This window comes from Hydra viridissima, unplaced genomic scaffold (assembly GCF_058129835.1).
Source record: "Hydra viridissima isolate aposymbiotic clone 2 unplaced genomic scaffold, HvirCarnegie_v1 scaffold_6, whole genome shotgun sequence".
In the NCBI taxonomy this organism is placed as follows: Eukaryota; Metazoa; Cnidaria; class Hydrozoa; order Anthoathecata; family Hydridae; genus Hydra; species Hydra viridissima.
The window spans coordinates 12,329,296-12,616,731 of NW_028324305.1; the positions used below are offsets into that span (position 1 = coordinate 12,329,296).

Sequence of the window (287,436 nt, forward strand, 5' to 3'; positions counted from 1 at the left end):
AAGAACGTGATCTGACTTCTGTTCTTACTTTGGAGATTTAAAGCAATTTAAACTATAAAAAAACGGTAAATTTAAATAATAAAAATCAATTTACATGAAAAGCAACAGAGCAAACAGTTATAGCGACATTTTTGCTTTTGTAAGCGTCATAACATTTTAATGCTTATTTACGTAGCCAATTTTACAGTAAAATATTTAATGTGGAGAGTACTAAAGCTGCTTTTTTAAATTTGCTTTTTTAAAAGTTAAAAGTATAAAAAAAAAACAAAAAACCTTTGGTTTGAATTGCAAAGCCAATTTAAAATAGTAAATCTGTCGCGGTACTGAAGGCTGAGCGATTTTCAAACAAAAGTGTTTTTTGTTGCGCTGTATGGTGAATTACTGTATGCTCAAGAAATCGAAGGAAGTTGAGTAAATTGCTTCTAAGAGTTCGGTTGGTGATTTTAACAGAAATGTTGGTTGGGAGTTGGGTCGGCAAGAAAGTTTACAAAGTAAGCCTCAAAAGAATTTCTCTCATCTTTTGTTCATGTGAAAATTTTTTGAATAGGAGCACGATGCAGAAAAACGAGGAAACTGTTCAAGAAATGTTTGCATGGTGTGAGTGCTGTTTGGGCTCACTTTTAATGTTTTAGTTGAAAATCTTTTCTTTTCGTCAGTGTGCGGAAGGAAAAACGAAAATAATTTTAAACATAATTTTAACTTTTTCTCCTATCAAACGATTTATTTATCGAACGATGAAAAGTACGAGACAGCCGATGCGTAAGGTGGACACATCTACCCATGAAAAATAAAACAACTAAAATTTAGAATTGTTTTAGCAATAATGGCTATAAATTAAATTATATTTACATCGATAAAATGAATTTTACTAACAAGTTGATAACAGAGACAAACATTTATCAAAAGATAACTGACAAAGCCTGTTTCAGAGAACCATGACTTACAGGTCGAAATAAAAACACTAAACGATCTTAAAGATAAAAATCGTTGTTTATACTAGCACAGCACTTGAATTAAGAAATATCTGTGGATACATAGAAAAAGAAAGGTCAAGAAGATCTTTAGGAAGGGAAATTAAAAAATGGAAGAAGATATTTTTGAAAGAGAAAAAAAACAACTTTAAAGGTGAGTTTTAAGAGAGGAAGAGAATATTTTTTAGATGTTGGAAATTGTTTTAGAGAAAATTTGAGTTTCAAGGATTCCGAAGTAGAGGATATTTTTGAATAAGATTTGATTGCATGTTACTATTTGTATTTGTCAGGCGATAAAAGAGCATTTTTGAATTAAACATTGGCAATATTTAACAAAGTACTATAAAAGACAACAAAAAAGCCAGCAGTAAGTATTATCATTGCGCTTCGATTCAGGAGTTAGCATATCGATAGTACTTGTTAAAGCATTACGTTACCTTCAGGGTTAGTAGTCAGTGAGTCCACCATTACACAAACAATAGGCGAATATCATTCGACAAGACACTTATCCACACACCCAAACACACAAATAATTGTTAAAACAAATATTAGCAACAAACAACCTTAGCAAACATAACTAAATCAAACCTATCTGAACACAAAACTCCATCATGAACCAAGAAAACGCCGCCCTCACAGTCAAGCGTTCGATGGCTAATAGTGTTTTTGAATTGGTTTATTTATTAAAATTTAGCTAAGTTTTATGGTCGTTCAATGTAATGTTTTTTTCTTTAAAAATTATTTTTGTACACCTAATGATAACTAATGCATTCAGGCTCGACCTGTGAATATTTTTTTTTTCGCTTCACCTCTGAATATTTTTGTTTCGTTTTCGCTTCATCATCACACTGAACCAAGAAGTAGAATTACACTTAGTTCTTTCCGTAAGTAATTCTTTTATGGATATGTTGGCGCCCCGTAGTTAAATTTTTGTTCTTTTAAAGTAATTAAGCTTGACTGTTGTATTACTTTTCAAAGTTAAAAATCTCAAAAATAAACCAATTGTTTTTCATGGACATAAAATTTTTTTTTTTCGCAACATGGTTTCAAAAAAAAAGGTGTTCACATTGAAATGTTTCAGAAACATCGTTCGATTATCTGTTCAATAGGAACGGCGACTTCAATCATCGTACCGATTGAACAGAGAGAGGGTGGGGTAAAATCGTTTTAAAAGTTGGAGGATAAAAGTTTGAAAATAAGAATACTCGAAAGATTCCTTGCGTTGAACTTTGTAAATTAAACATCAGGAATATAGCAGGAAAGAAAAAAGGAAACCAAAAACAAAACATCATTCAAAGAGTAAGATGCTGAGAAAAATTCAATAAACAAATTTTTTTCCTGATAACCTTAAAAGTTTACTTTGTTGATGAGTTTTTTAATTATGATAATTTATGTATATATATATATATATATATATATATATATATATATATATATATATATATATATATATATATATATATATATATATATATATATATATATATATATATATATATATATATATATATATATATATATATATATATATATATATATGTATATATATATATTTATGATTAGTAAAAGACTTCTTCACTCGAGAGTGCTCAATAGCCTGCTGGCAAGAGCAATTACATAGAAGATACAGCAAAGGATGACAACTTTGTTGGTACTTAAAGTTTCATACCGGCGTGCCGGCAATCATCAGCCAAAATACATAATGAAAAAAACGTTACAAAAAGAGAACATTAAAGAAAAACGAAAAAACCGTTAAAAATGTCGTTAAAAAAGAATTGTTCTTATTAATGGCCTCAAATTAGTCTTTACTGTCAAATGACGCAAGCATGTATTTATTCATATGCCTACACTTACTAACCAGCTCTTGCTTTTTATTTAATAAATTTGCGCCTCTATAGATGGCAATTTCAGTTTTTTCATTTAAACATAGAGCGCATCTTCTTGTGCTTGGTTGATAAGGTTGGCATTTCCTGATTATACTCCATTTAATTAAAGGTTTTCCGTTTTTTTCTTTTATGCGCCACACTTCCTTGGATAGTTCGGTGTCGTTTTTGTATTTTACAGTATTGAACGACTTAATGTGGTTTGCATAACGTAATTTAAAAGGCGGTTCACTTATGCCAATATATATTTTATCTAAATAGTTCGGAAGGTCTGAAGAAATAACAGCTTTGTAAAGCATGTTTTCTGTTAGGCAAAGTTGATTTAGTGGACAATGCAACCTGTTGATACAATTGCAGGATTTCTTATTTTGATCTTCAGTATCTTCGATGATTTTTTGGTTATGCCAGTTTATTATAGATTTTAAATTCGGCATGCAGCTGTAACTGACTTTCAAAGTGTTTCTATTGAATATTTTGTTCAAAATATGCTTAGATGGAAAATGTTTGTCTACCAAATTAAGAAATGATTTGCCAACTTTTGTGATCACGTTTTTGCTAAATGGTGGATTGAACCATATAATGTTACGCTTTCGATTATACTTCTTTCTGGTATTATTATTAGGAGTATTGTTATATTTTAATTTATGACTATATCCTGCTTCATTTAATACCTCCTCATAACACTTAATAGCTTTGCCGAATATTTTTTCACTCGATGAAAGTCTTGATAATCTGCGTTCCAATGAAATGGGTATTTGCTTAATAATATTCGGAGGATGGTTTGATTCCTTATGAATATAGTTTATTTGATTCCCTGGCTTGCTATAGGGTTGGTAAGTAGAATCGTTTAAGTTCAAAGTAATATCTAGGTAGTTAACGATTTTAAGATTGCATTTAATGGTAATGTTTAATCCATATTCTTTAAGCTTTTTTGTGATTGTTTTCTTGACTTTCTCCAATTCTGGGCCACTTAGATTTTCAAAAACCGCCAAACCATCGTCTCTGTAAATACCTATAAAATTTTTGTTATAAACGGATGATAGCTTATCTAACAGAAATAGCCCCACTAATTCGCAAACTTCAGCCCCGTCAAATGCCCCCATTGTTACATCAAATAAACCGCGTCCTTTTTTCATCCATGTCTCATTTCTATGAAACAGAAGAGATTTTCTAGAGTGGTATACTATTCTTTTTTCTTCAGCTGTAATACAAACGACCCAGTAAACACGCTTTAGTTGGTCCAACTGACGGGCCAGTATTGGCTACAGTTGGCTAACTGTTGGCATTTCTTGCCAACCATTAACCGACTGTATACCGCGTGTTTTTGAATCGTAAGTTTCCCGTAAGTTTGTAAATGTATATTATAAATATATTCACTTAGACCATGCGACTAATTATCAAAATTATTCAAATAGATTCATTCAATGATTAAAACTATTCAATAGAGTTAGTTTAGTTTGAAGCTTTTTATCATTTTTTTTTCTTTCAAACGCTTTTTCTACCCTTTAATTAAACTTTTAAACTCAAACTCTCGTACACCTCTTAATATAACCGTTACGCTGGTAAGTAGAAATATTTTACATTTATCCATTAGTGACACATTCAGATATAATTTTTGACATTGGTTGAGTTTTTAATTTATTTTTATGATGACACCATTGTTGTATTTGTATAAGATATTTTAGCTCTATTTTAACTATTATCAAAAGTTTAAATACAGCTAAAATGTATATGTGCGTGTATAGTAGTATGTTTATGTGTGTATTTCTGTATGTATATGTATGTATGTTTGTATGTATATATATATATATATATATATATATATATATATATATATATATATATATATATACAGAGTGTCTGCCAGATCAGGGGAATTCAGGGAAAAGTCAGGGAAATCAGATATCTGCAAAAAATCTAGGATAATCAAGGAAATTAGGTTGAATTTTAAAAAAATCAGGGAGAAATCAGGGAAAATGGCTCTTCATCAAACTTACATAACTTAAATAAGTTGTACATAGTACATGTAATATAAAAGTTTATTTGGCAGATAGTTTTATGAACTTCACTTGCATCAAGCGAATCTTGAATCTTCACTTGCAAAAATGTAAACAATTATACAACCCATTAAATGTATCAATACTTGATACATTTAGTGTGGGTTGTATTATTGTTTACATTTTTGCAGTTGAAGAGCATTTTTCTAAACGAATCTAGGTCAATTTTTGTGAAGTTGAATTTGGGTAACTTTAAATTAAATCAAGGAAAACAGGTAGAAGATCAGGAAAGTATCAGGGAAAAGTCAGAGAAATCCACCTAAAAATATTGGCAGACATCCCTATGTATTTTGTATATATTGCATATAATATATGCCATATACAATATTGACATAATATATGCAGTATATAAATAAATGGTATATGCAATTGCATATACAATATGACATATACATTTCATATTAAGCATATATAACATTTATATTATATTATATATATATATATGTGTGTATATATATATATATATATATATATATATATATATATATATATATATATATATATATATTCATATAATGCATATAATTATAGCATTTTATTAAAAGGGACTTCGACTTCTGAAAACTATGAGAAAACTGTTCAAAATTTTGGGGATCAGGAAAGTAAGGTTTTGGATAAACTATTTGTTTTTTTGTTTTTTTTTGTTTGTTTTACTACTTGTTATACATTGTATATGTGTTACGCATACATACATTGATTAAGATGCTGATATATTGACAAAGGAAAACTATTTATATTTTTTGTAAAAAAAATTAACTTGTGTTTTAATTAAAGTCATAAATGGATGAAGGCTTTAAAAAAATACATATTTCATGTTACAAAAATACACATTTCTACTTTTTTATGCAGATAAAGGTTTTAAATAACGCTCTTTTCCATGGCCTTAATAACACAGCACAAAAATGTGCTAGAATACCATTTTTACAGCAATCAATTCACCTACAGGGATAAATAACATGAATGTTTAAAATTGTAACTCCAAATATTTGAGTTCCATAACACCTTTATCCATGTATGTCTTCAATTTAAAAACTAGATTGTGTTTTTGAAACCAGTTTTCCAATAAGATTCAAATGCAATCAAATATTATTTAATTATTTATGTATGTTTATAGAGAAGTTAGCAGCTTTGGAGTTAAGATTAACAGAACTGGAGCAAAAAAATAAGTTTTTAGAAGTTCAAAGTTTTTTGGATAATGAAGATATTGTTGTTCCCCCTGGCCTTCCAATGGAAAGTAAGGAAGATTTGGAGAGGTTTAACCTTATGATACAGATGAAATCTGAGATGGCTCTCTATAAAGTTTGAAATTATTTTTTGTATTATAATGTTTCTAGCAGTCTTCAGGTTGCGTTTAAACTAGTAACTATTATTTTATAAGATCAAAGATAAGTTTTTTTATAAGTCTTATAATTGTAATTTATCAAAGGTAATTTAATAATACCTTAGTTATATTATACCGCATTACATTTTCATTTACCTTTGAAAAAATAGTTTAAATAAAAAAGTTGTAATATGTAGCATTATTTGTTTTTAGGTCAAATATCTGCGTTCTATTGGCGGTAAAGTTGAACGTCCAAAATACATATGATGTGTGTTGGGAGCCATGTTTTCCAAAAATTTTAGCGTTTTATGTAATTTAAACGGATCTTCAAGTAAGATGATAGCTACTGGAATGGGCAAGGTTAAGTTGCGATGTTATCATTTTGTGTTAAAGTGCTTACTATGTAAGTATTACTAGTTATGTAAATTTTTAGTCTATTAAAGTCAACTGTATTTTTATATTTACAAAAATATGTTTACAACACTAAGAAAGAATATAATATGTTAGTACTTATGAAAATTACCAGTGTTGTCATTAGTTGTAAATTTGTAAGATATTATAGTCTCCCTTGGTGACTTGAACTTATTATCATATGCACATATTTTTAAAACTGCTAACCAGTTAATGTAATTTTTGATTTGCAAAGTATACGTATAAGAGCTTAAAAATAACTTAAAAATAATTTATATTTAAACAAAAAATAAATTGAGTTTTTAAATTTATTTTCATTTTATTCTTTTAGCAGCAGTAAGAATTCAGTATCTTAATTCCAAGGATAAAGATATTTACCCGATGGTTTCAAGATGGTTTCAGGGTGCAAATGATCAAGGAGATGGGCGAATAAATAGACAGACGAAAAGCAAGGTTATAAAAAATCAGTTGCAGTTAATCAATGAAAAGAATATTTAGTTATTATTTTCTTTTGAAAATTTATAAAAGCTTATTTTTCTTGATTTTATTTATAAATCTAATTTTTCTTAATTATTATTAATAATTATCTAATAAATCGCCACGTTTTTAAATATTAGCGTTTTACAATATTGTTTTTAATTAAAGTTGCCAATATTAGTTTCAAACCTTTAATAATATTAACTACAATAATAGAATATTTTTAGTTCTTTATTTGTAAATATTTTTCTTTAATGGTCTGGAAATAAAAGTGTAATGATAAAAAATTTGTTCTTTTTTTTGTATTCAACTAAGTTATCTATAAATAATACAATATTTTGTGTCGACAGTAGTACTGTTTGGTAAAGTCTGATATACAAACAATCACTATTAGATAGAAAATTAAATATGAAAAAGTAAAGTTATACTTTGTTATTAAGCAATATTCAAAACATGATTTATAACTTTTGCACTTTCAATTTAAACGCAAAAGTGAATTTAAGAAATCGCGAAAAAAAATCATATAGTTGGGCCGGTAATGGTACCAACTGTTAGCCAACTGTTTTATTACTGTTGGGCCGTTAATGGCAAACAATTGTTTAAAAACAGTTGGCTAAGTGTTGGTAAAAGTGTTACGTTTTTTTCACGGTACCAACTAAATAGCCGACTGTTGGCCCAACTGTAGCTAATAGTTGGTTATTAGGATCGGGCCAACTACTTACCAACTGTTCGATGTTTACTGGGGAATTTCTCAGCAAAGGACATCACTATTCTCAACAGTTCTTCACTAATTGTTGGATAAAAATCGTTAATATCAAAAACGACGAATTTCTGCAGCTTCTTATTCGGAATGCTTTTAAACCAATCTATTACGTTCTGCGTGTTTTTCCATTGATTTAGATTCAACGTGCCCCTTATAGTATTGTTTATTTTGTCTAAAATGACACATGCAGACAAGTCATCTAATTTGTACAGATTAAAGAAAGATGAGTACAAAAAGCTGATAACTAACTCCATTACAACAAGTTATAAAAAGGTTAATAATAATATTAAGAACATGATAAATGCCGAAGGTAAGGAAATCATGGCAGGCACAACCGAATTTAACAAGATGCATATCAATGGTGAAACTAGCGCTTTTATAACACTTAAAGATCACAAAGAGAATTTTGTAAATAACCCTAGCGTACGGTTAATAAATCCTGCAAAAAACGAGTTGGGAAAAATAAGCAAATCTATTTTAGATAAAATAAACAATACTATAAGGGGCACGTTGAATCTAAATCAATGGAAAAATACGCAGAACGTAATAGATTGGTTTAAAAGCATTCCGAATAAGAAGCTGCAGAAATTCGTCGTTTTTGATATTAACGATTTTTATCCAACAATTAGTGAAGAACTGTTGAGAATAGTGATGTCCTTTGCTGAGAAATTCGTTTGTATTACAGCTGAAGAAAAAAGAATAGTATACCACTCTAGAAAATCTCTTCTGTTTCATAGAAATGAGACATGGATGAAAAAAGGACGCGGTTTATTTGATGTAACAATGGGGGCATTTGACGGGGCTGAAGTTTGCGAATTAGTGGGGCTATTTCTGTTAGATAAGCTATCATCCGTTTATAACAAAAATTTTATAGGTATTTACAGAGACGATGGTTTGGCGGTTTTTGAAAATCTAAGTGGCCCAGAATTGGAGAAAGTCAAGAAAACAATCACAAAAAAGCTTAAAGAATATGGATTAAACATTACCATTAAATGCAATCTTAAAATCGTTAACTACCTAGATATTACTTTGAACTTAAACGATTCTACTTACCAACCCTATAGCAAGCCAGGGAATCAAATAAACTATATTCATAAGGAATCAAACCATCCTCCGAATATTATTAAGCAAATACCCATTTCATTGGAACGCAGATTATCAAGACTTTCATCGAGTGAAAAAATATTCGGCAAAGCTATTAAGTGTTATGAGGAGGTATTAAATGAAGCAGGATATAGTCATAAATTAAAATATAACAATACTCCTAATAATAATACCAGAAAGAAGTATAATCGAAAGCGTAACATTATATGGTTCAATCCACCATTTAGCAAAAACGTGATCACAAAAGTTGGCAAATCATTTCTTAATTTGGTAGACAAACATTTTCCATCTAAGCATATTTTGAACAAAATATTCAATAGAAACACTTTGAAAGTCAGTTACAGCTGCATGCCGAATTTAAAATCTATAATAAACTGGCATAACCAAAAAATCATCGAAGATACTGAAGATCAAAATAAGAAATCCTGCAATTGTATCAACAGGTTGCATTGTCCACTAAATCAACTTTGCCTAACAGAAAACATGCTTTACAAAGCTGTTATTTCTTCAGACCTTCCGAACTATTTAGATAAAATATATATTGGCATAAGTGAACCGCCTTTTAAATTACGTTATGCAAACCACATTAAGTCGTTCAATACTGTAAAATACAAAAACGACACCGAACTATCCAAGGAAGTGTGGCGCATAAAAGAAAAAAACGGAAAACCTTTAATTAAATGGAGTATAATCAGGAAATGCCAACCTTATCAACCAAGCACAAGAAGATGCGCTCTATGTTTAAATGAAAAAACTGAAATTGCCATCTATAGAGGCGCAAATTTATTAAATAAAAAGCAAGAGCTGGTTAGTAAGTGTAGGCATATGAATAAATACATGCTTGCGTCATTTGACAGTAAAGACTAATTTGAGGCCATTAATAAGAACAATTCTTTTTTAACGACATTTTTAACGGTTTTTTCGTTTTTCTTTAATGTTCTCTTTTTGTAACGTTTTTTTCATTATGTATTTTGGCTGATGATTGCCGGCACGCCGGTATGAAACTTTAAGTACCAACAAAGTTGTCATCCTTTGCTGTATCTTCTATATATATATATATATATATATATATATATATATATATATATATATATATATATATATATATATATATATATATATACACACACACACATACTGTATAGCTTAAACAAAAACAGTTGATAAGTTGAGTAAAAAAACGCATTTAAGCGCAAATTAATTTCCATAAAAATTTTACGCATTAAGCTGTATTCATTTTAAATATTTTTCTTAAGTTTTAATTAACTTTAGAAATCATGGAGTAGGAGATGAAAAAAATAATAAGTTTACTGACATCATTTCTATGGATGCTTCTAAGCAAATTTACTAAAGCAAATTACCAACACTTAAACGGGTCTTGTTGTGTCATTTAACAAAGTTGAAAGATGTCCTGGAATCAACTTCTTATGCAAACATAATCTGCTATTATTTTTATCAGAAACTTTACATGCCAACTATAATCGGTAGAAATAATATTGACCTAGCGATGAAAAATCTAAGTTATGAAAAATAAAGAATGAAAAGTCATAATAATGAAATAGAAATAATAATAACAATAAAATACATAAATAAGAAAAAAGGAGCAAATTAAACGAATATCGAACTCTGAGAATAAAACTTTTTAAAAACACAGTTTTGAAGGGCCGCTGATAAAAAAAGTTTACTGGTTGAAAGGACTGTTGATAAAAGATGAAATTTAAGCTAAGCAAAATGCTTTTTATATCAAATTTATGTGACTAATAAACATTTAATAAGTATGAACAAAAAATTCACAGAAAAGAAAAAAAGATTTGAGAAAAATTGACACAGAACAAACATCCCCTAGAAAAGTTAAACTATGAATCTTGCCAATTAAATGCGTTATGGAAAACAACTTGCGGTGATGACTCTTCCAAACTTACCCTTAATACTAGAACAATTCATTGATAAGGAACCTTTATTATAGCAGACATAAATTTGAAAGATTAATGTAGATCGGATGCCTTCACCTAAATTATTTCTCCATAGAAATGGTTGACTTATGGAAACGCTTGATTTCAAAGAATGATCAATTCGCTGTCTGATGCTGATGGGACAGATGTACTTCTAATTCTTCCACAATTGTTGAATCAAATTCAATCCAGCAGGTATTGGGAAAATCACAAAAACCTGCTTTTCGAGTGCATCAAATAAATCCAAATAAATAAGTTAGATAAATAAGTAGGAAGACAAAATATAAATGAAGACTCCACGGGAAGAAACGGCAGGGTCACATTTTTTCATTTTGAGATAAATCATTATTAAACTTTTAAACCTTTATAAGTTTCGAAGTTTTAGGAAAATTTAGAAAAACTTTAAATATGCATCAAATCGTTTATTTGATTTGAATTCAAATACAAAATATGCTATTATGGTTAATAAAGCTAGAAAGTGTAAAAAGTTGAAACTTTCAAAATGTGACCCTGCCGTTTCTTCCTGTGGAGTCTTCAAATATGAGTGTAACATTAAAGTGGATATCCACAAAAAAAAAAAGTAATAATAATTTTGGAATTGTTAAAAAACCTTTAAAAGAAAAAATATTTATCAATGTATTTAAACAAGTTGATATATTTCTTGTAACGTGAATATTGCAACGTTAAAATCAAGCTTTTTTTTATCTATACTTTCATGACGACTTTTTCAAGGTTTACGCTTTGAAACTTGGGAATTATGTGCTAACGCATGAAATGAAGGGAATGAAACTCAATGAAAACCAATTGCAGTTAGCCTTTTAATTTAAACTTTTATGTTTTTTTGTGTGCATATTTTCAGGGGAAAGATCAGTGACAAACAATAAAATGACAAAAAGAATCAAAGCAAGTTTAAAAAATTTCCTTCATCTGGGTGCGTTTAATAACTCATGAATATATTAAGTAAAATGTTCCAACCAATCTTAAGATATCATGTTGCAGGTCAAGCAGTGTCTGAAATTCAGTTCTTAGAAAACAAAAAAAAGGGTCTTGAGGCTATTGCAGGTTGGTGAGGAAAATGACTCTTGTTTTCAGATCTATTTTTTAAAAAATTTTTCTTTTCCATTCATTTTTTTTTAATTACTCATTGTTATTAAAATATAAAAACAAAAATATAACCCTTAGTTAAAATTTAAACAAAGCTTCTTGTTTATGTTGTGTAAAATGAGAACAAAGCCTGTAAAAAAGCAAAACTATGAATAGTTTGATAAATAAACACGAGATCTAAAAAAGACTTGCAAAACAAGCTGACATAATAAACCCTAAAGTAACTTAAAATGTGGGTTTTTTGATAATTAAAGGAATTGTGGGATTTTGGTAGAGCCCTTGTCAATGACGCTTTCTAATCCTGCGAACTTGACAATGAATCTGACAAAAGTTTACTTTTGTTAAAATCAAAACATCACGCATCCTAAATATCAAAGACCTTTTTTTTTTCTTGTGGTTACCCACCTTAAATGGAATAATAGAAGGATGATTCTTTAAAAATTGAGGACAGAAAACCGCCAGATTGTATTCCTCCAGAAGTTACATCATGCCTCTCATTGTTTCTCGAATTTGCTTGTCTTAATAATTGTGGAAAGTAAAACTGTTTTGAGGCAAAGATTAAAGTTCATTTCTTAGTTCGATGTTTAAGAAAATTCTGGAGTGCAATGAGTGGTCTAAGAAACTTAATATTTCATTTACTTAGTAAAGAGAAATCACATTGATTACTTTTAGATTGTCCCTCAAAGACCATATCTTAATTGCCTCACTTGACCAATTTAAAAAGAATCGTTATCTCAAAAAACTATTTATGTCAAACCATTTTATGTAGTTTTTTAGGGACAGAAGCTGCTCATAAGTACTATTTACGTACTGTCACTATGTAATGGTTAAACAGAATATAGGTGACTTTAATTTTCAGTTAAATATCAGAAACTCTCACCTTTAAAAAGACTCGAATTAAACGATTTTAAAATTACGGAAAAAAAAAAAGATTTGAATAAAAACAGGGTTCTAACGTCTGCTAGAAATGTTAAAATAAATTATAAAACCACAAAAAAAAGACATAATATCAAGTTTTTTTCTTAAAAAAAAAAAAAAAGTAACCAAAAACAACAACAACAAATAAATATTTTATATTTAAAAATGTTTTAAATATTTGAAAGTTAAAGAGAAAGCGAAATTAACAAGTTCTATTTGATCTGACATAATATAAGCTCTAAAAGATTATAACAAACAAACAAACAAAAAAAAGATAAAAAACGAATAAACGTAAATCCTGAAAATCTTAACATTCGATTAACTTTTCGAAGTTGCTTACAAAACGAGAAACAAACGAGAGAATAACGAAAAGATATAAAAACGTTTGAAAAATGACTTTTATAGAAAAAAGTTAAAAACGGTGTTTTATAAGAAAATGATAAACTTTGGCATTATTATTACATATCAAACTTATGCAAAATATGAAAATTTTCAAACAGTTTAACGCTCTTAGCGTTAGATATAAAACATCAATACACTTTCTACAAAACATTTGATCATCTTTTCCATTTCTTTGATTCTTCATTTTCTTTTAGATTAAATTTACGAGAATCAGTAAAAATAAATTAAAAATTAATCATAACGTAAGTCATTAACAACATTAACACTCATAAAACTGCCTTTATTCAACGTTTACATAGTGATGCTTTGAAATAGATAGCAAGATGCAGCTCAGTTTAATTAGCCCTTGATATCGCTGTCATCGGCCTGTGTCTTTAGAGGCTCGTTCTCTTCAACGTTCTGACGTTTCCTCTTAAAAAAGCCAGCCTAAAATAAGACATTAAAAAATGAAGCTATATCCTTATTAATTTACAGAAAAGTATTTTCATTTGGTTAAGATTGCAAGTTTTCATACTTTAACTGCATGTGCCTAATGCAGTTTATAGCCATAAGAAAAGTCTGGAAACACAGAATGTTTCTTCAATATTTAAGTTGCAATTTCTTTTAACTTAAAGGAAAATGTAAAGATTTTAAACGTTTGACAAGCTTGATGGTGGTTTTCTGGACATTGACTTTAATTTTAATATTTATGATCCTATAGCCTTTGAAGTAAATCATGATAGAAAAATGATAAACAGCATAAAAAAGAAATATAAATTAGAAAGATATCTCAATTGAGTTTGTTAATAGATGTCAAATTTATGTTTTTGGCATTACTCACTGAAATCTGTTTTTACACTGAACCGTTTATGCCAAATACTCCTTAAAACTGCGAATACAATTAAAGAACCTCTGTCATAAGAGCATCTTTTTTTAATAAATCAACACACATTCCTTCAAAAACTGGTATTACTGGTAGACACCATGTCCAAAAATTCTGTTGTATTATCTTCTTATAAACAAGCATGTGCCAAAATCAACGAAGTCGGCATGAACTCGCTAGATCTCCTTTATTTGTAAGGATTTGTACATATCCATATGTCAAAGATTTTTTTAAAAATATAAGAAAGTTTGATACAATATGAAATAAAGAAAGTATCTAGAGCAGCGTGTAGAGAGTAACACAGGGCTGTTCAACATTACCGGTATAGTAATTATTCATACACCATAAAGCGAGCGCGACATTGTGGTTTGTTTTGTGCTTGGTATATTACTATCTTATATTTTATACTTTTTTATAAAACATGGTCAATGCATAATTGCGCGATATACAAAGGTATATAAAATCCATACTATAAAAAAAAAAAGATTTTTTAAAAATGCAAGAATTCAAAGAACACACAAATGTTGATAAGATAGCTTTGAGCCTTCGTGATGTGAAACAACTGAATATAGTACGATTTGTACTCAAATAAATACAAACCTTTGTTGCAGGTTCAAGTACATCAAAGAGCAGTATCAAAGAGTTTGAATCGATATGTGAAATAAAGGAAGTATCTACAGCAGTCTCAAAGAGCAGTCTCAAAGAGAAGTCTCAAAGAACAGTATCAAAGAGGTATAAACAATGCGCTATTGTTTGCTTCCAGACTGTTCATTCTTATGACTACTTTGTAAATAAAAAGATACACTTATATTTGTAACAAAATTTCAAACGCATTTTAGTTAAACAAACTTTTTTTAGGAGAACGATGGCAATTGCAAGCAAAAACAATGCAACAAGTATAGCCACTAAAATGATCCACCATGGCATGGGTTTCTTTTGCGGAGGGTTATATAACTTAACAGCAAGTTTAACCTAAAAAAAATATTTTTTAAAAGTTTGCTTTGGTTTTAAACTTTATAATCCTGATATTTTGATTCTCATTTAACAAAAAAAAAAAAAAAGTTAGTAAAAGTAGCACCGTTCGATCACTAACAAGTTACAATAAAACACAGCTAAAGAAAAATTACGATATAACACAGCTAAAGAAAGATTACAATATAACACAGCTAAAGAAAGATTACAATATAACACAGCTAAAGAAAGATTACAATATAACACAGCTAAAGAAAGATTACAATATAACACAGCTAAAGAAAGATTACAATATAATACAGTTAAAGAAAGATTACAATATAACACAGCTAAAGAAAGATTACAATATAATACAGTTAAAGAAAGATTACACTATAACACAGCTAAAGAAAGATTACAATATAACACGATAAAGAAAGATTACAATGTAACACAGGTAAAGAAAGATTATAATGCAGCAGGTACAGAATGTACAAGAGTTATTATTCAGTCTCAAATTGTGTAAATACCAATTAGTTACCGTATTCGACATAAGGCAATTTTCTTTTTGAACATTTCTGTCGTTTAGTCCTGGAATAAACTTCACACTTATGGTTGTATTGATATCAGTGGCGGGAACTTGTAACTAGAATTTTTAGAAAATGTGGAAACTTCAATAACTTAAATAAAATACCTTAAAGTGCCTTATAACATTAAAAACCTTAAATTTTATGTTTTAATACTCGTGTAACACTTATACTCGTGCTTTGTATACTTTGGTGCTGTATCACTTCTGCGTTTATTTGTACAACTTAAAGTTATTTTAAATTTCATGTTTTAACAGATTTTGTTAATTCACTAAAAAGATCATAATCATAAAAAAAAGATCATAAAATCATAAAATTGAGATTCTATCTTCAAGCAAAACTTAATGTCATTAAATTTAAAATAAACTTTTTTTGCACTTGGCAAGTAATGTATCGCTAAAGTATTCAATACATGGGCATCAATTCATAAACCAAAATTTAACAATTAAGGTTTTTAATGATCATAAACATTACCTTTACTTTCAATGTGAATTTTAAATGTCATCCTTTAAAATAGATATAAAAATAATAACCTTTACAAAGTTGGCCTCCCAAACCCTGGTGACGATGAGAATATTCATACTATGTCCTTTCTCAATATTTAAAATGTTGCATGTAAATTTACTGCATTTTGCATTCTCACAATTCTGTAAATAAAAAAAAAGTTAATAAGCAGTTTTACAATTTGTTATTACAGCACAGTAGGAAATCTTAGTATTTAATAAGGGAAAAGAAAGGAAGTGCTAACAGTACTGCAGGATCTAACTTTGTTTTTAAAAGATGAAAGAATAAATGGTTTCTGTGCAAAGATTTACAAATGCAAAATGATTTGATTATATTAAAGCATTAAATAATTTATTTGTGGCACAAAAAATTGCTTAAATATGAAAAACAACAGTCCTAGTTCTGATAGGCTATATAATAACTTTTTTCGAAAAAAAAAAAAAAATTTTTTTGAAACATACAAAAAAAAAAAGATGTTTACTGTGAGATTAAAAAAATCGTCAGTTGATCAAAACATCATCAGCTGATCAAAAAAAGTTTAAAAAAAAAAAAGAAAAAAAGAAGTTTACCAAGTAGGAGGATCGCCTCGTTCTTTTTGGTCCTTTTTTTGGTGAATTTATCTTAACACAAAGAAAAATCATTTACAAGCTTATGTACACAAATTTTCATTTAATTATATGAAAACACAATGAGATTGAGTGTGTTTTTCATAAATGTCTTGATTCTAAACCTTATTGTCTAAATAAACTACTCTGCAGAACATAAAATCAGAAGAACACAAAATCTTGCCAAACTGGTATGATTCAAAGCACTGCATTAATCTTGCACTATAAAAAACTTGTTCAGCTAAATATTACCAGCTTAATGCATAACAACTGCAAACAAAGAAAGCATATATTTAACAACGAAAAAAAGCAGGAGCAAAGAATACTTACAAGAAAGTTACGAGGGTTCAAGTTAGCTAACTTTGGTTCGCATTCCTTTCCATCAATCTGTATCAAAGAAGAACATTTAAAAGTCAAAAATATAACTTATTTAAAAAATTGACTTTTAAGATTTAACAAATTTGATAAAATATTTGCTACTTTTCTTTGCTATTATCATTTAGTTGTTAATCACTATCAGCAAAATTGTTAAGAATTTCTTAATAATTTTTTTAAGTAATAAAAACTTGTGAAAGTTTATAAAGATTTTAAATACAACTACAGACAAAAACAACTCTAAATAACTTTTATTAGACTTAAAAATTTTAAAACAATTTCTGTTTACAATGTTGTTTAAAAACAACATTGATTGATATGGACACATTTACTAAGTAAAAAAAACATTAATTTATATGAACTAAATTACTAGATAAAAAAAATATACCGTCATATTGACAACATAGATAAGATCAAGAGAACCTTTTTGGACCACTAAATCAATATCTGCAGTAAGATTATTCACTGCAAAAACTCCAGAGTTTTGCACCTTGAAATAAATTGAAACAAAATTTAGTTTATGAAAAGATTAGAAATAAAATAATTAAAGTAAGACTTTTTAAAATTTTGTTTATTAGGAAATTATTGATGACATTAATTTAGAAACAGCCACTCACAAAGAAGTTAAATTTAACTTCTGCTCCAATGTCAGTAATATCTGCATTTTTAGCAGGTGGTTGCTGAGCATTGGTGTTGTAAAGAACAAGAGCAGGCTCAACATTTCTAAAGAAAAAAAAAAAAGGAACCACATTAGTTTATCCATATGATCAAAACCTTTAAAAACCCTTACAGGCTATAAGTTTTTAGTTTTATAAGCCATGTAACTTAATGTAAGAGGACATTGATAAAACTGAGAGAAAAAATTACCAAACATTTTTTACCTTTTGGTCACAATTATTACAAAAAAATATTTACAATGATGACTAAAGATTTGCTATCAGAAACTACACATGTATAAAATGATTGAATAAATAATTTAAAAAAATACCCTTGAACTCGTACACAAGTCTCTGTTTTAGCTGGTCTGTTTATTACAAATTTATTGTTCTCTGGTTTCACATCAATTCCATTACTAAAAAAGTTAAATATGCAAAACAACATGCAAACAATAGGAAATCTTTTTTTAAATTACCAAAGGAACTAGATGCTGCAAAACTTACGCTGATGCTTCGGTTGTAAAGATATAGCTATCAGATGAAGGATGTGATAGTGGCAAAGTAAACTTCACATCAATGTTAATCTGAATGAAGAAGTAGTTCAACAAAAAATCTTAGAAAAAATTCCAAAACTCCCTTCAATAAACATACACATAAACATACACATTCAGTAAACAAACACAAACATACACATCAGTAAACATACACTGCCCGCCAAAAGTTCAAGAGATACATGTTAATACAATATTTACTAATTGTGATGTTTTATTAAAAATAAAACTATTTTGGTACACCAATTGTCAATAAGTAAGAAATACTAATATACCATTTCTTTTGTTTTAGAAAAAAAAAAAAAAAATTTATAAGTATCAATGAACAAAAATTAATAATTGTCAGTGTGATAACTAAATGTTACCTTATTGGTATTTTTTAACTAATTAACTAATATAAAGTATGAATTTAAATCAAGTTTTGTTTCATGCTTAAATATCAAGTCTATTGTTTAATGATTGACACTTACAAATACACAAATAAAAATAAATACAGCTTTTCAACACCACTACAGTTTTCAATTGACTTTTTTGAAGTATATCACAAAAATGCAAATGTTTATAAAACTAGTGGCAAAAAACAATTTTCAACCAAAATGCAGTTACAAGTTGATATGTGATTAAATAGTACTGGGTTTATTTTCCAGCTAAACAATAAGCCCAACCATACTACATACCTTTTCATTGGGTTTAAGTGCACTTTGTATTAAAGATGATGCTTCTTTTTTATTTAATGCCTTTTCCCAAGTTACTGCAATCTATATAAAAATTAAATACATGATTGTTAGTTAATGAAAAACTATTTTCATTCATTAAAATCAAATTACTTTAAAGTTTTCCTTTTTTTTATTTCTGTTAAACTTAGCAGTTTAGTAAATCTAGTTTACTAAATAAACCTTGAAAGTAAATTCTATACATCATATCACATGTCTGACGGATAAGCCCTAGTTTCACATTTTAAGAAAGATTTTATGGAAAATTGTATGCTCTTTTTTATAAAATTTAACTGGAAAGCTTTGCCAGGTAGCAGAAAATATTGAAATCTCCTAATTTTAAAAAGAAAACAAAATAAAGTAAATAAACTGACAATTTTTTATTTAAATCTTGATTATCCCATCTAAATTTGCAATTGTACATCTCCCCTTCCAGACTCCTCAATTCTCTATAATGTGAAAAGCTTTTACTCACTTAAAACATATGGACTTTTTTTTTTTAAAAAAAAGTACAATTAGCAATAAAAGTTAAAATAGCTAAATCAAAATGTAAAGTAGAGCTGATTGATCATTTGAATTTAAATCAGATTCAGATTATATAGTTTAAAATTTACCACATAACAAGTTAAATAATTTCAAACAAAAAAATAGCAAAAGAGCATTTTCTAAAAGAGATCAGTCACCAAACCTATTTGTCACCAAACCTATATATACTCAGTCACCAAACCTATTATGTCAATATTCAAACTAGAGCTCATCAACAAATTGGCTTTAAAGTGTATAAATATCTTGTGTAGAAATTCATAAAGTACTTTCAAACCTAAAACTCAAAGCACAAAACTTAAAAAAAATCATTAAAAAAACAAGCCAATATGAACAAAAAAAAAAGGTAAAAACTCATAAAAGTCACTGAGCACATTAAAACTCAAAGTAGAGTTTATCAATAACTTGGACTCAAACTGTATTCTCTTAAAACTTTTTGCACACATTCATAAAGAAATTTAAGATAAAACACAATGGCTGTTAGTTGACAAATTTTTAGTTAAAAAATATATTTTTTAAATCATAGCAAGCAATGAGCATACCATAGATGTTAGCCATAAGAATTTTTTGCTTAACTTACCACTTACAGTAGTTCACCATTTCTTTTCTTCATCTTTTCTTTAAGTTTTTTTTTCTCTCCTGTTTTTCAATAACAGAATGCCTTAAACATCACTCAAAGCTTTGAAAGTAAAAGGACCTTGTTAGACTGTTACTTTTTTGCTTTGCAACCTTTAGCTTCTTACAATCTCATAGACAATCTTTGTTAAAAGCTCCATATAGATTTTAAGAGAGTTTATACTTTGCTCAGTCCTGATCAGCCTAAAAAATTCTAGCTAGTCACTGAAGAATAATTTATGTCTATACTGACAGCTGCATCTAAAAATACCCATTTAATTACTCCTTGGGAAGCCTATGCAATTTTTCCTAATAGTGAGACTGCAGTAAGTTCTCCAAGAAGAGGAGAATGCCTTTCAGAAGTAAAAGAAGTCAGACTCTGGCAACTGACATAATAGCAACAATAATAGCAAAGAAAACAACAGTCTGATTACTATGATGCATTTAAACACCCAAAGTAAAAAATTAAAAAGAAAATGGATTTTTCTTTTCTGGCTTTTTTTTTTTTTGCAGTTGTAATTTAAAGAGGTGTTGTAATAAATTTCTGCTGACTTCTTTTTTTTACCTATAAGAACATTTATTTTTGATAATATAATTTCTTTATTATGAAAATGAACAAACTGAATTGTTATAAGTTTTATATGATAAAGTAAAGCAATTGCAAAGTTCCGGCCCCATCTAATTAAGTGTGTTCTTTAAAATTCTTATCTAGTTTATAAAGCACATTGAGTAATTTTCTTCAGCTGATAAAAGTGGAACACATGACCTTGATAATTTTATTGTAATTAATTTTCTTTTTCTTAATATAAACATTTTCTTTATGAAATAGTAAAATACTTATAACAATAATTGTGATAGCACTATGTTTATGGTAATTATAGACTAAAATTATGATCATCAACTAATAGCCAAAGTGAATATTAAAAAAATGTTTTATAGTAGGTTTTGTACAGAATTTCAATTTTGAACAAATTTATGACAATTTACTGATAATACAGCTGAGAAGGTGGAGAGGAATTTTTTTAAAGTATTTAGTCCAATAGCTTTGCAATTTTTGGCAATCTTTGTATATTTTTTTTGTAAGTAAAATGTTTCTAAACATATATGAAAAATATATTTGAAAAAAACATTTTTTTGACAATTTTTATTAAAGGTTTTGATGAGATCATGAGACCTTAGATTGGCTTGAAGTACAACACTGTTTTTGCACTGTCACTCAAAGAAAAGGTTCTCTTTATCAAATATGGTTACTACTTATGTTTTGAGAAAAAAAACTAGTAAATGATCTTAATGTACCAATTTTTTTTGAAACCACTGAACTTGAAAAGTGAACAAAAAAAATCACTGAACTTGAAAAGTGAACAAAAAAAAGTTCTTTTTTTAAACAAGGTAAAAAATGAAACTTTTCTGGTTCAAGCAGAGAAAAAATTTTAAATAGAATTTTGAAACGCAAATCTGATTAAATTTGAATTTTGAAGCTTTGCAGGTGTCTCATATACATAAAGCTTGAATATGTTAATGATAGTGTGTTCTAAAGTGTATATTCCTCTCATACACTTCTTTATTTACTTAATATTTATCTTCCACTGAGTAGATTTTATCATGGGTATATGATTGTTAGTAATAATATAAACAAAAAAAATTAATCTTACTCCATTTTGTTGTATTGCATCAATTTGCAAATCAGGACTGAAAGTAAATTTTATATTTGGTTGATATGCAATTTCACCAAGATTGATCACCCATGCTTCAAGCTTTATTTGGTAAACTGAACCATATAAAATTTCCTCTTGTTGAGCAACACTATATAATAAATTCAATGAAAAGACATTTTTAAGAATTCAGTCGATAATCTCAAGCCAACCCAGATATTACTTAAAAATTCATTACTAAAACAGTCAATTAATAAATTTGTTCACATAAAAAAATTTATTAAATTTATCATAAATAATTGAAGTTGATATATTTCTTATTTTATTTAAGTTATTAAGTAAAATAAAAAACTTAACTGTTTAGAAAAATAAACATAAAGACATACCCTAAAAGAACTAATCTAGCAGAAACAACAAGATCTATTTCACAAATATCATCAGTACCACATTCTTTTTTATAAACTAACTAGATTAAAAGAATGATAATATCAAAATGAATTTATCAATAAATTGATTGTTATGAATATTAGTTTTAAAATAAACAATAAAATTAGAAATGGTCATAACTTGTGTGATGATTCAGAAAATAACTTGATTCACTCTCATGAACTCCTTTAAAAACATTTTATTTATAAAAATCAGTTTTATTTATCAAAAATCAGAAGTCACAAGTTATGAATACCTGCAATGAGCTTGATGTTGTTCCAAAAATATCAACTATAGGACACAACTCTATTCCACATCCAGAAGGGTTGTCATAGTTTATATAGTTTGCATTGATAGTAATTGGTGTGTTTATGTCAAATTCACCCTACAGGAGAGAAAGTTAAGCCAATAAAGAATAATATATTTATAACATCATCAGAAAGTGTTTTGTAATTGATCCTGTTTATTTTTTTTTTGGAAATTAACAATTGTAACTTAAAAACTATCAAAGAAGAAAAGTTTTGATGACCATACTACATGATAACTTACTACAACTACAAAAAAAAAACTGCAAAGTTTAGAAAAAATTTTGAATAACAAGCACTATATAAATAGCATTTCAATTTGAAGAACATATATTTAAATTTGAAGAGAATAAAAAAATTTTATTTAACAAACACAAAAATTGCTGTAGGAACTTTTAAAACACAGTAAAAATATTTCAACAAATGACTTACTGTTATAGTGATGTAAATAACAATACTCAATGGCAAAACCACATCCTTAGTTAGAGTAACATTTTTGCTAAGTGAACTTTTAAAAATTCCATTTTCGAAAAACCATCCACGCTTGTTTTTGAAATTTTTTTCAATTTCCATTTGTAATTCCACATCTGGTTAAAATTTAAAACAATTTGATGTTAAAAAGTTAATAAAAAAAGAGCTATATAAATAGTAAACAGATATTTATAACAAAAGATAAATATAACTATTTTTACCACATAGCAGAATAACTTTTATGTTGGGTTGTAAAAAATTTTTTTCTGAATCTATCACCAGTTCTAAAGTTGGTATTGTTTACTACAATTGACTACACATAGCTTTATCTAAAATTTCATGGAAATTGGTTGATATCATGGCCCTTTCAATTTCCATTGAATTGAAATTTCAGCCTTTGCAAAGAGTTCCAAAAAAAAAATTTTTACTTAATATTGAGCAAGAGTTTCAATATTTTTATAGAACAATAAAAGTTAGAAAATTATAAGTTTTACTACATGCACTAGTGAAAAATTGTTTCAAAATTTTCAGTGGTAAATAAGTGATTATTTTGGGATAAAACAGTTCTTTTATTCCTGTTTCAGATATCTAGCCATCTTTTATTGGTGTTTTTATTTTTGAATCAATTTATTTAATACACTTGGTTTCATGCCTTCTGGCTTGCCCTTGTAACCTCATTCACAGCTCATTTCACAATTTGCATTTGAAATTAAAAGTTTGGTATAAAAGATTCTTCTAATAAACCCAGCAGTTTACTTTTTGATGCATTCCTAATGATGGAGGAGGTTCTAGTGATGTTAAAAAATAAACACATACATATTCACATAAACTCTCTCATAGTTCACAAAAAAAAACCCATAATTGATATACAAAGTTGTAGAACAATTTTGTATCTGAATTTTTGATTTTCTTTTACAACCACAAAGATATTCTATAGTTTTTTTAACCATAATGTTATTTTTGCTGTATGATAACTTTGACATTTAAACGAAATTTGTAGAATTATGAAGACATTAGACATTTGTTAAGACATGTCTTACTAATATTGACCCCTAGTAATCATTCTTCAAAATGCCCAGCAAATGTTTAGATATTTTACCACTCCACTACCTCATGAGAAAATTATTTGAAATTTAGTTGACAAGATCAGGTGGTCTAATTGGTCCATACTTATTTGACATTTCAGTCAAAGGTAATTCTTAAAGGTAAATAATATTTGTATGATATTATGACAATTTTTATTTTTTATTTCAACAATTTTTTCCCAAGATTCATTATTCATTAGTAACCCTTTTTTCCTAAATATGGCATCCCACCAAGAGGGTAACAATTTTGGGAGTCATTAAGCCTAAATATCTTCATTCCATATATTTCCAACTTTGATAGTATATATTGTTTAAATGGACATTTTCCATTATATCCAACCAATTGTTCATCTTTGGTGCTATTACAACCAGGCATATAATATATTTTGAGATTTTTTTTGAAAGACACTCTGAGTTTAGAAAGAAGTCACAGTAAGAAAATTGTGGTAATTGATTAAAAGAATAAAGAGAATTTACACTACACATGTTTTACATTTATATCTGTGTCTTACATTATAAAATAATGCATGTTTCAACATTTATGTATAAGATATGTACTTGATATATGAATTTATCAAAATAAGGTCTAAATATGTGAAAATTTTCAGAAAAAAAAAGATGTAAATTGTAAAAATGCAAAATACAGTTGTCATGCATTGAATTTTAAGCCAAGAAAGTAGGTAAATTTTCAAACTTTGTTTTCTCCTTCCTTCTTAAAGATTATGTTTCAATGAAAGTTTGTTTCACGTGGTCTACCATATCATACCACCGGAGGGTTTTCTTGGATTTTTTTGTTGTCAAAATTATCAATAATTATAGGTGTGCATACTGATCGTATGCGAGCATCGCTGAGGCATCCTGGGGAGTGTAACAGACTTTTATAATAAACTTTTATTTATTTAACATGATAAAAGAAAAATTATGATGTTTTCTATGAATTCTGGATAAAAACATGATATTGAAGAAGTACTCAGAAAAAATACAAATTATATTTAAAATAAAATACCAAATTTAATGACTAAATAACCCTAAGCACCTGATAAGGTGCCAAGGATACATTTTCAGTTAAATCCAGTTTTCAAAAGTCAAAGTTCTTCTTTAGCAATGATTTGCAAAACTTTCTCAGAAGTAATTATTTAAAGTAATCCAATTAGAAATTTACCACCACTTATTTGATAATTTGAAAAATGTTGCTCTAATAGATTAATTTGGAAGCATGAGGTTAGAGCAGAGTTATATCCTTCATATAGAAGATTTTCAATTAAACTTGAAGCACTTTACAATATGAGTAATAGTGTTTTAGAAGTCTGTGTTGTGAGACAATCTTTAAAGTACATCTTTCAAAATTTAAAGTACATCTTTCAGTGTACTTTAAATTTTGCCACTGTAGAACCCAGTAAGTGGATGTAAAAAATCTAGCTAACCATCCCCTATAACAGCTGCATTTCATTATAAAATTATTAGAGTATTTCATTTTTAAATAGGATACCACTAAAAATTAAAGAGTTTTAAAAATACTGATGTTGAGTAATCATTAGGAAAACAATTTTGAATTGCAGCTGAAGTTGACATCGTGTTTATTGTTAACCAACCTAATAATAACTGTATAGTAAAATATAGTTACGCAAATCCATGGCAAAGAGTAATATATAAAATAGTAATATAAGAAATAAAATATGTACCAAACTTCGTAACATTCCCCTTATACTTCAAGTTTGTTTTAAATTCAACACTAGAAAAGATAAGTAAAATAATAACTTAGAAAAATATAAAGCAAACATTTTTTAGGGAATATTATAGACAAATTTTTAGAATTAATAAAATAGGGTGTAATAAATTAAATAAAATTTTAAAATTTTTGAATATTTACCAATAATATTTCTTTCCATCAGGGCCTTGACAGTTGGAATCAGCAACATTAAGTGGAATAATGCTTACATTGGTTTTCAAATCATCAGACAATGTTATAATTGGTCTTGTTCTACAAAATACATAACCTTTTTAATGAAATTTAAATAGATGGAGCCACATTGATTGTGCCTCTTAAAAATGTATTCACTTTTAATATTGTTTTCACAATTTTACTTTTTTAAAAAAAGTTATTTTAAAACTTGGAGATTTGAAGGAGAAAAACTTAAAAAAGAGGGATCAAATATGTTTAAAATAACCAATATAACATAACAAATTCTATTTTTATTCAAATAACTTGCTCATAGCCATAATACAAAAAATAATAGCTTATGATAATGCTTATACCTAATCAAAAAAGATTTCCCACTTGAGTATGCTCCCACTGCTATATCTATAGTTCCAAGCAAAAATATCAAAGATATTATGGGAAAGAAGACACTAATCTCAATCTTTAGTTAGTAAAATTTTAAAAATAATTATTCTTTTAGAATTGATGACTAAAATTACAAGAACAAAAGTTTACATACCAGGGTAAGAATTTATGTCAACATCAAGACCATTGGATATTGAAGAGCCAAAACCAGTTTGTCCAGCAGGTAAAAACTTTGATCCCATGATGATCTTAAGTTTAATTCCAAATAAATTATAATGAAACTTTTTTTACAGTCAGTATCAGTTTAAAATGTATTAAAAACCAAATAAACAAAAACAAAACTTAAACTAAAAGTAAAAACCATAGAAATCCATCTTAAAAATCAATATTTAATCAAATTTCCATGAAACTTTAAATAAACAAAACACAACTTACTTGATTAGGAACTAAACTGATGCCCTGAGCTCCTCCATTAAATATATAAACTGCACCTCTACCATCAATACCATCCATTGGGGCTCCAATTGCAATATCTATCATTACATACTTTGCAATTTAAATTTCCATATCAAACACAGTCAAAAATTACTTTTCAAGACTTTGAACAGAAATAATGTAATTACCTTGGTAACCATCATTATTAAGATCTCCAACTTTACCAATAGCACTACCAAATCGAGCTCCTATTATCGATGTTGGTGCCAAAGTTTTGGAGTGAGTCAGCTAAAATAAAAAAAAACAATGCTTTTATTAAAACTATAATTATATAATTATAGTTATAATTATACGGACAGAAGTTAGTAAAATATTTTCTATTCTTTTTTTTTATTAAAAAAAAAAACAACAGGATTTTTTTCCTTCCTATATTTATTAAAATCTAAATATTTTGCTTTAAAATACACTACCAGTCAAAAGTTTAAATTCACTGGCTTTTTTTTGTGAAATTCTACATAATTTAGTAAGCTAATCAGTAGATTTTATCAATCATCTGCATTTTACAAAAAACAAGTTGAAACACATTCCTAACTGAAATGAAGGAGGCTGTTTGGTGTTTCTTCAGTTGTTTCAACAAGATGTATTGTTTCATAGCTCTAGTGCATATTACACATCATCTTTGTGCTGCAAGAATTTACTGAAAACATATTTTAAACAGTTTTTTTTGTGTTTTTCTTTACACAAAAGTAAATAGAACATTTTTGTAATAAATATTGTAACTGTTACAGAAACATTGTCAACTAAATTGACAATTGTAATCTAAATTTTTAAAATGCGAAAAAACAAACAAACATTTTTTATGCTTAGATACTGAGTGTAGAAACATGAGTAGTCTTTGTGGCATTACATGAAGAAGGTTATTTAATTCAAAAAATTACTTCAAAACTAATGTGTTACTCAAAATGCAGTCATGGGTACGTTACAAAGAAAGCATGAAAGTGGGTATTATAAGAGTCATCATCGGTATGGAAGACCTAAACCAACTTCAAAATAAAAGGACAAGTTCATCTGTATTTTAAGCAAGAAAAATCGTACCCTCACAGCTCCCAAAAATTGAGAGCAACTTACTTCCATGTGTAAAATCACCAGTACCTGTCAACAGTACAGAAATGTCTGCTTACTTATGGTTAAAAGGATATGTTGCTGCAAAAAAACCATTACCACGCAAACAGTTGAAAGATTGAATTGGGCAAAATACATAAATGAAAAACAATGGTCTGAGTTGTTTATGGATAAATTGAAGTTTAAAATTTTTGGAGGATGACATTGACAATAGGTTTGATGTTTGGTTTGCAACTGCATGATTAATCAATGTTTTATTCCAACAGTTAAGCATGGTAAAGGGCCGGTCATGGTCTGGGGATGCTTTGCAAGGGAAAAAAGTTGGTAATCTTGTGGAGATTGAAAGCATTATAAATAAATTTTAAAAAAATGACCACAAAGGTCTTCTTTTCCGAGTGGGAACAGACTTTAGCATTATAGATTTGTTTTTCAGGACACACAGTTTTAAAAAATTTTCAGAATTACATTTCAAATAAAGCTAAGAGAACTAGAATATATTGAATGGCCTACTCAATCTCCTGTAAATGACATCTTGCTATTGGTTTTACATTAACTTACTATCATATTGATAACAAATAAAATATGATTATTATTCACTACAAACATTTTGAAATATCATTTACATAAATTAAATTTGCAGTCAAAATTATCATTTTTAGTCAGCTCTTTGAATCATTAAACATCTTTAAAACAACTACAAAATTTTGATACTTACAACACCATTCTTATTGATATAAAAATAAACTCTGCCTTCATCTCCAACAACTGAGTAAAAAGGTGATGCAACAAATAAATCACCTTTCCTAAAAAAATTATTGTTACTTAATAAATATTTGTTACTTAAATTATATCAAAAAAAATTATTTTATAATAGCAATCAATTAAAATCCAAAACTAGTTGCACATACCCATCATTATTCATGTCTACAACACATACAGTAGCACCGAAATATTCACCAACCTTAAAAAATTTTAAAATAGTTACAATAACTAAGTAAAATATAAAAAAAAACATCTTTCTTCACATTTAATAAAAAACTTCACATACAGCAGATGTTTTATTAAATAAAATTAGTACCTTTTTTTCAGGGCTTGAAAAACTATCCCGCACAATAAAATTTTGAGTGATATGAACAGAATAGACAAATACCTGCACATATAGTTAAGTAGAGAATTGTTTTATGAAAATGTTTATCTAATAGAAATTATACAAAAAAGTATGTATATATAAACAAACAATAATATTATATATATAAATATATATATATAAATATATATATAAATATATATATATATATATATATATATATATATATATATATATATATATATATATATATATATATATATATATATATATATATATAAAATATTAAATAACAATGGTTAACAAAACAAAAATTTTCCTTTTTTTTTTTTTTTTTTGAGGCTTTATTTTATTTTATTTAATCAGATTTTTTTCTGATTCTTTATATCCAAAATTAACTATTATTTCTTTTTGAGAAAGTTTGCTTCTACCTTTTACAATAATCAACATGTGAATCACTAACTACAGAAAAGCAAAAAAGTTCCCCAAATCTTGATTTTACAGGTAAGAAAAAAAACTGTTAAATAAAGTTAAAAGACATAAAATAACTAACAATTAAATAACTTGGAAAAAATTGAAAAACCAAAGTTTGAAGATAAAAACAGTTTTTTTGCCTTTCCTGTAAAAGAAATACAAAAATTATTTATTTCAAAACATTTTTTTCTGTTACAGTAGCTGTTTGCTTTAAATAGTATAATAAAACTGATTCAAATTTAAAACAAAACTTAGTTTTATTACTGCATGAAATAAGGTAAAAGATAAGTTAGTTTTTTTACTGCATGAAATAAGGTATAAAAAAAGTATTCTTAAAATTAGTAATTTAATTACTAGCTGTTAAAATTTCTTAGCAAAATATTATCAAAATAAATCCTCACCTTCCTAGTGAGATTATTATCAAAATAAATCCTCACCTTCCCAGTGAGATTATTAGCTCTAGGAGCTCCAACAACAACATCTAAATAAATTTTAAGTAATATTTATGTCTAAAACTTGATTTACTGTTTTTCAAAATACTGTTACAAAACGCAAGAATAATAATATAAAAATGAACTATTCAATTTTTAATTTACATATAAAAATACTGTTATACAAGACCTGAATAATATTAGAAAAATGAAATATTTGGTTTTTCTAATATTATTCATGTATTATTCAAATTTTAGTTTTCAAAAAAAAAAAAAAACTGCAGGACAAAGACTTTTGCAACTCAGATATTACAGTAAAAATTTCAATTATAATTCAATAAGAGGGTAGATTTAGATAAACATTTTAGCATTAATTTTGGAAAAAGCATGCATGATTGTATAAATGATCAAATGGTTACAAAAGCATACCACCCAAATTGGTAACAAATGTAACATTTCCCCAAGAAACTGCATATCCTGAAATAATGAAAAAATATTTATTAATAATCTAAATGCATAAAAAATTTATTTATTGACTGTTTCTACTTAAAGTAGTTATACTTCTTGTAAAACTCTATTTTTGTGAAATAAGCAGTTAATTTTGTGAAGTAAGCAGCTAATTTTGTGAAGTAAGCAGCTGATGATTAGCTCTATTTAAAGATGATATTAAACTTTTACATTTACATTACCTGTAAACACCTGTAGGTTGTGTATTCATAAATACCAACTTGATTTGAAAAAAATCTTTGATATAAAAACTTTTATATTAAAAACTTAGCTTTATATTCAACACTCAGAGATATAAATATAGGGTAAAGTAAGGTATTAGTTGTACAACTTGAAGCAGAATTAAATTTTATTTTAAAAAGTAGTTGTGATAATCTAAAATAAGCTTCAATGACAAAATTTTAAGTATTAAAGAGCAAAAGTATTTTTTAACTAAAATTTACTTTTTCTACTAAAAATTTACATTTTCTACTAAAGAAGTATTCAAACAACTTTCAAGAACAAAGCTCTTACCCATGTAAGATGAATCATCTTCTAACTCCTCATTACTAATAAATTTAACAGGTTTGGCTGTTCCAAGTGCAATGATGGCTCCTGAAAATAACAATTTAAAAAACAAAATTTTTAAAGGACAAAATATTTTTAATTTTTTAGTGAAAAGTTAAGTAAAGTTGTAAATACATGTCTAAAGTTCATTTTGGGTTTTCTATTTAAAAAAATTCCAATTGAAACCAAATAGATTACAAAAGTATGCAAACAGGTAAGAAAAATACAAATTACCTCTGCCTTTAAAAGATCCAGGAGCACCCGTAACATAGAATGGAGATTTACTAGTGGATGCTGCAATACTGCTGAACCCTGCTTCACAATAGCCATGATACATGTTTGAAGTTACTTCTACAGAATAAAGAATACCTATATGAAGTAAGTCTTGATATTGCAAAAGTTGTTTTCAGCTATGGAATTTGTGGGTTTGTGTGTAATCTGCAACTTATAATAAACAATCAGTTGAAACTGCTCACACAAACATGCCATGTATCAATGCACAATTGTTTGTAAGTAAAAGGTTTTCCAGATTTATTTTAGTAGCACATATTTTTAAAATTTCAAATGTGATATGTAACATATAATTAGTTTTTAGTAAAATGAGAAGTCTAAGAAACAATTAACAAATTATCTATCTTTATAAATTTAGATTTTTTGCTGCAATAAACCCCTTTAAAGCTCCATACCTTATAAAAAACTTAAACCATATTAGTTAAATAGGTCAGGTATTACAAATTATATTATTATATTAAAAAACAAAGAAGAAAAAATGTAATAATCTGTTCCATCTTCTTTTTTTTTTTTTAACTTATGCAATTAGTACACAACAAACTCTTACAAAACATTTTCTAACAAATGTAAATAAAAGTATGAAATATATCTAATATGTGTGTATATGTAATATATGAAATATACATATGTATTTTTTGAAATATTAATGGAAAATTCTTTACATTTTGATTATTTTAATCTGAAAAACAATTACAACTTTAATTTGCAGAAGAAAGTTGTAGCAATTGTGAAAGAAAAAAAAAAAAAACAAAAAAACTCAAATAATGTAACAAACCTTGTTCACATGGAGCAAATGAATACTGTACAGAATCTAAATTTTTGTTCAGAAGTGAACATCTTCCAAAACTTTTAGTAGAATACTCTATTTTACCACTAGTAAAACTAGTTGTATTCACATGCCAAAGGGGAGCACATGTTAACACAGATTCACTATCTCCAGTTAAAGACATACCAAGCCATTGATTTTCTCGATTTTCTAAAATTTAAAAAATTTGAAAAAATTTATTATCTTTTTACAGCGGAGTTGTAACCAAATAATTGTTTTACAAGTTAATCTAAAGTTTTAGCATTCAAGTTAAATTCTAAATAAAGCTAGGCTGATTCAATTTGATTCTCAAGTCAAGTCCAACAAAAACCAATCAAGTCTCAAATCAAATCTCCAGTCACTAATTCCTCATTTGACTAGTAAACAACTGCTGATGTATCTCTAAACCAAATTTAATACTATATTATTTTTTATAGATAAGGTTAAGGCTAATATGTTAAATAGGTACAAATACCTTTATAAGTTTATTAATTTCCAAAAACATTTATACATTTTATTAAATCTCGATGTAAGTCTCTTATGATATCATATGGGATAAATAAGAAAAGTGTCAAATTCAACTCAATATTTACTTTTTACTCTTCAGGACAACTCTCCCTAGCCTCAGGAAATAACAACACATGCTGCTTTAGATCCAAATTAAAGATAAAATTGGATCTAAGGCAGCTGCTTTAATGTAGATTGGATTTGAAAATTGGGTATTCATTCTTTCTTGTAAACTGATTATTTTCATATTGATGAAAATGCTAAGAAACTATTTTTTAAGGGATACCTGGAGTGTTTGGAAAGGTCGCTAAGGAATTGAACTAGTGGTTTCCATTTCTGTAGTTAATGATTAAAGGACAAGACAATGCAAACACTACAACAGACTGTGAATACCTTCTCAAATAAGTACAAATCTGTTGCTTCTCTAACTAATTTCAGGAGGTCCATCAGTTCTTTTGAATGATTAAGTTCTTGTACAGTAATAAATAACTTTTGTCCAGCATAAACATATATACATATATAGTTTCATATATAGTTTTGTTTCATTGTTTTCATTGTGTTATAGAATGGGTATATAACTTTGCAGCATGAATGATGTTCTATAGCATAAATAAGCATTAAACTGCCTAAACTTCTCTCAATTATAAGTTATTGTGTTGATAAATTCAACCTCAAACACCTTGTTGAATGTTGTGCTTGTACAAAGTGAACCAAATATTGATAACTTTGTAAGAAATTGTTTCTTTAAACTTATCTTTAACTAGAGGATTAAACAAAAGCTAGAGGATTAAACAAAAGATCAAGTGCTACTTTTAATAATAGCAGAACCCATTCTTTGATAGTTTTACATGTTTTTTAGGTCATTCTGCAGCTGAGTCATTGATATGATCTTCATTGTGTATATCTTGTTCAATAGGCTAACACACTGTGAAAGTTTTTTTCATGCTGTCACTAATGATAAAAACAACCAAAAGAATATGTATATTATTTGAGACCATACATAATAATGTACTCATTATGTATGGTCTCAAATTATATACATATTCTTTTGATTGTGAGTTTAAAATGATTTATCTTATTCAACTGAGTTTACATCAAACACCTTTATTTTTATGAAAATATAATTATTTTTGGTATAATCTCAGTCTTACCGATACGGAGCAAATAAATTTATTTAATTTTAAGTATAACTAACGTCTCACTCAAGTAACAAAAGGTACGCAAAAAACTTTATGAAATATTTATAATTGAATAATTCAACAACATTTCTTAGAACCTAAAGAAACATTGTAAGCACATTTCACAGAACCTAATTAAGCACAGCATTTATGCTGAAGGCTGTCAAATGAAGAAAGTCAAATCACAAATCATTCGCATTAAAGTCAAAATCAATTTCCAACTCTTATTTGATTTTTTCAAGTCTAAAGTCGTTAAAGTTATGACTTGAATCTAACTCAGGCCCAAGTCTCAATTCCACTTTAACATAGAAATTTCATCTGCTTTTATTTATAATGAAATTTAAATATTCATCAGAGAATGTGCAATGTACAAAAAATTGATGTAAAAATATAAAATAAAAAGATACAGAATATAAAAAAAATTTTTTTAAAATTTAACAGTAAATTTTTTCTAAAAACTAAAGTTTCTTGTTTCATTTCTTGCTGGATATGTTTAGAATAATATTAAGTCAAGTAAAGGGATGTAATTGGGGTTTCTATTTTTAAATCTTCTTTTGTCAATTATATATTGATTGACAACTTGAAATATTACATTTAAGCCTTTTATCACCAGTGTTTAATTAAAAATACTAAATATTTACCACACAAATTTAAAAAGGACATCAAGGAAGACATCATTGATAATTTCATTCCAGGCTTAGAGTGAAAAAAGTTTTTATTTAATAGTTTTCTTGTTTTAAGTTGTCAATAAAAATAATATTAAGATTTAGTGATAGTGTTTCCATTGTAAACGTGCTAGAGTTTCCCGCATGATTTTTGCGGTGTGCGGTCTGGCATTGTCCTGGTGAAATACAATACCTTTTCTGTTTGCCAAAGCTGCTTGTTTTTGGTGAAGAGCAACTGAAACTCTGTCCAATTGGGCTGAGTATATCTCAGCAGTAATGGTTTGTCCACTTGGTAGCAACTCATAGTGAACGATACCTGCTGTAGTCCACCATACACACAGTAAAACCTTTTGTTGGTGAATGCTTGGTTTAGGAGTCATCGGTACTGGATCATTACTGGCTAGCCAATTATATGTTCGTTTTTTGTTGCATTTTTCGTTGCACGTCAACATCCGGTCAAAAAATGTGGCGGGAAAGCAATGAAGAACAAACGGTTAAGCGCTGCAGCTTGTTTGTTTCACTCAACTTATAAGGTACCCATTTGCTCAACTTCCAACGTTTTCCAAGTTGGTACAAATGTAAACAAATAGTTTCATCACTCACATTAAATCTTAAGGCAAGGTCCTGACATGTTTGACTGGAGTCCTGCTAGATTGCCAGCTTGATATCCTCGTTGTTTGCGATGGATGGTCTTCCAGATCTTGATTCATCTTCAAGGTTTTCATTTCCAGAAGAAAATTTTTTAAACCACTTTTGAACCGTCCATTCTGCTATGGTACCTTCCCCAAAAGCAGCCGATATCTTACGACAAGCTTCTGCAGCTTTGGTTCCAAGTTTGAACTCATAAAGTAAACAGGCGCGAATTATTGCATCTGACACAGCCATACTCCACTTAAGACTTTTAAATTTAAAACGCACTAATAAAACTTATGAAACACACTGATTGATTCTCCTTAAAACAAGCTTTAATTTATATGCAAAATCACCCCCCCACCACAACCAGTTTTCTTAATAAACTTCTTAGAAATAGGCAATTAGGATAAACCACACAACCTTTTTTGGTTGCCTGATATTTAACTAAAACATAAAGAAATTTTCTAATCAAATGTGACTTCAACAATACCCCAAAATTAACTAAATTTTTAAATTTTCTTTTGTTCAAGTGTATCTAATAAATTGCTCTTGCAGCTATCACCTAATTTTTTTATAACTCCAAATATTTTTCAAAAGTAAAATTTTTGTTAAAAATATCCAATTTTGGTAATTTGATCCCAGTCTACAAAATAAATGAAATATTAAAAACTTGTATTTGTTTATAATCACAAAGTAAATTTATCAGCCATAAGTTATTATTCTATTTCCAAAACTTTGCATTCTTGTGCATCTTTTTTTCCCCTATGAATTATTTACATAAAAATTAGGATTATTATCAACATTGGATTTTTTTTTATTATTATTACTTTTTCTGTTCATCCAAATTGCCTAATAATTAGATCTGGACATATTTCCAGAAAGTTATTAAGTTTATAAAATGTTGCTGTTATTAAGATGTTACTAACAACAGCACAGATGCTATCAAAACTAGCCTTAAACAGCAACTCAAAACCAACCATGTGCAAGTGTAAAAATTAAAAGAGATTTAAATATTACCATTCTTAAGAAAATACCAGTTCTTATTAGTGCTTGACAAATTAACCAAGAAGCATTTTCAATAATGGTGCATTAAACTTCGGAAATCCCCAGCTATTTATGAAAAGACATTCCCTAATTGTTACTAAAAAAGATTTAATATTTTTGTTATTCAAGCATTTACTAGACTGAAGTTAAGACTCAGTAAATATGATTAATAGGCTAAACAATTTTAGTATTGAATTTTAACTTTTTAAAATTATGTCTTGCATACCCAACTATTTAATTAGAATTGATAATATAAGACTAAAGTAAAAGTTTTTGGCTAATAAAGTAAAAAGAAATCTCATATAGCCCTTTAGATTTTACTTATGATAAAGTGTAACTATTAACTATTTCTAAAAAATTACAAATTGCAATTTTTTTTTTTTTTTTATAAACCTTGACATACTTCATTTTTGTTATTGGAGACAGTAAAGCAGACTAAAAGATCTCATTATTGATCCTGTTATTGATCCCATTATAATTAATTAGAGTGATAGCACTGTTCTACATGAAAAAATGTTCTCATAATCTTCAAGAGAAATTAAAATTCAAAATTTGCTAAATATATATTAGCTTTTTAATGAAAAGAATTTATCATCTGTGTTTCATCATAAACATCATAAATACATCATAAATCATACCAAAAATCTGAATTTTTTTTTTCTACCATGATGAAACATAAAATCAAGATAAATGGTTGGTGTTATTTTGATAGATCACATCAGTTAACAAGTTTTCATTCCTAGCAGAAAAAAATATAAAAATTAAGTTTTTTCATACATATAGTCCAGCTGAAAAATTTATCTGGCCATCATGCAACAATTTCTATTGTATTTTAAAGGAATATTTTCATCATTAAGTAGAAAAGCTTAAAAATACCAAGAAAGTGTTAAGTAGTATAATGAAAAAAATCCTCACTGTGCAACATTGTTGTTTCAAGTACCAGCAACATAACTAATCTTAAAAGTAACTCTAGTAAGTAACTCTTCACATCAAACTGGGTCTTATTAAGCAACTAGTGAAAGCCTTGATAAGGAAAGTGCAGCCTTTAGGTATCTGATTGAAAAATTTCATGCGATAAATGAGACCAAGATTAAGGAAAATATAGGTGAAGCCTTGCATAAGGGATCTCCTAAATAATGATTTATTTTTAATAGACCATGTATTACATTTAATAAATTGGTATTTGCAAAGAATCCCTTGGCAACCATCATTCTCCCAACTACTTAAATCAATAACTATTTCACTCATGTGAAGCTCTGGAATACAAAATGTCTCTAAAGATTTATTTACTGATGTTACACATGAGTTTTTTTCCTGCTGTAATGGGTAGTGTGAGTGACAAGCATAGAGAACAACTCCACCAAGACATTTTTATTTGCAATAGATAAAATCCTGTAAATGTAAATAGTCATTTCCAATTCTAACAGGCTCTAGCTGGATGTTACAACATGATACCCTTGATGTCCTATACAAAGAGGCATCTGGTGTTTACAGACACAGTTTCTAAGAATTGTATAGTTGTTTACTATAATGCTTAAATACTGTACTAGAAAAAATATTTAAGAAAATTCAAAAAACAATTTTGTTGAATGATATGAAAATAGAAATTTCAATGATCAAAAAACCTTTTTCTTTTTTTTTTCTTTTTGATTAAACTCCTTTTGTTGTAGAAATTTCCAAAAATTGTTAAAGAAAAAAGTTTTATCAACAAAATAAAACATACTTTTAGGAGAATCAGCAAATTTTTCAGTATTTAACTTAGAGCATAGATTTTTTTCATCCACTTGACAATTGAACAACATTCCTTCAGCTTTACTTCCTTCAAATCGTGGTGCAGAAATTAATAATCTAAAAGAAGTGAACAAAATGATAATTTTTTTGTTATTGAAAAAGATAATCTTTGTGTAAATATTATTACATGACAAATAACTAGTTCTTTTGGTTAGTTTATAATTCTTAATAACCCAGGACACCACATCAAATTGAAATAAAAAAACTTCAGTTTTAGGTATTTTATTATAAGAGATTAAAATTTCATTGAAAAAGAAAATGCTAGGAAGAAAAAACAAAAAATAACATATCTTAGAAAACTTGCATTTGAAAATGAGTTTAAAGACTTTGATAATAGTTCATTAATTCAATTACAAATTTACTATACCTTGGTGTAAGAGCTTTGTGCAGAAATACTTGGAATCCAAAATACGATGACTTATCTGGATTAGAGAATTCCCAAACACCATAGTTTTCATCAAGGTTGAAAAAACTTCCAAGGCAAAAAAATGTGAATAAAAGAATAAACAACTTCAACATTATTTTTATTTACTAAAACAAACTAAAACTAAGGAAAAAAAGATTTATGAATAAAATTTTGAAAATAATCACATCTATTGTATTAAGTTATTATAATACAATTTAATTATACTTATACTATGAAATTATAGCAAACTTGTACACATTTTGCATTCACAAACACATTTAGTTATGTTTGAATAATATTGAAATAAAAGGCTCAGTCACACCCTCTCCACTTACAGAGTGTGTGTAGAGATTCTGTATGTTTTTAATAGTATCTCATATAAAAATGTTGAAAAAATTTTCGATTAATGATGCATTTTATACTTGATTATGGTGCCCTTTTATCACTTGTTTGTTTAAAGTGAAAAATAGGTTAACAAACCTTCCTCCTTTTTACTTTAGCAAATAAATTTGAGTGTTATGATTCTTTATTTTTCTATGACTTAGAAAAATAATTAAGTACTGCTGCCTTAATACTAACAAACTAAGTCTGAATTGAAACTAGAAATACTTATGTAAATGATTGCATACATTTCACTTAATCGTGCTATCTGACAAGAAGCTGCCAACTTTGTGCATTTATTATCTGCATAGATATGCATCCAACTAATAAAATTATTAACAAACTATTTTTAAAATGATTCTATGAACACCATATATTCACATAATTTATATATGCACAGGGCTTAGAACTCAAGCACAATATATTTGCCAAATAAAATGACGCGCGTCAACAAATTAGGTTCCTTGCAAAGGTATTTCATTATTCCGGGATGCGCTTTCTGCCTATTACCTAAGTCATGATCAAGATTCTCGTTTCTTATCATTTAACAACAATTTGTATATGAACTTACGAATATGAGTTTATGAATGTAGAATAATGAAGATGTAGGCCAAATAAATAAAACAAGGTTGGCTTGAATTGCTTATGTTATTTGTTTTTGAATGTAAAATAATTACAATCCTAGCACTTAAGTGTTTTAACAGAGTTTAAATGAAGAACCACCGAAAAAAGAAAGAAGAAAAAAGATTTTCAGAAAAAAATTTCACAATTAAAGATATACATTTTATGCTATATATATATATATATATATATATATATATATATATATATATATATATATATATATATATATATATATATATATATATATGTATAGCATAAAATGTAAATGTCAAACTAACATGGAGGTTTTTCAATTTAATTTTGAAAAGTGAAAATTTTTCAATCGTTAATTTCGGATCTCTTTTCTTTTCCTCCACCTCCTTTAATTATATTCTTCCTTCTTTAGACTATGCATTGGGGGCGCTACAGGCTGCAGCTGCAGCTGTTATACTTTTTGGAATAGTGGATAAAACTGTTAGTTTCCATTCATATTTGAGATTTGCGTTTATTGAGTTTTTTTGCGATTTTCTTTCTGACTTGGATATTAACTTCGAATAAAAAAGTTTTTAAAAATTTAGTGTTTTCACCTTAAAATGCTTCCAAATAAGGACATTCTACTTTTAAATGTTGTTTTTGCGTTGCAACAAAAACGCAAAAATTGTGACTAGTTTGTCTTCGAATTTACACACCTCAAAAAATATCTATTTTCAAAGTGGCTCGTTGACAGATAATAAAAAGCCCATTTAATCTGAGCTTAAACTTTTTTTTGTTAATATTATTAACAATATTGTTACTTATTAAGTATCCTGAAAACTTTTTTAAAATAAAAAATATTTGGTATTTTTTGAGCTTTCTCGTTTCATGATGAATGTTTTTGAAAAAATTTTAATTTCAAAAACTGATTTCAAACAACAAGATCTGTAAAACCCTTTGAGCGATTTATTTCTTATGATTTTTTATTTTGAAGGACGGAAAATATTTTACATTGCGAATATATGTTTTATTACACTGCGTTTACATCTTTTTAGGTTTTGATAGGGTATATTCTACTTGTTAATGATATTTTATAGTTCACAATAAATTTTTGTAATTTTTGTAATTCTGAAATAGTTTTGGTCATTCAAGGATTTATTTGATCTATTGATTTGATCTTTTCATTTAATCTTTCATTTTTTGTTTAATACCTACAAAAAGGCATTAGTTCTCTTAACAATTTTTATGACTGTTTATTACCTCAGGTATTAAAACAAATGCCTATTCATAATAACAATTGTTCTTCTCTTAAAGTTTAACAGTGGTCTTATTTGTTTCCTATGCTTTAGAACAGCTGTGCAAAAAGTCACTTAAGGAAGCACTGACCATTACAGGATGTTCTTGTTCTAGGAAGATTCAATGGCGTCTAAGAACCACTAGTGAAAATAGAAAAAATCCTACTACTCTCGATTGCACCAAAAATTTGGTTTAGCAAAGCAAGCATCAAAGTTCGATATAGAGGATTTTTCCTTATAAAAATGATTTATTCAAGTTTAGGTAAAACAGAAAAAATCATATACCCTTGTAACAGAGAAAATTATAAAAATTATAAATATTCACATAACAGAGAAAATTATAAAACTGTCCTTTTATCGCCTTTAAATGTTTTATTAACATTTTTTGGTTTAATTATTACTTTATTAATGAAATAATAGCTAACAAATTAATATAAACCAAAAATTGATATGAAATCAATTTTCAGTTTTGTCGAAAAACCCATTCTTACATATCCATGCTCATAAATGGTAGTTAACGAGTTAATATATTTATACATTAGGGTGACAATTTTTTTTCAACTTTTTAACTTTTTTGAATTTGAAATACCACTATGTGAAAAGCTGTTCTATGTCACCTTAGAAGTTCACCAAAAAAAATTCAGCTCATATATACATATGTATATACCATATATATATACGTATATATATATATATATGGTATATACATATGTATATATATATATATATATATATATATATATATATATATATATATATATATATATATATATATATATACGTATGTATAAATATTATTCCTAGGCCTCTATACATATACAGTACTGTGAATAAGTTTTAGCCCAACATAACTATAATTATTTTTGATTTTATCGTAAAAATATAAAGGACTTATGAAGTAAAAAAAAATTAGGTTTATAGACATATATTATAAACAAAAATATCTAGAAATAATTTGATAAAATATGATACAAAAAGAAAGAACAGTTTAACTTCGTGTGTCCGCCTTTTGCGTTGATCACAGAAGCGAATCTCCGGGGAATTTATTCATATAAATTTGTAATGAAATTTTGTGGAATGTTGTCCCACTTTTTAATATTCGAAAACATTCTTCGACATTTTTGGGGTTATATTCAGCAATTTTTTTATCCAAATAATCCCAAACATATTCAATAATGTTCAAATCTGGACTTTGAGGAAGCCAGTTCATTACTTCGAGAACTCCCTCCTCACACATGTCCTGTAAATATTTTTTGACCACTCGGGAACAATGTTTGGGATCACTGTCTTGCTGTAGAATGAAATTATTACCAATTAGTCTCATTCCAGATGGTATTGCATGATGTCTGAAAATTTCTTTATACTGTTCTCCTGTCAGTTTGCCATTAATTCTGATTAAATCACCTACTCCAGATGATGAAATACAACCCCAAACTAAAACAGAACCTCCCCCAAGCTTGATTGTTAGATGTAGACAATCAGGGCGATAAGCCTCTCCTACCCTTCTTCTTACATACTGTCGTCTTCTGCTACCGAACAATTCAAATTTTGATTCATCTATGTATAGTACACGGTTTAACATTCTTTGCGTCCAATTATTATGCTTTTTTGCATATTTAAGTCTTTTTTCTTTATTGCCACGACGTAGTAAAGGCTTTCGAACTGCAACACACCCTCTTAACCCAGCTTTTAGTAAATGTCGTCGAATGCAAGATGAGTAAACATTTGTTCCAGTCGCAGCTTGAATGTCTTGGTCTAGTTCACTGGAGGTTTTTTCCATTTTCGCAGAGACACATTTTTAAAATACTTTATGTCATGTTTTGTAAGCTTTGGAGGTCTTCCACTTCGAATTTTATCCTCAAGAGATCCCGTGTTTTTAAATTTTTTTTATAATTTCTCTAATGGCTGTCCTTGAATATTTTGTTTTTTGGACAATTTGTCGTTGAGAATAACCTTCTTCATGAAGCACGATATTTTTTTTTACGTTCCAGTAGTGGAATTTTACCCATTTTATTACTTAAATAACAATAAAAATAATAATACAATAGAAAAAAAAAAAATAATAAACGTAAATTAGAAGAAGTTTCGCTCTTAAAAAAACAAAAAATAATATTAAACACACAGTATCTATGAAATATCTTTGTAAACTGTACTATCATCTAATATGAAGCCTTCACAGCAATAAATAAACAAAAATGCAGGAGCAAACTAAAAACAAAACGAGCTGATACGAATTGGGTTTAGATCAGCATACAATAAATATAAACACGTTAGATATCTAAATACAAAAATCTATGTAAAATTTTGATAAATTTTGCTTTTGTTTGTTAAAATAGTGTTTAGTAGTGTTTCAAGTTAGACATTATTTTAAATAAAAAAATAATCGAAAGCTATTATTCAAAATTTGTTAAAAAAACATGAGTTTTAATAAGTGGGCTTAAACTTATTGACAGGACTGTATATTATGGCCAAGCGATATATTGTTGCACATCCTACTTCGACGGAAAATGAGGTTTTCGACAGACCTAATCTGATTGACTGGGCAAATTGTATTTTCTGCCAAAGTCCCTGAGCAAACAAGTTGATATGCCCCGCTAATTCTAAGCGTTCGGATTGTTTGACAAGTTACAAATCACTTGCCGAAGTCTTACCACAATTTGTGCTGGCAGATTTGCTACCGCCTGGATTTTATATTCAGCGATTAGATGATGGCAGTGGCTTTGAAAGAACTTTGATTGCGAACAAAGCTAAGTGGCATAAACCCTACAGAATGTTTTACTATTCCACTAAACTCAATCGAGCAGCTAAACGTTTTCGTTGCGCATTCCTAGCTGCAGAGGGTGAATCCTTATCAAATGAAGCCCAGGCACTTAATGTTGAGCACAGTTCATTCAGGCGATCAATGTCAAGTGGTATGAGAAAATCAAATTTGGTTTACACACAACCAGTTTGTTTTACTTGTAATACCAGTGAGTCAAAAGACTCATTGCACAGCATCTGTACCACGGGTCTGGATATTAAAGTCCGCGAGTGTGCTATTACCTTGAGTGATTCCACATTATTGACCAAGTTGAGCAACACAGTTGATCAAGAGGCTAAGTATCACAATAAGTGTCTCAATGACCTGTACAACAAAAAACGTGCTTTTGATAGACGGATGCGTGCTGAAACGCAGCAAGTAGAAGATGAAGTTGACCGTGAACATAGTACTGTTGTTGCTCAGTTGATTATTTACATTGAAGAAACAAGGTCAGAGAATGGTATCACACCCATTTTAAAACTAGCCGATCTAGCTAGACTATATGCTGATCGCTTGTCCCAACTAACTGAAAATAGGCTACATACACCAACTTAGCGTATGCATAGCACACGTTTGAAAGAAAACTACAAGCCCATTTTCCTAACATGCATGCACAACAGGAAGGTTGAGATGTTTTACTTATTTTTAATTGTGACATTGGTCCAGCACTTTTTAAAGCCTGTCAATATGACTGTGATTGTAATACAGTGTATAGATTAATATTAACTAATATGCTTATTAAAAGCTGTTTTCGCTTCTTAGCTGCTTTAAACTTTTTTATTGAGTAACAAGTTTTTTAGAAATATTTAATAAAAAGATTAAAAATTTTTTTAAAAAAAAAACAGGGGGGAAGGGGGTATTTCTTGGACAGGAGGGCCGTGCCCAAGCCCCTTTCCCATTCATTGGCGCATATGCGATCAATGTATACTTTGAATGATCTACCATCCCTTAAATTTTGGCCAAGATTAGTTAAACGGATTAAAATTTAATGTTTTTATAAATCCAAGATGGCGGTAACTGCCATCATAGATTCAAGACAGTTCTGGTCATAGTATGCTTTGCCACCATATCTTAAAATGATCAGCATAATTTTCTGAGTTTTTGGTAAAAATTTCATGCTTTTATCCACTTTTGCACAATTTTAGTCATTTTTAATGCTAATTTGCTGCTCTATCAACAAACTGCAAAAACCTGGTCGGGTACTCAAAATACTCCAGCAGATTTTATATAATTAAAACCTGATCAAGTGCTTTACCATCTTCATGTCAAAATTCTGGGCTTTTCAGCAAATCGATCACGGATAATTTTCTGCTTCAGTTTTTCTTCAATATGACTGACCTTAGCAATTACTATATAAATACCAATAGCATTAATTGGTCTGGTTGCGGACATATGCTACTTACAGTCATGCACAATATTACCATGGTTCATTTACAGTATTATTTATTGAGTAAATGGTACAAAAACAACATACGTCTCCTAAAAATAACAGAAGAGTTTTTTTTATCACACTTCAGTCGGTTTTTTTTTTTTGAGCGTATGAAGTCAAACGTTAACCAGTTCCGTTCACAGGCTGATGCTGAAGTTACTTGTGACAAAAATCGGCCGTTCAAAGAGACCTTCACCAGCCCGATAAACACTGTGCTGACTAGTAGAGTTGACTTGAGCTGCTAGGTCACCGACATGCATGCGCTCAAGCGTGGCATGAAACCCGGAAATTACTTCTTCATTCTCATGCTGAAGAAATGAACGATACTCGGGGTCGAGTACAAATCCAGGAGAGTGTAGATCAGTGTGGATCATTTTCCAACGACTGTAAATTAAACCACTTAAACAGCTCTTCTAAGCTGCGTCCAGCATGGTGGAATTCAAAACTCCTTGGTCCAATTAAAACTTTTTCCAATATATCTTGCCAACCCAAGATTTAGTACCATCAACCAAGCGCAACAGGCTTACTATCAGCTCGCAAACAGACGTCAGTAGAGTGACAGAAACCCAAAAGCTATCGTTAATGACTGTGTCAGTAATAAGCTTACCATTATCTCTTATTGATTTCTTACGTGTTGTCTTTGACAGCCACTGTTTGAATCCCCGATCCATTACAGTTTCCTGGATTGCATCTTTTGTCGCCATAAGACGCTACATCATCACGAATTTGCTGGCATTGCGCGTCTCACCGGGTTTCAGTAATTCTAATTTTGACTTACTCCTAAAATAGTCGAGAGGCGACTGGTGTTTTGTGATAAATTTCACAAATTCATGACCTCTTATGATAATATTTCGCGCCCAACACAGTTTGTCGATGTCCTCTAATAGGAGGTCAAGACAATGTGCCATACATAAACTGAAGATTCAATTGACGTGTACTTTACAGTCAACTTATTCCTTGCTGCCAAAATGGCTTGCTCCTTCGTTAACTACCTGCACAATTTTGTCTGAGCCTATGGAATCAATACGTTTCGCCAGCTCAGTCGCTATGAAATCGGCATCTTTAATCTGCTCAGATGTATCAACACTATCGTCAAACATGGCTCCATCGCCAATAACTAACAGGAAGTTAATTATTGCACGGTTTTGAACGTTTGTCCATCCGTCACTGACTAGCATTCCGCCAGTCATACTCAGCTAAGCCTTGAAGCTGTCAAGCTTGTAAATCACATTAGCAACTTCATTTGTAAGCAGTGCCTCAGATATTGCTTGACGTCCAGGAGGCTTATACCCTGGTCCGACTTTGGCTACTGCAGCGATTGCCTCTTTAAAATACTTATTTTCAATTATGGAGAAAAGGGTGCTGTTCGCATAGAAAACACGTGCAAGTGCAGCATCTGTCACCTGCTTAGATTCAATCTGCCAGGCAGCTGTAACCGTAGTCTGCCTTTTTATTGACGTCGAGGACAATGCATTGGAACAGGAAGCATCAGTTTTAGTTGCCTTGTACACAAAATAAAAACAGAAATATGCAATTAGAGTTGCCGCTGCAATAACTATTCAGAAAACCATACACCAAAGAAATAGCCTGTCTATCACAGCTCTAAGTCTGAACTCTGAAATCTGAACAGACTTTTTAAAATTCATATATAATTTGCTAAACAATAAGTTAAGTCAAATAACTAATCAACTACTGTAACAACTATACAGCCTTAACAACTTATAAAAAATGTATAGTGACAATATTATTATTATTATTGTTATTACTATTATTATTATTATTATTATTATTATTATTATTATTATTATTATTATTATTATTATTATTATTATTATTATTATTATTATTATTATTATTACTATTATTATCATTATTATTATTATTATTATTATTATTATTATTATTATTATTATTATTATTATTATTATTATTATTATTATTATTATTATTATTATTATTATTATTATTATTATTATTATTATTATTATTATTATTATTATTATTATTATTATTATTATTATTATTATTATTATTATTATTATTATTATTATTATTATTATTATTATTATTATTATTATTGGTATTATTATTTTTAGTATTATTATTATTAGTATTATTATTATTAGTATTATTATTACTATAAACAAAGCTATACAAACCTTCTAGACTAAAATTGTAAAGCATTCTGTTATTAAATATTATTTGATTATGAATATTATTACTTCATCTAGTGCAGTAGTCGGGAACCTGCGGCTCCGGAACCGCATGCGGCTCTTTTGTTGAAAAAATGTGGCTCTCATATAGATTTACAATATTAAAAATTCTAACTTCTTTTTATTTTTACTTTTGTATTTTCTAGAAAAAATTCTAAATTTTGTATTTTTGTGGCTCTTCATTACTATTTTGAATTTTTTTCAGCCGTTATGGCTCTATGGTTAAAAAAGGTTCCCGACCCATGATCTAGTGCATCTCTTTTTTTCTTCAACAATTCCAATCACACTTGTTCTTTATTGCTCTTTCTTTATTTCTTTACTTGATTGGTAGGGTGCTGATAAGGTGGTAATTCAGAAATAGGTGATTTAAGTAGATACAATGGTCTTCTGACGTTTGTATTTAAGTTCTATAAAGAATTGTTATTTATTTTATTTTTTTGCTTTTTTCATCCTCATCTGTAAATGCAATATTTAATTAGTTTTCTAAAATCATAAATAGACAGGAAATATTCATTTTATTAGTTCATAACAAGAATAAGTGAGCTTAATGTTAGCAAAAAGTAAAAAAAAAAAAATTAGAAAAAATGACAAATATCATGAAAATCAATTTTTACATAAAGCACTTAGAGTAGTCAAAAACAACGTTCAAAAAGCAACTTTCTCTCAGACCTTTTTAAATTCGTAATGAGATGGAGAACAGCTTTTAACATAGTGGTTAATTAAAAATGGTTAATTAAAAAAAAAAAAAATCAAAAAATTATCACTCTATTATAGATTGATATCACCCTATTATAGATTGATATACCGTAGTTGATATATTTATACATTGATATATCGCAGTTAAAAGAAACATCTGAATATCACAATTTATGATAAACATCAGCAATTTCTCAGAATATAATATTTCAAGTAGGAGTAAATAATTTAATATTAAAATGAAGTTTAGGCGAAACTTCTAAAATAAAATTGACGGCTATTTAAAAACTTAGTATAATAAATACAAATTTCTGTAAATCGGAACTAAAGTCGTTATTTTGACTTTTTTTACATCGTGAATATTTAATTAAAAAAGTATAGTAGCGAGCATGCAAACGATGCAAAAAATTGCATCTGTAAAGTCTTTTAATTTGGTTTTATCAAAAGCAATAACTGTGAGTGAATGTAAAATTGCAAGATTTGTAATTAGAACAAAGTGTTAGTTTCATAATTTAAAAGAAAAACAACGAATTAGTTACTTTAATGTTCCACATCTTACATCTTCTTACAAAAGCTAATTAATCCCTACTACAAAGAGGAGAACGATTTGCCTTCCTTCTGATGGCAATTCTTCTGATCTTCCTACTACATATCTAGCTATATACAGCAAACCTGCACGGTTTTTCTTCAAGTTGAAGCATGGAGAAAGTGTAAAAGATAAAAAGTTATTTAAAAAAAGCATTCAATTAATAGAAGAAAATTGGTTTAAATTCAATCCTAGAGTTGTTTTGATATCTGAAAAAATAGCATAACTTTTTATGAAAAAGCAAATATAATTAAAAACAAGGATAAACTTTTTGATCTGCTTTTTTACCCCCTAACTCTACTTTTTCCAGTGACGTCAGATTAGCTTTATATTGCTTTTAACTTTCCCTTATTTGTATCTAATCATTTTTATTGAAATTTTCAGACATTTAAGTAAACCTAATTTCAAAAATTAAATTATTGGTTTAACTCCAGCAAATAGCATTATAAAAGACTCAAAATAATCTCTTAAAATAGTTAGACAGAATACAGCAAATTTGCACACTTTGACAATTTTTATCACTTATATCAATTATATATTCAAAACACAACAGTTTTTAATACATGTTTTCATTATTAAAAAACTCCTTGAAAAAAAATAATAACAAAATAAATGTAAATAAAAAAAGAAACTGCAATAATACCGAGGGGTATAAACACAGGTTTAAAGATTGAAACTAGTTGGCTAAAAAAATCTTCAGCCTTGAAAGTTGGCTATCAAGAATTAAAAAATTACAATTAAAGAGATTTAGAAATTGTTATTTAATTTATTTTTTATTTTTAAATATAAAGTATATTTTATTTTGTAATACAGAAGAACTTTTGATATGCAGGGTCGGACTGGCTTGAAAAAACGGCCCGGGAAATTTGGTCACGGCGGCCCACTTCATTGTATGTTGCATATATTTAATACATATATATATATATATATATATATATATATATATATATATATATATATATATATATATATATATATATATATATATATATATATATATATATATATATATATATGGGGCGCCGAGAGCTTTCACGCCGTCCATGACAGCGACTATGATTAACGCTCTTATTTTTCTAAATTTACCTATATTATATTAGTAAAGGATTTTTTATTTTTAGGCGCATTATTGTTTATTATTATTTAAAGCATAAAAAAAAAATTTAAACTTCCCAGCCTAAATATTGATAAAAACAAATATTTCTAAAACACTGCTGTAAGTTGGAGTCTAGAAATAGTAGACACAATCGCCATTCAATATTGACTGGTATAGCAACTTTTTCATCGTTTGACTAGTCGATGCCAAGACATCAATTACTGCATCGTTATTAATTCTCGGAAGGTCTTTTTCACAAGACATCAGCATGAATGACTGTAAACTTGACTGGCTCATCAAATTTCTTAATCTGTTCAAAATATATTTCAATTTCGAAAATGACCTTTCACAAGCAACTTGTGATGAGGATAATGTCAGCACAAATTTTTAAGCCAAAAACAAATTTGAATACGCAAGACTACGCAAGTTAAACTTCTGGAGGACAAAGTAAAAACATACAATACATTTTTTGCAAAATTTGCATTTATTTCTGTGGCTGTCACTATTTTCCACTTCTGGGATTGTAAAGACAGTTTCAGATTCTTCGGATTTATATTGTTGCATGTTGTCCGAGACAGAGTCAGATACTATCGTGTCAAATATCAAATTATATTCATCTTCAAGAGTTATTTCGAAACTTTCCGGTTTTCTTGCAAAGTCCGATAATAATTGCATAATTGCATAATTCCGTTTGAAGCTGATCTTTTGTTACACTAGCATCAAACTTTCTGAGCAACCCAAATATCTACTTTTGGAATCGAAACTTTGACCACGCTTCAGCATTATCTAGCTCATCTAATTCAAAATTTCAATAAGGGTAATCGTTTTTAGATCTATTAATATCGTATAATAAATCAAATTCTACGTCATCGATAATATTTCCATCTTATGCTATAAAAAGAGCGTCTCTCGTAACTCCCTAACATGTCATCTTTAAATTAGATGTAAAATTTGATGCAAATTTTCTTGTAAGATCGTTTTAATTGTTTATAGCACAGTTATTTTTCGGAAGTAATTTTAACTTAAAAATAAGTTATGAATAATTAATGACTTAAAACGCGCTTGAAGTTTTTAGCTGCTTAACGTTTTTTAAACTTGCAGTGGTAGCACACTTGCTAACGCTTGTACTTGTACTAACACCGCCTAAAGATAATGCGCGCATGCTTAAACTCACTATTAATATAATACTACTTTCGATCAGCTCAAGATGGCCGCCAAAATTTATATAATTAGCCGGCAGATGGCCTTTAATTAGATGTAATTAGAGGCCAGAAAAAAAGTTATTATATTTTTAGTTAAATTTTAATTTACATTTTATTTGGAAAGTAAAATGTAGCCTTACTAAAAATATAATATAATTTTTTATGCCAACAGGCCCACCGGGAATCTCCCGGTATCCCGGCGGCCCAGTCCAAGCCTGGTGATATGTATCGATTATTTTGAAGGGAGAAATTTGAGGTAAAAAAGTATAACTTTAAACTACTTCTAAAATCCCAAAGTAACAATTATTACCAATCAAAATATCTAATCAAAGCCATCTCTAATTCAATCATGCTTAACTTTTTTTGCACGATAATTTGTTATATACTAACTTTAAAAAAACTTTCAAATTTTTGTTTAAACTTTATATCCAGGAAACAACAAACAAAGTGTTCCTTGAGTTTTAAATATTTTCTATGAAACCCCCTCTGCTGAAATAATCAGCTGTTTTCTAGACGAAACTGTTGCTTCTGGATTTTTAAACATTGTCAATGTTTGGTAGATTATTTCTAATTCATAAAGGATATTTAACACAAATAATAGGATAGGAAATACAGCTATTTCGAATGAATGAAAAATGTTAAGAGTCAGATGAAAGAATCTAATTTTCTGAAGGGTATAAGTATATTGTAATTAGCTGATTTCAAACTGATCAATTGGAAAAGCATTTCAGTAAATATTGTCCAATAAATGGTGATAGATTTTTAGTCATCATTAAAAATATGTATAAAATCCTTGAACACACCCTGTCAAATTCACGATCAACCTTATCTTAAAGGACCAAATGAGTCATTCTATGGAAGCATTACATGAACCTTTTGTGTACATTTGGAGGTGTTTTTTAAATCTTTTATTTTTATCGGAGCCTGATTTTTGCGTTTTAACAGGTGGATTCTGGATTTTTCGACTTCGAGATGGTTAACTTCCCAGCATGGTGCAAACTCAAAACTCTTATATGTTCATAATATCAGCCGTTGACAAGGCAGTTTGAAGCTTGATATGAATATTAACAATCTTTGGTATGAATGATATGAATATTAACAACTTTTTCTTGAGGTATTGCAACTTTAAATTTAATTTTGTCAATGATATTCAGGAAAACGAGCTGCGTCATGAACCTTACGATGTTGCTTTTAATTTAGCTAGTATATGGAAAAGATTTGACTGTGCTAACTGCCTGATATCATTAAGTTTTAATCAGGCCCCAACAGATATCATGAAGTTCTGTCTCTAGGTAGTGTTCAAAGTTTATAACTTTGAACACTACCAAGTAGTCTCAAATGTTTTAGCACACGGCTTAACATATTTGTTGTATGTGAAGTATTGAACGCATTTACTTCGTTATAGCGTATTTATTTTCGTTTTATATGACTTTTATACTACGTTTACGCTTTTGAAAATTACATAATTATGGAATAAAGCTCGCATGAAAATCGTGTTGTTTTAGTTGATCTAAAAATGTGGCATGGAAAGAGGTATAATTTTTAGGATCATAAGAACGCTCGGAGTCACTCGTAACTTTGAGTAATTTTGCGAAATTGTTTGAGAATATTGATGAAATAATCGTTCAAAATCCGCTCGCCCGCACAATATAACAACGCCGCAAGCAATTAGGGCGGGGAAGGCCCGAACTGACTAAAAACTATTGTTGAAGCAGAGCGATACATATCTTACATTCTAAAATACGATTTGGAGCTCGGAGTATACAAAAGACACAACGGGCATACAAAGGACACAACGTGAGTATCTACTCACGGTAGCATTATTACAACAACGCAAGTAAAAATCGAAAGGGTTAGGTCGGAGGTAAGTGGATACTGTCCACAAACCAATTCGATTTACTGACGAAAAAATTTTTACCCTAAAGGCATTGTTTAATAAACAGAACAATAGTCTATGCTCTATCATTACTAAATGTAACAGAACTCGTTCCTATAGTTGAGAGATGTCACCATCCGGCTTTGGTTATGGTTTAGTGGGAATCGTCTCCGATGGGGCCATCATTTTTGTGACAAATTACACGTTCGCCGAAGTTTTGGAGTAAAAATTTCGGCGAATGTATATCAATCCTACGTTTCGGAAAAAGTTATGAAATCTCTCAACACAACATTACTTTTAAACAACCCAAGGACCTTTCAATAAGATTCCACTCCGTCCCATAAGGCGAAATTGATTTGAAAATTCATTTTCAGGGATCAATGGTCATTGAGTAGCTCAGACTGAATACATTGGACTTTAAACTGTGGTCCGTATTAGAGGGTATCAGTGGCACTACTCGACAAGCGCGCTTTCGTTTAAATAGTGGATAAAAAAAATTGTTATTAAAGGTCAAAAACTATAAATTGGTAAAAATTGTTACTAACATTGATTAACTTGCTTTAATAATGTATTTAACCCAAATAAACTATTGTTTATTATTCTTAGGTCAAGATCTTGATATAAATATATTATTATAGATTTGTCTAATGACTCGTTAGTAATTATCTAAATTAAATATATAAATTTCAATCAAGCTTTTACAAAGTTAACATGTCTAGCTTTTTTATCTTAATATGTTACATCGAAGCTAAAAATTGTACAAAATCGCCTAACATTGTTTTGACCTTTAAGTCAACAAACCCATTCGTATTTTATAGTAGGCTTAAATTATACTTAAATTATATTATACTTAAAAAAGCTTAAATTATATAATTTATCATTTTGATATTTAAAAAGTATTGTCCTCTGTGAGCTGTGGATTATTTTAAGCAAGTTATCTAAATCTAATAAAAGTAGAAAAACTATTTCTAAGTTTCATTGAGCGGTGATAATATAAAATATGGAAAGTAGAATGTAGCAATAATACTTATATTAGTTGTTATAATAGTTATATTTATAGGGCATTGAGCACGTAGATTTAATTAAATACGCGCTTCAGCACGTAGATTTAATTAGAAATATTTTGTTTTTAAAAAAATAATGACAGTGAAAATTTATTTTGGTACCAAAACTTAAATTTCTAAACACACTACTTGCCTAAGTCATCATCGAAGTAAGACACTGGCAAGTATAGTCATCATCGAAGTAAGACACTGGCAAGTATAGTCATCATCGAAGTAAGACACTGGCAAGTATAGTCATCATCGAAGTAAGACACTGGCAAGTACAGTCATCATCGAAGTATGACACTGGCAAGTATAGTCATCATCGAAGTAAGACACTGGCAAGTACAGTCATCATCGAAGTAAGACACTGGCAAGTATAGTCATCATCGAAGTAAGACACTGGCAAGTACAGTCATCATCGAAGTAAGACACTGGCAAGTATAGTCATCATCGAAGTAAGACACTGGCAAGTATAACAATTTCACCTTAGAATTTTAATCTAACACTGATTACAAATAAATATTTAAAGTTTGGAGATGTACTGATTTGGAGACAGTTTTCATGAGTTTCTTAGCAAGAAATAAGTCGGAGGAATTCTGAACCAAGTTTTAAAAAATCATTTTCGACAAATTCTTTGTCTTCTTCAATATCATACATGTCCATAATGTCAATTGCGTCGACAGGGGCTTCCTCGATGTCCTCATTCGGATCTTCATTTGGAATTGATGAAGAGCTTTTGGCTTCTGAGCAGAATTTGAGCAACACTTTTTTCTCAAACTGAGAGTAGTTGCTCTTGATGAAAAGCAGTTTCTCAGGTTTCAGAGGTCTATACGGTTTCTTTCCTAGTGAATGTCAGGCTGGTAGCGCTGAACGAGCGCTCTGAGGATGCTGAACTTGCAGGAATGCTCAGGATAGCTAAGGCAACCTTGGAAAGAATTGGATAGATGTTCCATTTCGTCACCCAGAACTGCATTGGCTTTCCCATCCATGCAGAGTCTGCCTAACATCATTTTCTTAGGCGAAAAGTTCTCCTTTCAATCTAGTCGCGCTCTTCATCGGCTTATTTGGCTGGATAAAGCTCAAAAAGAAGCTTCCGAATTGCGATTGCCGAAGGCTGTCAATGACGAGGAATGGTTCAATCTCGGATTCTTCTTCCCTATTTTTGCCGAACAAACTTGACAAGAACTCTTTGATAGCTTCTTCAGGATCCTTAGCCAAATTCTGGAGATTGAATTTTGTTTCTTTGAGCTTGGATTTCAAGAACTTGATGTGTTGGTCTAAAAAATATAAAAGAGAATTTAAAAAGCTAGACTTTCATGGGCAAAAAGACTGACTTTATGTGTAGATAGTCAGACTTTTTCATACTTTGACCAATTTTCACAGAGTTTGTGTCCAAATATTTAAATCTATTTGCATTTTTGGAATTATTCCCAACTATTCACTCTCATTTCTTTTAATTATTCGCAACTTTAGATTGTATTACTTCAGATTATTAGTAGAACTTATTATTATTAGTAACTTTAGATGTTACTTTTGACAATTGGCACCTCTAATGGTGGATTGGGAACTTACACAAAAGTTTAAAAAAACATTTTAAAATAATTTTTCACTCACATTTGTAACATAGGTCCAAGTAGTTGACAACCAGGTAGAAAACTGGTCTTGATTATTTTCAACTTTAAGCGATGCTTTAAGGTAATTAGCACCTTGTGAAAAAAATTACAAGCACTAAGCAAATAAATTAAACTAATTATATTGATTAATTAAAACAATGTATAAGCTATTTTTTCGACTTCGCTTTCATAGGGAGGCAGATCATCTGGATCTGAAGATAGTATTAGATTTTCTTTTTCACGTTCACTTCCTTTTTCGTTTTTAGTATCAACATCGCCTAGACTTTGTGATGACAGAGCACTTGACTTATTAGCAAACATTTTCGAAATGTTTTTCTCTTTTACGCCGTTCAATTTTAAATTCGAAATTTTAAAATTAAAACCTTTCTAACATCATTTTCTAACATCATCATTTCAAGAAACAGAAAACAATTCTGACACAAAATGATGCTTTACGATCATTTTTACTGTTTTTGGCTTACCTTGAATTTTTTGTAACAACCAATAAGAGTTGAGTATTTCAAATAAAGGGTGAGATAAAGTAATTTTGCCAAACGGATGGCGTGAAAAGCATAAGGAAATATATTAAACTTTGTTTAACTGCCAAAAGGATAGGTGAAAGTGTAATTATTGCGATTATTACGGTTATATTCCACTTGGGTAACTATTTTTAGAAATATCAATTGTATTAGAACAAAATGGACCTTTTTCACAGAATACCCGACAGAACCGTTCCGGTAATCGGGTTCGGTTAGGGTAATCGGGATCGGGAACCGATAGGATCAATAACTTTCGCGTACCGATTATTTAAATTACCCGAAAGATTGAGTCGAGTCGGGTGTGAAAAATTTCGACTACCCGATTTTATCAGCGTTATCGGGTAATACTCGTTCGGGTAATCGGAGTCCGATAAAATTATTTTTAGGTTTTATCGGTGTCCAATACCCGTTCTGTTCGGGACTCGTTCGGTTCCAATCGGGACCAGGATCTTCCCTAGTAATTAGATATGATATAATCCGGTACCACTTGCAGTTTATACAAGTAATGTTTACAAGAAATGGTGGTTGTGTGTTCAGTACACAAGATTCATGTAGCTACTATAATTAAATTGAGTATTGAGCCAAGGGTTATTAACTAATGAGATCATTATTGCAGCAGGTACAAAAGTAAACTTTTAATTCGATGCAAGCATACTTGAGTTTATATCAGATAAAGTTTTGCACTTACAGGCTGACTGTGCAACCTTTAATTCCACATGGCTCAGTAGAGGCTTTTTAGTCTGATAGTTTTTTGAAAATTTCAACATTTTTATGTAACGATATTCAGTAAAACGCAGTTTTTGAAGTTTCAATGTATTTTCGTGATTCAGTTTTATTGATTAATTTCTGAATCAACTAAAATGAATTACCATTTACATCATAGAATCAAAAGTTTATTACTTCCCTTATTTATACTTTAACTCCGCATTGAAAAAAGAATAAAATTCTACAAGTAGAGGGACCCCAAAAACCACATCTTAATATTTGATTCACTAACTATTAGATAAAGGCCATCATGGAGCAATATTGAATTTTTTCTTTGATCAGATTTTTCTGAAGGAAACTGTAAAAAATGACTGAACCAAGTTTTCTAAAAACAAAACTGAAAACACTGTAAAATGTAATAATTCATAGTTTTTTGTTTTAAACTAAAAATAAATTCATAGTTTTTTGTTTTAAACTAAAATGCACATTTTCAGTTTTTATGGGCGTGAAACTTTAGACAGTTTAGGCTTAACCTTTTGTACAATCAGATAATCAGGGATTTCTTTAAGTTGAAAGCTCTTTTTGGTTTCGGTTCTCGAATCAGTTTTTGTGAACTTCAAATTTCGCATTCAATTGAACTTCAATTTTCGCATACTGAGCTGGTTTTCTTCTTTTATCTGGAGAATCAATGCTATAATTTACAAAAGCTGATGCACTAGGTTAAATAATGTGATTGACGCTTACTTACTTAAAGTTACTCCCATACATCTTGCGGTTTTGACTATCACGGTTATCATAGATCATGATAATGCTAACCTAGCTGACCCAAGAACGCCACTTATATGGGGTGATAGCGTACACATCTAGGTACCCTGCGATGCAAGTTTTGAAATTTTTTAACTTTGTCCGCGGAAAATGATCGAATTTGAATGTTAAATTCAGTGAAATTGCGACTTCAAAGTGCATCAATAAAAATACCTGTAGAATGAGAACCACTCAATATAATTTGATAAATATTGTTGCAAATGTAGCCTTTAGCTACACCAAACTCTGGATAAAATTTCAGTCGGCTTGGTTGACTGGCTAAGAATTTACGGCAGCTTTAGTTTAAATTTTGTTAGTTTTTTTGCTACTTATAGCTCAAAACGTTACCGATTACTGTGATTACTTCGGTCACTATTTTCAAAATAATGGTTACATGAGTGTTCTACTATGTAATACTAACAATTTATATTATAGTTGCTTAACGTAATTAAACGTCTGTTAAAATATTTTTGACTCAAAATTAAGTAAAAAAATAACTGTTTAAACACTATTTTTTACACTTTTTTACCATTAAATGGTATCTGATTACAAAATAAGGCATATTTTTTGATATTCTTCACACAAAAATTATTAATAAATTGCTCAATGCACTCTTTTAGTACAAATACTCTACAATACAATTTTGAAATGTAATTTAAAAATTCATAATTTTTATTTAACAGCATTTTAAGGATTAAGGATCAATTTAATTGGTGGGATGATTTTCAAATTCAGAATATTGGTGGGACAAACCTTTTCCTAAAGAGTCGAGACATGTGCTGCAACGCACACTTGGTTTTTTCTCAATGGCGGTTTGCTATTCAAAGAAATGATTTTCTTGCAGCTTTAGACGACCAATTTGGCAGATTTGGCAATAACACATCGTACCTCTTGTTTCAAGTCTCACTTGTATTGACTTGAAGTCAAAAAAAGTAAGGAGTGCAATTTTTTTTTTCCTCTTGTCTCCTGCGCAAAGTAGTTATGCACGATTTGCAGAGTCCTTCTGGTAACCGAGAATCACTGATAGTGACTTGGTCTTGTACAGTTGGCATATTCGATCTGCTTGGAAAACAGCTGTCTTAAACATTTTTTCAGACATAGCAAGCACACAAACTTTCGATTTTCATCATGAATCTTTGCTTGATTTGGTATTGTGTAACTTCACTAAATCAAGCTCTGCCTTTTACAAAATTTAACCTAAATTTATATTGGGTAGCAATCCGCTTAACATACTAATATTTATCAACATACTTATAGTTATTTAAATTAATGATACTTGTCACACTCAATGACAATTTAGAAGAATTCTTATTCGATGAGACAGTCCTACTAACGATTTTTACTGCTCTTCAAAGGACTACTCTGCCCTTCATAACATTTCTCTCTTTAAAGCGTATTGCAATTTTAGAAAACTTTTGACAGAGTTTTTCTCCTTTTGTGCTTCTGCAATAATTTTGATAAAGTTTTTCAAATTTTGTTTCAAAACAACCCTAATTTGTAAAGATTGATTTTCCTCGGACTGGCCCTCCTAACATTTTATCGGTCAGTTATCTTAGTTATCTAAATTTTTTAAGTCAATTATCTTAGTCAATATGTAAAATATTTGGTTTTCTTACGACTTTTCTTTTTTAAGAGAAATAAATATTTTTTGTTTTCTATGTAAGTATCCTTAGAAAAGCTTCTCAATCATTTTTTAGCATTTTTATGCATTTTGGCAGTAATTTATATCTTAGGAAATGCTGATAATTTCACGCTATGCGTAAACAAAATCAAACCACACTTTAAAAAGCAATTCGATATTTTGGTCTATTCAATGAAAGTGGTATGTGTAACAATTAAACAACTATAATAAAAAGTTGTTAGTTTTACATAGTAGAACACTCATGTAACCATTATTTTGAAAATAGTGACCGAAGTAATCACAGTAATCGGTAACGTTTTGAGCTATAAGTAGCAAAAAACTAACAAAATTTAAACTAAAACTGCCATAAATTCTTAACCAGTCAACCAATCCGACTGAAATTTTACCCCATACAAGTGGCGTTCTTGGGTCAGCTAGGTTAGCATAACCGTTAGCATAACCGTCATCATAACCGTGATATATTAATGTCTTACATTTAGTTGTTCCAAATACGTCTTTAAATCATCAGAAGATTTTTTATTTAATTAAACTCGGTAAACATATTTTCTTAATTAGATACTCATGATGGAGGTTTTTGTAAAGCTTTTTCAAAAGCTGTGTCTTACTTGTGTTTTCAGGCGTATTAGGAATAAAAGAATATTATAAAATATAAATATAAAATTACTTCTTACCCCTCTGGAAAGAACTGGAGGGCAAAGAACAGAAGGGCAAAGAGAAAATAAACAAAAAAACAAAAATGAGATTATTTTTTTTGTACATCAACCAATCTTTTGTAGGGCCCATCAAACTATCTTTGGTATTTATTACTTTTTTTACTGATCTTATTGGATTGATGGGTATTTTCAATTATATAACAGCTAAATATTACTTTATTTATATAAGTTTTATGTCTCTAAATTATTTTATCAATTATTTTAGCTGTGATGGCCGAGTGGTTAAGGCGTTTGACTAGAAATCAAATGGGATCTTCCCGCGTAGGTTCGAATCCTACTCATAGCGCACTTTTAGTACTTTTTGTAAAAAAAAAAAATAAAAATTAGATTGAAATACTCTCATTAAAACTTCTGTAGATTTAATATAAAGTCGATTATAACGAAAGTAATAAAAAAAATTTAAGTGGAAAAAAATTACTAAATCAAATCCTTTTGATTATTACTATTGTGCACAATTTATAGTCCAAAATCTTTTCGTGACCCATTTTTTAAAAATACATTCATAAAAAAAAAAAATGTAAAGCGGCTAGATATATGCTAGTTTTTCTATTTCAATCGTTTCTTTTTGGTTTCGATATCAGATAGATAATATATATCGATATGACATAGATAATAGATTTGACATAGATAATAGTTCCTGTAAACAGTGTGTTAAGTTTCTCCACAAACAATAATATACAAAATTTATACTAACAATTCTAATACACCATTTCATTCGCTAAAAGATGAAAAAATTAAAAACGCTTTTACTTTGAAACTTTGCTTTAAGTTTAGGATTTATTGAATATTTTAGCTTACTCAATGGTTCGCATTAGATAAACAACTTGAATATATGTATAATATATATTTGTAATACAAGAAGTTTACTATAAAGTCTTAACATAGTACTCTTAACATAGTCAAGTATAAGATTAACAAAACTAAAGAAACCGTGGCTAGCATACAAAGCATTGTGGGAATATTATAAACCCGGTAGTTTATTTTCGAGAAGCTGAACAGGCTACAGCAGGATTTCTTTTTTACAAATACTACCTATTCGATTTGCCTCTAACGATAAAAACTATGGAGCTGGTCTCCTTTATTCAACATTGAAATAACTTAATTTAGAATTTTTTTTGTACAAATGTTAATTAACTTGATTTATTGTTATATAAACATAAATTTCACTAATATAAGTTAATAATTTTATAACGAAATTACATTTTAATATTGTTCTTTTGAAAAAATATTTTTTGTCCAAACTTCCATGAGCGGCAGTGTAGGTGTCGTATGGTTCACTCTAACCAGTCACATTTTGTGTTTCCCAATATTTCGCGTTTTTGGGGATTTATAAGCCATTTTGTGAGTAAAAAGCTTTTTGAGTTAGTTGGCACAATGATTGGGGGGGCTATTTGGCAACATGTGCCAACTTACAACTTTTTGAATTAGCCGTAAATTCATTTAAGTTATATAACATTACAGATCAACAGACATGAGAAATTATAAAAGAAAAGTAGACAGGCCTGTAAATTCTAAAAATGTTACAAAAAATGCTGTTAATGCTATTTTTATAGAAGAAAAGTCTATTCGATTGACTTAAGGGCATAAAAGTTAATGTCAAAAAATATAATTGGATAAAAATTATCAAGAGTTTTCATAAAAAAGATGCGCTTGAAATAGATGCCTAATGTTGCTAAACTTATCTCTTTTTATATGGTATGCCAATTTACCTTGAAAGTATAGGCAACTTACTTAGGGCCGGGGTAAGTTGGCACATGCTTTTTTCTTTATTGAAGGCCGTTTTTGGGCCAACATGCTTGTCAAATTCATATTCTTTTGAACTGCAATTTAATATCCTCAAAAAAGTTCATCGAGAAATGCACAGAGCTCAAAAACTAAAACTGTAGCCAACTGTAGCTCCGGTCTCCCTATAAAAAACTGTAGCCAACTGTAGCTCCGGTCTCCCTATAAAAAACTGTAGCTCCGGTCTCCCTATAAAAAACTGTTACCAACTGTAGCTCCGGTCTCCCTATAAAGGAAAGCAAGGGTTTCAAATAACTCGAACGAGAAAAATTATGGAGCTTGACTTTTTTATTCAACTACAGCATACACAAAAGCAAAAATCATTATCATTATTATCATCATCATTATCATTATTATTATTATTGTTATTGTTATTATTATTATTATTATTATTATTATTATTATTATTATTATTATTATTATTATTATTATTATTATTATTATTATTATTATTATTATTATTATTATTATTATTATTATTATTATTATTATTATTATTATTATTATTATTATTATTATTATTATTACTACTACTGCTACTACTGCTGCTACTACTACTACTACTACTACTGCTACTACTACTACTACTACTACTATTACTACTACTACTACTACTACTACTACTACTACTATTACTCAGTTTTTATTCCATCCATAGCATAACCAATAATTTTCGGTTCGAATTATTAAAGAAAATTAAATATCCCACTCTTTCAAATTTTTATTTCCAAATGTTAAAAATAAACCAATAATTATTTATAAAAATAATAGTTTATAAATTAAACTGACGAATAAAAAAAGCACCTAAAACATCATTCACACTTTTACTCATCTTGTTATCAATATGATTTCAATGAACAAATGAACTACACATTTTTTGTTGTTTCGAAATTATCTCCATGCCGAATTTACCCGCATTAGCCCTGTTGCTTTAAAAAGCTATAATATAAAAGTGTTAAAGTATTAAAAAGTATTTTTAATGTTAAAATGTAAATTATTTAAAACAGTTATATACACAGATTATTTAAACTTATGTTTTGAGAAAAATTTTCGGAAAAAAATCTTGAATAAAAAGTCTTAGAACAGGCTGTTTAGTTAAAAGATTTTTACTGGTCGAACGGGATCGAGGTTTATGAGAAAGTTAAGATGGCTTGTTTTGTCGCTTTTAAGATTGCGATAATAATTATAAAAAGCTTGCCAATTTTTTTTTTCTTTAAAAATCTGTTTTTCAACTGTCAACTTAAAAAGTAAAAGAACAAAAAAAAGTCACAATTATTAAAAACATGTAAAATATAAAACTAAACCCCAAAAAAAAACATATACTGAAACTTCCCCTTTACGAAATCATTTCATGAAATCATAACCTTTTTTTTTTTTACTACACAAAATTTAGAACATTTCATGGTTCTAAATTTTACCAAGGAAGAGAGGAGAGTTGTTCTCGTTATCGAGAATAAATTCAGTAGAAATCTCATATTTCAAAGATGTAATCTGAGCACCCTTAGAAAACATATGCAATAAAAGCTATTTTTGCATAAATTTAGCACCACATTTTACAGCGTAGGTTATTTGAGACAAGAATTACAAAACTTTGGATGATAAAGGAACAAGAATTAATCTCTGCATTAAAGCGATTAACGCTCAAATAAATACTTTTTGTAAAGTAAAACAGCAAAACAAAAATCACAATACAGAGATCAAACTACAAACAAAAACAAAATATCTAACGAAGAATTTAAATTTCACCATGGAAACCACTAACCCTTTTTTTATAATAGATGAAAGAAACCAATCGGTTTTCGTTAAGAAAATTTACAAAAATCATTAGTGCAAAGAAACAAAAAGAAAAAGAAGAAAACCATTCAGCTGAAATATTCTTTAGCAATCAATAATATATAACTCATGTAAAACCGAGTTAATAAAATTATAAAAAAAGACGCACAAATCTGATTTCAAACGAATCTCCTACTAAACCACAGTGTCAACATATTCCATTTCGTGAAGGTTTTATATAGAGAAAATGTGCAAAAAATTATTTAAAACGTTATGTCAAATGGATTATAGAAGCTTGGTAAATGGAATGCTTAAAAGTTAAAAGGAGGACTTCTTTAAGGGAGAAAACATCATTGATGGTTCATCTGAAAAATATTTTTACACTCATTAACCTTCCTCATTTTCTTTATGATAACTTTAGTTATCATAAAGAAGATAAACTTTACGAAGTTACCCCATTAAAGTTGCTTGGTAGTGGAACTTTAGTTGCTCTATTTCATACTTTGACGGATTAGAGAAAAGGACTAAATATTTAAATACAGTCTCACTCCCTAAGCCTCAAACAAACGCCGCAACAAAGAGTTTTTTGTCGCTGTTTTAATTATTTAACAGATCAGTTTACCTTGTGGAAACAACCTATTTAAGAAAAATTCTTAAATAGCTAAAACACCAAAAACATACAATAAACAGATTGAATTGATATTTTAAAAAATTTATTTTTTAAAAAATTACTTTATCAGAATAAACTGTTCAGAGCAAAAAGTTTGAAGCTAAAAGTTTGAATAGGTACTTTAATAATCTTTTACAACTATAATGAAAAAGATAAATAAATGTTGTGCAATATAAAGGTTAGAAGTGTGAGAAGTTTATCGAGATTTCATTCAGATATCTAATATCACACCAAATAAAGATTTATCTCCAAAGACATTTTGTTTTGCGAAAGAGGAAATTAAGTTTTTAAAATACTAACCTGTAAAGAAAAAAGTTTATAAAATAATTCTAAAGTTATTGAAAGTTTGGTAGGAGTCGTAATAGACAGGTTAAAACATTTTCAAACTTTAAGAAAAAATAATTTATATAAAAAATAGGGAACTTAAATGTTGCATTTCCTATTCTAACGATTTTTAACTGTCGATAACTTACTTTTAAAATTATCTTATAAAAATTTACTTAATTTAAGTAAAATATTGCACAGAGAAAAATGCTTGGGAAACTAACCTTCTTAATCATACTTATCAATTACAGTTAATCGCTTTTGTATTAACTGTAAAAATTTTTGGTGTTAATGCTTAGCGGGTGTGTTGATCATCAACATCATTCTTATGCAAAACAGTGGAGCACAAAATGAAGTATCACGCCCACATGACAATATATTTTTAAAGTATTTATTACAAAAATGCATGACTTTATATAAGATTTCGTAATATTTAAAAAACAAGCAGAAGGATGTTTTTTCTTTGTTTAATAACTTGATTATTCAAGCATCTGCAATAAAAACTGCGATAATAACTATACTAAATTTGTAGCTGCTTTAATGAATATCTTAGAGATCTAATTGGTATAAAGTTTTCAATAGTTTACGTGGTAAATTTTTAACTAAATTATCTATGTCTTACCTATTTTCTTATTAACTATTTTCTTATTAAAAAACTAATAATTTTTTATCATGCTACATATAAGGTAAAAAGCCTTAAGTATACTTAAACTCTGCATGAACATAATTTACCCGCAGAAATCCCCGGGATGTCCAACGTCTTTAACTCGACCCAGTTTTTTAAAATTCTTTAGCTGCGCGGTATGAAAGAAAATGAATATCAAAACATTGATAATTGAAGTTTCTCATCCGAATGGCTCAATGACAAATTAGAGTAGAGTACGTTTTGGGTTTTAGGAGAGCTGCTATTGCCTTAAACGTTTGTCCATAGAAATAATATTCGCCTCTATTTACTTCAAATATGAGGCGTTTCCTTAGGTGAAGATGGTAGCAACCTATTTTATATTAGCGATTTTCTCTGCTCTGACGTGGAATGGAATTAAGTTAATTAACTAGATTTAGCTAGGTATACCGTCCTCTTTAAATGCCACAGATATAATACATTAGCCAGATTTTATTCACATCTGAAAAACTAAATTTTACCAATTAAAATCTTGCTTTCTTAAAAGAAACCGTGACTTTTTTATTCATGCTCTCATTACAAACATTAAAGTACAGTTTTACGTTCATAGTTTTACAACTGAAGAGGCTGACTGAGGTTGTTTGGATAAATTATGATCAAATCCTAATTAAATTAAACATGTATTTCTGTGTGCTTATTCTTTTACATGGAGTTTTCTGGAAATATTTTTAGGAAAACAATTAGTTGTATATCCATTAAATATGTAATTAATACCTATCTGGTGCAAAATACTATTTCTAAGGTTGTTACTATTACAGATTGTTTTTTGTAGCAATGAAAAACTTAAGTTAGTTTGTTATTATTACAAATTACTGTTTGAAGTTTGTTATCATGCCAATGTATCAGTCATAGTTATGTAGTTATAGTTTTTTCTTTGCTGTGTTTATATACATATATATGCATAAATACACAAAAACATTTTTTATAAACATTAAAGATAAGAAATTTATTTTTATGTTTACAAATAAGTTGGTTCTGTTTTTAGAGCGCAATAGACTCCCAAGATGAAGTATGATTACGTTATTAATATATTAAAATGACATAATTCACTCTACTTAATACTCCTATTTGATGTCAGGATATAAAGTCTTACACTCACAATGGCTTCTGACCCAAGCGAGTGTAACATTAAAGTTGTGTGTCGATTTCGACCTCAGTCGGATGCTGAAAACAGTTGTGGTGGTAATAATATTGTAAAGTTTCCTTCTAATGAGACAGTTTTGCATATGGTAAGTATTCAGACTTTGACTTATTTATTTTAGGAATATGTATTTTATATATAAAGTTAGTAAATGTATATTAATGAATAGATCTTTATAAGTACTGCTTAACTGCATTTAGATGCATATTTTACAAAATTACTTAAAACACTTGAAAATGTTTATATATTTATTTGCCCATTCTTCAATCTATTTTAACATATTCTTATTGTATAGCTTGTCTTATTTTTTACACCTCCTGTATGGTAATTATATAATTTTTAAATCCTAAGATGCTAACTTATACAGGGGTTTGATTAAGCTTCAACTAATTTGAAATAGATTCATTTAGTGCCCCCAATATGTGTTGTTTACTCTGATAATTGTCTAACTCTCTAAACTCTAAAAAGTATAACTTTATTGTCTAATAGACATTAACTAATCTTTATCTTCCAGTATAATATTGAATTAACTCCTAATAATAAGTTCCTAATAATTTCTGCAAGATGGTTTTACACTGTTCTTGTATGGTTTTTAAAACTAAAGTAGGTCACAAGTATGCATGAAATAAACATGGAGTTAACCACTATTATAATAAATACAAATTAAACTATAGGTTTTTGTTTCCTAAACAGAAAGCAAAAAAAATAGTAATAATAAAAGTGTGATTATGTTATTACAATTTTAGTATTAAATGATCTTAAAAGTTAGCAATATAAAAAAGAATATTTTTTTTGTATCAGCTTTTCATTCTTAATTGGATAGTCAGTGCTCAATTCTGTTTCATATTACATTATTGATAATAAGATTACTTGTATAAATTAGTGGATTAGTGGATTGCCATATTTTTTATGTAACTTTTTTTCTTCCTTACAGTTAATGCATTTAAAACTATTTAAAAAGTTGAATCTTCAGTTATGATTTAAGTTAAAAGTAAAATTTTCTATTTCAAAATATTAAAATACAATTAAATGAGATTGAAAGTACTTTTCAATCTCTTTTAGTTTTATTTGAATATTTTGTACTTATTTTCAGGGAAGGGCATATACTTTTGATCATGTTTTTAAACCTAATGCATCACAAGAACATGTCTATACAATATCTGCAAAACCTATTGTGTCTGGTAAGTTGATGTAAAAGTTTATATGTATATATGAAGCTTACATGAAACAAAGTTTTAATTATTGAAACTTGGTCAAGTTTATAAAACTCACTCAGTTGATATGAAGTATTTTGTTAATTGTATAATTTATTTGTTTGTAATGTATATTTTAGTATACAAAGTATTTTAGTGAGACTGTTAGTAGTTTTATTCTTGTTATTAAAGTTGATTTAATAATAGATTTTAAAGTATTTATGAAAAGATAAGATGATTAAAATAAAGAAATAGAATTTCTTAAAAGTCAACAACTTAATGTTTTAAGATGTCCTTGCTGGTTATAATGGAACAATTTTTGCATACGGTCAAACTGCAAGTGGAAAAACACACACAATGGAGGTAGAAAATTACAAATTACTAAAGTTATTAGAGGAGAAATGTAGGTCTTGAATTGATCAATATCTGTATCAAGATATTGTTAAAGATCTTGTTAAATCTTTTGAAATGCAATAACATCCTTCTAAAACCCTATTATTCTCATAGGGAGTCATTGGTGATCCAGCATGGCAAGGGATAATTCCTCGGATTGTTCAAGATATTTTCAACTATATATATACCATGGATGAAAACTTAGAATTTCATATAAAAGTGAGTTTGTAATGTTTTACTTTCTGTCGTTTTTATTTAGTTTTCTGTATTGAAGAGCTTAATAAAATATCTTTTATGTATGTTATAATTATTTTTATAGTTAAAGGTTTTCTTCTTTTTTAGGTTTCTTATTTTGAGATTTATTTAGATAAAATTAGAGATTTATTAGATGGTAAGTCTTTATTTGTAATACATGTTTTCAAAATTCTTAATATTGTATACATTAAAATTTTCTCTTGTGGAAATTATATAGGAAGTAAGTAATGATTCTTTAAGTATGCATGAACTAAACCATTACATTCACTAACAACCAAATTTATGTTTTCTGTTTGGTACAGCTATGAACATTTCCAAACGTAATTGGAAATGTTCATAGTTTTACCAAATGTTATAAAACTAAGTTTGATATTAGTTTATTGAAAAACTTATTCACTAAAATTTTCAAAAAAAAAAAAAAAAAAAAGGATTAATAATCTAACATTATGCATTTAAATTTTATTTGGATGCAGCAACCAAATACAAATAGCTAAGCATACTGTTATTTTTTTTAATTTTGCTAGATTTAATGTGAATTTATTTTACGATTTAATTGATTTAACATTTAATGGTACATCAAAACCTAAAAAAAAAAAAAAAAAAGATTTAATTTTTGATGCAGCATTAATGTTGAATGTCCAAAATATTTAAAATAAAAGTATAAATGGATGACTTAAAATATAACGTTTTATGTTTAAATGTTGCAAAATGAACACTGGTATATTTAAATCATACTGAATAAAGTGATTTTAAAGTTTTTATATTATAAACTGTTAACTTTTTGGGTTTAAATCAAAATAATATCAAGGGCACATACAGCTACATGATTCATTTTTCATAACAATATTTTTATTCAAGCATGAAAATTTCCAATTTTAACATCATTTAGATAGATAATATTTATCTTAATATATAATACTTATCTTGATGGCCTAACAAAATCATAAACAATCTCAAAAGCATAAAAGGCATAAAATATAATTTTTTTTTTGCTAAAGATTAAATATAAAAATTAGTGCAGATGATAAAATTTAATTCCTTCTTTATAGTTTCAATAGATGTCCATATGGAAAAAGGCCAATTCCTAAACTTCCTGAAAAAAATTATATCAAAGTTAGTTTATATTTTCTTTAAATTTTTAGTTACAAAAACCAACTTAGCTGTTCATGAAGATCGTAATCGAGTTCCATATGTTAAAGTAAGCTTATTATTTATAATTATTAGTTCAATTTAATCTACATTCTTGTATAGATGATTAAAGAAATAGATCCTTAGAAAATTTATCATTCTCTATTTTGAATTCAAAATAGAGAATTTGGTAAAAAAGAGGTTAAAGTTGCAGCATATGTACTTATATTTGATACCTGTATATTAAGCTTGTATTCTTTAATGAAGTACCAATACTACACTAATAGTTTGTTTTTACATTGAGTATTGATTTTCTAATACAGGGTGCAACAGAAAGATTTGTATCTAGTCCTGAAGAAGTGCTGGCTGTCATATCTGAAGGAAAAGCAAATCGCCATGTTTCAGTTACAAGTTAGTGATTTTAATTACATAACTAAGGAATCTTTTAATGTTTTAGAAACTATCAGTATTTCTCATTTTTTTTATTTCAAGTTATTTATGTTGTTTATTTATCTTCTAGTAATTTATCTTCTAAAAATTGATATTATTATTTGTATGAGTTCTGATGTTTTGTGTAATTAGGATTTCCTTAGCACTAAGAGAAATAACTCTAAAATCTAAACACTCTTTAATCTTTTTGATTTTAGCATTATGTGAAGTGTTTTAAATTAAATAAAATTTAGTAGAGCAGAATTCATTCATTCAATAAGTTCTTACTTTTTCTCATTCTTCATCTTCTATAACTTCAAAAACAGATAGGTAAAGTTTTAAAGCAATATTTGAAAATGATAGCATTATTGATTAAATTTTTGTTTGAAAAAGTGTTTAACTATTAATATTTATAAATATGCATACTAGGCAACTTACTAAGGATGATTTCTGTAGGCTCTGTTTCATGTTTTGATATTCTTATAGCTGCCTTATGTTAATACAAAACTAGAGGAGTTTCAAATAAAAATACACTTTTATGCACACTTTTATATGTGGTTTTTTAGATATGAATGAGCATAGTTCACGAAGCCATAGTATATTCCTAATAAATGTAAAACAAGAAAACACTGAAACCCAAAAAAAGCTCAGTGGAAAGCTGTACCTTGTTGATCTGGCTGGTTCAGAGAAGGTTAGGAAAATTTTTTATTTTTAATGGTTTATTTGATTTTATAACTTTTTCTTAAATATAATAATTAGTATGATTTACTTAATTATTTTAGGTTAGCAAAACAGGTGCTGAAGGAGATGTTCTTAATGAAGCAAAAAACATAAACAAATCTTTATCAGCTCTTGGTAATGTCATTAGTGGATTAGCAGATGGTAATAGTAGTTATATTCCTTACAGGGACAGTAAAATGACAAGGATTCTTCAAGAAAGTTTAGGGGGGAATTCTCGTACAACAATTATTATTTGCTGCTCACCTTCATCATTCAATGAAGTAGAAACAAAAACAACTTTACTTTTTGGACAAAGGTTTGTAAACAGACATTATATTTCATTGTTGCTGTTATAGTTTTTTACAACTTAGATATTACATGTTTGTATGTGGTTGATTTTTAGAGCCAAGACAATTAAGAACACTGTTGTTATAAATGAGGAGCTTACAGCAGGTTGCTACAAAGAATTTTATTTATATTAAGACCTTAACTTAAGTTTAATAACTAAATTTGGAACTGAAAACTGGTTTTAGCTTAAAATTGTATTTGATAAATTTTTTTTATGCTTTAGTTACAAAATGTTATTTATCTTTAGATGAATGGAAAAAGCGTTATGAAAAAGAAAAAGAAAAGAATGGAAAGTTACAAGCCATGTTATCTCATCTTGAAAAAGAAGTTAATAGGTGGCGAAAAGGTAATTGGTTTACTTTCATATCACTTTCATAGGCTATAGTTTTTCATTACAAAAAATTCAGTACAAAAAAATAGTTTATCCTAATAATTTAGTAAATGTTCTTTTTTAGGCGAAAGTGTACCAGTTGGTGAGCAAATAAATACAGCAGATAAAAAAAGAAGCAGTGACTTCATAGAAGTTGTTCTTGATCAGCAAAAAGCTTCTGCACAGGCTCAAATTTCTGATGCAGAAAGAGTTAAATTTGATGCAGAGCGCACAAAGTTATATAAAGAGTTAGATGAACGGGTAAAACACATTAGAGTATTGAGAAGTTTATAAATTCAATAGATAAGATAGATTGTTTTTTTTAGTTGGTGAAAAGTTTTTTTTAACTTAGTAAATCTTTCATTCTTTTACCTTATTGCTATTATTTATAGGATGATGAGATCCAAGCACAATCAAACCTTATAGAATCTCTGCGACAGCAGTTAGCTGACTTAGAAGAAGTATATTTTAAATATTTACTTTTTAAGTTTGTTTTGTAGTAGTTTTTGCTGTTATAATTTCCCTTTTTTTTCTTTTTTCCAATTTTCTTTTTCTTTTTAGAACTTGATATTTACAAAAGCTAATGCAGAGAGTTTAGAAGGTCAAGTTGGTTCAATAGCAAAAGAACACGATGCATCTAAGAATGAAGTAAAGGAAGTTTTGCAAGCACTTGAAGAATTAGCTGTTAACTATGATCAAAAACTTCAAGAAGTTGATCAAAAGACTAAAGATAATGAAAGTCTCCTTGAGGATTTGACTAAGGAACAGCATAGTAAACAAGCTCTATCAAGAGAACTGGAAGCATTGCAAGAAAGAATGAATCTTATGACACGAAAAGTTACTGAAATAACTAACACTTTGCTTGGAGAGTTGGTACATTGTTTCTCTGTTCTGTATTTTCTATTATGTTTGTAGATATACTCCTTTTATTTTTGTTTTGTTCTAATGATTTGCTTTATTCATTTTTAGTATCTGTGTTTATTATTAAATTGTTATTAAATTGAACTAAAGTTCATTACTCAAATTTGAATTTAATGGCATTTTTTTGTTGGGAAAAATTAAAGCTTTTTTTAAAATGTTACCCTGTGTGTATTTTTATTTATACATTCTATATTTTAGAGTGAAATTGGAAACCATCTTGGTGGTAGTATTGTTGGCATGAAGGTAGAGTTTTATATTTTTTATGTTGCTAATTACTTGCTTCATTTAAAGTTTACTTGCTTCATTTGAAGTTTAAACAACAGTTTTGTCATCACTTTTTTTAATAGAGACCAGAAATTGAAAGTGCTTCTCAGTTCGATGAAGAATTCACAGTAGCTCGTTTGTATGTAACCAAAATGAAAACAGAGATAAAGACTATGGTTCAGGTATCAAATTAAAAGATTCTAGTAATTAATTTTTTTATTTGTTTTCTCTCAACGATATAAATTTTTTTTTAATATTATTATTTTTTTATTATGATTAGCTTAACAAGCAACTCAGTGAAACATGTCAAGTAAACCAAGACAAACTTGAACAATTCGAAAAAGAAATACAAGGCTATAAACTTACAATTGCACAAGTAGGTTCTATGCTTTTGAAACATTTTATTTTAATTTTAAAGTAGTTTTATCTTATTAAGTAGTTATATTTAATTTTATTTTAAATTTTACAACTAAATTATTTATAACAATTATCAATGAAATCTTAGAAATAAATTGTAAACAAATAATATGCAAAAAATCCAAAAGCAACATAAAAAGTATAATTTTAAACAGTATTACCACTGATTCAAAGGCAAAAATCCAAAAGCAACATAAAAAGTATAATTTTAAACAGTATTACCACTGATTCAAAGGAATTTGATTTTTTACTTTTGATAAATTAAATTTCAAGGTTTATAACTTGTAAATGGAGAAATTTTTATTTAAGTTAAAAATATAAAAATTTTTTTTAGAAAAAATTTGTTAAATATCAATTTAAATTTAAGTTGAGCAAGAAAAGCAAAATGTAGTGCAACTGATGTTGTGAAAAAGCAATTGTTGTGCAAGCATGTTTAAATAAACTGTCATAAAGTGAAGGGACAATCAAAAAACATGGCAAGCTCTCAGTATTTTGTAATCTCATCATTGTCTTTGATTCCACAAGATTTTACACAACTTCATCAAGCTTCTGTTTTATGTAGTTGTTAGCAGACATCTTCAGCTCCCCCAAATCTTTTGGCTTTTGCTTTATTGTTCATTTATCTATCTATGACAAAAGGTTCCTAACGTAGTTTTTTTATTGCCCAGCTGTGGACATCACTTGGGAGCTTCCATTACATGAAAGATTAAGAGTTTGGTAAATAACCATCAGGTATCATTGCACAAATAATTTTGTGCTATGATGTTTGATGGTTCTTCTAGATTTTTTTAATTTTTTTAATTTGATACCAAACTCTCACTCTTGCCATTAATGGCCATTCTGAATGCTGACACAATCACAAACTGTATGTATGTATGTATGTATGTATGTATGTATGTATGTATGTATGTATGTATGTATGTATGTATGTATGTATGTATGTATGTATGTATGTAAGTATGTATGTATATGTGTATGTATGTATACGTATATGTACGTATGTATATATACATATGTATACATCAGTAAAATATAATTGTGACAGATTTCATACCCTTTTGTGACTGTCCCTTAGCTTTATAGCAATTAAATAGTGCACTATTTATTACTAGTAACAATATAAATTTTTTCATGTCAGTATTAAACTAATTAAATTTGAATTAATTTAATGTCAGAAGTTTTTGACCAAAGGTACCGCTGGAATTTCGAGCTAAGACATCGCGAAATTAATTTAAGCAAAATTTAGCTCTTGAATTATTTTTCGATAATAGACGAAATTCTAAGACTTCAGCAACAACAAAAAAAATATCAATATTTTATTTAGTTCAGATTATTCTTGAAAATCGTTAGCCTTAATTTATGTCATTATTTTGCATTATTTATTTGATAAGAGGATTAATTCTCAATTTAAACAGCTGAAAGTTTCACAAATATTTTATGGCAATTTTAACCCTGGTTGGGAATAATTCAAATCCGGGGCAGGCTAAGATGAAAGTTAAAGTGAAAATAGATAACGAATATTTTGGATTATAGGCGCATCAGCAAAATTCCAACTTCGGATTTAAAATGCATAATTTTCAATAAACTTCCTTCACCTCTAAATGTCTTTAAAATGCTGAAAAAGCAGTAAATTAAGGCGAGTATTTTTAAAATTTCAAAACCGTGTAAGATTTTTAAGAAAACTTTTTTGAAAGATCATGTAGAACTTAAGAAATGTTGCTTAAATGGCTGCTTGTAAATTACGCATCAAAATTTAAAACTGCTGAAATACTACTCTTAGACTCGTGTAGCGGATCTTTTCTAAGAAAGCGTACATAAAAAAAAACGTTTTTTGAATTTCTTATCAACTTCGTTTAGTTTATTAATCCCTTTCTTTCTTTACTCCTTTTTGACTCTAATGTTTATTTTGAGTCAGAATGACATCTGTTAAAGTTAAATAACTACAGTTGACTGAATGAAACCCATTCCTATACATTGTATACAGCTACTTATTCCTATATATTATCTGTAGCTAGGTATAAGTTGAATACTTATCGAGTAGAGGTATAACCTTTTGAAACTAATTAAAATTTTATGCGGTGCTGTGATCTTGAATTGTATATTTTAAGTTTTGCAAGTGTAAAATTATTGTAGGTTGAGTATTTTGATCGTTTCTTTTATGCAGGGTGCACGTTTATTTTGCAGGATTAGAAAAGAGTTTTTAGTATACTCAAAGTGAGTTTAATCTTGCTTTACTGTATGATGAAAACGAAACTCTTGCTTAGAGCTTCGCCTTGAAATATATAAATCGTTTATGTGTACAATGTAAAATTTCTTATGCGGAGCTCTTTACAATTTATATCGTTTTATTGTTTTGTTGTTGTTGTTTTTTGTTTTAATTTCTTTTAACATTAAGTTCAATACAAAAATTGGTACTGCGTGTGAGAGCAGATGACATCTGCTTATTACTGTTTTTTTTATTTTTTTATTATTATTTTGCGTTAATCGTTTTAAAAGCAAACGAGAGAAGCTTTAATTTTCTTCGTTGTATTTTCATTAAAGTTATTGTAATGATGTTCTATAAGATTTTAAAGCCTTTAGATAAACATGAGCCTTGCTGAGAGAAAAAGTACAATGAAGTTATTTATGAAAAATGAAAAGAGAATTCTCTTCAATGTGTTAATCTTTCTTTGCAGTCAATTATAAATAGCTTATTGATAAATCATAAACGTTTCTTGAAAATTGCCGTATCTTTAACTGGAATGTACTCAGTGTTAATAAAGTCTATCCCTAGAACAGCGCTCTTCTCCCATTGTTTTGCGTCTTTAGCGTAACAACAGAAATTTGTTGTGTGTTAATAAACGCTTCATACTTTGGCCAAAAACATGTTCGAGAAATTGTTCCGTCGCAGTCGTGCCAGTTTTCGAAAGAAAAGCCGAAGTGAAATTAATACATCTTATATTAATGAAGGGACGAAAAGTTTAGATCGTGGCTTCACAGCTCACAATGTAGCTTTTGAAAATAATAAGTCAATTGTTGATCCCTTATCTAATCGCAGTTTGGAGTTCGTTGAAAATAATCAAAAAATGAGCACAGAGGAAAACTCTTCGGAGAGCCTGAACGATACCATTAAGAATAGCCCTGAAAATATGTTTGATGACAGTGTCTTAGAAGCTATTCAAATTGGTAATCTGAGCATTGCTGAGTTTCTTAAATCCCCTTATACCTCACCAAATATCAATGCAAATACACCAAGCAGCTCAGGATGTATTGAAAACAAAGTAGTTGCCAATAAATTCCGTTCTTCGACATCATTCAAGTTAAGTAAAAGTCGAAATTTATCACTGCTGGATAAAGCGCACTCTCAAGATGGGGGTAAAAGTTATCCACAGAAGAATTCTATTAAGATACAGCCAACGGAAGAGACTTTATCAAAAGAAAACATTCCTGATCTTCTAAAAAAAGATTCGGAGTTAGTGCTTTCTACCAAAAATGAACCGGAAAAATCTCGTTTTAGTAAATCGTTAGAAACGTTGGCTCAGGAAGTATTTGGTGCCGAATACCAAATTTATCTTGATTTTGCATCCAAATCTCCTACTAAAATACCTCTTATGACGTCATCAAAAAATCAATATCAAGTTAAAAAAGAAAGAAACACTTCTCTTCCCCTCGGAAACGATACAGAAAATGTCGTGGTGAACAAGATGCTCATATCCCGTACTCTAACCTCACAAGAAGATCGTGTACCAAAGTTACATAAAGAGAAGAAAACATGTTTATCTCTCGATCTTCAAGCAAATGAAATTATGAAAACTGAACCTCTTAAAAGCTGGAATAATGCTCCTGATTTGCGATCGTTGAATCTGCTATGTGGTGGAAGTTCCTGTATGCCTTCGATTTGTGAAGGAGTAGACCTGGCTTTAGGAAATCCTGCAGAATCGGACAATTCGACAGGTCAGAACGAATACAAAAGCAGCGGTGTTTTTCTTCCGAGTGATTCTCATTTATGTTATAACAGAGAATCGATAGATGACAGTCTTTCAGAGAACTTAAACGGAAGTATTTTTTCTATTACAGATATCGAATTCCCCCCTCCGCCTCCTTTAGATGATATCGACGACAATGAACCAACTAATATAAAAAGACGACTTGTAGAGACGATAAAATACGAAAGTGGCGTTTCGTCTTTTGTTTCAAAAAAATCCGATCCATTGATTGAATCTTTAATTTCGATTGTTCCTCTTCCAGAAGATCATACTGAACTTGTTCCTGCTCTTACGGCTGCTCTAAGTGAAATAGTGAGCGAAATAATATCCTCCAGGCAAAAGTTACAGCGTATGTTTAAAGCGATTGAATTTCATCAGCAGATTTTTAAAGAACAAAATAGAAAAATTTCATCGCAAGCTTTAGAAATTATGCAGTTGCGCAAAGCTCTTAGTGATATTAGTAATATTAGTAGTACTTTAACCCCCCGTAACATTTCTCATTCACATCGGCGCTCTGAAAACGCCCGTCTTAATCGTCAAAGTAATGAAGTTGTTGAGTTAAGCGATACTTTAGATAAACTTATTTTCCAGTGCGCCGAGTTGCAAAGGACCCCTAGGAATAATAGCGACGGAAATGTTCAGGGATGTTCCTCAATACAAGCAAATGCGAAAAAGCTAAAAAGCACGCACGTCGACCAAACATCTGCGGAGTTAAAATGACCGCAAACGCAATCTATAGAAGATTTTGTTGTAAAATAATGTCGTAATTTAATGTTATTTATTTTATGTTGAAGTTGAATGTTTGTTTGTTGTTGCACTTCTAAATGTTATGATTTAACTATTCAACGATTTCTTCTTTTTTTTTCGAAGAGTCGCGCATGAAAAATTTTAGAGGGGGTTTTTCCTTGAACGCGGCCGAAATCAGAATTAATAGCAAGTTATTAATTTTTGAAATATTATTAGTAAAATAATAATAAATTAATAAATCACCTGCCATTAAGATAAAACCTAACATTAACATTTAAATTTTGATTTTTTTCAAAAAAGGAAATAAATGTACGCGAAAAGACAATTTTAGAAAAAGCCATTTTACGTTAAACGACCTTTCCTATAGTTATCAAAGTTGATTAAAGCATAGCACAATTTATCCCTTTTTATGCATTTTTTTAAAAGTATTAGACAGATAAATACTAATTCGTTTGTGTATTTTATAGCATGAAGCCAAGATGGTTACGTTATTGGAGAGCATTAAAGAAGTGGAGGCGAAAAAGAGATTATTGGAAGAAGCTGTTGATACTTTGAATGAAACTCTTGCTAAGCAGACAGCTAATGGTATTTACTCAAAAATAGTTCTAATTATCATTTGAAGCGTGGATTTCTTCATTTGAACACTTTATTTTATTTAGAGCAAATGCAGATTGCTTCTCTAAAGGATCGAGAAGAAAAGCAAGCCAAAGGTTTAATGGATGCAAAAGCCATTAAGGTCTTCATCTTCTCATAGTTAAAGTGTTGCTAGTGGGATATTTTAGCTCTGCTTTCAATGATATTGAATAATTACGAAAGCGCTTTTACGATTTTTTTTGTTTATTTAGGAAGCACTAGAGGCTCAGATGAAACATCATGGAGAAGCGCATGCAAAACAGCTAGCTCTCCTTCGTGACGAAATTCATGATCAATCCATTATTATTAGTGATTTGAAAGAGTAAGTAATTCTATTTTTACTGTTCTAATTTTAATATTGATACTAATATTTGGTATTTGTATTAATATTGACAACGCTCTATTAAGAATTTTTAAAACTCATCATTTTTCTTTAACTTACAGAATAAATCAAAAAAGAAGCCTTGAAGAACAACAAATTAAAGTAGGGTTTTTAGTATTTTCATTTATTTAAGGAAATTTTTCTCGTTCGTTAAATCAAGTTTGTTGAAGTTGTGAAAGTTATTTTATACTTTTAGAGCGAAAACGAAAAATTGTTATCTGCATTGCATGCTCTTAAATCAAAAAATCAGGAGCTGGAGTAAGTAATTTTATTTTTATCGTTTAGTTTAGCAGTCAAGATCCTTGAGTTCTTTTTTACGCCATTTGACATTTGTTGACGTTTTTGAGTTATAATATTGTTTTTTTTTTTGTTTGTTTGTTGTTTTTTTTTAGAGCACTAAACTCAAAGAAGGAACATGCTCAGAAAGATTTGCAGGGTTTAGAAGAAACTGTTGCTAGAGAGTTGGCAACTTTAAATAAATTGAGGCAGATGTTTGTAAAAGATTTGCAAGCAAGAATGAAAGTGGTTTGTTTTTTAAAAAAAAATTTTTTGTAAAATGAGTTTGTTTCAGTAATATTTTATTCAACAGAGCTTAAACCTTGACCTCTGCATTTTTTTAAGGCATCAGAAGATGCAGATGGAGACGAAACAAACAGTCAAGCACAAAAACAGAAGATTTCTTTTTTAGAGAACAACTTAGAGCAGCTCACCAAAGTGCACAAACAGGTATTAAAATCAGTTCAGTTTTTTTAACCACTATCTCCGTTTTAAAGTAGATTTTTGTAACTTTACTTTGGCTTTTTTTTTAGTTAAGTTGTTTTTTATGATGTAGCTTGTGAGAGACAACGCAGACTTGCGTCTAGAATTGCCAAAGCTCGAGAAGCGGCTGAAAGCTACTCAAGAGCGCGTGAAGGCATTGGAGGTTGCTCTAAAAGACGCTAAAGATGGCGCCATGAAAGATAGGTCACGATATATCAAGGAGGTAACTAATGGTAAATTTGAACTTTAAAAATAAATATTTTGAAAAAATCAAAACTCTAAGTATTTTTTCTTTTAGGTTGAACGCTGGAAACAAGCTTATAACAAGAGTCAAAACGGCAGACGAACCAATCAACCTCAAATTGCTAAACCAATTCGACCTGGTCAACTGACCGCTGGTGCTAATACGGGCAGTGCCGTAATAAAAGGAGGGAATACAAATTCATTTGATAATTCTGTGGAATTCTCTCGTCAACAGCAAGGTGCAATAGTCGCTCGTGCTTCTTCACCTTCAAAAATACCAATCATTCCAATGAGTGGTTCTCAACCAGTTATAAAAGGAGGTAGTTACCGAGAAGGAGAAGCAGTAAACGTTGGTGGTACAGGAGTTAGTCATCGAGTCAAGACAGCAGTTGGTGCTGAAATATCAAATCGATCATTAATTAGAAGACCTGGAAGGTAGTTTCATGCATTTTACATGTTAGTAAGTAGAATTGCAGGTTTACATACACTAACCCATGATTATGTACATTTATAAATTTTCAGCGATGACAAACGCAACTCAATGTTTGTTGAATCAACTAGTAGCATGCCGTTAAGCGAAGGGAATTTAAAAAGCAGCGCGAGTATGGATAGACTAAACATGATCGATTCTAATAATTCAACATCGAAGGTAAATTTAGAATATTTAAGTAACACATTTTTCGGATGTTCTTAAAAATACTTTTGTCAATCATAATTGATAATTTTATATCAGACTCCGAGACGCCTCCCTTCTCCTATTCCGCGATCACCTAACTCAAACAGCTTAACTGGTCGTGAAGCTGAAATACAAGCCTTACTTGCTGGGGGGAAGATATCTCGATCAAATACACAGTCGTCAAACTCTTCGGTTGACGGAAGTACGTGATTTCCTTCTCTCTCTCTCCTTTCTCTTTAATTAATTTTTTAAAGAGCTTTTAACAAATGTTTTAAATTGGATTTAGGTCCATGGGAACGACGAATACCAACATCTCGCGGACTTAGTCCACGATAGTTGGTCGTAACATAAATACCTTAAATTCTAAACAAGCCGTTTCTTATTTGAAGCTGCTTAAACGTGTACCGAATCTATTACTGATCGAAAGCTAGAACTGCGAGAGAATATTTTCTAGTATTATGAGTTGGGAGACTTGTTTATTAGACGTTTAGGAAAGGTACACTGAATTCTCATTTCACTTAATATACTTGACGTTCTCGGGATATTTCGGTGTTTAAACAAAAAATGACCTTTTCTACCTAGTGCTGTGTAAATATATTTCTTACATATTAAAAATGATAAACTTCAGATATTTTTGTAGCATCTGACGCCACGAGGTTTCACAAACATATTTGTTTATAAGACTGCTGATTTTTCTTTCTGACTAAAATACCAATTCCAGTTTTAAAGAAAACGATTATCTAAAAGAAAATTTTTGTGTAACCTTCTTAGTATACATTTTTTATAAGTGTTTGTGCTACAACTATTGATTTTTAATTAAAAGAGGTGTTATTGGCCGATTCATTAAATATGATATATTGAATATTATTTATTATTAATTTCAGTTTTCGTAAAGATATAAATTATTAGGATTGTCAATGTTTTTCCTCGTTTCCATTTTCAAAATTTGAACAAAGGCCTACTAAACTTAAAATCCCACTTCAATTATTTTCTTTGAGGAATTCAGTAAGTTATTGCCAACGACTATCTGTAAAATCTTATTCATCCTTTTTTCCCGCCTATTTACTACTTCGGACGTCATTGTAACATAAACCTTTTGAATCTTATCTCAAAAATATCCATGAAATGGAAATGTAGCAAAAGTAACCCCCAAGTAGCGCAATACTTTTAATGATACCTGAAGGGTTTTTGAAAAAGTAGAGTAACTAAGTATATATGTATTTTACGACAATTAGAAAAATTATGCATATTCTATTAAGTATGAATCTGATCCAAAGAATGTGTTCTCTCATCTTGGCCAGAAAAACCAGTTAAAGATAGGGGAGATAGCAGAGATTGCGGGTTTATACACAAGGCAATATGGATCTCTTTTCTTCGCTGCATTATGTATCTCTCTCTCCCTTAATGCATCAAAGATTGCTAGAGCATTAAAAGGGAAAGATTTATCTTTTTGTCGTGAAGAAAATATTTGTATGTATTTAAAGAGCTAAGATAAAACTAAAAAAGGTGAAGCTGAAGCCTTTTCTCTAAAACCATATTGATTTGAGTGACTCACAATATCAAATTAAAGGAAACTCAGCCCTTTTTCTCATTTTCAAAATATATCTTGCTATGAATTGATTTGCAGAAGTCAATTTTAAATGTTATCCTGGAGTTTATCACAGTCTTAGTAACATGCTCAATACAAATTCTGTTAAACTATACAGTTTTGATAATTGTTAAAATGATTGATCTAAGTATCTTGTGAAGTTTAAATGGAGTTTTGTATGCAAAGATAGAAGTTTTGTAAGCAAAGACAGGGTTTGATGGAGGTTCAAGCCAAAGTATTTACAAACATAACTAATTTTGGTGAAGATTTATGTTATGATTACTGTCATTTTGTTTAAGTATGTAGATATCTATAGTACCTCTCCTGTTAAAAGATGGAAACAAAAACTTTTAGAAAAATTCTAAAGTGGTCACTTCTGCATCTACACTATAAAAAAGAGATAAGGTAACAGATCCTATTAATAAAGTTACTTAAAAACTTTCTCAATAGATCTAAATATTTCTGGAACAGTAGTGAATTTGATGTTCATTTCTACAAATCTAGAAACTTATCTTGAAAATAGTCTATTTATTAATAAGTGTCAACAAAAGACTCAAACTTGAAATTGCAAATCATACTTCAAATCTAAAGTCCGGTTTTAAGACAGGTCCACACCTACCTTGAAACAAAATTTCAAGTTTGATTTTTGCACACTGGGCTAAAACCTTTTAAAAAAAATACTAAATAATCAAATAGTTCCAAAAAGTACAGAACAAAGTAAAAATTGTGTTAGCTACTTTTCTCTCAAATGTGGTAAGGTCAACTATAAAAATGAACACCAGATTCACTACTCTCTTAGAAATATTTAGATTTTAAGCAATTTGATTTTTAGGATCAGTTTTCTAACAAAACGTCCCAGAAAATTAATAAAACTACCAGTCTTCATTTTTAGTAGTAATGTATCAAAAACTGGTAGTTTTATATTGATAACTCTGTGCTAATAAAAGCTACAATTTATTTTACAACCAATTATGTAATCGAGAAGAATTCTTAAAGTTGATTTAAGAATTTGATTTATATTTCAAAATTCAAAAAGTAAAAGCCAAATAAAAAAACAAAATTGATGTTTTAAAGGGGCAATTACCTTTACACTGCAAGTATCATCCTTATTGTAAAGATATAGGAAATAGTTGTGAAGTAAAATTAGTATCTTTCCTAGTGGCAGTCGTTAACTTTTTTTAAAGAAACTCGTGATGATGTTTTAACAGTTGCTCACATTCTGGAGTTGAAAAAGAGTACTACTAAAAACCATTTGACAAGCTGAGAAATATGGAAAGTTTTTGCCAGAAATGTTAATGACTGACTACAAGACTATGAACAGTGGTGTTAGACAAAAGTTTCCCAGATATTTTGCATCGCAGATGAATACTTCATTTTTAGCAGACTACTTTTAGCAAACTATTTTGAAGAATATTATAGTAGTTTAACTGCAATTAGAATTAAACTACAATCTCAAACTTTAAAAAAATAAAACAAAAAAATGAGAATTTGAGTTTCTATGATAGACTTGCTTCTTGAAAGCTTCTTTATTATCTATAAATAGAAGTTTCAGAAATGTTCTGCTTTTGCATTAATTTTGTTATATTTTCCGCTTTTGCAGATATTTAAGATTTATAATTTGTACATTTGGCTGATAGGGTATCAATCTAATGGTTTTATTTAGGTTAACAGATAGAATTTTATAAGAAGACTTTTTTTTAATTTTATCATAGTTTAAATATCTAAAATTCTATGTGAATAAAAACTGTATTACACTGAGGGTACCTTGAAAATTGTAATAAAATATTTACTTACATTTTAAGATTTAAAAGTTCTTATCTTTAGTCATTTTCTTATAAAAGGGAAAGGAAAGAGAATGTATAATGGAAAAGCCCTTATTGCCAATATTGGATTGTTAGGCTTTAGCCATTGAACACATGCATTTAGCCCTTTCAAAAGTATTAATTACAGTTAAATGATAAGAATTACAAACATTGTAAGCAAAGTCGTTGATTGTTGGTTTAATAGTAATCCATTCTTCACATTGTGGTCAAGCGGGAAAAGAGCGTTATGAAAATTTTGACCTTTTTTATTTTTAAACTTAAAGGCATCAGGATCTTAAAGTTGACATCGATCGTTGAACATGTTAATGTATCAGTTAAGAAAAAAAATTTCATAATGAAAAATTTAGATAATAACTACTTATGTAAAGTAGAGGTAAAAGTAAAAACAATTTTAACCATGAGTCAAAAACTGGAAGAGGTAGCACGACAGTATGGAACCTAAATAATCGAAATCTTTTATGAGAAACAACGGCACTCTATTAAAAAATTCCAATTGCAAAGTCGTGTTGCTGAGTAGTTTTTACACCAGCAAATTCTTTTTTTTGTTTACGGTAAAGCGTAATAACTGTAATGAAAATAAAAAACGCTAAGTAAGTAAACTCTATAGTTTCATAACTTAAAATTTTATTTCATTTTATCAACCACCAACAAAGATGAAAATAGTTTTAAACGCTGATATTACATCATTAATAATTGACGTCAAATTTAAAAACACGTTTGATCAATAACTAGATACGGTGGGCGTTCAACATGAACACGAAATAATTGCCCTTCATAAATATCACTTTTGTTGGTTGACTACAGCAAGAATATTTTTAAAATATTGGCAAGTATAGCTTTACATTTTGTTAGACCTGTTTTACATCAACTTTAAAAAGCAGTTTGTATAATTGTTTAAGGTGAATTGTTAAAATTAAAATCAAACATATCGCAATTTGGTGACCAGACCTTTGAGAAATCTTATTTATTTTTACACTATAGAACCAACTGTAATTGCTACAAAAGTTGCCTTAATCAAACAGAAGCTTGAAATTATCTCACCTATGGAAAGGTTACACTTTATTATACTATTGCTACATTGTACACATTAATAACCAAAAAACTTTGAAATATCCTCAAAATAATGCTTTATATATATGAAGAATTATCTCGCGGATATATATATATATATATATATATATATATATATATATATATATATATATATATATATATATATATATATATATATATATATATATATATATATGTATATTTCGAGCAGGTCTCTTTTTCCACTGTAAACAGTTTTATTATAAATAAAACTAAGAAAAGAAAATCAACCATTAAGACGAAATGAGCTTTCCAAACGGCAATCAAAATAAAGGCAATCAAAATAAAGGTAATTTTGTATAGTGAAAGAAATTTTATTTTGATAATTACTTTTCAACTTTGTTGATGGTATAAAGTGCCGATGATGAATTAGAAAACGAATATTGAATTTTTACAATACTTTTAATCCTATTTAAGAACTGGAAAAGCTTATATGTACAAATGAAATTTAAAATTTAGAGTCAGCGAAGTTCTCAAATGAAACTTGGAGACAAAGAAACGAAACAAAAAAAACGACATCCACGTGTGTAAGAACTCTTTTACTATTATTCTTACAACGAGGAGCAAAGAAATAGTATTCCGTAATAATAATTTCTCTTTTTTAGTCAAGCAATGATCATTACGGAAACAACAATCTTTTTTTTTTAAAGAGTCAAGGTAAAGATTTGCTGGTAACAATATAGCTTACTAGTATAGTAAGAACTTACTGAGTTGTCGTAGATAAATTGTCCTTCATTTAATATATTTAAATCTTCAATATCTAAGTCAAAATAATAAAGATTAAGATTATTTTAATTAAGATAATTTAGGCGTACAATCTGTGATGGAAAAAATTCAAGATGACTTAAAATTTGTAAGAGTTTTTTTCTCTTGTAAAATTATATATATAACTATATGTGTGTGTGTGTGTGTGTGTGTGTGTGTGTGTGTGTGTGTGTGTGTGTGTGTGTGTGTGTGTGTATGTGTGTGTATAGTTTTAATTGCTATTAGAATGAAAGTTTTGAAGATTCTTTCATTGCATTTAGAATGAAGATCTACAGTTTGAAGCAAGAGGTGTCCTAAAATTAAACTCAAACAAAGGTATCATTTTCAACTTTAGCACTAATTTCATTCGGAGTATAAAATGAAGAAGCATATTTTTATAGTTATTTTGACAACATTAGGAACGTTTTCATATTAGATAAAAATTTTTCCTTTCATTTTCTTTCTTTTTTCTAATGCTATCTTTAATTTAGCACCTTGCCTTTCTAGATAAAAATGAAGCCATTACAAATTTATATTTAAAAATTACTTTGGTTTAAAAATCCTTTCCTCAGCTTTTTTAAGTTTTGTTAAGGAGATAGCAGAATGCCTTGCTTCAGTAGTACTGATAATTCTGATTAGTTATCAAGATGTCTCATTTTTCCTTCAAAATAACTGCTTGTAGAAAAATTTTGAAATAATTTTTTTAAAAAACTTTTAACAGAGACATGAGTTTGAACTTTAATGCTTAAGAAACTGAACTGAACCGACTGAACAGTTAACCAATAAAAAAAAAGTCAAAGTTTTAGTTATTTGAGTGTCAAATTTTTTAATTTACAAAAACTCTATCGAATGATCAATCGTCATACCCTGCATCACTCTTATGTATCTCAAATTTAGTTAACACTCATGGATTTTCTTCTTTCTGGTATTCTGTGCTTCTTCATTGCTGTAATTGTTGAACGGTAAAGTTTGCACTTAAGAAATATTCTTGGTTAATAACTGATCTTTAGCATTATTGGTTTTTAGAGATGGGCAATGTTAATCATATCAAATATTCAACTTAAGATACAAAAAGTAATGAGAAAAATGAAAGCCTAGAATTTTTGTTGTAATGATCATATTAAGTTAGTTTCCTTGGATTGTAGAATGTGCCGACCAGTACATAAATAAACACAAAAAGTAGTTTAATTTTTTTGTTTTTAAAATGCCTAGCCCATACTGTTAGAGCCTGTTAATTTTTAAAGAGTTTCGTCCGGCCCATCATCTACTGAAATAAAACACATGTTTTCAGTTCTTGATTTTTTTTTATTGAAAGTCTTCTTTAAAAGGGATTTTCTTGCCCTCCAACTTTTTCAGTTTTGTTGCCAACTTTAATTGCTCATTAACCAAATTATATAAAGCTTGTTTCCTCTTCTTCCTCGAATTTCGCAAACTTTTTATGAGACAGCAGACTTTTTTTTAAATTTTTTTTCACTTTTAAAAAATTAATAGCGGATAATTTCTAGATATATTCTAAATAAAAATCTGGTTTTGTTTTACAATGACCAAGAATCTCTTAATACTTGAACCTGTCTACGTTAAGGTCGCTGTAATGATCCTTATTATACAAGCAACGAATATACAAAACCGTGCAAGCAGTCTAATGGTATACAAGAACAAGAAAAAAACGACTTTTGTTTCGCAGTTTCAACTTTTCGATCAGATGCTCAAGATAATGAAGTTGCGCAATCCCATTTCAAAACGGCTAAAATGCTTGGCGAGAGCCAGCCGTTAAAATATTCTGGAAAGAAAGTTGACAAGAAATGTTTTGAAAAATCCAATCGATGTCATACTTTAGCTCCATTTGGATCGCTTGAGAAAAATCGATTCGTGTGTTTTCCAAAAATTGATAGTAACAATAACTTCAACTCTAATAAGACTGGCTTTAGCGAAGAATTATTTGATTATGAAGGAAAAATTCTCAAATCTATTTTTAAGAAAAAAGGTTGCTTGCTACTTGACAAAATGAAAGCTAACAATCTTCCTACAAAAAACACTGATGCGCTCCACTTACAGCATACTCATCAAAGTATGGAGAGAACAAATGAAATCATTAATATGTTTGAGCCCAAAGAAAGTACTACTTTTGATCTTGCAAAATCAGCCCCGTATGCAAACGATTTTAATGCTACAAAAACGCCTTCTTGTTACAAGCCACCTGAGAAAAAGGTATACAGTATACGGATTAAAAGCTTTTTCCCATCACAACCTATTTTACATACACACGTAAATACATACATACATACATACATACATACATACATACATACATACATACATACATACATACATACATACATACATACATACATACATACATACATACATACATACATACATACATACATACATACATACATACATACATACATACATACATACATACATACATACATACATACATACATACATACATACATACATACATACATACATACATACATACATACATACATACATACATACATACATACATACATACATACATACATACATACATACATACATACATACATACATACAAATATTTTTTTGTTATTTTATTTACAGCTTTGGTGGATTCAATGACTATACACTAACTTTGGAATTTTAACTCTAAAAGAAAATTTAACATGTTAAAGTAAATAAATGTAATTAAACCTATATATAAAAAAATTTATAAAATTTTTTTATTGTTTTTAATTATCGAGAGATTTTTGCCATAATATAAAGAAAATTCTGTAAGTTATGAACAATTAACTTAAAAGTCCTATATATTGTATATATGAACACGTCTGTTCCAATGTTATACATACGGAAAAATTAGGGAAGGGAAAATTAGGGAATGGAGAATTTGGGAAGGGAAAATTGGGGAAGGAAAAAATTAGAGAATGGAGAATTGGGGAAGGGAAAATTGGGGAAGGGAAAAATTAAAAAAGAAAATCACTTGAAATATATGCTTTATTACTATTAATTAAAGTTACATGAAAAAGTAAAAAATGTAATTGATTTATAAAATTAATATAATAATTAAAATATAATTAATAAAATAATTGATTAGTTTAATTTATAACTCGCTCACATCTATGAAGTCACCTGTTGCGGCAATAATCACTTTACATCTTCGTGGCATTCTGCATAACCATTTTTCCCATTTTTGAAAGTCTATTTTATGTCACTCAATTTTAAATTTTTTCCACATAACTCAATCATTCTTGGGCATTCAATTTTTGAAATTTCTGTTTAACTCATTTCATAAAAGTTCAATGGGGGAAAGATCGGATGATTGGGGAGGTCAAATCATTCTTTCATTTATATTATCATTTTCTAATTCACTTAAATGAATCCTACAAAAAATTTTGAAAAATGCTTTGGATCATTTTCATCTTGAAAAATGAATGGTTCTCCAATCATGCGACTTCCTGGAAGAATGACATGATGTTTTAAAATGTTCAAATGCAATTTTTTAAATCGTTTTTCCGTCTATTTTAATAATATCACCAGTATTATTACCACCAAAACAAACCCATACTATAACACTATCTCCATCATGTTTTAAAGTTGGCACTGTACACTGTTTCATCATCTGTTCAAAAACATTTCTTTGAACAAATACTCTTCTCTTCGGACCAAATATTTCAAACACTGACTCGTCGGCCCAAAGAACACGTTTCAAAGCATCAACAGTAAAATTTTCATATTGTTTTGCCTGTTGTATTCTTCAATATTACAATTTTATTATTAGCATACAGTATTTATACTGTTGGACATCTATTTTTTCTAAAAAAAAAAAATTTCTCCTTTCCATTTGCAAGACTTAATATAACTGTAATCTAAAGACGAATGAAAATCTTAAAGGTTGCTGTAGCAACTCAATTTTTCAAAGGTGCCTTTTTGGGTTTTTCTTTAAAATGTATTGCAATCCTTTACCCATAATTGTTAAAATCATTATTATAAGGGAAACTTTTCTTAATTTGGGGTCGAAAAAGTGGTTTCCTTGCGGCTATTCTACCACTTAACCCTGCTTCCATCAATCGCCTCTTCGCTGCTATAAAAGATATTGATTCTTCTTGATAACTATTCATACTATTTGTAATTTCTTGAACAGTTGATAGCCTATTTCTTTTATTAGGGATAGCAATTCTTCTGTCTTCAGTAGCAGAGGTAATTCGCTGATGTCCTGATCGTTTTCGATTTACCACACTTCCAGTTTCTTCCTTCTTTTTTATAATATTCCGTACCTTGTACTTTTGAACATTTTTCTTGCCACAATAAAAATATTGTTGATCGCATTTCTACTGATAATTCTCATTTTCTTGCTATTTTTCATTTAAAATTATCAACTTTAGTAAAAATAATAAAATTACTATTATTATTGAACTTCACTCAGGCAAAACTCTACCATAACTTAACCTTTTTAAATGTTATACAAAGGAATAGTTAAATGTTTATGTTTCTTAGCGTCTATAACTTGAACATGAACATTGGTCTTGAAAACCGCGGAAGTTACATGGTTTATTTAAAGAGTGTATGTATGTAAAGAGACCTTAAACACCCACTTGAGACAATATGAATTTTATTGCTGAAACATACTGTTAAATTTATGATTTTTTTCAGCATTTTTTTACTTAAATATTCACGTTTATCCCTATGATTAACCAACCCAGCAAGTACACAACGTTGAAACAACGTTGGAATAACATTGTGTGCTTGCTGGGAATATTACGAAAAAACCAACGAGCAAAAAAACTAGTTCTAAAATAGTTTGTTTTTTTTTAAATCTAAAATAGTTCTTTTTTTCATTGTGATTATCTGAAAGCAAAAATATACTTTTTTTCTGTTAAAAAAAAAAGTAGATCGGAGAACACAATATTATCGTCAACTCGGTATACTTGGGATAGCAGTGGTAATTTGGGACTAAAATGTTAGTTTTGTTTTAGGAAGTTTGACTGCGCAAATGAGAAAACATAATTTTAAAGTAAAGATATAAAATTCAGGCTTTTTACTAAAAACCTAAGAAATATTTCAAGCTGCACCATAAAACATGGTTTTGCGAAATCCAGAAGATACACTTATCATTTGAATGCATGTCAATTCAAAAAGTAGCACAATATTTTTATGTAAAAAAGGACACCATAAAAGATGTCATTGTACTTGGTATAAACCAGAATATTTTTCATGCTAACATGCCAATCTCCGGAGGCCTTTGAAGAAACATTTGGACAATATTACTTACATGGTCAGTGCCAAGTATCAACTTTTTTAATTTGGGTGCAAACTTATGCATGATTGGATTTTGCTGTTAAGTTGCATTGCGTAGTCTTAACTTGAATTGTGCGACTAATTGCATTATCTTTTTAATTTAGTGCGCTGTAAACTATTATTTCTCGGATAATTGTTTTGCCATAGCTGCAATAAAACATTTATGAAACTTGAAATTTTTGAATGAATATGTTGCCATGCGTTTATCTGTATTTAGATGTATCTGCATTTATGAGCAACTTAAAGTATAATTTTAGATTTTTGAGAATTAAAAATTGAGTGTCATACATACATACATACATACATACATACATACATACATACATACATACATACATACATACATACATACATACATACATACATACATACATACATACATACATACATACATACATACATACATACATACATACATACATACATACATACATACATACATACATACATACATACATACATACATACATACATACATACATACATACATACATACATACATACATACATACATTATTACTATTACTATTATTAGTAGTAGTAATAGTAGTAGTAGTAGTAGTAGTAGTAGTAGTAGTAGTAGTAGTAGTAGTAGTAGTAGTAGTAGTAGTAGTAGTAGTAGTAGTAGTAGTAGTAGTAGTAGTAGTAGTAGTAGTAGTAGTAGTAGTAGTAGTAGTAGTAGTAGTAGTAGTAGTAGTAGTAGTAGTAGTAGTAGTAGTATTGTTATTGTTATTACTATTATTATCATTATTATTATTATTATTATTATTATTATTATTATTATTATTACTATTATTATTATTATTATTATTATTATTATTATTATTATTATTATTATTATTATTATTATTATTATTATTATTATTATTATTTTTTATTAACAATACTATAAAATTGCACTCAATAAAAAATTGGCTAGGACATTTTCACAACTTTACTTTGAAAATGTTTTAGCCGAAGTTTTATTTGAAATGTAAGAAAACAGAAATAGAAATGCAACTGACAGAAAGTTTAGTTGAAAGATGCGCACTTGTGCATTAATTTTTCACCACAGTTTTGCTCATCCTCTTTGCACTTATAGGAGTAATCCATTTAATTATGCACATTTTTTTCATCTCTAAAATTTTTATACTAAACAATATTAAATTCCAATAATATTAACTTGCCGGCGTATGAATTAAAACTCAGTGACGCGCAAGACAGCTAGAACGTCATCTACGATCAACATAATGGTTGACCAAAATGCTAATTATCAACTGTTAGCTAACTAGCGATGTACAACTTTATTTATTGCAAACAAAAGTAGCCAAAACCGTAATGTCATTTAAAAAAACATATTTTGTTAAATTCTTTGGTAGTTAGATATGATTTTAAAACTTGCAATGAGACCAAATTTTCTTGCTAAGATTTCAACTAAATCTTTATGGTATAGTAATAGTAGACATTACCAACAGCAAACAGTTAAATCCATCTCAAATGATTTATTTTGTCGACGAGATGAAAAAAAGAACAGAAATTTCCACGATATACCATTGCATAATGCTCTTTTAATTGTCACTTCAATTGTTACAGCAACAATTTATAGTTTCTATAGTGACTTTGTAAAGTCTACAGCAAAATGTAACACTAAAGATACTACATCACCTGCGGTTACTTTCACTAGAAGTGAAGTGTCAAAAAAAAACAACAAAGAAACAGGAATATGGGTAATTTATAAGAATAAAGTTTTTGATGTAACAACCTTTGTACAAAATCATCCTGGTGGTCCTAGTAAAATTATGTTAGCTGCTGGAAAAAACCTAGAGCCTTTTTGGGATATATATGCTATTCATAAAAAAGATGAAATTTTTGAGATTCTTAATGAGTTTTATATTGGTGAACTATCAAAAGATGACTGGGATGATCAAAAAACTAGTGGGCCATTTGCTAATGAACCTTCTAGGCATCCTGGACTTTTACCATGTTCAAAAGAGCCATTTAATGCTGAAACTCCACCAATACTTGTAAATGAAAATCTCCTTACACCAAATGAGCTTTTTTTTATTCGGAACCACTTGCCAGTACCTGATGTTTCTGAAGATATGGAGATAATTATTGAAGGTGATTGTTTAAAAGAATCAATTAATTTATCAATCAAAGATTTGAAAGCTAAATTTGAAAAAGTTAAAATAATTGCTGCTATTCAATGTGCTGGAAATCGCCGCAATGAAATGAATTCCGTAAAAAATGTAAAAGGTTTGACCTGGAATCATAGTGCCATAAGCAATGCAGAATGGGGAGGTGTTCTGTTGTATGATATTCTTTTAGCTGCTGGTATAGATCCTAAAAATCCTTACATCAAGCATATTCATTTTGAAGGTTGTGATTTGGACCCATCAGGTGCTCCATATGGTGCATCTATTCCTGCTGACCGTGTGTTTATTAAACAGCAACCAATTCTTATTGCTTATGAGATGAATGGAAAACCTCTATCTAGAGACCATGGTTTTCCCTTACGAGTTGTTGCTCCAGGTATTGTTGGGGCCCGTAATGTCAAATGGTTGAAGCGTATTATTTTAAGTGATAAAGAGTATAATGGTCATTGGCAGCAAAATGATTACAAACCATTTTCTCCTAACATTGATTGGCATAATGTAGATTTTAAAAAAGGATTAGCTATTCAAGAACTACCAGTCACATCTGCAATATGCTTTCCCCTTAATGGTGCCACTGTTCATGAACACGAAAAAGAAGTAACAATAAAAGGTTATGCCTATAGTGGTGGTGGGTGTGGTATCATTCGAGTGGATGTTTCTTCAGATGGTGGCAAAAATTGGGTTACTGCTGATCTCATACAAGCAGACCAAAATATTACTGATATGTATTCATGGACTCTGTGGGAATGTCTTGTACCTATTCCCAAAGAGCATAGTGGTAAGATGGAGATAGTTTGTAAAGCACAAGATAGTTCTTGTAATACACAACCTGAAACAGTTGCTCCAATATGGAATTTGAGAGGGGTTCTTAACAATGCATGGCACCGAATTGAAGTTAATATTCTTACTGATTAGAACTATTTTTTGAACTTTTTTGAAATGTGTTTTATAGTATTTTTCTATTGTATTTAATTAGTGATTTTGTTGGGTTTTTTTGTTGCTTACATATTTTCTTCTTTTTCAAAGATAATATATTTAAGAAAAAGTTATTGTTAAATAGAAACATCAAATTTAATAGAATTAGGTATAAGCTTTTTTGTATTTATTAATAACTAATTATTATTGCTTACACTTGTAATCGGTAAACAGAAAAAAAATGTAGTTTTCAAAATGATAAAAAAGTAAGAGTTATTTTAATCATGTATAATTCATAAAATTCTTTTTCTTTTTTTTCTTCATGCCAACTGATCTGTCTAGTGGAAAATAATTATAGAAGTTAAACACTCAACAAAGAGTGCCAACTGATTGTGTGAGAGAAGCATCGTTTCCATTTAAAAAATGATTGAAAAATTTGCTTATAATGGCAAACGATTTAATTGCAAATTATTAATCGAATCATGAACGGTTTTGTAGTGTTGTTAAACCTTTTTTTTCCGTGAGTCTTCTTTAAAGATCACATAGGAGAAAAGCGCTAGGCACAAGGTTGGTTTTAAGGTTGATTATGATTTTTTTGTATAGTTAAAGTATGACACTCCTCCCGAATTTATAGATAGCAAGTTTTCGTTTGCTACGCTACGTATCTCTGATTTGACAAGGTCGCATCAGAGGTTAAAAATATGATCAAGTTAATAACAATCAACAAGTTTTACATCGCAGCTACTATACACTGGTGCTCACAAGTAAACAGTTTCATAACCTCAATTTAGGCTAAGGTCACATGGAGTTATTATATGCTTGGTGACGAAATGGTGCATTTTACTTGTCTCATATCCCAAATTCTTGAACTAATAGTCGGAAAAAAAGATAAAAGCTCTGTGAATGAGGTTAGTAATGTATTGGGGTTTAGATTTTCGGTTTTTAACAAATAATAACGAATAAAGTACAAATTTCTATTTTAGCCTTTCGAGTTTTCTGAAGTTTACTAAAAATTCTTTATGGATTTAAAACAACAAATGCATCAAGTAAGGAATTCTGCGCAATGTTTTGAAGGTGTGAAGCTGTAGCGTATCTTTTAAGTTTTGAAAATATTAAGAAAACCTTTAAACTTTTAAAATAAAGTTTTCGAAAGCGGAAATTGCGAGTATGAAATAAATTAATAACAACGACCGCAAAGAAGTTTAATTAAAGAACGTTGTGATTTGTCTAGTTCCAAGCAAGCTTCAGCACTTCCTTAATTGTCAATTTTGCAGTGATGTTTGATTCAGTTTTTATAAAAAAACAGCTTAAAATGACAAGGTGCTCTAAAAAAATTTGACAGTTTTTTTCTATTTCTAAGAAAACTAATGATGTAACAGATAAAGAAACAGCGTTTGTCATATTATGGCATTATAAGATGCCAAATTTTGGAAAATCAGCATTTTTTTGACCCAATGGCATTTTATGATAATATTTTGGCATTTTAAAACAGAAAAATTAAATTCCTTGTAAAAATGTTGGAAAAAAGTTGAAATTAATTTTTACTCCTCGTGACGTTTAAAGGATGATCAAAAATACCTATTGACTTTCAAAGATTTTGTTGATCGATTTTTGAAAAAAATACGAAGCACAAATATTTTTAAATAGTATTTGTTTCTATAGAAGTAAAAAAAAGTTCTAAGATGAAGTTCTTTCAAAATAAAGTGACAAAATGATTTTGAAACTGCCACAATTTGAAAAATTAACATTCAAAAAGCATAATTTTGGTATTTTAAGTTCAGTGAAGTAAAAAAAGTTGGCACTGCACATTAACACTATAAAATAACGGGAGGAAACCTTCGATGTTTTGGTAGATAAAAGAAAGAAACGGTGATGTGAAGAAAATAAACATCACAATGGTGTATCTGTGTTTTTTAGTTTCCGGTTTTTCTTTTATGTCAAATAATAAACCTTTGATTTTAAAAACACAAGAGAGCTTGTTTCCCAATCGTGCGATATTTTGTTACCTACTAACAACTCATGCTGCTACAAAATATCATTGATCGCACTTTTACTGCTCCTATCACTCGTTTCATTTCATCGAAAATGACTCCATCTATGATTCATATCCTATCAGGCGCTTCTTAAATAACATTATTTGAAGGAGGATCGCTTTTTTTATTTGATAAAATCGGCTTTAAAAATAGCCTTTTAGTTGTCAAGGTCTTTTATAAACGTTAAAGAAAATTAGCGGATACTTTTGTTGTGGGAACTTCCTCTTGATATCGTTACGTTAAAAGCTATATCTAAAGAATGGATTCAAATAACAAAGGTTCTTCAGTTTCTCTTTCGAGTTTTCATTACGTAGATTGTTAAATTATTCAAGCATTTATAATTGGCTCTTTAATAATTCATCTTCAGAATAGCTGATTTGAAAACTAACTTTTTTACATATAAAGAGTTAGCAGCACTGTTTCCTCGGATAGGATTTCATCGGCAATGTTGTAGTAGGTGGAGATTTGTAGTTCTACCTTCGTTAATGTATTAGGAAAAATGCAAATATATTTGTGAGTACTTGAAGAAAAGTCGTGTAATATATCATAAACAAAATCAAAAATAATAAAAAAAAGGGGAAGAAGAAAAAGAAGTAAAATGAGATTTTCTCGCTGATCTGTAAACCGAAGAAAAGGGACATCATTATGAGTTTTACCCGGAACACGCTTAAGGTAATTTTTTTCAAAGCATGTAATCTGTGGATAAAATTTTAATATTTACATAGTTGCGAGAACGAAGCTTAATGTAAAAAAAGGTTTGCTTAGCAAAAGGTCATATTTTATAGGTAACACCTCTTATGTTCTTCTTTTTTAAATTTTTTACTTTTCTTGAAAGTTAAGTTAGTATTAAATGCGTAAATATTTTCAATAATTAAGGATTCGATTAGAAAGATTTCAATAAGAAGCACTGTGCGCTTAAAGGAAACTCTAGATGAGATTTCGTTTCGTACACGAAGTTCCAAAAAGAAAGGGCAACAAAGATATCGACTGGTAGATGCAAGGACAGGGCAATTAGATGGCATTTCATTTGAAGTAATAGGAAAGCAGGGGACTTATTTGCGTGTGAAAGACAACTTATTAATTCCTGACAACGATACTGCTGACTCATACTTTAGTAAGTTTAAAATACTTCAGTGCATTTTATTTGGTGAACAAAAATGAATTCACTTACAAAGTTTATTTACAACGACATCCTTTTTTACATATTGTTTTAAAAAGTGTTAAGTGTTAGAAGCTCAAACTCCTTAAGATTCACAATCTTTTGTACATATGTAAGAACAAAGTGTAGTGTTTTATTTGCAGATGTTAACGAGGTTTCGATTTAATTTTGTTAAATAATTAGCATTGAGTTAAAGCTCTTTAAAAAGTAATCTTTCTAACAAAATTAACTCAGTTAAAATAAGTGATGTAATTTTATTGCTGTTGCTCTCTTTTGGTTGTTGTTGTTGATGACGTTTTCGTTGTTGTTGTTGCTCATTTTTATGACTCAATGACTAAAGTGAATGACTGCAATAAACCGACTTTACCTTTTGAATGTCCACTTACGTCCAGCAACATTGTTAATCGCGGATGGAATATACACAGAATATTTAAGCTATAGCGTGTATAAGATTGCAAATAAATTTATTTATTTAATAAAACAGTTATCTAACAATCTGAATAAAAATAAGAGTACAGAGTTTGTAATTGTAATGGATATGAGCACATTCGAAACATAACGCAATAGTTCAAATTAATTCTATTATTAAGTTCTAACATGCATTATTCCTCTCGGCGGAGTATCTTTCCTTTTTCCTTTCCGACAAATTATTAGTTCAATAAAATTTTTACCAATTAAGACTTTATAATTTTAGTATATATATATATATATATATATATATATATATATATATATATATATATATATATATATATATATATATATATATATATATATATATATATATATATATATATATATATGTATGTATGTATATATATATACTTGAGTAGCATTTACTTGCATATTATGCTTTCTATTTTTTTAGATAAAGATACGACCTTTGTTCCTCTACCAGACATGTGGTTCAAGAACTTCTTTTCTTTCGAATCTGTAAGCAAGCCTTCACATTTTATTCGAGTTGTTGAAAATGAAATTCTTCTGGATAAATACGATGGAACAAGGAATTTTAAAGAAGAAGCAAGTTTTCTACTGAAGCGGAAGCCATGTGCTAGTAGGCTAACTTGGATTTATTTATTTAATAGCAATAGGAAAATCAATATATTTTAATGTTCTCAGATATAATAGCTCTATTAAATCTAGAAAACATTCCCTTTCTCTTCATTCGAGTTTTTCTATTAGTTGCACGATTTTTGCTATTTGCTACTTGTATTTGCTACTTGTATATTCATTCAAATATAACTTTTTTAACTTGCTTTCTATTTTAGCCTGTCTTCAAGTTGGAGTTCATACATGGGCTAAATTGCAAACAGGTGAATATTGCTTAGGTAAAGTAAATTCAATAGACGATGAAAAAGTTTACATTTCGTTTGCCAATGGTAAAAGTGAAGTGTATTTTAAATCGGAGGCATCTGGACTTCTTGTACCTGATTTGGTACCAAATGCTTCCGAAATTACTATCGGGACTCGAGTAATAGCACAATGGATGAGCCGTCATACATTATATCCCGGTGTTGTTTCTGGGATGAGACGTGGCGATAGTTATGATGTTCTATTTGATGATGGTGATACTGGTCGAGAAAAATCAATTCAAATTAGGCTAATGAGAAGTTATTGCTTTTCAGGCATGCTTAACTTATTTTTAGAATTAATGAATAATAATCTATTAAAGATATCTTTATTCATAAATAATTTTACTAGATATAAGTGTTGATAAGTATCTTGATTTGTCGACTGATTTTTAGTAAGCAACAAAAATGCGCACACATGTACGATTGCATACAAAACTGGACAATCACTTTACATTGAAGCACTAACGATGACTTTATCATGCTTGACAAAAAGTAACAAATGTATTAGAACGCTCACCAACCCAAACATTCTTCTTCCTTTTATGAACTCGAGTTTTGTATTTTGAGGTTTTCTATATGAACACTTTTTTGACTTTTAGCATCAAACTGCAAAGATACATTTTACAAAGCATCAAGCTGTGAAGACACTTTTTACCAAGCATCGAGAAATAATTCTTCAGGATCCAACGATCAGGGAATCGAGGAAAAAAGTAACTTTTTTTTGAGCCTCATCAAAGTTATATACTTGTGTGTAAAGATTTAAGTGGAAAAAGTTATATACTTGTGTATAAAGATTTAAGTGGAAAAAAAACAAACTTTAAAATGCGACAACTGTAACTTTTTGTTATAGGGACTAACAGACTCTGGTGCGCTGAAAGTATGATAGCATCTTCAGAATCAGTAGATTCAAACATACATTCTGCTGCAACTCATTCATCTCTTTCTCCTTTACCAGTTAATATTCAGTCATCAAAAAGTCCTGATAACTCCTTTCATACTTGGGTTGAAACATCAATCGAAGATAGTGGGTATCACGAGTATGTAATTGGTTAGGAAAAAAAAAAGCGAAAAAAAAGGTGATAAGTTATTTATTAATGCTGTTACATAACTTTAAAAATGTACATTACAACAAAACTTTTTCTTCTAACATTTTTTTTTACAGATGTTTTATCCAACGGTGTAATGCTCGTTAGCGCAGCGGTAATTCATCGAATTTTCAGAGTAAAAAAAGAAGAACCCATTTTTTAGACTAAAAAAAAAAATTGACGAAAAATCAATTGGTGTGGAATGGCTTTATTGGGTTATATATCCTGCGCAATTTGTGTACATAGATGAAGCAATATTTCTCTATTGAATTTTCAATAATATTTATATTTATATTTCTATATTTGTATGTTCAATAAAAATATTTCGGGCGTTTCAATATCAGCAACTTTTAATACGGTTTTTTAATTTCTTAGGGAATGTATCTTTAAAATATCCACTTTCATACCACAACAGAGTTTCACGGACCAAGAGATTATTTCTGTTTGTGTGAACGCTTAAGATTTTAGCATTTTAACAGCTTGTCTTTACAAAGAAATTTTTTAATATATTTTTTCATGCACTTAAGTTATTTTTTTAAAGAACCTTTAAATAATTCAGTCAAATTAAGACTTACAATTTTGCTCCTTTTGCCTAATCTCATTTTGATTTCCCTTTAGTTATATTTTTCAACATTCTGCACATTAAGAGTCGATTAAAAATAATGCCCTGAAAAAGAGATGCAAGCTAAAAGTTCTGATAGAAAAAAAAAAATAAGTAAAAATAATAATAGTCAAGGTTTACTAAAGTGACCATATATAAAACTGATCTTTACAACAGTTTAAAAAATCCTCTGCTCGAAATTTTACTTGTAACGAAAAAAACTTAACAAATCTGAAATTATCCATGTGATCCAAAACTTGGAATATTAGAGATACAAATCAGTATAACACTTGAAGAGAACTTTCAACTGTTTTTTTTCCATTTTTTTTTTAAACTATATTTTTCTTTCAATTAAATATACCTTTTTTTTTAACTATATTTTTCTTTCAATTAAATATACCCAATCATACAATGCAAACTTAATTATGACAAAGCAACTTACTTTACATTCAAATTTCCAATATACGTTTAAGTACATGTTTACACACATATATATAGGACAAAACCACTTTTCAAAATTCAAAAGTTTTGTTGCTGAGTTGCAGTTTTCATCCTCCACTAAACTGACTATTACATTTTCAAGTATTTCCCGCCTATTTTGAGGGTCTTTTTTCTTATACAAACATGTTTTAAATAATTTCCGTTTACTATTCAACAATTTTTCAAGCCATAAACATGGGTTAACAGATTATTTTAACTTGTGCGGGGTAAATGTAATTCATATTTTGTAATAATTTTTGCAGTGAAGAGAAATAGTCTTTGTGTTTTCAATCTTTTGAAGAAAGTCTGGTTCAAAACTGGAATATGATTTAAAAATCAAGATCAGTTTTTCTAGGTAAAAAGAGATGTTAGGAAACATATATCCTCTACTACCCGTATAACTGTGAAAATTCGGCAAAGTTTACGGATCAGAAGTTAGATGCTTTGTTTAATATTGAAAGTAAAGCTTGCTTGGCCGAGATCTTGAAATATAAAAATGAAGATCTTGATGTCAGAGTAACTGACCAAGACTTCTTTAATAATTAGAAAGGCTAAGAGTTAAGTCTATTTCTGAAAAAGATAAAAAACAAGAAGGAAAAAATGAAAAGAATGAATGGAAACAAATCCAAAAGAAAAGGAGAAGAAAGCTTTGAAGTAGCTCCATTAAACATGAGTAACATTGTATTTGAAGGATTTCAATCAATTCAGAAGCTGTATCAGATACTCTAACGAAAATAATTGATAAGTGAAGAAAAGATTGACCACTTTTTTACATCTGTATCTAATCTTCAAACAAAAATTTAAAAGGTGAAGAAAATAAAAAAAAGATAACGAAGAAAACAGACAAAATGCTAGCCGAATCTGTTAGACTATGGAAGAATGTGATTTGAAGCTATTTAGGTAAGGTCAGTTATATTCGGATACTTGGAAAAGAAGCAGAGGAATGTTTTCTAAAAAATAGACGCAAATAAAATCTCTCTTACTGGTCTTTTGGAGACAGAGTTGGCTCGTTTTTAAAAAGATTGGATTTCTTTTCCAAGGTCTGTCTGTTACAAATGATGAAGTAGAAAGGGGCATTAAACATCATCAGCATTTCGTAGGATTTTTTGAGAGTGAAAAGACAGACTAATCCAATCTTCTTGCTGTTGCATTATAAATTCAACTTCAGATTTACCAAAAGTGTCTTATTCACCTTTAAAAAAATGATGACGTTTTTTTTCTTAACAATTGAAATTTGATTTTGCTACTCTTCTAGATTTCGTAAATTGTAAGAATGTATTGTAGGAAATGAACTGTTAATGACTCAAGGTGTAAATTGAAGACATCTTTATACTTATGAAGACGATTTAGTTAAGCCTAATGTACTTGTGAACTAAAGAATGTTTATCGACAAATTCCTGATTATGCTATTTCTTTTACTAGTAGGAACGCAATCGCATAATTATAACCTTGGTTATCACGTGAAGATGCCCCTCGGATTTAGCTTCAACTTAACCAATTTCGTTTGAAATAAAGCTGTTAAAGGAACAAATCCTTCAACTTACAAACTTAGCATTTAAATATTATATACAGACAGGGTAATTTTTAGCTCTAGTAATCACCGAGATCATCCCAGTTAACATAAAACGTTCAAGAAATGTTCGTAGAACGTTAGAGACGGTCAGGCACGTTCTAAGAACGTTTCCAACGTTCTTTGAACGTACTTGAACGTTTTGTGAACTAATTTGAAGAAAAAAGACTAAAATTAGGAAAATCAAGATTTTTTCTTTTATGATTAATTCTTGGGGTATTCTCATGTACAGCTGTGTATAAAAAGTTTTAATGCTCAAGCAATTTCAGCTTTAAGTCCATCTTGCAGATCGATACACAGCACACCAAATGCTGTCTCTTGTAAGTTTATTGACGCTAAGTCACTGAGTGTCTAAGTATAATAATTTTTTAGAAACCCATTCCTCCCATTCCTCCCATACCACCACCACCCATAGGTGGCATTGGTGGGTCATCCTTGGGAAGTTCAACTATTACAGCTTCAGTAGTTGTAAGTAGTGATGCAACTCCAGCAGCATCATTCAATGCAATACGCACCACTTTTGTTGGGTCAATAATTCCTGCTTGTATTAAATTTACAAACTCACCAGTTGCAGCATCATAACCAAATTCTTGGTTTTCATTGCTAGAAACCTGTGTTAAAGTAACATACATTATTGTAATAAAATAATAACAAAACTTTACTAAATAAAAACTGATTTTAAATTTTTTAAAACTGATTTTAATAAAGTTTAAGTTCAATACCTTTTGTACAATCATTGCAGCTTCGATTCCGCTATTTGAAATTATTGTTGTTAAAGGTTTAAAAAGTGCTGAGTAAACAATATCTACACCAGCTTTCTGATCAGCATTGTGTACATTTAGTTTATCTAATAATGGAGCACATCTAATTAGTGCAGTACCACCACCAGGAACAATGCCTTCTTCAGCAGCAGCCCGTGTTGCATTCAGAGCATCAGTTACACGATCTTTCTTTTCATTGACTTCTACTTCACTGTGGCCACCAATCTAATAAAATAGTACTTTAATCCTAGTAAACAAGCTCAAGATTTTTTTAAAAAATAAATCAATTTTCTAATGACATACCTTAATAACTGCAACTCCACCAACAAGCTTAGCTAGACGTTCTTGGAACTTTTCTTTTTCATAATCTGAGTTTGTGGCTTTAATTTCATCTAATATTTGCTCTGATCGCCGAGCAATAGCTTTCGGATCACCTTTTCCTTTCATGAATAGTGTATCATCTTTTGTCACTATAACCTCACCAACCTCTCCTAGATCATTTAATTGAATCTCTTCTAATTTTAAACCTAGATCATCTCCAAATACCTAAAAGAAAGTTGTAAAATCTTTAACAAAATAATTACTAGTTATGATTCATTTAATAATCATGTTGGAAAGAATTCTGCAATAATTTCTTCTTTTAAATTTAAAAGCAAACTGATAAAGCAGGCAGAAATAACAACCTCAGCACCAGTAGAAATAGCAATATCTTTCAATGTGTTTTTGCGATTATCACCAAAACCAGGTGCTTTAACAGCAACAACCTGCAAACCAATTTTTAATCGATTAAGAACAAGAGCTGTTAGGGCTTCTCCATCCACATCTTCAGCAACTATCACTAAAGGTCGTTTGTTACTGTTTGCTAATTCAAGCGCAGGTATTATCTCCTGAACATTTGATATTTTCCCTTGTGATAACAGAACTAAAGCATTTTGATATTCAACTTTTTGCCCTTTTGCTGTGTTGATAAAGTATGGTGAGATATATCCACGATCAAACTTCATTCCTTCAATAACTTCTAACTCATCACTAACAGTTTTGCCATCTTTAACAGTTATTACACCATCTTTGCCAACTTTGTCCATAGCAGCAGAGATAAGTTTGCCAACAGAAGTGTCACCATTAGCAGATATAGTAGCTACTTGTGCTATTTCTTCAGATGTAGTTACTTTTTTTGACAGCTTTTTTAGACCAGCAGTTACAGTTTCAACGGCTAACATTACACCTGTAGAAAGTAATTTTAGAAGATTTCTTGACATTAAAGATGTTTGAGATGTGGCCTTAATATAACATTGAAAAGATTAAGTAAAAAGATATGAAAAGACAGTTAGAAAATAGTATATATGCTTACCTTTGCGTACTTCGTTAGGATTAGCTCCTTTTGAAACAGCATCAAATCCTCCCTTTGCAATTGCTCGAGCAAGGACAGTTGCAGTTGTTGTTCCATCCCCAGCTTCTTCATTTGTATTGTTTGCAACATCTTGAACAAGCTTTGCTCCCATATTCATATACTTGTCTGGAAGGTCAATTGCTTTAGCGACTGTTACACCATCTTTTGTAATTTTAGGACCTCCAAAAGATTGTTCAATTAGAACATTTTTTCCCTAGAAAAATTAACAACTAAATAGAAAAGCGTGGGCACTTGATTTGTTGCTGTTTTGTTAACAGTAAATTATGAGAAAAAAAAAACACCAGAAAATAAATTCAATTAATTTGAACTAAGTTTAAAATTTGGACTTTGACAAATAATAAGATAAGCAAAATTTATTAAATGTACATTTGTAATTTTAAATTGCTGTTTTAAACTAAGTAAATAAATTTTATAAATTGACTAACTTTTGGTCCCAATGTAACTGCAACAGTATCTGCAAGAAGATCAACTCCTTTCAACAATAATGCTCTAGCTTCTGAGCCAGTCTTAATTTCTTTAGGTGAACTTAAACTCGAAGAAGTACTGAATAATGACCCAGGTAATCGTGGAACAAGTTTAACAGCACGATTTGCTGGTCTTACAAGCTTTGCAAGTGAATACATTTTAGAACTAAAACAACAAAAGATATATGCAATACAGAATTATCTATTAAGTAAAGAAGTAACATTATTTGTTAAATATTTATTTGTACTGATTTAATTTTTATTTCGTACTTTTATTTCGTAATAGTAACATTACGCATTTAACAAATCAAATATTTTCTTGCATGTCCTAAAAGTATTTTATTTCAGCTAAAAGTAAATTTTAATAATAATAATAAGATTCAGACAGAAAAAAAGTCCATTACATACCTGATTAACTTTGAGCAATAAGGGATAGCAACTGCAAACTGATTAGTATGTAATATATATATTATCTAGAATGTTCGAGTATATGCGCATGCTTTCAACCTTCTCACGTGGAGCTAAAATACAATTTACTGACCAAAGCAGCAACTTTATTTTAAAATTTTTCTTAAATTTGCTTTAAATTTTAAAACTTTTTAATGCTTTTTTAATTTAGAAACACATAAGAATGTTTAAAATGTATAAAAAATTTGTTTCCACAAAAAATGATTTCAACATATAGTTTTAAATTCAAGTATGGTTTTTTCTTTTCATCATTTCGGTTGCGCAATTTCTTCAAAATCTAATAGAGGTAAATTAACGTTGTTTTTGCACCTCTTGAAGCGTCTGTGGTGGCCTATACTATAATTAAACAAATATTCTCCGAAACTGCCATGGTAAGATAATCACTTGTATCTTCTTTCAGTTTTCTTTAAGAACAAAGAAGTTTAAGAAATTTGTTATTTTGTTTGTAGTTTGCTTCCTGAAAAAGACTGATAAATAATCATGTAAAACTGAAAAAGTATAAACTTTAATCTTAGTCTGATTATTTTCTTTTCTTAAATTTTTCTGATATACCTAATAAGATGCTATTGCAGTTTTAGTACTATTATCTGAGTCCTTTTTATCTTGAGAGCACTTTGGGGAGTCTCAAAAATGTAATTTATTAGCTTGAACCCTGAATAATAAGTTGTTACTTAAACATATTCTGTCCTGCAAGAAAAATCAATTCTGATTGTAGTTATCTATGAAAGAACTTTTTTTTTTTTTTTTTACAAAATGATAAAATTATGTAAGTAAAAAAAGGACATACAATGTTATTCCTATCAATTTTTAGTTGATAAATATGTAGCTTTATTGATTGATAATCGCCTGCATAATCCTAACTTGAAAATATCTCAGAGTTTTATTCAAAAAGTTTTTGTAAAGGATGTATAAGCACTTTATTTGCTTTATATATATATATATATATATATATATATAGAGAGAGAGAGAGAGAGAGAGAGAGAGAGAGAGAGAGAGAGAGAGAGAGAGAGAGAGAGAGAGAGAGAGAGAGAGAGAGAGAGAGAGAGAGAGAGAGAGAGAGAGAGAGAGAGAGAGAGAGAGAGAGAGAGAGAGAGAGAGAGAGAGAGAGAGAGAGAGAGAGAGAGAGAGAGAGAGAGAGAGAGAGAGAGAGAGAGAGAGAGAGAGAGAGGTTGTCCCAAAAAGATGTATACATAATTTAAATAATTTAAAATCAGGTGTTTATTATTATTTATTAATCTTTTAACATGTAAATTAAAATATAGGCATTATATTATACTGTATGTATTTATCCTATTGTACTCAACCTTTTAGCAGCTGATAGCTCAAATACATATATATATTTTCAATCAATTAAGACCATTGATCATGAATGCCTAGGGAATTGTTTCATGATGTGTAATATTCCATCGCTTTGTGTTGCCAGAAGAATACAGAAATAACACTTAATTACTCAGCTATGATAATTATATACATACTTATATACAAACTGCCCTAATAAATTTGTTATTCTGTAGTTTAGTTAATGTTAAATTTTTAAAATTCATTTATGACCTTGAAATGTTAATACCATTTTTGAATAATAAATTCTATTAGCCAACATGATTTCTTTGGATTTGCTTTTTTAGTTTATAAAATTGTTACTTATTTTGTCCATATAACAATTCAATACTTGAGAAACTGCACTATTACTAAATTTTTGCAAAACCTGTTGGTTTTTTGCAAAATTTAGTGATTGTTGATATTATCTACAATTTTGATTTTAAAGATTTAATACTCATTGAAAAAATAGGAACATGTTTGATTAACTTATAAAATCAAACAATACATTTTTCAAATCAAAAAAGGTTTTAGCTTAGTTTACATTTTACATGAATCTAATAACTCTTGCTGTTGTAAAATTAAAAAACATTAGTTTCTTTCTCTTTCAGTCTGTTAAAACAAACTTTATTATATTATATTTCAAAGTAATTTAAGCAATTAAAGATGAAAACTCAGTTTTTTAACTGGTTAGATTTTGATATTATTCTTCAATAGATAATTACAAATTAGGGTGGAGCTGATAAAACCATAACTGCTTTTGAAAGAGTTACCAGTTAAAGTCAATAAGCTTGAAAATTTTAACCTTGTGTGTGTGTGTGTGTGTGTGTGTGTGTGTGTGTGTGTGTGTGTGTGTGTGTGTGTGTGTGTGTGTGTGTGTGTGTGGATCATCTGGATCTGCCCCTAATTACTTGTTTCCTTTATTTTTGTATAAGAAAGAATACAAATGATATTAAGATATCAAGTTCCTTCTCTCTTATATACTGTACTTTAATTTTGTTTTTTCAGGCAACTATTTAAGCCAAAAAAATATGACTTGACAAATCACTTAGGTCAAATTTTATTTTGAATTGTGTAAAAGGTTTTAAGAGTTTAAGTTTTATGACCATAAATATGTTTTGTTAATATAATTTTCTTATGCATTACTAAATTTAGTAAATATTTCAATTTTGAGCATCTGAATTCAAACATTGCTCTTCGTTTTAATATAATAAATATCTTAATAGTTGTTTAACTGCTTCTTAGGCTGGTCTTCGAAAATTGGTTCCTTTGTTTGATCGGGTTATTGTACAAAGAGTTGTAGCTGAAACAGTATGTTAAAATATCTTGCTTTTTTCCTAATTTTTTAAATGAATGTGCATTTTTAATTTTGATAATATTTTCCCCAAAGAAATCAACTGGTGGCATTCTGTTACCAGAGAAAAGTGTCGGTAAAGTTAATGAAGCTACTGTAATTTCAGTGGGACCAGGGGGAAGGGATCAGGTATTACTCTCTTTAATAGAACTTCTGTTTTGTTCTGATTTTAAAAGATCATTTAAAATTTACTTCTGTTTTTCTAATGAAGTTATTTTCTTTTCTCTTTCCTGTTACAGACTGGAAAAATTGTTCCTGTGTCAGTCAAACCAGGTGACAGTGTCCTTTTACCTGAGTATGGTGGTACTAAAGTTGAACTAGGAGATAAGGTTTGTTCATTTGAACTTTTTTTTTTTTTTTTTTTTACATATATATATATATAATTAAATTAGGATAAATGTTTAAGGGAATATTTAATTCATGATGGTAGCTTCGTTTTATTTCTAGGAATACGTTATCTTTCGTGACTCTGAACTGTTAGGGAAATTCGAAAATTAAAGTTGTTCAAGAATTCTTTGAAAAGAAAAACCCCTGAAGGCTTAAGGCGTCGTTTTATGCTGGTTGCTCATTTACCGCGAGGATTGTGTAGAAAAACTAAGTTTATACTAAGATGAACAAAACAAAGCCAATTTATTATTCAATTCTAATCTTTATTTTATTATCAATAGACTAGTTTTCATTCTTCCACTTAATTCGGTCAGAATTGTTTGACATCTAGTGAGTGCTGGTTTAACGATCTTAGGTTGACGTTATATGTGTTAATTTCTTGTTTAAAAACAGAATATAGAACTGTTAATTTTCTGGGATATTAGCATTTACATTAATTGCTTCGCGTGACTGAGCGTCTTAAGGAAGTTTTAAAGGAAAAGACTTTCCGTAATTATCCTTTTTTTTAAAAAAAATTGCTCGCCCAGAAACAACTCAAGCAATGGCTATATTTTGTCATAACGATCAGATTGAATACTGTGCTACGTCTTTCGTGAGTTTCTTTTTAAATTTCTTAATATTAAGGCTTTCATATGTGAATGTAAAATAAAATTAGTTACAGCATCCATTTTCTTTGATTGTTAACTGATTAAACCTCTCCATGTTTTTTGCGAAAATCCGGTTACGCTGTGTTGAGGATTTTTTTTATTAATTGTTACAATGTCACATGCTCCTTACGGATGTGCTGACGAGGAGCGTATTTTTATGATGTAGGATGGTGCTCTTAAAACGGCTGTTTCCTAAGGTGGTGTTAAGTTTTTTTTAAGTAGTGAAATGAAGGCTTGAAAATAAATTTCTATGCCTGGAACTTTTTTGCCTGGTTATGCATTCTAAATATTTAAGTTCCTCAGTAAACAGTCAAAATCTGAAGCTGGCAATAAAATGTTTTTTAAACTTTCAGTAAGTAAAAATGTCCATTTTATCAGCAGTTATCAGTGGTTATTGTCACTTGTGACGCTATGGTATGTAACGCAAATTTTTTGAAATGAATTACTTCACTAAGGAGTTAAATTTTGCTTCAAAAGTCGTTTGGTAAGACTGACTCCACGCGTTAATTACAGCGTAGCTTCAGAAAAACCTCTTGAACTGAAATGCGTTTTGGAATTCTATATGCGAGTTGACAAATTTTACAGTTAATTCTTGGTCGTTTGATTTATGTAAATGGGTTAGGATCTTGAACTAGGTGAAAAAAATCATAATTTGATTGTTTTTCAGCTTTCGCACATATTTAGTTTATGTTCAATTTAGTTTTAGGTACGTTTAAAGTGTTCTCACAGCTACAAATTGCGAAGATCTGTAAAACAGCATTTTTTTCGTCAATCATTTTGTCTTTAACTCTTACCATTTTCATTCAAAGTTTTGATAAAATTATTTTTTTTTTTCTGTATATTTAATTAAGTTTGAAAAATTTTAAGTAACTGTAAGGAGACAACTGTTATGGTCACTCGTATGTTAAATAAACAGAAAAGTAAAAAAAAGCAAAAATCATCAGCAAATGGTTTTTTTAAACCTAAAATTATATTTGCGTAATATTTTCTGACATCATCGTATAATATGACGCAATTGCAGTATCACGTGACTACTGCGATACTTTTTTGTGTGTGTGTGTTACAAAAGAATTTCAGAGGAAGAACGTTCTAAAATTTTATTGTAGATGCATTTCCTGTTGTTTAAAAAGAATGGCGAGAATAAAATATCTTTCCCTCCCTCTCTAAATTTAAAATACATAGGTTTCCTAAAACGTTTTAAAAGCTTAGTGCGGCGCTGACTATGTTCTAAGAAATAATTTTAGTTACTTAAGGAAAAAATTGGCGTGAAATAAATTAAAGTTGTTTATTTTAAACCGAGCCGGTAAAAGTCTGCTTGGCAAACCGAAAGTACACATCAAAAATGCTTTTCAGAGAAGACAATTCTAGTTTAATTCTTTCAATTAAAAAATAAGAAAACTCATTAGTGAATGAAAAGCGTGTGAAAGAATTCAATTTAATAAAGATAAGAATCAGTAAATATAACAAAAATCATTAAAAGACCAAATACAAAAATTCGCTCTTTTTTATTTGATTCTAACAGATTGAAGTTGAAGTAACAGTTTTCGATTCTGATCTATAAATTTTTTTGCAGACGACAGCAAAGTAACAGATACTTCCCACGTTACATTTTTTTTACTTCTTCGTGTGTGCTTTTGTTTTTAAAAGTTATTTTGAAAAATTAAAAATAAAAACTAAAAACTTATGGGCGTATAAGTACTGTTTTTTTTTTTCTTTTTGTTTTGTTTTGTTTTTTTGTTTGTTTTTTGTTTTTTTCGAGAAAAAAAAAAACTCATTTAGGGAATAAATAAGTAGCTAAAATAAGTAGGAATGCGGTACATCATTCGACTAGACAAATTCATTTTTGCAGACAGTAATAACTACACCCTCCTCAAGGGGTGAGTTCTTCGAAACAATAATCCAATGAGGGAATGTGGATTACTTCGCTGTTTAACTGAAATATACTTCCGTACGTATATGATGACCGTTCATATTTCCTAAAAGGTGTTACCAAACAAACCCTTTTTTGAGAGATATTTAACGTTAACCGCTATCGCTAATTATTTAAATAAAATGAAAAGATCCATATTTGAATAATCTATATTGACCAGCTGCGAAAGCTATGCATAATACATAATGTAACAATAATAACAATAATAATAAATAATAACAATAATAATAACAACAATATTAAAAGCAGCAGCATAACAGATAATACCAAAAACAATAGCAACAACCAAACATAAATTACAACAAGAGTAGCACCAAGCAATAATTGTTATTATTATTTTTATCATCATCATCATCATCATCATCATCATCATCATCATCATCATCATCATCATCATCATCATCATCATCATCATCATCATCATCATCATCAATTACTATTATCAATATTATTTATTATTGTTATTATCATCATCATTATTATTATTATCATTATTATTATTATTATTATTATTATTATTATTATTATTATTATTATTATTATTATTATTATTATTATTATTATTATTATTATTATTATTATCATTATTATTATTATTATTATTATTATTATTATTATTATTATTATTATTATTATTATTATTATTATTATTATTATTATTATTATTATTATTATTATTATTATTATTATTATTATATGAGTTTGTTGTTATTATCACTATTACTATCATTATAATTTAAAAGCCATAATAATAAAAACAATTCAAAAAGCTTCATATAAATATCTTCATATAAATATCTTAATTCTTGAAAAAGATAAGCTATTTATTCTCATAAGAAATAAAGCAGATAAAAGAGAAATAGCAATCGTATGTGTGTATGTGTATTTTTCATATGAACATACGAATAGGTGAGAAGAACACCTGCATTAAAATCTCGACATTAAAAAGAAAAAATATATATAGCGTGAAAAAGATTTTCTAACACAAGAGTTATTCAAAACAAAAAATATAAAAAAAATTCATGGTTTCCATAAGAAAGAGACTTAAATCTTTAAGGTGATCGGTCATTTAAAAATTGAAATGTACAAGGACGAAGATCAAGAAGTGCCATATATTTTTTTTGAGGTACTTCAGCCATTCAGCCATTATGATTTATTATGTTTTACATAATTTTTAGTGAGGAGTCTTTTCTTATTATATCGCTTTCTCTTTAAGAAATTTTTGTATCCATTGCTTATCGATAAATGGTTTTTAGAAAAGATTCTTGTAAACCATTATTTATAATTTGTGTGTGCTACTTTTAGGAACCATTATCGTCTGTAACCCTCGGTGACAGATCAGCTCAAAAGAAATACTTCCACAATGACAAAGAAACGCTATATCAAAATGAAGAAAAATCTTTTTTATATGATACTCAAGGTATCCTATTTTTTAAACAGAACTTAAAAAATTTTACACACTTTAAATTCAGTTTATGGGTCATCAATCAATAAACATTTATTTTTATTTTTTTCTTCGGGATTAAAACTAAAAATATATACCAAACTTTAACATTTTAGATTTGTTTCAAGATCTATCTCAGATGCAAGAACATTGGATGAGAGCAGGTTTTTAATATATATATATATATATATATATATATATATATATATATATATATATATATATATATATATATATATATATATATATATATATATATATATATATATATATATATATATTTATATAAAGTTATTTATCTTAAAATATCTTTTAAAGTTTTTAGTTATTTTTATATTGCGAATATAATTATGTTTCAATTTTTTGTAGCCCATTCCGCTAAAGAAGATCAATTTGTTCCCGAATTTTCATTTACAAGAAAAGAAAACTGTAAACAGACAATGTTAACGGGTAACTTTCTTAGATGTAATTTCGGCTGAATCTTCATTGAATCTTATGATTTTGTAGTTTAGTTATTGCAATTTGCACCTTCTGTTATCATAACTGCTATCGCAAGTTGATTTGCCTCTTATACTTAGGCTACGGACCAATACAAATAAAAATTGAAGACGAAGATTATAAAAATAATTATCAAACACCCTGCTGCATGATAAACGATTCCTCCAATCAAATGCCAAATTTGAATATTCTACAGGTACCGAATGCGTCAAATTTGCAGCCTTCTTTATCTCCTCACGAAATGCTAGGAAATAGAAACAATGATAACTACCAAGCTCCTTCCCCATGTGGCAGCATACAATATGAATTTAGTCCAAGATCTCCTGTATATCCGAGGTAGTTACAAGCAATGGAAATAATTTAAAAATAAATTATTATGAAATTATCATAAATAATTTAAAGTGAAGTTATTCTTTTTTTGGTGGCAGCTGTTGTTGTTGCACCAGTATTTTATTTATGTTTATTTCAAATTTTTATATTTACATTATCTTTATTTTATTTATATACTAGGAATAAAATCTATGCTAAAAAGTTGGTAACTGTGGTTTAACAAAGATAAATTACTTTGTAGACGCACATATAAACGCGCAAATACGCATACATATCTGTTTTTATATATGTATATATTTTTAAGGAATTCTAGCCCATTACGTAGCTTAAAATCTGCCCCAGCACTTGATCATGAAAACGAGTTTCTTTGTCCACCTATTCATCACCATCAACTATCAAACCAATCTAAGAAAACGGACTTCAAACTTTCTGGTGAACAAACAAGCCCTTCATCATCTGACTTTACGCAACCAATAAAAAACAGCGATAATGTGCACGCCAATTCTATGCAGTTGGGCTTCGAATTGCCTAATTCTCCCCAAACTCCGTTAAATTACGTAAAGAAAGAAGTACAAGAAACTCGCGATTTACTCGGTAAAGAATCTGGTATATGAATTACTTTATTATTATCATTATTTTTTTTAAAATCATTTTGATTAAATTTTTTTTTTTTAATTGTCTAAGTCTTTCTTCTTTACAAATTTTAGAAGTTTACCTTAAGGATGATACTTGAAAGTTTTTAAATCTTTTTTGAGAACAAAAATTATTTCAATCTTCATTTTTTAGGGTAAATTATGAAACCAATTAGACTTTCTGAAAAAAGTTTTTGTTTTTTAGTCAGAGCGTTTTTTTTTTTTGCATTAAAATTTATAGTAATAATTCATTAACAAAAATTTATCTTTTAATAGACTCAGGACTGAAGAATGGAGCTGAATTTTATCGACATCGCACGTTAAGTAAAAAACAGAAACATAATCGTCTCGGTAAATCTTGTTGCTATTATAATTTATGCTTTAATAATTTTAAATGGATTTTTATAAGTGCGACAAATATACTTTGAAAAAGGTAGCTTATTAGTTAGCAGAAATCTTTATTTTGTAATAGAAAGGGAAAATCCCTTTAGTCGTTATGAGGCAAGCTCTCGCCGTCCGTATCAAAGACGTGGGACTCTACAACTATGGCAGTTTCTGGTTGCTTTGCTTTCTGAAGATGATTGCCAACAATTTATATGTTGGAATGGTCGTGGTCTAGAATTCAAGCTAAACGATCCTGAGGAAGTTGCACGGCGTTGGGGAATGCAAAAAAATCGCCCTGCTATGAACTACGACAAGCTGAGTCGCTCCCTTCGTTATTATTACGAGAAAGGAATCATGCAAAAAGTATCCGGTGAAAGATACGTATATAGATTTGTATGTAATCCTGAAGCTTTGTTTAATTTAGCATTTCCAGATGGCATCCGGCCTTTGTTAAAACCGCAATGCAGTCAGCCGGATAAACTCACAAATCACCGGCTGTTACATACCGAGACTGAGCATTATCCTTTACCTGCATATGTAAACACGACGCATACAAGGCTACCTTTTAATATTGATTACTGGAATAAATCTAACGAAGGTTTGAACTTTTAAAAAAATCTTTCTTTGTTAAAACTCCCTGTTTCGTTTGTGTTTACGTTGGCGTGCAAGACGGGAAACAAATTTGTCGACACACCGAATCATTCACTTATAAACAATGAAGCAAAAACTTTAATTTTCTTTGTAAGAAGAACGTCTGGGCAAATGTAAACATTGAGTTTGGTAACTAAATAACAGAACAAAGTTTGACTTTGAAGTGTTACGACATAGAAATACGTGCTGACTTAACAAGCAAGACGCACCTATTTAAAATAAAATGGATTACTATGTAACCATCTTAACTAATGACTTAAATTAGTTCATGCATCCTCTCTATTCGAGGTTTAACGCTCAGCAAGACGTGACTGCTGGCAATTCCCCGCCGTTCAACATAACGCCATATGTTTGCTTTTTATTTACATTTTAAAATGCTTTTTCTTTTCTTGTTCGGTCTTTTAGAGTACTTTCTTATTTTTTTTTCTTTTTGATAAGACTTTTCCTCAAAATAGAAACCGCGTGTTTTTAAATTTTTTGTTCATAAAATTTTTCTTTCATTCGTTCAGTTTTTATCTATTTTAACGATCAAGATTTCATCGATAAATATTTTTAGTTAAAATGAAATGTTCTATAAAAATGTAAATTTATATATTATTTATGTATTCTTACAATGTATTATAATTGTTATAATTTATTACTGTTATTTATAATGTACTATAAATATTATTAAAATCAAAATAAATTATGCACTAACTATAAATAATTTCTATGTATGTAACTTATATTATACAAAAAAAATATACATATATTCATATTGTGTATGTTTGTGCGGCATGTATATATGCGTGAATGTGTGTGTGTGCATGTAAATGTTATATATATCCAAATACTGCAAATTATTACAGCTTTAGATATACTTGTATTAAGTCTATTACTTTAGTGATTATACTAATTAAAACACGTTTTTCTTTTTGTTTGTTTAAAAACTTTATATATGATTCTAATAACAAATATATTCCGTTAAATTTTAGTGGGAAAAATTAAGCGGGGTAAAAGTTGTAGAAAGTATCAAAGAATGTTGCTTTGCATTCACCATAAACCTCGAATAAGCGCCCACTGTTTAAATGAGAGTTATGTCAAAATACATGCTTCACCGAGTTCTATAACCCAACACTTGGTACTTTATACAATTTTAGATCAAAATGAAGAGAAAAATATTCCGTTACTTACCGTTACAAGTATTTCGTTAGTTACGCTTGCAAGGATTTTACGGCAGTTTAGATCTGAAAAGAAGTTTTAGGCTGAAAAGAAGTTTTGAATTAAAAGAAGTTTTGAATTAAAACTGTTTGAACATTTTACGTACTTCAGCCGATTTAAACGGGATAAATTTACTAAGTTTAATTGTATTTATTTATTTTTTAAAATATTTTTATGTGATCAACATTTTATTGAATTAAACACCCGCAAATTAAATTCGTTTTTCTCAAAAGGGTATACGTCTTTTTTTTTCTCAAAAGAGTGCATGTCTTTTTTTTTGGATAGCTTAAATTTTTTTCTCTTCTGCTGGTTGTTAAACGCTTTCACACCAGTTATTAGACACTTTCACATTTGTTAGGAATAATTTGCTGGAAAGTGGTTTTTATTAAAACTTTCATACGAACAGATTGATTTACCAAACTTTGACATTAATTGATTTGCACTCTTTTAGCAAAAACCGATTTCATTATAGTTTTTACCTTTAATTCTCAAATGAGTTAAATTTGTTTTGTAGACGTTATAAACGTGAGTTTAATTCCCAAATGAGTTAAATTTGTTTTGCAGACATTATAAACGTGAGTTTAAATGAGTTCAGATATCTTTTAACTAATATAACGTAATTCGTTTAACTCAATAAGCTAAATGATGACCTGTTTGCTGATCGACCTAAATTTGTTAGTTTTCTTAAATACGGGACTTTGACCAGATTTTGTATATTTTCATAGTTTACAATTAAAAAACTGTTAAAAGTAAAACCTTATAAAAGTTCAGTGTCGTTTAAATAAAACACCGACGTGTCATTCAAACACCGATTTCATCAAAAAACTTTTATTGAATCAATGAGTTGAAAATTTGTCAAAATTTATTGAGAGTTGGAATTTACAAAAATGTACTATTTAAGTTGAAATAAACTTATGGCGAATGATCAACTATTTGATTTGTTTATCTATATACAACAATAGCATTTATACTGTTGGTTTTAGAAAAAATATCTGCTAGCGTTTTTTGTTGTATTTTTTTTAACAAAAAACGATGTCTATAAAAATTGTTCTACCGCACAATTGTGAAATTTAACACAGTTAAGTTTCTACTGCAAAAACCTTTTTATTACAAGTAAACCTTATTAAAATTTACTAGTTCCTAAATTCAATGTAAATATTATGTATAGTAATATTTACACCTTTTTTTTTTCACTTTCTTCTTTTAACGAGAAAGTTTAAAGAAGAAATTTTCATAAATTTATTTAATTTTTGTTAAATTTAATGTAAAGTAAAATGAAGCTCTTAAAGTCCGAACATCTTGTAACGAGCATTACTACGTGCATTACATCTTGTAACAAAAATTTTTTTTTTTTGAAATAAATCTTGTAATATGTGCATTACATCTTGTAGCTAACATTGATACGTGCATTACATCCTGTAACAAAAATTTTTTAACATGCATTACATTTAATAACAAACGTTATAAAATTGCGTCATTAAATTGCTCGTGCAATAAAATTAATTCCTGAGTCCGTTTAGTTTTACCGAAAAAATGTTAAGAAGATCTAATTATCTGTAAGCCTAATAAATTCTGGAAAAATTCCGCACAAAACAAGTGTTTATGACCTCAGCAAGTTTTAAAAGATTCCAAACTAGTGCAAGAATCCAAATTAGTGCTAAATCTTGTTGCAAAAAAAGTTAAATTTTGCGTGAAAAAAAATTTTGCCGCAAATTTCAACTTTTTAAAAAGTTTCCATAGCAAGACTATTGTTAATACTATCTCTCAATTAAAATACGATGAATTGAATACTATAAAATTTTTTATAGCATTCTAAAAATATTTTTCTTCTAATCAAAGTTTTTAAAGGGTCTTTTAAATAGATACGAGAAACGGACATGTAAAGGAATAAGTGACTAAAAAAGAAATTATCAAAAAAAATTAACTTATAGATTTCTTCGATATTGTTTTAAAAGAATCTTTTTTTGTACAACTAGATTTACAGTTTGAAACATTGGGTCGTTTCTTCCTTCAATAATAGCTTTTGACCATGTTTTTTGAAATTATTTTTTTTAATTCATTAAGAAATTTAAGGTATAATTCTTCTTTTCAAATCAACTGAAAATAAACGAAGACATGAAATGTGTTTATATTTTTGACATTAACATTATATTTTTTCCCCCATTTAAATGTTTGTTCATCCAGTGACGTACCTAAATGGAAGCAACTAGTAGAATCAAAGTGTTAAAACTACTTAAAAATTCATCATGGTTTCTGAATAATAATAATACCAATTTCAGTCACAAACATTCGAAAGCCAAGTTAAGGGTGGGATTTTTTTAAAGGTTTAACTTTTTTAAAACACTGTTTAAGCAATTGATGCTTTAAAAAAGTTTAGCAAGCAAATTTTTTATATATGCGTTTACTGATCATCCAACGAAGATTATAAATAATAAGCAGAGTTGATAAGTAGCACACCTATGTTATTTGGTTATCAGCCTCTTTTCTTAAGGTCAAATCAACAGTCTCCAACTACCCTATTTACTAATAAAGGACGATCATATTCACTAAGATTAGCCTACTAATTTGTCATTTTTAAATTAAGTTTCTGATAAAATTTATTATTTCCTTACATAGGAATTCAAACTTTAGAAACAAGTTATCGCGGCTAAAACCGAGAGAAGCGATCGATGCAAGATTTTCTGGATGTAATGTTTACACAACCAACAAAATGGTGTTGTTTTTTTTATTAACTTGTCAAATTTTGTTTTTTCTGGGAGTATTAGTGCTCTTTTGAACCAATTAAATCTCCAAGTTCAATTATATTTAATGAGGCGCCAATGGTTTATTCGTAAAATGTCTATGCAAACAATAAACTTATTCTAACTAGTTTCTTTTTTATTTGGTCGGATTCTTTACCGCCGTTATATCATCTTTGGAAAATATTTGATAAAAGGACACCGCCCCTAATATTGATCTCTAAGAGTTGATTAAGAATTCTAAAATTAAAAGGAGGTGAATATTCTGTCATATAATTTTTAAACATTATCCACCGTTTCTTTGTTATAAGCATTTGAAAATAAAGTCTTAAAAAACGTTGTAACCGTGGAAATATTAATTATTAAAAAAAAGATGTTGCGTAGTATATTATTGAAAATAGAGGAAAGAGAATTTTTTCTAATATTAAAAAATAAACGATAAATTGGGAAAAGGCGGATTTAAAAACATAGGCGGTTTAAAATCTTTAAAAAAACGGAAACTTAAAATATAAAACCAAAAAACTGTTAAAAAAGACAATAAATCACCTTTATTATCTGAAACATCCCAAACAGGTAAATATTTCACGAAAATAAAATGTAACCTTTCACAAGCAGGTCTACATCTTAGCAAACCATTGTTGCCTTTAAAAAATATGGAATAAATAAGTGCAAAATAAATATTCAAAAAATTTAATTGAAATACTAAATTATGGCAATGTACAAAAATAAAGGACTAAACGGCGGTTGTATCAAACGCACGCTGAGAACGGACGATTTCTACGTCAAGCATGAGCTTTACTCCAAACCACTTGCTTTGAAGCTGAAACAAAACAACTTGTTTATTTAAGTTGCAAAACTTACACCTAACTTACAATTCTTGCATTTCCTTAGAACTAATTTTTTCAAACTACAATCAATAAAATAAAAAACCTTTTTAAACAAATCCACCCTGGACTCGGCATACTCGATAAATATTTCTTTTATTTCTTGTTCTTTCCGTATGTCGAACTCTGACAACTCAGTTGAAAGATTTCGGCAAATACGTTCAAGTTCTTCTTTCGCAGTGCGGCAATTGGACGAAGCCTAAAAAAAACAATATTCCCAAGTTAATACGCCGCTTTTTTGAGAAAACTTGTCACCGTCAATTAGCTATCATTTCCTAAAAACATTTTCGTTATATCTGTTGTCTTGCCGGCCCTAAATGCATAACTCCGTTTAAAATCTCTTTATTGGTTCATTTATCCATCACTTTAAAAAACTGACGACGATCAATAATTCTGATCCGATAGTGTTTTACGCTTCCAAACCTAACCTATGTAAAAAAAAAAAACGAAATGGTCATATAAAAAAAAAGCATTGTTACCTCTGCCCAAGACTGCGTTAGATCTTTTTCTTTATTTGTTCCTTCATCCTAAACGTGAAAATTATTTTTACATTTCTTTAACATTCATTATGTGTAATTTTTCTTTTGAAATTATTTTAAGATTTTATCGCTCACTCGGATTTCTTCGAAGACTCTCATTTCCTCTTCCCAATATAAAAATGTATTAACAGCATGTTCGACGCGAATTAATAACTCCTATAAAAAAAAAGAATTTTAATTCCAAATACAATTTTTTGTTTCTAAAAATTGTTAAAATCGATAAAAATACGTGCTTACATCTGCTGATTTAACAAACTCAAGAATGCTTGATAAATCCTCAACAAGGTTGCTTTCATCATATATGATCTATAAAAAATCATAAAACTTTCAGTAGAAATAGTATAAATAATCCAGGAAAAACCAACTTTAAAGAAGATGCAATAAAAGTGAGGTTTATAAAAACATTAAAATACACACACACACCAAAAAAAAAAAAAAAAAAAAAAAAAAAAAAAAAAAAAAATTATGAAGTGCATCAAAATGCGCTCACTCATATTTGTAGTAAATTTAGACAATATTTAAAAATATATATGGGCTTAAGTGGGTAAAAAATATATGGGCTTAAGATTGATCTCATAGATCTAGAAAGTCAAATCAAATTAACTGAGATAAATTTGAACTGATGCAAGCTTTTAAAATGGCAAGTTGTTAAAGGAATTGTAAATCCTATAAGAAAAATACATTAACAAATTAATCGCATCAATACATACAGTGGATTTATTCTCGAGGTCTCCTATAATGTTGCCCAAATTTACTGACATTGCCTGCAAAAAAAGTTTTACAGAAAGAAAAAGACAAAACAAAAAAATAAAAATGATAGTCATGAAAGTTACATGTAAGTAAATAAAATTGGCAAAAGATTTTTCTTTACCTTTAAATATGTGTTGTTTACTTCTGACTCGCTTAGTTTTAAAAAGCATTTTTCAAGACCACCTAAAATAATTACAAACTATCTACAGCTATGCTTGGATAATTAGCCATAGGTTTACAGCTAGTTATAAATAGAGACCAGAGATTTAAAACAAATTAAGCAAAAAAACCAAGAACCTTGTGATGAAAAGATGCGGGTTGACATAGGAAAAGCAAATATTGTTTACTCCTAATTACATTTTATATTATCAAGCACTTACTTTAATTGGTTAGCACGGGATTAAGAAAGCAAGCGCATAGATGATTTTCTAAGACATTAACAATGATTTTTACAAACTTAAATATTAACCCATAAACTTGTTTTCCAGCCCCTATTCGTTCTTTTAAAGTTCTTTTTTTACTTCTGAAACTGAAAATGATAATAAGAAAATGTTTGATCTTTCCCAAAGAATAGTGTCGTGGATGAGGTCTTCCAAAAACTTATAACTACAGTAATTATCAAGGACATTATTATGTAGTATTTATCATGGATAAAACTCGTGGTGTTAAGCATTTGGAATTAGAAACTAATAGCAACATCGATACTAAAGTAAATATTTAAAAAAATTGAAATTCATATTAACTAAAGCAAGTAAAAATAATTTAACGGAGGATATTCGATATATTTATATATAAATATAGCTCTTAAAAATTGTTCATATTCAACCAAGAATTTTGAAAACCAAAAGGACATTTTTTACTACTGGGTCTATTGCCATAAAACTTAGACCCAGATTGAACAACAATGTTCTAAATTACAACACTAATGAGTTATTTATAGAAAAAGGCAAAACTGATTGACCAACCAGATGAAAAATTATCAATTATATTCTGCAAAAATTTGATAACTAAGGATTTGGTTGCAACAGATTTTCTTGATCGTGGTGATAGACAAAATTTTTTCAGAATCGGGGACTTGATCAAAATTTGATCTTTGAACTTGAGAATCGATGTAAGGATCAATTAACAAGTAGAACTAGCCACTTGCAACCAGCTAATAGAGCATGTTCATGTAATACTGCAATTGCAGTATTATATGAATATGCTCTATTAGCTGGTCTTTTCTTAACTAAGACAGCTGTCCGGAAAAATAATCAAAACTAGAGAATAAAATTCTTGAACATTCCTTCCACCCTTTGGTATTTTAAGTAAAAATTTTGAAAAGGACATTAAAAGGGCTGACAGAATGCAAAATAACAAACCTAAAAACATATTCTATCATGATCAAGGGTCTTAAAGATTCAGTTAAAAATGAAGATTGTCATAACAGGATAAAGAGAGCAGAAGAAAGGGAAGAACACCAATTAAATTTAAAAGAAAATAAACAACAGAAACTAAAAGATATAGTTGAGATTCAAGAATTCTAAAATTCAATTTTGAATGAATGTAATAACAGGAATAAGAGGAAATGATCACTACTATTTCTTTATCTGAATGAGAATATGAAGATAAAATCAAAGACAAAAACTTAGTTGAATTATTTTTTAAGTAATGAGAACAAGGTATTATCTTGTATCAAAAATTATCAAAAAATGTTTAAAAACTTTCTTGTATTTTAGGTATGATTGTTCTGACATCAAAAATCTCCCTTTCTTTATAATTAAGTACCATTCTTAATAATATTGTCAATAAATGTTGACAAAATTATTGAGAATGGTACTTAACATTTCAGCAGCAAGATTTAACATTGGTGTTCATCCACATTTAGCTTTAATCTGCTCTTTTCTCAAATCTGGTGGTTTGGATCTGAATAGTATTCCACTGTCAAAATTTACTCTTCACAAAAAAACTTTAAGTATGTAGAACCATCTCAAAGGTAAAAGTTTTATAGATCATTTTAACATCAAGTTAGTTAACCAAGATATAAGAACTAAATATTTTAAAAATTCTGAGAGCTACAATAAGTATCTTACCCAAATGACAATACAATGGAAAGTCATTAATAGACATGGTCTAATGTCAATCTTTTAATCAGGCTGAGCAACTTAAGAATTTACTGGAATACTACAAAAATTAGGTCATTGCAATCTGTTGTGATACAACAGCTATCAATACATTATACATAATGGGGCAGATTGATATTTTGGAGATTCCAATACTTTGGATTATGTGTAGGAGACAAATATATGAGGTAGATGTATCTCACTATATGACTGCACATACAAGAGAGAAAACTAAGAGACCAAGAAGACAGCTCATGTTAAGATTAAAAAGAAATGGCCTAATATCTGTAAAGAGGTAAACCAAGGAGAAAACTTATCTAAACTTGATTGGGAAAACTAAAAGTTTGCAATAAGCTCTCTTCTTTATGTTGCCAAAAAATCTTTTCAGTTTTTCACAAAAGCATGTGAAGCTAAGAAATTTCCATAAAATGATTATAAGATTGTCTATGAACTAACAGCATTCTTTCTGGGAACACATACAGTTAACTTCAGATTTCATCAATCAGGTGTCATGAGGCCAGATTTCTAGCTGATATTATATACATTTTTAACCTTGTACATAACTGAAGACATCCATAGGAAATTGACTGAAGAAATTATTCAAATTAAGGAGGCAAGTAATTTTAGTTCCCTGGCTTTTAAAAAGTTTTATTGGTGGCAAGCTCTTGACATTTTGGCAATCAAAAACTCATACGCCATCAGAAATATAGGTATCAAAATTGAACAAACTTTAATTTAGGACAGCACACTTGCAACAGTAAACTGATCCAAGATTTTGTAAGTACAAAATAAAATATTTGTTTTGATTGCAAAATTATTTAAAAAAGCATAAAAAAAGTTATAAAAAAAAAGTTTGAAGCTTTAGCAAAATCAAATTTTACATCAAGCCCTAGAGTTTATTTTCAAAATATAAAAAATTGATTCTTAACCATTACACAGGCATTATAATTTGAACAGCTTCTCAGCCTATCTTCATAAAACTACCCTAAACAGTATTTATCACCCTAATCACCCTAAACAGTATTTATCCAGTTTTTTTTGCCATAAAACTTAGACCCAGACAACAATGTTCTAAATTACAACACTAATGAGTAGAAAAAACTGATTGACCAACCAGATGAAAAATTATCAAGGACTGTGTTTAAAATAAGTGCAGAGAAATCATCAACTTCAGAGCCAATAACAAATCCGATTCACACAATAAATAACAGTATTCTTTCATTTTCTATGACTAACTTAAAAACTTGTTGAATGTCATGAAATATTTTTGACACCTGTGGTAGACCTGTTCTTATATTATAATCATTATAATATATTATAAAAATTCATATGCCAAATAAAAAAAACTTTTTTAGATATTTTAACATACTTTTTATGTTTAGAATTTGTTTTGAGATATAAATATAGTGTTTGGAAATTTATTCTGTGCTATTTTATACTTTATACTGGATATGGCCATCTCTGCTATGAACTTATTACTATACATGAATCTTAACACTATCATTTAATAGTGACTAGTTACAAATGCAATTATGATGTGTCAATATATGCAGGCCCACTGAGAGGGGGGTACAGGTGGTGCACTGCTCCAGGGCCCATAGAACAATTGGGGCCCATAACCAAAGCTTTTTTTTTTAAATGATTACAATAATAATTACAAAAATTTATTAGTGACATACTTAAAAAACACATATTTTGCACATTTAGAAAAAGATATTCATACACTTAAAAGATCGGCATATTTTGGTCCCACTGAAAAATTCTAAAGAGAATCTAACTAGAGCTTGACAGCTAGAAACTAACTAGTTGCTGTCTGCAGTAATCTAGCTCGAATCTAGGTTGAAATGTCTCCATACTTTCCTCTATTTATTCTTGTTATTTTCCCATTATTAATTGTAACTTACAATTTCTATTTAGAATTTAGAATTCTAGTTAGATTCTCTTTAGAATTTTTCAGTCGGGTCTTTTCTCTTTTTCAAATTTTCTTTCATGCAGACTTAATTGAAAGTACACTCCTATTGCTCCTATAAGTTCAATGTGCAGCTGATAAATTTTAGTCTTTTCTCCTTTTCAATTTAAAAGTACATTCAAGGTTTTGCTAATAATTATTTTCTTCCAATATTGTGTAGTGTTACTGCTTTTTGATATTGCTAACGGTAACGATTTTTATTTATAATAATTAATCAAACCTTGATTAAATTAGGTAATAATTATAATTGACTTATTTTACTGTTAATAAATAACTTGTAAAGCAATATTGTAAAGTCTTATAATTAATTGCATATTTTTGGAATACTCTATTCTTCTTTTGTATTTTTTTTTTTGTATTTAATAGCATGACATTTTTACAATTTTAATTTTAGAAATTATCATAAACGATGCTGCCTCTTCACAAGTCAGGATGTCAAAAAAGGAAAGAAAGACAAAAACATATTATGAATGAAAAAAAGGGTATGCGGATGCTTTTTGACGTTGCAGTCACTGCATCAAATCTCAATGATAATGAACAAGAGGACACTGTTTCTAAAGCAAATGATGTAGATAAAGTAAGCGATATTTAACTGACTGTTTTGATGGGGAAAAAATTGAAACGTTTGAAGATAATGAAGATGATTCAAATGGGATTGAGACTGTAAGCCTTTCTGCTTCTAATTGTGGTCAGCTCCTTCTTGATATTGGTAATCTTTTGAGTGAAATTCCCTCTCAATCTGAGATAGAAAAGTATGTCACAAATAACCATGCCAATTTTCCTAACATATTACCCAAAGATATTAACAATCAGGCTTTTCCTCAGACAATTTTAAATTTTAGGAATGTCAACAGTGAAGTTCATAAGAGACTGACTGGTTTGGAGTCAACATAAACAGGCATTATTTTGCTTTCCATGTCGATTATTTTCTGGTAATATTTCCAAAAGCTCTGTTACTGAGAGAAATTTAAGTTCGCGACTGGTAAGCAACTGGTAAATGGCGAAAGTTGTGTAACAGGATTCCAGAGCATGAGAGGAGTAATGTCCACAGAGAATGTTACCTAGCTTGGCGAGAATTAGAAAGACCTTTTTTATTTGGAAAGGGTATTGAAACTTACTTGGAAAGCTCGATTAAATTGCAATCAACGAAATGGTCCAATATTCTTAAAAGAATATTAGATGTTATCCTATTTTTGGGTGAACGATTGGCTTTTCGGGGATCCTCCCAGCAAATTGGAGATGTAATTGGCAACTTTTTGGGTCTTATAGAGTTACTTTCACATTGGGACCCTATAGTTAAAGAGCATGTATTATCAGTGGAAGAATCTCAGCAAAAAGGCAAAAGACTTCAAGTTCATTATCTATCATCTGATACTCAAAATGAATTCATTCCAGAATGCTCAGATTTGGTGCGACAGCATATTTTACAAGAAAGAAGATCTGCTAAGTATTTTGCAATAATGGTCGATGCAACACCAGATTCGTCACATACAGAGCAAACAACATTCATATTACGATATATAATATTAAAAGATTCACAATATGAAATTGTTGAACGATTTCTAACATATCTAGATTGCAACAATAAAACTGGGGATGAAATATCTCAAATGGTAGTGGAAACATTTCAACAACTCCATTCCTCTCTCAGATTGCAGGGCACAAGCAATCTGAGAAAGGAATGGAGTTATGTTGAAATGTTTCCACTACCATTTTATCTAGGTCAATTGATTTTGATAAAGTTATTCGAAATTTCACTTCAAAAAAAGCAAGAAAAGCACCTTTGTTTTGTAAATGAACTATTCTTGGAATAAACTATTTGTTAAAATTCTGTTTTTATTAGTACTTGTATATTTGTTGAGATTGATTATTGTATTATTGAACATGGTTGAAACGTAACAAATAGTCTGAATTTTTATTTCAGAAATATCCTTTAATCCAATAATGAAAGAAAAACTAATTACATAAAAAAAAAAAAAACAATAATTCAAAACGGTTAATAATTATTCTTTAAATTAATATTCTCTAGTAAATGAAATAATTGTAGCTAGAAATAAAACTGTAATACAAGATTGCATCCTCATTGTGAACAATTGATTCAGCAAAAACCACAATTGATTCAGCAAAAGCATACATTAATAGTTTAAAATATTAGAATTATGGGTAAAGGGTCCAAAAATATCTCTTGCACCATCTAAAATTATGGCTCTCAGCGGGCCTGTGTATATGTGTTAACATTTGAAATTCAAGGAGGTTGAGTAAATTTTCCTGCAAATTTCATAACTTATGCAGAGTGATCTTTTAATATTATTGATAACTAATGCAGATTGATTCTGTAGTTATATTATTTTATAACTAAATTTGTAAAAAAAAAAACTGAAAACACATTACTAAAAAGCTGTTTTACTATGTCAATATATCTACATTTTTCAAATACTTTAAAATGTTAAGTGTTGCCATAGTTTTTTAATTGGATTTTTAAGAATCTTGCTTTAGAATACTATACTCTAGTGATGCACATAATTTGAATGAAATTGTGCAAATGTATGCAAAAAAATAGTTTGAATTAACCATTAAGACTTTTTTAAAACCAGGTACAATAAAGGAAAAATAGATAAACCACAATAATAGAAGAAGAAAAGCAAATTCCAATGTTACAACAAGAATGTTAATTTGTCACGCTTCATTTGTTAAATGTTACATAAACTGTACTGATTACATGCTAGAGTAGAGAAAACTATACTTAGTATTGCTCAGACTATTTTTTGGCTCTAACTTCCTTTTTTTTAAAAGAGTTTTTTAATGTTCATTGTACATATTTGAAATATTTATGCAGATTATTCTCTTGCAATAATATCAACACAGACTGATAAAAATCTACTCAGACTGGAAAAAACGTTTTACTAAAAATAAAAAAAAACCAAAAAGGTGGAAAAAAGTTTACATTAAAGATTTACAAAGAAGTAGGTGTTAGTTAACTAAACTCAAGAGTTTCTTTGAGCTCAAGAATTGAGCTCTAAGAAACAGGCATCAGAAAAGCTTAACTCAAGTTTACATGAGCTTCATGCTTAGACTTTGAGTTTCTCATCTCTAATAAATACAGCATAGAAATTAGAATTTGCACAGAAATATACATAAAAGCTATGAAAAACCCACCTACTAATGAAGTATTATTGTTTAAACGGAAGAAGTCCAATAAAGCTTCAATATTTGTTATTAGCGAAGAGATGTAAATCTGTAGAAAAAACAGCACAAAAATAAAAACAAGAAGATTTTTATTACATCATTTTTTTGTTAAAATCTTTCTGTTTGTGAACACCCCAAAAGATTTATAGCAGCTTTTTACTTTGTACTTTATAACTTTCTACTTATAACTTTATAATTGCTTTATAACTTAGTCGAAGATTTGTTAAACATTTTTAAGTTTATTTTATGTAAATGTAGAAAAGAAAGAACTTTTACTTGAGCTCTATGTAGAAGACCTTCTTTGTCAACCACTTCAATGAAAGGTTTTTGAGGAGATAACAGCACATGAACTTGTTTTTTATACCATTTTTTTGTTTTTTCCAACTCCTAATTATGTTAAAAATTTTGTTATAAAAAATATATGGTAGCACAATATACAGTAAATAAACCATAATTACAAACACCAATAGAATTAACTCATTTACTTTATTGGTAGCAGTGAGGAATTTACGAACAAAAGAATCTGATCTGAGTAACTAAAATAAAAAAAAACTTGAAAAAAACAAAAACCAAACAAAATTGGTATAAGTTAAAATTTAAGATGTAAAATAAAAGGTCAAAACACTAGTTTTGATTAGTATAAACGTCTTTTAAAATTCTTCATATACTACTGCTGCTGCAATACGAGGACTAAAGGATGTTGCAGTGCCTCTGCAACATCCTTTAGTCCTTGTATTGCAGCAGCAGTATTCTACTCTATTGAGAAATTTTAAATCAAGGATGAAATGAAATTTTAAATCAAGGATGAAATGAAATTTTAAATCAAGGATATAAAATTTTTTGTTGAGGATTTAAAATTTCATTTAATCCTTGAAATTTAAACATGCTGTATTTTATAAAATTTTTGCCTTACAGTAACCAATGGTAATTAACTGATAACATTATGAATCAGTTATAGAGTATTATGAGTCAGTTATAGTTTGTAATTAACTGATTTCAGTCAATACAACAGATTTTTGATAGCTAGAGTTCATAAGAAACATTTTAGATATACTGAATGGAAATACTGCAAAAGAGCTTATGAAATTGGATGTTGTTTCAATCTATTTAAGTACTATATTTCAATCTATTTAAGTAGTATATTCAAATAGAGATTCAGTTGTTCTTGTTAACTATTTCTTACTGAAATATTTCAAAAATAAACAAGTATTTCTTTTATGACGAGAAAAAGTTCTTTCTTCAAAAAAAAAAAAACACTTTCATATCATTTTTTAATTCTAACACATGCTACTCATTTCATAAGTACTTGTAATTTTTTACATTTGGAGCCTTAAATACTTTTAAAACTTGTTGGTAATATGATATATTTAAGAGCAGTACTCCAATCTTTTGGAGTTTATAACAACATTTTACTTGAATTTTAAAAATTGAAAAATCAAAAAACTTCTCACATTGTGAGCACATATTCTACTGAGAAACCTTTGTAACTCTCGTAGGTTACCTGAAAAAACGAAAGTTAAAACACATTAAAAACCTGAAAAAAACAAAGTTAATACAAATTAAAAACTTTTAGGACCTATAAGAGGATAAAACTACTTTCTTAACAATAAGAGAGTTTTTTTTGTGAAACTAATCTATATAAAATAAGTATAAAATAAGTATAAAATAAGTATAAAATGATAAAAAAAAATGTTTAATAAAGAAAAAAACTTTATAAAATTTCTCCTCAATTTATCAAATTATTAAAGAATAAAATATATACAATTGAAATCTTCAGTAAACATAACTGGAGGTATAATACGCCCAGGATAGAGTTCCTGAAAATAAAATTTAAAAGATAATTACTTATATAGATCTTTACAAATAGGGTTGAGCTTTTACCGAAAATTTACCGGTAAATCGGTAAAATTGTTTTACCGATTTACCGGTAAAATGATGTTTTTTTAATAACGTTGAAGGATGCTTGAAAATGTTTTAGAATGCTTGAAATGGCTCAACCAATAAATTAAAAATTTAATTAAAAATTTAATTTTCATTTTCCTGTCAACAAAGCTGTTGTTTCTTATGCTTGAAAAGTGATTTTGTTGGTTTAGTTTTGTCTAAACACTTCAAGAAAAACGTTTTTACTTTCTTGTGACATTTATCAATCAATGTATTTTGGAAAACGATATTACATCCACGGTCATTTACAAATAGTTATAAAACATAAAAATAGGGACAAAATCACAGAAAAAATAAAATTACACAACATTTAAACATAGAAATAAATTTTAAAAAGTATATATTTTTGTTACATCTTCGACTTTTCGAATTTATAAAAACGTTCCATGTTTTTCTTAACTTTGTTTAGCGTTTAACTTCTTTTTTTTTTTTCATACATTTTAATTTAAAGATATCTTTTTGTTGTATTTGATTGACTTTTTTTTTTCTTTTTTTTTCTTTTGGCCTAATTTTGTTAATGCTTTCATTTATTCTTTAATATATATATATTTTTCTTTTTTACTTTTAATAGTTTTTGTTTTTTCCTAGATGATTTTTTTTTTCTTTCTTTTTCACCGTTACAAAAAAGCGACCGCCATTTGCGATGTCATTGCAATGTCTTCATCATTCATATTTATTGTGGTCTTTATCACTAAATTTGATTTGCGTTTTGGCAAAATGTCAGACGCTTGGAAACACTACACCTTAAACAAAGGGAAAACAGTTACTTGCAAAATTTGTGGAAATACAAGTCAATACACAAGTTCCACAACTGGAATGTGGTATCACTTAAACAAGAAACATGGAATCAAAAAGGAAACACAGGAAAAAGTGACACCAAAAGCTGCATCACAATCAAAAAGGCCTAAGATTTCAACTTTTTTTCAAAAGCAATCAATTGAAGAAGTGATTTCAAGACTTACAGCACTGGATGGATTTAGTTTCAATGCCATTGTTAACAGCTCTTTCATTCGATCTGCAATATCTGAAAAAGGTTATGATTTCCCAAAAAATCACAAACAAGCAATCCAGTCAGTTAAAAAGTTTGCAACTGGCGTAAGGAATGACCTTAAAAACACTTTCAATTCCTTAGTGACAATGGGAAAACGCTTTTCAGTTATACTGGATGAGTACACTTCTTTGAAAAATCGAAGGTACATGAATATTAATATTCATAAAAAAAACAATCACTGGAATCTGGGCTTGACTCGAATTTCCGGATCTCTGCCGGCTGAAAAAGCTGCAGCTGTTGTCACTGAAAAAGTGGCAGAATTTGGGTTGAAACTAGGCGACAGCATTGTCTGCTCAGTTACTGACGGAGCTTCCATGATGGTTAAGTTCGGAAAACTGGTTCCAACCGAGCATCAAACTTGTTATACCCACGGAATGCACTTGGCCGTTCAAGAAGTGCTGTACAAGAAGCCTTCTCAACAAATCCAACAAAACTCATTTGAAGAAACAAGCGACGACGACGAAGTCAGCAGTGACGAATCTGAATCTGACATCGAAGTCAGTTCTCTTGGTGCCGCCATGGATGAAAACATTCCCATTCCGAAAGTGAAAGTTCACTTGCAATCTGTCATCACAAAAGTCAGAAAAATTGTCAAGTTATTTCGAAAATCGCCCGTCAAAAATGACGTCCTTCAAGAAGAAATTAAGAAAGAGCACGGAAAAGAGGTTTCACTTATCCTTGACTGCAGAACAAGATGGAACAGTCTGCTATCAATGATTCAACAGTTCCTCAAAGTCAAACATTCAATCAGAAAAGTATTGAAGGACATTTCTCCACATTTGATTTGCAGTGATGATGAAGAAGACATTTTATCCGACATTGTTGCTGCTCTTGAACCAGTGAAATTAGCAGCAGAAGCACTTTGCCGACAAAATGCAACTCTTCTTACTGCTGAAGGAATTTTCAAGTTTCTTGTGAACAGGCTGAAACAACAAGATTCACCTCTTTGCATTGCAATGAAGAGTGCAATTTTGAGACGTTTTGAAGAGAGAAGGCAGAGCAATCTTGTAAGCTTGTACAGATATCTTTCCAATCCAGAATGCTTGTCCAACATTGAAGAGCATAAAATTTTCAATATGCCTCTGAAGTCTGTACTTCAAAAGACCGCCAAAAACTTGCTGTCTAGGCTTTTTCCAACAAATCCAGATGACCTGGAGTTTATTCAAGAAGTGCATGGCTCAGAAACTCTTGACGAAAATCCACTTTCTCTTGAAGAGGAACTCGAGGAAGCAATTCAGCATTCGGCCAAAAAACAGCGACACAATTCAAACGACGAATTCAAGGCCATTTCAAAAGAAATGTTGGTCTATGAAGCGACCAGAAAGAGAACTGCAAACCTTGAACTTTTGTTCAATGCACTAGAAACCATCCCACCAACAAGTGTCGAATCTGAGCGAGCCTTTTCTGCCTCTGGATTATTTGTGACAAAAATTCGATGCAGAATGAGTGACGACTTACTTGATACACTTTGTTTTCTCAAAGCTCATTTTTTATCCAAAAATAAATCTCAAACCTAACATTAATGTGTTTTATTTACTTATTACTGCATTTTATGGTCTTCTGTTTATGCCTTTTTATTTTTTACCGATTTTACCGGTAAATTTTGATTTTTTTACCGTTTTACCGGTAAATTTAAAAGTCGGTAAAAGCTCAACTATATTTACAAACCTAATTTGGTGTATAATGCAGAATGGTTAAACACAATTTGATATGTATTATGCAAGATATAAAACTTACAAACCAACAAACAAATTTAAAATTAAAAATTTAGAGCACTTTTTTATGGTTTTTTCTGTTTTTTTTTTGAAAAAGTAACTTGTAGTAACTGTAATAAATAGAAAAACAAAAAAATTTTTTTTGAATCACAGTGTTATTGAAATATGTATCAAATTTAACTACAATGCAATCATTAAAGAAGGAAGAACTTTTAGTAAAAATCAGTGGGAAAAAATGAACATGCAAAATGAGCCTTTCAAACAAAAGAATTTAATAAAGACTTGAGAATAATTATCTTATGTCATTGAGTTTTGAAAATATGGTTTGACTATTATTCTTTATCAAGCATAAAAAATATTTGAAAAATAAAGAAAAAAACCTCAAGAGCTTTGCGGAACCAAATGAAATCTTCTTTTGATCTCTCAACACAATAAATTTCATTTTTGAACTTTGGAAGTGTTGCCTATAAAAAATAAATTTACAAAAGTATTTGATAAATGTACAAAAAAGCAGTATCATCAGAAAACAAACAGTAAGTATAAAAAACTTCTTCAAAAAATATTTTACCTTTGAAATAACCTTGTATAAATATTCATCTGGAGAGTCAGATAAAGTTGTTACAGTTGCAATTAATAAATCTGGGATCTTTTGTCTAGAATATTTTTTAAAAAATTATACTGCAAATAATACACCATATTCTTTAAACACAAAAGGAATTTTAAGTTTTATTACATTTTTTTAAAAGTTCTTTTGTTATGAGTAGACCAATTTAAAGATCTGGCATACTTAAAAATGGTACTTTTATTTTTAGAAAATTATTTAACTAGAGATATTTAAATTTCAAGGGAAGTGTCTTAAGCCTATCTTAAGAGTGATGTGAGCAAATGTATTTAACTAGAGATATTTAAATTTCAAGGGAAGTGTCTTAAGCCTATCTTAAGAGTGATGTGAGCAAATGTAGAAGATTTTGTACCTACACAAAAAAGTTCTTTTAAGGTTGTCATTGGGAATTTTTACTAAATACTTCAGCTAAAACAAAAACTTTTTTTCAGTTTTGAAAAAATGTAAAAAGTAAGATTATATATATCATCTGAGAATTTTATTAATAAAATGTGAGTTGCATAATAATTCATTTTGAAAAGCATCAACTTAAAAAGTAAAATGCTTACAAGGTTGGATCGCTTGTTTTCTTTTTTGGACCAATAGAACATTTAACTGAATGAGTTTCCAAATCATCAATTCTAAAAAAACCCATAATCCTAATATTCAAAAAGAGAAGAGCACTGCTTAATCATCTAGATACAGATTGTAATTTAGATGATACAAGATTGTAATTACCAAACGATAAGTTCAAATATAATTTAAAGTACTCATTACTTTCTTCAGATTATTGATTTAAGCGGCTGAATGCTTCTTAACTACAAATTGATAAATAAAAAAAAAGAGAATACTTTATTTTCTGTTGACAAAGCATACAAGATAACATCAAACTAGCAATAGGTGTCATGGATCCCTAAACATATATATAAAAAAAAAACTCACAGAAGTTAACTTATATTATTTAAGCTTTTAAAATACTTTATATTTAATTAACTTCATTATAACATCACTAAAGGATATATCAACAATGCGACAAAATACAACAAAGTAGTATTTAACAAGTTAAGAAATTAAAAAGACAAAATATTTGTGTACATTTAATTGCTTCTCTAACTCTTTTCTGCTTTCTTCTAACTTTACCTACCAAAAATAGAAAACTTATTTTATCTGTAGGTCATAACTGCTGGTAATAAAAAAACTTATTTTGTTACTTACAAGATCTTCATGAACGACATTTTTATTCTGGTCTACTGGACCCTAATTTACATAAGTAAATAAGAGTGGTGAAGTTTTGAGCAAAATAAAGAAAAAAAAAAGCTATTGTTTTATAATAATCATTTGTTACAATAAAAAACTTCACATTAGTACTGTTACCTTACTTGATTTTCATGATGGTGGAATTTTGCTTCAAGTACCTTCAGTTTTTCATACAACTCCTCAGATAATTTACGCTCCTGAACAAATTCAATATTTAACAAATATACAATTTTATTCCTAAATGATTGTATGTTAAAAAATGCATATAGTTATTTTCAGTTACAATTGGAGAAACACAGTGTTAAAAAGTTTTAAGTAAAAAAAATAAACTATAAATAAAACCATTAAGTATGTTTTAAATGTTTTCCAAACATAAATATCACATACTCTAGACAGCTCGTTCTTTGCTTCTTCTAACTTTTCTTTTGTGGCTTTCAATTGTTCTTCCTTTTCTTTTAGTCTGCAGTAGAAGAAAAATTAAATAACTCACAATTTGCTGCAAAAAATATTTTATTCACATTTTTTCCAGATTCTCATAACTTTATGCAAATTTTGCTTTCTTGACAATAGACTTTACTTTTGCTTTAACTTAATGTTAACCTTTATACTTGTGTACAATTTGCACAATAATTCTGTTATACAGATTACAGAAACATTAAATATAACAAGTAGATTGGGTAAAGCGAGGAGGGAGAGAGGTGGCAGAGGTCAGAAATTATCTTTTAACCATCTTTTATAAGTTTTAAAAATTAAAATGATTAAATAATTTTGAAAAGTTGTCCAGTATCACGGTCCGTATCACAGCCCCTGGCACTTTTTTTAATGTAATGAGCTACAACTATTTTAAACTTATAATATTAATCAATAAATAAAAAAATGAAAACAAAAAAAACAATATGTAAATCCCCACTTTGTTGCAAGTTTCTTCTGTTTTTCAAGAGCTTCATGAAGCTGTTGTTCAGTCTTTGCTAACTTCAACATGGTAGTTGTGTTCTCCTGCATGTTCTACACAAAACAAATTTTATTTATTTAGCTTCAAGAAAAACACAGAAGATTATAACTCAATCTTTCAAATTCTGCAAAAATATTTTACGAAAAAAAAATAAAAAAAAATTAAACTTATCTTAAACTTAAATTGTTTGCTTTCAAGGAAAAAAAAATTTTAGCAAAAAAACACAGCAAACTAACAATTTAACCATTTCTTGCCTGAAGTTTATATTTTATGTTCTAGATTATGTTTAGCAGAAATGTTATTAGCTAATGCATTAAATTTGGGTTTTGATTTTTACCAAGTTTAATGGTCAGAAAATTTAACATAACATAACTTTTTTAAAACAAACATATTTTTGTTTTTACAATTTTCATATAGTAAATAAAAAAAAGTTATACACATTACTGCATAAATACATTACTGCACAAATAACAAAAGAAACAGATTGGTGAGTACATTTGAATGGAAGATACTTTTATATTTGCTCACCTATAAAAAACAAAACTTCTAAAAAGGAGAATAAAGATTTAATCTGTTGCTAATTTTCATTCAATAATCAGTTAAAGTAGCTTCATTCAATATTTAGTCAAACCATTTTTAAAATCATAGTAAATATAAAAAACACAGATAAAATTGCATAAAGATGAAAAGTGTCATCAAAATGGCACAAAACTGCACAAAAGCGAGAAAACAAAAAAAAAATTACTTTTAGCCAAGATTATTCTAACAACAACACTAGATTAACTGGAGGATTAAAAACATTGTCAATAGATTCAATCTAGAATGTTTTTTCAAAATACAAAAGAAATGTTTAAAAAACAGTGATGATTTTTTGTTAAATACCAAAATATTTCTAAATGTTTTTTAAAAAGATACATGTTTTATGTATGTTTTTAAAAATTATATCAAATGTTCTCTGTTTTTTTTTTTAAAAAAAAAAAAAAAAAAAAAAAAAAATTAAAGTTATTTTTATGCTTCTTAAAAATCATACTAACTTTTCACAAACATACCAAATGTTTCATATATGGTTTTCTAAGTTTACTTATATTGCTCAGCAGTTTTGATCTGACTTTTTTTCCTGCTGTCTGTGTTCTTAAAAAACTAACAAAAAGCTGTTCTTTTTTAGATAAAAATACAAACAATGTATATAATTATCATCAAGTACAAGTAATTATTTTCAAACAGGATCTGTTACAAAACGCTAAACCCTATATTGTATTTTTATATTGTATTTTTATTGATAATTTTTAAACATTCAATGTAAAGCTTAACTATAAAAATCAATGGAGAAATTTTGTTAAAAAGAAAATTGATAACAGTAAAAAGATAAAAAGAAAACACTCCATTAGAAAGAAAGATATTCAGTATTTTTTTCAGTATAACTATCTTATAATTATCAACAATACTTGCTATTTTTACACTTATATAAAAAAATATTCAAACCTTTATGAGAAACTAAACCATTGAAGTATTGTAGTAAAAGGGAGAAAACAAGAAGAGAAAAAACCTACCAGAGCTGCATTTGAGAATATATGAATGAGACTTCTATTCTCAGGAAGAGACCGAGAAGTTCGTGCAAAATGGAGGGGTGTAAAGATCTCTGATGAAGATCTTTTAATTTTTGGAAACATGATTCAAATCTGGTGAAACTCTAAGTTAACTTTTTTATAATCTTAAAATGTTAAAAAAAACTTAAGGTAATAATGAATTTCAAAGCATGTAACTGAATATCAAAAACAAAGCATAATTATACATAATTAACTACTGTTTGAGTAAAATATAAACTAGAACAACATATCATATATAATATACATATCTAATTATAGTAATAGAAAATACAAATCTAGATAAATTTACCCATATAAATATATCTATATAAATTTAAATATATCAAACCTTTCCATAAAAAACTAATGCACAACACTTTTTCATAAAATTTAAAAATAAACTTACAAATGAAAAAATGAGCCTAAAAAGTTGTGGCTTTTACAAAATGCCACAAAAAATGAAAGATATTCCAGTAGATAACAGCTTTACAATGTTGGCATCCTGCTATGAGTGCAATATTGTTTGGATAATTATGAAATGAAGCTAAAATGTTACAGAGCAACAATTCTCTTTTAAAAATAAATTCCTGTTAACTTACCAAAGCTTTAAATAACTTGCTTCCTTGATAACCTTTCTAAAAGCCCTCTAATGATCAAAAACTTAAATTTTTTTTTTTCAAGAGTACTGCAGCAAAAACAGAAAGACAAAAAAATGAGGCATGTACTTTTAACAAATTTAAAACATTTTGATTGTTAGGGATAAAAATAAAGTTAACTGATCATAAACTATTTTATGCAGACTTAAAATATTGTATAAACAGGAAGTAAAAAATCCAAACATTTAAAAAAAAGAATGGGATTACTTAACAAACAAACAAAAAAAAAACAAAAAACTGAATTGGAGAATGAAAGATAAGCTTTGTTAAATAACAACATCCTCTTTAAGTTTTTCACCAATCTTAATCAAAGCATTTGAAATAAAGTAAACAATATTGTAAATTAAAAAAAAAAAATTACTAAAAAAAGATTTAAAAAGTCCTTTAAGTTTATTGTTTGTTTAAATATTATAGAAGAAAATTTCATCATGATAATCTTGAGCATGATCAAACTCCTTAATATTGAACTGTCAAAGCAAGATTTCCTACATAAGCATTAACATAATAAGTGATTATCATTCAAAAAGGGATCAAGTAAAATTGCAAAATCTTTGTTTATTGGCTTTGTTACAAAATAACGTTATTACAAAGCAAATAAAACTGTGCACACTTGCATGCACGTGCATTGGAACTTACCCTTGTGTGTGCATATCAGACTTCATCAATGTGAGCTGCAAATTCTTGTTTTAAAATTCTGTTAAAATCAAATTAGCTGGTAAAGAATTTTAAGTGCATCTTCATGACCATCTACAAAAACTTCTTTGTTAATATTAAAAAGATCAACTTTTACATTTATTGCATCATTATTTACAGTTATAGCATCATTGTTTAAACACTGAAAAAACAAAACTTTACCATATCAATTTTTAAGACTTTTATCATTTTTCTACATATCACGCTTATTTTTTTATACAAAATACTTTTTTAATTTAAATGTTTGATAGTTATATGCATAATTTCGAACATAATTTTCAACTAAACAATTAAATATTTTGTTATAGAAAGTTTTAAATGTATTTTATTCCAACAAGTTCTATTCTCAGGAAGAAACCGAGAAGTAAACACACTTAAAACTTTCTGTAACTTTGTGTGTGCTAAGTTTTTTATGACCTGATTTTTGATAACCATAAACGATTCTACTTTGGAGTTTCTTTAGTTGAAGTAGAACTTCAAGTAATAATACTTCAACTTTTTTATCTTACTTTTATTTCTCAAATTCCTAAAAACTCGTTAGAACTTTGATTGTATGCTTGACTTCATTAACAGAAAAATGTTCTTACAAAAAATCTCACCAATGTGTCAGACAAAAATGATTAAACATTTTTAAACAATAGTTAATTCAAAGTATTATTACTTATATCTCAAACAAATTTAACTACTAATTAATATTGGTATTAATCAATTGCATACGCATATTAAGCATATTAGTCTTATTTTAAGCATATTATAAAATGCTGACTTTCAGCTTTGTACAGTTTTGTATTGTTTCTTTCTTTATATTTTTATTGTATATTACATTTATAATTATATTATAATTACATTTGCAATTATATTCATAACTATATTCATATTGGAATGCAATTTTGTGGTTTAAAAAAAAAAAAAAAAAAAAAAAAACAGAATGAAAAGAATAGATTTTTTTTTTAAAAACTTTTAGTCACTTTAAAATTTCATACATGATACTTCTAAACTTATTAAAATATATAGCAAATTTACATAATAAATTATATAGAAGTTTACATAAATAGAATGGCTAAAAACTAAAAAAAGTAAATAAGTTATTAAATAAAACTTGAGAAGCCTTAAAACATCATAAAGAGCAGCTATTATATTAAATTACTTTATAAAAATGCATGTATTGTAAACTATATTTGCTTTAAGCCGTGTACTACAAAAATTAAAGAAAATTGTAAAACACAGCATGTGCAGAAAAAAGGAATGTAGCCAATAGCATCTGCTAAGAATCCTGCAAAGCTTGTAAAGAACAATTTTCCAAATAATTCAATTGTTGATAGCAATGAATAATGCATGGCTTGAAGATGTTCTGGAATATTCTTTGAGGAATTCATCATTTGAGAGAATGTCCATGTTGTAATAAAGCCACTGCAAATATTTAATAGTGTATCTATTCCGCAGTATATAAAGATACTATCAGTATCAGAGGTTGAAATTACCAAAATGTGCATAGACATACTCAAGCAGCAAACTAAGATGGCCATTTTTGCAAAGCAAAAACTAAGTTAAAAATAACAATATAAGTTGCAATATATTCTCTTTCTTCTGATGGTTTTAAGCTTTTTAACATTTATACTTATTTGAGTTCTGCAAAATTTATTATTTTTTAAATATAAAATCATTTATTCAACCAGAATTATGACTGCATGTTTGATTTCATTAGCAAAAACATTATCATGATCACATTTTGATGATGCAAAAATATTATCATGATCACATTTAGAGGATGCAAAAATATTATCATGATCACATTTAGATGATGCAAGAATATTATCATGATCACATTTAGATGATTCAAAAATATTATCATGATCACATTTAGATGATGCAATAATCGATTTGATAAACTTAAATCCCTTTCACTGTTGAATGTTATGTTAACTGCCAAAATATTTAAATATTTCTTATGCCATAATAACAATTATATTCAAAGTAAAACAATCACAATTCACCTTTTAAAATACATGCCACCAGCTATAGAACCAAGCAAAGAAACACCTTGTCCAACGCCACTTACAAATGATATGCTTTTTATGTCCATGCCTCGATCAACCATACACAAAGGAAAAACTGTAGTAAAACCTTTCTCACCAATCTTGTAAAGCAGACATAACAATACAAGCATCTTGGTTCTATATTCTGTGAAAGTAAGACTGGATATCATTTGAAAGTATTTCAACAAATTGTTTTGTTTTTTGCTTTTTTCTGTACACGGAAAGAAACTTTTCTCTTTCAAAGAATTGGTCTGCATGCAACTGGTCAGTTTGCAACATACTTTCTCTTCTCGCAAATAAAATTGAGTGGCTGCTGCTCCAAAAATATACAGGAGACTAATGAATGTAGTAGATAAATCTCCAGTAGCAACAAATAAAACACTAATCATCAATGCACCAAACTTATATGCTACTACTTGGGCAATGTTGTATAAACCTTTTTGTAAATAAAATAAGTAAATTAAGAAAAACAATTAAAAAGTTTGCTTGTAATTAAAAATATCAAAAATATTGCTTACAAAAATTTTGATTGCTACAAAAACTCAATAACATTTTGGATAATGCATAAAAATAATTTTTTTTTCCTTGAATACCTACATTATCCTGGTTAACAAATGAAATTGCAGTTGCATCAACTGCTATATCCATTAAAACAGCCAATAAACTATTCAGGAAGAGCAAAAAGATCAAGATATTGAAATTGTCCAGAGACAAGCCAATACCAGTGAACGAAACAGATGATAGCAACAATGAACAACAAATCCAATACTTTCTTTGAGTTGCTTGATTCTTTAACCATGTTGCCAGAATACCCTTCAGTAGCCATGGTAGACTCAGTGCATGAATAAAGTTTAAGTTCCATAACTTATACCCACTTTTACGCAGCACCAAAGGTAAAAGGTTTGTTTGCAACCCATGAGGCAACCCTTGCAAGCCATATAAGTAGGTAAGTAAACATATATTTTTCATTTATACACTTGAAAAATTGAAAAAACCACAAACTTTGAAAGTTTCAAACAAGTTATGACTTATTTAATTCAAACTGTTTCAAAAAAAAAAAAAGAAAGAAAGAAAAGATCAAAGGATTAAAAGTAATATTTGGCACTACATTTTATTTAAGCACTAAAAAAATTTTAAATTTAATATTCTGCCAGATTTAATGTTTACTTGAAGAGGTAATCATCATAAAATAAAGTTTTAATATTAAACTGATAACTCGTAAATAATAAACTAGAAATGTTAGGTAAGTGATAAATATTCTTAGAATATTTTAGATATAAAATTTCATTTTAAAAAATTACATTTTTAAAAGTTTATTTATTACAGATAATTACTATAAAATATGACTAAGAAAAAACTATATTGAAAACTAAGAAAATATGTAAGAAAATATGCAACATACTTAGTAGAATGTTTCCTTCAGAAGCAAAGTTATGTAATACTTATACACAAAATTTTTGCTAAAAATTATAAAATATAAAATTCTTTTGTCTACTAGCACTGACCATATAATATCAAAAATTTGTGAACTATCATATATAAATCATATAGACTGCTGATAAAATGAAAATAATTTTCTGCAATCTCTTTTTAAACACTCTTTTCAAAATCTTTCTCAACAGGAAAAGTTAATTTAAAATATTGGAGCAAAGAGGTTTGTTTACTTTCATCTAAACAATTATCACTATGTTCTGCTTTATAAAATGGATCCTTATTTGTTGAGTCACCACTATAAAAACTTTGTAAAAATACTGGATTAACTTGCTCTAAAGGGGGCAAGTCAAAATTGTGGTGTGATTTTAGAAATATAACAGGCTCTTCAACATCATGTTTTGTTTTTGTAAATTTTGAAGTCAATTTGTTTATAATTTCTGAATTCCTTTTTAACATATTTTGCAGAAGATTAATTTTTTCGTGTAGGACTTTTATAGACCTAAACATTATTTTAGGTGCTGAATCACCTTCTGAAATGCCTCTAGTTTTTGTGTCATTTTTAAAATCTTTCAAGTTCTCATTCTTTTCCTTTTCAACTCTTAACTCTTCTGTTAGCCAAATTATTTTTGTTTGAAGTGCTTTTTTCTCTGACAGCAGACAATCAATTTGCTTTTGCCATTTTGGCAAATGCACAGTGCTCAAGGAATTTAAGTCTTCATTATTATTGGTTGATAATACTGAATTCATTTCCATACTTAAGGTTTCTGATGAATCAGTGTGTGAAAATGTTGGTGTACAAAGTTCTTGTAATTCATTGGCCTATAATGCAAAAACATTTGTTTTTTTAAACATTTAAAACCTTTTAATGGTATTATGAATTTTATACCCAAAAAATCTTTCAAAAAAAATAATCACACTATAAATTGTTTGAATAAATATCATTTTAAATATTTAACTAAGGATTTTTTGTTTTAAGGATTTATTCAAAGTACAAAAATAAACACAACAGTACCTTTTCTCTTCCTTTCTCTATTTGATAAAAAGACAAAACCAAGGACTCCTGATCCTGTTTCAATTGACTATTTTGCTTTTGGCAATTCTCAGATTTTTCAAGTGCTTTTACCAACAGCTCTTCTATTTGCTGAGTGTGCTTTAGAAGATATTCCTCATTTTCTCTTGTTTGAAAGTACATATTTTCTAAACTTTTATATGCTGATGTTTTGGTTTCCAACATCTTGCACAGTTGTTCAATTTTTTTTTCTAAGACAATGTTTGTTGTTGGATTGTTCTGATTGGTACCATTAAGAGTGGATTGTTGTCTTAGAAAATTCAGCTCATTGCGTTGTGCCAAGTATCGACGCTTCAGATCTTGGAAAGCTAATAAAACAATATTTTAACTTTATACCATAAAAAAATTACTGCTATTATTTGATTGGTTGCAATCCAATCAGCAGTTAACAGTATTAATGAAAAATATATTAAAAATAGTCTTTGATACTGTAATCATTTGGTTTTTACAGAAACGAGTAATTTAAAAGAAGTTTCTAAATTCACAATACCTTATTATATAGGTATTTGCGATTATTTCTTTTAAAGTTTATCATTATTATGATAAAAATACTTCTTTTATTTTTCACTGGTTAATCAAGAAACAAATAAGAGCTATAAAAATAATCAATTAAAAACAATCAATTAAAACAAATCACAAAAATTAGTAAACATAACTCATTATTTAGAAACAAAATTTTTTGATGCAGATAATGTTATTCAAAATTTAAAAATGTATACCTATATTAAGTGCAGCCTCTGAACCATTGGTGTTGGCCATTTTTTTTCAATTTTCATTTACTTTTTATCGATGTCAACATTGTAATAAAATATCTAAATCTCTTTGAAAAAAAAATAAAAAATAAAAAATTACACTGTTAAAAATTGTTTATTAAAAAAACCCTTAAGTAAAAAACACTGAAAGAATACAAAGACTGTAAAGTTTAGTTGCTTATTTTAGGTCACATATCAAACTAATACTAAAAAAATATAAAATTTTTTCCATTCTAAACTTCTAATCCTTTTAATAAATCTTTTTACAAAAAAATTTAAAATTTTTAATACTTCACCATTTATACAATACAAATAAAACAATTGGTAATAAAACATTTCAAAAGTATTTAAAATACGCAAGGTAACCAGAGAAAATACACAAGGTAACCAGAGAAAATACACAAAGTAACCAGAAAAACTAATTTTAATGAGCCAAAATAAACACAAAATTAAAACAAACAGATGTATTTGAAATTTAAAATAAAAATATAGTAATGATTTCAAATTAATATCCAATCCAATTGATTTCATATGTAAAAGATTTCATGTGAATTTGCTTTCAAATGAAATTGATGTCATATACAAAAGATGTAAGACTGTTATTATTTCAAAATACTGCAAAGCGAAAGTAAAAAATACAAGTTGAGCTTTGGTAAGACTAATAAATCTTAATGATTCTTGAATTTTATTTTGCATTTAAATAAATGATATACATGAAGGATACAAATAAACATGAACAAGAAGATACTCTAAACCCAAAAATTAATTTTTTTTTCTCTATAAAATCCTACAAATGTAAATATTCTTTTTTGAAATGTTAGAGACAAAAAATGAAACAACATGCAATCTACCTTTTACTACTATTAAGTAAAAAAGCAATTAAAAAGGCAACATCTATGGTAAAAATCAGATTAACATTAAAAAAATTATTTTTCTTACTTAAAAAGTTGATATAGGGAATCATCAGAAGAAAAAATGCTTTAAAGGTCTTAATCAAAAATATAGTATAAATTAGAATAACATTTCTAAACAAAAAGATATGCTTTTTTCGATATTAATAATTGTTATCAGCAGCATTTCTTATTCTCTGAGATTGTGTTTCCTTTAGAGCCTACATTTTTGCTACCAGGCAGCTTTAAAGGAGCTGTATTTTCAGGATTCAGAATTAATCCGCCATCAATTTCTGCTAACAACAATTTTGTCATTTCATTAAAGGCAGCTTCTACATTGATACCATTTTTTGAGCTAGTTTCGATAAAAGGAATTTTACATTGCTCACTATATAATTGAACTTGTTCTTTCTTTACACAACGTTGTGACTCCATGTCCAATTTTGTACCTATAATTAGCTTTTTAGCATTTGTTTCAGCTAATTCTTTGACATCATTTAACCAATCACCTAACTTGGTAAATGATTCTAAATCAGTAATATCGTATACAAGACATATTCCATGTGCACCTCTATAGTATGTATTTACAATAGTTCGAAAACGTTCCTGCCCTGCACTGTCCCAGATATTTAACTTTACTGTTTTTCCAAAAATTTCAAAAGTACGCACTTTAAAGTCTACACCAATGGTATTTATATAATTCTCTGTAAATGATTGATCTGCAAACCGCCGAAGCAAAGATGATTTTCCCACACCTGAGTCCCCAATTATAATAATCTTGAATACATAGTCAGTAGCCATAATTATCAATTTTTAATGCATTATTTTTTATCTTAAAAACCAGCGAAATAAAAAACAAACAATTAACTTCATTCAAATTGAAAATTAAAAAATATTTTCAATCTAATAGAAATTATCAACTTCTTTTATAGGAAGAAAACTATAATTTGTGACATCTTTAAATATGATAATTCTCATTTTGTGACACCTTTAAATATGATCATTATCATTTTGTGGACAGCTGTAGCTATATGACAGAAAAAACAGCATACATTAGCTAAAGTAATAGTTACCATATTGTTGTAGCAAATTTAACTATGCAAAAAATGGTTTATATTTCATTCAACGTATCTAACCTCTCTAAAAATAGGAGGCTTGAAGAATAAAAATTACTAGTTTTTTTTAGAAAATTGTTACCATGAATAACTACTTACTTTTGACAATAAAATACTTAAACAAATTTTTGCCGTTAGATGTTGAAAACAAATCTGGACCCTAAAAACCCCATAGTTTTGATCAGGCAGCCAAAAAACAACTTTTACCAGAAAGAGGATTTTCTATTTGAGAAAATATTGAATGAGCTCATGGTAGCGTAAAATATTGGCCAAAATTTGCAGATTTATTGAAATATTGCAGATTTCAAGCAGAATTGCTTATCTGGCTGTCAATTTCTGACTTATTTTGCTCCAAGTGACTGCTCAATCAATCAATAAGGTTATTTAAAAAATTGTATCAAATACAAACACATTTCTTTCATAGCTGAGCATCATTCTGATAACAAATATGTTTTCTAGCATGACCTATCAACAGCAGTTTACATAAATAGTATGGTTTTGTATCTTGATTAGAAACATTTTGTCGCAATAGCCAATAACATAATAACAATAATAAAATTTAAATAAAGATAAACAAGAAGTCACCAAAAAAAGTTTTTTTTGGTTCTATAAAACCCTGTAAATGAAGACATTACTCTACTGAAATGTAAAAGAGGAAGAAGAAAAAAAAGAAACAGCATGTAATTCAGAGTTTAATATCATTTAGCATAAAAACATTCAAAATGGCGATATTTATAGATTTGTTAGTGCTTTTTTACCCCATTTGTAAAAAATTATTACTTAAAGTGTGATAAAGTGATCTGCAGATTTTAATCAAAAATATAATGTAAATTAGAATACCATGTTTAAATAAAAAGATATACTGCTGATTCAAAGGCTTCTAATACATCACTAGTATAGGCCATTCTTTTCAGAATGGCCTATACTACAATCTGCAGAGGCCATTAATATGCTAGCTTTTGGTATTTTATTTATTTTTTACATGGTTTGCAGCCCTAAATATTTCAATTCATTATGTATAACTTAAAAAAATTTCCCATAACAGCAGTATACACAAAAGACTGGTGAGAAAAAAGATTCATTTTATAAAACCTAGCAACATTTCCATCATTGAATTGGAAAATCAGAAGAAATGACAAAAAAGATTGAGAGAAGTTATATGGGGAGTTTCTTTAAAAACCTACTGAAGTAATAAAATAATAATTTCCATAGGACATCAAGACAAGTTTTTTTGTAATTGATAAATTTTTTGTTAGTACTTGAAAAGACATCAAGTAATATTCATAACCCTAGAGTTAGACTTTTGCAAAATTTTAATTTGCTATCATTTTCTTTACACAGTAAAATGTTATTTTTATTTATTTAAATAAATATAAATGTTTAAATAAAAAATAAAACACTTATTTTTGAAAAAAGTTACAAGTTCAAACAAATTTATAAAATAAAAACAAGATCAAAACATATAATGAAATATCTAGTAATGGTAGTGCATGATTTATACTGGAATAATTTATTTTATATTAAATACTTTATACTAAATAAATTTTAGATTAGCAATAAATACATTAAAGTAGTAGAGAATCAAAACTTAACACACAATATTATTTTCTGTTGTAATTAGATTGAAAAAAAAATGACTAAAAGAAATATGAAAAAGCAACCATATGCGGCTAATTACGCATTTTTAGTAGCCAAGCATACTCGATATCCCCTGCACTATTTTTGGATTTAATGAACCACTATTTTGTTTGTTAATTTCTTCATCAGTGACATGGTTTAAATCTGCATGATCCAAAAATTCAAAATCATCTTTCTGTATGGAAAAACTATTTGTTTCAGGGCTTTTTTCCTCTTCAGGCAACTCTTCAGCCTCATTATCTGTTTCATTAAAATAATCATCAACTAAATCCTGCTGAGAGGACAATGCATTGTCAGAAAAATTTAATCCATGATAAAACTCATCATCACGAGGTTCCAACATACTATCATACTGCGATATTGATGGAAAATCCTGTTGCAAAACTTTGGGATTTATCGGAAGAAATTCGTTATCATCAAAATCTGAAGAATGCTCAGCTAAAAATGTTTCATACAATTTATGTGTAAAAAAAATTAACAAAAAATAAAAAAAGGTGATAAACAATTCAATGCATAGTTATAAGTTTGGTGATTATTTTGAGTTAGGATACGCCATACTAAAAGATTTTTGAAAATGACATTTGGCGAGTGATTTTATTATGAGTTGGAGTAAGTTAAGCAATATTCAACCAAAAAAAAAATTTTAAAAAAATTTTTTTTTTGTAAAAATCAACTTGAAAGATGTAAAAATACGAATAAAACTACATCAAATTGTCTTTCAAATTTTTAACTATCTAACTTAAACAAATGGACTTTAATGGATTCTAAGTCCATTTGTTATTGTAATCTATGAATTGTAGAACACAGTTACTTAGTACTTAGTATTTGCTTTGTGTTAGTAGTGGATTTATTTATGTCCCTGCAATATCAAAAACTTGCAATTTTTGTTACATTTGTGGTTTTTTTAGTATAATTTAGTACAATTTTTGTTACATCTTGTGGTTTTTTTAGTATAATTCTTTTTGTTTTACAGTAAATAATAAATAAAATATTTTGTTATGGAAGTTCAAAATTGGTGAGTTTTTTGACACAAAATTGATAATTTCATTTTCAATATATACCTAGTGGGCCACAAGACACCCGATTACATCCATAGCACATACATTAGATATCTGGACATCTGCTGGGTGTTTTTGGACCACCGGGTAGGAAATATAACAATATTGAGTATTTCTAACAAACACTTTTACAACAGTTTAAATTTTAAATTTTTTTGTAGGAGATGTCATCTACCTGTAAAAGAAATCTGTGTGGTATTGGCAGACTTGGTATTGAAAAAATGATCTTAATCCAATGCTTTGTGTAATCATATCTCAAAAAACACTGTCAGATAAAATTTGAACTGCCAGGAATAAGTTTAGAGACATTTCTAATCAAAAAGAAACAAAAGAAATTATTCTCAAATTGTGGGAAGGTAAGCTGAACAAATTGTTGGATATAACAAAATGTAGGTGTAACATATTACTTTGTACAGATGAAACTTCTCCATTAAAAGAGGTTAAAAAGTGTTCTGCAGGAGTTCACATTTTATGCATTTGTTCTAAAGATATTAAGCTGCAACAACTTGATTTATTATGGCTCAGATCTCAAAGAGATAAGGTAGAAACAGAAAGACAGGTTAAGCCAGGGAAAAGAAAAATAACAGCTCATATTAAAACTAGAGCATCCCGCCATCGGAAATTGCGTAAATGCGTAAATTCCGATGGGAGAAATAGTTTATAAAGGTGACTCCGATGTGATTTAATCTTTTTATGTTCCAATATTTTCCAATGGTTTGTGGTGGCTTGCAAAATTTTGCTGTAATTTTGCGAAAACTTCGTAATTATAGATAAATACATCGGAAATACCACAATATTATGAGTTTACACTTTAAATACGATTTATTGTGAAATTACGCAAAATTATCGTACGATAATGTGTAAATCTCGAAATATATCGGAGAGTGCGTGAAATTCTCCTCATCGGCCTCGGACTACATCGCACCTCCAATGTGATACCATTCCTCACAATCACATCACATCGGAGTCACCTTTATAAACTATTTCTCACATTGGAATTTACGCATTTACGCAATTTCCGATGGCAGGATGCTCTAACTAAAACACAGGTTCTAACAGAAAACGTTGAAGATGAAGTTCATGAATCAGTGGGACATGACTTTAATCAAGAAACTTCACCTGAAAATATTAAGGATGCAAATAAAATATCTTCTGAAGACAGCTCCAATAATATCAAACAAAAAAATTCCCCATTTGTTACCATTAACAGAATTACATGAAGATCCCCAATACAGCACTAGCATCTCTTCAATTTGACATATCACCTGCTGCTACATCTGCAATTGTATCTGCATTTCTTCAAGGTTGATCAAATCGAATTACTTAACTCCAAAAATGGCTAATTTAGCATGTGATCCTTAAATAATTTTGAGAGCCAGACGAGAGGTTATGAATAAAACTAGAGTTTCATCAGAAAAACTAATTATTGAAGTACCTATCAAAGGCATATTTTTAGATGGAACAAAAGATGCAACTCTAATTTTAATTGAAAATTCAATTACTAAAATATTTTGTTGAAGAATAGAAAACTAAGAAAACATAAGTGTTACTACTGAACCAGATGGAGCCTATTTGACCCATTACATACCTTTAAAGGCTCCTAACCCACCGGCTAAAGAAGCTTGCAACCTAGCTTTGTAACTGGATGGTTCCTAGAGGAATCTCACTAATAACTGATCAAACTATAATTTTGATTGGATCAGAGTCCACAAATTCAATGACTGGGTCTAATAATAGCAGATTGTTAACTCATCTGGAGAAACTTATTGGAAGAAAATGTTTTTGATCAATTAACATGTTGCATACAAATGAGCAATCTTTAAGACACCTGATTGCAAATCTTAATTGGGCTTATAAACTCCAAGGATGGAATTAAAGGGTCTATAGGTAAACTGTTATCAAAAGTAAATCAATTAAAACGACTAGAAAAGTTTGAACTGATTAGACAGATTGAACCTCTAATTAAAATTCTGTATGACATTTTAAAGTCAATGTCCACTGACACTTTACTAAGCTATAAGTTAGTTTCTTGTCTTGAATCAGGTATCTTGAATCCTTCACTTGTTAACAAAAAATATGGAAATCTTTGCCATAGCAGGTGGCTCACATCTGGTCAGGCAATCCTTTGGCTTTACATTAGTGAACATGGCTTGGAAGGTGATATTTTAAAAAATCTAAAAGTTTTTTCTCAGTTTGTGGCTCAAGTATACTTTCATATGTGGTTTAGAATCAAGGCGAAACACTCTATTGTCAATGGGCCCCGTTATCTAATTAAACTTCTTTATTTATTAAGGGGTCAAACAGTAGAAGTTAAGGATAAGAATTATACAAAGTCTATTCAAAATGGGACATTTCATGGTTATTCTGAGTCTCTTCTTATTTCTCTTCTTGCAAGCTCATTAAATGAAAATAGAACTTTTGCAGTTAACATGATTCTGAAAGTTAGAGGAGATTCAGAGCAAGGTGATGCAAGTGTGAGAAACTGAAAAAAACTTTGACGCTGTGACTTTCTTTGAACTCATTAACTGGAGTAATGAACAAACCTTGGAGCCAAATTTCACATGCAATATGACAAAAAAAGATTTACAAAAAGTAATAGATTCTCCTATGGAAGTACCTTACTATCCTCTCCACACCCAGTCAAGTGAATGAGTTGTAATGCAAGTGACTGAAGTAGCAGCAGCTGTTTATGGTTTTCAGAGATGCGATGGTTTTATCAGAGTAAGAATAGAGCACAGGGATGTCGTTCCAAATCTGAAATCCAAGAAAGATTTAATTATTATTAAATGAAACTTGTTGATAAATATATATCGAGTATAAGATAGTAAAACTATATATTATATTGGCTCATCAACCTCACATATGAGGACAAACAAGCTAATACGCATGAGCAAACTTTTTAGGTGTTTTTGTTTCCAGACTTTAATTGGTGCTTTTTTTTTGCAAAACATTCTCATTTGACATAAGCATGAACATCATAAGTTTGGAGTTGCAATGCAAAAAAGCAAGTTGCAAAAATTAAAGTTTTGAATTAGATTTGTCCGTGGACATGTAGTTGCCCATGAAAAAATCTAATTCAAAACTTTAATTTTTACCTAACTTGCTTGGTTTTTTAGTACTGTAAAAAGTATTTTTTCAAATAGTCAATAATGCATATATTTATTTAAAAAAGTTATTGTCTGGTAAAATGTTTTAACAACCACGTATTATAAAAATTTAACATAATTTTATCCATTGGTTTCATTTTAATGGTTAATTGGTTTCATTTTAATTTCATTTTTAATAACTTAAATATTGCAATTCTCATGATCATTTTTATTCAAAAAAAAAAAAAAAAAAAGTTTTATTTCAATGTTGTTTAGAAATACCTACCACATAATAAAATCACTTCCTAAATTTTTTTTTTTGAAAATTTAAATTTTTTTAAAAGTATGACATACCCGACTTTATATGAAAGCAGAAAATGTTTTTGAGATAAAGAAAAACATCTTCTTTAAATGTATTTATATTTTTAACTTATCAAGTTTCATGTTATAACAAAAATAATAAAAACAAGTCTTCATTAAACATGAAAAATTGAGGATACCTTATTTAGAATATCCAATTTAAATTGATCAAATATTAGTTGATGAATAAAACTTTACCTTCATCCAAATGATGCAGTTGATGTTGCAGTTCAAACTCATCATATGAAGAATCTCTTGATAGATCATGTTTACTGATGTGTGCTTTATCAACAGCATCTTCAGACAGCTCATTATCATTATTAGGCGTAAAAGTTTCATAATCATCATCATCACAGAAAGATTGTCTTTTTGAAGATATGTGAGCTATATAAGCGCAACATTAAAATGATTTAAATAAAATAAATTTTTATACATTTTATATAGAGTTAGAAAATAAGTCTGTATCTGCAAATAAGTTATTTTATACTTTTTTAACGTATAAAGTTATTCCAATCTCTATTTGTTTTAATGTTATTTAAAGTTTTAGTGCATATTTTAGTAATTATAAATATGTATATTTAAGTAATAGTTACTTAAACATGCATATTTATAGCGATAACACTAGTAACTGAAGCAAATACTTGAACTTCTTAGTGCAACACTTAGTCACTTAAAAATCATTTGAACTAGTTTCAAATAAAATACTGACATTTTTTCTAAACTTTAACAAAACTAACATATTTAGTAGATCATGTAGAAAGAAAGTAAGTTGAATAATAAGGAAAGTTGATTGGATAATAAAAACACATGTTTTTCTTCCTTCTTCAAATTAAAAACCGAGACCAAGCTACTTGTAAAAAATAGAAGAACACAAAAAAGATTAAATTTTGCAGATTCTGTCATAAAAGCTTTCAAGCTTAAATAATAATAAGATACCATTCTGCATAAGACCTACACCATGTTACAATGCTGTAAATAAATTTTTGTAGTGGGCAGAATTATTTTACATTAAGTAGGCAGTCAAATTAGAAGCCTATTAAAGAAATTAGGAATACTATGAAAAGTATTAAATACTACAAATAAAGTTATATCACCAATCGACTGTGCCACCATTACCCCCATACCACACCAATATTCATCAGATGGCCATGCGCTAGGTCACAACCATATGTCAATGAGCAAACTACCCACAGGCAACAAGCAAAGTACTCACATCCTCCAGTATGCATTCACGCAAGGGCTCAATCACATTGCCACTTTCAATCAAGGGGGTCATGGTCAAGCTATTTTTAGTGACACAATTGTGCACATTCACCATTACGTCCATCAAAAAATGCATCAAATAACTCGAGCTTGCAGTCTTCAATGCAAATTGGCCAAACCTTTATGTACACCATGTGTAGAAATGAAGAACTGCAATATGGTCAGGTCTTCATGGATATTGGGCTTAATTGGCGTTTCAAAAATGGAGCTGTCTGGCTTAGCCATCAAACCACATACATCAGCCAACTGATGAATATGGGTTGCGCTAACACACACTCCTGAGACCACCATGATGTAGTTGGAGTTAAACAATTTCTTACCCACTGTGCTGTCATCTTCAATTTCATGTACTTGGTGCTCATGAGGGAAACAAATATTGCACACATTTGTTCTTACTTTTAAAACAATGTTGCATAGGCTAAAGTAACTTTTAAGTTAAAGTCAGAACACATTTAATTGAAGCAAAATTAACAAGAAACCCCATGGAGTAATGTAATGAAACAACAATTTAATAATGCAAAAAAAACAAAATATTAAATGCAACCATATTATTATTAAATGCAATTAGACAAATTGATGAGATGCTTGAAAAAAAAACACTATCAGAATAAAGAAGCACATTTTGACACTTTACATCCAACCAAGATATGTAATAAGATATTTTCAATTTTAAAAGTCTTCTTAACACATTTACATAAATCTTTAAGGTTCAACATTCACCTACATGGATTTTGAAAAAAACTTACTTTTTTGATTCTGCTGTTTTTGATTTCGCCTTCGCTTGGTGCGACTGTTTGACAAATGTAAATAAATTGGATGAACAAACTGAGCAATCTTTTTAAGGAAAAAGTCAATCAAACCCAAGTAGTTTATCACTGGATAGAAGTAGGCAATTGTTCCTAAGAACATTAAAACAAAATAATATTTTTTGATGCTTCCAAATTTACCAAAGAAATAATGAGGATACTTTTAAATTTAGGATCTTTGGATCCTAAATATGAAATTATATTTACATTCTGATGCTAAAAGCATGAAATTAAAAATCCATGTTAAATAAAAAAACTTAAGAGATTAGCCTTTATGTATGTACATATGTTTTTATATATAGATTTATAGTAATACAAGCTGAAAAATTAGTAATAAAATATTTCAATGATGAATAATACTAATTTTATTTCATCATCACCCTGATAAATCATCATAAGAATTATAATCATATTAATAAACATTATTGTAAAATCATAAATATTTAATATATACTGCGGAATGAAAAGAAAAAGAAAAAGAAACAACACAAGCTTTATTAATCAATTAAAACATGAAGTACACACCAAATCCAAATAGTATTTCTGCAACAGGAATGTAAACCAAAAATATCAGTAGAGCAGAAATGTAGCAAACAATAAGCAAACTAAACTATAACAGAAAAGTTAAAATAAAATGACAAACTTTGTAAAAGGCAAAAAACAAAATTTTTTTTTTGGATAAATTTTATTATTTTCTTTTTTTTGTACTGCTATCAGCATTTTCTTATAGAAAGAAATTGTAATACCTTAGGTAATTCCTTGTTTTTAATTTGCAACAAATGAAAAAAAAACTTTTCTGCAGAAATCCACCATGTTGCAATAAAACTGCACAAATCATCAAACTCAAACCCAAGTCTATAAAACAGAGAAATCTACAAAAGTTAAAAGTATCACAGTTAAAAAGTTTAATGTTTTAATACAGTGAGAAAAAAATAAAAATAAATATATTACTTTCGTTTTTCTTTAATTGCTACTGCTCCTCCTATAAAAAATAAAAAATTTATATTTGTTATATGGGGCATGCAATTAAGTGTATTGTTGAAAATTTGTTTTATAAACTTTTTTTTATTCTTTTCTTTTCTTTTTTTATCATTATTTAAAAAAAAATCATTCAAATTCAAACAAAGCATTTGTCATTCGATTTCAAGCAATTAGGTGAAATTATAATGATTCCTCAAACAACCCCAACTAATACTACATCTAATACAATCCATAGAAAAAAGCTGGTATCTTTTAAAATTACCTTAAATTGATTTATATTCTTCATAACAAGGTGTATAATTATCTCCATGCCATGTTTTTTGAAAAACTGTTGCTTTACACAATGTAAGATCTTTTTTAAGAATTGTTTAAAATCAATCTTAAAATCTTATAAAACTTATAAAACTATTTTTGATAAACTTTGAAAATTCATACTTCTTTGTAGATTTTCCCAAATGATTTTCCGCACCTCTTCAATCAGACAAGAAGATGATATTATGATTAGGAGCAGAGATGTTTTTTGCAGTCTGTAGCTAACTAATTTCCTTAAATAATAAACATTATAAAAGTTAAAACATAGACAGTATAATTAGACAAAAACAATAATTCTAATTTTACATGAAGCAGAAAACTACATGCATGTTTGGATTAGTCAGATTTATGCAGTTAATTACATCTCACAAATCAAAACATGCATGTAAATCTCAGATGTTTGAGCTGAATTAAAGGCTTTTTTAAAAATATTTTTTTAACTTCTTGACCTTTTTTAAATTTCGAAATATTTTTTTAGGAAAATATAATTTCAAAATAAAAATATTAAATGGTTCACTATAAATGAGCAGTCATAGAAACAATTTCAGATTAATATTTGTAAAACTGTTTAGCTACCACCATTTACTGGACATTAATAATTAAAACCATACTTCCATACTCAGTCATAAATTAACAAATATATTCATATGTATAAAATTTTTACCAAAATAGTCCAGTGAACAAGAGATATATTGCAAAAGAAACACATGGAACTTTCCAAAAGAAAATATTCTCAAACTCATGCCAATTGAAACCATAGTTTATTAGCCATTCTTTAACTTCATTTTTTTTTTTGTCAAGTAAATCTTTCTCAGGAGATTTTCTCTTAAATACCTGAAGAACTCGCTTGAACATGTTGATCATGCAATATTCTTACTAAAATGTATAATATTATTACTAAAATTGTGTGTTTGAATATATACAGACATAAATAGATATACAAAAATGTATTTTTGAGCAAACTCCAGCTCCCTTATTTGTAAGATTGACTTCACTTTTTCTCCAGCCCAACAAAGAGGTGTGAAAATTTGTGAAAAAACCCTAAAAAGATTATTAGCCAGTATCAATGTTAAAGTAGAAATTTGATAAGGGTATTAGAAATAAGACATTTCCAGCAACTATAACAAGATAACTATTCTGAATATTGAAAATAATTTTTTTTATATTCTGTTTGACATTTAAAGTATTTTATTTTTGTGTCATTTGCTGCTTGAGGAAGAACCGAAATTCAGTTAAGTTCTACATTTTTCATCAAGTTTGATATGAAAGATTCCTAAAAATGTAATTTTTCTGTCTGCTACATTACAACTGTAGTGCATATTGCAACATGTCATGGCATATTGCAGCATTTAACTTTGCCCACATTTTGAATATTTTGGCATTTATTACTTGTCAGTTGCTTAAAAAAGTTATTTTAAACTTAATGACATTTTGTCAGATTTAATGTCAATTTAATTGAAGTTATAACCATCATAAACTCTCTAACTTACAGTAGGGCAACTAAAAAACCAGAATTGAATGCAGATGTACACAAAAAATCAATTAAATTGTTGCATAAACTTATACTCAAATGTTTGCTTTAACTCTTCTAGCAATAGTTAAATCTTAGGGCAATAACATACCTTAATCAAGCCAAGTTGCATAATCAATAGCCAAAGACCTGGTGTTACATTTAAAGACCAAATAGATGCATTGTTCTGCACGCTGGATTATTTTATTCTTCCAAATGTATGTTTAGACAACAGGGATTCTGAGCTCCTGTTATATTTTTAAAAAAGGTTTTTACTACTTAGAGTACTTGCGATTTAAACTCCTTTTTTCAAGTTTTCATTTTGATACATCTATATATGAATATATATGTGTATGTATGTGTGTATGCATGTGTGTGGGTGGGTGGTCCAAAAAAAATTCACTTTGATAAATTAGGTCCTCACAACTAATTTTGTTCTGCTAGCCCACAATTGGTTCTGCAAAATTTAGAATCTTTTGGCTGATATTTTGGGGTCAAACAAGCTGAACTATTTTTTACACCATTATTTACATGATTGTTATTTAAATTGTCTACAGAAACTTTAATCATGCACCTCAGTAATAAACAGATAATAGATTTTAAAAATTTTTTATTACATTGTCAGCCTGTGAACTTCAGTGTCTGTCACCCAATGACTACTTCACTACTTCAACCACTGTTGTCAGACATCAAAACAACATTAGAACAGGACAGAAAAGTCTTCCTGTGACAACTAGCCTCAGTAGAGATTGTTTCTAGTCTTTACTTTTTGTCATGGAGAAATTGTATTGCAACATCAGAGTTACTGCCCTTTCATCAAAACTATTAACAAATTTCACGGCCAATGCCAATGATTTAAGGTCTTTGAAAGTTGGATTGTTGCTCTTTTATGTAGAATCCTTTCATAAAAGACTTAAAAGTTCTATTTTCCATTGGACCGTAGAACATCAAAGATTTCAATAGCCTTCATTTTAATGCAAAATGTTACTTTCCTTGGACATATAGGGTCTGATATATGTTCCAGAATTGGCCTTTGCTGAAGGTTTTCCACTATCTGTCTGCTTCCACATTCAAACCAATTCTGTCATAAAATAAAGATACATTTTCCAAAAAATAAAAAAAACTAAAAGCATCTGCTGAATGTAGCTAATGTAGCTTTTGAAACTGGTGCATTTGGGTATTTACAAAGTTTCTACAAAGAATAACAGTAGGTCTTTGAGTGATGTTTTCATAGGCAGGAGCTTCATGCCAGAACTTCACATAGTAGAAGTTTAAAAAGAGTACCAGAGCTTTTACACATGTTTTTCTATTGCAATTTAAGTGAACTGCTTGTTGAAAAGAAACTTTTTAATATAGTAGATTGCATTTCACATCTATCTTGTATAATGTAAAAATATGCATGGTTTACAAATGGAAAATTTCATTTTATCTACAATTTCTGCACCCCCAGAAATATGAAGCACAGTTTCAAGAATTTAACCCCTTAGCTGGTCATCCACAATCTCTAAGGGAAAAAGCTACTTGAAAGAATATATTCCATGACATGATATTTCAAGCAGCCCAAGGTAACTCTGACAGTGCAGGTTCCAGTATATACCATACTTGTGTCACAACCTTTCTCTTACCAATTTATTGAACTCCAAGCACCATCTCTTCACCACTACCTTTGAAAAGAATTGCAATTTTGTCTATGAATTTTTGATTGCTAGTAATGCTATTCTAGCGTACAAGTACTACATTGCTTATCAATTTTTGCACATTTACCACCTCTTGGTAACAGTTCTTGTCATTTAATCAAACTTCTTAACAAAGTGATTGTGTAGACACCATGGCCAAGCAAGATTTCAACTGCACTAACAAATTCTGAGACAACTCTATCAGGTATTTTCATTCTATCCAGCACTTCAGAATCGACAAAGAGGTTGACCTTTTTGTCATTTTAAATAAGATTTTAAACCAGGTTGAGGAGGTTTGGAAGGTTCAGGAGTACAATGTTGGAAATCATCATCAAAACATGCAGATTTAGAGCCGGAAGAAAATGAGATGTTCTGATGGTATACCAAACTGCCATTTATTGAGGCTAGTCCACTAGATTGATAGATATCTCAGAATCTAAGGAGGATGAGATGATTGCATGAGATTGCTTGGTGGCCAAAAGTGAACCATATGATGATACAAAGTAAGCCAGTTGCTGACAATTTTCAGAAACTAAATTAATCAACAGGGTTTGAAACCACTTCTCTTTGCACACTTCCTCTTTTCCTTCTTATCCAGTAAAACACTGATGTATACCATACTGCATGATAAAACATTGTTTTTCTGAATGATGAGAAACTGGTCTATCTTCAAAATTAAAAAGGAAAAGGTTCATCTACAATTATAAATTTCAATCATTTTATCAACCCACTGTTAGCACACTAAACTCTGTGTAAATAAGTATCAATTAAGTGTCTAATAAAATATTTCATTTATACTTTTACTTAATAATCTCTTGTTTAGTATTTACTTCTGGAGTATGCTTCTGTTTTTTTTTTCAAAATGGCCTCAAATATAAAATTCCAGTTAATCTACAGCAAATAATTAAGTTGACTGAAGAAGATAAACTAAATATTATGACTAGCTGACAACATACCATAACTCAACCAGTGCAGTGTGCACAACCTACTTTCAACTGTGTTTATGTTGAGTGGTGCTATTGGGAAAATACTGGAGCTTAAATGACATTGAATAACCCCTAAATATGCTCTAAAGATGAACCAACTTAAAAAATGAGACCACATTTTTTCTATTACTTTTTGCTTGGTACTCATTGGAATGATTATCTTGTTCCATGTATTCTCAATTTACACATAAAGTTTTTTTGCTTGATGGGTAATTTTCTTTAAGCTGTTAACTACATAGTCTCAAAGATGGTTAATCAGTTTAAGATCTAGACAATCTTTGAACTGATTTTGTAGTGATTTACTATTTGTAGGAGCTTTATAATTTCCTAAAAGGTATTATTGGCTGTTTTTTGACTGGACTCTTTGAGATTAACATTAATTATTGGTTGGTTACAAGAAGCAGCATGCCCCTGTAATATTTTGCAAAACTTTGGCAGTGTTTAACTTCTGAAGTATCTAAATTCAAACTTTAAATTTTTTAAAAAAGTTACACTGTAGTCTAAATGATCAACTAAAGGAGACTGTAAATGCCTCTTATAAGTGTGATAGCAATAAACTAATCAAATTAATTAACATCAGATATATTCTTCAATATTATGTAGGCTCCTACTCCAGTTCTGATTTTAGCTGGAATTAGGAATGGAGATGATAATTATGATGATGATGATGATGATGATGATGATGATGATGATGATGATGATGATGATGATGATGATGATGATGATGATGATGATGATGATGATGATGATGATGATGATGATGATGATGATGATGATGATGATGATGATGATGATGATGATGATGGTATACTACATATATATATATATATATATATATATATATATATATATATATATATATATATATATATATATATAAAGACACACACACTTCGTGTATTTATATGGAGGTAATAAACGAAAAAGGAAAAAGAACTTGATTACCTTTCGTTTTGCATCAAGTAGTTTAGATGACATCTTCAATTATTTCATAATAATAATGACGTAATGACGTAACCTAAGTAATGTTCCTCCCCGATCCATTCCCTGAAACAATCTGGTCGGTTTTTTCTCACAATCTGCTAAGATCCGAATAAAGAATAATTTTTTTTAGTAGCAGCCAGTAGAAGAGTTAGTTGGTCAATAAAGTTATTACTCCCTGGCTCATAAAAATTAAAAAAAAGTTCTAAGCGAAAATAAACAAAAAAGTTTAATTAACGGTATTTTGTATTGCATTTTATTTAGATTTTCTCAGAAGGTCACAAAATTTGCTGCGATTAAAACTATTGGACCTATAATATCCAATCACTCCCCCCTACCCAAAACTATTATTTTTAAAAACGTTTGTTATGTGAAATTAAAAACAAACTAAATTTCTTTGTTAAACAAAATTCATATTTTAGATATAAAAAGTGAAACTAAAGATGAAGATTTTAATACAAGAACGTTTTATGTAAGAAGTCCATTTTCATAAAGTTGAATACTTGAACATATCTGAATATTTAGGGACTGGGTATTTTTAATATAATTGCTTTAAATTTTAATTAATGAGTAATTGATTGCTTGGTGATTCGTCTATTAAATGAAACAGCCAAATGATATAAATAAGTAATAAATCAGCGGAGATCACAAAAAATTCTTTAAAGTATTTTTATAATATGCTTAATCTATTTATCAAACAATCAAATGTCAGATGATGACAATACTAATCTTCTATTGATAACAAACTCTCTCAAAATCTAAGTGTCTTACTCATCTAAAAAGATTTAATAGTAATCTTCTTGAAAGTTTGTACAATAAGTTATCATGTGGTTAATTATATTTTACTATACCGTAATATCGCCTAACTTTGGCCAATTTTCAACTTTGAGACTTCATAAATTTTGATCCGAGCGTTTTTTGTGAAATACTTTAAAGCTTAAAATATGTGAGACGGTGTAGTCTACGAGTCCCATAGAACCCAAGTTTTTTTTATTATAAAGATGGCGGCCATTTTTATGAACGGTGATCCATAACTTTGGCCGGAAAAAAAGAAAAACATAAAAAATGTACAACTTTTCAGAGAAGTTATTTGATATTCAAATGAGTTTACAATATAAATAACTTGACATTTCTGAAAAAAATTATTCAATTGAAGTAGAAGTTTCGTTGTCTATGGAAAGTTCAAGAGTATTTTGGAATTGGCAGGGAGCTGATCTTGCAAATAACATTTTCTAATTTGATCCAACAAACCATCGTCTTTTGTTGGCCACTAAAAACCTTTCGAAAGCCCACTTAGGTGCATGAAATTAACTTTTGCATCATTTTCTTAGCTGCATATATCCACCATTTGTTTTCATATATGACAGCCAGGAAATTTATCAATGTCTCTGATCAAACAAACTTTACTTTCTTCTTGTTCGCGGTTTTCTTGTTCTTGTAATGATTCATCCTTATTTGATTATACAACTTGTACTAGAAACTTTTTGGCAGGTGGTTTTTCCGAAACATACGGCTGATTGCCTTTTACTTCTGAATCACTTGCTGCAGCAGTGATAACTTTTCCAGCTACAACTTTCAACTTTTTGTTTGACGCCTGATTTGATTTCTTTTCAAAACACATTATTTGCAAAACGGATATAAGAGATTGTGACAATAAATCTGAGCTTCTCGAATATCTTAGCGAATATCTTAGCGAATATCTTAGCGAAACTCTAGTTCTGAAAAAGAAAACTGTCTTCAACCTTCATCTCTAATTTCATCAAAATATCTAATATAATCACGTTTTTTAAACCACAATCCAACTGTACTTCATATTTCGGGGGTTGCAGAGATTGTAAATAAAATAAAATTTTCCATTTGTAAACCATATACATTTATACACTTACCAAATATAAGACCTTAACACGCAGAAGATTCCACTCGGTGGTACGTCAAAACAACCATCTAAAATAGCGCATAAAAACCTAAACAAGACACAAAATGCCCATAGTAACCTACTGATTAGGGAAAATTATTTTTTTTAAAAAAGTTGTGTTATCATATATTTAGATCATAGTTTATAAATAGATTTTATATTTCATCAAAATCTATTTTGGTGATCACAGTAATGTAACCAACTAAAGTTTAGAACCTCCTCATTTTTAACACAGCTTTAGAAAAAGCGCAAAAAAATAAAAGTTGCGATTTTTTACTCGTTTTCAACGGCTCCTATCTCATGTTAACCTACTGGGAAAAAGGAGCTGTGTGAATGTGTAAAAATGAAATAAATTAGTAAAAGTTCGAATAACATCTATAATTAACTTAAAACAAAAAATACCATTTGAATAAGAAATATCTGCTAAACTTGTAACAATCTTGTAAATTCGAAGCAAATCAGATGCATAACTTGCAAAAAAGGTATGCATCTGATTTGCATCGAGTTGCACGAGGGGTATTTTAAATACTAGTTTTGATGTTTATTATTGTTACACCAATTTTGATTTAAAGTTTTTTTTACTGATTTAATTTTATATTTTAGTATGACACCCTGACGCAAGATTTGTTTAAAAACAATTTTTTCTTTAAATAAAATAAAAATAAGTCAAAATCTTTTTTAGGTTTTTTTTTTCTATTTTTACAACAGTTTTAAACAAAAAAAAAAAATCTCGATGCGGTTTTTTTTTGTTTGAAAGCACTCTAAGTAAGGATTCATCACCCGCCCCACTATTTTTTAAAATATGTGTACAATCTCGATCCAATTACACTTCTTTTCAAATCCCTAAAAGCAGAAAAACTACATAGTTTAATGGGGATCTAAGTTCATTTATGTGTCCCACCCAGTCGGTGAAGTTTAGTAACACTCAAGAATCATTGAAAATACAATTTTATATTAACAAAAAATCATTGCAAAAAATTCCTCAAATAAAAATATAAGCTAGAGCTCAATTAAAGTATATGTTGTTTACTAAAGGAACATTTCTAATAAGTATAATAAGTTGATAATGATTAAGAAAAACTTTAAATTATTCCATAGTTATCCACGACACAATTGCATATTATCCACCTTTAGCTATGGCCCAAATATCAGCACTAATAACATAGTCAACAGAATGTACAGCATCAGATTCGTTTTGAAACATGCTCTGAAAAAGAAAGTGAGGAGGGACAGCAAAAGAATTTATAAACATGCTTTATTTTTTACTCGACTCAAGCATACTACTTACAACTTATTACTTACTCAACAATAAAAGTAAGAGACAGCCAAAACACATGGTTGATAGAAATGTACAAATGCGTGAAAAATAGTTAATAAGGTTCGTGAAAATTTTGTAACTATTTCATGATTTTTACAAATAACTCGATACCAGAATTAAACGTTAATCAAAACCTCAGACCTAAGAAACTTTATTTTTCAAAAGTCATAAAGTTGACATTTCTCAAACTTTCGAAAAGATTCTTTAATCCAAGATCGTTTACTTTTGTCAAGAGTCACTTTTTGTGAATTACTATGCTGATAACTTTAATCGCTAGAATATTTGCCCGGTCATAGATTTCATGGATCACGAAAAAACCATTGTGGCTTATAAAACACACTCTCGTTTAGAGTTTTGATTTTTCACTTTTTCCCTTGAAAAAATTTTAAAACTCTGTAAATTGTATTTCTACATAAAGAACTTTTTTAATCTCTCAGGACTGAATTTTGATTTTAAAAACTTGATTTATGTTTGGTTATATTTAAGTGAACAGTGAATTAAAAAACTCTTGAGTTATGTTTGGTTATATTTAAGTGAACATTAAATTAAATATTCAAAAAAAAACTCTTGCATTCAAAATTTCCCTTTTTAAATCAGATCAGATTCTTTAACTTTTCTTCTTAAAACAATTTTTTAAAATGATCTTTATCACTGGAGTAAAACAAAAAAAATATTAAAATAGTCCTTTTTCTCAAGCGATTGCAAAACATTGTTTTTTAAAAATTGTAAGATATACTGTTGAATCGCTGTATTCAAATAAAACACAGCGTAAAAATATGAACGATAACGATATGAAAATTATTTACTCAAACTAATCAAAATGATGTAAAATGATAAAAACACAGCGTAGATATGAAAATTATTTACTCAAACTAATCGAAATGATGTAAAATGATAAAAATGATGATTTTAAATTTAGAAAAAAGTTCCACTTCAGTTGGTGTTGTAATTTGGACATGTGCTAAACTCATCTGCTAAAGTGGTTTAATTGCCTCCAAACATTTGGTCGAAGTCAATTGTTTTTTCTAATTTTGATTTATGTGAAATAACAAAGAAATTGTATTGAAAAATTCTAAAAAGTACGAGAAATTAATACAATTGCCACAGAATACGTTATTTGCCGATAATATGCTGTACTTATAAAATGATGAGCCACCTTACAAAAGTTTTGCCGTCATACCTTTTTTATTTTTTTTTTCACTGCCTTTTTAGTAGTAGTTATAAAAACATCAAAAAGCACTCGTCTGCTCGGAACGACTACTGGATGTAAAATATCAGCACAATAAAAGACATTGACCACAGTGATATGGTGTGTCAGGTGTCGTTTTATGAGAGAATTAACTAGTTCGCCACCAAACCTAACATTCCCTTACATAAATACTTGCTTTTATGTTTTACTTAACAAAAACGATTTCTTAAAATTCTGTGAAACCATTATTTTTACTATAGTATTTTCATCTTTAAGGATTTTTTTATTTTAAACTGTGACAAATTATTATAGAAGAGAAGAGAGACCTAATGGTCTAATTGTTGCTTTTCTTTCAGCAGTTATTTGAACATCAAATAACTGCTGAAAGAAAAGGAACAATTCAAGATTTGATAAACTTGATCTCCACTAATAACTTATTAATTGGTTTATTTGTAATTTTCATAACTATATAATTAGCTATTGTGTAATTGTCATAAGTTTGTCTCACAAGCGTTTGCCAATGATGGTAATAAACGTTTGTATCCTTTTGCGCATCACTTTCTCAGCCATTTTAAAGCAAATGAGTTTGGAATTTTAAACATACTTTTAAATCTCAAAATAGGATAAGATTCAAAAGCATATTTAACTTTTTAGCATTTGTATTTGAAAAGGTTACCTTTGTTTGGATATACCATACCGTTAATTGACAATTCATGTTTAGCACACACTTGTCCAAAATTGGAAATAACTACTCCGAAGCTTCCCGAAAAAACCCTTTGGAGCGGAGTATCTACATATGTTCCTGATTAGAAAAATGAAAAAAATGAAATCCTTCATGACCGTCCGAGCGAGAAATTTCAGTTTAAAAAATAAGATTTTTGCCAAAAAAAATTTTAATTTTTTTTTTCAAAATTTGATGAAAAAATCAGTTCTTAAGTATTAGTGGCACATCCCTAATAAAATATTGAACCAAATTTCGGGAAAAGGCATTTTAATGACATATTCATGTTTTCATTCGTGGAATGCACAACTCAAAAATGCCAAACTCAGCAAAAAATCATGAAGACTGTCGGAAGTCAGTTTGTCTCCTCTGTATGAAAAAATGTTCTAGGGAGCTAACAAGTTTTCTTAAAGACCAAGTCAAGAGTCTGATTTCTCAGGATGTTGACTTTTGTGACACACGAGTCCCACTTGGAATGTGTGATTCTTGCAGACTGCTTCTGAGGAGAAAGAAAAATGGTGAGAATGTCTCTGTCCCTCCCATTTTTGATTTCTCATCTGTCATCCCTAGGCCTGAGACAAGAGGACAGCAGTGTGATTGCATCATTTGCAAAATTGGACACCTGAAAGCATTGCAAAAGCACCCATTTGAAATGCCACAACAGCCTTTACCATCCCAAGACCAAAGAAGATGTTCTGATTGCCTCTCCTTAATTGGAAGAGGAGTACCTCATCAATGCAATCAGTTCACATTCAGGCATAACATAAAGATGTTGGCATCAAAAGATTCCAAAGTCAGTGAACAGATTGCTTCAGCAGTCATTTCATCTAAAGAGGCTTCTCCTCATGGAACCCTAAGAATAGCACAAAGTGGTGGTGGGCGACCTTTGCCAATTACTCCAGGTAACAGTAACTTGCAAATCTTTTATCTGATAGTAATTAAAACTTTGTCATTGTCTTTGTCTTTTACAAAAGAAAAAACCTTTAACAAATAAAATTTGCAGTTCAAATCTAAACTTTACTTTCCATAAAGAAAACTTGGTTGTTTATGTGAAAAATTTGCTCCTACTCATAGCAATGTTTTTAATACAGGTGCAGCAAGCGCAAAAAGACTCTTTGGTGATGAAGTAGTTCTAAAAGCCCAAGACCTTGCAAACATTCAGACAAACACAGGGCTGTCTAATGCAAGCGTCAAAAAATTGGCCTCAACATTGAACCATGTTGCACAAGCCAGAGTTGTTGAACCTCAATTCCGGGCAAAATTCCATCAAATAGGTACACAACTATCTGAACATTTCACTCACACAAACATAACTGTGACATATGAAAAGTCTCAGACAAAGAAACAAATTGTGGTTCACTGCAAGAATCTCTCTGAACTTCTCAATGATGTCTTGCTCAAAAGACAAGTGTATAAAGAGCACATAGTCAAGCTTGGAATTGACGGTGGTGGTGGTTTCCTCAAGGTTAGCCTTGGGATTCAAGAAGATGAATTGATTTCTCAAGTTCAAGCTCCACCAGACAAGAAGACACTTACATCTTTTGCAGCAAAAGACAGTGGTGTGAAATCTCAACTTCTTGTTGCTGTAGCAGAGGATGTACCAGAAAACTATGAGAATTTGAGAACAATACTATCTCGCATCTTCTCTGAGCGAGTTGACTTTCTTCTTTCAAGTGACCTGAAGGTGGCAAACCTTGTGTGTGGGCTTCAGTCACATGCCAGCTCACACCCTTGCACATGGTGTGACATTGACCACAATAGGTTATCACAGAATGGTAACTTTCGAACCTTTGGATCCATCAGAAGATCTTATGCCTCATTTAAAGCAGCTGGTTTAGACATGAAAAAGGCTAAACAATTTCAGAATGTGGTACATGAGCCCCTCTTGGATTTTTCTGACAATGCACTTGTTCTTGACATCATACCACCAATGGAGCTACATCTCCTTCTCGGTGTAGTGAACCATCTGTTCAAGGCACTAAAGGACTCCTGGCCTGAGGCTGAAGAATGGCCTAAAGCTCTTCATATCAAAGAACAGCCTTTTCACGGAGGGCAGTTTGCTGGGAATGAATGCCGCAAACTCCTCAAAAATGTTGACCTTCTTCAAAGACAAGCAGAGAATTGTTCAGCTTTTCATGTTTTTCCATTCATCGACACTTTGAGAAAGTTTGATGCAGTTGTGAATGCCTGCTTTGGAAATCATCTGGATTCAAACTACTCAAAGAAAATTGACCAATTTCAACTGGCTTTCCTCTCCTTGCCAAAAGTAAGTGTGAGTCCAAAAGTCCACACTGTCTTCTTTCATGTCAAGGATTTCATTGATCGTCACAAAAAGTCTCTTGGACCATTCAGCGAACAGACAACAGAAGCCCTTCATCACAGTTTCCGAACCCACTGGGAGAGATACAAAAGGCCTCTGGGTCATCCAGACTATCCAGAAAAGTTGCTGAGTTGCATAGTAGATTTCAACAGCAAGCGTCTTTAATGCAAAGTTATCAAGAAAACATCGTCTCTTTGTTTCAGTTTATTTATGTTTTAGTTTTTCAAAAAAGCTTGACTAACTAACATTAAAGCTGCCCCCAACTCAATTTTTTAAAGAGTACATTGTTTTCTCACATTGTTTTCTCACATTATTTCTTTGTTATGTGTTCATAGAATAAAAAGAATAAAAGCAATCTACAGTGGACAATTGTTAAATCATTTTAAAAAAAATCAAAATTAAACTTGCTAAACAATCATTTTACTTTTGATTTTGAAGTTTTTTAAACATTTTAGTGACTTACCCATGCATCAGGGATCTGTTATGTAGTGTAGATCAATGTTTAGTGAATAAAAAATGTGTTTTCTTTTGATTGCAAAAAAATATTTTTTGTCGCAATTTCTTACATTTTAAAACTAAAATTTCTCGCTCGGACGGTCATGAAGGATTTCATTTTTTTCATTTTTCTAATCAGGAACATATGTAGATACTTCGCTCCAAAGGGTTTTTTCGGGAAGCTTCGGAGTAATTATTTCCCATTTTGGACAAGTGTGAGCATGATGGAACTCTTTCAAGAAAATGTTTTCAAACTGGAAAACGATCCAAAGTATATATCAAGGTTGTATCTAAAATCAAAATAATTATTTAAGCTTAACACTGAGATGGTATCCATCAGTGTTAAGCTTAACACTGAGATGGTATCCATCAGTGTTAAGCTTAAATCCAGAATCAAACACAGGAAGGATCTTTTTGTCATCTGATGCAACATGTCCAAATACTATCAGCTGATTTGTATGTTTTGAATGTCTAACACTTATGATATGTTCTGAGACCTAACAGTTTTGGTTGAGATGTAACGGTCATTTCTTCAATTAAAAGTCTTGTCAATTGTAAAGTATTTCTTATCAAAAAAAAGAATGACTGACCTGGATTTTTTAAGAAAACTCAGGCTTTTCTCTCATCTATCTTGACTGAGGATCTTCAACCTCTCTGTCAAGAGTTGATTTCTTGTTCTGGCTCTTGACTTAGCCTTCAGGTCAATTTTGACAACATTTCTGAAAGTGTTGCCTTGTAAACTTTGAAGTCCTTGGCTATCTTTCTCATTGACCTCACTGGATTGAAAGCTATTGTCATTGCGCATTTTCTTCAGTTTATGTCAATTGGTTGAAGAGTAAACAACAATACTTTTTACTTAACTGAAACTGTCGAATTTTGTGCTTGATAAAGTGTTTTTACGGGGAATTCTTTTTCAGTACTTTAACATAAGGAAAAGTGCTATTGAAAGTCATTGTATTTTGATGGAAATTTATGGCTACCATGCTCTAGCTGAGCGAATGTTTTAGAAGTAGTTTGTACGGTTTATAAGAGGGGAATTCAGCTTGGAAGACCAACGGCGACCTGAACAGCCAAAAAAATTTGAAGATGAAGAATTGGAAGTATTGCTCAATCAGGATTCGTATCACACGCTGGAGGAGCTTACAGAATCATTAGGAGTTGAACAAGTAATGGTTTCCAATTACCTCAAAGGCATTGGAATGATTCAAAAGATGTCACATTGGGTTCCACGTGAATTGAAAAAAAAAGACGACTAAAGAAGAAAAACCGTTTGCTTATAGATGCTTGAAAAACAGAAAGGAAAAAAATTCATACATCAAATTGTTTCTGGTGATGAGAAGTGGATTCATTAGAAATCCTAAACGAAAAATGACCTGGATAAGCTTTTTTTTAACATGATAACGCTCGACTACATGTTGCAAAACCAGTCAAAAAATATTTTGGAAATTTTGGATGGAAAGTGTTACCCAACCCGATGGATTCACCAGACATTTTCTGGTGAATACACCGGGTTGGGTAACACTTGTAACCCGGTGTATTCACAAGACAGCTTCTTCTGACTACTACTTGCATAAATAACGATTTGATTAGACAGTGGTTCAGTTCTTTATAAAATATGAAAAAAATGGGTCTCTGATTGCTTCAAAAGATGAGGAATCCATAAATTGCCTTAAAGATGGGAAAAGTTAGTGGCCATATGGTGAATATTTTCATCAAGGTATTTATTCATTTTGTTTTTGAAAGAAAGCTTCAATTTTTTATTAAAAACTTCACGAACCAATTTCTAGACCATATAAAATCATCGTGTTATAACTTAATTATACCTATGATAACTTAATTATACCTATGATAACTTAATTATACCTATGATAACTTAATTATACCTATGATAACTTAATTATACCTATGATAAGTAAAAAAAATCGCAATAAAATTTAGTGACAGAGACTTAAATTGAAAAAACATTTTTGAAAACTTTTAAAAAATTTTAATTGTTATAAAATAAAAAATTCCACAACATTTGTTAAACGCTTTACAATTTCGGTTTGTATGCTGCGCAGCCCTGGTTTCCCCATCCTCGCTGATAAAGGTCTTCGCACCAAGCTTTGTTTTCAGCATTTTGAACACTAAAATGAGGCATAATGATAGGATCATAAGCAGGTATATATCCTTGATACTTTTGCATTGCACATTCGCAAGGTTTGGATGGATCCCATGATGTTTTCCAGTTCGCATCCCAAGAGTTAGCAACAAATCTATCGTCTTTAAAAGCAAATTTACGCGAGCCGCCGTTAAAATGTTTACATGACAGAGTTTTCGGATTTCCGCTGTTGAAAGGAACTTTGAAGTAGTTTGTAAACCATCGAAACGCTTTAATTCGTCGGCTTTCACCAGCACCACCTGGCTCTGATGGATCTTCGCCACCGCATTCATTGTTAATAACAAGAGAAGTTGGACCAAAAACTCCACCTGATTCATAAAGATAAAATAGTTTGGTTCTTTTTTATTCAAAAATATTTCTTATGTTTTGAGCTTACTAAGTAAAGTTTAATAAAAAGAACCTAAAAATCTTTTTGTGTCACTTTTATTGCTTTGGATTGATTTTCCTATAAGCATCCCCCTCTAAAAAACGTTTTCCACTTTTACAAATTACAATTTTAAGTACCTTTAGTTAAATAAGTGCATTCTAAGTACCTCCCTTTTGTTAACTTTTTATTAACTAACGTCATTTTTTAATTAACTAACATTATGATTAACATGATAAACACTTTATTTTTTTCAGCACTTTATCAAACGTGGTCGACAGTTTTGTGCCGACGTTTTATTTAGTATCTCTCCGGTCCGTTTTAAAAGTCCTAATCCACCTGCAAAAATTTAATACGGACTTCTTATATCAACAAGAGGTTTTATCATAAGTTGTTGGAAGTTTTATGTTTAATAAAAAAATATTTTTACCTCTATAGTCATCATCTGCTGATACCCAATTTCCTATTACAATATCATGCATAGAAGGCTTAGGACTTTGAGGAGTCATATAAAACCACAGTGAAGCCATGATGCTAAGAGGTGGATCAGTCTTAGTCATCAAAAGATTCGGGTTAGCTAGGACATCAATTGGTTTTCCCTGATGTGTTATTCCTTGCTGTTTCAACCAGCGATTGAACAATCCGTAATTGTAGTTGTATGAGATTTGAATTGCACCGCGACCATAATAACAACCCTATTCAAAGAAAAAAAATGTTAGAGTAGGAAAAGTTCCCTTTCCATTCGTAGAACCCTTTCTTCTTTGCATTTAAGATAACCTAAACTCTACCTACTTGATACCAATTTCCAGATTGCGAAGGGTTACATGGATAAAACCATTTAGTGTTTGATCCGTCGTCACAATAACGAGCAGCTGCAGTACAAAACTCACCATCACTTGGATCTAAGCCTCCGTTTTTAACAAAAGGTGAATTAGGTCCACCTTCAAACCAGTTAAAAAAACCACCTCTATAGAAGCAATCATGAGCTTGCTCTTTAGGGAGGATCCTATACAAATTACCATCATTTTCTCCAGTTTCTTGAACGGCATGCGAGAAAAAAGCAGCAAGGTCTCTTTTGTATGTTTCCATGGGAGTATACTTTGTATTGAGTTCTTTCTTTGTTGGATCTGTGGTAACGTGTTCTGTTCCAAATTTAGGGAAGTACCTGGCAGCAATAACAAACGCTTTATAATTGTAAGGCCGACAATCGGAGGGTCCCCATCCTAAGTTGGCTTTTGGAAATATATCGTTAAACATTTTCTCAGTAAACCATTGCTCGATTGGGGATGGTGGTTTTTTAAAAGGATCTGTCGGCGTCTGACAAGAAGTTGGTGGTTTTTTACCATACTTAATATGTTCTGGGCAACTGCTAGCAGCAACGTATAATGTGCAGAAAGCTCAAAGTAAAACATAAACTTTGTGTTTAAAAATTTGTTTTGATGGTTTATAAGAACGATTTTTTAATTTGTTAATCTAATGTGAAGTAGTATTTAAATTTTTTGAAAGTAAAAAAACTTACCTACAAAAAACCCTATTAGTAACATTTTTGGAAAGGTTTTTCTCTCGGTTAACAACCGTTAGCTGAGCTATTTATCTTCAGATATGATTAAAGCTGACGGGGGTTAATCACAACGATAACCTCAATAGTAATAATTCAGATACTAGATCCGTATTAGACAGCTAGACCATTTTTTAAATGAGAACTGAGATACTATGTATCACGCTCCCCCGTGAGAAATTTGTTAGATTTGCATCGTCGAAACAGGTGAGAGAACATTCTGTGTCAATTAGAAAATCCTGTTACAACAGCTTTAAAGATCAAATAAATTATCAAAAAGATGAGCAAACAAAAATCAGATATTTTTTTATTAAAAGATGAACAAACAAAGGTTTAACACCATTAAATTACTTATTTTTAAGTTCATTTGGGAGATTACGAACGAGACATGGCTAAAATTATTTTTATACTTTGATAAACTTGTTAAAGCAGTTTTTTTCACAATTAAAAAAAAAAAAAAAAATCGTGTTAAGTTTTTATAACATTTGTGTGATACTGTTTTAACTGATTTTTTTAAAAACTCATTTCCATACAAGTTAACTGTGAATGCTATTGGGTAGAAACCTGGGCTCCATGTACTGATACGTTAAATTTCCAACTTTAAACCTTTCGCAGTTCCTTGCACTCAAGGTTTGCTGAATGCACGTGTTTAACCTTTTAAATGTCTTACTGACGAGATTTCTGGATGTCGGGTCGGACATCCTGTCGCTGTAATCAAAAAGTTGATTTAATCGAAGAGAAGCCAATGTGAAGGTCAACACTTCTTGAATCTAAAATTATATTTATGTTAATACACTTCTTGAATCTAAAATTATATTTATGTTAATACTTTTGTAAATATTGTCTGAAAGTTTTTTTCTTCTAACTGAAATCTCTTACTAAAGTAACGGCAACGTTAGGAAGATTTGATATGTAATCTGTTTGATCTGTAAGAGTATCATAAAGTTTTGTTGGTGAAATCGGAACGTACCCGCCGTATGGCAACAAAGGATAACTGTTTACAGCATGCTGAACAGTAATCCAAATAAATCGGTTAAGAAAGTTGGTCAAATCTTCTATGGTTTTAAATGCTTTGGGAAAACCTTTATACTAAAAAATAAAATAAAAAACTTTGACATAAAAATTTGTAAACTTTATTCATTTCCCCAAACCTAAATCTAAAAAAAATAAATCTAAAAAAATAAATCTAAAAAAATGAATTCAAAATTTAAAGCTAAAATAAGAAATGTGGCATGCATAAACATTAAAAGAATTTTTGTATAAATTCCAAACATAAAATTTATTTTGCTGTGACTTCGAAGTAAAAGTTAAGCTTTTTTTTTGTGAAATACCTTTCCGCCATTTTTTTCAAATGATGAAACTTCTGCCACGAAACTAAGAAGTTCTTGGTCATTGTAAACACTTTCATCGTTTTCATAGAATCTTTTAAAAAACAATAAAAATGCAAATATAAAATTGTAAAACAGTTTATTGTAAAAAAAAAATCTTTTAAAATTTTATAATTCTTACAAGTCAATATATTCGGAGGTAAAGTCTTTTATTTCCTTCCAAATCAATTTACCGTCATCTCTGTAAGGGTAGTAAGGAATCTCAGAAGGGTCATCCAAACCTTTTTTCTATAAATAGATCAAAATTAAATCTTAAAATGATTACATGAAAATCACAATAATTTGAGAAATTTATTTCTTTATTTCTTTTTCTTTTTTTTTCTTTTTTTTCTTTTTTTTTTTTTGTAAAGCAAGTGTAATAAATGTAACGGCTAAAATTCTAATGATTAATCCGATAAAAAATGTCAATAAAAATTACCTTAATTAATAGTTCAAAATCAGAATCTGAGTAGTCTTGTTTTTCATAGGCTTTATTGATTAAAACTCTGGCTCCAATATGCCCTATATTAAACAATTTATGCATGTACATATTTTCATCTATAAGTGACGAGATACCTAAAGCCCCAACGGGTGAAGTGGCTTCACAGTGCGGTGACATAATTTGGTAAATGGGATGCCACGGACTTAAATGACGCTTAAATAGATTACAAAACAACTCTTGGACTGAATGCGTTTGCACAAGATGCTCTTTAAGTTGGCAGACGGCCATGTCAGCGACATCAGCAAAACCTTTTGCTTGCAACCAGGAGTTACCGTCATATGGTGTAACGACTTTAGAACCTTGTAATAAGAGAAATAAAATACATATGTGCTATAATATATCAAAGAAGAAAATAAACAAAATATTCAATCTTTATTTATTAAATAGTTTAACAATTTGCATCAGCAAACGAGTGTGCTTTTTTTTTTTGTGCATGCGCAGTTGTTAAAAGAAACAGGTGGCCGTTACATAAATTTATATTAAAAGAAACAGGTGGCTGTTACATAAATTTATATTAAAAAACTATCAATTGTTTTATTGAGATGTTAACTAATATTGTTGTACTTTAAAAACGATCATCTGTAATTAATTAGATATACTTTTAATATGATCAAGTTGAATAGCAACCATCTTCAATTCTTTCACCCTATCATCCAGCACCATAACAACAATCGGCGAAACACTTGGGAATAGTTTTGCATATTTGTTAATTCCAAGAATGTCTGGAACGTTCGGTAAATCATTAAATATCTCATGATGAAGTATAAACAACTTTCCTTCATATATCATCTGAAAAAAAAAGAAGTATATTTGAAAATAGAGATCGAAAAGCCGTTTTTATCATCAATCTCAATTCATCTAAAGACTACCTGAGACAGTGTCACGCTTCTTCTAAGCTCAGTTGAAATTTGTTTGTTCCAGTTAAAATCTTTGTTAAGTTTTTCATTTAAGTATGACTCATCGATTCCAATACCAGACGCTTAAAAAGAAAATGTATTCCAGCTATACTAAAGTTATGTTTTTTGAAATTGCCGTTTATGAGCGCGTTTTCATAAGTGTGTGTGTTTACCTGACGTGTTTAAAAAACCAACACTTTACCTTTGGCTACCATTACTTTTCTTATGAAAAAAGGACAAGTCCCCGCTAAACGCCGTTGAATAAAAATTCGATTTGTTTGCCACGAATCATCCGCAATAATGTCTTTAAACCCCGTCAACAAATGAGGCAGAGAGAAATGCTTCGGATCGGGAATACCCTGCAACAAAAGTACGAAATTAAGAATTTTTGAGGATTTAAAATGCGTTAATGATACTTCAAAAAATATAAATTCGTCTTTTAAGGATCTTACGCGTATTTTAAATAAATTTACAGCATAAATTTTACTGTTTTTTTAGAAATTTTAAAGCCCTATGCATTCCGTTTTCTTGGGTTGCCATTTCGTCAACTCCTTTCAAAATATTATTTTTGCTTTAGCAAAAAATAAATTGTTAACGATCATTTTCAAAGTAATATTTATTCTCTTACTTGGATGGTTTTTAAAAAAATTTCATATATTTCTTTAAAATCGTCGTATGTTGTCATCGGTTTTTTTAAGTAGTTAGCTTCAATGAGCGAGAGGGCAGTTTTATTAAGAGCTTGCAAATATCCATAATATATGCTAAACCATCTCGATTCAACATCATCAAACATCGCTTTGAAACCTATATCGCGTTGTGTTTGGTTTAATTGAGGCAAGAGAGGTTCGTTTTCTGGATTAGGATCGGTAGGGTTTTTCGTTTCTTTTAACTTGTACCACAACCGAGAGAGAGAAATTGCCTTCGTTCGCGCTTCCAAGCATATTTTAGAAACTTTTGCATCCTGATAAAGGGTTTGGATCTTGCAATCATAAATCGAATCTAAAATTTTTAAAATGTAATTTCCTTTGTTTATTTAAATACTTCCTAATTTGCAATTAGATTTTATAATACATTATGCTGTTGGATTTGGATTGCAGTAGATTCAGACACGCTTGTATTGGAATAGATTATTTTATGCATCATTCATATATAAAAAAATGAATACAATAGATCCCCAGCAGTTGCATAAGCTCTGCTTCATAATAAAGATATAAATATGATTATTTTATCATATTATATGAGTCTCTAAAGCGTACCTAGTTGAGGGCAGTCTTCAGCATTTCCACTGATACTCCATACAATCAAGAATGCTACCACACTTTTCGGAGTCATCTTAATTAAAAAACGTTTGTGACGCTAACCAAAAGTTTCTTGGTTTCTAAGCTAAAATGAACTTTTTGAACAGAGTTTTCTCATGCACGTGCGAAAAAATTTCAAGGTTTTATTTACATTTTGTTAACAGAAAAAAAAAAAAAAATGAAACAAAGATCTAATACTTTAAACTAAAAAACTGTGAAGCGAAAAATATTGCATTAAGATTTACATGACCATTACATCATTACTGCAACCATGATAATATATAGATAAGTTAATAGCAATGATGAATGACTTCAGCAAAACAAAGATGATTTATAACAGTAATAATAATAATAATAGTAATAATAATAATAATAATAATAATAATAATAATAATAATAATAATAATAATAATAATAATAATAATAATAATAATAATAACAAGAAAAAGAAGAAGAAGAAGAAGAATAATAATAATAATAATAATAATAAAAATAATAATAATAATAATAATAAGAAGAAGAATAATAATAATAATAATAATAATAATAACAACAACAATAGTAATAGTAATAATAGTAATAGTAATAGTAATAATAATAATAATAATAATAATAATAATAATAATAATAATAATAATAATAATAATAATAATAATAATAATAATAATAATAATAATAATAATAATAATAATAATAATAATAGTAATAATAATAATAATAATAATAATAATAATAATAATAATAATAATAATAATAATAATAGTAATAATAATAATAATAATAATAATAATAATAATAATAATAATAATAATAATAATAATAATAATAGTAATAATAATAATAATAATAATAATAATAATAATAATAATAATAATAATAATAATAATAATAATAATAATAATAATAATAATAATAATAATAATAATAATAATAATAATAATAATAATGATAATAATAATAATAATAATAACAATAACAATAATAGTAGTAATAACGAACCGAATTAGAACCTCCACTAATTTAACCAAGCTCCCAGTAGGCACGCAACGTTTTATTCACGTCTTAATTACGTGTATTTTAGGTGACTTCGTCCAGGTTACTTTTTTACGTGAAAGTTATGTGAAAGCTACGTACCAAAATATCGCGTCTTTCGGAACTTTTTTTATTCTCAATAAAAGCCTGTGTTAAGAAATGTAAAATACCAATTTTTATTATATTAAATATTTTTTTATAGTATAGTTTTTGTATTCATTTTATTAGTTATAATTATTTTACTGTTATGTTAATATAGTTAATTTTTATTGTAGTTTTATCATAATTAAAAAAAAAATTGGTCTGTATAATATCTTATAACGCAATAGATTTATAACAGAACTAAAAAGTTCAATATATTTTAAGTTGTAATATCTAATATCCATATTATATCAAATTAAGTTAAATAAAGTACCAAGCGTCCCTATTTGCCACACAAATAAGATTAAACTCAAATACAAGGTATACTTTTTTTCTACTTTATGATGTAATACTTTAGACTGGCGAATTTGTCCATTTTGCTTACTTAATTTAGTACAAAATAAGTTATGTTGTAACAAATTTAATATCAAATTAAGTAAGCTACATGTACAAATTATAAGTTCTAGCAGAACTTATTCTTGATTCTTGAGCAATAATAATATCTGTAGAACTTCTGCATACATTATTGCTCAAGAGTCATTTAGATAATAACCAAAAATAGATTTTCTTCCTTTATTTGGTTTTTATCAACAAGGTTAAAGAATTTATCCAAGATAATATCAATAAATAAATGTGATATGTTATTTATTATTAACATATATATATATATATATATATATATATATATATATATATATATATATATATATATATATATATATATATATATATATATATATATATATATATATATATATATATGTATATATATATATATATATTATTATTATTATTATTATTATTATTATTATTATTATTATTATTATTATTATTATTATTATTATTAAATCTCTATCTTTTTGTAATATATGGCATCTTGATCTCATGTTTTACTTGTTAAAAAAGGTTAATACTTATTTATTTCATTTTTTTTATTATTTAAATATTATCTGATTAATATATATGTTTGAATTATATTTATGAAATTATTATTATATGTATTAATTGACTTTTATTACCATTGTTATTATGTACAATATAAAACAGGTTATTAATGCGGATTTGTTCAATGTTTTCCCCACAAAAAGATGATTATGATGCTATTGTATTTGAAACTGCATTATACTTATCTTTCAATGTTGACGACCTTCCAATATGTAAAGCAAGTTTCTCTCAAGTATGGCTAATTGCAATATCTGCTTATTTGTTCATATTCTATATAGCATTGCTTTTTTAAAAATTGTTTCATGGTTTAGATCAAAGAAATAGCAACACTATAAAATCTTGTTGCAAAAACAGTTGGCGACTCACCAGTAAGATTTGTGTTAAAAATTTGTGATTTAAAATAATTATTTAATAATCATATTATAATTTAAGTTTAGCTATTATTGGAGAAAATATTGACTTATTCATTAGATAAAGTTTGATGCATGGTCTTACCCAGTTTCCTTCTTCATGTTTCAAACATGTATATTTTAGGTGATCTCATCCAGGTGACAATTTTACTTGATTGAAACGTGAAAGTTACGTTGCCACAATATATTGTGTATTTTGGAACTTTTTTTTATTCACAATAAAAACCTGTGTTAGAAACTTGGAAAGATATTCTTTATTTTATTTAATATTTTTTTATAATTTAGTTTCAAAGATTATCTTATTCAGGATATTCCTGGAATACCGGATATTTTTCTGAAATTTATCTCTTTCCAAATATCCAAAAAGTTTTCCATACATATACAAGTTTTCCATACAAATTAAAGTATATATTATTGCCATGTATTTGTTTTTATGTTGTTTTAGTCATTCATACAAAAATTAAGGAAAGTTTTTAAAAAATTGAGAAACAACTTGGCTGAATGCAAAATTAAGAGAAAAATGAGGGGAAAAATATTCTGAATTTTTTCAGAATATTTTCCGCAAACAATTTTGTGGATTTTTTCAATATAATGATTATATTAAATATGTAGTTTATATATTCATTATTGTAATTACTTTTTATTTTACTTTTATAATAATATAATTATTTTGCATTGTAGTTTTATAATAATTAATAAAAAAAAGTATCAGGGTATAAGATATCTTATAACGTTGCGAAGCATTTTTGACAAAAATAAAATGTCACATATATAATATTTTATCTAAACATATTTTATTATGTTATATCTAAGTTTTATTAATTTAGGTTTAATAAATATAGTTCAAAACAGTTCAAAATCGAGTAACGTTATGGCAGATAATTCTCATATTGCAACACGCAAAAGATCAAACCCTAGTACAAGGTATACTTTTTTTTCTACCCTATTATATATTATTTTAGGCCGTCAAATTTGTCGATGTAATTAATTTAATAATAAATATGTTATTATGACTTATTTAATGCTAAATTTATTAAGCTACATGACAAATGATAAGTTCTGCATAAAATATTATTGACCAGGAAGACCCAATGGAATTGTTATGTTATTGCCTAGGAATATCATTCTGTAGTAAGGTCCAATAACATTTTAACTTTTAAAGTTTGAGAAAACTCACTTTTCCCTTTCTTCATCTTCTTTTGTGATTCACACGATGGCTACAAGTTATTTTATGTTTTCTGTTTGTCCTGTACCATATATATATATATATATATATATATATATATATATATATATATATATATATATATATATATATATATATATATATATATATATATATATATATATGCCCTATTGCTTATATATTTTAGTTATGTACTTTTTAAAAATATTTCTGTTTTTCTGCTAATTTTATGTTATAAATAAATTTTAATTTTGCAAGATACAAATTATAAGCTTTAAAGCTTGTTTATGTCTTCAGTTCTGTATCATCCTGGAGGAAACGTCGGTTAGCTGTTATCCAGATGTCATTATCTACACAAGGTTCTTTTGAGATAACAAAAAATAAAAATAGCGATGATAGTTTTACAGATATTTCAAATGATGTAGAAGATAATGATTTTCTGTTTATTGAAAGTGATTTGAATAATTGCAATAGTGAAATAGATGTTTCTTTAAATTCCTCAGAAAGTGTTTCTTTTGGTAATAAAGAAGATGAAAATAGTATTTATGATGAAAGCTTATGTTCTAAACTGTGTCACTGGGCTCTTACAAATAGATGTACAAGACAATGTATTAATGGTGCATTAGAGTTATTTTTGGAGTGTAATCAAAGTGTACCTACAGATTCTAGAACATTATTAAAAACAAAAAGAAGAATTGCAACTATCAGTATTGATGGTTATGGTGATTACATTTATTTAGGTTTAAAAACACAGATTGCAAAACAAATTTCTTATAAATCAATCAAAGAAACTTCCCTTTATTTAACTTTCAATATTGATGGCATACCTTTGTTCAAATCAAACTCTACCCAACTATGGCCAATACTTGCTTCAATTTTAGGAATGGAACCATTTGTTGTTGGTTTATTTTGTGGTAATAAAAAGCCCCCATGTGATGTGTATTTGCATAAGTTAGTAGATGAGTTAAATGATTTGCAACATAATGGTCTTCATGTTGATAGCATTGATTACATTGTTACTGTTTATGCATTTGTTTGCGATGCTCCTGCCAGAGCAATGCTAAAAGAAATCATTAGTCATTGTGGTTTGCACTCATGCGAAAGGTGTACAATTGTTGGAAAGAGTTTAAAAAATCGTATTGTTTTTTCACACCATGAAGAAAATGTTGTTTTAAGAACAGACCAGATCTTTCGGACAAATGGTTACTTTTTCAAAGATGATGATAATAGATCTCACCAAACCAGCAAAAGTTCATTACATGATGTTGAGTCTATTGGTTTTGTGAGTATGTTTCCGCTTGATTATATGCATCTTGTTTGTCTTGGTGTTATGCAGAGAATTTTATATTTTCTAAAAGGCTGTATAAAAGGCACAAGTTCAGGAAAAATATCAGCCAACATGATCAACCAGGTCTCTCAAAAGCTAACAAGTTTGAATGGTAAACTCCCAAGTGACTTTGTTAGACAGCCACGAAGTCTTGTTGAGTTGGATAGATGGAAAGCAACTGAGTTGCACTCATTTTTGATTTACACAGGTATTTTTGCCCTTAAAGATATTGTTGAAAATTCTGTTTACAAACATTTTTTAAGTCTGTCCCTTGCTATAAGATTCCTGTGCGAAAGTGATAATGCTATTCGCAACTCAAATATTGAGAATGCAGAATGACTTCTAAGTTACTTTGTAACTAATTCAGTAGATGTGTATGGACATTTATTTTGTGTCTATAATGTACATGGTCTTTTGCACCTTTGTGAAGATGTTCGGAATTATGGTGTGTCTCTTGATATTCTCTCTGCATTTAAGTTTGAAAATTATCTTCAAAAGTTGAAAAAAATGATCAGTGGAGCAAGAAATCCATTGATACAAATAGCCAAAAGACTTGACGAGCTGAATGATTTTCATCAAACACCAAAAAACACTTTCCGCATTGGTGTTTCTGATAAAGATAATTGTTTTATAACTAACTCAAGTGTTGTATTTGTTAAAAAAGTTGTTGGTGATCAATTTCATTGCATTAAATTCAAAAAGCATTCTTTAGACAATTTTTTTACAGATTTTGTGCATTCAAAGGATGTTGATATATTTTTCTTACGCAAAAGTGCCATTTCTACTCCTTGTGTCAAGCAAAAACATGATATTGTGCGGAAGTGTGTCTGCATGCCTACACTTGATGGATTTATCATATCAGCTCTGGTTCACAGTTTTGATACAAGACAGTTGTAGACAAATATAATTTTTCATAATAGTAATAGTATTTAATTTTTATACTTACGAAATATTTATTTTCAAAATTTAACATTGTTTTCATAAATGTGTGTTATTCATAAATTATAACCATATATTCTTCTAGACAAAATGTTAATTTCTGAAAATAAGGGTAAATGAGCCGAAATTCTCAAATAATATAAATAGACCCCCTTCATCGGGCAGTGTTTATGGGTTATAATATAACCTAAAAACACTACTTGATTAAGGGTAATAATAATTATTATATATATATATATATGTATATATCAGTTTTTACTGTTTCTACCAAAGAATTGGCGCTCGCCCACACACCCGCCAATTCTTTCGTCTGCCCTTTTTTTAGCGTTCGCCAAAAATTTTCAAGTGTGTTTTTAAATTGCAACAAATCTTTTTCCTTCATTAAGAAGTTTTGCGCTGGCGGTAAATTTCAAATGAAGAAGACTGATATATATATATATATATATATATATATATATATATATATATATATATATATATATATATATATATATATATATACAGTGTTCAAAATTTGGCTATTTCAGCCTCAAGGGCTTGACTCCAAAATTACTATTTACCTTGTTGTTACCTCGGTAAAGTTAATTAAGATTTGCATTTTTAATAAAGCTTTTTCTTATAATTTCTTTAATGAAATTGAATGAAAAATGGTTTTTGCTACACAATATTAGAATTAGGTTTTAGTAATGATTTCTTTTATAGTTATTTATTAAAGTTATTAAGATATAGTTATATATATATATATATTATACATATACAGGCTTGGTCGGGAAAGGCGTGCGATTGCACTTTAATCTTGACCACGCATAAAATATTTATTTGCGACAACTTGGCCACGGCTCTTAAGATGTTTTGAGAACATTTCAAAAAATAAAAACATCTATGAAGCCGTGGGCAAGTTGTCGCAACTAAATATTGTATGCGTGGTCAAGATTAGAGTGCGATTGCACACCTTTCCCAACCAAGCCTGCATATATATATATATATATTTGTGTGTGTGTGTGTGCGTGTGTGCGCGTGTGTGTGTGTGTGTGTGTGTGTGTGTGTGTGTGTGTGTGTGTGTGTGTGTGTGTGTGTGTGTGTGTGTGTGGCTAATTGTAGAATAAATTTTTTTTTTTTTTTCAGCCCTATCAAAAGACTTTACTCAGTTCTGACTCTTAATGAAGATAATATTCATAAAAAGTGCATGGCTCCTTCTCATTGGGTGAATGAAGAAGAAGAATGTGTGTACTGGCCTCCAAATGGAGAACACCCCCTACATTATTACATATCAAAATGGCTTTCTCCTAGTCCAAATTGGCAACAATTTCCATTAATAAAAGTCTCCTTAAGTAAAGGCACTAAAGAAATGTGTAGTATATGCTTGAACATGGACTCAGAATTATCAGAGTGTCCTCCTGCAGGTAAATGTCTTTTTAAGTGTTTATTTTAGGCTTTTCAAGGTTTTTGACATCTTGTGTCTTACCTTATGATAAATTTGCATTGCTAAGTGGAAATAATTTTTTTTAGTATAAAGCTGGAAATAATAACCCTTTCATTTAATTTAATCCTTTATTTAGGCGTTGTACTAAAAACATCTAAAATGATTCGCGAGCCTAGTCCAGATCTAGTCGTTAAAAGAGCATCACAATTTTGTAGTACCAAAAATTTAAAATCTGACCAATGCAAAAGAAGGTACAAAACATATTCTAATGAAAGTGAAGGCTGTTCCTCTGATTCGCTTTCCAGTCCGACAAAAGTTGCAATTCAACAAACAAAAAAATCAAAACATTTGTTGCCTAACATACATAACGTTGTTACCAAAAACAACTACACGGCATCTGCTTCATATTTTCAAACATCAGCTTCATATATTCAAACATCTTCTAACAAAAATATTAATGATCAATCCCCAAGACAATCTTCATTGAAGCAAAACAATTTACCTCATCCTATGCCTAACGTAAATTCCACTTCCTGTCACAATGATGCATCAGTGTCTCTCTGCCAACCAAGACCCAGTCAAACATGTAGATTGGGAAATTACGGTGACCCGCCTGCTTCATTTAAGTTGATGGATCAGAGGTGTAAGTTTTTTTAATTTACTTTTTACCTTTGCTAGGCAGTAATTATTTTGAAAAGTATTTTTACTTATTTTGTATTAAAAAAAAATCTATAAATGATGTGTTCCATAAGATTTCAAAAAGTGCTGGAATGGTATACCCACAAGTATACCGGGTAAATTTGTGTATACCGGTTTTATAGCAGGCCTAATTGTCTTTCCACTCCTGTTCCAGAAGTAGGTCTTTTTAAATTTTATATTGTGGGCCTTTGTCATAGCTATTTCCGGGGCCTAAATGTATTCTTAGTCCACCCAGTTTTTTTACAATGCTATACTAGTGTTTTTACAAAACTATACTAGTAGTTTTTACATCTAGGATTAGGTTCATTAATACAATAACTGTCATTAATAGGAGGTGAAATAAGAAAAGATTTTTGAAACAAAATTGCTCTTTCTGATACCAGTTGTTCTAACAACAGCTTTATTAGTTGCTGAGAAAACTATTCTTTTGCTTTTATGTTATAAAATAAAGTTGATCCAAATGTTTTTGTTTTAGGAATGCAGTATGGGTTGTTTATGGAGTTGGCTGCTATTAAAGCTGGTCAGGCAGATATTGTTGCCAAATTAGAAAGCTTAGGTAGGAGAATAGAGCCAGCAGATTCAAGTTTCCATCTTACAAAGTTTGACACCATGGAAAAATTTGAAAATTTTGATAGACAGTTATTATTATTGATGAATAATATATAATATTTTGTTCCTTGTTTTTTAGCTGCACTTGTATCGCAAACTAACACAAGGGAAATCATAGATAGATTCATTGGAGAACATTTAAAGCATGCTCCTCGTGGATTGACTGCAGATTATGAATAATGAGTTATTTCATATAAAATATATTTACACCTGAAATCTTGTTTTTATTGTGTCAAAAGCTATTTTTATTTTGTATAAATATATTTTTTATTTTTTCAAAACCATAAAATGCAACTTTATAGATTGATGATTATAGGATATTTTTTGTTTTCAGAATGTTTTTATCATTATTTTAATTTTATTTTTGATAATTATTTGTTTCACCAGAGCGGAGTGTACATACATAGACTGATTAGGGAGAGCATGCAGGGAGTGTACATAAATCACTGATGGTGTGTGTTGGTGTAGAGTTTAAGATAGATGCAGCAGAGTATGTATACATACACTGATTAGAGAGAACAGGCAAGGAGTGTACATACTTTAACTGACGGCTTTATTAGGGGCAGCGGTCTATCAAGTTAAAAAAACAATAATTAAACTTTTAGGAAAATTTAAAGTCTACAAAGAAAGAGTATATATATACTCTTTCTTTGTAGACTTTAAATTTTCCTAAGAGTATATGTATGTATGCATTTTTTTTAAACTAGTAAAATATTTTTATTTATCTTTTGCATAGTGAGCGCATTGAATATCTGTTTTTTATTTTATTACTATTTCAAATTGCATTTTATTTATCTTTTAATTTAGATAACCTCCCAGTATTTAAACCAAGTTACGCTCAACTTTGGTCAATTGCAATACCTGATTTAGAGTTTGAACTTTGTGACATTGCAAAAACACTAAAGCATCCTGTAGCAAGAATTTAATTTAGTTCATATCTTGTTGGAGAATGCAACTTGATTCTGAGTTGAATTTTCAGCACTCGGTATTTATTGGTGACCTAATTTAACAATACTTTATTATACATACTTTTAGTTTTTTGCTTAATATATTATATATAGTTAGGGGTAGATGAGGCTCCTTAGCCGTGGTGAATGTTTCCACAGCAAAAGGAGCCTCAAGGTGAAAATCTCACCATGGGTAAGGAAAAACATGATATAAAATCCACACAATATTGTGTGGTTATGTGGTAACTATTATTTTTATAAATTGTTTTAATTTTTCTGTGTGCATTCTTAAAATGACATTTAATGTTGTTCAAAAATTTGTAGAATACTCATTTAAAGCAACTTTGTGGGCTGTCACCTTTGCATCTAGTGAGTTAATGTATGAACAAGTTAATGCAGAAACAGATGCAAATATAAGAAGATGGAAAACAAAAAAAACAAATTATTTAATCAGATGTTATCACATAAGGTGAGTACAGGTCTTTTTCTAATCACGTGCATCATTTATTAGTTTTATATATATATATATATATATATATATATATATATATATATATATATATATATATATATATATATATATATATATATATTATATTTTTAATTCTGTCGACTTTTTTGTTTTATCTTTTTTTTATTAAATCCTTATTTATTTTTTAGCAATCAGAGTATAAAATTAGAAGGCAAATGGCTTTTTTTATTTTTTTACATTGTATGTAGTATTGTTTTCTTAAAATTATTTAATGATTTAGATAAAAGAAAACAAATAGCAACACTAGAAAATCTTGTTGCCAAAATAGTTGGCGACTCACCAAGTAAGATTTGTTTTAAAAGTTTGTGATTTAAGATAATTATTAAGTAATCATATTATTTAAGATTTTATTCGTTTCTTTTTAGCTAAATCTGATTCATTAGATAAAGTTTGATGCGTGCTCTTATAGGAGAAAATATCGACTGATTCATTAGATTATGTTTGAAGCGTGCTTTTATGGGAGAATAAATCGACTGATTCGTTAGATTAAGTGTGCTCTTTGTGGATTGAAGCGTGCTCTTCGTAAGTTGCAGATCTATGACTTTGTACTTATTGGATATAAGGAGGATATTTTAACAAAAGTGCAGCTTTTATTACAAATTCAAAATATTTATGTCAAGAACTAATATACTGACTAATAAAACTATGTAATTTAATATGTATTAAATATTTCCTCGACGATGTGTTTTTTTTCTTTACACGAATCTAAACACTTCGTAATCATAAAGCACAATTATTGCTTAAATATTACGTGCCAGATTTAACGTAAAAAGCACGTCTTTTGGACAGTTCATGGGGACCGAAAAATCACTTAAATACTACGTGCCAAAAGTAACGTGAAAAACACGTCCGTAAATCACGTGAATTGGTCATTTCATGGGGACCAAAAAGTCACCTAAATGTCACGTGCCAAAATAACGTGAAATTCACGTTTTTGTCACGTCTCTGTGCCTACTGGGCTGAACTAAAATTCTAAGTTAAAATTAAAAGTCCAAACTTTTTGTCCCAAACTGAACCGTTGTAACAAAAAAAGCTCTTTAAGAACCCAAAATCTTTTAAGAACCCAAAAGTTTAAAAATAATGAAGTATGGAAGAGCTTAATTGTACATTTTTATGTTTCGAACTGCACATGTTAAAAAAAAGCTGTTGCGAATAAAAGAAATTTAGGACAAGCAAGATAGTAGAGAGAGAGATATTCTTACCCAACCTCCCCATTTAGCAACGCTCTTGATTTTTTAAATAGAGAACCCGAGCAGAACTGAATTCCGACTTTTTTGAACAACAAGCAAGAGAGTTGGAATTCTTGCCGGTATTATACTCAACCATCTTTGTCATCTTTATCAAGTAGTATCAAAGTTATTAACCTTTTAAAATTACTTAATAGTAAGTCTAATCACGGGAATTAGTTGAGACGTCGTCTTGGTCTCAACTATAGAAGCTGGAAATACACAAATTTTGCTTAGTAATGAACAGCTTTGAATTCTGAAGTTCATTTAAGTGATACAGTTTTAAATGTTTTTCCATCAGCTTTTCCATATTCAATCCTTTTTCCTAGTCTCTATATTCAAGATGACTGAGGGTAATTTCAATAAACTTGTTGAAAGTACCTAGTTTATTGAATATTATCTCATGACAAGTAATTTTTTAAAACAGGAATATAGCCTTTATTAACAAAATTTAATTGAAATTTTTTATAACTTAATTTATAATTAACTAACTCAATTTATAATTAAGTTAGGTAATGTCGACGTGTTATCGTATTTTTCTGCTATGAAAAAAAATCAAATATTGTACAATTATCGGAATTTTTATTTTTGGAAGGTGTAAATACAAAACAAATCTATGAACGATCATTAGAAATGTAAAAGGACTCTTCACCTCCGCTTGCAAGACACTTCACCTTCACTCGTACAACTGGGATATTGAAAACATAGTTGAAGCCTTGAAGATAATCCACACACTGGACGTCATAAAACGTCACAACACCAAAAACCATTCGAAAAGTCCATATGGTGCCAGATGATTGACGATTGAAATTACGTGAAATAATTGAGGCTTTCAGCATTTCAAAAGGCATGAAAAATTATGGATGGAAAGTTTAGTGGTTATTGGCGTAACATTTGCTATCAACTGATCAAAAACGTGTTCGAATGCTTGTTTCTCAAGCTTGTTTAGATCGTTTTAAGCAAATTAAAATGAGTTTCAAGTGTCATTTTAAAAATTAGAAAAAACAACAGTCGAAACTATGGGATCACAAATAAATTTTATTGGTTGATTTACAAAGATAAAACAACCAATTCTAAACGCAATAACCCTGTTCTACGCTCACGATGTTTTTCATCCAGTTTATCCATAAAACAAGCTTTATGGATAAACTGGATGAAAAACTTCGTGAGCATAGAACAGGGTTAGCAAAGAAAAAAATCATTTTTCATCAAGACAACTTATGTGCACACAAAAACGTTTTGACAATGGCTAAAGTTAACAAATTTAAGTACGAATGGCTTGACCACTAATAAAGTAAATTTTCATTTTTTAATTATATATAAATTTTGAGTTTCAGGAAATGCTTTAAATTTTTGCGCTCAAAGTTTATTTGCAAAATTAAATCTTTCGACAAAGGATTTTTTAATCTTTTCCAACGTGTTCTCAATTACTTTCCCACGTGTTTATCTTTTCTAAAACAGAATAAAACGAAAAAATCTGTTTTCAATTTTACGTTAACTTTTTTTTTCAACGTTAGTGTCTCTTCATCTTCTTAATCTTTGTTCAATACTCATTATTCAATAATTTAACTTATAACTTAATATTTTATTGACCAAAACTTTTTATTTTCCATTACTTGTATTCATTTCGCATCTTAAAGAAAAAGAAAAGAATAATTAGAATGCTCTAAAAATGTCAAAAACACAGTTCAAAAGTTTAACGTTAACACCACGGAGGTAAACAATACATAAATTTGGAAGATGGAGAACAATAGTAAATGTTAGAAAGAGAAAGAAGATTGCACTACAAAGTAGTGCATCCCGCCATCGGAAATTGCGTAAATGCGTAAATTCCGATGTGAGAAATAGTTTATAAAGGTGACTCCGATGTGATTTAATCTTTTTATTTTCCGATATTTTCCGATGGTTTGTGGTGGCTTGCAAAATTTTGCTGTGATTTTGCGAAAACTTCGTAATTATAGATAAATACATCGGAAATACCACAATATTACAAGTTTACACTTTAAATACGATTTATTGTGAAATTGCGCAAAAATATCGTACGATAATGTGTAAATCTCGAAATATATCGGAGAGTGCGTGAAATTCTCCCCATCGGCCTCGGACTACATCGCACCTCCGATGTGATACCATTCCTCACCATAGCATCACATCGGAGTCACCTTTATAAACTATTTCTCACATCGGAATTTACGCATTTACGCAATTTCCGATGGCGGGATGCTCTACTACAAAGAGCGCTAAAACGAAAGTAAAACTTAAGAAAAAGAAGTAGTTTAGACTAAAGCAATCTATAAAAAAAATTTTATTTAAAAAAAAACCAACATTGTATTTGTATCATAAATTACAGATTATTTGGGATAATGAGTATCTTTGTTATAAGTGTTTAGATTGTATAGTATGTTCCTGGGGTTTTGGATCTCTCTTTAAACTTGCAGTTCAAATAATTAATTAGAAAACTCTAATGACCAATAATCAATGGTCTAATGTTCCATAATCCTTTTGCGTCCCCTTAATTTCTTTTTTTTTTTTTTTTTTTTTTTTAACATATGCTTTTACATACTATCAGAAAGCACTTTTAGTTAAAAAAAATGAAATAAAAGCATGGCTTTGTTTACCCAATGGCTATCGGTTGCTGGGATCACCAAATGGCTTCGATACTATTTCTCGATTTATACGTTACTGTTGTTATTTATTATTGGTTTCGGGGATTTTTCGTCATACTTTATTTTTCTTCATACTTTATTAAGATAATAAAAGTTTTAAAATTGTTTACTTGAGTTTGTTTTCAGTTAAACATTTTGTTATTAAACATTTTGTTATTAAACATTTTGTTATTAAACATTTTGTTATTAAACATTTTGTTATTAAACATTTTGTTATTAAACATTTTACTATAAAATATTTTGCAGATGAAAATTTGAACTTTGATGATGGTTTTGTGGATTTTTTTTGAATTAATTACTGACTTTGACCTGATGACATCTAAACTAATCTAAAAGGCAAAATAATTTACTTGCAATCGTCGCACCTCTTTGTACTGCAGGCAAGCGAAAGGAACATTGCAATAAAATCCTAGCGGAATCGATAGAGAAATACTTTCGTACCGCAATCGCAGTTTCGCAACTTAGTCATTACCAGATGAAACTTGTCACTTTTTTTAAAAAAAATTGATTCTTAAGATATCATCTGAAATGGAGTTTCAATAAAATTGTTTAGAAGTAGATTTTTGACTAAATCCGAAAATAACCCACTACAACAACTAAGCGAAGCTCTCTAATTTACCAAAAAAGATGTCTTTTGAAACTTCCAAAATATTTCAAATTCTTTGTGTATTCTTCCTCTGATGTTTTCTGTGCTTAGTTGATTAAAGACGCACCTAAAATCAGCTGATACATTTGACGAGTCTTTACTGGTCTCTGTTTGAGGATCATTTAAAAAGAAGACATTGATGATATTACTAAAAGATTTGGTTGCGTTAAACCACAGCGTTTTTATAATCACTTGCATTTTGTTAATTGAAGTATGCTAATTATTCCTCAGATCTTTACATTAACTCTTTAATATTTACAAATATCGTAACCAATGAAGCGTTAAACCCATAAATAAAATTTCCAGCTGACATCCGGTATAATGAATTCTGTGTAAAAGGAACACTCTTTCTTTCAAAAACTTGTTTGGTCAGTGAAGTCTTTTTGTTATAAAAAACTAAATAAATAGATAAAAAGAGGGGCCACCCCAATACAAAGACGATTTGAGAGGGATAGATATACTTCGATAGGCTAAGCGCATTCGTAAACGAAGGAAGGTAAGGATTTAATTCTCATGAAGTTGTTCCAGATTGTGCCCCTAATTTTGAATATTATTTATAAAATGAAAAAAAGCTCTCCTCTTTCCCTCCTCATCGCCTTCCCCTTCCCCTTTATCATTCCCTTTCTCTGGACAATTGAATGAGAATTTTTAATTCATTTTAAATCTTATTTTTAGTGATCTTGTACTTTTAGATCTAAATATATCTGTTTCATAATTTTTTCATTCTTTAAAATTATTCAATTTGTTGTTGCGTTTTTTTGTCTAATGAATTTCTTTTTGTAATTCTTTTAACGCTACTTTTTAAAGTGCTACATAGCAAATGATAGCAAATGAATTTGATAACGTTAAATTTGAACAAGATTGACTCTTTAGTTTGACTCTTTTAGAACCTTCCGGTTTACCCTTACTTAAAGAAAATAAAGGCTATTTGGCAATCAGCCTTTTTTAGGAGCCTTTTGGTGCCGAGATGGATATTACCTAATTTACTAGATTTTTTTGACGTATTTCTGACGCTATGCTTAAGAACTCATAATCTTTTTGCTCTATTGCTAAGACTCCACCCATTATTTTTAACAATTTTAGCCATATTTTTACTTCGTCTAATGTTTTTCAACTCATTTTTTTAAAATCTTTACTTTTGAAAAAATCTCGAAAAAATCACACAAAAAATTCATAAATATTAAAATTAATGAACTTCAAAATTTATATGCTAAACAACCCCAACCTTTATATGCTAAACATATGAAACAGACGTATATAAAAAGCATATATACCAAACATGTAGAGCAGTTCCTACGTAAAGTCCAATTCCGAAGATAAATATCAAGCTGATGATTTATTTCTACCTTGTAAAACACCTGAGACTTGGTTACCTATGAAGTAGTTAGCTCTGAAGTAGTTACCTATAAGCTAAAAAACTGCTTCAGAGCACAGTGGAAAAAAAGTTAAATTAAAAGTTATCACCCCTACTTAATAGATGATAAAGTTTGTTCTGAACCAAGAGAAAAAAACTAGAAAACTTTCAAACAAACCCCAAACCATAAAAAAAAATGTTTTTGTTAAAAGCTTTTATTAAGGTCGAACTATCAAATGAGCTTAAACATTTTTTGGATGACCCTTCATTTATAACGATGACATTAATGCTTTTCAACTCTAACCATTTAAGCCGATCCGGTAATTCTGACCAATATTTAAATGAAATGATATATTTTGCAATTATAACTTTTTTTGCTGATTAGTTGTTCTGTCAAATATGTTTGGAGCTTTATCGATAATGGCCAATTTATGAGATAAGAAATGATAACTACGGTTTTCAAAAAAAAAATTTCATTTACTCAAATTATTTTTACAGTTAAAAAAAGCATAATTATCATAGTTATCTACATTTAAAAATGGTAATAATTTCCCCCCATTAAAATAATTTCCCCCATTTATATGATAATAAAAAATAATCTTTCGATCAATTTCATTTCTAACACCGACATTTTTAAAGTATTTTTCTTAATAATGGGAATAAGAATATTGCTTTTGATGCTATCTCATGAGTAACAAAAAATTAACCGGATACATCTTGTATTTTCGGACTAAGTAGCGGAAAAAGGCATCGGATTTTCTTGCAATCTGTTTTACAACATGGAATTTCCTATATAAATGGATTCTATCAACCGCAGTTATAAAACCTATTTTACTCAAGTTCTTGGCAATTTAAGTCAATTTTTGAATCGCTGCTAATTGAATGTCTACTACTCCACTGAAACAAACTTTATCTACACTACATTGGAAATTTGCATCTGTTTAATCGAGCAAATGGTATGCGAAAAGTAATTAATCAACCGTCGTAAAGTAATCGAGTAATATTTTCGTTTTTCAAATCGTTTTATTCACTCTTTTTAAACATTTTTTCACAAATAAAAACATAGTTGGACTTATTCAGATTTTATTGAGAAAATAGTTTTAAACAAGATCTCCTCGTATATTTTGGTGCATTGCGAATAGAAATTTTTATGCGATATGGTAGAAAAATACAAACTTATTTTCTTTCCTATCGAGAATGATACTTCATCGATGGGATGACGTCGATCTTAAAAAGGGCTCTAAATCTGTTGTCTCCTATTTCCTGCGGAAATTGTAATAATACAAAATTGACCATTAATGAAGTTTATCTAGTTATCCTATTTTGTAATAAAAAAAAATTTAAAACACATCTGGTAATTGAGTTTTTTTTAACAAAAAACAAAAAAACAAAAAAATACATTTTTTGAAATAAATTTCCTTTTTACCAAAAGAAATATATTAAACTATAATACAAAGAATAAATAACATATTTTAAATACTTTTCTATCGTATAAATCTATAATATTAAAATCTGACAGCAAATATTGCTGAATTGGTATCACTCCAGAAAGTATTTGGACCCTTTTTAAAAGTTTTTTTTATTTCAAAGCCTTTGAAAGTATTTTGAGTACTCGGTAAAGGTTGTTTCGATATTTCTTAAATGTAACTCCGGTCGCCGTTCATAGAGAGGGAGATTGAATGAACAGCTTTTACATGATCGCTCTATATTGTGATGAAAAGGAAGAAGCGGGCGATGCAAAGGATGATCCCAGGGATTAAGGGGTGGACAGTTATGGATGTTATATACACCAGTTGAGTGATTTACTATAGGTAGTCGCTGTTTTCTTTGACGGCGAATTTTTGCTCGACGGTTTTGACACCAAATCTGAAAAAAAAACTTTTTTAAAAAAACAAAAGAAAACTACAAATTATCTGATAAAATTTGAAACTTAGTTTAAAATGAGTTAACTGATGAATATAAACTGGAAGACTTACTTGAATTCTTGATTCGGAGACTTTCAATTTTTTCGCTAACATTTGCCTAGTATAAGCGTCCGGATAATTGATTTCATTAAAAAGTTTCTCCAGCTGCTCTACCTGTTTCGTAGTAAAACATTGCCTTGTTTTTTTACCTTGCTCATTCGTATCATCACCTGTAAGATAAAATTTTATTTTAACACAAGCGAAAAAGTCAGGTAACCTTCCTTCAAGATTGTTTAGTCCTATAATCACGAGCCTTCTTTAAATAAAGTTACAACAAAAACAGAAATTTTTTTTACTAGTTTTATGCTTTGTACGAGATTGTGTTTTACTTTCTAAACATCTTTCATCGTCTAGCCCAAGTATGTCTCTTACAGAGAAGGTACTGCTTTTTTTTCTTGTCGGATCTGTTAAAATCTCTGAAGTAGAATGCATTGTGTTATTACCTCAACAGATATAAACTTAACTGATGCGCTTGTTAATATGTCACCTTATTTTATACTGCCTACTAAAGGTTATAATTGTTAATTAGTAATTAATCAACTATTTACCATTCAATTAATATTTCCGTCGGTCTAGCTCTAAACGCGTTATAATAAAATTAAGTATTCTTTTCATCTAGTATTGCATCTCCTTCGCAGATATAAGAATAAACTCAATTGATTCGGCTTTCCAATAAAATATTTTTAAAACAAGAGTTTTCATGAAACTCTGTATATCTCCCTAATTTTCTCTCAGGTAACTTCACCGGTCAAATGTGCGGATGTTTATTAGCTGATATTGATTTTTATAAAGGAGTACGCAATGCTTCTGTATGCTTTTTAATTATTGTTGCTAATTTCCGTTTCTGACAAAGTCTTATTATTCTAACATCTTATGATGAGGAAACGGCAGCACAGCGAGATTTGGAACCGAATAAAAATGCAAGGGAAAATTGTGATTGTATTTTTTACAATGAAAGGACTATAGGAACAAAGTGACGAGTTGTTTTTTATATTGATGCCGGGACTCCTTTGTATGATAGTAAATGAAATTTTTTCCGTATTATTTTTTAAAAGAAAACATATTTACTTTTAAATTTTAAAAAGGTAGTCAACCAATATTTTTTAATTTCGCACATTAAAATATACTTTTAATGTAACTGCCAACTTTTTTTCATGTCTTGTATTTAGATTATTTTCAATAAAAATATGAAACGTCATCAAATGTTTGTTCTGCGAAACACATCTATTACGTCATGTTTAAAACTAGCACACTCATCCATGCTACCTTATTACTAATACAACTGCGTGTTATTGTAAAAAAAAATTATTCTATTTGCAAACTATCACGCACGACGCATTCTTTAATACGTTGAGAAACCTAAATAGTGTTATACGTTAAAACATCATTTTTAACTAACAACCTATATCACTTTTAAACGTTTGATTTTCTAAGATTTGATGACTAATATCGTTACGGTTTAATGACGAAATGCTAGGATGTCTTTCCGTAATTTATCGAAGATTCCTGACATGTGCAATGAATTTGCCAATGTTATAGTTTGTAAATGTAATTATTTTTACTGAAATACAATATTAAGTATGCTTTTCAATACCCATTACTTTTTATATAAAAAATTAGACGTTCACTTTTTGCGAATACTTTAAAATGGTAACAATAAATAAATAATTACGTACGTTACAAAGAATCATTTAATTATACAAACAGAATATATATATATATATATATATATATATATATATATATATATATATATATATATATATATATATATATCAAGACTATTATAAAGAAAGAGAACTGTAAAAGTTAAGATTTCTAAAAGCTAAAAGTGATTGAGAAACAAAAATTTAACTGTTATATCTTTAGGAGAAGAAAAGATGGCGACTACTAAATTATATTATATTGCGATTTTTATGTTACATAAAATTGTAAATGAAATGAGAATGTTTTAATTTCAAAGACGACAAACTAAAAATAAGCCTTTTTATAATCGTTTTGGCAGTTATTATGGTTATCATTGAAGAGTTAAATGATAAAAACTTATTTTAAATTGAATTATCAAGGCATCAGATTCGGATCTTTCTAATCTTATGGTAAGCAAAATGTAATCACAAACAGTTTAAAAGAATATTTTCAATTAAGAAGTAACCTTCTTTTTTTAATCTTGACTTCCCGGAAACAAGAAACTAGGTAATCATGTATGGAAATTAAATTTCCGTTTACTTTGTCTTGAACTTCAAAAATAACTCTTGTTGCTTTAATTTGCGTCGCAGCTTTTACTATAGCGGTATGACGAATGTGACGTGACTTGATGTGACGTAATGTGACACATTTTAAGATAAAAAGCAACAGCTCACCGTATTTTAAATTTCCTTGGAGCCCACTTTTTTTCTCGGTGAGCATCAATCAAAATTTTTTAAATTCTAATTAAGTGATAAATACCTTTTGCGTAGGGCTAAAAAAATTTTTTTTTTTAATATTAAAAACAGATAATTGCACTCATGAGAATTGAATTTCAATATTGTTGGGTTCGATTATTGATATGCATGAAAAATTATTGATATGCATGAAAAATTGAAAGGCTCTCATCAGATAACAAATAATGACGAGAAAAATTTTTCAAAATTTGCATTTTGTTCTGTGTCTTTTAGAAAAGAAAAAGGAACGACACGACTAAATTATTTTGTTTAAAACACAAGAAGCAAAAAAACTCAACTTGTTTAAAATATCAAGATGTAAGTATTAAAATGCAAATAAGTTATAAAAATTATTTTTTTAAATTTGATATGAATTTTTTAAGCTAAAATATACCAAAATTATTAGTAAAAAACTTAGTGTAACATTAATATAAATATTGGCTGTAACCTTTACTCGATGTTCAAAATAATTCCATTTCTTTCTAAACAGAATTCGAAAGTTGGAAAAGAAACTTAATGAACTTAGTTCGGTTAAACCCTAATGTCTTAAATATAAAAAAGTGAAGTATGTCTAGGATGAGGTCTGGCTTAACTAACACTGTCGCATTTTTTATGGCTTAAAGATGACTCATCAGAAATAAAGTTATTTAAATTACAGTTGTCTAAAAATTGACTGAGAAAAACGATTAAATAATTGCAGCAAACAACTGGACGTGCATTTAAACAGCAAAAAATTTCATCTCAGGGATATGATTTGGAACAAAGTTAGTTGATGAGAAACATGTTTTATCTAAAGAGAATTACAAATTTAAGTAAAAAACAAGCAATACAACTTCGCTCCCATCTTGAGTTGTTCCCGGCAGCCGGTAAGAGTTGCTCCCGGTGTAAATTAGTGGTTACTGTTTAAAATTTTTGTGAAAATAGTATTAGATTTTTAATCTCAGTTTAGGAAACTGTTAATAAGCTAATAAGCACAATTTTTATATTAACTCTCATAAAAAACCTTAATAACAAAAAAAAAAAAAAGTTGGTTTTAGTTCTTAATGCATAATAATCACGCAAGTTTAAATGTGATTAAATTAATTTTTTTGTTCCATCGATAATACTTTACATAGCAACTACACCTAGTAAATCCATTTTTGTTAATAAGATTACAATTAGTCTAAAATCAATCAGCTTAAATCAAGATAAAATCAATTACAGATTGTAGTCAGAAAACCTATCATGCTAATTAGGTGTCTAAGTTGTCGAGAGCTAAATAATCGAGGCTTAATCGAAGGTTTAAAATACAATTAAATCTAACTATTAACAACGAAAACCCTTTCAATTTAACTGACCACAGCTTATTCTGCCAGCAGAGTATACTACGGTTGAATTCTTTATCAGTACTCTAAAAAGTGCTTCCTTATATATAAGGTAAGTATGGGTATTAAGGCCCGGCGAAAATAAGGCCCACTCATCCAAAGTTAGGGAAAAAATAAATTGTGAAACTTTTTTTCGACATTAAAATATTAGAGTTATCTGGTTTTATCACTGGCAGCAAAAAAAAATCAGCATTTCTTTACCGCGCATTCGACAAAGGTGGGCCTTAATACCCATACTTACCTTATATGTATATATATATATATATATGTATATACATAAACACATACACACACAAAGTAACAAAGTATATACTTTGTTATGTTTTTTAGTTTCTTAAACAATCTGAATAGAAAATTTGTATGTTATTTATTTATAATGAATATTTAACTAGAATTCTTTTTGATCTTGTTATTTCAAGCGTATCATAAAAGCTAAAAGTATTTTAAAATAAAGATGTGTTTCTGTTTGTATTTACTATATACGTTATTGTATAGATTTGTAATGAAAATGTTACCATGGTTTTGGAAAAAGTACGGATAAACTACTTCTTCAGTTTTAGTTTATTTTCATTCGCAATTTTTTCAAGTGAAGAGCTGTTTATATCGCCGTTGTAAAATGGCTAACGGCAAAATTCTTCGCTCTTCAGATATTTTAGTTAAAGATTTGCTTTTTTGACAATGTAAACAGCACTTTAGGTAAATAAAGTTCTAAGTTCTTAGAAGTTTGTAATATTTTAATGTAATTTTTAAATTTTCTTTTCACATTTAAGTAAATCAAATTTTGAAATAATAAAACCGTTCAAACTTGTTTGTCACTTTGCAGAATTTAGCACTATTCGTATTTTTTTCTTACTTTACAGAAATTGATCATTCGCAAATCTACATTGTGATACAATTTTTAAAATTTAGTTTCGTCATTGGTTTGGGCCGAGAAAGTGTCCATGACGTAACATGACGTAACTTGTTAACTACTACGATTCTTGAGTAGCGCTAACATTCCGAAGAAAATAACATAAATTTAGATTTTAAAAATTTACTACAAAGCAATTGATACTTTTCAATTTCAACTTTGAAGTAATCCTAATAGCTTTAACTTCAGTTACTAAACTAATTATGCAAGTTTTCAGTTTCTATACTAATTATGCAGCCTTGTTTTTAACTAAATACTTTAAAAAATCAATCGTTCTTTAACTTTAAAAACTTCGAAAAAACTTTAACTAGAAAAAAAAAAATTAAATGAAAAAATGAAAACCTAAAAAAATAGCCCTCTTTTTATTGATAAACCGAATTCCATAACCTAAAAATTTTACTAAAAATAAAAACAATTTTGTTGTTTTAATGAGGCAAAAATTTGTAAAAGTTAAAAGCGTTTTAAACGATTAATTTGACTTTGCGTAAGGAAACTAAGTATTGATATTTTACATCAGTTACTTATATTTGGCTAGTCATCTACTAGAAAACTTTGCCACTGATGCTTTGAATCATCAGTGGTGAGGTTTTTTGTAGATGGCTCAGAAGAAAATCTTCTTTTTTTTGTTGGCTTAAATTGAACTACTTTACCCTAATCTACTATTTTTCCATCTTCTGATTCTCAAAGCTCAATTTTTCCATCTTCTGATTCTCAAAACCATTGGATACTGAGTTCTGTATTGCAAGCTTCAAGTTAGTCGGTGGGTAGGTGGGTTGGTAATCTCGATCGGTGGATTGGTCTGGTTAGTAGATTGAATGTCTCAGACACAGAATGTTTTTTTCTTCTTTGAAACTTGGAATGGAACAAAAATATGTCTGACTTTCGTAATGCAGTTACAAGCTGAAACAAAAGACAATTTCATTTGATCTTCGTCTGGCAATTCTTTGGTGCCAAAGATAGCATTTGCTACGTCATCATTGGATATTTTACAAATAGTGAAGTTGAAACAAGCTAATCTTCTATTTCGATTCACATTTCGATTCGACTTTGGTAAATGGATGACTTGCAATTAATCAAAACCAGCTTGGACAGTTTTATCATTATAAAGATAAAAGTATCCAAGCTGGTAAGTATCCAAGTATCCAAGCTGGTAAGTATCCAAGTATCCAAGCTGGTAAGCATCCAAGTATCCAAGCTGGTAAGCATCCAAGTATCCAAGCTGGTAAGTACCCAAGTATCCAAGCTGGTAAGTATCCAAGTATCCAAGCTGGTAAGTACCCAAGTATCCAAGCTGGTAAGTATCCAAGTATCCATGCTGGCTTTGTAAGTTTACAAAACTTCTATAAGTTTCATTTAATTTCACTTTGAATTCTCTTATCTCTTCTACGTAATTCAAAAACCAATTCAAGTTTTTTTCTTCTTATATTTTCCTGCAACTTTCACATACTACTCCATTCTTTCTCCAACCTTCACATTCTATTCAAACATCTTTTTTTAGGGACACGAAACTTTGAGTTCATAATTTTAGATATTTCCATTTCAAAAAATAAAGAAACCTTGTTTATCTAATCTTCAAATGTTTCTACGTGCATCCTTGTTATAATAGCTTCTTGAATAAATGACTGTTACAATGAATATTTGCTACAGTTTAAAAATATAAACCTTTTGTTGTTAATAAAAAAATATAAAATTATGTTTAATATTATAAGAAACTGAATTCGACTTTTTTGTAAGCAACTTTTTTGGTAAACAATTTCGTCAATTATTATAATAAAAAGGTCCATTCTTGTTAGAAAGAATTAGAAAAGTGAGTAAAACCAATCAAATTCGCAAGTATATTGTGATTCAACAAACCTTAAGAAATTTCTCGTAACGTTTCTTGTAGGTTCTCGTAGATATCATGATCACTCAAATTAATGTACATAAAAAAAATTTACATGAAAAAAAGATTTTTTTCATGTAAATTTTTTTATGAAAAAAGGATTCTTTTCATAAAAATTATATGAATTTTAGATCATATACTTTTTAGTTTACAGTAAAACAAAGAAACTTAGAAAACGCAAGTTAGAATTTTACGTCGAAAACAAAATATAAATGATAACAACAACAATAATAATAATAATAACTAGCAAAAAGCAACCCGTAATACGGGTTATGGTCGGTCTGTTAATTTATGGTGGCTGTTTTCCACATTTTAAAGTTGCGAAACCATTACTAATACCCTTTTAGAAAAACGCCTTCAAATTTAAAAAATTAAACCATCTGTAAAATTAAAATAAAAAGTATGCGGAGGTAAAATAATTTACCAATTATTTAACATTATTTGAGAAATTTAAAACTGACATATGTCATATCAGTGTAGGGCAGAACTATTTTCCTCGACATCACTAAGTTCAAAACAATACGTTTTTAGTTACTGACAGAAAATAATAACACTTCATCATGCTTTAAATTGACGAAAAAAGCTAAATTTTTGTTATATTTTTTATAACATGAACTTTAATTAATGAGAGTAATATAAAGCGAACGTTATTTATACATGAATTATTAATTTTTTGGTATCCCCTTGATACATGTTTCTTTAAAAAAGGAAATTGTCTTTAAAACGTTAAATGCACACAACTAAATAAATTAATTAAAAATAACTGAACATTTGACCATCACTATTTGTGGCACTAATCTGACCATTTTTATATATGGCCTCTTTGTTTCAGTTTTTAATAAACGGTAATTTGCTACCATTTACTAAAAATTCCTTTTGTTACTCGAAATTTAATTATCTTAAATATTTTGACACTAATAAAGGACCTCCCTTCCCCGTTTTTGCCTTAATGGTGGTCAGGAGAATAGAGCTATTTTTATTAAGAGTAATCAAGTTTTTGATGAAGACCTTTCACCAGAATAATAAAATGTGAAACAATGATTTAAAAATTTAACAAATATAAGAATTTTTTCTTTCCTCAAAATTAAGCTAATTAATTAGTTAAATACCTTATAAAATTTAAGTAACTCGATATTTGACAAATGCGCTAAACTACAATATTCACCCCCCGTTTAAAAAGATCCCCTAGGTTACGTACAACAAATATTATTAGGCATAAAATAGAGAAAATTAAAAAAAACTTGAACTAATTGCATCTATTTATATCATTTTAACTGACAAAAATTTACAATAAAAGGTAATCAGGTTTTCTTTTTATAAATCGTATAAATGCGTCAATCGTAAATCTTAAAGAAAAAAAAAAACCACATAAAAAATGAAAATCGATTTACCTATTTATAGTAACCTATTTTGACGTGGCAGTTAATATAAACATTTATCGAAAATGTAACTATAAAATCTGTTTCGAAGTGCAAAGGATTAACAATACTAAAATAAATTAAAAAAAAAAAAAAAATCAAATTAAAATATAAACTGCATTTTTAGCATAATGTTGGCTTTTAGTAAATAAATAAAAGCAGTAATTTCCAATAATGAAACTACCTATTATTCATTTTTAACAATAGACACCAACGTGAAGATAAGCCAAGCAGTTTATCAACACAAAACATCACAACAATAACACATAACAATAGAATATTTACACCCTTGATCCTAAAATCCAGCGAAAATAACAAACCAAATTAAAATATGAAAGGCAAAAGTAGAAAACCAATTTAAAGTTAACTATATATTTATCTTTTTACTAAACATATAACTACATAAAAGTATATTTGTTTTTATATTCAATATTAGTTATTCAATTACTTCAAATTTAGGACATGAAAACACCCTAGATTTAAAGATCAAGGTTGCATACTCTCCCATACACATTACGCTAAACATTAACAGACATTATTGTGTTTCCAGAATAATTAAAAAAGGCGAGACAACACAACCTAGCTCTAAAGCAGTAAAACCGCCTGACACTAAATGCTGCCAAGTCACACCTCTGCTATAAGTACACCGCTTGGCTGGCAAGGTTATCAATCTTGCTCAATATAATGCCAACTCACACCACTTTGAAAACATGGAAACAACATAATTTAAACATATATACAGCTGTAAACAAATATGGTTTCATATAACACATATAAACATATTAAATGACAGGTATATTTATCAAAAACTATGAAAAAAATATTAAAGTAATAAAAAAAATATAACATTATTCGTGTAACACTTTTCACCTACCATATCTTGAATGAGATGTTTATCAATTTTGAAAAACAAACTATTAAATGCCCTAGTTCTTGAACATGCAACATATAGTTGACCATGAGAGAAACACGGTTTTTTGAGATCAAATGTTTGACCTTGACTTTTATTAGTTGTCATTGAATAAGCCAATCTGACAGGAAACTGATGCCGTTTCAGAACAAAAGGTAAATTATTTTGAAGAGCACAAACTTTCATTCGAGTACCATTACATAACCCAGCTTTGAGATCTAAATTTCTAAGTAGCATAATTACACAACCAATTTTCAATTTTAAACAATGAGCTGGCATACCTGAAGGAGTTAAGCTGTTCAAAAACTCAACAGGAAAATTATCTCTTTCATTAAGGTCATCAGTATCAATTTGATCAGCACTTAAATAAATTTTGACCTCACCCGGCAGACATTCAAGCACTTCTTCATTGATAATGAATCAACATTAGTTGGTGTTAAAATCACGCGTTTAGAATAATCATTTTGATCAGCATCTCCAAAAATCTTTTCAACAACTGATTCATTTTCTCTAATAATGCACTGATTTGGTATTTTAATGCATCCTTTAAAAGGATCCTCCTCTTTGACAGGTATTGTTCCATTCCCAAGTTTTAGAAGCAATTGGGAATATTCACCTTCCCCATCTTGTACTCTCATATTTTCAGTTAATGCAAACTTCTGCACCCATTGCCAAAGCAAAGAACATTTTATACACAATTCTACTATTTCAGTTGGTTGTGTTTATACACAATTCTACTATATCAGTTGTTGAACATTTTCATCAAAATTTTCTAGATTTAAGCCAATAAACTCATCAATAACAGGCAGATTGTAATCAGTCAGCATTTTACCACTGATTAATAATCTTTTCAATTTGATGAAGAGTGGCTTGTTCAGCTATTAGAAGTGGGACTGAGTGGTAAATGAAATCTTCTATCATAAAAAATTTGTATGTATTCCAGAGGTGTAAAGGATTGTCAGATTCACAAAAGGTCAAAATAATTGAAAACAACTGTCTAATTTGCTTTGGCATACGTGTTAAAACCGCCTCAGAAAGAATATTCTGCCATTCAGTGTCATCTTGCAACAGACCTTTCAAAACTCAAGCTTCACGAAACGTTTCAAGGACAATACCATTAACAGTATGCACATCCTCCCAAGATGTTGCTCCTTTTGCTTGCAAAAGTAACAGTCTAAGAAAAAACAATTCTCCAGTTGGATTAACTTTATACATTCTTACTATCACCTTATTACCACCCCTTTGTCTAACCTTCCATTTACAATGTTTATCATTAAATATAAAGTGAAAAGGAATGTCTACATACGAATAGCAATGTGCTCTTTCATTTTCAGTATTTAACTTAAACCATGCCGTTAGGTGCCTATCATGTTTAGCTGCACGATCTAAAGCCATTTGTTCTGCTCCTTCTCTAAAATACACTAATTGATTTTCAGGTAGATGTTTACCAAGTCACAGCACTCTGAAAACACGGAAACAACATAATATAAACATATGTACCAACTATAAACACAATAAATGTGCTTAAATATGTATATAAGGTTAAATATATTCCTTATATACATATTTAAACACATTTTTAAAACAATTATATAACACATATTAACACATACACAAACAGTAAAAAAACACTTTACATTATTATAAAAACATTATTATAAAAACACATTGATAAAACAACTATAAAGCACTTATTACCACATACACATACATATCAAAAAAGCATATATGCAAACAATAAAAGTGTGCAAACAAAAATTTTAAAAATGATGCGAGAAAATTTAAAAAGATACAAAATATATATTTACAAACAATACTCTTTACCTTATTTTTTTTCTTCATAAGAACTGTAATCCTCATAACAAAATTTAACCTTTTCATACAATAACATGTGACATGCCATGTCAGTGTTGGCACAAAAGTTTAATTTACTTTTCTAAATTTTCTAAAAAAGAACAAAAATAGTTAATAGCATCACAGAAATTTCAATGTAGTAATAACCATTTTATGGAAATAGCATTAGTATAACTTTAAATAACATACATACCCCTATTTTCCTACTAAAATATAAGATAATAAAAACAAAACTGCAAAAAGAAAAACTAAAACAAACAAAATATAAACGATTTAAAAAATTAAAATCCTTTCTACTTTATCTAATAAAAATTGAAATCCTTTCTACTTTATCTAATTAAAATTTAAATCCTTTCTACTTTATCTAATAAAAATGTATGTATAACTATTTTATATACTTACTTCAATTATAAGATGATCTTAACGATTGTTATTTATCTTCATATGATTCTTTATGTAATATATCTAAACTAATAATTAGATTCCAAAAGGAAGAAAGTTTTAACTCGCTTCATGGATCTTTCTCCAATGGCCGCGTGCATTTTAAGAACGCGCTCTTTCAAAGCCTAGTAACTAATGACGAAACGGCGACATTAAACATTAAACATTAAACATTAATTTCTGTAGGAATTATATTATGATAATAATGATAATAATAATAGTAATAATAATAATAATAATAACAATGATGATAATAATAATAATAATAACAACAATAACAATAATAATAATAATAATAATAATAATAAACTTTTTCAATGTTTATTTTATCAATATAAGTTTTTTTTATCGCTGATGTGTTATCATTATAGTTATATATGGTAAAAATAATTGGAAATAGTTTAAAAAATCATTTTTTAAACAGCACTTTAGCAACCTGACCCTGTTGTAACTAGCCCCAGTCTCGCTCAGCCACACTACTTTGCTGACCATATTTTTATTTTCATTCCAGGAGTAATAGCCCTTCCTATTTATCATTCAAAGAACAAAGTTGATTAAAACTATACTTATATCTTTGTTCTAGTTCCATTTTCACAGTTCCATTTAACGGATGCTTCTTTCGATGGCACTTCTAAGCTCAAAAAATGCAATTATTTTATAGTAATAAACTTGCGTCCTCGGTGCGGCGTTTGGGATATTAATTTGAGTAAACTGTAATACCAACTATTTAAAATTGTGACCTGAGTCACTGACAATAAGGAAGTTTTTCTATAAAACAGATGCTTTTTTTGAGAATTTTCAACTTTTTTTATGGAAGCAGGAGAGGTAAGAGCATAAGAACTCCAGCAATTCTTCATCAAAACAATAAACATTACCACAATTGTTATATTCAAATACATAAATATCGTAAAAATATACATTTGGTGCGCATTATTTGTAGAATTGCAAAGCAATCATTACTAAATATATTGTAACTCGTTGATACAAGAATTTTATTAAATCCCCTTGACATAATGGTAAGCATGGAATTCTCGAAACTATTTTTGTTTCGATACGTTACGAAACGAGACTCGTAACGGAACTCTTCTCGAAATGTTTTTGAGTTACGAGAGTAAAGTTTTTAAACTTTCGAGAAATTTATTTCGATCGGGTCCCGGTTGTTACGAGAATCATTACGAGAACGGTTTCGAGTTTCTCGTAATGATTCTCGTAACAACCGAAACTCATTTTTCCCAAATTTTCATTTTCTCATTACGAGAATTATTTGTGTTTCGGGATATTTCGGGATATTTCGAGTTATTTCGAGTTCCCAAAATGATTTGCAAAAAATTTGATTAACCAGTTAATCAGTTGAAGTACGCATTTTTAGGACATTTGACGAGCGCGACAGCTGAATTTTGTTTTCTTTTTTTAAAAAACACAATTAAAGGTTGAAAATATCAATTTAAAGTCTTTTATTATATTACTTATCAAGACTAGGGTTAGGACTATTGTAATTGTAATTGTAAAAATTAAATACAATTACACATTACAATACAATAAAATTGTATCGTAATATTACAGAAGATTAATTCTTCTGCGGCTGAAAATTCAGCCACTTATAGACTAAAAATTGCTTCTGCGGCTGAAAATTAACGCATGCGCAAGTATTCATATTAATTTACTTCATTTTCTTAACTTAAATATCATTGTGAGATATCTTTTAGGAATTTGAAGAGAATTTGAAGATAATTTAAAAAATACAATGAGCGACCTATCGATTGGAAAATCTTTTGAGAATTTAGTTTTTTTTTGATGTTATCATTTATTTGTCATCTCGATGTAACTTTGCGCATGCGTTAATTTTCAGCCGCAGAAGCAATTTTTAGTCTATAAGTGGCTGAATTTTCAGCCGCAGAAGACTCAAGCATTACAGAAACAATAACAAAATTTTACTTTAGTAATGTATTGTTGTGATGAAAAACAATTACAATAAGTATTGTATTGTTTTTCTTCTAACAATACAATAAAATTCGAGAACTATTGTATTGTTTTAATGAAATAAAATTACAATAACTATTGTATTGTTTTAATGAAAACAATTACAATAACTATTGTAGTGTATTACTTTACATTAAAGTAGAAAAGCTAACGTATTTTAACGTATTTATATTCATCTCTTAACGTATTTATATTCATCAGTTTTTTGTTAATTTTTTAAAAAGTAAATGTACTATGTATAATTTAAATAATGTATTTTTTTAAAATTTTATTAGACTGTTTCAATGGTCGAGCGGTCTGAGGCATATGTCCCGTTATTAGAAAGTCGTGAGTTCGATCCCGAACAATCTATGACGTTTCGCGATTTGACTATTTCTTTAACTTCATCACTTCTTCAAACTACGTCACATTGCAAAAGCAAACCATCCTCAAAGCAAATTATGACCATTGAAAATTTTTTATTAATATTTTTTTCATTTTCTCGATATGTATCGAAATTCAGCTGTTGCGCTCGTCAAATGTCCTAAAAATGCGTACTTCAACTGATTAACTGGTTAATCAAATTTTTTGCAAATCATTTTGGGAACTCGAAATAACTCGAAATATCCCGAAATATCCCGAAACACAAATAATTCTCGTAATGAGAAAATGAAAATTTGGGAAAAATGAGTTTCGGTTGTTACGAGAATCATTACGAGAAACTCGAAACCGTTCTCGTAATGATTCTCGTAACAACCGGGAATTTCCCGTAACGTAACCGAAATGTTACGAGAAATTAGTTGATTTTTCGAAATCGCTCTCGTAACTGATCGAAACCTCTCGTATCGTAACGTAACAATTTTCTCGATTGATTTTTCCCGAAACGTTTCGAGAATCCCTAGCTTACATAATGGTAGCGGTGTGACGCTTTTAAACTGCAATTACGTTATTAAACTATAACCGCAATGTTAGAATTTAATAACGTAATTTGAACTTTACGTTAAAGTGTGTTAAAAGCATAACAAACAGTATTTTATCGAATTTTTTAATTCAAGAAGAAGTAAATTTAATTACATTCGTTACTTCAACAAAAATGAAAGTAACCGACCTTTTAGAGAGCAGCTTCTCTAACACAACGTTATCATTGCAGTGCCTGAACTCCTCAACACTTGAAATTCTGTAATTTCTGTAAATACGATTTATTTAAATACGATTTATTGTGAAATTGCGCAAAAATATCGTACGATAATGTGTAAATCTCGAAATATATCGGAGAGTGCGTGAAATTCTCCCCATCGGCCTCGGACTACATCGCACCTCCGATGTGATACCATTCCTCACCATAGCATCACATCGGAGTCACCTTTATAAACTATTTCTCATATCGGAATTTACGCATTTACGCAATTTCCGATGGCGGGATGCTCTCCATGTGGTAGGTTTAAAGCCAGTCAAGATGTAGGCATGTTTTCATTAGGTACGTTACAAAACAACATTTCCACAGTTTTCACTAATTTAATAGCTATGTGAAATCACGACTTTTACTATGCATGAATTCATCATTTCGTCTGCATGTGTTGATCACCATGGTGAAGAAGTGAATTAAACATTTAAGCAAATTTGAACTTTTGTTATGAATTGTACGTTATGTTCACACTTTTGTTATGAATTCTGCGATACGGTCTCACTTCTGCTATGAATTGTACGTTACGGTTATACGTTATATACACAAGTCTCGAGTGTGTATTTTGTTTTGTTAACATCTAAACCTGGATCAAGTTAATATTCTATTTAAACCTAAATATCTATGCCAAATATGAAAGTCGCAAAATCCTTTAGAGTTGTACACTTAACTATATTATAATTATTACTTAGATTCAAAAAAATATATAGAAGTCATTAAATAAAACTCATCGAGTTAGTTTATTTACAACTAAAATAAACTTTACACCTTATAATCATTTAATTTCCAAAGAATTTATAAATTTTAAAAATAATTTTCAAGTACTCTTCACCTACTATTACATACTAATATAAATATAAACATTAGAACCTTTTTTTTCCTTTTTATTTCTTCAACATTATTTATTAATTGACTAAAAACTCAAGCTAGAAAATGCACAGACATCATAAATGCATTAAGGGTTGTAATTCATAATATAATAAACTTTTTGTTGATAAAATTTTTTAAAAATTTTGATGAAAGTAAAAGAAGAAAAATTATAAACAAACTTTTGCTAATAAACACAAATAATTTCATCCACATTCAATGCCAAATTTATCAAAACTTCGAAGAATAATTCCCAAATTTAGGTGTATTGTACCCATGGCAGTGGTAGTAAGCTTATACCTGTCAGCACCTGAATAAATTATGTCAGAGTTGCGAAGAATAGGTCCTCCACTGACAAAGTAGGAGCGTAAACGCTGTTTCCAGTCTCCAACAGGTTTCCATGTAACACACTTCATTTTATGATGACCTGTTTTAAGAAAGTTAAAATAAGAATGAATAACACAATATATTGAACAACAGCTTTTTGGGGGCATACAGTTGAACATTGAAGAGGGCCTCAGCTACCCTTCAACAGTCCTTCTTGTATAGAGTATTGCTTTATGGATTTTTTTAGATAAATATTTGACATCCCTTCCTATTTGACTTTGGCATGTACTTTATAAATGGTCACTAAGACAAACTTAGGATACATAAAAAATATAAAAGAAAACGAAAAGAAAGTTCTAAATATATCTGATGAGCTTTATCAATAATGAACTTTACCATTTACTTTTCTCAAAAATGATACAATTGTTTATTTTGTTTAAAGAAATCAAATCTGTTGCTTATGGTAGGTGGTGAGCTATCAAAAATAAAATTTTATAGGCCTTTTTTATTGGAGAGAGAAAAATAGCAAAATAAATAGCAAACAAAATTTTAAATGTCAATGAATAAAAATTTTTAAAAAGTTTTTATGAGGAAATTTTAAACATAGTAGTTATATTGTAAATTTAAAAACTTGAAAAAGATCTTATTCTTGACACATTTTATTCTCTTTTATATGAGAAAATTTAAAACTACGACTATCTAAAAATCAATTGAAAAATTCAAAATTTTATTTTTGTAAATTTAAGAAACTTTTATATTTTAACCAAACCTTGCAATCATATAAATCATCAATTTCAGGTCGTATTTTAAACAAATATTTGATACTTCATAATGGATTTAGCCAAAAAAGAATTTATAATAGTCAATCAACTACAATAAGGGTGAGAAAAATAGACTAAACTGTTTATCTATCATTATTTTAGATAAAAATGCCTTTTTTTTTTAATACCTAAAAATCTCTAAATCAAGTCAAATGAAACATATCAACTGCATTTAGATAACTAAAATTAATCTAACTTCAGAAGTTTAGTTTATTTGCAGCTTTAAATAAATAACCGCCTTTAATATAACCATCATTTGATTTAAAAAAACATAGGAAAGAGGTAAGGATCTAATAAAATTGTTTTGTTATTAAAAACTGACATTTGCAGTTATTTATAACTTTCACAGACTATTAAAGCTTAAACCTGGAGATGTAGGCACATGACAGAATCCATAACCATAAATTTCATTTCGTCCAAAATTATCTTGATGCCACACTTCAAAATGCAGTTTAGGCCAACCTTTTAAACCTTTGGTAGCGAAATGCAAATCAATTGGATGAGACCAAACAGCATATTCTCCACTTTCTGGATTGTCAACTTGAGTCTGGCCTTCACTAACTCCAGATAGAAGTTTCCATGACCCCTCTACATGGACAGACCATTTGCAATAAAGACTATGGGTAGGAAATCCACTACCTCCATTAAGCTCTCCAATTACATGAAGCTCAGCCATGATTTTAACACTTCATACCACCAAACATAGATTAGCAAACATTAGATTATGCTAATAAAAAATGTAAAACAAAATCTTAGCTATCTATTAAAGGTTAAAGAAGAAAGTTTTTATTAGCAGTAAAGCAAAGCCAGAATGACAAACAGAATTTTTAAATGTAATTAAAAACTGTTTTGATTTTTACTAAGTTTTAAAAAGATAGTGTAAAAATATTTTTACCTAGCAAAACTATTCCACTATGCAATTAACTAACAATAGTATCTTTTTTTATAGCTAAAATTGTTTAAACCTCAAACTTATCCCACATTTTAGATCAGATAAGAAAAGATAGTAAAAAAAAAATAACATAGATACCTAATTTCTTAACACCCAATGACGATAACATTATAATGTAACTATGACAAAATTTGCCAGCATATCACCATTAACTTTATTTAATTCCTTATTTGTTTTAGTTAAAATGAAAAAAATTATTATTATGTTTGATGGAGAACAATGACCTTTTCCAATTGTTATTTTATTAAAAGAACAGAGATAACTGTTATAAAATATTAGTGTTAAGCAGACCACCAAAAAAAATATTTTTACACTTTTCATCGGATAGTCACACCACCAACCATATAACGTAACACATTTGATGAAATTCTGACCTTTAAAAAGGAATTTGTTACCTTTAATGTTTTTGAATTTTTTCAGACGCGCCAATATATTCGGACCATGGAGAACTCACACATTAAATTTTCATTTATTCCGAATTGGGATACGGCAATGGGGGAAAGCATAGATACAATTGATCAATTTTTTAACCAATGAATATAATTGAAATAATCAAAGTAATTAAAAAAAAAAAAAAAAAAAGACAATATACAAAGAAAAAACTTTTTTTCTAATTAAAATTTGTTTTAAACTAATGTCATATGAATCATTAAACTTATGCCATATGTTTATTATAACCTGACACGATAGCAATTGTTGGATGAGAATAAATATCTTTTAACACTTGAAGCCCTAAGGTGGATCAATTGATCCAAACACGGCTTTGACATTTTGCCGAAGTTATATTATTAATATTGAAAAATTGATAGATTATAACTTATTTTGATATTATTTACTGAAAAAGGAATAAACTATATAGCACATTAAGAGATGTACGTTAAGTTGCGATTAAGCTGGATTGATCAATCTACTTTAGGGTTTATAGACATATAAAAACGATTGAACTCATAGAATAAATAAAAATCATTGGATAAAGTTGCAAAAAATCATTGAAGAAATTGAGAACGTTCAGCTCTAACTTATAGTCAATCAGTTACGTCTACTTAAAATGAAATTCTGCCTAACAAGTTTTTTTCCTTATTATGATGCAAATAAAGACATATGAGAAGTATTTTCTGTGTACAACTTTCACACTTTTTAATAAAATGAAGGATGTTCATTCTAACAAAAAGCGTAGAAGAATAAGGGGAAAATTGTATGACAGTGTACCGAAAGCTTATTTAAATAAACGTGAAAATGCTTGAAGCATTTTGAAGAGTCTCTGATGATGAGGATGATGATGATGATGATGATGATGATGATGATGATGATGATGATGATGATGATGATGATGATGATGATGATGATGATGATGATGATGATGATGATGATGATGATGATGATGATGATGATGATTAGGTTTTGGTTAACAGAGACCATAAAAAATAAAAGGCCGTTGTTGAATTTTGCTTTTGTACGTGAGGCAAAAGATATTGTATACGTTCAGCTCATACAATGTAAATATACACATGCTTTTAAAAGGGGGTTTGCTTTTTCTTTTTAAACTTTAAAGTTAATCAACCTTACAGTATGCTTGTTTGCTTTTATATACGCAACTCTAAGCGATGATTCCATAGCTCAAATACTTTGGATAAATTTATTATTAAAAGTAGACTCTAGCTTTTACAGTTGTGGTTTATTTAAAACAAATTGTGACTAGTTAAGTAAGCCTCCACCTTTTGGTACTTTTTTACCAAAGGAGGAGATTATATCAATTCCATACTTTCATCAATATTTAAGGCAATAAAATTTGTCACATATCACAACTGGTTTCAGTACTTTAAGTAAATCTTCATGATCTGTATTTCATAGCCTAAGCAAGTAATTTCATAGACTAAGCAAGTAATTTCATAGACTAAGCAAGTAATTTCATAGACTAAGCAAGTAATTTCATAGATTAAGCTAGTAATTTCATAGACTAAGCAAGTAATTTCATAGCCTAAGCTAGTAATTTCATAGAATAAGCTAGTAATTTCATAGCCTAAGCTAGTAATTTTATAGACTAAGCTAGTAATTTCATAGACTAAGCAAGTAATTTCATAGCCTAAGCTAGTAATTTCATAGAATAAGCTAGTAATTTCATAGCCTAAGCTAGTAATTTCATAGACTAAGCTAGTAATTTCATAGACTAAGCTAGTAATTTCATAGCCTAAGCTAGTAATTTTATAGACTAAGCTAGTAATTTCGTAGACTAAGCTACGAAAAATGGTACACATTTTTGGCGTAAATATATGTTCTGTAAGCAACTAACTTTCTAAAAATATCATTGAGAGTATCTTTGTCAGGGCGATTTTAAATGTTCTATTTTTCTATTTTTTTTCACAAACTATTAACCTTACAAAGTTTTTGTTAATTTTAACCGGTTGCCATCACACAGGATTAGCACTACATTCTGATCACAGATTTTAACACAGGTGTTACATACTGATTTCATTACGGCCTATTTTGCGAAGTGTGAACTTTTAACTTTTGAAAATCTGATTTTAGTTTTTGGATATTTCTGCTCGAGAGCAATTTGTAATCTGTATATGTTGCTAAAGTATATATGTTTTACTTGCAGAAGTACATTTTTTGAAATACTGATGAAATCTATTATACCGAGCATTTAACCTAACACTAAGGTTATAATAGCAGCTTTTTTTATATCTATTTCTTGTTTTTCTCGAAACACTTGAAACAGTTTGTCAAAGGTAACGGCTTTTCAATGCACTAATGCTGTTACGATGGGAAGACCTTTTTTCCTTTTTAAGTCACCTTGATGAGGGTCTATTACTGTGATTAGCTGCCTTAATAACAATAACTAATTAAATATAACCACAGCAAATTATTCTATATAAGGTTGGCAATACAAGTAAAGACGAATTGGGTACGTTTTTAAATAATTAACACACTCTAAATAGTTTATTTTTTGTAGTAAAGAATATATCATGCTTCGATCGTCCAATTCCATTTAAAGAAGAAAAAACATACTTCAAAGCTTGGACTTTTTTTTTTCTTCCTCTTTATTGAAGTTCTTGTGCAAGTCTCTAATTGTCTTTCTAATGTCAATCACCTCAACTTTACTTATTCATAAAAAGTGCTATTTGCATTTTGCAACTAAAAACTATTGGCCAGGCACTGCACCCAATATTTTCATCTTTACTAGCATGTAAAATCACCCAACAACAATATCAATATTAAACAACATATAATAAAATATATATAACACCAAAACGCATACCGATAGCTTCGGTGGGAGCATTACTTTTATATAAGCTTTTATGTAAGCTTTTATATAGGCTTTTTTAATAATTGAATGATCAAAAGTCAAGAGAATTTTTAGTAAAATCCACATTATACTTTTTGCACTTCAATCCACATTATACTTTTTGCACTTCAATCCACATTATACTTTTTGCACTTCAATCCACATTGTTTTACAAAATCAGTTTAAGAAACTTAAAATCTGAGACTTTGTAACGATTCTACAATTGAACTGATTTACTTTATTAACTGGATTAACTGACTACGATAACTGATTTGAGAGTATTTTTTATAGTTAAAAAATTAATTAGTCCAAACTTAATTTTTGTAAATCTTTAAAAGCTCTCTGAAAAGACTTCTGAAGAGGATATCATGTCTTTTAAGTGAATTAGCAATGCTATATATATATATATATATATATATATATATATATATATATATATATATATATATATATATATATATATATATATATATATATATATATATATATATATATATTACTTGTTAAACAAAACGCAAAAGTTAAAAAATAAAATCTAAATGTTTATAATCTCTGCTTTAGGAATTCTGCACTGCACCTTGATGCAATCATCAAAGATGTGTCAGCATACTCACAAACTTTGTTTACTTTTAGAGCAAATTATTCTTCGCCAATATCATTTAGATCATAAGGAATTGGGATATTTGCGCGGAACAAATTATCCGTGATAGCTAGTTTGCTGTACAAACTCTCAGATGCATGTTCAAAGTATGCTTGCAAAACTCGAAGGTCATTCTGGATTTTTTTCATATTATCTTTCAACGCTGATTGGTGGTTTGATTTTACAGTGTGCAAGATCACGAAGTTTTCCATCGTGTCTAAAAGTGTTTATTTATATATACAGTGGCGATCATAAAAATAGCACGCCTCATAAAATTTTCTTTTAATTTTATAGATTGTTTCTTCATATTTAATTCTAATGGTATTTCTTATGATAGTTTACAAGTTGGAACTTGCATGATTGTTTGGGCGTAATACGATAATGTGACAATAAAAACTTTTATTGTCAAATTTCGTTTTGTGGACGTATTCAACGAAATTTCGTTTTGTGGACGTATTCAACGAAATAGCACATGTATATGGAAAATCTCATTTATTACTAAAAATTTGAGTTTTGTAAAAATGTTTCTAAATAAAAATGTTTCCTTTTGGAAAAACGTTTTATGGGCTGATGAATCCAAGTTTAATTACTTCCTATGAGGCAAGAAAAAAACCTATTGTGTACTCTAATGTCGGTGAAGCATGATGGGGGTTATATTATGGTTTGGGGAGCCATGTCCTGGAATGGTATCGGTCTCCTGGTCAAAATTGATGGAAATTTGGATCAATACAAATACAAAGTTATATTAGAAAATGTAATGGAGCGGTATGCTGATGATAAATTACCTGTTACTTGGATTTTAATGCACAACAACAGCCTAAAGCATACTACGAGATTTGTAAAATCATGGCTTGAGGAAAATAAAATTAATGTTCTAGAATGGCCACTCCATAGTTCCGATTTGAATCCGATCGAGAACTTATGGTACGATATAGGGGTGGCTTTACGAGATAGACAGACCTCTAGTTTTAATGAGTGTTGGGGGAAAATTCAAAAAGTCTGGAATGCCACTATTGTCGAAGAATGTCAAAGGCTTGTTAACAGTATACCATTAAGATGTACTGCAGTTATAAAGAATAAAGGGTACTCAACAAAATATTAATGCTTGTTTAAATGTTTTGATGTAGGCTTTCAAACAGAATTTTTTTTTTTTTGCTCAATGTGCTGTTTCTATGATCACAACTTTTCGTTGTATTTTGTAAACTTTTCAATAATTGTTATTCTTTAGTTAAAATTTTTTTTATATAATGACTTATATCTAATAAATGGAAGTTGATTAATAAATATCATCTTTTTTCATTTTCCAAATAAAGAAAGAAATTATGTTAACTCTAATAAAGAAAACGTTAGGTGTGCTATTTCTAAGATCACCACTGTATATATTAATTGTCAAAGTTCCATAACACAAAAACTTTGGTTCGAAAAATAAAGATTTTCTGAGCATCTTCTGAGCTCCTTATAAACGAAAGTTAAAATAAACATTTATAAAAACTTTTAGTTGTATTTTATGCATGTAAATATATAAAATTCAATTACCGTATGTAGTGCATAAGGAATTCGATTTTTTTCTCCTCGCAACAACTTGCTCTCTTAAAAAACCCAAAGCACATAGTATAAGTGTAGCAACGCTTAAAGAAATTGTCGCTTTTACTGCATTCAAATCGCTTGTAATTCTTTGGGGAAGTGCTTCTGGTTCGTTGGGTCGAATGTTCTAAATCAATCATAACACTGCAGGATAAAGTTGGAGAGTTGATAAACGGCGGAAATTTTCCGTAGAATTTGGTGCATATACTTAAAGTTCGACAACAAAGTCGTGTTTTATCAATTGCCAAAATTTTGGCAAATTTAAAAAAATTTCAATATGTTTGAAATTTCAATATGTTTGAAATTTCAATATGTTTGAAATTTCAATATGTTTGAAATTTCAATATGTTTGAAATTTCAATATGTTTGAAGTGTTTTTTTTTTACTCTTGGGTTTAATATAAACTTAGAAAGTTAAAAACTATTCGTTATTTTCAAACTATTTTTTTCAAAAACTTTAATATCTTTCACTAGAATTATACACAATATTTTCCTCCTCTGATTAAGATGAGTTTAAGCTCAGTTAATTAAAGCTATTCAATATTATGTGGAGCTTTATATTTAATTCTTTAAAAAACTTTATCTCATAAAAATTTATCATTCTTCAGTTTAATCAGAACATTCATTTTGAGGTTTAAAAAAATTTCTTTTTTAATTGTCAAAATTTGGCAATTAATCATATAAAACGCAGTTTCAATGTCAGGTTTTCAATATTTACACTAAATTCATTTTTTATATTTCTTGTTAATTTAAAATCAAACTTTAAAATATATCTTTTTTTTAAATAAAAATTTCACGCTTTTTGACTTCATTTTTTCTGGCGGCGAGAGGCGAAAATTTCGCCTCCAGTTAGGCGTCTGCCACTAGTTGGGAGGCGCGATCCAATGGAGGTGCCTCCAAGTCTTCTTACTTCCAAAAATTCTTCTGGTAACGGCTGTCAGTAGCTTCCACCATTTGCTCTTACAACCTACATTTTTGTTCTTATAAAAAAAATCTACAAATTAACAATCCAGCTGTTTTAAAATCTTGCGCAGACTTAAACTTCATAAATTAATATTAACAAAAAGACTTTCAATTTATGCTCATTCAATGGGAATCAAATAAATAAGCAAGGAAATGGTCACAACTCTTTTTAAAAAACCTTAGGTAGAAAGTAAGTTTACAAAAGTTGTAACAAGTTTTCTAATAATCGAAAAATCCTGAATAAGAAAATAAATTGTCAAGGAAAAGAAAACATAATTGAATAGATATACAATCATATATTTATGTAAGTGCGCATACAAATATATAAAAAAGGTAACGGCAGAGAACTCTTTTGTTTTTTTTAAACATTTTTAAAAATTTTTTTAGGACTCTAAGAGTACTTGATTTAAGGTTCCTTTAAATGTATCATAAATCTGCAGAACTTTCTTCTCACTGGATTTTTCCCACGGGGTTGGGTGGGAGGGGTGGGGATTTGCTTGGTACATTTAGTATCTGATTTATCAAACTTGTGATAACATACAAGAGTAAAAAAGTATAAAGTAGTTCAAGTTTGTTCAAAATTTATCGAAATAAATAAAAAACGAGCTGTTTTTTTCTTTTTTTAAAAAACCTGAACTTTTTTTTCTTTTTTTGTAACTGTAAAAAGAAATTATCACCTTAAAACTTTTAACTTCATTTGCGATCGCAGTGTGGATTTCATCATAGTTGTCTGCGGAGAATTTTTCCAAACACGATTTAAGGGTGAAAGTGCTCGGCTGCAGAACTAATCCATAGCTTTTACTGTCTTCTTCAACGACGTATCTATGGTGGAATTTTGCATTATTCTCCACATAATATTGAGCGAGTTGCAAATCAAAATGTCCGCCTTCAATCTGAAGATTTCCATTATTTATCTTATTTAAGAAGTCATCAAATTCATTGAACCCTGTAATGCAAGGATTTTAGAAATAAACACCACCAGTGAAAACTTCACCTATTGTAAATGTAGTTTAACAAAAACTTTTGATTCACATAGGAACCACAACTATAGAAAATGAAACTAGATCTACAAATATAGAACAACAAGTGCAGAATGTAGAATATAGAACCACGAATTTATCTTTTATCTATGAACGCTTTTCCATGTTTGATGAAAAATTTTCATTTGAAAAAAAGTAAAATAAAAAGTAAAATTTAACTGTATACTTCACCTATTGCGTAACCACCATTATCAATGACGTATTTTTGTTCTACCGATCCGTCCATGACTGCAATCTAAGTAAAAAAATAAAGATAAACTAAACGAACTTTAAACTAAAAAAACTCTTAATGTAAATCAAATCTTACATTTCTCATTTGCACATTTATATTTTATGAAGTTTTTAAAACCAGGTGAAGTTTTTTTCTTTAACTTTGTTAAAGTGGAATAAAATTTAACTCTGATGACAGAAAATTGCAACGAAGATTGATCTTGCTTAACAGCAAAATCTAGGCCTTAGTTTAAGATTTATGGCTTCGAAGTTATATTCATCTCATGATAATCACAAGATACTTATATGAAATGTCCGAAAAAAAAGTGAAATAAAACTATAAGACACGTAAAGTTCAAAAAGTACCCCCCAAAAAAGTTATTAGCTAAGCTCTACTGAAATGAACTACATTTGCTGAATTGCATCTACTTAAATAAATTTACCATATAACCTCTTAGTTTTTCATTCCATATTAAAAAGCAACCGGTTTTTGCTGAGAATAAAACAGTGTTGAGTTGTTTAAACGAACTTTGTTAGATAAACGAATGAGATTAATTAAGTCATTATTTAAAAAAAGAGCTGTAATAATTGCTTTTAATATGGTAGCACAATTGATTAAATTATTACAAAAATTATCAATGAACCTTAGTAAAACTTTCTATAGTTCAATCAACACTATTTTTGAAGAAATGCAGTAATCTATAAGCTTTTTTAGAAAAAGTGTTCAGTAGTGCAACTTTTCCCATCTTTTCCCCTGAAACACGTTTCGTTCACGTTCTGTGTTTTTGACCGAATTTCAATTTTTAACTTGGTAAAAGTATCGAGCTAAAATTTCGAATATTTAATTGCCATATGAATTTTAACAATTAGTATGAATTTCCAGAATATGAAATAAAAGTTTAAATAGCCTGGACGACTTGGCGTCGAAAATATCTAATGATAACCCATTTACTAATCAATAATCTCTACCAACCTTTTTTCCAAGTATTTGGAACTTATATAAAGAAGAAGTCTCTACGATCAACTTTGTCAAGAAAGCAACAGAAAATGCCACTAAAAAAATGCGAGCAACCAATAACAAGCCAGATAGCATCCGACTAAAGAGGCGAGTTGAAGTGATATTTTGGTATCTTAAATTGGGAAAAACAATATTTATTTAAATAATGCGTATAGCGTTTGAGTGCGTGTAGCGCGTGAAGAATTAGTTTAGATTCAAAATAGTAAAAAGTAAAGGAACTCTAGTTGTAAATTAAAAAAGAGAAAAATTTAAAATTACCCAACGGCTGTAATTGTAAGAAAAGCCCACAAGATCCCATCAACAACTTCGCCTAATATTTTATTGAACAACCTTCTTTCCCCTTTTTTGTTAGGAAGTATTTCTACTATCCAGTAAATTACACCAATCTCACACAAAACTAACGCGACAAACAAAAAAATTGGTGCAACTTGGTGTAACGCGTGTGAAATTACATTCCTTGGTGTCCTTTGCTCAAAGTCAAATATTATCGATCCTGGAGAATTAGCTAAATGTATTGAAAAGAAAATTTAGAGTAGACATAATTACTGTGCAGGACAAGAAATATAGGTGTGTATCTGTGTATGTGTGTGTGTGTGTGTGTGAGGGGGGGGGGGGGTTCTTTTCACTCCCAAAAATCAATCCAAATAGATTCTTACCTAAAGAAATAAACGAATCAGTAAGACGCTTTTCTTTATCGAGAACTACGAGTGGGAGAAACATGTCAAAGTTATCTTGGTTTGATTGTTGAAAATAGAAACTGAAGTTTGAAATCTCTTTAAAGATTAAATAAGTCTTGTTAGGACAACACTTTCCGAGAGCGTTATATAAAACCTTAAGTAATATGCCAGTGACATTATAATCTCCTGAACGGAATAGATAAGGTGGGGTGTTTTTCCATCCAATACGAATATCAGTAGGACAGAACTCATGCCTTGACACACAAAAGCTCACTAAAAATAATAGTTTAGCAAATACATGATAAGCCCATTGGGAGCTGGTATCTATTTTAAATTGTCACTGCGAGTTCAGTGGCAAATGTCTATAAAAAAATAAAACTGAATGTTCGTTACAATATCTAACTTTTCATTATTTCTGATTTTCTTTTTATAGCATTTTTATTAAAGTTTGTGAAAAGCATTTGATCAAGCTCAAAGGGATAATTATAAATTTAGCGTCTTTGGTAACTTTTAGGTATTCAAGACAATTATCTGGGCTTAATGATTTTATTTTTTGAAAAATCATAATTTAATCGCTCATTAAAGCTTTACAAAGTGAAAATTTACAGCAGAATATACAACAAAAAATCTTACGAGATTAAAATAATATTAAGCATTAAGTACGCGCAATTATTTTTAGGTGTGAGGTTTGTGTGTTCGTTCATCTCGTTTGGAAGTTTTTTTTTAACTCACCTTGCATTACTACAGCGATAACAGCAATAAACGCGATCATTTTTCAATTTGTAAATATTCTTCTTTTATCCAAAATTTGCTACCATCGAGTTCAGATTCTTTAAACAAAGTAAACATTTTTTTAAAAGAAATTAAATTTGTTTTATGTTCTTTCAAAGAATTATTTTTTCAATTTAATATATTTATAACGAGATTGTATTTTTCAAAATATTATCTCTTCGACACAAATTTAATTAATCAAAAAAATAGAAAATCTGTATTATTCTTTTGTAATACAAATTACCCCCGTTGATTTTTGTAAAAACAAAAATTTGCTTTGTTATAATTTCTGTATTTAAAAGTTTCAGATATTCACGAGTAAGAATATTTCTGTTTCCTAAAACTCTGCATATTTTTATTGCAAGTACAAGATAAGTTGCATAATCAAACTGCAGTGGCAGAAACAAAAGAGCATTATTGTATGTTTTTTTACGTCATATTAATTACAGACTTATGAAAAATAAAAGAACTTTAAGAAAGTTAGCGCAAGGTGGTTTCTACTTTATGGTAAGTTCGAAAATCTCAAAACCATTCTCTACTCGGTTAACATTTACGCCGTTAATGATTCTGTTATCCAATTCCATCCTTTTACAAAGTAAAGTTTAATTTTTATTGGAAATTCTGTTGTAGATTTAGTTTGTCTCACTTTTATCGTCTGAAAGTTGACTGTGCGGCTTATTTACAAGAGAGATGATTCCCACGATTTAGTCAAAAACTGTTTTTGAACGAATAATGCTAGAATATGTGACGTCTACCGTTAACAAAAACTGTACAAAGAAACTGGGAGTTTTCACCCCAAGTATGAACTGGCATGGGCCAAACAATATTGACACTGGAAAATGGAAGATTGGAGCAAGGTAAAAAGTAATTGTACAGATAATTTAACTATTCAAGGTTACAACTACAAACCATGATTAAATATTTAAAGCAGTTTTTATACTGTTAATATTACTAATGTTGTTCTGTCAATAACGTTAGAATATATTTTTTGGATGCAGGTGATTTTTTCTAATGAATCAGACTGAAGTACGTGGGCAGAGATCAAAGTTCGTTCTCAGATCAATTGAAGAACCTATTCGAGCTGGACAATTTAAACAACACATAAAACCCTCCGATAAAAAAGTGTTTTGGCGTTGTTTTAGTGGTGAGGGTCTTGGGACATTACATCTTGTGGATAATATAATGAGTTCTAATAATTACATCAGTGTCCTACAACACAACCGGAACCAGAGATGACGAAGATCTTTCCAAACAACGATAGGATCAAAAAAATTCGCCTAACACCTGACAGACAACAACATTAAAACTTTAGGGAGGCCAGGGAACTCCCCAGACATTAATCAAATCAAAAATCTGTGTTCTATTGTTAAACACTAGGTTTTAGAAATCGTGATTGTACCCATAAAATAAAGCTGATGGAATCCATCATTAACAATGAATAAACGTCTGGCAAATATTCTGGACTTTTCCACAATGTAAAAGTCCAGAATATTTGCCAGACGTTTATTCATTCTACGCAAAACCGTGTTTCATTACTCATACATGCTAAGGGAGGACATAGTATATATACGCAAAAAGTTTTACCTGGTGTCGTTAATGGTGTCGTGAATAAAGTCTTCAAGATGTAATTAGCGTCTGCGAAGGTGTTAATGTTTTGTAGGTGCTAATTAGTGTAGGTGTTAATGTTTATAGGTGCTAATGAGTGTATGTGTTAATGTATGTAATTGTTATTGCATTAAATGTGTGAAAATGACGCGATTGTAAAAATGTATAAAAAGAGAGTGTATTTTGTAAAATGTTTTGGTTCGCAGTCAGATGTAAAAAATATTATCAAGTTCAAAAGTAAAAAGTAACTCTTTAGTGTCTCAGGGAAAGTCTAAATAATTCCCCACAATGGAATATAAATATTCGAAAGTTATTTAATTTCATTTTAAAACTAAGAAAATACAAGATAAATGAAGTTTATAGTTCATTAAATTTACATTTGTTGCGTTGAGTTTCCGTTCCATGTATTGTTCTCATCGTCATTATCTTCGTCATCTCTTTGAAGTTGACGAACATTAGATTGATTATTACGTTGACGAACATTAGATTGATTATTACGTTGACGAAGTGTGCTAAAAAAAAGAAGTTGAAATAAAAAATGTTCACAAAAATTATGAACATAATCGACAACCGGCAATTAATTTCTAACTTATAAAAAAACCAACAAAAAAAAACAACCTTTTATCATTGGTTGTTGTTGCAGAATCAAGTTGAGTATTATGGGAAGTTGAGACGGGCTGTTGAAGATCAGTTGTTGAAAAGAGCGATAACACCCAGTAAAATAGCGATATTATTGGATAAAAAATAAATAGGAAAATTGCTTTAGGTAAAGATTGAGAAGTGGAAACCGCCTGAGGTTTACCCTATAAATAAAAAATTTCAAAATGGCAAATAAATATTTTGACGAAATTAAAAAATTTAGTAAACACTGATAGTAAACACTGATAGGCCAACGAATTAAAAAAGATTAAAGCACCTAAAAAGAATTTAAAAGAAATACGATTACAAGTATCTTTAAAGTTTGCCTACTGGTAAAACAATGATTGACGCGTTTGGGACTAGTGACAACTCACGAAGAGATTTTTCCATATCACATGTTGTAAATTCATATTTAGGAAATAATGTAGATAATCTTACATTCGACGAGTTCATACGCTAAAACAAAAGAAAAAAAAAATTGTTTAGCGACAGATATTTCTAGCAAGTCCGATCCATACAAAATTATCCACCAAAAAATAACATTTATTATCATCATTTAATAACCTTGCATATAAAGTCTTGCAAAGATAGAAACATAGCATCGGCAGGAAATTGGTTGGATAAAGATGAGCCATTAGGCAGTCGAAACTGGATTCGTGCAATATTACTTAAAGTTAAATTTTAAGCAATTAATTAAATTGTTTATTTAAAGGGTTTTAGGCAATACATAAAACAAATAAAAAATTGAACCTTTCAGACTTTATTACAGGGGTTGTTACGCTCATTTTTTTCTCAGCTAGCGCTTCGTTCCTGGATTTCTTTTCTAGTTCAAACTTAGCTGTTTTATCAATTTTATCTTGTCGAAGCTGTTCTCTCACTCTCTCTCGTGCAGCTTTTTCTTCCACTTTGCGTCTCGATATTTCAGCAGCCAGCTGCATATTTTGGCGTTCAACCAGATCGCGTTTTGCCAAACTGAGTTCTTGACCTTCTCGCATCCTTTTTTTTTCCTGTTCTTTTATTTTCTGCAAAAGCAAATCCAATTTCACAAAAACTGGTTGCATATCCAAATTTTAAGTTTCATAAACATTTCAACGAAGAATTTAACCTCTTTTTCCTTCTGTTGTTTTACAATTCTGCTGCGTTCAAGCAACGCTTCAGTGTTTTCTTTGACACTCATTCCGTCCATCAATAGATTATCCTAAAAAAAAAAAAAAAAAGATTGTCGCAAGAAAAAACTACCTAATAATTCAAGTAGTAAACAAGTAAAAGAGTCAAAATTTTTAAAATTAACTTTTTGATCCTTTTATTTCAGTGTATTGGGATGAAATTGTGTTTAGTTTTTAGAGGTTAAAAATACCCTCCTTATTTTGACGTTTAAAAGCTATACATCTAAATCATTTTCCCCCACTATTACAACTTTTTCTTTAGTTAATCATAAATCTACAGAATCACAAGAAAACCTTTTTTTTATTTCTTAGCACTTTGAGTCAAATCAAAGTTCTATTAAATGAAACTTCAAAATTCAAGATGGCCTAAGTCATCACTACGTTATCTTTACATAAATTTTATGTAACTGAATATTACATTTGCGGATTTATGTAACGGCTGTTGCAAAAAGAGTGGCGCGTTTTTATTTTTTACGTATCTCATTCAATTTTTGTGCTCACGATCAATTGTTTTAAAAAAGATTCACTTTTTTTTTTCTCTCTACATAAACTTATTTTAATATCTGTTTTGTTTGATATTAGGTAATGAAGAGTATTGACTTACAAAGTGTAGTACTTTTTAAGTAACAAAAAAATGACACACCATCAAAAATGATCAATGATTTAAATGATTCAGTTGATCCTTGTACAGTACAACAATGGTGCAAAATAATCAAGGAGGAAGGTGCTACCGACTTATGTCACTCACTCAGTCAACCACGGACCGCACGTACAAAAACAAACATTCGTAGGATGGAAAAGATAGTGTAAAGCAAAAACAGAAATTTCCACAAAACGTTATGGTGTGCTTGGGGTGAGTTCGGAAGATAACATTATCGGTCATTTTGGAGAAAGGAACGATCAACAACAGAATTGATATCGAAAATGTTTTGCCAGTAGCTGGAAAATACGGCAGCCAAGTATTCGGAGACACCCATCATCTTTACCACAAATGGTGTACAGACAACTTTCAGGCTTTAATTGACAAAAACCATTGGCCGCCAAACTCTCTGGACCTTAACCCGTTTGACTGCTTTGTTTTGGACGAATTTGTTAACGAATTGAAACTTGTAGTAAGACAAATTAGATTAAAAAAAAATATTAGAAAATTGTGTGTTGGACAAGTAGATTGTTTCATGCGTAGGAATAACGGAAACTATTTAAATAAATGAAAGTGAAGTTTCTAGTAGAAAAAAAAAATTAGATCGATATCATAAAAACCGAGTAAAAACCGAGTAAAAAACGCGCCGTTTTTTTTTTTTTTTTTTTTTTTTGTGACACCCGTTATCGAGGATAAAAAAAATTGCCTGAGCAGTTGATAAATTTCTCTGATCTTCCTTATCAGCTGTAAAAGATGTTGTACTTTCTTCACATTCGTAATTCATTTCTGTTTGACTGTTTGCATTTAGAACCAAATTTGCACGTTCTAATCTCTTTGCCTCTTGTGTTTTCTAAAATAAAAAAATAAAAAAATAAACGTTAGTTCCCTGTCGCTATTTTATATAGTTTAGGTACAGATGTGCACTTTGAATGAAATTTCTTCACAGCAGGGAAAAACAGAGGTATAGAACACGCAGATACTAAAGCAAACTGTAATTCTTGAAAATGGAAAGAACTTAAACTCTTAAACTTGATTTGAACTTAAGAAAACATTAATTTTTATGAAGAAATTTCTTGAACAAGTAAATCAAAAATAAGTGAAAAAAACATACCAATGCATTCATGAGACGCTGCTTAAATTCATTTACTGGAAGCACACCAAGAATAATATCAATAGGTAAGCCTTCGTTATTTATTAGATACGTTGAGGGGACGCACCGTATAGTATCTAGCTTAATTGTAAAGGATGACAAAAAAGAGCTTTTAGAAATTCACAATTTATAAGTGTTAAAGCATAATTAAATAAAATCAATTAAAAAGCAGAAAAAATTTTAATATAAAAAAGAAAATTTAATTATCATTCTGAAAAAGAAAAGATACATATAGAAGAAAACTGTTTCCATGTAATACTATCCACTGTGATCATGACATTTACACTATAATCATCAGTACAAAGGCATGATATCTATAAATGAAAATCATAGATGGTAATAACTATAAAAACAACAATAACAAAAATAGTAACAGCAAAAAAAAACCACATCTCAGCCTTTAAATAGAATTAAGAGATCATCTTCCTTCTTGTTTTCTGTAAAAAAAACTTTTCTGTAAGGAGTCAATTTAAACAATTTACATTAACTCATTTTAAAAAGTTATAACAATAAAATTTATCTTGTCATTTTGTAATATAATCAACTTTTTTTTAAAAAGGGTACCTCCTCATCAGCCCAAATTTTATCTAATGCTTGCGACTCACTCTTATCATCTGTAAAACATGCAAAAAATAAAGTGAACTTGAATGCATTTAAAAATAATCACAATAACATGAAATTCAACAACATTTTAAGGATATACTTTTATGAGTTGTCAGCTATATGGTCAATAAACTTATCATTATTATTAATTCAGCAGTTTCACACTGCATAATAATGAAACCCATTAGATACAGCAGCATTCAAAAGTATTTTACATCAAATGTAGATTAGTTACATTCTAGTACAGTATAAAATTTTCTAGTACAGTATAAAATTTTTATTCAACTTTTGAATAATTATATTTCAATTTCATTTACGTCAAAAGTAATTTTACTTTCAATTATATTTGAAAAAAAAAGTCAAAAAAAAAAAAGATGATTATCAAAGTTCATGAAATTTATAATTATATTAATCAATATTTAGTGACATTTTTTGGTGACACATCTTTAAAGCATTAAGCCAACAAACTTAATTTGTTTGTCTATAAATATTTTTCCATTTTTGGCAGAAGCCACAGACAAATCCTTTTGTTAGCATATTTTTGCTCTCTAGGTCATAGGTCAAGAATTTGGCTAGGCTAGTCCAAAACACAGATTATATTAGAGCAAACCAATTTTTCGCATACTTTGAGGTGTATTTTGGGTCATTATCCTGCAGGAAATACAATCATTGACACTTATAAATCAGTAAAGAGCTTTATGTAAATATAAGAGTTTAAAAAAATTAGGAGTAAAAATACATTTGAAATCAAAACTGAATCTAATTGATTATTAAAATTAAAGAGCTTCTACTAATTTAAACTATATTTGTATGGGTGTACATTCCACATACAAAGAATGGTTTAATTATTTTCCATTAAAAAAAAATATAGTAAAATACTTTGCAGTGTAACAAACCTTTCACAAAGACAATAAACAGTTTTAGTTCTTTAATTGCTTTTTCAATTGCTTCATGTATTTCACCAGAGAACCAGATCATCATTACCACACTATTTTTTCTACAACAGTAAGGGTGATGATTAAAAAAATCAAAAGACCCAAAAAAAATATTTACAAAGTATTTATAAAAATAGATAAAGAGAAATAACTACAGCATTAAATGACGATCACTGTTTTACATAATAAACAAATTTATTTGCGTAAACTTTAGTACATAACTATGTTCTTCTCATAAATATATAGCATATAATATGTTCTTCTCATAAATATATAGGATATAATATAAAAACAAACATAATTGCAAATATTTAATGTTGTGAAAATAAGTTCTTTTTTCAAGAATACTTCATCACAGTGATCCAGATGATCCAGTCTACTAATTGTTAACCTGTTTGTAATAAGCAACTCTTATAAGAACAGTTGCAGCTTACAAACATAATGTCAAGTTTTATTTTAAAGATGGAAAGACTAAATGTGCATATTTTTATATTGTGGAAGTTTTGGTAGAGGAATAATGCTACCCAAACTGATAAAGAAATATGTAGCATGTAGGGATAAGATATTTTAACTTAACAGGTGGTGCAAAAATACTTTGTTCACAGATTAAAGGATGAAATAAAACCATAGCACTCACCAGATTTTAATGACGCAAATTCAAAATCATCAGGCAAAAGTAACCCACACCAAAACAGGAGTTAATAAACATATAAATGATATCAAAAATACCATATACTAACACTTAGAAAAGTTAGCCTAATTCTGAAAACTGAATGATTTGATCTGCACGCCCTTAAAAATAAAAATAAAACAGAGACATATATACGTCCTTATAAAATCTTTTTTCGTGATGAAAAATTGGTCACTTACAACAAGGTGGTGCAAAAAAGGCAGTAAATTGTTAAAAAAAATTCTCAGAGTAGCTTTCAAAACTTGAGTTCCATGGCAGAAAAAAAAAAGTTATATATGTGGTGCAGTAAAAAGAATTATCCCTTATAAACTATAAAACAGTGATAAAAACATTGAAAAAATTTGAAAAAGAGATGGAAATATAAAAAGGATTTAGTAATGGTCTGAAGAACTAACCAATGGAGTTTATACTGATAAAAAACGTTATGGTTTAAATTTTAGCAAATAGAATTAATCATTTTGCTTTTCCTAATGAGCTTTAAAAAAAAGTTAAAAAAATTCCACAATAGACTTATTGTAATAAAGATGATTGTGATTGCTCAAAAGCAGTTTAAAAAAAAACAAAAGGGAACTTACAACAAATATATGTAAAAAAAACTGGGCATAATTAACAATCAAGAAATAAGGATTTATTCTGAAAAAACCTAATAGGTTTTAAATAAGTATCTTCAAAAAAATTCTAGAAATGCAAGGACTGATAATGTGCATTTAAATGTACAGTATAAACATGTCTTTTATTTAGAGCCAAATTGATGATTATAAACTCCTGCTGAAATAAGCCCCACTGAAGAACCTGCCAGAAATCCAAAAGTAGGTGAAGATGCTATAGCAACTGATGTAAGAATTCCTATTCCACCACCAATAAAATAACCACGGTCAGCCCGAAGTTGATTTTGATTTTTTCGAAGTCGGTAACAGCGATCTGTAATAGGATCCAAAGATTCTACGTCTTTTATTTTCATGTATGTCATCGCTGGACCTAAAGTTTTTGGTTTTCTAATTTACTTAAACTATACAACAGCAACAAAATAAAATTTGACTGAATGAAAAATAAACAAGCAAACACCTTTTTAATTTTAAAAACTACATTCATATTTTATTTAATATTCTTTAAAAAATATAGATATATGAATAAAATACATATTGGTCAAAATCTTTCTTCATGAACTGCATATAAAAACTGCAAGCTTTTATTATGTTTAAAAAAATATTTTTTAAAAGTTTAAATAAATTTAAAAAAATCATCAAGTGATTAATGCTCTATACATCATTAGTTCCTAAATAACTTTTTTGATATAGCAAGATATACCTGCAATAAGTCCCAAAGTAACACCAATCTTCCCTGATTTTGTCATAGCATTTATAAAATTTAATTTTGGTTTACGAACTATAGCAAATATTGGTCCAAACAAGAAAGTACCAAGTGTTCCACCTATTTGCACAGTTTTGCATGTTACATGCGTGCAGAGTTCAGTGTAAGGATATGATATGTCCTCAAGATCTTGTTGACTTAACTTTGCACCAAAGAAGTTTTGTATGTAAATAAGTTTCATTTTTAAAAGCAATCCAGAATCCTTAGCACACAAAAAAAAACTTTTATTACTTTTTAATATTTTTAAAAACTCAAATTATTCTGAAAAAAAACTTTTAATAAAAAAAAAAAAATTTAGAAAACAAGAGACTCTTTATAGGAAAGATTTTAGGATGCCAAGGTGTCAGCAAGTTTACATATTAGTTCGTCATGAAGTGATTTTTGTTCATAGAATTTACCTTAAAATCAAATTATTTTCAAACTATAGACATTTTTTTATTATTTAAATGCAGAAATTTAAGTCTGATGATAGTCAATGAAACAAAGTCTTTGCTTAATTGCAAGTGACTTAAAATAGGAAATTGTTAAAATTCATTAAAAAAAGTTTAACAATTCAACAAAAAATACTTAAAGTGAAAATTATCAACTATATTACAGTGCCAAAAGTATTTTTAATTTAAATTTTTTGTCATTTTTTACTTCACCCTATGCCTTTGAAAGGCCATTCATAATTAGTTGCCAAAGTTCTTTTTTTTTTGGATATGTCTTTCGTATGACTTCTAGAATCTCATTGAACCTTGTCATACCACCTGGAGCCATGCAGAAAGCACTTCGAGTACGACGCAGCAACTCAACAAAGTCATTGTAACCTGTTTGAACAAGCAAAATTAGATCGTGATGAACAAGTTCAGTAAATAATGAGAGAGCTTTTTGAACAATTGGACTAACACTTGGAGAGCGCAGATGCGAGGCTAATTGGGCAGGATTGTACAATGCAAAATGACGAGCAGCTTCTAATGCCAAATCATGAAGCAAGAATGGACTTGAGACTGCATTATACACAACTTTACAAAAGTTTTTTAGATATGGTGGCCCAAGAGATGCTGCTAATGCACACATCCATCTGATATCTTCTGATGATGGTGGTGCATGTGCATATTTTACATCAGGTCTTTCATCAGGCATACGCAAGGATAAAGCCTCAAGCGCCTTCATTCCCACACGATAGCTATTTTGAAGACAGCGAGGAATCTCAGACAAATTTAACTCATCTGGGAAATTAGATAATGGCACACTGTATGAATCAACATTTTGAATACGCTTTGAGTGCACAACTTGTTGAGGTAAAGGACAGTGATGCAATTGAGTTGAATAAGGAGGGTAGAACCATGACACATGATCTTGTGTACTACTACGATGGAGTTGTCGCCCAAGAAATTCTTGTGCTTTTTGATGCATCTGATCTTGAACAAACTGTTCTGCTGTAATAAAAACTGGAGTTTGAGATTCTGAGCAATCATTAGGTGATACATTTCCACTTCTTACTCGAGGAATGTTGTTACTTTCATTTCCACCTTAAATTTAACAAATAAAATTAAAAAAAAAAAGCAAATATGAGAAGTAAATTACTACAGGAATACAGAAACTAAAACTTGTTTTGCATCTATATTGATACCTTCTCTTTTACGCCTTTCCTCATGCAAATAATGCCATTCTCTAGCAATGCGAAACAGTAAGTCTGGTTGTATTCCACCATGCCTAGCAGCACTTTCAACTGAAGAACAAGCTCTTTCTAGCATTTCTTCACTTTGCTCTCGACACATTGTTATAGTTTGAGTTATATCTCGTGAACTTAAACTCTGTGACTGAGGCAGACAAGTTAATGCTAATTCTGCAGCAGTTCGTTTTAATAAAGAATCACCTGAACGCGATAATCGGCTAGCAATTTGGACGCATTCTGAAGGTGTCAAAATATCTTCCCATTTTTCATTAAGTATACGTAGAGCTGAAGATCCTATCTCAACAGCTTGATTTTCTATCCAAGAAACATAGCTGGAATATGTCCGAGAAAACCAATTTGGTGAACTACAGTTATGAATGTGCAATGCAAACAAGCCTAAAAAGTAAAGTGTCCACAATACAGCAATATGTAAATAATGGAACAAAAATAATTTAAATTGTTTACATTATTTATAAAACATCATCTAAAGGATTATTTACAATACTGCTATAAAGCTTCTAATTTTTAAAGAATTATTCAAAAATTATTAAATAAACACAAACAATTCAACTAGAAGAATTACAATCCACAGAATTAAAAACCTTGTTTACCTACCTATTTGAAATGCTGCCAATTGTAAGACACGATTAACAGAGCATCCAGAACTCACCTCATAAGTGTCTGCAAGGTATGAGGTTGTAGGATTTCGGGCTTGCTTTAAAACTAATTTTGCAAGCTCAAACAACGAATAACCCTCTGCCTCTATACTCTGAATATCAATTTGACTTTTATGGTTTTGCTTTTTTTTCTTCTTTTGCTTTTTACTTTGCTTTATAGGAGCATTTGAATTATCTAAAGCTTTTAAATTAACTGAAGCTAGTGCAGCATTTAAATCAGAAACATTGACAAATCCAGAGTCATCTCTTTTTGTGTTTAAACTTTTACCTTTGGACAAAACTGGCTTGTTTTCATGAACAATTTTTTGTTCTGTTCCAGAATCAATTGAAGGTGATTTAGAATAAGCCAACAATGAATCATCAAAAAGACTGTCAGAGGAGCTTGGGTTACCAGAGAATTCCAGATTAAAAGTATCTGTCTCTGTTGCAAGTTGATTTTCATCAAAATCCATAACAGTATCAAAATTACTTTGTTCTTTAACTTCATTTTCCAGTTTTTCATCATTGTGTACCTTTTGTTTACTAAGCAACTGAGGAGTCTTTTTTCTGACAGAGATTTTTGAATCTTTAAAAAAACATTCATCAGTATCAAAATATAGAGCCTGAGGTTTTGTTTCACTGGTTACTGGTAAACTTTGACCAAAACTGGAAGTCTTTTCATCCAAAGCATTAACATGACATGTGTTCTGTGCAGCTAAACAATCTATAGGTATGAGGACACATTTTTCTGAAACTTTAGGAGTTTGATCAAAGAAGATACTTTCATATCTCTCGTTGGTATTAGTCTTAAACATATCTGCCTGAATATTAAAGTCATCATCAATTCCAGTTTCCCCATCAATTGGTTTATCAAACACAATCTGACTGTTTTCAGTAGAAAGTAGTAGTGGCAAAGTGACATTAGGCTCATGCAGAGTACTGCTGTGACAAATTGCTGACACATCAGATCTTTTTTCAAACAAGCTTGATTTCTCTTCTGCAAAAAGTTCATCATTTTTGCAAACACTAGAAGATTGTTGATGGTGCTGATTTGCATTAGAACTCAACAGAACAGATGTATCACCTATTGATGTAGAATCACAGACTGTTATTTCACTATCCCAATTTTCACCTCTTTTTGAAAATGCATCACCTAAAAAAAGTTATTAGGTTTTATAATTATTTGCTGGATTATATGACAATCAACTCTATGAACATAATGCCTATACAGATAATGTAGTATTACAACCTATTGTTAATGATAAAGCTGAATCCAATCTTTTTGTACTTTTTTATATCCCACAGTACAAATTTTTGTGAATAAATAAAATTAAAAGAAAGAATAAAAATGTTGATTGTAATTTTTAGCATAAAATAAAAACTAAAAACTCCCTAGTAAAAATATTAGTTAATAATATAAAATTTTTTAACAAAAGAAATCTTTTACACAAAAGATCTTGAGATGGTGTATTCAGAATGTTCAACTTTGTTGTGAGTTGTTCTGTGATAGTTGACACTACATATATGACAGTTCCAAGAAAATTTTGAGATATTTATAGATGTTCAAACATCATAATGTATCTTAGTTAATGAGAAAGCAATAAAATGTAATTGGAATCACTAAAATTAATTTATTTATGAGAATAATTATGGTATTGGGAAGATTGTGTAACAGCAATAACTGGCTCCAAATAGAAGTTAAGAGTATTGTAACTACATTGGAAAAAATTTTTACCAAGCAATTTTTAAGGTGCTCCTAACTGAAAACTTTATCAAATTACAAGTGCAAGACATGGAGATAACTTAAGAGATTGATCAAGGATTTCAATCTGTAGGATATGACTTTTAAACATAGAATTCTGAGTTGATAAATCACAACTCAATTTTTAGATCACCTCATAGTCAGGGTCTTTTCTCTCCTAGTAGTTGTGATATTCATCAAGCTGACCATGTGCTATTACATATGAAGTAATAAAATTGTAAGTAATAAATACAGAAAATGAAAAAGAGGAAAAATGTGAAAGTAAGTAAAATAAAAAAGGATATCAGTACATTAAAATTTTATTACAGAAGAGCTAAATAATAAATGGCTGATATTGTCAAACGTTATATATTCCATAAGAGACATAGAATCAATGCTTAAACAAGCGAAATTCTCAATCATTTGTATTTTTGTCATTAACCATTGAATAAACTCAGCTGTAAAATACTATATAAAAACACAGTATAAATGCAACAGGTGGAATCTTAAAGTTTTAATCTATGCAGAATGTAGCAATTTAAAAGCTTAAATAAATAACCTTCGAAACAGAAATACATTTCTTGTCCTGAGTCTGACTCAGCCTGCTCAAAACAATTCTTTGATAAAGGATTTTTTTTTGTCCAATTAACTTTGTACTTAGGGGATGGACGATCACTACGCAACCTTTTTTCATTACGTGGGTTCTTTGAGATTGCACGAGCCTGTCTGCGCTGATGTTGCTTACGATTTTGAGGGAAAGAAACAGGGGCAGTTTTTGAATGGGTCCTTTTGTCTGTTTCACAATTACCACTGTCACTGTCACTAGAGCGCATACCCTGACTATAAACAAATCAAAATAAAAGTTTTAACATAAAAAAATTCTTAATTTTTTGTCAGTTTATAACAAATAAACTTTATTTGCCAGTTTTTAAAGCATAAACTCAGTGTTTGCTGTCTTGTCATTAATAATGTAATACAAATAGATAATGTAACTCAAACTACAGCTTAAAAGAAAATGGATGTGTACAATATTCACCTTCTTGATTCTGGTTCAACATGAATATCAGCAAAACTAAACCCACATTTGTTCAATGGAGTTGCTGCTAAAATAGTAATCAGAATTCCCTCTAACAAACTTTATTAGACAAAACTAGATATACAATTATTTCAAAGAAATTAAAAACAGTTTACTTTCTGTTTTTTGTTGGACAGCAGAGAGTGACTGCACAATATTTTGTTTTTTTATTTGCTTCAAAAATATATATCTTTCTTTATCAAGCAATGTGCATAAAATCTCATTCACTTGACTTTCATTCATTCGGCAGTGAGTGAGTAGACCAAGGGCAAGGTGTTGCCGCTGATGACGAATACTTTCACACAGCATAGGGTGGCGATGGTCCACAGCACTGCTACAAAGACCTGAAAAAAATGTATCAAAACTAAAAATATAAGTGGTTTATCTTACAATTTTATTCATAAAAAACCACTTTTTTTAACATTTCATTTAATGACTAAAAGATCCATACTTTTATGAACTTTATGAACAATTGATCACCAATAAGACAATATGAGCTTTGAAATTTTTTATTGAACAAATATTCATGGATTTGTAAGGTTCATTTTAAAACATTAAATATAACAAAAATCTTACCCAGAGTGATTAGAGCACACTGATATCCCAAACTACTATCTGTCGGTTGTCTCTTTAAGTCAGGTGCTAAAACTATTGACTGCCCGTGTAATACAGTAGATATAACAATTGTATCACAGAGCACCTCAAATATGAAAATGGAAATTAACAATGGCAGAATGAAGTCACCACGGAGCATGGGATTATTAATAATTTTCTGACATTGGTACCTGAGTGAAGCATATTGATATTCAGTTATAAGCATGCTCTTCAAGCGTTTATAAAGATCCATTTCTAAGCAGATCAACTTAACCTTGTAAAAAATAATTTGAATAAAAAATTAAAAATAAAAAAAAAAGCTTTGAATAAATAAAAAACAAAAAATTGCTTTCAAAAAACATCTTTTTAATTTAGGATGTAAAAAAATTTTCCTTAAAAGAAACAAAGTTACACAACTAAAATTACTTCATCTTTGGTAATTGCAGAAGGAAGATGTGGAACAGTTAGTCCTATAATAGCTAAATCAAAAATAAGTTTCTCAATTTCAATTCCAATTGGCTGATGTATCATTGAACATAAAGTACAAGCTATCTCTGTCATTGAAATGCAACTGATTTCACTTGTTTCACACTTATCAGGGTATGTAGAAATAATTTTTTGTGCACAAGTGTATGCCAGCGATATACCAACAGATTTGTAGCCATGAAACAACAATGCTTCTGAGAGTTTGAAAAGAAAATGAAACTCGTCTGTATCTGATGGAAGTAGAGATATCAGTTGACCAAAAATTGTATCCGAAATGCAATAGTACGATTTTGAGCCAACCCTTTGAAAATAAAATAAGGCCCTGTTATATCTTATGAAGAAAGGGTTTTAAAAGTAAAATAAGTAAAAAGAAGAAAAATTTTCAGTAAACTTTAAAAAATAAGTAAATGGTGCTCTTTTTTTTTTTGTTGTTGACTTTTTAATCATTTTGTTATTTAAAAAGTCACAACAAAAAGAATAATAAGAATTATAAAACTGATTTTAGACTATTTCTGAAGGATTAGAAATTAACATACACAGATTACACAAAGAGATGTCTTTTAAACACGCAAAAAAAAACACTTTGTCTTATGACAAATTCTGAATGCACAACTTTGATGACTCAACACATCAGCAAAAACATTTATAAATTCATTAATGCCAAAAATATTTATAAAGTTATATTTATAAACTCCAATCTTACATAGCATAAAATTTGAACTATAATCAGACAGTTAAAACTCAGATTACTTAAATTCATAATTGATACATAAAAAAATGTTTCAGAAAAACATATTTGGACATATTTGAATATTAACTAAAATTTATTGTTTATCTTTAAGATATTGTCATTTTCAACTGATAAAAGATGTGAAGCAAAATGATTTGCTGTTGCATTTTAAACTAATATCTAAATTTATCATGATATTTAAACTGTCTTAAGGATTGATCTAAAATATCTGTTAAAAAAGCCTATAAATCAAATTTAAAAACTAATTACCTTGGTGCTTCTTTTGTATCTGAAAATACAAGATAGTAAAAATATAACTTTTTAGCAGAAAAAAGAAGCTGATTTTAAGTGAATTACTAATTTAAAAAACACTTCAAATTTCCCGACTAGATGTTTAAATTCCAGACCAGATCTTACAATATTCTCATTAAAATTTAAAATTAATACTGTGCACATGACTAAAATGAATATGTATATTTGCTCATTTTCATAAGCCACAGAAAATTTAGATTTTGGACAAGAATAAAAAATGGCGAGTTAGTCATGGCTTGGAATGGCTTTACTTCAATTAAAAGATGTCAAGTTGTTTTGTTACCTCAAAAAAGATATTAGAAGATATTTTGGAGAAAATTTGACTGGATCTGAACTTGTTTTCAAAAAAAATGATGCTTCCATATAATACTTCATTAAATTGGTTAATAACTAAAATTTATTTGCTATAAAATAGTACAAGTAAACTTTTTTTAAAAAAAAAAAGCAGTTAATGATTCATTACTTTTCAACAGTATCACTTTAACCTTTTCTTTCAAACTAAGGGATATGTGTGATGATCAATACTTTAATAATCTATTTCCTGCACTATAAATCCAAATTAACTAATTTTGATGCAAATATGAAAACTAACATATGTAATCTGGATTTGAACATTTACTTGAGGCTATAAAAGTATATATATTTTTTTCTTTTACAAAAATTGCAGAGCATTAGATTAAAAAAAACTCTAAAATAAAATATTGAAAAAGAATATTAGAAGTCAGGAACATAAATGTAAATATCACTTACCATGAAATATGCCAAGTATTGAATAGAATTGATACCAATCTCTTGTACCTGCAATTTGAGCAGCTCCAAATCCAGTGAAGTCTTTAGTAAATTTTCCAGTAAAATTATTTGAATTCACTTGTCCTTGACCTAAAAAAAGAAAAAAAAAACAGTAGATTTATCATTTAGTTAAAGTAGATCATTTAGTTATTTTTTTTCTATTAAGGTTGCAGTAAGATAAAGAAGTGTATGTTAAATTAAAAGATGATTGGTAGATACATTGAAGCTGGTTAATGGTTGGTGATTAGTTTAAACCTAATGGTGGTTGTAAAAGTATAAATAAGAAGTTTTCTGATGTTAAAACTCAAGTAAAAGGTGTTTGATAATCACCTTTCTTTGCTGCATCTTTGACTTGAGCATTCCATGTCTGTAACTTATGCATTATCTTTACTTTTTCCTGAGCAGATAGGGAAGGTGACATAATAATTAACTCCCATAAATGTACAATTTCATCCATTAAATGTGCTGAACTGTAACGTGATATCTCATTGCTTGAATGCAACTTTCCTATGAATTTGAGTAAATAAGTAACAAATCAGTAAGCAGCAAGATATATTTCACATAAACACAAGAAAAATTATATGACACTATTAAAAGCATCTCAACATAATTGCTATTGGTTACACATAGTCAGATACAAATATAAATTAATTCTCCTTCACCCACATAAAACTATGTTTAAAAAACCTCTTTAAAGAGCTTTTATGGCGAGCTTTCAATGCTTTTCAATAATAAAGTTTTAAAACTTATGTAAGACTAACATAACACTTTTACATAAGACTAACATAACACTTATATACCATTATGCCTCTGACTTTCTGTGCATGCTTGTAAGCTACTATAACTAGACATCCAATAATACATCATTTGATAACATAGCAAACATTCTTGTGTAATACAGTGCAATAAATATTCAGAGTTTTGGTCTCCTTGAGCACTCATGTGTCTGACAATTGATAAAAGATTCCACAAAGCTTCTGGCTCATGACCTTGAAATGATCGAATATAATTAGACCTGAAGATAGAAAATCTTATTTAAAAAAAAAAAAAAATTAAAAAACATGAAAAATTCCTTTCATACAAAACACAATAGATAATTAACCAACAATACCACACTACAGAACAAAGATAAAATACCACTGCACAGAATAAAGGTCAATACCACTGTATAGAGATTGGTGGTTGAGCCATTAATGTGTTGCTTGCATCACATTTCAAATAAAACAATGGTGCTGGACCACAAAACCTTGCAAGTATTTTTTTAATATTTTCACATAACGTAACTTTATCGAGCACCCAATTTGCCTCATCTGATATAGAAGCACCAGCTGTTGGATCTACAATTGAAAAAAAAAAAAAAAAAAAAGACCTGTAACAAAAACTTTAAAGTAATTAAATAATTAAAATTAAAGTTAATTCTATTAGGTATGAATGTAGTTGTAAAGTATACTAGGTACTTAAGTATCAAACCTGGTGCACCAGACAAAATATTAATTTCTGATTCTTTTGATGACAACAATTGATCTAACAATCTCTGGGCGGTAGGAAGAATCTTTCACAAAAAAAAAAAAATTTTAATATCAATTTAAAACAAATTGTAATTGTAATGCTTTTAACTTAACCGATTTTTAAATAACTCATTAAAACTCAGCCCTCCAAATAAAGATTAGTATTCAGTATGCACTGCTTAACAATGGTCAGCTTAATTTTTTATTGTAAACAGCTTCATTGTAATAACTATGAATAGTTCAATAAATCAGAGACAATAATCAAATAATATTTAGTTAACCATACTTTTTTTTTTCAACTCAGGAAAAGTTCTTCTATGCAAATAAAATGATTAATTCTGCTGTTTTGAATGGTAGTTGGATAATATAATATATTCTACATATTTTATAAATTATTCCACAAGGTATTGTTTGAAAAGCAAAAGTGGAATAATACATAAATGGTAGTTACTCAATGTTAAAAAACTGTTAATTCATTATTCGACAATTTTTGCTGCACAGCTGATTTGTTCTTGCTTTTTTTAACATTAAAACTAGGAATTATTGCTAACTTAACAGGGAAAAAATTGGTTGACAGGAGTTAGAATAAAGACAATGTGAGGTCCTAGGTAAGCATGGGGCCCTGTACTTTCACATCAGCCCATATACTGGTAGTTATATTACTTGAGACATTGTATGTGATGTGAAGTATGTGTATGTATGTGAAACTTAAATAACCTTAAAAAAAATTTAAATGAACTTAAGGTGCATACACCACAAACAATGTTCAACTAAAAAGTAAAACTTATTGATTCCTATCAAGTAGTAGACTTAATTTGTGCAAAATTTGATGCAAAACTTTTGTATTCTGATTATTTGAAAAATATATTCTTATTACTTGCAAAGAACTAAAGTTTGATCATATTAAACAAAAGATATTTCTTTTTAGTTTTTATCAAACATGGATTACTTGACCATTTTTAATTTGAAAACTATGTTGTAATATTGAAAAAGACTATACCTGAGGTGGTAAACCACTAATAAGGTATTGTGCAAATTTCTGCAACTGGTCACGCTCTAATTTTGCCAAAGATTCGGAGACAGGTGCACGCAATAAAATACTATTTTTATTAATTATACGGTACAAACAAACAGCTGTTGTATGCTCACACCATGTGGCTGTTTCACAACAAGAACATTGACAAGAAGTAATACGACCTCGATCAAATGTGATAGCAACATTATACACTTGTTTTGCAGGTGTGTGAGAAACAGGTTGTGTCACAACCCCACTTAAGTGAAAACCTAAAAACATTAATATATATTTAAGTCAAGTACATCTAAGAAAAGCTTTTTAAAAAAATTTAGTTTGAAATAACAAAAGTATTCACATCAATATATTCTGAGAGAGCATTCATTTTTCTTTTTTTAGAAATAATTGAATTAATTTGTTAAACTGTACACAATCATTTTTTCTTTCTTTTTTTCTTTTTTTTTATTTAATTTTCTGTAATTTAATATTTTTGTATGTAAAAGATTAATTTAAAGCTTGATTAAAGTAAGATTTTCAAAAAGGCAGGTTAAGTTATGTATATACCACTTTTGAAATAAAAGACAATCTTAACCTTCAGTCTTAAACTGCAAGTGTAATTTTGATTTTGAAACTTTGAAATTTATAAAATATTCCAGAATAGACCCACCAATTTGTAGGACATCACAGACATTTCCAGTTTTAGCAAGAATTTCACCCATCTTATACTTTTCATTAGAACCACATGATAAACAAGAATATAAGCGTATCTCTTCTTCATTTTCAGGAAATGACCAGAAAGCAATTCTTAATTGAAGTGATTCAGGTATGGGAGGCTTATAACGCTCAACGATTTCAAATGGATAGTTAAGGGCAACAGTTCTTGAACAAAGTTCCATCAAAGTTAAAACCTAAACAAAGAAATTGTTATAGCTATGTAATGTGAAATTAGAAGTCACAGTATAGAAATAGCTGCATTGTCCTTTCAGAGAACTGAAACATTCAATTTTACATTTCAATATCAAATAGAAGTTAATTTATGGAGGTAAATCACCACAGTTGTGAATAGGGTTGGGAATACCGGGATCCCGGTATTTTGAACAATTTATAGTTGCCAAAATACCGGTATTAAAAAAGTCGAATACCGTTATTTCGGTATTCGAAATAATTTCACCATTCGAAAGCTCATTTTAATTGATCTTATAAATGGAAACAAAATTCATCATACAAAATTAAATGTGGGTATATATATACCAATATCATATATGATATTGGTTATTTTTAGTTAAATTAAAATATTATATAAAATTCCAAACGGTAAGTTAAATTATACATTATAAATTATACATTTTATTACCTTTTAGAAAATTTGTATTTTATACCGATATGAATATTCAAGATTTTGAGGAGCATTCCAAAGCAAATGATAAAAATTCACCATGGTTTCATTTTTTAAGAGAAAAAGCAGGACAGTGTGCTAAATGCAAATTGTGTAAGAAAATAATAAAAACACATGGAGGTTCTACAAGCGGTCTTCATACCCATTTAAAAACAATTCATAAAGTCAATTTGTTAAAAAGAGATGTAGGTAGCCCCACTGTTTTAGATTCTTCAGAATTTTTACAGACATCAAAACCTTCAGTAGCTATAAACAACTTTTTTAAAAGTGGTAAAATGGATGATTCATTGCCAGCAATTTTAGCTAGGATGACTGCGTGTGATGGTTTATCATTCAACATTATTTGCACATCATATGATATCAGAAAAGGCTTAACAGCCAGAGGCTTTTCTAACATACCAAAGGATCACAAAACAATTCACAAAATGGTATTGAATTACAGTAAAAATATACGAGACGAAGTAATTAAAGAATTATCGAGCAGAATTGCTAATGGAAACAGATTTTCTCTAACTTTCGATGAATGGACATCAATAAGAAATAGACGTTACATAAATATTAATGTCCACTCTGACAAAGAATTTTGGAATCTAGGATTAATTCGTGCTTTTGGAACAATTCCCGCAGAAAAATGTGTTGAGCTTGTCAACGATAGGTTAAGTGATTTTAAGCTTTCGATCAAGAATATTGTAGGTATTACCACTGATGGCGCTGCAGTTATGACAAAGGTAGGCAGGTTATTCAAAGCACATCAGCAGCTATGTTTAGCGCATGGAATTCAGTTGGCTGTTATCGGCGTACTCTATAAAAAACCTAATAATGAGGATAGTCTGTATAATGAAGAAGATGCCAACATTACATCAGTTCCTACACCCAGATTTGAAAAAGAGCAGAGTTCCACAGATGATGACGAATTAATTGATGAAGATTATGAAAATGAAAATGGTTTACTCATAATCTCCACTGAAAACGATGATAATAATTCTTCTTTTCTGGTACATCAGCAAACGTTACCATTAATTCAAAAAGTTCGAAAAGTGGTCAAAATATTTCGTTCTTCGCCTACAAAAAATGACAAAGTCCTACAAAAATATGTAAAAGAAGAGTTCGGGAAAGAATTGTCTCTGGTTTTAGACTCAAAAACACGATGGAATAGTTTGGTGTTAATGATAGAACGTTTTGTCAAATTAAAAAATTGCATCAAAAAGAGTCTAATAGATTTAAAATCACCTATTTTTTTTTCTGATGCAGAGTTTGAAATGTTGTCAAATATCCTTTCAGTTTTACTTCCTATTAAGCTTACAGTTGAAGCAATCTGCCGACAAGATGCAACTTTATTATCTGCAGATGCTGCTATTCAATTTATGATGAAATCAATAACTGGCCATCCATGTTCATTAAGTTATGAATTGAAAGCAGCTTTAAAAGTACGTATTCTTGAAAGACGAACAGAAATTTCAAGTGTTTTGCAATATTTACACGATGCAGACTCCAATGAAAATCCGAGCGATGATGAAACCGATAGAGATTATGAATTATTTCCAATCATTACCAAAGCTGCAATCGCAAAAGTTATCGTTTCACAGATACAACGTCTGGGTGTGGCCAACTTGCATTATGAAGCTGCACCTTTAGCAACAACATCTACTTCAGCCAACAATATAATAGACACAAATATAATATTCAATGTCGATGATGATGAAGTTGATCAAAGAAATGAAATTTCTCTGACTTTAAAAGAAAAGTTGGAGATAGCAATATCAAAAAAAATTTGTACCAGATTACCTGAGAGTGGAATCAACCGAAATAAAAAAGATCTCACACGCTCAATAAAAAAAGAAATGTCATTTTTGAGACAAATGGCATAAGGGGAAAATACTTAACTTTAATATATAATTATTTGCTAAGTATTCAACCAACCAGTGTAGAATCAGAGAGAGTTTTTTCGGTAGCTGGCTTAATCTGCACCAGAATTCGGTCAAGGATGGGAGATAATTCGCTTAACAACCTATGTTTTCTGAGATCTTATATCAACAACCAACTGCAGAAAAAGTAGAACCTTAAAAATTTATGTTTTCTTCCTTTTCTTATGATTAATATATAACTAACATTTTACTGAATTTTGTTTTTCTTTTTTTTATTCTTTAAATAAGTTAATATAGCTTTTTTTAATTGCCAAACCATTTTTTAATTATATTATTCATTCATTTGTATTATTAAAGGAAATCTAATAATACCGGTTTAATACCGGAATCCCGGGATTATAAATTTTCAATACCGAAATACCGGTATTTGATTTTTGGTCCGGTATTCCAAACCCTAGTTGTGAATCCATACTTGTATATACTTATATATTTGATACCCTATTGACCGATAATAAAAAAAAAGAGAAAAAATATACTTATTGTCAAAAATGAGAAAAATTAAGATATGATATTCACTCTCTTTTTTTATGAAAGAAAAAATATTCTTAGGTAGATTGAATAATATTAAAGTTTCATCACAAATATTGATTGATCAAGATTAAAAAAAAAAAAAAAAGTATAATGTCTTTATTGTAAACTTTGTTTGGAGCTTTTTTCTAAATGGTTTCTTGTTTTTGTTTGAGGGTATTAACCAAAAATCACTTTTTGAATCTATACAAAAACCAATTTGATTAGATTTAACTCTGCTCTATCTGCTTGGAACTATTTTCCAATGGAATGAAAGTGGAATCAATGGATTTTTGCTAAGCAAAACTTATACTACTATAATCTTTTGAGGCTATCTCTAGAACTAAGCTTTTTTTTAATGGCTGCATAAACACTGTTTTTAACAACGAAAAATACTCTAACTGTATTTAAAAAGATACATTACTCAAATTTTGTAGATGCTTTTTGTAAGCTCTATTAAAAAAAATTAATAAATAACAATAATGGATTGAGTAACTATCATAAACAGTTTGAGAAGAATGAGAACACTTTTCTGCACCTATTTTTGTTTATTATATTTTCTTTTTTTATTTTATTATAAAATCTAAAATTGTAAATAATTTATATCAACTTTAGAGCAATATTTCTCCTGTCTATATCATGAATGTTTATTTTTAATAGTACATTGTAAAAAAAAAGAATTTATAAATTAAAATCCTTATGCATGCAATTTTGCTAAAATCACTATAGATCTAACAGAAATTGGTTCTTTTAAACTCTATGAAACCTTTTTTAATTATTTGTAATTTCACAAAAAACACATTTTTATATGTATACCTACTTCAAAAGTTGAATGACTTTTTATGACCATATGGGTCGGAGATAAACGTCTCCATCCTGACCAATTCAGAACTTGCTCAGAATCTGAGACCCATGAACAGACAGAATCACCTTCTTCAAACTGTTCGCTATCTTCAAATGAAACAATGTCCATATCGCTTCCATCACCAAATTCTCTAATGTTACCATTATCTATTACTCCATGATGGACCATCCACATAGCTTAACAACTTTTTTTTTTTTTTACATCTAAAAGAAAATGTGAAACATATATATTACATACATACATACATACATACATACATACATACATACATACATACATACATACATACATACATACATACATACATACATACATACATACATACATACTAGGGGTATTCAAAAGTTAGGTCATGGAAAAAATTTCACTAACAAATAGGCAATTTTTTGCGGATTATAATAAAGAAACGAAAAACTGTTGTTTTTTTTTTAATTATTTTTTTACCTTGCGCTGGCCTCATCAAGTTTTCAAAAAAAACTTTTTTTTTATAGATTGCATAATATAACGAGAAATAAATAAAACTGGATACTATTTTAAAAAATGAATGTTTATGTTATATAAAAGATATATACCAAAAACTATCATTGTAGGTTATTTTTGATACTTTGCGCTAGAACTATAAAAATGTTGACCTGTTTTTCTCGTTGCAACCAAACAATCAATGAAATCCACATTTTTCTGGCAGTGGGTCTTCTAATGTAGATAGAACTTTGATTTTTTTTATGTATGCTTAAATTCTTTATAGAAACATAATAATCAACAGTGTATTTTGATTACCCACCTTAAAAAAAAAATTAACAGAATTAAAAAATGAGAACAAGAAGGAGAGAATTAGAGCCTGTTGACAGTGGTAGTGGTTGCTCCAGCTCTCACAAGCCCAAAAAAAGCCGCCAGAGTACCAGAATGAAGAATAATTTTTTAGTTGGAAATTCTGCAAAAATGACATCTGTTATGCTTCTCTCAGGATTGATGTTTTGAAGCACCTGCTATATCTCCAGGAAAAGAAGCTACAGAACACAAAAATTGACTCACTGATATCTTGCCAGCTTGGTGTTGGTTTCAGGTAGGATAAAAGTGTATTCAAACCAAATAATTTTCAATTTGAAACTATAATTTATATAATAATTATTTTAAAAAAATAGCGAAATGTATTTTAATAACCCTTCGTTTTTAAATAGAATGGTATGTACCACAGTAACAGAGCAGTGTCAAAATGAATGCATTTTAGGATCAATCATGTTTACGTGGCTTAGATCTGGATTCCCAGTTATCAGTGCTAGTAGGCTGATCATGAATATAAAGGCATATATCACAAAGTATATGAATTTGAAGAAGTCACAGGACAAGACAAGCCAAGGATCGGTCGCTTCCAGGAAAGAGTTTATTGCTTTATTAAGAGGTAAGTGTAATTTTCATAAACTAACACAAATTATGACAAATAACTCTTTGGATTTGAATATATTATTCTCGAATTTTTTACTTATCATAACAAAAAATAAATTGTAATTTTATTATATCAACTAACTTAACTTACTTTACTTTTTATAGGACTATTTTGGGCAAGCACTGACCACAAGACACTCATTAAAGCTATTAAGATGAATAACTTCATATTAAAGGAAGAAAAAGCAAATGACATCACCTTCATCAGAGATCAGATAACAGATCGCAAGATGTGTATAAAAGATCTGGACAAAACCAGAGCAGACTATTCAAAGCAAAAAGAAAAGAGAGATCTGGAAAGAGTGACTAATAGACTACCTTTTATTTTAGATGATCAGGATTCTGTACTTAATACTTCAAATTCATCTGACACACTCAGTTCAAGTGGCAGTGAATATCAGCCTAGTCCTGCCAAAAAACAAATCGCATCAAACTCTCAATCTCAACAAATTGATGTTAGCAAAGACATCATACATAACACAATGAGAACAGCTCTGGGAGCCAACATATCTGCAAATAAAATCACTGCTACTCTAACAAAGTTGGTTATTGAAGGGGGAGGTAATTCAGATAAGCTGCCTCTTTCATATTCAAAAAATAGGATACTTAATGAAGATTTTGAAAAGTTAAAAAAATTATTGCAGTATCATATTAACCACAAAGATGGCAAGCTTGAACTACCTTTTGATGGGAAAATAATAAAGGATTTAATACCTGAGCACTGTGACAAAGCGAAGGACAGGATCTGTGTACTTGTAAGTTTTAAGGGTAAGAATTATCTTCTAGGTGCACCAGATATTGAATCTGGCACTGGCCTAAACCAGTTTAATGCAATCAGTGAACTTTTGAAGGAGATGGACATAGCCAACAATGTGCACTCTTTATGCTTTGGCACTACCAGCAGGAATACTGGAAAACTCCGTGGAGCTATATACAGGTATAAAAATAAGAATATATATTTAAAATTTTATTACTAACTTTGTTGTTTGAATTTTTTAAAGTACTATAACAATTATGTAAGGCTACAGAAATATTGATAATAATTTGACTGTGATAAATATGAAATGTAAGAACGCTTTGTACTTTTAAGATTGAGATCTGACCTTGGCAAGCCCTTACTGATGTTGGCCTGCCATCACCACATAGAAGAGGTCCACATCAATCATTTCGAAAAGGCTATTGGTTGCAAGGCCACTGTTGGTCCTGAAAACCCTCTTTTTAAATTGCTTCATAAACAATGCCATTCCATTGATACTGAAAGTTGCCAGCTAAATAGGTTTGAATGGAAATCTGTTTGTGGAACTTGGCTAGAAGCTCAAACCATTGAAGCAAAGAACCAACTTATGGAGATAGTAAAAACCAAAGGTTTTAAAAACCCAAAGGTTAGTTTAAAAATATCCTAAGCAGACATATATTAAAACTCTATGTAATTATTTTTAGAAGCATTTTTTTCATTGCGTAATAGTATTTAGATTTAGGAAACATTTAATAGAAACATAATAAACTTTTAGACTGGTAAGAAGAGAGATGACTACCATGAGCTGGCAGAATTATGTCTTATGTACCTGGACCCAAGCTTTATCTGCAAGTTTAAGAAACCTGGTGCTATGCATCATGTCAGATTCATGGCCAAAGGTATTTATTACATGAAAATTCTCCTTCTTAAAGATTTTGTGCAAAACCAGGATGGGCAAGTTTATTGCTATCTTCTATGCACCCAAGTTTCTGACTAATGAGAAGCCAGACATTGCTCCATTACAGGTATTTAAACAAAGTACAAGCATTAAGTTTAAATATAAATTTACTATTACTATATTTCATGCATTAACTGTAAATTTAAAAAATTACAAAAATATATCATTTTTTCTTTATCAGGACTTGAATTCTAATTGGAAGATGTCGAGGTATGTTGAGGATGAACCTGCTGTAAGTGCAGTTTTTAAATCATGGGGAAACCATACCAAATGATTATGACATGGACAGATATAACAATAAAGGTTTCTTGCCTGAAATAAAAGACATGTCTTTACTTGACAAGTGGCCAGAAATGGTTGACTTTATCACTGCTGAATCATGGCTAATTTGTGAGATTTTAGGCCATGAAAAAACCAACTCCAAATGGATGATTTATCCAGCTAGTTCCTGGAATATCGATTCTGATTATTTAGAGTTCCAGTCGTACGTCAAAAACTTGGCTGTCGTCAATGATTGTAGTGAGAGGGCTGTAAAGCTGGTACAGGAAACAGTGTGTCAAGTTACATCTGAGCATAAGCTGCAATAGCTGCTCAAATTCAAAAACAACTGGACCGTGCAATCCTCAAAGACCAAAGCTGCCTACCGTAAATCAGCTGAGCAGAAAACACCAGCTCAGCTTTTGAAAGAGTTTCCTGAAATAGAAGGTATAAATGCATTCAGATCCTGTGAAATGGACACTGAATCAGATAGCAGCACTGATTTGTTTCCTGATGTTGATGCCATAGAACAACTGTTTTGTGACCATGAGGCTGCTAATTACAGCTAGTTAACTATATTTTGTTGAATTTTGTAATTTTTGTTTAATAAACTTTTACTATTATTTGTATATTATAGTATTTAAAAGAAATTGACGGGAGTGGGCTCCCCCCCCCCTTTCTTTTTTTTAAGGCGGGTAATCAAAATATACTGTTGATTATTATGTTTCTATAAAGAATTTAAGCATACATAAAAAAAATCAAAGTTCTATCTACATTAGAAGACCCACTCCCAGAAAAACATGGATTCAATTGATTGTTTGGTTGCAATGAGTAAAACAGGTCAACATTTTTATAGGTCTAGCGCAAAGTATCAAAATTAACCTACAATGATAATTTTTGGTATATATCTTTTGTATAACATAAACATTCATTTGTTAAAATAGTATCCAGCTTTATTTATTTCTTGTTATATTATGCAATCGATAAAAAAAAAGTTTTTTTTGAAAACTTGATGAGGCCAGCGCAAGGTAAAAAAATAATTAAAAAAAAAAAACAACAGTTTTTCGTTTCTTTATTATAATCCGCAAAAAATTGCCTATTTGTTAGTGAAACTTTTTCTATGACCTGACTTTTGAATACCCCTAATACATACATACATACATACATACATACATACATACATACATACATACATACATACATACATACATACATACATACATACATACATACATACATACATACATACATACATACATACATACATACATACATACATACATACATACATACATACATACATACATACATACATACATACATACATACATACAAGCTTCAGGTTATTTCAGCTTTGAACTTCACAGTGAAGCAATTCAAAAAATTATCAGTGCAATTAATGTTGACCTAGCTAGCTACAATTTTATTTATCAGGCTTACAGTCCAGATTTTGACGAAATAATGTAGACGTTTTCAATGAAATAGATTCAATCTTTTTAATATCATGTCGTAAAAAATCCATTTTATTCCTTTAAGTACATGGCAAAGTCAAAACAAACTGGCGTTAAGCTAAAGCATGGAATACACTATTTTATTTAATCCTCATTTTTGTATACTAATAAAAACGATATGGCTAAATAGACACCTCCTTCCCGATGGATATGCTTAGTTACTTCAAGCTCCAATTTGCAAATAGTATGGTTTAGACTAATGCAATAGTATACAATAGTTTGCTTTCCTTAAACGTCGAAGTAGCTTAATACAACAACCCAGCGCATGAAAGGGTTATGAAACTTGATAACTCAATTAATTAAGACAATAAAATTAATTTTAAAACGTTCAAAAAGTAGTTGCATTTCAAAAGGTAATCTTTTCTATTACAGACATCTTCTTTCTTATGCCAAGATGATGAGATTCCTTATGAGACTTGGTTTACGGCATTGCAGATAATAGTTAAAACTGATAAATGACATGGTAATTTAATTTTGTATTATGTAAAAACATGTTTGAAAGTTTTTTGCATTTGTTCCTGACTAAAACTATAAATAAGACATTTAAAATACCAGTAAAAAAGTCTATAAAATTGAAAAGTCAGATAGATATATATGTAAATTTAGTTTACATTACTCCAAAATAAGAAGTCCAACAATACAAAATTATCAATTTATTGATGGAGATTTGGAGAGTGGGAGGGGGAAGGATTCAAGGATGATCGTCAAACTATAGTAAAACTACGAAGAATTCGGACTATTTGTATATTTAATTATGTGCCCACGATGTTTAATTCTTTTTAGTCAGCAGAATTAGCATAAAAGTGCAAATGTAGCCGTATGGAGTCCTGTTACAAGTTACAAAAAAATTATTTAACTCCACCCAGAAAGTGTTCATGGCGCCTCTCTCCTGGAGCTAAAACAAGCTATGTAAGTAAGACACTTATACTTGGTATTAGGGTACCAGTTGAAATTTATTTGTTGAAGACTTATACGCGACAAGACTTAACTCAAAAATATTTGGTATTAAATTGCATATTATATGTACTTTGCTTATTCATACCAGAAATTCTGCCAAATAGCTTCTTTTTTTATTGCTTCTTTTAAATAATGTTTTGAAACTATATTTATTTACTAACATGAAGCTGTTTGATTTCTGAAATAAACTTGTTGACGTTTATGTATCCATGTATTTTTCTTCATTTCCTTTTCAACAAATTTTCAAATTCATAGATAATCGATTTTCGGCTATCGCAAAGTATTGATAAAATACCTTACAGTATCGATACCAGTATCGCTCTGTTTTTTAAGAGAGTTTGTAGATTATTTTTATTAAAAGTTAGTAATTTGAATTAGTAAATTTATAAAATAACTGAGAGTTATATAATTGTCTCATATCATTTTAATTTAAAAAAATCAATTTAAAAAAATCATATCAATTTAAAAAAATTATCATTGAAATTCTCAAGGATCGCGTATCGTATCTCAAGGATCGTGTATCGCATCTCAAGGATCGTGTAGTATCATAAGAAATCATCCTTATTAATAAACGTTTCATATGATATCGCAATATTAATTTAACTAAAATTGCGCAATCATCTCTTTAATTTAATTTCTCATAAGGTTTTGTAATTTTAACTTTATTTATCGGCTCGTATCGGCTTCCGCAGTTAAATTTTTATATCAGTTATTGTTTTTTAATTACTTCACGCATGGTATCTTACTTCTTGTCTGATATGATCTTTCATTTTGTGTTCAATATTCAACAGCTAAAGTAAACTAGTTGGCATTCATCATGCCTCCAGCAACATCTTTACTCTGGGATTATTTTAAGAAAAGTATAGGTAAGTTTATATATTTTATAATTGTTCATCCATTTAATAACTTGTGGGTGTAGTTGAAGATAAATGCATTAAAGATACTGTGGTGTGACCTAACAAAGTTCTATGCTTTAAGAAAGTCCTAATTTAAGAAATGACAAATTTCGTATACATAAAATAAATATTTAGAGAAAAAAATTTAGTTATTTTATCTAACTAGATATCTAGTTAAAACAGCAAAGTTATTTTCCGCAAATGTTTCTTTTATATATACAAAATTTGTCATTGCTTAAATTAGGACTTTCTTAAAGCATAGGACTTTGATAGGTCACACCACGGTAAGTTGTTTTTTTTTACTATCGTTAATTTCGGTGTATTTTTTTTAAAAAAGAAATTCACAATATAATTAAGATATGGCAAAAAAATTTTCATCCATTATGAATACAAAAAGAATTATTCATAATGGCCTAGTGTTGTAATGCCTGTGTTATTGGTCAATTTTTAAAACCTTATAACTTAACTTTACCCCTATAACTCAAGCTGAAATTTTGAACATAGCTTTCTAATTTATTTTATTACAGTGTAACAGTGGGATTTTTTTGTTTGTTTAAAATTCTTTCCGAAAGTGTAGCATTTCTAACAAATCCATTACTTTAAACAAATATACCTCGTCTTAGTTAACATCTATTAATAAATCCAGCACTTTAAACAACTATACCTTTGTCTCTTAGTTAACATCTTGTAGTTACTTTTATTTGTCATTGAATTATATTTTTTTATTTTCAGGAGATTCTATTTTGTGTAAAACTTGAAAGAAGCTTGCCACAAAGCAATCAAATACAACTGATTTCGGAAAGCACATTCAAACACAAAAAGAAAGTTATTCATTAAACATCACAAGCAGTGAAAAGACTAAACCTTATTAAAGCAGGTCCTTCTGGATCCTCAAAGGAAGTAACCTCTTACTCTTTAGAAGAAGGCGATTACAAAAAAGTAGACAATTCGAGATCAGCGTCAATTAGTAGTTGATCATGAGGTTATTATTTTGATCTCTACTGAGTATTTTCCGTTCAGTTCCGCTTTTTCTAAAATTTTAGGTGGTTTATGAACAGAATATTACCAAACCCCACAAAAACCCTAAACGACTTAGGAATATAGACTAAAAGGAGCTGTGCATTAAGTCGTTGGAAAAGAGCTCATGGATCCTTATAAGATTGCTGTAACCACCTACCACACCAAGTACAAATATGTGCTAAAATCAGTTAAATAATTCTCAATTTTGTTGTTGTCAGACTCAGATATCCGAATTAACATTCCACGGTGGAAAATGAGCGCACCTAACAACTTTATCTATAAAGACAATCACCTCACTCAGGAGAACAACCAATCAGTAGAAAATTTCTAGAAAAACTGCACGGAAAATGGGAGTTATTTTAGCGAAAGAGAAGGGTTAAGAAGACACTACTTCACATCAAAAATCCACCAACTAAATTGAAAATGGAAAAATACCAAAAAACAAGAAGGTCCAAAAATGGAGGTAATACTGACATTTTAGCATGGTAGGAGCAGCATGCAACTGAATTGCTAATCTTTTCAGATGCTGCAAGATCTTGCTTGGTAACTCAACCAATCTTTGCATCATCTGAAAGAGCACTTTTTGATTCTGTCACTGATCGTAGATACAACTCCGACAGTGACAAGTGTTTTATTATGCATGTGAAAAAGAAAAAAAAAGTTCCATCGAACCAGAAAATGAAAGTGAAAACAATATGGAGCATGACTTGTTAGAGCAATTATTAATAGAAGAAATTCAACAATAATACAACAAAGAAAAAAACAACAATTGGAAGATAGCTAAATCTTCTTGATGGATAGAAAAAACCCAAACTTTCCTATCTTGCTTGTACATTGTTCCTAATAAATTTACAAATTCACTTGATCATTTTTTTTATCGATAACAAATATATGTATGCCAAATTAGAACGTATAATCATTAACACCCATGTAGATATTCAATAAAAAAAAAAAAATGTGATACCTCATTTTACGCTACTGAGAAATTGCTACAAAAAAAAAAACAGCGAAATTTAACTTAGATTACTCTGTCCAAAGCTCGTTTTATACCTGTTTTATTTTTAATTTTGAAGGGCCCATGGGTTTCGCATTTTACTTAATGGACACTTTTTAGATTTGACACACGCACTTTTTGATCAGTGTTTCTTTAACTTCTTTTCACTGTCATAAGTCGTTTTCATTCGTTGTTTTTATTCTCACCCAGTTTGTGATTTCGTTAATTGTCTGTTATGCCTACTAGAAAAAAATATACTCATCTTAAGATAATTAATTTTAAAAAAATTAAGTAAATTAAAATTAGTTAAAATAGTTTAGTAAATTAACTAAGGAAGTAAAAACTCCATATGTGGTACTGTTATGTGGTACTATTATCTGGTACTGTTAGGTGGTACTGCTAGGTGGTAATGTTAGGTGGTACTGTTAGGTGGTACTGTTAGGTGGTACTGTTAGGTGGTACTGTTAGGTGGTACTGTTAGGTGGTACTGTTAAAACCAGAACAAGATTTAGCCGGTATCATATGCGTTGTATTTTAAAAAGAAAAGAACCAATTTGAACTTTAGCCAGTACCACATGATTTTTGTTTCTGTTTTAGTAAGGGTTTATGAAACCTTTGTTAAAATGTAAACCTTGATTATACTATATAATTATATTGTTATTCATAATATTAAACAACTATGATTAAACTGATGTGAACTTCTAAATCTCTATTTACAATCAAATGGAATTTATTTTCTATTATTGGAAGATTTGTGTAGCTATAATGATTCAAAAAACTTTTTTGGATTACAGACAGTTATAAATACAAGCAAACCAAGTTTTAGGCTTGCAAAAATTTGTTCACTAAATTATATTTAAACACTTATTTCATCAGAGGACAAGGTAAAAAGGTGGTTATCTCGGTGGAGGAGTATTACGTCATTTGCAGAGAGCAGGTTTTCATTTAAAACCGTTAAAAGATCGTTTGAAAAAATCCTTAAGCGATCATTTCTAAAATGTTCATTTGTTCATTTAAAGTTAAATTTCATTTACAAAGATTAACAATTTTCATTGTATATCAAACTAATATCGACGATGTATTCTAGTATAAACGTTGAGTTTTCAAGAAAAATATTGAATTGAGTTATAGACTATATATCGTCATAAGGATTAATAGTTGTTTATTTTCATATCTGAACTGAAGGCAATATCATATTTAACTCATAAAAATTATTGAACGACAAGGTTTGCTTCTCACCCAAAAAACAAAATACTTATTCAAAAGATGACTTGTTGACAATCCTACTAATTTATTCAATGCATAAATTATGCTTGTAATAATTTTAGAATGTTCTTTTGTTTATCGTTATTCCTATCAAAGCAAACCATCCAAAATCCAAAAAAATGCTTGTACTGCAATTTCTCCTGGCTCGCACACTATACGAGAATAAATATGTTCTATTTTTATCTATGTCGTTGAGGAACTCATTTTTCAAAGACCCAAGTTTGATATTAAGTTGAAAAAAGTAATAATAAAAACGAAGACTTAATAATTTTGTAACTTGAAAACTGAAACTTGACTGATCTCAAACGTCTCTCGATAAAAAGAGGATATAATCAATATGTCTTGGCATAAACACACATCAGCCGACTGTTATATTTTTAAACTCACCTTTTTATAAAGCGTTTATTGATTTTTGATGTCTTAGTAAAAAGCGGATTAAAGGATTATTATTCATTTGATTTATATTGAAATTTACTTGAGTTTAATCTTTGTCTTCATTGTTAAGGTTACATACACCTTTATATAATTAATTTTAACTTTATTTCAAACAAAACGTTAGGCGGGGGCAAAAGAAATAAAATTTTAATATCAAACAACTGCGTTTACTTTAAAAAATTACTTTTAGAAAGTTTTTTAAGTGAACAAACTTTTAAGTAGGTAATATTTGGAAATAATTAATTGGTAACTCCTGCAAACCACTTTATTTCCAATTGAAAGAAAAGTCTCCAAAGCGAACACAAGATAGTACTGGTCAGAGCTGGAGTAAAATTAAATTGGGTCTGAGACTTAATTGTAGCAAAAAAAAGCTAATTTTTCATAATTTGTTATTTTATTTTTAACATATCATTATAGTTTTGGAATGTCACTCTGAAAATAATTGGTTTTTATAATTGACGCCACCACATTTTGGTTAATTATTTGCAAAAAACATAATCATGAAAGTCCACTTAATTTGATCCAATCAAATCTCAGTCAGGTTTTTCTCGTTTATTTCTTTATGGGGTTTTTGTTGTAAAGCACCAGAAAGTTGTACGTTTATTAAATATTTAATTATAACTTTTAATGAAATCAGTTGTTTGGCAATTTTATAGATATTTAAAACTCTATGCAGAAACAGAACATTTTTTAAGATCCTATTTTAGGATTGATAGGCTATTATTATCATAAGTAACTAATATCTCTATTTACATAATGTAAAAAGACTCTTCAAACACATTTATTTATGCTGTAAAACACGCTGAGAACTTGAAACATGTCAAATAGCTGCTTGTAATTAAACTTCAACAAAAACATAGAGTTGTTTATTTTTCTCATCTGCATGGGTCATACATCTTTCATTTTTGAATTGAGGTGAATGATAGAATCTTGGGCTTAAAAAGTTTAAGTTTTACACCTCTTGTAAAATGGTGATTTACGCCCCCTTGGTACGGTCATTAGGAACCAACAATCAAATTTAAAAGCTGTTTGACGTACTTAATTACACAATAAATTAACATATAACGGTAATCATATAATTATTAAAATCTTTAACCATCCGAACTATATGGTTATATAACATTTGTTTTTTTTAACAATTTATGATCATAAGTTTACTTTTTGCGAAAAACCTTTTTAGATAAGTAATTGTTTTTTCTGACAGGATTTCAAATTACCGTGTTAACAAATCCAGAACGCATACTAAATTTGAAGTTTCAGAAAATAAACTCAGCTCAGGTTTATCATAAAAACCCAATTCAAGATTTATTACTAAATATTTTTAGTAAAATACTAGGTGTTTTTAATATTCTTTCTTTTTGAAAACTGTTTTTAAAATCTTCTTGTGTTCATGTAAGCTACACAATGATATATATTATTTAAGAGAACAACCTGACTAATAGAAGTTCTTAGAACACTCATTATGATGGTTGTACATCTTTCGTAGCTCGAAAATCTACGGTTTTCATTATGATGGTTGTACATCTTTCGTAGCTCGAAAATCTACGGTTTTCAGGAGAATAAAACTAGAAATACGAACTTTTTAATAGTAAAATATTTCAACGTTAAATTGATATTTAACTTCATTGTATTTAAATAAATATATAATTTATTATAAAGGCACATATAGTTACTTTGTTAATGCCAAAAAATAAAGATTGTTTTAAGTTATAACTATTAATTTGTGCAACCGCGAACTAGGTCAGTAGCATAGAGCTAGTGGGAATGCAGAACAGAAAGGCAGACTTTTGTAAAAGCAAGCTGGGACAATTTTTCAAAAAACCAATGTTACTACAGCAATCTTGTCACAGCTGCCAACTGCTTGAGTGAGAAGGTAGTAGGTTTACGTAATCGCAAATCTCCAATCTTTGAAAGAAAGAAAGTGCGGTGTCATCTTTTCAGTTTTGACACACAGCAAAATATTATGACAAATTTGTTAATAAAATAATTTACCGTGTGTTAAAAAAATGTATCCGGTGCGCTTCTTCCAGTTTGCTCATAAAAAAGTACATTAGTTCGCTTAAATGTTGTTTAGCTATAAAGCATACTGTTTGCATTTAAAACAACAATCAGGATCTTGTAAAAAATATTTTCTGACATCAGTTTTTTATCCTGATAATAAAGCACGTGTCGTTTTAATTGCTCATCAAAAAGAATTAATATCGAATTAAGCTACTGCAAACAAATTTAAAAACACCTTTCTCGCACCCAATCATTTTTCTTTTTGCATCATATATAAAGCTTTTATTTTTCTTATCATATTTTCACTTTTTTTTTTATTGTTATAGACACGTTTTTTTTATTTTTTGTTCAGATAAATAATGTGATGCTTTCCAAACCAAGGAAACATCGTTTCTGATTTATTTATTTTTATTTTTTTTTTGTATTGATTTACTTCGCAATGTGTTATATTATGAAAAGTTTTGATTCTCGCTTAAAAACAGATATTTCACCTGGCATATATAAAAACACATTAGAAGAAACTATTAGTAAAATGCAAACTACGGCTCCACGGACATTATGAGTCACCTAGTAACACAAGCGACACTGTTTCCAATGTAAATCGTGGTGTGTTCAATACCCGTTCGTTGCTTAAATTTTGTAAGACTATAATTTATTTACGGAGAAATGCCAATACGGCTCCGCTAGTTGACCGAATCATCTTTTGAATAATTCTTGAAAATAAAACCGTTGCTTATTAATAATCCACTCTTACCTTAATTTTGCAGGAAACGCAAAGTAACGAAACAAATATGTCGATAGTTTTAATTCATGTTTTATTTAGAATTCAATTGGAAACTTGAAAGTTTGTTACAAATGTTCTTAAACAAGGTATTGATAATTTCTGGGCTAAGATAATTTATTAAAGTATTCACGAAAAAAGAATTCATCTTTCATTTCATTAAGTCTCGGAACTTGAAGTTTTAAATGTCGTAATTTCTTTTGATTATTCGTTGTTTTATTTTTTATCACCTATTCTGAGCAAGACATAATATTTTAATAATTTTGTAACTTTATATTACGTGATCTTGATTGAGTTATGACAAATAATAAAAAGAGCTTTTTTAAAAAATTAAAGAAGCATTTAATAAAATTTTTACAGAACTGCAAAGAAAAAAACGGTTTTTTTTAACTCGCAATTAGTAGTTGATTCAAAGAGTTTTCAGTGAGTATGTACCTTTTTATTCACGTGTTATTCTTAAACTTAACAACAAAATCCTCAATGTTTTTATCACGTGACTTCTACACGCAAAAATTGATTAAATGTATTAAAGCTCCTAATGTTGTTTAAAACAAAATTCGCTCACGTGATACATATTGATCCTTCTCTCAAACAAGTCGTGCCGAACTTTCCATAATGTTTATGTCCTTTAAATTTTACGGAGAGGCGGTCAGATCAAAACGGTTAATAAAGTCACTGTTACATATATATATACAGTTGTAAATTATTGGTTTAATGGTAGCAAATAATAGGTTTAAAGCTTGAAAGCATCGCCATTTTTTATTTTTTTACGTATGGCAATTCTTTATATATAACTAGGCAAGTGATTGTACATACGTTCGCTATTATTACTTTAGATATCGGAAAAGTTATATTTTTTTGATATATTTACATCTTTAATGATAAAAATGAGAATTTGAAAATTTATATTAGTTTTTTAAAATTGGTTTAAAAAGTTACTGATGATTTTCTTTTTTTTCTAAAGATATTTTAAATTCAACAAATGAAATAGCTTTGTTGGCAAATCTTTTAACAAATGCAATAGCTTTACTTGGAGATCTTGAACCCCTCAGTCATTTTTCTTATTTGAAAGCTTATTGAATTTTTAAGAAATGCAAAATATTAGTTAGTATATTAAAATGATTAGAAGCAAGTCTGTTTAATATGATTGGTTAATTTAAATACTATAATTTGGGTAAAGATTAAAATTTATGTAAGTAAAGCTTATGTTTAATGTTGTATACTATTTGTGAATGATTAAAATGCAAAAGCAAGGTGTAAGGCAGTTTAAAGTAATTTACAGCACTGAATTTAACAGTTAGAATTTAGCACTTGTGTAATGACATAACTTGATTATTTTTTATATAAAAAAAAGGTCTAAATTCTATAGCTTGAGAGTATAAAAGATATAAATGTAACTCTTTTTTTCTAATATACAATGTTGAAAATTTTGTACAAAAATCCTTTGGGTTACCTTACAAAGATCAAAATAAAGTCTGATTGCCAATTAAGTACTGCCTGTTACTAGGGGGATATCTTGATGTTTTAATATTCTATTATCGTTTATCATCTTAATTTGAGTATTAACATAATATTGGACAGTCTTAGATTGGAGATCAGAAATTATTCCAGGCTTCATTACATGTAATAAAACTCTTCTTCCTCAATTTTTAATTCTAACTTTTTAACACTAATTTAAATGATATCTAGTTTTTAAATGATCCTAAGATTATCTATACCTTGAAGCATTTCATACTCCAATTGACTTAAAACTGTTAAAGTTTTATAAGATTTCTTAAACAATTGAATTATTTTATAAACATAAAGAACTGAGGTTTTTAATAATTGTGATAATCCTAACAAGTTATGATGACTAGAAAAATGTTATGTTGCCAAAAAAAGTGTCAAAATTTTTTTATTAAATATTTAAATAAATGGTTTTCTTTTTAGATATTGCAAGCAGAAATTTTCATGTAGATTTATAACTATAGATTTCACATTCAGGTTAAGACATGGCCTCGATGGCTTCACTTTTTTCTTTCACTTCTCCTGCTGTTAAAAGATTGCTTGGGTGGAAACAAGGTGACGAAGAAGAAAAATGGGCTGAAAAGGCTATTGATTCCTTAGTAAAGAAATTGAAAAAACGAAAAGGTGCTTTAGAGGAATTGGAGAAGGCATTGTCAAATCCAAGTTCTGGTAACTCTAAATGTGTAACTATTCCAAGAAGCTTAGATGGTAGACTTCAGGTTTCCCACAGAAAAGGACTTCCCCATGTAATTTACTGCAGGGTTTGGAGATGGCCTGATCTTCAAAGTCATCATGAGTTGAAGCCTTTAGATTGTTGTGAATTTGCATTTAGTTTAAACAAAAAAGAAGTTTGCATAAATCCATATCACTACAGAAGAGTTGAAACTCCAGGTATAAGTTATTATTAGAAAGTTTATTTGGCATAGCTTACAAAAACTTATGTATTTGCTCCACAGTAATTGACTTTGAGTTCAATATGATAAATGTATAGTTGAAGTAACCATAAACTAAATATATGGTGTTAAAAATTTGTTTTTGTTAGAGTAATTGCCAATGTCTAAAGTTTTAGTTGCATAAAGTTTGTAGTTACATTAAAGTTTTGCTTATTTAGTTTTTGACTGTCTATTCGAAATTTTTGTGTTGTATTTTGTTAAATTCGCACTATGCTAACTTAAGTTTAGCTTTTTCTGCTTTTCAAATAAGTTTTCAATAAAGGAGGCAAGGATGTGATCACACTTGAAATACATATATCATTTATATCGCCCTTTTTTTTGCTTCTATCAATACCAAATAGTGTAGTCAAGTGTGATTCACCAGTCCTAAAATACTCACAACAAATAATGATGTATTAGAAGTTAAATAAAATAGTTCTGCAATCTAATGGGATTTGTAAAATTCTTAAGTTTTTGGAATATATTTTTCAATACTTTTTTTTTTACAAATATTCAATTCTAATTTTAAGGCATATTGATAATCAGCAGATTATATATATATATATATATATATATATATATATATATATATATATATATATATATATATATATATATATATATTAATCATTATATTCATCAGTATGACAAAAACTTCAGCTTAATCATGATAAAGCAATTATTAGGCTGTAATGTAAGTTAATGTTTACACAGGCAACTTCACTTTCTAGAAATGAAAGAACATTTAAAGTGAATCACTGCTTTCAAGGTGTTACTTAACTACAGTGAAGTTATTTTCATTCTCTTCTTAATAGCAGCTTTTGGCTTTCATAAATACAAAAAATATTATTTTAATAATGCTGATAAAATCAAAATTAAGAAAATAAGATTATTTACAAAAATAACTTTGTAGTTGTATTCAAAAAAACATCTATGTTTCACTGAACAATGACTTAAGATAGTCAGAGGGTGTATGTTTATACAGTGAATTTTGCATGGTTAGATAAAATGTTGGAACTTTGAACAACAAAGGAATCAATTTAGATGCAAATGTGGGTTTGTTCACATACCAAAATAATTTGTAACATAAATGTAATTAATGACCTAAATGATGATTTTCATATTATCAATCAAAACAATAGAATTATTAACTTCTGATAAGTATAATTAAATGTAAGATTAATATTGTTAATAGCTTCATTTAGTATTGCTTTTATTACTTTTATATATACTTTTTATGTTTCCAATGTTGATCATTATTATAATTGACTGTTTAGTTTATTTAAAAGTTAAAATCTTATTTTAAAAAATTTGATGAAAAATGAAATTTGTATTTTAAATATTTTTAGTTTTACCACCTGTTTTGGTTCCTCGACAAAGTGAATATCCACGAGCACAAGCTCCTTTGCCCTATCATATGCAGCATGCTTCTCACACAGGGATGCCACATAACGCAACACTTTCTGGATATCCTCAAAGTGCCTATTCTTCAAATTCTGGTACTTTTTTAAAATAGTTTTGTAGTGTTTCATGTGTAGTTATATTTTCTTTTTATAATTTAAGTGTTTAATTCAAAATTATTGTAAGAATTAACTAGTTAAACAAAACTTGTGTGTTTGGCAAATATTTTTCAAAGTTTAAGTATTACTTGACAAAAATCATTTTAATGGAAAATTAGTAAGCATGAACTAAAGAAGGAATTCATGACCATTTCATTAAATAGTATCATATACAAAAGCAATATAGAATTTTTTCCATTTTTTTCAAGCCCTATTTCATAGCATTCTTGATTTATATTTGTCCAAAATTCTTGGGAACATCAGAAGATGGCATTAACTCTAAGTACTATATGTTCATGCAATAGATGAAATGTTGTAGCTGGCTTTGTCAGTGGTGTCAAACTGTTGCCTCACAGGGTTAGTTTTGTTGGCCCACAAGTGACTTTCAGAAAAAAATTGTAGTACAAAAATAATTTACCACACCTTTTTACAAATTTTTTGCATAATTATATTATTTTTTCTCAAATTCTGAAGCTTTGGAAAAATCTCAATGATTGTCTGTTTCACTCTTAAGCCAATTGCTTTGGAGAAAATTTTGGTAAAAAATTAGGAAAAAAAAAATGTTGCAGTATAGTTGTAATCAACCCTGAAAAAATCATATGGAGTCAGTAAACTAACTGTTTTGCAGTGAGGTCTTGGAGGAGTTTTCCATCCTAGTGCATATCAAGAGTCTTTCAATTAATTTTTTTTTATTTTTGGCAAATTTTTCAAGATTCACATTCTTAATGGGGAGATGGATCTGGATCTCTGTCTATTTGAACTTTTTTCATTTAGCCTCTTTTATTTAACTTTTTCATAAAAATATTTCTACTTGAACACAATTTGCTCCTATAAACTGTTTCTTATTGTGTTTTGTTTATTGCTGCAGGTCTGCAAATTTCCTTTTAAATTCATTAATAACAGAAATATGTTGCCTGATTTTAATCCATAGTTGGGTTTTTTAACTGTTAAAGAATATCTTAGACAGTGCACTAAAGATAGTAACATAAGAGATTAATCACATTTTTGAAATTTTTAATCTGTGATTGCAAGTTGATGGCATCATCCCAAATTTAATCTACTCAATATTTACAGAAGATTTCCATTTTCTTCAAAATGTCTTATACAAAAGCCAGAATAAAACACCACTTTAAATCTAACATTAATAAAACAAAATACTACTATAAATCTCATCTCTGTTGTTTTTATCAAACTTGTTTACTATTACTTTAAAAAACACCTGACCTCTATTGATAGATGTGTAGTGCAGAGAGATACCAGACCAATTGATAAATAAAATAGTGCAAAGAGGCTTCAAGCCTCTTTTTTCATCATTATACTCTGAATTGTTTTAGAAAATATGGACATAAATACTATGGTCCTTGTAACAGCTTCTTTATCCTAGTCTGTTTTATTTTTAGATTTAATTTTTTTTGGTGATGAAATTATTTTGATTTTATTAGATTGTTCTCCACAAGTTAAGTACATAGGTTAATTGTATCTGTGCTTGGTATGATATCTGTTTTAGGCATATCCTGAAAGATATGTTAAAATAAAAAGACTTTCAACTTAAAGCATATTTTACATAAAAATATAGGACTTCCAAATCTTTGTGTTTTATCTTTATTTAAGAAATAGTTGTTGAAAATCAAACTGTTTTGTTTAATAATTTGTTGTGTCATAACCAAAAAGTAAAAAATATTCCATCAACCTGTGTTCTAAACAACTCCCCTCTACTTTTGATTATTTTTGCAGCAACTTGATTAGTTGCTGGGTTTCTAAATGTTAAATTCATTTTCGTATGATTTCATATGATTAGTTTGGTGTGAAGATTTCCTTAAAGTTTAATATATAAATATTTCTTTCTTCCATAAGTTAAACAATAAATCTTTTTATTTGAAAATTAACATGAAGTTTTAAAAAAATATATTAAAAGTATTAAGCTCTCATAGACATAAAAAATATTAAATAATTGTATTAAATTATTATATTAAATAATTGTATTAAATTATTATATTAAATAATTGTATAAAATTATTGTATTGAATAACTGTATAAAATTAGAATTTTGCTTAGAATTTTAAAAATGGGAATGATTAACAATAAATAAACAATGTCTAATTTTTAATTTAATTAGTATTTCTTTACTAACTTTCAGCAATTAGAAAAAGCAACAACGACATAGATTGTTCTTAATTCAGCTTCCAAATTGAAGAGTGTTTTTCAAAAGAGATATAAGTCACATTCTTCAAAATGTTAAGAGATGTTTTTTGATGAATTTCAGCCACACTGGTTCAAAGCATGTTGCAGATCACATTGTTTAATCTCATAAGAATGCTCATTTAAAATAATTAGACTCAAACATTGGTAAAAGATTTTTTATGAAATGAAAAATGTCTATCAAATATTTTAATTATTGAATCAAAAATTGGATTGTCTTAAATAAAAACTTGACCCTCCTTACACCTTTGTTTACCATCTGAATTAACTTTTGACACCCTTATACCTCTTTGGTAGAGACATATTTAATGTATAACCCCTTAATGTTTGGGGCAAAAGTTTATTTGAATGGGGTTAATATTAAAATTTTTTTAGTACATAAATTTAAACAATCTCATTTTAAGACAACAATATGGAACAATCTATGATACCAAAAATAAAACAGAATAAATTTATTTTTAGCAGAATAAATTTATTAGGTGTAAACAAACAGTTCATTTTCATTAAACTTATCAACATTCTGTTTTACTCCCTCAACACTATCAAGAACACAGGCATGGAAGTTCTGCTCAAAAAAAACCATTAACTTTTTTTACATCTTTTTGGCTCTCTTTTCCTTTTTGACTTTGTTTTCTAATGGTCTTAGTATTGGTTCAGCCGTCTTTAAAAATGTTGTCCTTTTTATAATAAAGAACTAGCAATGCCAGGCTCTACAGAATATGGACTTTGCACTTCAATTTTCTCGTGAGAGTAAGTCATAAATTTCTGATCTCTCAATGGAAATGGCTTTTATTTGTAGCCCTTTTTTGGTTATCTTAAATAAACTAATCTCCTAGTTTTTGCACTGTTCCATGCTCTGATTATTTCTGTAATATTCCAGAGGAGAAAGAATGGTTTCTTTTTTGCATATCACTTTTTTTAATACCCCAAAAACTTAATCAGGAGTTAAAAAACTGTGATCCCCTGATTGGAAAAAAAACAGCTTTAAACATAACACTAGTTTCCACAAAATTTTTCAAAAACACAAAACAATGAAATATTTGTTCTGTGATGAGCAAGCGTCAGAAAATAAATATAGGTCTAATTGTACTTTATCTCCTCTTTCTGTACTTAAATCATTTTTTTAACTTAGAAAAAAAAAAAGTGAACCAGGGCTAAAGACACTTTGTTAGATCTTTTACCATTCTGAGTTTCCAAAACGAACATGTTATCACTATTTTGCACTGTTTGATCATGTCAAACAAATGTTAAAATGTAGAGCCCAATTTGTCAAGCATAAAATACTTTACCAAACTAAATTTAGGAGTTAGTTAAGAGTGTAGAAATAATTTACTCTTAATTTCTGCAAACTATTTAGCAAACTCTTCTACCTTTAGTTTAATATGTTTCTTATCAACTTTTTTTGTGTTTCATGAAAAGAACAGAAATCTGTTTCTGGGTTTTCAGTACTAACATTGAACTTTGTGTAAAAAATCTTTTTAAATTTAGAAAATGATGAAATATCCATGTTGTCTTGGTTTCTATGAAGTTTCCAGTCTCTCAATAATTTTTCAAAATTCAATTCAAGGTGGAAGATACACTCACACTTTTTCCTCTCTCAAAAAGGTGAATTTTATAATTCAATAAAGGTTGTGTGAAACACAACCTTTATTGACTTATAAAATTCACTTTTGAATTGGTGATTTTTTTATCACTTACAGTTTGTCTGAAGCCTCAATCTTTTCCAGGTCTCTTTGTTTTAAGTCAGCCACTTTTTCAGATTGGTATTCTCTTTTCTCAAAATTTGAAAGTTGTTTTAAAAAATCCCAGATTTTCAGATTTAATTTCTGATTTTTTTTGTTTTTAAATATTGTATTATTTATGTTATTGAAAAGTGTAATAAAAATCAGATGGTAAGAAACATATATTTAACAAACAAGAACCTTTCAATAAACTAACAGTGAGTTAAATATTGAAATAGTTTTTGATTTTTGTTATAATTTTATGGACTGAAGAGAATATGAAAATATTTGGTTTTACTTTAAGTCTGTAACAAAAAAAATATTATACTGAGGATTCTGAATCTGGTGTTTTAACCTTTTTACAAGAATTTGGTTCTTGTTTTGCCTTCATTATTACATAGAACTAAAATGAATCAGAATTAAAGACTTGATGTTAATAAAGCAAGACAGTCTATGACTGCATTTATGTTGTCTGCGTTGAAAATTTTTTAAGATTCTTCTAAAAATTAGAGGAAGTTTGAATAAAAATACTTACAACAAGCATTATTTACCTAAAATTATATATGTAAGTTATTTTTACATCCAGCAACTAAATTTGCATGACAAATGTTTTGGTGTTCATTAATATACAAGCATTAAAAGAACTTTTGAAAATTTGAAACAATTTTCTAGATTTTGGCATTTGGAAATTAAAGATTAATGCTTTAAGTTTTAATACAACATTTAAACTTAGCACACACAAAAAAATTAAAACTGAACAGCCTAAATATTCAAATAAAAGATATAAAATGGATGCATTAAAAATAATATCTCAAGTTTGAATGCCACAAAATGCTGCAAAGATACCATGATATGAGGCTATGCAAACTTTTGATGCTTGTAAAACCCTATAGGTAAGTAATCATCATATGTAAGGCATAGTAATTTGCTTTAACAACCGCTGTTTAAATTTTAGCCAAAAAACCATTTCATTTAAGAGATAGTGGTGAAAAATGATGCTATAAACAAAGAAAATCTAAAAATATTTGTAACTATTTTGTTCATTATCTTGCTTTAACATTTTTGTTACTTTATTTACCTTGGCTATGAGCTTGTAATTTAGAAGATTTATTTTAGTATAAATTATTTTAAAACAGTGCCAATATAAAAGGTTAGCCATAGGACCTGCGATATATCAACTCTTTTTTTATTTTTTGATAAACTCTTTAAGTCCTTTTACTCTTCTAATTTCTTATGTAAATTATTTAATTATTTCTTATGTTGATTTAAACATCTTAACGTTCTTTAAAATTACTATTTTTTGGAATAAATACAAAAGAATAAATATATTTAATATTTAATTAAAGTAAAAGTGTAGTTTTGTAATCTAATTTTAATGACTTAACAATAATATAAATCGCATCTGACTTTTTTAAATTCTGCTTTAAGCATTTTAAAAAAAAAATCAATATCAATATGATAAACTTTGCCAAACCTGTAATGCTATAGGTTTTTAGCGTTCTAAAAAAAATCCACCTAAAATTATAGTTGAAAAATGACCTTTTTAATCCTCCTGTTGTCCTCCGGTCAAAATGACCCATCACTGTGTTAAAACCCCCCAAAAAATCCACTAAATACTTTTTCTTTTTAACTTAAAAGTTTGTCACTTTTCCTAGATTGCCCCCCCCCCCCCCCCCCCCCAACAGTAGAAAAAGTGAAATGTTGCTTTTATTCACATTTCCATGTAAGCTGTAAAAAAAAGGTACAAAGGTGTATACAGAAAATATCTATTTGCTTATAAAATATAACATTAAAAACAAAGTTGTTTAATTAACTTAATATTTCTTTTCGATTGTCATTTTTTTCCTGACAATGTGAAAGTAGACTTTTTAGCAAGATCTTTAAAAAAATAATCTGCCTTTATCCTAAAAGGTGTAATATTTTTATTAAAATTAGCATTTGTTATACTGTTTCTTGCAGATACACCACCACCTGCATATATGTCAGAAGATGGCGGTAGTCCACGTCCTGATCCTAATTCAATGGACACAGATGGAGCAATGTCACCAGGTTAAAAAACTAATTTATTCAAATACAAAAATGGAAGAAGAAAAGTGAACTATTTTTATTTAACATTTTTTCATTCAATTCTGGTGTAATAAATGATTTATTTAAAGAGGGTTTTTCATTTTTAATACCAGTTATTTTAACGTTATGTTAACAGACATTAAATTGATTTACCCACATTTTCACAAGTCTGATGTTTGGCTGCAAAAACACAGATTTTATCTTAACTGATTGCCGTCTTTGTTAATTTTAAAGCTATTTATTTAGATGTTATTTTCTTAGATGTTACACCAATAACCTATCAAGACCCATTAAACTGGTGTTCAATAGCATACTATGAATTAAATCTACGTGTTGGTGAGCCATTTCATGCATCTGGTACAAGTTTGATAATTGATGGTTTTACAGATCCAAATACGAGTAGTGATAGGTTTTGTCTTGGTGGTATGTCTAATGTTAATCGTAATTCTACTATAGAAAATACAAGAAGGCATATCAGCAAGGGAGTTCATTTGTATTATGTTGGAGGTGAGGTGTTTGCAGAATGCTTAAGTGACAGTGCTGTATTTGTTCAGAGTAAAAACTGTAATTATCATCATGGCTTTCATCCTTCGACTGTTTGTAAAATACCTCCTCAGTGTACTCTAAAAATTTTTAACAACCAAGAATTTGCGCAATTGTTATCTCAAAGTGTCAATCACGGCTATGAAGCTGTGTACGAGCTTTCAAAACATTGTACAATCAGAATGAGTTTTGTCAAAGGTTGGGGTGCAGAGTACCACCGACAGGATGTAACCAGCACCCCGTGCTGGATAGAAATACATCTTCACGGCCCTCTTCAGTGGCTTGATAAAGTGTTAACACAAATGGGCTCTCCTCAAAATGCAATAACCTCCGTCTCATAAGAAGCTTATGCACTTAGAAGGCGTTTTTACTAATATATTAGCTTTTTATACATATAAATTATACACTAGTATGAAACAATTTTTGTGTTTAAGTTTTGTTTTAGTTTTCGAAGAGGAATTCTATGAGTTCTTTGATGCCCAGTGCAGAATCCTAATTCAATATGATGTGTGGTCCAATTATATTTAAAAGAAAAGATTTTTTTTATTGCTAATTCAACTTTATCATATCATCTTCATTTATTATAACTGTTTTTTTTTTTTTTTGTTTTTTTTTTTTCTTTCATTTTTTTGTTTAAATTTGAACTATTGCTTTAACATCTACATTTTATTTTTGCATTTATGTCCTTGAACTGTTGGTACTGACTTTAATTCTAAGTTAGTCTGGCTGAGTAAAGAAATTCTAATTTTTGATTGGAAAAAAAATTTTAAAATCGCTGTGATCTTTGTTCATGAGTCTATCTTTTTTGCTTCATTTTTTTTAACTTTTCGATTGATGAAAACGCATGAATTTATTATTTTTTTACAAAATTGATTTGACCCACTTCAATGTTATGTCCAGGTTATGGATTCTAATAATGTTTTTAAAAATGAGATGTTTTTTTTTTTACGATTTTTGAAATTTCATTTTGATTTGCTGCGCTTAAAGTGAATAGTTTTGTGCTTTGAATTTTAGCTGCAGGTGACGCAAAAGTCTAGAGTGAAACTAATTCTTGTCCAATCATTTCCATATTATTTTGCATCCAAATCAAACTTGAAAGGTTTAGTTGCTGTAATGTTTTGGGCCTGTTTTTTTTTGTTTTTTTTTATGTATTTTTTTCAGTTATAAAAAATTAAGCGCGAGATGTTAAAAGTACTTTGGCGTGCAATATTCAGTTGTTCCGGGGACAATGGTATATGCAAATAAGATGTTTGTATGTGTGTACCGTTGATGTAAATACCTGTTAGGCTTTTTATTTCAACGTGAATTTATGTTTCATGGAAAATGGATTTTTTCTAAAAAAGATTAACACAAACATCCTGTTTTTTTATGTTAATTTAGCTAATAAAGATCTAGGGAAGGTGGGGGGGGGGGAGGTTTTCAAAGGATTGGAGCTACCGAGTAATAATTGACATGTAGAATTAAAAAGTACGCATTGTTTCTTCTATACCAATTGTATATTAACAAAAAATCTATGTAACGTATCTATATTGTTAGGTACCAATTGTATATTAACAAAAAAAATGTTTTCTAAATTATCTTACATTGTCCTCCGAAGCTATGGGCTCTCTAAAAGAAAGTACTTTTCCAGGAAACAAAAACCTTTAAAATAATTATAAAACAGTTTTAACTTTAAAAACTTTAACTTAAATTTTAACTTAAAAAAACTTTTTATTATGAGAATATGATTTGCTAATAAATTTGGAGATTAAATTCTCCTTTTATTCTCACTTGTATGATTTCTAACTTTTTTTTTAAATGAATGAAACAAACGAAACTCTTTTCTTTTCGTTAAATTGCAGAACAGCACTGCAATCTAATCATGAACTGTTCATTTCAGATGTGGGTCTTAATTAAGGAAAACGTAAGTTTCAAAGTTTATTACATAAAACTTGAAAAATGTTTATTAGAAACATACAGTAAAACTAAATCTAAATATGACAATGACACGCTGTAAATGTATTTTCACACAAAAAATTGATGATTGTAATACTAGAACAGCACTAAGTGAATTATGTACTCTTTGGTGCCTAATAGACGTCAAAAATTTTCCACCCAGGACATTCTTATTCCAACCCCCCCCCCCCCCCCCCCGGCTATTAAATTTTAGAAAAAATTCCATCCAAGACAAGACAATTTTTTAGAAAAAATTTTTTTTTCACTACTTATTTACGTTACGTAATATCATTCATTCAAAAAACTTTGTTTTAAAAGAAAGAACGTACTATTTTCTTTTTCCTATCGTTACGTCATTATTCATTAAAAAGGAAAATGAAACTAGTATTATTTTCAAGCTACATCTAAAAAAATGAAATCAGCTCTTTACGAGGCTCGAAAAAGCGTCAAGAAACGAATGAAAGAGGCTCATGATAATACCGATGTTGAGCAAGAGGACGAGGGTAACATATTTGATATTTTACAAATTATGTAAAGAGAGAAACTTATTTGAACTGGACTTCTATTGATATTTCTTCTTTGGACTTAAGTACTTCTTTATTATATATTTACTTGTTTTCAGACACTAATATATATGTTAATAATTAACAATAACATTACTTAGTTATTGCTATAAGTATTTTAAAAAACTCGAAATTTTCCAACCCCCCCTCCCCCGCTTATTCCAGCCCCCCTGCTTATTAAGTTTTAGTGATATTTCCAAACCTCCCCCCCCCCCCTTCTATTAGGCACCAAAGAGTAAAAAGTGTAAAATGTAAAGAGCGATTACACGTCGGTTTGTTAATATAAAAACTAAATAAACAATTGAAACTCAGCATTTAGAGGGACAACCTAAGAAAAGTACTTCTCATACTGATTGTAAAATTATTCGGTACGTCAAGAAGAATTCATTTGCTAGTGCCACAGACGTTTGGAGACTTTTTAAAACAAATATATAACTGCTCTGTTGGTTCTTTTATTATTATTATTCTTTTTATTTGTTGATATCTTCATTATCATTGTTAAGCCAGCTATTCATAATATCTGCTTGTTTTTGGTAGGAAAAAAAAGGAAAGATTTAGCTTTTCTTTTTTTTTTTCTCATTGTTAAATAGTTACAGAATGAATTTTTCCTTGTTACATCATTAACCTGTAGACAGTATTGACGTCACCCTGGAGGGGATTTCAGCCCAGGAGGGTAATTAAAACGCTCCTGATATTTTTAAGTACGGCCGTTGGAAGTAATACCAAATTTAATTGCATCAAAAGAGCACTTCTTTTTTGTTACAGAAAAAAAGCCAGGTATGCCTACGATAACTATTGGGGATATCAGGTTGATTAAAAAACATCCTTGTGATAGAAACTAAAATTTATTCAAAAAAGAACAATTAAGGGCCTTTTTTCGTTCTCTTTTTCTTGCCAGCTTTTGCGGTTACAATCTCTTTAGATGTTGATTTTGTGATTTTCTTTAACTTAAGCTTTTTTGTATTTGATCCCGCCTAAAATGTAATGTAAAAATGTATCATATATGATATTTTATATAAAATAAGCAAAACAGCATATAAAAAGAAGCTCAATGAATTTCTGTTACTCGGCTTACATATCCTGGGAATTCATAATTTATTCCACAAGCCAACATCTTCTTTCTTTTTATATTATCTCTTTTCGTCAGTCTTTTTAATGATTTTTCTATAGCTTCTTTTGTTTTGAACTAAAATTACAACTTTGATGTTATGAAAATTAAAATAACAATTTGGATTGAGAAAAAAAAGCAATAAACAACATGATGAGAGTAGCTGTTATCAGTTTGGCATTAAGGGTATATTAATGAGATTTTAATCTGCCAACTTTACAAGAAGATTGGTTCTTTGAGCACATGAAAACACATAAGAAAGCTTCCAGTCCTTTTTTCAAAACATAACGCTGGAGTATTTATCAGCAGTTTCAACTCAAACACTAAAGAAAATTGTACCTTATTATGCAAATTTCTCGCTCGCTTTGCTTTGTTCAACCACACAAACTTTTTATTAGCACCTTTCCATATATTTGGATGTAACTTATCATCAGGTACAAATTCACCTGTCAAAAGAAAGGAAAAAACTGGTTTGATAGAAGCTTAGGCAAATTTTGCCGTTTAAACAGCGAGGCGCGATGTAACTTATTTTACCTGACTTACAGTTTGAGAAAACAAAATCTTTTTGAGTAGATTTTGTTCATTTTAATGATTTTTTTTTGTTCATTTTAATGTTCATTTTAGTAAAAAAAACTTCAACAAAGATCCGGTTTTAGTTTTGGTGGTCAGACTATTACTTCCAAATAACATTTTTAAACTCAGTAAATGGGTGTTTCTTAAATAGAATCTATGTAATATACACATATTTTAGTTAATTTCCAGTCTAACTTGAACCATTAAACATAATAGTGAGGTTATGAACCTCACTATTATGTTTAATGATTCCAAACTAAACCTTTAAACTTTGATTAAACTGTAATACGATTTTTGCCTTTGGTTTCTAAGTGATAAATTTTAAGTTTATGAAAAAATTGTGGAATAACAGCAACATTAACCAGAAACGTTGCTTTTGTGAACACAACTTACAGAAGTTTCATATTTATAGAGAAGAAACAGGCTAGTTTTATCTTTTTCACTCATAATCAGAAATAGAACAGCACTGGCATCACATATATACAAAGAAAGTCGAAATTACTCTGATGGATAGTTTTTCTATTTTTGAAGCAAAACTACTCCAAGCTGCTCTTTCTGTTGTTCTCTTCAGCTTCTTGGCAAGTTCATTATTAAAAGCAGTTCCATTTCACAATGTTCTTCCCTACACAGAACTCAGCCAATTGTAGTCAATCCCTTTTATGATAAAGTACCTCAATGTCACAACTATCCAACAAATCTTTTATAAAAATTACTTCTAGAAATCATGCATAATATTTTGATAATGCTTAAAATTCAGTAACTTTTTCTTGCAAATTTACAATTCAATATACTCATTATAGGTATATCATTTAGTGCATCATTTGTTTGCATCAGTTGATTTAATTACACAAGATTTGTATTTAATTATGAGTTGCAAAGTAAAAAGATTCAATTATGAGCTATCAAGTCAAATATCTTATAATTATTACAGCTTGATTTTCAGAACTAAATTTTTCTGCAAAGAATTTCCATTTTCAAGTCCAGCCACATTAAAAACAAAAGCCTCAGTTATATTTTCTATATTTTTTAATACCAATCCACTAAACCAATGTAATTGTAAAATGTGATATTATTTGTACTAATGCTAAGATTACACATACCCCAATGGAACTAATAAATCATAGTAATTGTGAATTTACAATTATTTGAAACACTATGCAAATCAGAAAGAAGTAATTTACTTTCACCTCAAAAATTTGGTTTTTGAATACCTCTTATTTAATAGAACCAAGACAGAAAGTAGGGCTCACCATAAAGGTATTATAAGGTTACCATAAAGCGATATATGCTTAAGATAAAGGATATGCAGCAAACCAATCTTTTGATTTTCAAGTAAAGAAAATCTTGCTACTTACAAAATTATAAAAAGAGTTACAACAAAAACCTACATTTCAGCAACTTATCAAACATTAAGTAATTATTCATTGCCTCTGCTGCAATTTTAGCCACATCATCATTAGCAAATTGCACATAACCGTAACCTTTATGACCACCAGTCTAAATTAATTTGAAAAGAGTTTTAAAAAACTAATCATTTAAAATTTTAATAAATAACATAAATTATCTTTTAAAAGTTTAAAACATATGCATGTTTTTATTATATTTACTTCACTAACCTTTTTGCTTCGAGCAAGACGAACCTTATTTACAACACCGAACTGCGTGAAAAACTTTCGAATTTCATCTTCAAAAAATCCATGTGGAATGTGGCCAATATAAATTGTTCCAGTTGGAATAATACCATGTGCAGTCTTCAAAGTAAAGATTTAAAATGTTTAATGAAAAAAATACATTTCATTGATCACAAGTTTGAATCTTATGTATGTGTACAAGTTTCAATAAAAAAATAATTGTCAACATAAAAAGTTCCTGTATAAAAAAAGTAGCTAAAATTGATAACTGTTTAGTGTTTAAAGAAATATTAAGAATGTTAGGCTCTTTGTAAATCTGTTATTGCTTTTATGTAATGAGCATTAAGCAATTTTCTTTGAAAAATAGAAATTTCTTTAAAAGCAGTGATTTGTGTTAAATACACTATAAAAATTGTTAAAACTATTAATTTTTAAACCTTTCTATTTTCTCACCTCTATTTTTCATAACTGGTTTACAGAGAGTGGGGATTTTATTCAGCAATTATCAAAGTTCTCAACAATCATTATTTAGGAGTTGGGCAGACTTATCTTACCATTCTATCCTACTCATTACAAAATATTTAATTTGGGTTCAGATTGAAAAAAAACAGGGAGTTGTGGTGAGCAAACCCCTGATTTTTTTAATTTTTATCATTCATTGAGCAGAAAAATTGTCTTAGTAAACTCTGCAGAGCTTCAAGGTGTTTAGGATCATTACCATGTCGGATTTTATAGTTCCACCCAAGAATATCCTGTCCAGATTGAAAGATTGGTAATTTTTCAGAGAATCCCAATATTTTCTTTCTTCGTTATTTTATCAATTTAAAGAACATTACCAAATGAATTGTCACCAAGCAATCCTACACCATCACAGAAACACCACAATTAGTCATCTATAAAGTGTTTTGTAAAATACACTCTCCCTAGTTTTAGATTTCTTAAGTTATTGTTGCATATTATTTTTCACAGCTTTTTCAGTTCAATCAAAATTTGGCAGTTACTTGCACCATTTTCATAGCAGAATATTATTAATAACAATATTTTAACTCATGTTTTCTTTGCAAAAGCTTAAAGCCAACTAAAAATACTAATTAAATTTTTTTTTTTTTTTAACACAATAGAAAAAGGGGTTTAATTAGCCACCTACTCAATATAATGAAAAAAAATAAGTTTTACTGATTTCATATGTCCTGGGAAATTTTTTATCACTCTCAAGGAAAATCTGTAAATATTGCTATTCTCTCTATAATATATGTATATAAAGACATAGAATTTAAATAAGAATAATATAAAAACAATTTTGTAATATGTATTAGTATATATATAAACCAAGGAATAGAAAAAGACGTCAAGTACTTATGAACAGTAGTTTGAAAGTTATATAAATTTTTTTTTTGAATTTTATTCATAAGTTTAAAACTGATTCATTTAGCTGTTTTGCAAGAGTAAAAGAAAAAAAAAAAAAAGTGGTATAGTTCTTAGCCCTTTTTGTTAGTTTAAATTCTTATTGAGAGAATGTTGCACAAAACAAGATTTTAGAAAAGATTCCAAAATCTTGTTTGAAGCAACATTATTATATTAAAATCTTAGACTGTAAACTTTAATTAAACATTAATGGGCAGCTCTTGTGAGTTTAAACTTTTAATTAGATTTGTTGACTTGAATATCAATATGTCATTTTGTTTCCATTGATAGAAACCTTGTTTTGTAAAACACAATAGTAAAAAAAAAAAAAGAGAGAAAGAAATAAAGATAATGACATACTATGTGAAACCAATGATTCAAAACAGGAAAAGTTTTTGAAAACCAGAGTAAATAAAAATAAATATAAAAATGTTGATTGAAAATTAGTCATTAACATCAAGTAGATAATTGCAAAACCAAAGAAAAAAACAGAACAATTTTTTTTTTTTATAAACTGGATACCATATCTGGGCAGACCTCTTAGAACTCCAGAATTTGAGCAATTAAATGTTTTTAACATACCTAAATTTTTATACAATGAAATGTACTGCATTCTGTCCGTCTATTAGCAATAGTAAGGAGGTTGTTAAAAAATAGCTAGTAACATTTTTCAAGCTGAGATGATGTTTTGTTATAGTTTTGATTAAAAATCTCAATATAAGCTCATTAAAAATAGCACTTACAGATTTTTGACATTTAAAGACTTACGTTTACTTCAGCGATTTTCTTATCAAATTCTGCTTGATGATCACAACTTAATTCCAGATTTTCACTAGATGGAGACATAAGGTTTTTTGGTGCCATATTTAATGTGCACCAATTAAACAATATCAAATTAATACCCCATTCACACCAAAAATAAAACTTGTTTTAATCGTGTTTAAATAACAGAATTACACGAAGTTAAAAGTTGCGCTTTCTTTAACACCTACATACATTAACACCGACACACTTTATTACCTTAAATACATTAACACGTTAATTGCATCTTGAAGACGATATTCCCGACATTTTTGACTTTAGTTGATCAACCAAGTTTTTAGCTGACATCCAACTTAATTGGTCTGGAAGGATCAATGATATCTATTAACTAGATGTCTAACTTGCGCTTCCGCAGTGAAGCAAATTTTTTGCCAACCAGGTTTGTTTTGCCAGACTGAAATGACCCAATGATAAATCAAAGCAAAACAAAACTGAAGTATTGCCAGTTTAAATAAAATGGATACTGGCATTAAAAACTTTAAAAACTTGCTTCACTTTTTCTTACGGAATTTTTGTGAAGTTAGACATCTAGATAATATATGCAATTGGGAAGGATTAACTTGTAAAACGGGTAAAGATAGGCAAAACGACATCTTGACTCGACTTGAAGATTTATGATATATTTGAACTAAAATGTGGCATTTAAAAAAAAAAAAAAAGTTTGAATATTGTAAAAAATATCGTTATTATACCGATAAATATCGGTATTCTCGTTATTTTTATGTATTCCGATAAACCGATAAAAAAAAGCCGATAATATCGTTTCAACCGATAAGTTATCGTTTGGTTATCGGTTCAAACGATAACTAAACCGATATTATCGTTTCATAGACAAACTCATATCGTTTGATATCGTTATCGCTTCATTCGTTATCGGTTCAAAATATTAACGATACGCAGACCCTTAGTTTTTACGCAAAACTGCGTAATTGGATTACTTTCCATCGTAAAAATACGCGACCGATGGTCAAAATAAAGTACGGTAATTTATCGGAAAAACCTTTACGAGGTTTCTCGAGGTATAATGTAATTCGATGATTTATCACGAGATTTCACTGTAAATACGAAGTATTTCTAATAATACGAGGTATTTGATTAAATTTCGATGGTAATCTATAGAAAGAGTAAATTAACTGTAAAAGCCGATTTAGATTTTCGTAAATTCCCTCCGCAATTAAACATTCCATCGGAAATTAATTGGAAATTAATTTCCGAATGACGAAAAACTAGTAAAGCTGTAAAAGCTGTAATTTGATTAAAGTTTTTATATTTAGTTCCTACAAATCTACTAGGGATAACACATTTACTTACTTTAATGTTAAAAATTTACTTTTAAACAAATATTACTTTACATAACTTAGATTAATTGATCAAATATATTTACATTAAAAAGTAATTCATTTTTTAAAAAGTAGCATTGTAAAATAATATATTACATGTAAAAAATACTCACATAAAGTTAATTTTAAAAATGCGTAACTTTTACTTGTTAAAGTAATTTATTACTACTGGTAAAAGTAATTAACATAAAAAATGTAATTTACTTTTTCTTTGTTTATGTAAATCAATTTAAAAGTAAGTCATGTGAAAGTAACTTACTTTAAAAAGTAATTTAGATTTTACCTATACAAATACTTTACATCGAAATGTAATTTACTTTTTATATGTAAAAGTAAATTGTTTTTGAAAGTAATCTTACGTAGGGGAACATGGGGCAAGATGACGAACGTTTTGAAAAGCACTTATATCTTATTCAATAACTGTTCCAATAAGTAAAACTTTATCAAAAAGTGGGAAAAAAATTATTATACATCACATATGTATAAAAAAAACCCATATAAAAATTAAAAATAGCCTGGAAAAAATTCATTAACCAAAGTTACCTCAAACTATCATCTTGCCCCGTATGCGGGGCAAGATGGCGGCTTTAAAAAAAGTAAATTCCATCATACCATTACCTTCTCAAATAACACGATACTATAAATTCTAGTTAATAAGATATGTAATACAAACGGTTATGTAATTTTTTCAACAATTAAACTATATATTTATATAGAGCTATGCAAAAAAAAGTCTACTAATCAGTTCATAGCAAATTCCAACACAACAATATAAAGCAAATGTCAAACAAAACATTTTAATGCATAATAAAGCAATGTAATAATGTCTAAGCTACACAAAAGTTATTACAGTAAAGGTTTATGGTAAAACATGTACTTTTGCGAAAGGACAAACGAGTCATCTTGCCCCGTTCATCTTACCCCTAGGCTACTTAATCTTTAAAATGACTCAGAACTCTACATAAATAAGTTATCATAGCTTAATACTACTTGTATGGCTTCCAAATTGAACAAACTGAATGAGAAATTTTTGCTTACCTTTGGCTGGTGATGTAATGATGAAATAAATCAAATACAAGTGGGTAAATTTTTTTTTTCCTTAATATAGGAAAAACCTTTTTAATAACTATCTTTGATTCCGAAAATAATATTTATAAAAAAAAGCATAAATAAATCTAGTAGATGTAATCTACTTCCCTCTTAGCTACAGTCAGATTTCATATTTAGTTGAGTTTTGAAGATAACAATATAATTTCATCTTGCCTCATTCGTCATCTTACCCCATGTTCCCCTAAATATAATCAGTCGATAAAAAAAAAATAAAAAAGCAATAAAATAAATTTTTAAAAATTATACAGTAAAAACGGTAGCAGGAAAAAAGAACAATAATAAAATGATACTATACTAAAGCGTATCAAAGTATATAAAAGAACTATTTCGGAATTTTTTCCAGGGTGATTTTTTCCTGATGCCGTTTGAATTCCATACGTTCCACAGTGGGCCAGTGACTGGACAAAAGTATAAAAACCAAAGTCAGAATTTTAATGTCATAATGGTTTTAATCAATTATATAGATATTATAAAACAGTTTAAAACTGTTTATATACACTTAAAATTTTAATGGATATACAAATGATGTGGTTGAAGTAGACGCAAATGTAAATTAGAAAAAAAAAATTATAAAGAGAAAAATGTTGTTTAAAAAATCGATGGAAATAAATAACATTTACATAAAATATTGCGCTTTTTAAAATATTATATTATAACTCTATATATTATCTGGATTTTAAAAGTTGTTTGACTCAAATTGGTATGTAATTAACAAATTTGCAGCTACTTTAAACAAGCTTATTATTTTATATTTTATTGTATGACTTTTGTTTTTATTTGACAAAGTATTTTTTTTTATTGCTACATCTTGCTTTTATACTTAGATATTTTGAAGCTTCTATATGTTTCCTTTAATAATTTCATAAATATGGCTGCCACTAGGTGCCACCTTGGTTTTCTTTCACATTTGAACATCTCTTTCCTAACAAAAAATCTGTAATTGCGCTCAAAAATTTTTATTTGCACAAAATTTTAAAAAACGCGGAAAACATATAATACGATCTTACTCATGCTAATCGTAGTACTGAACAATAATATATATATATATATATATATATATATATATATATATATATATATATATATATATATATATATATATATATATATATATATATATATCGTAATTCAAATTTAGTTCTTGTTAATTTAGCGCTTGTCAAACCAAATGGATTTAGTAATCTACTTTAATTGGTTTGGTTGGGGTTACTCATTTTAGATGTTGAACTGCTGTTTTTATTTAGGCTTAATGAGTGTCACAAGAAACGAAATTCACCAGTTTATCAGACTCAACAGTCTGTCAATACATAAAAAAGAAGACAGTATACTTGTATACAACTTTATTAAAGAACATGATTTGAAGTTTCAAGGCAAAAAGTTTGAGAGTCAATTTCATTTATTTATTTCTGAATATGGTAAAAGATGGACTCGAAGTAAACGAACCGATGCAAAGTTTATTAGGAAGAATTCAGCTTGGCTTGAAAATGATTTTAATACCACATTAATGAAGGAGAGTAAAAATAAACAACTCGGCAGACTTACATTACCATTTGAAGATTCGTCTTCAAAAACAAAGAAAAGAAAAGTTGCAACTTTGTCAGCTTCAAATTCTTGTGAGCTGTTGTTTGCTAGTGGCACACACCTGTGGAAAGAAGGTAGAAGAAAAGATGCTCAGATAGCAATAAAGTTGGCTAATAACAAAGATGCTGAACTAGATCATTCTGATAATACATCTGAAGAAGCGTTGGCTCTTTTGTTAGATAATGAGATGAGCAAATCTCAGTATCAGCGCTTAAGAAACAATGCGAAAAGCAAAAAAAGTAATTTATATCCACCATACAATGATGTACGTGAAGCAAAAGAGAGGTGTTTGCCTAGTCGTGAATCATGGACAGCAACAGATTACTCTGCAGGCATCAATTTCCAAGCATTGGTAGATCATACTGTTCTGCGGCTGTTGGAAGTACAACATGATGTTATCAATTCGTTTGTTTTTGATAGGCTAGTTCTGCGCTCAAAGGTAGGTTTTGATGGGTCAACTGGGCAAAACATTTATACACAAGTTACTGATGAGCTGGAAAACAGAAGCTTTGTCCAAGAAGCAAGTTTGTTTCTTACCTGCTTTGTACCACTTGAATTGACAGGATTCTCTGGTGAAGTGGAGAAGATTGTTTGGAGAAATCCACATCCGTCATCAACATTGTACTGCCGAATTGTGCGGTTTAGGTTTGTAAAGGAGACAACTGATGTAATGAATGCAGAGCATCAATTTCTTGAAAATGCTATTGGAAACTTAACTACAACTGCTGTGCCTAAGTATGAAAACTTAACTGTTCTTCACAAAGTTGATGTTACTATGATAGATGGAAAAGTAGCCACTGCATTATCTACAGTTACTAATTCAAGTCAGTGCTGCTCAGTTTGTGGTTCAATACCAACTCAAATGAACCAACTTAATATTGTTTGCAATTTGCCATTAACTCCAACCGGATTGAAGTATGGTTTGTCAACACTTCATGCATGGATTCGTAGCATGGAGTGTTTGTTAAAAGTCGGCTACAAAGCTGAAGTGAAGAAATGGGCATCAAGGTCAGATGCAGACAAAGAAAAAGTTAAAGCTAAAAAGAATTTAATTCAATCTCGGTTCAGAAATGAAGTTGGGCTGGTGATTGATATCCCCAGGTCTGGTGGTTCTGGATCATCAAATAATGGCAATACTGCCCGACGCTTCTTCAGAAATGCTGAACAAACAGCAGCAATTATTAATGTTGATGTGCATTTAATTAAAAGGATATATATTTTGTGTTTGGTACTTTGTCATCTGGTTTTATGATTGATGCCGATAAATTAAAAGACTATTGCTTAGAAACAGCACAGCTTTTTATAAAACTTTATCCCTGGTACTATATGCCACAGAGCTTGCACAAAATCTTGATACATGGGTGGCAGGTTGTTGATGAGATGGTGTTGCCAATTGGGATGATGAGTGAAGAGGCCTTAGAAGCACGAAATAAAGACTTTAAAAAATTCCGTGAATTTTTTTCAAGGAATTGTTCGCGTTTAAAGACAAACGAAGACCTTTTACGGCGCTTTATGTGCTCATCCGATCCAGTAATCAGTGCTTTACGATCACCTAAGCACCCTAAAAAAGAAAATTTTCCATATGGTGTTGTGCAACTCTTAAAAGAAAGCCATTCTTTTATTTTGTAATTTCGCCTGAATTATGTTGTACATAATTATTTTGTATTTTTAAATATGTAGACCTACCACTTACTAAGCTTGTACTACTTGTAGTATACATTGTCAAAGATTTTCGGTGATTGTGAATGCATGGGTACAATAACACCCATACAAATTTGAAAAGTAATGTAGAAGCTTGTAAAATCTGCTAATTAGAAAAACTAATTAACTAAGCTAGAATATAATTATTTTACAGGAAACCAAGTTTATCTAGCAACGAGTAATAGCACGTGTAATAACACTAGTTAATATGACACGTGTAATAACACATATTAAACTGAAAAAAGATTTGCTTTCTGCGAGCGAGGATCAAAGGGAGGATTTCATAATAAAACACGTGCTAAATAGTGTACTTAGCACAAATAAAACATATACAACTAATAAAATTTAGCTGTTGCTAAGTAAAATTAGGTATCCATAGCAACTAAATAAAAAATATATTTACTTTTTTAAAAAGCGTGACCTCATATTGGTACTTATGTAAAATTTGGTGAACATAGCACTTGTAAAAATATCTTAAAAAAAAACTATGTTTTTGGTACCCAAAATTAGGTATCCATAGCAACGAATTACAAAAATAACACCTTCATAAGAAGCGCAGACATCATATTATTACTCATCCTAATTTTAGTCAATATAGCCCTAATATTAAATTAGTTATGAATTTTGTCCAGTAAAAGTGAATTCTGGCCCACTGTGCGTTCTGGACATTTTCGAAAAGATAATTCTTCCAACCTAAGATTAGTAAAATGTTCCCATGCTCGGCCATGAGTAAAATTTTTTTTTTAAACGGGTTGGCTCTAAGAATGGCTTTCATAGTAAATAAGATACTGTTCCTGCGCTAGGAATGGTTTTAATTGCCAATATGAGCATGGTCCGGAGTCGATTATTGATGTTTTTAAGGTGGGCAGGAAAGAAATATTTTGTTTGATCAATCAACCAATCAACATGGTTGTAACTCAGTTGGGGAAAGTTCTAGAGCATTTAATGACGTTGTGGATTTAATAGTTTTAATAGTTTTTACCAGTGAAAACCAAAGAATTGTAAACATGTGTTTGCAGTTATTTATGACGGTTTTTAAAGGATATTTTAGGAAAAGTACAGAGTATAAATGAAGGAAACAATTTGTAAAAGAGAGTTTTAGTTAGGAGAGAGAAGACTATTGCTATTTATTGATTTGTTGGTTGCGAGAAAAAACTACAATGGTTGTTCAACTCATTTGGGATTACTTCACCATTGATGAGGATTCTATTGAATGGATTGACAAAAAGAGTGGTAAGAGGAAGAATTATGATGCCTAATGTATTCTGTGTCCAGGCATCAGAATATCACTCAAATGTACCCATGGAAGCACTACTGGAATCAGAGGACATTTAGAGTAAGTATTTAAAATAATACATCGCATTTTGTTAAGAAACAGATATTTCGTAAATGTAGTTATAGCTGTAATTACGAGTTTTCGCTGTAAATACGAGATTTCGCTGTAAATAACTTATAGTTTTAAAATATACTGTGGTTAAAGAAGGAAGGCCAATAGTTATAGACTGAAGTTTTGTAGAAGTACAGTATGATACTAAGCGAATATTTAGTTCATTTTATTAAAATTACCAAAACAAACCGTAAAACCGAAATTTTACTGTAATTATGGGTAATTCACGTTTTACAGTAATATATCGGATTTATAGCGCCATCTGTAAATAACTGTAATTTCCAATGTTTAACCTTTTTTTTTTTAATTCTTTTTTTTTGCAGATCTCAGCATCCAAAACAATTTGCTGAGATAGAGGCTAAAACTTGTGCCTTGAGCAAGATACTGGAAGCTGATAAGGAGGAAGCAAGGAAACAAAAAGAAATATCAGGTCTAAGAAGAGGGTTCTTTCCCCCCATGAAGAAGACCCAACCTTCGTCTAAGTCTCAGCCGAAATCTAAGAAAGAATCCCAGAAAAAATTTCAAACACAAAGTCAAATCGGAGATTATATTGATGCACCAAAATGGTCCTTACATAGTGATAATCAGCAAGAATTCGATGCAGTTCTCACACTTTCATTTGTCCTATCAAACATTCCTTTAAAAATGGTTGAATCTCCAGGGATCCAAATGCTCCTAAACTATTTGTGTCCTAAAGCAACCATTAAAAGCTCGACAACATTAGCAAAGTACAAACTTCCAATGCTTTACAAAAACATAGAAAAGCATGTGCAGGAGCAACTTGATGAAGACATTCCTAATTCAAAAATTTTTGCTTTCACAAGTGATGGTTGGACTGCCAGAAACAATGATCCTTATGAATCCCTTACAGTCCAGTATTGTAACAAGGATTTTGAGTTGAAAAAGCTTACTTCGGATTGCCAGAACTTTATTGGCAGAAAAACTGGTATCAAACTAGCACAAGGATTGGACAATATGATTAACAAACTCCCCATCCTTCTGGGGACACTCTTAAAAGAGTGTGTGTGACAGATGGTGCTAGTAACATGAAGAGTGCTGCTACGTAATCAAGACTTGTTGATCAACACATGCTTTGTGTGGACCACATCATGAACCTTTGTTTACAGGTAAATATTTACAATTAAAAGAGCGAAATTTACGTTAAATATCTGTTTTACAGCAAAATATCAGATTTCTTTTCTTTTTTTAATTGCTTTTACAGTAAAAACTTTGGGTTTACAGTTAAATATCGGATTTTATAATTACCAATAAATATCGGAATTACAATAAACCATCGTATTTACAATAAAATTTTTTAAAAATTTTTAATTTTTTTTCCAGTCTGCTGTTAAAAACACACAAATGGTTGATGAAGTAATTAGCAAATGCAAGAAACCGGCTCAAAGAACACATCAGAGTACAATTGATTGGCAGGAAATCAAACTTGCATGTTCTGAAGAAGGAATAGTTGCAAACAAATTAATCCAACCTGCTGCTACAAGATGGAACTCAAACCAAATGATGATGAAATCAATTTTAACCCTTAGGCCTGGTTTGAGACATGTTCAGGAAAACAAGTCTCAATGCAATCCTCACAGAACTCACCCCAACACCAGACGAATTTGAATTAATTGAGGCAATTGAACCTTTTTTTGCCAAGTGCAAACATAACAGTGAAATGTGGGCATCCGACACACAAACAACAATTGATAAAATTCAACATGTTCTGTGTTTGCATCAGTATAGTGCCAATGAAGTGAAAAAAGGACATTAGGTTTCATCAGTTCTTGTTCCTCTTTTGAAAAACTTCCAATCAGAATTAGAAACTCGCCTACCAGAAAAAGACATAAACTATAAATATTACAACTATGGAAACTTTTTCAACCCATCTAAAAGAGGTGTTGGTGTCAAACTTATAACAAAAGACACAAACAAATTGTTAGAAATGACAAATTTTTTGGTGGAAAATCATCCAACAACACTTGAATGCTGCCCGTGAAGCCGAGATGACAGTGAAAAATAGTGAAACTTTGGATAAAGCTTAAATTGATGAATTGTTTGACATCATTCAGGAGCAAGAATTGTTGAAAACTTCACAATCAAAGCTGAAATGTACCCCACTGGAAACTGAAATAATTAAATACATGGACTTGCCAGCACAAAGTTATAATGTGAATTCCTTACAATGGTGGAAGGAGCATGAAAAGGAATTTTCATTGCTGTCAGCTGTTGCAAGAGACCATCTGTGTATACCAGTAACATCAGCTTCATCAGAAAGGATGTTTTCTACAGGTGGCAATATTATAAGTGCCAAACAGGAGTGTATTAAACCAGAAACACTAAAAATGTTAGTTTTTATTAAAGAGAATTATTCACAGGTCAAAGCAAATATTAAGCACTGGGTCAAAAATTGTAATGATGAGCCTGGTGCTCCACCTACAACAGTTGAAATACCTGAACCCACTGAAACTCAGGCTGAAACACAGTTACCATCATCCCAAGAGCATCATCACAAGAACCTCAAGCTGGAGGTTCTGGGTTAAAAAAAAACACTTTCACACAAGCCAAAAAAAGGCCTCACACTCAGACTA

The 287,436-nt window shown here is 29.0% G+C and overlaps 24 protein-coding genes, 2 long non-coding RNA genes, 1 other non-coding gene and 2 pseudogenes across 66 annotated transcripts; 12 read left to right on the top strand and 17 right to left on the bottom strand.

Annotated features, from left to right (window-relative positions):
• The first annotated feature begins 4,067 nt into the window (after positions 1-4,067).
• Positions 4,068-7,316, top strand: LOC149887078 (uncharacterized). 5 transcript variants are annotated; one of them, XR_016453712.1, is made up of 5 exons: positions 4,068-4,416; positions 5,443-5,513; positions 6,026-6,210; positions 6,446-6,635; positions 6,975-7,306. It is a non-coding gene; the product is annotated as an uncharacterized LOC149887078 (long non-coding RNA). The 5 variants fall into 5 exon arrangements; XR_016453713.1 differs by having other exon boundaries at positions 5,457-5,513; positions 6,026-6,635; positions 6,975-7,315; XR_016453711.1 differs by having other exon boundaries at positions 6,026-6,635; positions 6,975-7,312.
• A 6,306-nt stretch (positions 7,317-13,622) lies between these two features.
• LOC145189659 (integrin alpha-8-like) lies at positions 13,623-39,525 on the bottom strand. The gene is made up of 31 exons (XM_090090220.1): positions 38,432-39,525; positions 37,997-38,121; positions 32,217-32,417; positions 31,385-31,501; positions 31,118-31,198; positions 30,527-30,574; positions 30,104-30,147; positions 29,184-29,255; positions 29,014-29,066; positions 28,821-28,908; positions 27,172-27,271; positions 26,984-27,081; positions 26,703-26,796; positions 26,521-26,566; positions 26,135-26,245; positions 25,947-25,996; positions 23,141-23,295; positions 22,660-22,788; positions 22,364-22,443; positions 21,978-22,128; positions 19,132-19,212; positions 18,408-18,487; positions 18,236-18,319; positions 17,865-17,970; positions 17,636-17,737; positions 17,203-17,259; positions 16,837-16,887; positions 16,297-16,410; positions 15,718-15,822; positions 15,075-15,197; positions 13,623-13,789 (listed from the first exon to the last, which is right to left on the bottom strand). The coding sequence occupies exons 1-31, from the start codon at positions 38,581-38,583 to the stop codon at positions 13,703-13,705; spliced, it is 2,985 nt and encodes a 994-aa protein (XP_089946346.1). The 5' UTR covers positions 38,584-39,525; the 3' UTR covers positions 13,623-13,702.
• Positions 39,526-59,886: 20,361 nt separating this feature from the next.
• Positions 59,887-59,968, top strand: Trnas-aga (transfer RNA serine (anticodon AGA)). Its single transcript has one exon. It is a non-coding gene; the product is annotated as a tRNA-Ser (tRNA).
• A 5,051-nt stretch (positions 59,969-65,019) lies between these two features.
• On the top strand, positions 65,020-80,578 carry LOC145189657 (kinesin heavy chain-like). Its single transcript, XM_090089569.1, has 29 exons — positions 65,020-66,142; positions 67,148-67,235; positions 67,537-67,610; positions 67,755-67,859; positions 67,983-68,031; positions 69,038-69,093; positions 69,347-69,434; positions 70,019-70,143; positions 70,235-70,488; positions 70,576-70,625; positions 70,768-70,866; positions 70,976-71,151; positions 71,283-71,351; positions 71,452-71,763; positions 72,010-72,054; positions 72,159-72,257; positions 72,356-72,451; positions 77,672-77,789; positions 77,864-77,940; positions 78,050-78,159; positions 78,282-78,321; positions 78,416-78,477; positions 78,612-78,744; positions 78,841-78,945; positions 79,052-79,201; positions 79,277-79,656; positions 79,744-79,870; positions 79,955-80,099; positions 80,184-80,578. The coding sequence occupies exons 1-29, from the start codon at positions 66,014-66,016 to the stop codon at positions 80,231-80,233; spliced, it is 3,411 nt and encodes a 1,136-aa protein (XP_089945695.1). The 5' UTR covers positions 65,020-66,013; the 3' UTR covers positions 80,234-80,578.
• A 3,420-nt stretch (positions 80,579-83,998) lies between these two features.
• On the top strand, positions 83,999-87,848 carry LOC149887080 (uncharacterized). 3 transcript variants are annotated; one of them, XM_090091101.1, is made up of 9 exons: positions 83,999-84,134; positions 84,290-84,359; positions 84,573-84,689; positions 84,860-84,927; positions 85,006-85,057; positions 85,201-85,253; positions 85,426-85,480; positions 86,727-87,352; positions 87,734-87,848. In XM_090091101.1, exons 3-9 carry the CDS (start codon positions 84,644-84,646, stop codon positions 87,749-87,751), a joined length of 918 nt encoding a protein of 305 aa, XP_089947227.1. In that variant the 5' UTR covers positions 83,999-84,134; positions 84,290-84,359; positions 84,573-84,643; the 3' UTR covers positions 87,752-87,848. The 3 variants fall into 3 exon arrangements, with proteins under 3 accessions (XP_089947227.1, XP_089947229.1, XP_089947228.1); XM_090091103.1 differs by having other exon boundaries at positions 85,210-85,253; XM_090091102.1 differs by having other exon boundaries at positions 84,019-84,138.
• A 3,761-nt stretch (positions 87,849-91,609) lies between these two features.
• LOC145190065 (sulfite oxidase-like) lies at positions 91,610-93,775 on the top strand. Its single transcript, XM_080066820.2, has one exon. It carries the CDS (start codon positions 91,789-91,791, stop codon positions 93,472-93,474), a length of 1,686 nt encoding a protein of 561 aa, XP_079922946.2. The 5' UTR covers positions 91,610-91,788; the 3' UTR covers positions 93,475-93,775.
• Positions 93,776-95,759: 1,984 nt separating this feature from the next.
• LOC145190538 (uncharacterized) lies at positions 95,760-99,454 on the top strand. The gene is made up of 7 exons (XM_080067423.2): positions 95,760-96,179; positions 96,384-96,621; positions 97,535-97,720; positions 97,935-98,291; positions 98,618-98,728; positions 98,869-99,094; positions 99,181-99,454. Exons 1-6 carry the CDS (start codon positions 96,153-96,155, stop codon positions 99,069-99,071), a joined length of 1,122 nt encoding a protein of 373 aa, XP_079923549.2. The 5' UTR covers positions 95,760-96,152; the 3' UTR covers positions 99,072-99,094; positions 99,181-99,454.
• A 2,474-nt stretch (positions 99,455-101,928) lies between these two features.
• Positions 101,929-105,091, bottom strand: LOC145189655 (60 kDa heat shock protein, mitochondrial-like). Its single transcript, XM_080066299.2, has 7 exons — positions 104,799-105,091; positions 104,352-104,556; positions 103,867-104,119; positions 103,199-103,740; positions 102,819-103,061; positions 102,477-102,740; positions 101,929-102,365 (listed from the first exon to the last, which is right to left on the bottom strand). Exons 2-7 carry the CDS (start codon positions 104,547-104,549, stop codon positions 102,123-102,125), a joined length of 1,743 nt encoding a protein of 580 aa, XP_079922425.2. The 5' UTR covers positions 104,550-104,556; positions 104,799-105,091; the 3' UTR covers positions 101,929-102,122.
• A 14-nt stretch (positions 105,092-105,105) lies between these two features.
• Positions 105,106-108,194, top strand: LOC145189667 (10 kDa heat shock protein, mitochondrial-like). The gene is made up of 5 exons (XM_080066313.2): positions 105,106-105,229; positions 107,421-107,486; positions 107,566-107,658; positions 107,769-107,858; positions 107,977-108,194. Exons 1-5 carry the CDS (start codon positions 105,227-105,229, stop codon positions 108,025-108,027), a joined length of 303 nt encoding a protein of 100 aa, XP_079922439.2. The 5' UTR covers positions 105,106-105,226; the 3' UTR covers positions 108,028-108,194.
• Positions 108,195-108,384: 190 nt separating this feature from the next.
• Positions 108,385-115,309, top strand: LOC145189662 (ETS translocation variant 1-like). 3 transcript variants are annotated; one of them, XM_080066310.2, is made up of 8 exons: positions 108,385-108,508; positions 111,799-111,913; positions 112,054-112,101; positions 112,307-112,387; positions 112,516-112,771; positions 113,070-113,359; positions 113,674-113,748; positions 113,870-115,309. In XM_080066310.2, exons 1-8 carry the CDS (start codon positions 108,458-108,460, stop codon positions 114,391-114,393), a joined length of 1,440 nt encoding a protein of 479 aa, XP_079922436.2. In that variant the 5' UTR covers positions 108,385-108,457; the 3' UTR covers positions 114,394-115,309. The 3 variants fall into 3 exon arrangements, with proteins under 3 accessions (XP_079922436.2, XP_079922434.2, XP_079922435.2); XM_080066308.2 differs by having other exon boundaries at positions 113,070-113,371; positions 113,870-115,307; XM_080066309.2 differs by lacking the exon at positions 108,385-108,508 and adding an exon at positions 111,331-111,619 and having other exon boundaries at positions 113,070-113,371; positions 113,870-115,306.
• A 3,586-nt stretch (positions 115,310-118,895) lies between these two features.
• On the bottom strand, positions 118,896-141,336 carry LOC145189889 (solute carrier family 33 member 2-like). 13 transcript variants are annotated; one of them, XM_090090977.1, is made up of 23 exons: positions 140,882-141,267; positions 140,247-140,724; positions 135,276-135,370; positions 134,753-134,825; positions 134,488-134,562; positions 134,324-134,365; positions 134,204-134,248; positions 133,960-134,021; positions 133,678-133,749; positions 133,076-133,160; positions 132,888-132,971; positions 129,563-129,617; positions 129,252-129,301; positions 128,286-128,336; positions 128,077-128,187; positions 127,771-127,849; positions 120,665-120,726; positions 120,504-120,557; positions 120,031-120,099; positions 119,869-119,949; positions 119,734-119,781; positions 119,301-119,453; positions 118,896-119,190 (listed from the first exon to the last, which is right to left on the bottom strand). In XM_090090977.1, exons 3-23 carry the CDS (start codon positions 135,365-135,367, stop codon positions 119,104-119,106), a joined length of 1,530 nt encoding a protein of 509 aa, XP_089947103.1. In that variant the 5' UTR covers positions 135,368-135,370; positions 140,247-140,724; positions 140,882-141,267; the 3' UTR covers positions 118,896-119,103. The 13 variants fall into 13 exon arrangements, with proteins under 13 accessions (XP_089947103.1, XP_089947106.1, XP_089947111.1 ...); XM_090090980.1 differs by lacking the exons at positions 140,247-140,724; positions 140,882-141,267 and adding exons at positions 137,310-137,408; positions 137,503-137,563; XM_090090985.1 differs by lacking the exon at positions 140,247-140,724 and having other exon boundaries at positions 140,886-141,326.
• Positions 130,340-134,928, top strand: LOC149887081 (uncharacterized). Its single transcript, XM_090090973.1, has 3 exons — positions 130,340-133,379; positions 133,450-134,612; positions 134,665-134,928. Exon 1 carries the CDS (start codon positions 130,396-130,398, stop codon positions 132,307-132,309), a length of 1,914 nt encoding a protein of 637 aa, XP_089947099.1. The 5' UTR covers positions 130,340-130,395; the 3' UTR covers positions 132,310-133,379; positions 133,450-134,612; positions 134,665-134,928.
• A 437-nt stretch (positions 141,337-141,773) lies between the features above and the next one.
• Positions 141,774-150,998, bottom strand: LOC145190544 (uncharacterized). Its single transcript, XM_090090419.1, has 4 exons — positions 150,862-150,998; positions 143,511-143,611; positions 142,735-143,099; positions 141,774-142,541 (listed from the first exon to the last, which is right to left on the bottom strand). The coding sequence occupies exons 2-4, from the start codon at positions 143,548-143,550 to the stop codon at positions 141,879-141,881; spliced, it is 1,068 nt and encodes a 355-aa protein (XP_089946545.1). The 5' UTR covers positions 143,551-143,611; positions 150,862-150,998; the 3' UTR covers positions 141,774-141,878.
• On the bottom strand, positions 143,766-146,782 carry LOC145189665 (uncharacterized; annotated as a pseudogene). Its single transcript, XR_016453349.1, has one exon. The product of XR_016453349.1 is annotated as an uncharacterized LOC145189665 (transcript).
• On the bottom strand, positions 147,133-160,298 carry LOC145189664 (uncharacterized). 3 transcript variants are annotated; one of them, XM_090090416.1, is made up of 9 exons: positions 160,170-160,298; positions 155,717-155,928; positions 155,176-155,285; positions 154,711-154,741; positions 154,506-154,614; positions 154,285-154,369; positions 153,700-153,852; positions 151,889-152,074; positions 147,133-147,624 (listed from the first exon to the last, which is right to left on the bottom strand). In XM_090090416.1, exons 2-9 carry the CDS (start codon positions 155,914-155,916, stop codon positions 147,233-147,235), a joined length of 1,266 nt encoding a protein of 421 aa, XP_089946542.1. In that variant the 5' UTR covers positions 155,917-155,928; positions 160,170-160,298; the 3' UTR covers positions 147,133-147,232. The 3 variants fall into 3 exon arrangements, with proteins under 3 accessions (XP_089946542.1, XP_089946544.1, XP_089946543.1); XM_090090418.1 differs by having other exon boundaries at positions 155,717-156,093; positions 160,170-160,210; XM_090090417.1 differs by lacking the exon at positions 160,170-160,298 and adding an exon at positions 156,675-156,810 and having other exon boundaries at positions 155,717-156,093.
• A 981-nt stretch (positions 160,299-161,279) lies between these two features.
• LOC149887082 (uncharacterized) lies at positions 161,280-162,408 on the bottom strand. The gene is made up of 2 exons (XR_016453533.1): positions 162,092-162,408; positions 161,280-161,923 (listed from the first exon to the last, which is right to left on the bottom strand). It is a non-coding gene; the product is annotated as an uncharacterized LOC149887082 (long non-coding RNA).
• A 3,005-nt stretch (positions 162,409-165,413) lies between these two features.
• LOC149887083 (uncharacterized) lies at positions 165,414-168,377 on the top strand. The gene is made up of 2 exons (XM_090091051.1): positions 165,414-166,250; positions 166,440-168,377. Exons 1-2 carry the CDS (start codon positions 165,650-165,652, stop codon positions 167,831-167,833), a joined length of 1,995 nt encoding a protein of 664 aa, XP_089947177.1. The 5' UTR covers positions 165,414-165,649; the 3' UTR covers positions 167,834-168,377.
• A 1,750-nt stretch (positions 168,378-170,127) lies between these two features.
• Positions 170,128-172,366, bottom strand: LOC145189663 (uncharacterized). The gene is made up of 4 exons (XM_080066311.2): positions 172,208-172,366; positions 171,481-172,085; positions 171,119-171,383; positions 170,128-170,632 (listed from the first exon to the last, which is right to left on the bottom strand). The coding sequence occupies exons 1-4, from the start codon at positions 172,230-172,232 to the stop codon at positions 170,196-170,198; spliced, it is 1,332 nt and encodes a 443-aa protein (XP_079922437.2). The 5' UTR covers positions 172,233-172,366; the 3' UTR covers positions 170,128-170,195.
• A 273-nt stretch (positions 172,367-172,639) lies between these two features.
• LOC145189661 (polyunsaturated fatty acid 5-lipoxygenase-like) lies at positions 172,640-177,457 on the bottom strand. Its single transcript, XM_090090257.1, has 11 exons — positions 177,309-177,457; positions 176,268-176,394; positions 175,640-176,010; positions 175,214-175,370; positions 174,985-175,094; positions 174,715-174,904; positions 174,053-174,414; positions 173,756-173,862; positions 173,578-173,668; positions 173,126-173,335; positions 172,640-173,016 (listed from the first exon to the last, which is right to left on the bottom strand). The coding sequence occupies exons 2-11, from the start codon at positions 176,341-176,343 to the stop codon at positions 172,783-172,785; spliced, it is 1,908 nt and encodes a 635-aa protein (XP_089946383.1). The 5' UTR covers positions 176,344-176,394; positions 177,309-177,457; the 3' UTR covers positions 172,640-172,782.
• LOC149887084 (uncharacterized) lies at positions 177,387-183,545 on the top strand (annotated as a pseudogene). The gene is made up of 4 exons (XR_016453311.1): positions 177,387-177,803; positions 179,665-179,761; positions 180,321-182,269; positions 183,415-183,545. The product of XR_016453311.1 is annotated as an uncharacterized LOC149887084 (transcript).
• Positions 183,546-193,777: 10,232 nt separating this feature from the next.
• Positions 193,778-195,120, bottom strand: LOC145190185 (uncharacterized). Of its 2 annotated transcripts, none has more exons than XM_090090997.1 (3): positions 194,904-195,120; positions 194,368-194,525; positions 193,778-194,257 (listed from the first exon to the last, which is right to left on the bottom strand). In XM_090090997.1, exons 2-3 carry the CDS (start codon positions 194,407-194,409, stop codon positions 193,976-193,978), a joined length of 324 nt encoding a protein of 107 aa, XP_089947123.1. In that variant the 5' UTR covers positions 194,410-194,525; positions 194,904-195,120; the 3' UTR covers positions 193,778-193,975. The 2 variants fall into 2 exon arrangements, with proteins under 2 accessions (XP_089947123.1, XP_079923100.2); XM_080066974.2 differs by lacking the exon at positions 194,904-195,120 and adding an exon at positions 194,652-194,864.
• Positions 195,121-201,856: 6,736 nt separating this feature from the next.
• On the bottom strand, positions 201,857-205,751 carry LOC149887085 (ATP-dependent DNA helicase PIF1-like). 5 transcript variants are annotated; one of them, XM_090091726.1, is made up of 5 exons: positions 205,516-205,751; positions 205,084-205,204; positions 204,566-204,721; positions 203,224-204,433; positions 201,857-202,419 (listed from the first exon to the last, which is right to left on the bottom strand). In XM_090091726.1, the coding sequence occupies exons 4-5, from the start codon at positions 203,536-203,538 to the stop codon at positions 202,411-202,413; spliced, it is 324 nt and encodes a 107-aa protein (XP_089947852.1). In that variant the 5' UTR covers positions 203,539-204,433; positions 204,566-204,721; positions 205,084-205,204; positions 205,516-205,751; the 3' UTR covers positions 201,857-202,410. The 5 variants fall into 5 exon arrangements, 3 of the variants coding, with proteins under 3 accessions (XP_089947852.1, XP_089947850.1, XP_089947849.1); XM_090091724.1 differs by having other exon boundaries at positions 201,858-202,277; positions 203,224-204,721; XM_090091723.1 differs by having other exon boundaries at positions 202,287-203,049; positions 203,224-204,721.
• A 3,668-nt stretch (positions 205,752-209,419) lies between these two features.
• LOC145190007 (B9 domain-containing protein 2-like) lies at positions 209,420-212,119 on the bottom strand. Of its 3 annotated transcripts, none has more exons than XM_090091890.1 (3): positions 212,059-212,119; positions 211,078-211,438; positions 209,420-209,990 (listed from the first exon to the last, which is right to left on the bottom strand). In XM_090091890.1, exons 2-3 carry the CDS (start codon positions 211,385-211,387, stop codon positions 209,770-209,772), a joined length of 531 nt encoding a protein of 176 aa, XP_089948016.1. In that variant the 5' UTR covers positions 211,388-211,438; positions 212,059-212,119; the 3' UTR covers positions 209,420-209,769. The 3 variants fall into 3 exon arrangements, with proteins under 3 accessions (XP_089948016.1, XP_089948014.1, XP_089948015.1); XM_090091888.1 differs by having other exon boundaries at positions 211,742-212,085; XM_090091889.1 differs by lacking the exon at positions 212,059-212,119 and adding an exon at positions 211,607-211,727.
• A 3,341-nt stretch (positions 212,120-215,460) lies between these two features.
• On the bottom strand, positions 215,461-221,934 carry LOC145190245 (uncharacterized). 2 transcript variants are annotated; one of them, XM_090090706.1, is made up of 8 exons: positions 221,813-221,934; positions 221,060-221,353; positions 220,662-220,908; positions 220,359-220,515; positions 219,347-219,410; positions 218,813-219,081; positions 217,126-217,300; positions 215,461-215,806 (listed from the first exon to the last, which is right to left on the bottom strand). In XM_090090706.1, exons 1-8 carry the CDS (start codon positions 221,850-221,852, stop codon positions 215,589-215,591), a joined length of 1,464 nt encoding a protein of 487 aa, XP_089946832.1. In that variant the 5' UTR covers positions 221,853-221,934; the 3' UTR covers positions 215,461-215,588. The 2 variants fall into 2 exon arrangements, with proteins under 2 accessions (XP_089946832.1, XP_089946834.1); XM_090090708.1 differs by lacking the exons at positions 215,461-215,806; positions 217,126-217,300 and adding an exon at positions 217,565-218,152.
• Positions 221,935-223,745: 1,811 nt separating this feature from the next.
• LOC145190445 (UBX domain-containing protein 4-like) lies at positions 223,746-229,614 on the bottom strand. Its single transcript, XM_090091130.1, has 11 exons — positions 228,551-229,614; positions 227,616-227,665; positions 227,281-227,365; positions 227,013-227,128; positions 226,608-226,751; positions 225,201-225,293; positions 224,846-225,117; positions 224,660-224,762; positions 224,426-224,551; positions 224,075-224,259; positions 223,746-223,968 (listed from the first exon to the last, which is right to left on the bottom strand). Exons 1-11 carry the CDS (start codon positions 228,633-228,635, stop codon positions 223,830-223,832), a joined length of 1,398 nt encoding a protein of 465 aa, XP_089947256.1. The 5' UTR covers positions 228,636-229,614; the 3' UTR covers positions 223,746-223,829.
• Positions 229,615-229,793: 179 nt separating this feature from the next.
• LOC145190281 (uncharacterized) lies at positions 229,794-231,078 on the bottom strand. The gene is made up of 2 exons (XM_080067102.2): positions 230,589-231,078; positions 229,794-230,258 (listed from the first exon to the last, which is right to left on the bottom strand). Exons 1-2 carry the CDS (start codon positions 230,830-230,832, stop codon positions 230,014-230,016), a joined length of 489 nt encoding a protein of 162 aa, XP_079923228.2. The 5' UTR covers positions 230,833-231,078; the 3' UTR covers positions 229,794-230,013.
• A 69-nt stretch (positions 231,079-231,147) lies between these two features.
• LOC145190278 (zinc finger SWIM domain-containing protein 8-like) lies at positions 231,148-250,861 on the bottom strand. 3 transcript variants are annotated; one of them, XM_090091127.1, is made up of 18 exons: positions 250,632-250,861; positions 245,863-246,110; positions 241,882-242,122; positions 241,203-241,486; positions 240,165-240,246; positions 239,857-240,031; positions 239,495-239,709; positions 239,025-239,201; positions 238,656-238,784; positions 237,864-237,882; positions 236,804-237,164; positions 236,360-236,651; positions 235,900-236,127; positions 235,745-235,811; positions 235,268-235,548; positions 232,927-234,120; positions 232,267-232,707; positions 231,148-232,165 (listed from the first exon to the last, which is right to left on the bottom strand). In XM_090091127.1, exons 2-18 carry the CDS (start codon positions 246,079-246,081, stop codon positions 231,297-231,299), a joined length of 5,274 nt encoding a protein of 1,757 aa, XP_089947253.1. In that variant the 5' UTR covers positions 246,082-246,110; positions 250,632-250,861; the 3' UTR covers positions 231,148-231,296. The 3 variants fall into 3 exon arrangements, with proteins under 3 accessions (XP_089947253.1, XP_089947255.1, XP_089947254.1); XM_090091129.1 differs by lacking the exon at positions 250,632-250,861 and having other exon boundaries at positions 235,745-235,808; positions 245,863-246,138; XM_090091128.1 differs by lacking the exon at positions 250,632-250,861 and having other exon boundaries at positions 245,863-246,137.
• A 7,769-nt stretch (positions 250,862-258,630) lies between these two features.
• On the top strand, positions 258,631-270,619 carry LOC145189907 (SMAD family member 5-like). 5 transcript variants are annotated; one of them, XM_090090802.1, is made up of 5 exons: positions 258,631-259,021; positions 261,147-261,560; positions 262,951-263,100; positions 269,040-269,129; positions 269,409-270,619. In XM_090090802.1, exons 2-5 carry the CDS (start codon positions 261,155-261,157, stop codon positions 270,029-270,031), a joined length of 1,269 nt encoding a protein of 422 aa, XP_089946928.1. In that variant the 5' UTR covers positions 258,631-259,021; positions 261,147-261,154; the 3' UTR covers positions 270,032-270,619. The 5 variants fall into 5 exon arrangements, with proteins under 5 accessions (XP_089946928.1, XP_089946927.1, XP_089946930.1 ...); XM_090090801.1 differs by lacking the exon at positions 258,631-259,021 and adding an exon at positions 259,206-259,252; XM_090090804.1 differs by lacking the exon at positions 258,631-259,021 and adding an exon at positions 259,382-259,586.
• Positions 270,620-273,017: 2,398 nt separating this feature from the next.
• Positions 273,018-277,895, bottom strand: LOC145190532 (MKI67 FHA domain-interacting nucleolar phosphoprotein-like). Of its 2 annotated transcripts, XM_090091350.1 has the most exons (6): positions 277,673-277,895; positions 275,486-275,620; positions 275,258-275,366; positions 273,636-273,742; positions 273,264-273,374; positions 273,018-273,162 (listed from the first exon to the last, which is right to left on the bottom strand). In XM_090091350.1, the coding sequence occupies exons 1-6, from the start codon at positions 277,766-277,768 to the stop codon at positions 273,052-273,054; spliced, it is 669 nt and encodes a 222-aa protein (XP_089947476.1). In that variant the 5' UTR covers positions 277,769-277,895; the 3' UTR covers positions 273,018-273,051. The 2 variants fall into 2 exon arrangements, 1 of the variants encoding a protein (XP_089947476.1); XR_016453619.1 differs by lacking the exons at positions 273,018-273,162; positions 273,264-273,374 and having other exon boundaries at positions 273,636-274,584; positions 274,816-275,366.
• Positions 277,896-287,436: the final 9,541 nt, after the last annotated feature.

Excerpts from the sequence above, each read along its gene's own strand:
- LOC145190538 (XM_080067423.2), top strand. The coding sequence starts at position 96,153 with ATGAGTTTTACCCGGAACACGCTTAAG. Across the intron at positions 96,622-97,534 it reads TACTGCTGACTCATACTTTA|ATAAAGATACGACCTTTGTT; the intron begins GTAAGTTTAAAA and ends CTATTTTTTTAG. Across the intron at positions 98,729-98,868 it reads TCAGGGAATCGAGGAAAAAA|GGACTAACAGACTCTGGTGC; the intron begins GTAACTTTTTTT and ends TTTTTGTTATAG.
- LOC145190278 (XM_090091127.1), bottom strand. The coding sequence starts at position 246,081 with ATGTGGATGGTCCATCATGGAGTAATAGATAATGGTAACATTAGAGAA. Across the intron at positions 240,247-241,202 it reads TTAGTGGTTTACCACCTCAG|ATTCTTCCTACCGCCCAGAG; the intron begins GTATAGTCTTTT and ends TTTTTGTGAAAG. Across the intron at positions 236,128-236,359 it reads GTGTGCTCTAATCACTCTGG|GTCTTTGTAGCAGTGCTGTG; the intron begins GTAAGATTTTTG and ends CATTTTTTTCAG.
- LOC145190007 (XM_090091890.1), bottom strand. The coding sequence starts at position 211,387 with ATGGCTGAGCTTCATGTAATTGGAGAGCTTAATGGAGGTAGTGGATTT. Across the intron at positions 209,991-211,077 it reads TCATGTGCCTACATCTCCAG|GTCATCATAAAATGAAGTGT; the intron begins GTTTAAGCTTTA and ends TTCTTAAAACAG.
- LOC145189889 (XM_090090985.1), bottom strand. The coding sequence starts at position 141,257 with ATGAAAAATATATGTTTACTTACCTACTTATATGGCTTGCAAGGGTTG. Across the intron at positions 120,727-127,770 it reads CAATAATACTTCATTAGTAG|GTGGTCTTGAAAAATGCTTT; the intron begins GTGGGTTTTTCA and ends TAATTATTTTAG. Across the intron at positions 119,782-119,868 it reads GAGTCTTCGAAGAAATCCGA|GATGAAGGAACAAATAAAGA; the intron begins GTGAGCGATAAA and ends TTTCACGTTTAG.
- LOC145189662 (XM_080066308.2), top strand. The coding sequence starts at position 108,458 with ATGGCTATATTTTGTCATAACGATCAGATTGAATACTGTGCTACGTCT. Across the intron at positions 112,388-112,515 it reads TAAACAGACAATGTTAACGG|GCTACGGACCAATACAAATA; the intron begins GTAACTTTCTTA and ends TCTTATACTTAG. Across the intron at positions 112,772-113,069 it reads AGATCTCCTGTATATCCGAG|GAATTCTAGCCCATTACGTA; the intron begins GTAGTTACAAGC and ends TATATTTTTAAG.
- LOC149887081 (XM_090090973.1), top strand. The coding sequence starts at position 130,396 with ATGTCTTCATCATTCATATTTATTGTGGTCTTTATCACTAAATTTGAT.
- LOC145189657 (XM_090089569.1), top strand. The coding sequence starts at position 66,014 with ATGGCTTCTGACCCAAGCGAGTGTAACATTAAAGTTGTGTGTCGATTT. Across the intron at positions 67,611-67,754 it reads GAAAAACACACACAATGGAG|GGAGTCATTGGTGATCCAGC; the intron begins GTAGAAAATTAC and ends TTATTCTCATAG. Across the intron at positions 78,322-78,415 it reads TTGAAGAACAACAAATTAAA|AGCGAAAACGAAAAATTGTT; the intron begins GTAGGGTTTTTA and ends TTATACTTTTAG.
- LOC145190245 (XM_090090706.1), bottom strand. The coding sequence starts at position 221,852 with ATGATCGCGTTTATTGCTGTTATCGCTGTAGTAATGCAAG. Across the intron at positions 220,516-220,661 it reads CTTACAATTACAGCCGTTGG|ATACCAAAATATCACTTCAA; the intron begins GTAATTTTAAAT and ends TCCCAATTTAAG. Across the intron at positions 219,082-219,346 it reads TAATGGTGGTTACGCAATAG|GGTTCAATGAATTTGATGAC; the intron begins GTGAAGTATACA and ends CTTGCATTACAG.
- LOC145190185 (XM_080066974.2), bottom strand. The coding sequence starts at position 194,787 with ATGCATTCTACTTCAGAGATTTTAACAGATCCGACAAGAAAAAAAAGC. Across the intron at positions 194,526-194,651 it reads TCGTACAAAGCATAAAACTA|GTGATGATACGAATGAGCAA; the intron begins GTAAAAAAAATT and ends TTTATCTTACAG. Across the intron at positions 194,258-194,367 it reads TCTCCGAATCAAGAATTCAA|ATTTGGTGTCAAAACCGTCG; the intron begins GTAAGTCTTCCA and ends TTTTTTTTTCAG.
- LOC149887083 (XM_090091051.1), top strand. The coding sequence starts at position 165,650 with ATGCACAACTCAAAAATGCCAAACTCAGCAAAAAATCATGAAGACTGT. Across the intron at positions 166,251-166,439 it reads ACCTTTGCCAATTACTCCAG|GTGCAGCAAGCGCAAAAAGA; the intron begins GTAACAGTAACT and ends TTTTTAATACAG.
- LOC145190544 (XM_090090419.1), bottom strand. The coding sequence starts at position 143,550 with ATGGCCAACACCAATGGTTCAGAGGCTGCACTTAATATAG. Across the intron at positions 143,100-143,510 it reads AGAGGCTGCACTTAATATAG|CTTTCCAAGATCTGAAGCGT; the intron begins GTATACATTTTT and ends TTGTTTTATTAG. Across the intron at positions 142,542-142,734 it reads TAGAGAAAGGAAGAGAAAAG|GCCAATGAATTACAAGAACT; the intron begins GTACTGTTGTGT and ends TTTGCATTATAG.
- LOC145189659 (XM_090090220.1), bottom strand. The coding sequence starts at position 38,583 with ATGTTGAAGTTGTTTATTCTTTTATTCACATTTTTTTGCCTTGGAAGT. Across the intron at positions 31,502-32,216 it reads ATTTGCTCCATGTGAACAAG|AAGTAACTTCAAACATGTAT; the intron begins GTTTGTTACATT and ends TTTATTCTGTAG. Across the intron at positions 22,129-22,363 it reads GCTAGATTAGTTCTTTTAGG|TGTTGCTCAACAAGAGGAAA; the intron begins GTATGTCTTTAT and ends TTTATTATATAG.
- LOC145189655 (XM_080066299.2), bottom strand. The coding sequence starts at position 104,549 with ATGTATTCACTTGCAAAGCTTGTAAGACCAGCAAATCGTGCTGTTAAA. Across the intron at positions 104,120-104,351 it reads CAGTTACATTGGGACCAAAA|GGAAAAAATGTTCTAATTGA; the intron begins GTTAGTCAATTT and ends TAATTTTTCTAG. Across the intron at positions 102,741-102,818 it reads GTGGAGTTGCAGTTATTAAG|ATTGGTGGCCACAGTGAAGT; the intron begins GTATGTCATTAG and ends CTATTTTATTAG.
- LOC145189907 (XM_090090802.1), top strand. The coding sequence starts at position 261,155 with ATGGCCTCGATGGCTTCACTTTTTTCTTTCACTTCTCCTGCTGTTAAA. Across the intron at positions 261,561-262,950 it reads CAGAAGAGTTGAAACTCCAG|TTTTACCACCTGTTTTGGTT; the intron begins GTATAAGTTATT and ends AAATATTTTTAG. Across the intron at positions 269,130-269,408 it reads AGATGGAGCAATGTCACCAG|ATGTTACACCAATAACCTAT; the intron begins GTTAAAAAACTA and ends TTATTTTCTTAG.
- LOC145190445 (XM_090091130.1), bottom strand. The coding sequence starts at position 228,635 with ATGATGATCTGGTTCTCTGGTGAAATACATGAAGCAATTGAAAAAGCA. Across the intron at positions 227,366-227,615 it reads AAATTTGGGCTGATGAGGAG|ATATCATGCCTTTGTACTGA; the intron begins GTACCCTTTTTA and ends TTTCATTTATAG. Across the intron at positions 225,118-225,200 it reads AACAACAGAAGGAAAAAGAG|AAAATAAAAGAACAGGAAAA; the intron begins GTTAAATTCTTC and ends TTGCTTTTGCAG.
- LOC145190065 (XM_080066820.2), top strand. The coding sequence starts at position 91,789 with ATGATTTTAAAACTTGCAATGAGACCAAATTTTCTTGCTAAGATTTCA.
- LOC145189667 (XM_080066313.2), top strand. Across the intron at positions 107,487-107,565 it reads AAAGAGTTGTAGCTGAAACA|AAATCAACTGGTGGCATTCT; the intron begins GTATGTTAAAAT and ends TTTTCCCCAAAG. Across the intron at positions 107,659-107,768 it reads GACCAGGGGGAAGGGATCAG|ACTGGAAAAATTGTTCCTGT; the intron begins GTATTACTCTCT and ends TTCCTGTTACAG.
- LOC149887085 (XM_090091723.1), bottom strand. The coding sequence starts at position 203,538 with ATGCCAGCTCATTGTTTAAAATTGAAAATTGGTTGTGTAATTATGCTA. Across the intron at positions 203,050-203,223 it reads AACATCTCATTCAAGATATG|TGGTGTGAGTTGGCATTATA; the intron begins GTAGGTGAAAAG and ends ATGTTTTCAAAG.
- LOC149887080 (XM_090091101.1), top strand. The coding sequence starts at position 84,644 with ATGAGCTTTCCAAACGGCAATCAAAATAAAGGCAATCAAAATAAAG. Across the intron at positions 85,058-85,200 it reads TTTTTTTTTAAAGAGTCAAG|ATAATTTAGGCGTACAATCT; the intron begins GTAAAGATTTGC and ends ATTTTAATTAAG. Across the intron at positions 85,481-86,726 it reads AAAATTAAACTCAAACAAAG|GTCGCTGTAATGATCCTTAT; the intron begins GTATCATTTTCA and ends GTCTACGTTAAG.
- LOC145190281 (XM_080067102.2), bottom strand. The coding sequence starts at position 230,832 with ATGAAACTTATTTACATACAAAACTTCTTTGGTGCAAAGTTAAGTCAA. Across the intron at positions 230,259-230,588 it reads TACTTTGGGACTTATTGCAG|GTCCAGCGATGACATACATG; the intron begins GTATATCTTGCT and ends CAAAAACTTTAG.
- LOC145190532 (XM_090091350.1), bottom strand. The coding sequence starts at position 277,768 with ATGGCACCAAAAAACCTTATGTCTCCATCTAGTGAAAATCTGGAATTA. Across the intron at positions 275,367-275,485 it reads GTCTTGCTCGAAGCAAAAAG|ACTGGTGGTCATAAAGGTTA; the intron begins GTTAGTGAAGTA and ends AAATTAATTTAG. Across the intron at positions 273,163-273,263 it reads ATTATGAATTCCCAGGATAT|GCGGGATCAAATACAAAAAA; the intron begins GTAAGCCGAGTA and ends ATTACATTTTAG.
- LOC145189661 (XM_090090257.1), bottom strand. The coding sequence starts at position 176,343 with ATGACTCCGAAAAGTGTGGTAGCATTCTTGATTGTATGGAGTATCAGT. Across the intron at positions 175,095-175,213 it reads AAAAGTAATGGTAGCCAAAG|CGTCTGGTATTGGAATCGAT; the intron begins GTAAAGTGTTGG and ends TTTCTTTTTAAG. Across the intron at positions 173,017-173,125 it reads CTAACGTTGCCGTTACTTTA|ATTCAAGAAGTGTTGACCTT; the intron begins GTAAGAGATTTC and ends ATATAATTTTAG.
- LOC145189664 (XM_090090416.1), bottom strand. The coding sequence starts at position 155,916 with ATGATCAACATGTTCAAGCGAGTTCTTCAGGTATTTAAGAGAAAATCT. Across the intron at positions 152,075-153,699 it reads AAAACAGCAGAATCAAAAAA|CTCACATATCTTCAAAAAGA; the intron begins GTAAGTTTTTTT and ends GCGCTTATATAG. Across the intron at positions 147,625-151,888 it reads ACTGCATCATTTGGATGAAG|CTGAGCATTCTTCAGATTTT; the intron begins GTAAAGTTTTAT and ends AAACATTTTTAG.
- LOC145189663 (XM_080066311.2), bottom strand. The coding sequence starts at position 172,232 with ATGTTACTAATAGGGTTTTTTGTAG. Across the intron at positions 172,086-172,207 it reads ACTAATAGGGTTTTTTGTAG|CTTTCTGCACATTATACGTT; the intron begins GTAAGTTTTTTT and ends TTTTACTTTGAG. Across the intron at positions 170,633-171,118 it reads AGCAGATGATGACTATAGAG|GTGGAGTTTTTGGTCCAACT; the intron begins GTAAAAATATTT and ends TTTATGAATCAG.